Genomic DNA, 288,358 nt, shown 5'->3' with positions numbered 1-288,358 from the left:
CCGCTTTGCAGAACACCTGCGGTCTGTCGGCAAGAAAGACCCAAACCTCCCTGTCGCTTGCCATTTTAACACTCCACCCTGCTCTCTTGCCCACATGTCTGTCCTTGGCTTGCTGCATTGTTCCAGTGAAGCCCAACACAAACTGGAGGAACAGCACCTCATCTTCTGACTAGGCATTTTACAGCCTTCTGGACTGAATATTGAATTCAACAACTTTAGATCTTGTACTCCCTCCTCCATCCCCACCCCCTTTCTGTTTCTTCCCCCTTCCTTTTGTTTTTTCCAATAATTTATATAGATTTTTCTTTTCCCACCTATTTCCATTATTTTTAAATCTATATCTTTTATGCCTGGTCAGTCTTATTCCACCCCAACCCCACTAGAGCTGTACCTTGTGTGTCCTGCCATCCATTCTTAATTAGCACATTCGTTTAGATAATATCACCACCTTCAACACCTCTTTGTTCTTTTGTCTGTGACATCTTTTGATTATCTGCTCCTATCACTGCTTGCTTGTCCCTGCAACCACACCCCCCCACTTCTCTCCCCCCACCCCACACCCGCCCCACTTTAAACCAGCTTATATTTCACCCCTCTCCTAATATTCACTCAGTTCTGTCGAAGGGTCATGAGGACTTGAAATGTCAACTCTTTTCTTCTCCGCCAATGCTGCCAGACCTGCTGAGTTTTTCCAGGTAATTCTGTTTTTGTCTTGGATTTCCAGCATCCGCAGTTTTTTGTTTTTATTTTTTTTCACTCCTCCCTATCTCTGTAATCTCCGCCAACCTACAACCGTCTGAGATGTTTGCACACCTCCAATTCTGGCCTTGGCTGGCTGCACCATTGGTGGCCGTGCCTTCAGAGTCCTATCGGCCCCTCGCTCTGGAATTCCCTCCCTAAATCTCTCCGCCTCTCTACTTCTCTATCTCTCTTTCCTCCTTTAAAACACTCCTACCTCTTTAACGAAGCTTTTGGCCATCTGACCTGATATCTCCTTCTGCGGCTCTGTGTCAATTTTTTTTTTGATTAATGTCCCTGCAAAGTGCCTTAGGATGTTGTATGATGTTAAAGGTGCTATATAAATGCAAGTTATTGCTGTTTCATGTGTCTGGTCAAAGTGGAAAAATCACTAAATTCTTGCAGGCTCAAAATGAGGAACACCCAGCTGGCCGATATTCCAGAGGGCTGTGGGTCAGTGCAGCATGATTGGGCACTTTATGTCTTCATGTCAAAACTAAGACTCACTGTGTTCTCATTAAAATTATTTTTGTTTCGTTTAGCTTTTGATTTATAGCAGGTGAGGGAAATGGCAGAAGATCAGCTGTTTTGAGCTCAATAAGCAATGGGAGGGGTAAGTTCCCTGATGGGGGTGGAGGTGGGGATGGTGGTTAGAATGGCAGCTTATCCTGCTCGTTGGAAGTTACTATATTTTGGCAGCCACAGTGCAAATATTAATGTATATTTTCACGCACGTTTTGATTTAGTTTACCTTCTCTGCAATTTTGTCTAGTCATTTCCTCCATTTCCCCTCCTCCCAACAGAATCACAGAATCTTTACAGTGCAGAAGGAATCCATTCAGCCCATCAAGTCGGCACTGGCTCACGGAAAGAGCATTCTATTTAATCCCACTCTCCTGCCTTATCCCTGTAACAACCACCGCCACCCCTCCAAACCCCACCCCCCCTGGCTCTCTGCCCCGACTTCCTCTCATGGCATTTTGTTGGTGTACACAATATGTTACTGCCCAGTATCTCAGCCATATGTTTGAACTGTGCTGGTGAGTGGGCCAGCAAGTTATTTGACTGTGAGAGGAGGGAAGGTGTATCAGCACCCAGCCATATCCCGTTGCACCCTGTCCACATCTTGATCGATTTTGTCTTCTTCGACCCAGAACCACTGAGATCTGCCTCCCTGAGATCAAGTCTGGAAGCTTCCCAGCCAATCATTGCCATGCAATATACAATGCAGTTGGAATACATTGTGGAAAAATGTGAGGTTATCCACTTTGGTAGGAACAACAGAAACACAGAGCACTTTTTAAATGGCGAGAGGCTGGGAGTTGTTGAACTTCAAATGGACTTGGGTGTCCTTGTTCATGAGTCACTGAAAACTAACATGCAGGTACAGCAAGCAATGAAGAAGGCAATTGGTGTGTTGTCCTGTATTACAAGAAGTCTGACAGTATCGGTGGAGAAAGAAACAGAGCCAAAGCCTCTCCTTCAGAGAAGAAGGGTCATACGGACACAAGGTGTTGCCTCTGTTCCTCTCTCCACAGGTGCTGCTGGATCTGCTGGGTTCTTCCAGTATTTTCTGTTTTTATTTCATATTTCCAGCATCTGCAGTATTCTGCTTTTATTTATTACAAGAGGATTTGAGTCTTGGAGTAAAGATGTCTTACTGCAATTATATAGAGCCTTGATGAGACCACACCAATAGTATTGTGTGCAGTTTTGGTCTCCTTACCTAAGGAAAGATATACTTGCCATAGAGGCAGTGCAACAAAGGTTCAGTTAATTAATTCCTGGGGTGGAGGGATTGTCCTATGAAGAACGATTAAATAGACTGGGCTTTATTCGCTGGCGTTTAGAAGAATGAGAAGTAATCTCATTTAAATATACAAAATTCTTACAGGGCTCGACAGAATAGATGCAGGAACGCTGTATCCTCTGTTCTGGGTGGGGTCTAGCACCAGGAGGCAGAGTCTCAGAATAAGGGGCAGGCCATTTAGGGCTGAGATGAGGAGGAATTTCTTCACCCAGAGGGTGGTGAAACTTTGGAATTCTTACCCCAGAGGACCGAGGAGGCCAAATCATTAAGTATGTTTGAGGCTGAGATCGGTAGATTTCTACATATTAAAAACATCAGGGGATACGGGGATAGTGCAGGGAAATGGTGTTGAAGTACAAGATCAGTCATGAATGGCGGAACAGGCTCGAAGGGCTGAATGGCATACTCCTGCTCCTATTTCTTATGTTCTTATGTACTTGTCTGCATGGTGACAAAGGGCATACAGTTACCATGACTTCCTCTACCCTTCTTGTGGTGATAGCTGTGGCTCAGTGAGTAGCATGCCTTGCCTCTGAGACAGAAGGATGTGAGGTCAAGTCCACCGTACATTCAAAATCTAAGGGGTGCTGTCTTTTGAATGAGGTGTTAAACTGAGGCCCGTCTACCATCTCAAGTGGACGTGAAAGGTCTCACAGCACTTTTCATTTCAATACCATTACCACATGGGCTGCAGCAGTTCAAGAAGGTGGCTCACCACCACCTTTTCAAGGGTAATTAGGGATGGGCAACAAATGCTGGCCTGGTCAGTGATGCTCACATCCAAGGAAAGAATTTTTAAAAAAAATCAAGATCAGGGAGGTTCTCCCTGGTGCCCTCTTCAAACATTTATTTCTGTTAACATCACTAAAGCAGATCATGTTGTCATTTTCACATTGCTGGTGTGTGTGGGAGCTTGCTGTGCGCAAAAGGGCTGCCATGTTTCCTACAACACTAGTGACTGCACTACAAATGTAAGGCACTTTGGGATGCCCTGAGGTTGTGAAAGGTGCTATCTAAATGCAAGTCTCTCTTGTTCAGTGACAGAGGGTACACAGTTCCTTTGTGGGAATTCAATAAAGCCTCATCAACGCCGGCACCGCTTGGCTGTGCTTTAGCCAGCTCCGTCCTCCCTCAGCTGTTCCAGCATTGAGGACCCGAAAACATTCATTGCAATTACAATATTTGATTGAGTGCAGTGTGGGTTATATTGAACCATCATGCAATTATCTGGGGTGCAACAAATCGCTTGAGTGCCTTTGGGTTAACTGGATAAAATTGGCCAGGATTTGCTGCTTCTAATTACATTCTGACAAAACCCTGCTGGAAAATTGCCTCTGTTTTAATTCAGAATTCAGAAAATTGGCATGTTTGAGCTGCGCCTGACTGAATTCCCTCCCTTATCCTGGCAGCATTTTAACGCACCCGCTGATCTCTTTTGAATTTAGGCTAAAGCATCAACATTAACAGAATGTGTCTTGCAGTGTCTCCTAGTGGTCGAATGCAGAGCAGTGCAGGTTTATTTTTAGATGGGTATAATTGAAAAGCAGAGCTGAAGCTAGGTTAAACTCGTACAGAACCTTATTTAGTTCACGCCGAGAGTACAGTGAACAGTTCTGGTCTCAATGTATTAAAAAGGATATTGAGACACTGGAGAAGATACATAAAAGTTTTACTAGAATGATTCCAGAACTGAGAGGTTACACCAATCAAGAAGGATTGAACAGGCTGGGGCTCTTTTCTCTAGAAAAGAGGAAACTGCAGGATTAGCTATTGAGGTCTTTAAGATTAGGAAAGGGTTTGATATAGTAGACAAGGAGAAGCTGTTTCACTGCAGGAATTCACATGGCTCCTTAAACAGCACCTCCCAAACCCACGACCGCTATTATCTAGAAGGACAAGGGCAGCAGATACGTGGGAACACCACCACCTGGAAGTTCCCCTCCAAACCATTCACCATCCTGACTTGGAAATATATCACCGTTCCTTCACTGTCGCTGGGTCAAAATCCTGGAACTCCCTTCTTAACAGCACTGTGGGTGTACCTACACCACACGGACTGCAGCGGCTCAAGAACGCAGCTCACCACCACCTTCTCAAGTGCAACTAGGGATGTGCAATAAATGCTGGCCTAGTCAGGGGGTGGGGGTGCGGGGAAGTCCCAAGGGGGGGTAGTTGGGGGTGTCCCATGGTGGGGGGTAGTCGTGAGGTGGGACTCCTATAGGGGTAGTCGCGGGGTGGGGGTACGGGGAAGTCCTGTGGGGAGGGTAGTTGGGTGGGCAGGGGAGTCCCGTGGTGGGGTGTAGTCGGGGGGTCAGACTCCTGTAGGGGTAGTCGTGGGGTGGGGTGTCCTGTCGGGGGGGGGTCGGTATGGGTCTGTACAATAGTTCTTCAGGGGTTAGTAGAGGTTTGAATTCTTCTAAATTTTTCTGGGTCACCATTGATCTAAGGCAGTCAGAGCCATCTGACGTTTGAAATTTAAGTCACATTTTCATTTGGTTCCCAGTGCAGGGCAATAGCCTAGAGGAAATTTAAACTTCCCGGGCAATCGCTGTGCAATACCTACCTGGTGGTGTTTTGGGGGGGGCGGGGGGGGAAGTATCCCAGGGGTCTTTGGGTTAGCCCCCAGATACACTGCCCTGGAGCTCAGAAGTTACCGCTCAAATGCCAATAATCCTTAACATTGGCCCGTAACTTCCAAACTCTGAGGCAACGTATCTGGGAATACCTCAAAGATGCGGAGAACCAACCCCCACCCCACACCCCGGAAGTTCCCAAGTAAGGATTGCACGGCAATTGTCCGGGAAGTTCAAACATCCTTTGGGTAATTACCCTGCACTGGGAACCATCCGATACTGCGATTTAAATCACAAATTTTGGATGGTTCCGTCTGTGTTCCAGTAATAGTTGCCCAGAAAATGTTAGAAGGATTAAAACCTCTTCTAACTTCTGGATAGCTATTGCGCAGACCCACACCGACACCCCCCATGGGACTCCCCCTACTAGCCCCACCCCCTTCATGAGCTGCCCTCTGCCCACCCCACGAGTAACCCCTCTGTCTCCCCAATGCGTCACCCTGATTAACCAACTACCCCCCCCCGCTGAGTACACCCCTACACCCCGAACACCCACAGGACCCCCAACCTCCCTTGACTGTTCTTCCCACCCCTGACTACCCCTCTGATTGCCAAGTAACACTCTGCCCCCCCAGTGGACTCCAACTACAACCCCGCAATCCCCTGAACATACCCCCACCCCTCAACTACATCCCCACCCCCTTGGCTGCACCTCCACCCCTGTCTGCTCCTCCACCCACACCCCCACCCCTGACTGCTCCCTAACTCCCCAACTGTGCTCCCCACCCACTGACTACACCCCTACCCCTGACTATCACCCCTCCCTCTGAACTGCACCTCCATTCCCCAGCTGCTCCCCCCATTCTCCGACTGCCCTCCCCACCCCTTGACTGCCCCCCACACCTCCGACTGTGCCCTCCGTCTCCCTGACTACCCACACCCCCACAGCTGCCCTCCCCACATCTGGAACCTCCACTGACCACCTGACACCCGCCACACTGACCTTTTCCCCCACTGTCCACATCCCCACTGTCCACCAACACACCCCCCACCAATGACTAGCTGACCTCCCCTCCCTCCTGCTCCACTGACCACAGTGCCCCTCCACCCTCCCCCCCCACAACTGACCACCCAAACCTCCCTCAACCCATCCTACCCTCCCCCAATCCTGGCCACTTACCTTCTTCCTAGCTGCTCAGTGGCTGGGACCCTTAAACCTGCCTGGCAGCCAGTGCCATTAAAAAGGCGGCATGTCCTCTTTCCCGCCAACACTGGATAGAAGGCTGTGGCAACCCACTGGTCTACACTGATCTTGCCCAGTCCTAGTCGGATGGTCAGGCGAGATAGGAGTGGCTGGATTTTCAGGGAAGTAACTACGAGTGGGATGGCAAACCGACTCAATTGTCACTCCACTCAAAGTTAAAATAAGTTAAAACAGTTGCTAATAGTGATATAAACCTTTCTGTGAATACATTGTGTTTTACCTATGGCACCCTCTTGTGTTAAGATTCTATCAGCAGGAATGGTGCTAAACTATAGGTCAGGACCTATTTAGCGATCAATTCCCAAAAATCCCCCTGCATTCCTGTTACAGAGTTGATTTTCTAGGCAACTTTCCTTGGTGGACACATTTAACTTTATTTACAGGACAGCAGCAGCAGCTACATGTATGCATCTAACTCCATAACTAAAGAAGAACTCTCCCCCAGAAGTTCCTCGCACTGCTAACTCATTGGTTTACACTGATCAAATGATCTTACAACACAGATTACTCTCAAAGCTACAGTCATACGTTTATCAAAACTATAATTACTACATTCCTCCCCTTTAACTTTTCTGTACATTTTGCATTTAAAAGGATGTTTATCTTATGAAATTACAATGTTTACACATGAAATTACAAGTTCAGTCTTTCAGGTGGTTTCCTGATCCGTGTGGAATGTCGCAGCTCCACGACTTCAGATTCTTCTGTAGGAAACACATTCTCTGGAACTGCATCCACATCAGGTACTTCATTAGGCACAGGCAGTTCAGTGTCACCCACTCCCGGTTTATCCTTGGTTGAGCAACTTCAACAGGAACCACAGGTTCAGCAATGGTTACAGGTGGAACATCATTTTGCTGGGATATCTCCCTTCTTCTGAAATGATCCACATGCTTACAGGTGATCTGGCCCTCCACTTCCACGTGGTACGACAATGGTCCAGTCACAGAGCTTACGTTACCAGGTAACCACTTTGGTCCTCCACCAAAATTCCTTACATATACTGTTTCTCCAGCAGTAAATTGTCACTCATGACAATGCAAATCATGAGTCGCTTTTTGGGTCCCTTGACTTTTCTCTATCTTCCCCTCCAAATTGGGAAGTAGCAGGCTTAGTCTTGTTCGAAAACAGGGCCTCTTCAGTAATTCTGCAGGTGTTACACCTGTAGTAGTGTGTGGGTTGTTCTGTAGTGAAATAGGGAATGAGCAAGTTTAGTTTCCAACAATTCACCCGTTAACTTTTTCATTCCCACCTTTTATTGTCTTTTTGGAACCTTCTGCCTTTTTGTATTCTTCCTTCTACCACAGAGTTTCGTCTCAGCCCCTTTTTAACTTCACTGTAGGCCAGACTTCTCTCAGGTGAAATCTCAACTTGTCTTAGTTCGGTAGTTGAACCACCCATGATTTCATTATCCACTCGTATCTTGGAGAGTTCTACAACTTTTGCTTTCAAAGCCTCTTCAGCTTCATTCAGCTGATCCTTCAGCTCCTCTGTCTCCTTCTTGTATCTGTTGGCTTCCTCCTGGAACCTTGAAATTGCTGCGTTTTCTCTGCCAATTGGTTCTTCAGTCTGTTTAGAGTGACATTAAATTCTTCCTGTTTCTCTTGGTAATTTTTCAGAGGTACAAACTTTGACCTGCGGGACCCTTGTAGTGTGTGAAAGTCTTTCAACAGCTTTTCCTTTTCTTTATGAAACTCACTCTTGAATTCTGTCATTCAGCAGAGTCACCTTGAGCTTCTTCTGCTGTTCTTCCATGTCATTGTTTAAGACAGTCTTCATTTCTTCAGGTTGCTGAATGGCCAGACATTCCTTTTTCATCCAGTTGCGGTCCTTGGACTCTCCAGGCTCTTTATGAAGTACCTTGCCTTGTTCCCATTTCCAACTCAGGAAATATTCCTGCTTCCTTTTGAAAGCTCACTGGCCAATCAAGGTTAATTTCCCTCAACCAATTTCGACCTAGAAGGCTTGGTCCTCTGCCTTCTAATACCATCAATGGTGGTTGTGCTGTTTGGTGTCTGTAATAAACAGGCACTGATACCTTTTACCTGGATTTCTTCACCTGTGTACGTTTTCAGCTTGGCAGAGGTTTGTTCCAAATTTAATTGTTGAGCAGCTTTATGTAAATATCTGAAAGTGTGCTCCCCTACCACAGTGGTAGAAGCACCATTGTCTACTTCCATTTTCAAGGGTTTAACATTCCCTTGCAATGCGACAGTAATTGGCTCTGTCTTCCCATCTTTCATGTTGAATAAGGAATAAACGTCAGAATTGGTTGTTTCTGGTTCTTCCACATTATACACTTGGATTTCATTCGTTGCCTGGAAGCCTGTTTAAATCTCGCTTTGCAATGTTTCAATATGTGTCCTGTTTTGTGCAAAAAATAAAACTCCATCTTTTTAAATTGTTGATCGTCAGGAGTATGATTGTTTCCACATCGATAAAAATTAGTTTTTGACTTTGCTGCTAAGCTGTTCTCTCTAAATTTTCGTGTTAGCAGGGGCTGTTTCCCACTTTGCGGCAGAGTCCTGGCTTTTCGCGACACCTACGGCTGACCATTCCCACCTAACTAGGAAAATGGCTCCTTACAGCGCTTTCCATCACAAGCGCTATTTATAACACTTTCTTAAAATCAAGATCTACTTCAGTCAGCAAACTTCGTTTGCACGCCACAAGCTAAACAAGGCCTGAGCATGCCATTCAGGGTTTCACTGAAATCACAATATGCTGTTAGTTGTTTTAATTTTGCCATGTATGTAGCAATTGTCTCCCTTGGGGCTCTATTCCATGAATTGAACTTGGACCTCTGCGTTGTGACTGAGGGCTTGGGTTGAAAATGTCCCTTAATGAGGTCTCCTAATTCACTGAAGGCCTTTGCATCAGGGGCACTGGGGGCTGTCAAGATTCGGATTAAAACTGTGGGTCTTGCTCCCACAAATAGTCAGGAGAATCGCTCTCCTCTTTTCCTCCCCTGTGATTTTGTTTGCTTGAAAGTAGAACTCAAGACATTCTATGTACTGAGACCAGTCATCTATGGCTGGTTCAAAGGGATCGATTCTGCCAAACTGTGGCATCTTGGATGGGTACATCTTCCTTTCTTTTTAATTATCTCAGATACTCACAATCGCTGGGTGAGGGACAGCACCAGATCTGATTCATCCTCATCACCAGTTTGTTATAGAATTGATTTTCTAGGCAACTTTTCTTGGTGGAAACATTGAACTTTATTTACAAGACAGCAGCAGCAGCTACTTGTGTGCATCAAACTCTACAACCAAAGAAGAACACTCCCCCAAAGATTCCCCATGCTGCTAACTCATAGGTTTACTAAGATCAAGTGATCTTACAACACAGGAAAAAGCTGCAATTCTACAGAATCACAGAATAAACTACGTTTATCAAGACTATAATTACTACAATTTCTTTAACTGTCTTAAATTCTAGATGGCTCTAGTTTTCTCTCCACTGTCAGTTCTAACTGCAAAAGTGAAAGGTTGTCCCTGATTTAGTTGAAGCTCAGAACCCAGCTCAAAATCTACACTTTTTGAAAATGTCTTCCATGATTTTCAGTGATCCAAACCCCACACCGGTGAGCATTGCCACGGGTGGGTCTGGAAAATCCCAGCCACTGGCTCAGATCTTCCGGTCTCCGGATAGTCAGAGGTACTCCAACAGATAGGTGCAGGATCCCTCAGAAGTCTCGATGTAAATGCACCACCGTACTTATGAGGGAAGTTTAAACTCCTGATTGCTGGTTTTACCCAGTTTCCCGTTGATTGGCCAGAACCACACAGACTTGGGCTGTTTGCCCTATACTTACCCTGGATTTTATTGATTTACTTATGAGTTTTTCACAGCAGTACTTTGCCAACTGCAGTACTTTGCCAAGCATAATCATGGACCAATCCAATGGAAGTCCATTGTTGCGAATGCTCTCTTAGTGCATGGTACCTAAAGAGGGAGATACTGAAAATTGTATTTTGTACTGTGAAACAGAGCTGGAAACAGCACGATTAACACAAGCTTTGGGACATTTAAACTCTTACTCACCAGAATATGGCAGCAAGTGCTGTAAAAAGGGATTGTGGCCTGGCCTCCTCTGCATTGCACCGAGACATGCCTGGTTTTCTATGAAGGCTTCAGGGGGCAGCCAGCATCGGAAGTCTGGCCTTAGAAAATACTGGCAGGTAAGTGTGTATATTTTCCTGTGATTAGCATTAGTGTCGGAACAGTTCTGACCATCAGAAGATTTGAGCCAGTATGTAAAATGGTGGAAGCAGAACTGCAGCTCCTGCTGGTTGTGTAATTGAGATGTTTCAAGTCCCTCTCTAGCTACCACAGAACTGAAACAGGTCTTAATAAAGTCACAAATGGCATCCTGCATTACAGTGACCATCATTAACAATCCTCCCTCATCCTTCCTGACCTGTCTGCAGCCTTAATGTCCTCCTTCAAAGCCTCTCCTCCATTGTCCAACTGTAAGGGTAGACAGTGTTGTATATTTAAACCTTGGATCTATGCAGGGATGACACTAGTTTCTATGTGTGTAACAGGTTTTATTCACAATGCTTTAAATGTCTACTCCATGCTTCAGCTCTTTCTACAGCTTTGTTTACTTTTCCTTTATTCCACACCCAGGCTTAACTAATCAAGGACAGTGAGCATCAACTGTAAACAGACCCACATAATCAAACACAAATCAAAATTGAACCATACAGGCAGGGAAATTGAACTCTAGTGTTCATGAACACTACAGACAGGGCCTCGGTTTAAAGTCTCATCTGAAAGCCAGCATCTCTGAAGTGCAACACTCCCTCAGTACTGCGCTGGGGCTGTGAGCCTAGATTTTTGTGCTCAAGTCTCTGAATGTGGAACCCACAACCTTCTGGCTCAGAACCAAGCTTAATCTTGTCTTCAGCTGACATCTAGGTAAAGTCATTTCCAGCAGTGGGTCAATGGATAATCAGGAATGCATACCCTAGCTGATTTCTAATTGGTAGCACTGAGGATAATTAAAACACCTCTTCTGCTTCCCCAGTTAAGATCAACTATCTCACCACAGCCAAGAGATTAAACCTGGAACTTTTATAGTAAAGTTGTTGGTCTCAACAGCGAGTTAAGATATAGTTTTCACTTAATATTGATATTCAGTGAACTTCAAATCTCAGTGTTGGCTAAAAAAAAAGACTTTAATTTATAGAGTGCCTTTCACGACCAACAGACATCTCAAAGCACTTTATAGTTAATGATGTACAGGAGAAAGGTAGATCTCATATGGGAGAGTTAGATCTTGACTTTGCGCACCAATGTCCAGTAGTGAATCAGCAGTCAACTTCACATCTTGATTGATTTTTATTTTCACTGAGTTTAGTGAGATGGACAATGGGCTGTCGATTCTCTCTCAGCCATCTTACACCATCACACAAAGTCAAAATGACCCCCAACAATCTATCCGCTGGGTGCAGAATGAGAGAGAATCCACACTACGCATTTCACAGGACCTGATTATGGACTGCTATTAGCAGACAGAAGGGATTAGGTCAGTTATCCGACCCCAGGGCGTGAGTGGTGTACACAGCAAACAGAATGCGGAATGACAAACCTTTGGATCATTGGAGCATGACATAAGAAAAAGGAGTGGTTCCAGGCCACTTGGCCCTTCCAACCTGCTGCGCCATTCAACAAGATCATGTCTGATCTTCTATGTCAACACTACCTTTCCACACTACCCACAAATCCCTTAGAAACACACGACAGGAGCAAGAGGTGGAATTAACTGATATATTTCCTTTTTCAAAAATGATGTATTTCTGATTTTAAGATCCTCAACATAAACACCGGTTATGTACATCATAAGACCATAAGACATAGGAGCAGAAATTAGGCCATTCGACTCATCAAGTCTGCTCCACCATTCACTCATGGCTGATAAGTTTCTCAACCCCATTCTCCTGCCTTCTCCCCGTAACCTTTGATCCCCTTACCATTCAAGAACCTATCTATCTCGGTCTTAAGTACACTCAATGACCTGGCCTCCACAGCCTCCTGTGGCACTGAATTCCATAGATTCACCACGCTCTGGCTAAAGAAGTTTCTTCTCATCTCTGTTCTGAAAGGTCTTCCCTTTACTCTGAGGCTGTGCCCTTGGGTCCTTGTCTCTCCTACTAATGGAAACATCTTCCCCACGTCCACTCTATCCAGGCCTTTCAGTATTCTGTAAGTTTCAATCAGATCCCCCCTCATCCTTCTAAACTCCATCGAGTATAGACCCAGAGTCCTCAAACATTCCTCATATGTTAAGCCTTTCATTCCTGGGATCGTTCTCGTGAACCTTCTCTGGACCCTCTCCAGGGCCAGCACATCCTTCCTGAGATAACGGTTAGAGTAAACTGCAGCTGTAAACCTCATTTTATCGGTGCAGTGCAATGATTGAGCTGTCTCTCTTCTGCTCAGTGAAGCCCATTGAAGTTTTAATTAGAATGCAAGGTACAGGCTGAAAGGAAACTTGATTAATGAAATGTCAGATTCTTAATGCAGGTTCAAAGTCTTTCTTCCAGAAATCCCACTATGTTTTATCATTAGAACAGCATATTGTATGTACCAAAGTGTAGCTTCAGTGCAAAGTGCAAGAATGTGAAGAAACTTGATAACATTTCCTCATGGAAATACAAGTCTTGCATATTTTTTCTCTTCTACTCTTTGGGTGTGGAAACTCCGTCATTCTTGCTTAAATCCCAAATTATGTCCCTAATATTCTCCTCTCCTCTTTTTACAGAAAATGATGTTGGCCGTGGCACACACTCTTGCTACTGAAGTCAGAAGGTTGTGGGTTTAAGCCCCATCCCACAAGTAGACATGAGCACAAAATCTGGCTTAAAATTCCCAGTGTAGTGCTATGGGAGTCATGCTCTATTATCTTTCGGATGAGATATTAGCTGAAGCCCTGACTGCCCTCTCAGCTTGGCATCCTTCCATCTATAAGAGTTGGAGGGATGCCCAAGGAAGTAGCTTCAGAAATTCAGTGAGGTCAGGTGAGATCATCTGCATTCCTTTTGATGGCTTAACAAGCCGATTCTGAAAAGGCAAAGTCTGCCATAAGTGCCACATGTGAAGTTGTCCCTTGCTGGTGGTGTGGGATGATCTCTGCTGAAGCCTTGTTTGCAGGGCTGGCGTCTGCTGTGGAGCTCCTGAAACCTTTTGTCATGGTGGTGGCTAACTCCAGGCGACAGCTGGTGTCACCATTTGCGTTGATCTTCAGCTAGAGTTTTCCATTTGTTGTGATTGATGTTGAGGGCTTTCATGTCTGTTTTGACAGCATCCTTGAACTGGAGCTTTGTGCACCCTGCTGGTCTCTTAGCATGGGCTACCCCCCCATATAGCATATCCTTAGGGATACGGCCATCTTCCAACTTGGGCACATACCCGAGTCACCGAAGCTTTCTATGTTTGATTAGCACTAGCATGCTTGGCGTGTTTGCCCTAGAAAGTATTGCTTCAATGGTGACTTTGTCCCTCCATGTGATGCCAAGCATGCATAGGAACACTGGAGATGGAAGTTAATGAGATTTTTTCCTTGGTAGGTTCAGGCTTCACTACCACACAGCAATGTGCTAAGGATGCAGTCTTTATAGATAAGCATTTTGGTCAGTTTCATGTGGGTCAGTTTGTTGTTTTTCCATTCCCGCTTTGTTAGTTGACCAATATTGGTGGCTGCCTTTCCAGCATGTGTTCTGAACTCTTTGTCAGGAGACAGGTTATCACCGTAGATCCAAGGTAGCAGAATTTGCTGACAGCTTCCAGCATGTGTTGTTGAGTTTGATCACAAGTGGAGACACAATACCCTGTCCCATAATGTGGGGGTATCTCACACCTCAGTGTCACTGAGGCCTTTGCCAGGGTCATTCTAATGAGACTCCATTGGCTAGCCAACAGAATATATCTGGAGGCACAATGTGGCTTCAGAGCAGGCAGAGCCACAGTAGATATGATCTTCTCCCTACATCAGCTTCGAAAAGTGCAGAGAACGGCAAACCCCACTCTACCTTACTTCCATGGATTTCACAACAGCATTTGACACCATGAGCAGGACAGGCCTCTACTGGATACTACAGAAAATTGGCTTTCCACCCAAGCTTCATAGTCTCATATGGTCCTTCCGTGATGACATGCACAGTGCCATTCAGTTTGACGATTCCACCTCTGACAGCTTTGAGATCAAGAATGGGGTGAAACAGGGTTGTGTCTTATCTCCTACTCTGTTTGGTACTTTTTCTCCATCCCACTAATCTATACTTTCCCTGCTGACATGGAAAGAATGTACCTCCCCACACAATCCGTGGGAAATTCTTCAACCTACTAAGGCTGAAAGCCAAGACAAAAGTGTGGTACGTTCTGATCAGCTTAAGATGCTGCGTTAGTTGCCCAGACAGATTGAGCTCCAAAGGCTCATGGATCATCTGTCCAATGTCTGTGTCATGTTCTCCCTCACCATCAGTACCAAGAAAGACCTCTCAGATGGACGTAAAATATCCCATGGCATTACTTTGAAGAGCGGATGAGTTCTCTTCGATGCCCTGGCCAATATTTATCCCTATTTATTTACGTAGCGAATAAAAATCCCCAGAGCCAAGTGATCACCTCCTTATTAGCTGAATTTAAGGTGATTAGTCCGTCACTTAGTCTGTAGAGAGGCCACTCCTCAGCAATGTATAGCATTGTTTACGTCTGTCCACAGTGCACAAGGGGTTTGTACTGAGGCTCCTTCGGTGGAAGTTGGCTGCACAGGGAGCCTAACCTGTCCTGAACTTGTTTAGCAACAACCATACCCGTCGTGATAAATCAAAGCCTGCTATTCAACAGTTGGGGTTTGTCACAAGCAACTCATTAGTGACTTCCCATGTTTCCCATTCCTTGGTCCAGAGGATGTCCGCTGGTAGACCTTGCTCAGGGAGATTACTCCATATGGGGCGCCGAGATGGAAGGCGGGTAGTAGGTGGGTTGAATATATTATTGTGGAGCGGTAAGTGAGGTGCATCACAGATGTTTTCAACCGGTCGGCAGATGTGTGGGGGACTGATGTTTGTGAGGACAAGAAGCCAGGTGAGGGGTGTTGAGCAGAGAGTGCCAGTTATGATGCACATTGTTGCATTCAATTAAGTGTCAACGAGATGTGTGTGTCAGACAGATGCATAGTACTTGCTGCGGAGTCTGATAGGGTGAGTCCTGAGGTCCGACGTGTTGTGGCAGCAGCTCCCCACATAGATCCAGCAAGTTTTGTTAATAAGTTGTTTCTGGATTTGACCTTTGCCGCTATTTTCTTCAGATCTTCCCAGAAGGACAGAGTCCTATCTAGACTCCCTCCCAAGTATGTTGGGTTGGGATCATGCTTCAGTCTCTGACCATCCATGTAAATATGCAATTCTTTTTTGGCACTGGCACTATGGAGGTAGAATATACTGGATACAGTTTATATTTATATGTATATTTATCCTTCAATCAATATCATTGAAACAGATTAACAGGTTATTGCTATTTGTGGGAACTTGCTGAGCACAATTGGCTGCTCTGCTCCCTGATATATAATAGTGAGTACAATTCTTAATTGGCTATAATTGGGATGTCCTAAGATCACGAAAGCTGCTATATAGATACAAGTCTTATAGGTAGACACTTACATTTAGGCTTAGTTCCTCCTGTCCCATATGAGACAATGGGCAGCAGGTCTCTGCCTCAGGTCTATCACAATCTCTTTCCTTCCGTTGCAGGTGGTGTCCTGTTCTTGGAGGTCTTCCTTAAATGTACTTCGCCAAGTCTTCTTTACCCAACCCTGTCTGCTTCTTCCACCTGGTGGTGGAATCTAGCAGAGCATATGTCCGTGAGGTGAAGAACGTGTTCCGTCAGCATCAGTCATCTCTCCATGATGGTGTCCCATGTGTAGAGCCATCCCTAAGGAACAGCGAATCGGGGCGACTACCCCGGGCCCTGTGCTTCGACATCATGGTGTCAGATGTAGTACTTCGCTTGCACCCATCAGAGGGTGCATTTGTATTGCGAATGTGTACTTACATTTAAAAAAATTCCACTGAAGATTGTGAGACCATAGACCCTGGGAAGTGAAGTAGCAGAGTTTACTGCAAGGAAGTCTAAGAAGGTGGATTTCAGAACGTAGGCTGTGTGACACTGATCATGATCGGTGAGGTTTGCCTTTTAATTATATGAACTTCATTGTAATTGTACATAAGAAGTACAATATAATATAACTACATTGTAATTATACAGCTGGGCACTGTAAATATTTAACCTGCAGACTGCAGCTGCCCTTAATATTCATTGTATCCAGATTTCACCTGTATAAAAATGTTAAGGGGGACCCTTGTGTTATTTACCCCAGGACCTGCACCCCCTCGGGATGGCTCTCACCATAGGTGCCTCTAACCAGTCCACTGTAACATTTCCTCATTGGTGATGCTATCTCTCCATGGCGATGCCCAGGATCTTCCATTGGCAGCGCTGGTGAAAGATTCCAACTTACGTGACACCTTTGCACTTCTCTTCCATTTCTCACTGACACAGTTTGCGGTCAGTAACACAATGGATGTGGACAGTCACAGCTTCATGGCTGTGTTGATGGTCTTGGATGCCAGCACCATGTGGAGCCGCTGGGAGACGAATGCTGCTTTGCCGATTCTTGTGCTGACATTGATCTCTGCATCGCCCTCCCTGGAGATGTTGCTTCCTAGGTAGGGGAAGTGGTTGACCTCCTCAATGTTCTGTTGCCTGACGGTGATGGGAGAGGTCTTGTTGCTGTCCAGCTGTCACTGTCTTGGTTTTCTTGCAGCTGATGCATTGACCAATCCTGGTGCCGCTACTCCCAAGATCGGTGGTCATGTCTTGGAGCACACACGATTCTTCGGCCAGCACAAATCCAGGTCTGTCAACTGATGGTGTTGCCGTGGGATATCAAAGTCTGCACCTACTGTCGCCTTCTTCTTGATGAAACCAGTAACCAAGAGGGAAAGGAATGGGGAGAGTATGCAGCATTACCGTACTCCTGTGATGATGATGAAGGAGTCTGTGGTGCCCGTACTGGTCTTGATGCAGCAGCTGGAGTCGTGGTTTGAGGCTTTGAAGATGTTAATATACCGCTCAGGGATGTTGTACAGTCTTGCGATGTAACAGAGTGACTGCCAGTGGATGCTATCGAAAGCCATCTCGAAATCAATTAAGTTGATAACAAGTGGCTTCCAATACTCTCGGCTCTGCTCCACCATGTTCCTGAGTGTGAAGATCTGCTTGCTGCATGATCTGCCACCCTGGAAACCTGCCTGTTCTTTGTGCTGAAATAAAAACAGAAAATGCTGGAAAAACTCAGCAGGTCTGGCAGCAAATGTGGCGAAGAAACTGAGTTAATGTTTTGAGTCCAATGGCTCTTCTTCCAAAGCCAACTCAGAATTGATAGATAGAGATTTTGGATTTTGCTGTTAAGAAACACTTGCTATTCACTGTCCCAGATTCGCCACAGGTCTGCTGAGTTTGTCCAGCATTTTCTGTTGTTATTTCAGCACTCTCTCAGAGCTGACGCCGGAGTGTTGGCTTTGATTTTGGGGCTGGAATTCTGGAGTGGAACTTAAACTTGCAACCTACTGACTCATCAGTGCTATACACTGAGCCACAGCTGACCCACCAGGAGGTAATTCTCCGATAAAAACAAAAAACTGCGGATGCTGGAAATCCAAAAAATAAAAATACCTGGAAAAACTCAGCAGGTCTGGCAGCATCTGTGGAGAGGAACACAGTTAACGTTTTGAATCTGTATGACTCTTCAACAGAACTAAGGAAAAATAGAGGAGAGGTGAAATATAAGCTGGTTTAAGGGGTAGAGCGAATCCAGCTCGAAACGTTAACTTGGTTCTTCTCTGCCAGACCTGCTGAGTTTTTCCAGGTATTTTTATTTTTGTTTTGGTAATACTTTGATGTTGTGTTCCGTGTGGGGGGGGTGGTGGTGTGGCAGGTGCTTGCCTGATGGGGATGTAACTTGGAAATTTGAGCGTACATCCCATGTAGCATCCTGCTGGAACCACAGGAACTCGCCCCTCAGTAGCAAATAATCTTAGAGAAAATGTTTATTTAATCCACATTTTTGCCGCTCCTCAGAAAGTAGAGTCTCTCACTAGGGTACAGCTCCACAGGTGCTGGCAGCTCTCCAGTACATTACCTAGATGGGCATTGTTGGCCCAAACATGAAGGGGTAGAGTTTCTGCTTTGGCCACAACTGGGAAATTGAGTCCGACGTGACTCGAAGCTGCCTCGGTTAGGTTGCACTGCAAGTTTCGGCTAACATTCATTTGCATAAACATAAAAATAAACTCACCTATCTGCAATCTGGTAGCATAATAGAATGTATCTGCTTCTTTTTCTCTTCTTGCGATTACAGTATATTCCTTGATGTATTTAAGAATGGGAACCTGGTATCATTTTATTAATATAACTGAAAACTGGCTCGTCGTCAAAAATAAGCATTTTTCACATGGTGTCCAATCTGTGTCTAACCTGATTGAAAATTACTGCAAATGACTTGTAAAACCTATACTTAATCATTTATCACTTTCATTGGTGGTACACTAGTCAGTTCCTTAGTAAGTTGAATATTTTTTGAAATGAAGAATGATTTAAAGCATATCCAATAGTGCCTGTGTTTCTAAGCATACGAGTGCAATTTGAAGAGCCTTCCTAAACCAGTGTAATCAGAGCAATTTTGATCTGGTGCCATAGAATCTGGATGCAAATCCCTACCTGACAGCTGTTGTGCAGTGGGCAGTACCTTTATCCCAGGGTCAAAAGGTGGTGAGTTCAAATCCCACTCCAGAGACTTGAACCCAAATATCAATGTTGATATTCCTGTGCAGCAATGAGGGAGTGCTGCGCTGTTGGAAGGTCCTGTCTTCCAATTGAAACGTTAAACCACGGCCCAATCTGTCATCTTAGCTGGAGGTAAAAGATCCCATGGCACTATTTTGAAGAACAGCAAGGGTGTTGCCATAGATGTTGGCGTATAAGACGACCTTCGAAGCCTAGAAAAATTCCTCCAAAAACAGGGATCAAATTAGGAACATAGAACTTAGGAGCAGGAGTAGGCCATTCAGCCCTTTGAGTCTGTTCCGCCCTTCAATAAGATCATGGCTGATCTGGCTGTGGTCTCAGTTCGATTTTGCTGTCTGCACCCCCCCATAACGCTTGACTCCCTTGTTTATCAAAAATCTGTCGAACTCAGCCTGGAATAAATTCAATGACCTTGCCTCCACTGCTTTCTGGGGAAACAAATTCCACATTATATACTTGTACACCAAGTATAAAAGTAAACCGCCGGTGTGGGTGTGGGTGGTCACCATCTTTGTCATTTGCCAGGCATGTCTTAAACTCTTGCGCATCTTCACAACACAACCCGTATCACCTGTTCGATCCCTTGCACTCAGTTTTACGGTACCAGTAATTAAAACATCCATTTGTGGGGTGATAAATTGAGGCTGACTACTAATGTAAGGATAGCATTTCATGGCTGAAAAGGGGCTTGACTTATATGCGTGCATGAAAAACATGATTTTTGGAGCTGAAAGAATGGGGTCAACTTATATGTTGCGTATCCCTTGGTGTCCTGACCAGAATTTATCCTCCAATCAACATCATAAAACAGATTATCTGGCAATTATCACATTGCTGTTTGTGGGAGTTTGCTGTGTGCACTACAACAGTGACTGCATTTCAAAAGTACTTCATTGGCTGTAAAGCACTTTTGTAGTGTTGTAAGATCATGAAAGGCACTATATAAATGCAAGATTTTCTCTCTTCCTTTAAGTGTCTTTGACCATGACCAATCTTGGACCGCACCCAATGTTGACATGTAGACTTCCAGTCACCGAATCACAGAATTGTTACAGCACAAAAGGAGGCCATTCATTCCATCATGCCTGCACCATCTCTCTGAATAAGCAGTTTGGAGTAATGATAATGAGAAATTTAAACAGAAAATTCTGGAAACACTCAGCAGGTCAGGCAGCATCTGTAGACAGAGAAACTGAAGTTAATGTTTTAGATTTGTAGCTCTTCATCCGAAAAGGAAAATGTTAGTGATGCAGCTAGTTTTAAACATGTACAGAGGCAGGAAAGGAGGGGGAGGGCACAGAATAAAAGGAAAGGTCTGAGCTAAAGTGGAAGGCAGGTAAGATTAAATGGGTAATTGGACAAGTGGAGGAACATAAATGTGTTTGGAGAAGGTGTCAATGTCCAGCGGGAACCCTGGTTCTTCTTATTTTGCACTGGTCCTGGGTCAGTGAGGTTAGATACAGCACACGACGTACCACTTTGCTGAAACCAATGAATCCAGCATGCACTTGGGTCAAACCTAATGGCCAATCCGTGGCTATTATTTTCCTGGGAGTAATAGGCAAGTGGCTTCCTCTTGGCATCAAGTGCTTGACACGCTCAGAAAATTATGACCAATCCCCAGAATTTTACTAGCCCCCCTCCCACTCCACCAACCTGGAGGAAACTGGGTAGGGCAGGTGGGATGGGGGGACAGTTAAAATAAGGGCAGCGACCTACATCTTGTGATCTTATTGCCTTCCCTCTGGGTCCTAATAACCTGCTGCTTTGAGCAGGTGAACAGCACCTCCCTCAGGCAGGCAGCGGGACCAGCTTTAAATATGCAGATTTGTACTGATAGCTAGGGGTTCGTAGTCTCAGAATAAGGGGTCGATCATTTAGGACTGAGAAATGTCTTCAGTCAGAAGGTTCTGAATCTTTGGAGTTCTTTTTTAAAAACTTTAGTTCACATGAGTATCACTGGCGGGGTCAGCACTTAATGTCCTAATTGAGCATTTAAGAGTCAATCACATTGCTGTAGATCTGGATTCACATGTGGGCCAGCCCAGGTAAGGACAGCAGATTTCCTAAAGGACATTACTAGATGGGTTTGTTAATGACAATTAACAATGGTTTCAATTAACATGGTCATCATCATCAGACTTTTAATTCCAAATTTTTTTAACTGAATTTAAGTCCCACTATCTGCTGTGTGTGGCATTTGAACCCAGGTCCCCAAAGCGTTACACTGGGTCTCTGGATTACTAGTCCAGTGACAATACCACTATGCCACCACCTCCCTCTACCCCAGAGGGCTGTGGATGCCCCTGATTCTCAGTGTCTGAAAATTAATTGATCTCATTCTTGAATATCCTCAAGAACTGAGCTTTCACAAACCTTTGGGGTAGAAAATTCCAAAGATCCCCAACCCTCCGAGGGAAGAAATTTCTCCTCATCCCAGTCCTAAATGGCTGACCCCTTATCCTATGAGCCCATTCGAGACTGTCCAGCCAGGGGAAAGAGTCGGGAAACAGCATGTTTGCCATTGGAAACCCTTTCCACGTGGTATTAATTGGAGCTCCATCTGTTATGAGCAAAAGTTTAATACAATAACTATCATTGATACAGGCAGTCCTCAGAATTAAGACACAATTGGTTCCTGAAAACCGCGTCTCAAGTCGAAACGTCGTAACTCAGAACCGTTTTCCCATAAAAACAATGTTATAAATGGGGGTAGAAGCAAAATACTGCGGATGCTGGAAATCTGAAACAAAAACAAAAATAGCTGGAAAAGCTCAGCAGGTCCGACAGCGTCTGCGGAGAGGAACACAGTTAACGTTTCGAGTCTGCATGACTGCATGACATCAGAACTAAGGAAAAATAGAAATGAGATGAAATATAAACTGGTTGAGGGGGGTTGGGGCAGGTAGAGCTGGATAGAGGGCCAGTGATAGGTGGAGGCAAAGGAGAGATTGCCGAAGATGTCATAGGCAAAAGGACAAAGAGGTGTTGATGGTGGTGATATTAGCTATGGATTGTACTAATGGTAGAAAGGGTAGAAAGCAGGACTAGCAAGTGACAGATAGCCTTAGTGGGGGTGGGGTAGGGGGAAGGGATCAAAATGGGCTAAAAGGTGGAGATAAAACAATGAATGGAAATACTTTTAAAAATAATGGAAATAGGTGGGAAAAGACCCCACCCTCACTAGGGCTATCTGTCACTTGCTTTCTACCCTTAATATCACCATTAGCACATTCTATAGCTAATATCACCACTGTCAACACCCCCTTGTCCTTTTGTCTTTGACATCTTTGACAATCTCTTCTTTGCCTCCACCTATCACTGGCCCTCTATCCAGCTCCACCTGCCCCAACCCCCCTCAACCAGTTTATATTTCATCTCATTTCTATTTTTCCTTAGTTCTGATGAAGAGTCATACAGACTCGAAACGTTAACTGTGTTCCTCTCCGCAGATGCTGTCAGACCTGCTGAGTTTTTCCAGCTATTTTGGTTGTGTTAGAAATGGGGGCTTGGTTCCTGAATCAAGGCCCAATACCCTATTTTCAACAAAATAACCCAGAAGTTTGTACTCAATCAATTCTAGATGAGTAATGTAGCAACATTAATGTGTTTAGGTTGTATAAGTTTGGAAACACAAAGATTCATTAAGTAAGAGTGGCGTCGGAACAACAGCTGAGCATCTTGAGTCAGGGAGATGGGCGGCGCAGAAAGCCAATGCGCCACATATGAACGTTTGAACTTGTTCGCTGGCCTAGCGTTGTAAAGCCGAAACCGATATGGGAAAGTCAAAACAGGGCGTCAATATACAAATGTCCTAGGTGCCGTTTGTTGTAACTCGAATGCTGTAAAGTCGAGGGCTGCCTGTTATCCATTACAAGTTTATTCAATATTGCATAAGTTGGGCTTTGACACTTTATTTTACATTTTTGAAACACAGGCAGCTGAGACTTGAACTGTACCTAGATTGTGAGAACTTTACAGATGAGATCCGTTTCAATTCCCGTTGTCTGTTGATCTAGGATACGGCCAGAGGAACTGGAGAAGGCCAGTCAGCCCCTTGAACCTGTTCCCGCCATCCAAAGAAATATGGTGATCTGTATCTGAACTTTAGCCACAAGCCTTGGTTTCATATTGCGTTAAGCCCTTGTCTAGCAACAGTCTATCGATCTCTGTTTTAAAATGGCTATTTGAGCGAGTACCTACTGCTTTTTCTGGGAGAGGATTCCATACTTTGACCACCCTTTCCACACTTAAAACCTGAATGGCTCGGCTATGGTTTTAAGGTCATGTACCCTTGTCTCAGAAGCCTCCCCACCAGCAGAAATTGTTGCTCTACATCCACCCTAAATTCCTTTCAAAATTCTTGAAGGTTGAATATCCCCTTAACTTACTATATTCCAGGGAGTACATGCTAATTTCACCTCAGAACCTAACCCATATAATTTACTATAAAATATAACTTTGAAAGGTCACCTCAGTTGCATCTTACAGGGATGCATTTTCTGGTTGGTAGGGGGGTGGGTGGGGAGGGGTGGCTGGTGGGGGTGGTGGGGGTGCGGGAGTGGGTGTGGACTGGCATGGGCCCCATTGCCTCTTGCGATCGGGTCCACACCACCATTTTACACGGGCGGGCCAATTAAGGCCCGCAAGCGTACTTCACGACTCCCATGCATAGCAGAAGTGGGTGGGGGGTGGGGGGGGGTGGCGGCGAGCGCGCTGAGCCTGCTGGGTCCAATGGTGACCCAGTGACCTGTGTAAAGGAAGGCCCTGGCACTCAGAAAGGCTGCTCGCAATGGCTGGGCGCAGGGCTCTGCAGAGGGGCAATGGAAGTGATGCAAGTCTGGAGGGTAGGTCATCGGGGCAGGCCAGGCCGGAGGGTAGGGCGGGGGGTGGGGGGGGGGTGGCGGTGGGGGCCAGTGTGCCCCTTCTTTTTTGGATGACTGCCTTGCTGCCTTCCTCAAGGCAGGATGGGAGTTCCCCAGGATGGGAGGGGGATGCCCCCTCCCCACATGACGAAATGTACCTGGGAGGAAGTGGTGGAGGTGGTGAGCTCTCGCGATGTAGCGCGGCGCACCTGGATCCAGTGTCGCAAGTGACTTGTTGCGCTCTGGCAGGGTGAGTGCCATGTTGGCATTGGTCATTTAACCCAGTAGGTTGGCTTACCCCCCTACTGCCTGCTGCCCACCCCTCCCCCCCTACCAAGTCTGAGTGTAGCGACTGTATTGAATCATTGATAGCATGTGTCCTTTGTTGGGTGGGCCAGCAGATAATGCTGAGGTCATCCTTAGCGGGTGGTGAAAAGATGGGTTCTGCGCCCGCAGTCTGTGTTACACTGAGTCCCACATGACTGGTTTGGGGGCAGCCTGAAGGAGCTGCACCCAGGGCGCTGTGCTTGAACTGCAGGACATGTCCAAGGCAGGGTGATGACATGCTGGGAGGGGAGCTTCAAGGTGGCGTGGCAACGAACCATCTGCGGCCCTCTGCGCTCTACATGCTTGTGCCTCCTTGCTATGGAAGGATATACCGCGTGGTGCCTAATGTGATGTAGGCATCTTGTGCCCAAGGGGGTGGGGTGGTAGGGGGGGACAGGCCTAGCACCTTTGTGTGAGTGTTCGGCAGCAGTGGAGTGAAGAGGTACTGGAGTCCTGATATGTCCCACTCTGGTTGGGGTGGGCCGTGTGCGAAGCGAGTTTATGTGCAATTTGCACTAATCAATGCTCGTCTCTCATTTTCAGGAGAAGAACGCTCATAACATGGCAGAGCGGGTGAGGAGTGGCAGTGGCCAGGCGCAGATTGCCGTTCTTAGCCCATTCTTAGCCGGTTTGAACAGGAGGCCCGGAATTTGGAGAAGCGGCATGCGCCCAGGTCCACTGGTGTTGGTGAGGCTGGGCTGCCACGGGCAGGTATGTTTGCCCAGCAGTGAGGTCAGCATTGTTCTCTCAACAGCCATAGCAGTGCTGAATGTTCAGTGATTGAAGTTTGCAACTTGGCTTGACCATTGCTTATGGAAGGATGAGCGCATAATGATCCGGGGGACAGGGATGCATTTTGTCATTGTCTCCATGTTAACAGATCCAATGTCCTTGTTCTTCCTTTCAGCATCAGAGGAGCAGGGCTGGGAGGAGGAGCAGCAGAGGCTCCCTCTCACACCTGAGGGCCCTGATGTCTCACCAGCGTCACAGCATCTCTGCCAGGCAGGCACCAGCGCAGATACTAGCACCTCAGTGAGAATTAGAACATCAGCTAGTGTCCCGGGGCACAGCGGTGAGGGAACTTCACAGTTGCTGATGGAGCTGGCAGAGACAGAGAGTGCCCATGGCTCCAGCAGGAGGAGGTCTGCAGGGGACCAGGCACATGCTCATTCGGTGCCTGATGATGTGCCTCTGGAGTCGTCCGCAACGCAGCAGGGGCAGGAAATGTGACTGGGTGTGTGGGAGCATCTGACGGAGATACATGAGGCTATGCTTAGCTTGGTCTCTGTGGTGGAGGAGTCTATGCGGACGATGCCGAAGCAACGAGCTTCATGTCCGAGTGCCATGCGTCCTCCATGGAGAGAGTGGCGACTCTTGTGGAGAGGCTCCTCCAGGAGACCTGTCAGGGCTTCCTGGGGATGCGCTCTGACCAGCAAGTCCTCACATTGGCATTGACCTCAGCTGGTCAGTGCCAGTGTGGGAGATGATCTGGGCACCAAGTTTCCCAGCTCGGTGCCCATCCATCCACGGTGAGCAGGGAGGTCCAAAGCGACCTCACGTCAGCGCAGCAGCTGCCTGTTTTCTCTGCGGGCACCTCTCAGGGTGCTCCGGATGAGGGCGGCAGCTCCTCTGCCCCTCTCCCAGTGACTGTAGCACCCGGTGAGGCTGCGACAACTGGGGAGATGCCAGCTGTGGAACTGGCAGCTCCCTCCCAGGCAGGGGGAGCACAGGCTCCATGGGGCAGAGGACGACTGCCAAGGTCATCGAGGCCAACAGGATAGCAGAGTCAGCAGGCTGTCTCAGATGGCACTCCGAGCAACAAGGCAGCACCAAGACGCAGCACTTGGAAACGAGAACATAAGGCACTTTAGGCAAACCACAGGTTTTTCACTGGCGCTTTTGTGTTGGCCTGAAATGAGGTCCTTATGATTTGTTCTGATTTGTAACACTATTGTCTTTTTTTTTGCATAAGTTTGTTTGCTTGACACATTAAATTCAGATATGTCACCATGGCTGAGGGTGCCTCTCTTCCTCTGCATGTGGATGGTTTCCAAAAATGTAACGAGTGCTTTGTTGGACATTCAGCTTTACTAACAAGGCCCTTAGTGACTGTTCCTAGCCTGGCAGATTTGGCACTTAGGTATCGAGTATGGAGCATACAGCCCAGGCTTGTCCTGGAGGTGCACTGGTGATGTGCTTGCTGAAGGTTCATTGGATTAAAGCCTCCCGGGTGTCCCTGCCTCCCTGGAGTATGCCCGGGTCAGCGTCTACCCCTCATCATTTCCATGTGCGTGCTCACCCTTGGACTCACTGCTGGACTCATCGTGTGCAGCTGCAGCCACTGTGTCGATGTCTTCATCGTCCACAGTGTCCCCTCTTTCCAGCGCAAGATTGTGGAGAGTGCAGCGTACAACCACTATCACTGACACACGATCTGGGGGGTATTGGAGTGCACCCCCTGAAAGGTCCAGACATCGGAATCTTGAGAAGACCGATGGTTCTCTCCCCCACAGCCCTTTTGGAGCCGTGGCTCCTATTGTACTGCTGCTTAGCTTCTGTTCTTGGATGGCAGAGAGAAGTCATGAGCCACCTTCTGAGGGAATAGCCCTTGTCACCCAGCAGCCATCTATCAAGCCGGGCTGGAGCACTGAACAGCTCCGGCACCTGGGAGTGTCCAAGGATGTAGGCATCGTGGGAGCTGCCTGGGTATCTTGCACAGACTTGTAGAATCTGCATCCTGTGGTCACACACTATCTGCACATTCATGGAGTGGAAACCTTTCCTGCTGATGAAGGCACCGGGCTCACCTGCTGGCGCCTTGATGGCCACATGTGTACAGTCTATAGCACCCTGGACATGGGGGAAGCCAGAAATGGCTGCAAAGCCTCTGGCTCGCTGTGTCTGGCTTGCCTGATCCCAACGGTATTGGATAAAGGTCCCTATACGGCTGAGCAGAGCGTCTGTAACCTGCTTGACACAAGTGTGGACAGCTGATTGGGAGACACCACAAGATCACCCCTGAAGCCTGGAAGGAGCCAGAGGCATAGAAGTTGACAGCAGCTGTGACCTTCAGACGCATGGGGCATCCATCCACACAGTTAGGGGAGATCCCACACCCAATCATCTGACAGATATAGTTGACTTGAGAGACGGAGCCTCCTTCGGCACTGCACCTCAGATATATTGAGGTAGCTGCTTCACTGCCTGTATACCCTGGCAGCAGGATAGTGGTGTCTTCTGCGGCCCCTTCTGCTTTGGTCCACTTCTTGGCCCAGTGCCCCTTGTGCCTGCGCCTGGCCTCCCAAAGGTGATTCCTCTGGAGGCTGAATGTGCACTCATGGCCTCCTCCCCCTTCTAGCCCTCCCTTCCTCCTCAGAGGAGGTGCCTCCAGTGGACAGTTCAGCTCCCATTCCCAGGCTAAGGGAAGGCTTCCTGAAACCTGCAGGCCCAGAAAAGATTCCTCACTGCAGAGTGCTGACCTGAAGGTTAAGAGTCCAGACAAAGCAGCTGGTATGTGTTTTGGAAGTAATGCAGATCACACAGGCAAGTATCAGTAACTTTGAAAAATCGATATTTGACAGTGCACACCTGCGACCCCACTGAGCCTTCTTATCCCGCCCGTGGATGAGGTTTATACAAATGTGTCCTACCCGCCTGCTCATTGCGCACGGGTGCTGAAAAATCACCGTTGATTGGTGAGTCAAGGGCCTAAAGCGGCCCATTAATTAATGGCGGGTGTGCATCGGATATCATCACACGCCCGCCCAGCAAAATATTGTGATGGCGCGTGGTGATGTCGGGATGCTTGCCCAACGTCACCGTGCATTATTTTACACCCAGACGTGCGGGGCCTGTCCCCTGCACACCAACGGGTAAATTCTGCCCATAAAGGGCAAAAAGCTCAAATTTCTAAAAAAAAATAAAAATAGCTGGAAAAACACAGCAGGTCTGACGGCATCTGCGGAGAGGAACGCAGTTAACGTTTCGAGTCCGTATGATTCTTTTTGCTCAAATTTCTAGTTTTTCCCCACCATTCGATCCTTTGATGCCCTTCCCTGCAGTTGGCTGCATTGCCAGCGTTGGCGGCTCCCTTCTGAGGTCATGAAGACCCCATTAACACCAGGCGAGGGCAGTCACAAAGGCACAATTGGTCTTGGAGAGAACAATTCATCAGAGGTTTGAGTGTGGGTGTTCATGAGGTGGCTCTGTTCCAGAATGTTGCTGTGAATCGATGCTACCGACTGGGTTGGGCCTGTCTTCACTGACATTCCTGACTTGAGGGCTCATCCCAAAGACCTGGCAACGAATCCCTCAATGTCGAGTCACATTTGGAGAGAGTGCTATGTGGGACTTGAAACTGCAAATGGCCATTCAACAAACGAAGGTGTAACAAAAAGCAGGACGAACACAAATAGGTATCTAACTTTTTCTTGCCATTAATATTAGTGTCTTGAAGTTATCGAATTTAAGTGACTCAGTCATTTCAGTGAAGGTGTCTAGTGGGGATTAATTAATTCCAATGGGTTTATTTTATTGCAGCAGCAGCTGGATCACAACAGCAGTGAAGTGTAACTTCATTAAAAGGAGTTGTTAAGGTTCTTATGTATGGGGAATATAAACTCAGCGAACTGTTGACAACAAAGACTAGATTCTAATAATTGTGCTGTAGTTCAAATTAACACCAACCTGAAAGATTGGGGAGACAGGGGGAGTTTCCTTCTGTAGGAGATGGGAATGTGTTTCTTATTTTGTTTTCCTTATCTGTTTGGAATCTCTCATTTACATTTCCTGACAGCCTTGGACCTTAGAGGAGGGTGAAAGAGGGGTTAGAGGGATCTCTGCAGATACAGGAGAGTGAGTGAGGGGTTAGAGGGATTTCCCTGGATACAAGAATATGAGAGAGGGGTTAGAGGGATCTCCCCGGATACAGGAAGGTGAGGGAGGGGTTAGAGGGATCTCCCTGGATACAAGAATGTGGGAGAGGGGTTAGAGGGATCTCCCCGGATACAGGAAGGTGAGGGAGGGGTTAGAGGGATCTCCCTGGATACAAGAATGTGAGAGAGGGGTTAGAGGGATCTCCCCGGATACAGGAAGGTGAGGGAGGGGTTAGAGGGATCTCCCCGGAAAAAGGAAGGTGAGGGAGGGGTTAGAGGAATCTCCCCGGATACAGGAAAGTGAGAGAGGGGTTAGAGGGATCTCCCTGGATACAAGAATGTGGGGGAGGGGGTTAGAGGGATCTCCCTGGATACAGGAATGTGAGCGAGGGGGTTAGAGGGATCTCCCCGGAAAAAGGAAGGTGAGGGAGGGGTTAGAGGAATCTCCCCGGATACAAGAGAGTGAAAGAGGGGTTAGACGGATCTTCCCAGATACAGAAGAGTGAAAGAGGGGTTAGAGGGATCTCCCTGGATACAGGGGAGATAGGGATCCCCCCCAGATACAGGAGAGAGAGATAAAAACAAAAAAACTGCAGATGCTGGAAATCCAAAACAAAAACAGAATCACCTGGAAAAACTCAGCAGGTCTGGCAGCATCGGCAGAGAAGAAAAGAGTTGACATTTCGAGTCCTCATGACCCTTCAACAGAACTCAGTTCTGTTGAAGGGTCATGAGGACTCAAAACGTCAACTCTTTTCTTCTCCGCCGATGCTGCCAGTCCTGCTGAGATTTTCCAGGTAATTCTGTTTTTGTTACAGGAGAGAGAGAGTTTTTTTCTGAGAGTGTGGTGGAAACATCTTCCAGGCATCCAAGAGATTATTATCTGTAAAGGAAGAACGTGCAGGGTTAAGGGACGAAGTTGGGGGAGGGCAGCACCATGTGTAATGCTTATTCAGAGAGCCAGTACAGAATGTAACTGTTGTATGATTCTATTAAAAATGCTATATAAATGTAATTCTATCTTTTAGAGAAAGTGAAAAAGGAAATCAGAGGAAGAGGCTACTGCTGGAGCTGCAAGGAGAACGAGAGGGTGCCTCAATTTGCTGGGGAGTCAGAAATCTATTTACTCTGGAAAAACCAGGCAGGCAGGCCCTGACAATCAGAGGGGTAGCCCCTCCAGCGATAGGACCGTGAGAACAGGGGCCCCTCCTCTGGCTCCAATGGCCCCCTTCAGGGAGCTGCAGCCTCCGTGCAGCTTGCATCCTCCCCACGGGGTGAGGGTTTGGGGGCAGGGGGTGGCCCTCCTGCTGGCGGGCGGGGAAGATGTCCCTCAGTTGGCTTTTAATTGCCAAAATTGGCCGCCACCAGTCAGCAGGAAGCCAGCCACTGCCGCTGGTAAAATGGCCTGGTAGCTGGACTGCATCGTGGAGGCAGCTCCCTGGCATTTTACCGGCCTGCTCCTGCCTCCTAGTCCACCATCTTATACAGAAGTCCTTCCCTCATCTGTATAGCTCAGCATAAACTCTCTGAACCAACTGGGAAGTTCATTTGCTGTTGGAATTTAATCAGTCTTGTGGTAAAATGTGACTTTTTGTAGTTACTGATTGTCTTCGGACGGGCTTGCATTTAGATCAAGTTACACATGGAATGATACGGAACAAACTGCAGTGAAAAAATAATTGTTCAATCTTTGTTTTAAAAGAAACTGCAGCTCAGTGCCGACTCTGAGCCCCATGTCATGTTTTGTAGCAATTTAGTGGGACGTTTATCAGGACTCGACAGTATATTGGATTAGTCTGAAGAAACAAAATTGAATGAGTACTGAACTGTACCACAGGCAAAGCTGTGGCCTGATGGTGGAAAAATAGCCAGATGGTCGGCATGGGCCTGTGTCTGTATTCCAGTCAGGTCTCAGGCTGAGATTCCATTTTATATTTATTAGATAATATCAGAAGTTTCATTTCCTGCTCATTCTCTGTGTGCCGGCCAGTTGTAAACTTGGGCTAATTACGGTGAAGCTCAGCACTCCTTATTACAGGCCCCACAGTTCCCCTGGTAATGACTGCTAATGATTACAAGTCTAACATTATACGACTTTGGTCTGCTCATATATATACCTTATGTTTACGTTATCATAACTCTGCTTAATGTTTGTTTTCTGATCCTTAGGAACTGAAATAAAAGATACCATGTCTCCGAACGATTTTCAATTGATCCACAGGTCCCAAGGCAGATGGAATAACAAGATAATAGTGAGTGAATTACAAGGCTGCAAAATTGCTTTGACTGATTCTTACACCTTCAGCCTCCACATGTCAGGCAAGACTGAGCAGTGTAATTTACTCATAGGGGATCGTCAAGCTTCTGTTATACCATATGTTAATGAAGCAGCTAGCATTCTACTCAGCACACCAGGGCTGGGGCACTTCTCTCTAGAAAAGAGAAGGCTGAGGGGTGAAATGAAAACAGAAAATTCTGGAAACATTCAGTCGGTCTGGGAGCATCTGTGGAGAGAGAATCAGAGATCGTCTTTCAGCTGTTTTGATGCAAGGTCACAGACATGAAAGGTTGGGCAGTGTTTTACCATCCCCCCCCCCACCCCCCACACCCCCCCCCCCCCCCCCCCCCCCCCCCCCCCCCCCCCCACCACCCCCCCCCCCCCCCCCCCCCCCCCCAACCCAGGAGGCAGGGAGGGGGTGGGGCAGGATTTAAAATCAGGCCAGATCCCGGCCTGACCGGGTCCGGCTGTCGGGGAATTTTATCGATGGTGGGACCGGAACCGGGCCGGCTGCCCACCACCAGGGGAAGGCGCCACGTGGGGAAGGCGCCAGTTCAATGGAGTGACTTGATGGATCCTGAAGCTGAACCAGACTGTTCACAATCTTGGTGTCATATCTGACCCCGAGATGAGGTTCCAACCACATATCCATGCCTCACTACGAGCGCCTATTTTCCACCTCCGTAACATCACCCTTCTCCACTCCTGCCTTGGCTCATCTGCCGCTGAAACCCTCATATGCGCTTTTGTTACCTCCAAACTCGACTATTCCAATGCACGCCTGGTTGGTCTCCCACATTCTACCCTCCATAAACTTGAGGCCATCCAAAACATTGCTGCCCATATCCTAACTCATATCTAATCCCGTTCACCCATCGCTCTGTCCTCACTCACCTACGTTGGCTCCCAGTTAAGCAATGCCACGGTTTTAAAGTTCTCATTCTTGTTTTCAAAACCCTCCATATCCTCACCCCTCCCTATCTCTGTACTTTCCTCCAGCCTCACAACCCTCCAAGGTATCTGTGCTCATCTAATTCTGGTCTCTTGTGCATCCCTGATTTTAATCGCTCCACCATTGGTAGTCATATCTTCAGTTGTTCAAAGCTCTGGAATTCCCTTCTTATATCTCTCCAGGCCTGTCTACCTTGCTATCCTCCTTCAACCTTATCCCTTTGGCCAAGCTTTTGGTCATCTGCCCTAATATCTTCTGGTTCGATATCAAATTTTGCTTTCCATTGCTTGCCTGAAGCATCTAGGGATGTTTTATTACATTAAAGGTGCTACATAAATATAAGTTGTTGTTTAAAATTATGAAAGGGGTCCAATAGGGCAAACATAGAGAAGATGCTTCCACTAGTGACTACAGGATAAAAGAGCGCAAGGAGAGCGGAGACACAGGATAAAAGAGCGTGAGGAGAGCGGAGACACAGGACAGAAGAGCGCGAGGAGAGCGGAGACACAGGATAAAGAGCGCGAGGAGAGCGGCAGACACACAGGATAAAAGAGCGTGAGGAGAGCGGTGGAGACACAGGATAAAAGAGCGCGAGGAGAGCGGTGAAGACACAGGATAAAAGAGCGCGAGGAGAGCAGCAGAGACACAGGATAAAAGAGCGTGAGGAGAGCGGCGGAGACACAGGATAAAAGAGCGTGAGGAGAGTGGCGGAGACACAGGATAAAAGAGCGCGAGGAGAGTGGTGAAGACACAGGATAAAAGAGCGCGAGGAGCGCGGAGACACAGGATAAAAGAGCGCGAGGAGAGCGGTGAAGACACAGGATAAAAGAGCACAAGAAGAGCAGCAGAGACACAGGATAAAAGAGCGTGAGGAGAGCGGCGGAGACACAGGATAAAAGAGCGTGAGGAGAGTGGCGGAGACACAGGATAAAAGAGCGCGAGGAGAGTGGTGAAGACACAGGATAAAAGAGCGCGAGGAGCGCGGAGGCACAGGATAAAAGAGCGCGAGGAGAGCAGTGAAGACACAGGATAAAAGAGCGCGAGGAGCGCGGAGGCACAGGATAAAAGAGCATGAGGAGAGTGGAGACACAGGATAAAAGAGCGTGAGGAGAGCGGAGACACAGGATAAAAGAGCGTGAGAGCGGTGGAGACACAGGATAAAAGAGCGCGAGGAAAGTGGAGACACAGGATAAAAGAGCGCGAGGAGAGCGGAGACACACAGGATAAAAGAGCACAAGAAGAGCAGCAGAGACACAGGATAAAAGAGCATGAGGAGAGCGGTGGAGACACAGGATAAAAGAGCGCGAGGAGAGTGGCGGAGACACAGGATAAAAGAGCGCGAGGAGAGCGGTGAAGACACAGGATAAAAGAGCGCGAGGAGCGCGGAGGCACAGGATAAAAGAGCGTGAGGAGAGCAGTGAAGACACAGGATAAAAGAGCATGAGGAGAGTGGAGACACAGGATAAAAGAGCGTGAGGAGAGCGGTGGAGACACAGGATAAAAGAGCGCGAGGAGAGTGGAGACACAGGATAAAAGAGCATGAGGAGAGCGGCGAAGACGCAGGATAAAAGAGCGCAAGGAGAGCGGTGAAGACACAGGATAAAAGAGCACGAGGAGAGCGGAGACACAGGATAAAAGAGCGTGAGGAGAGCAGTGGAGACACAGGATAAAAGAGCGCAGGGAGAGCGGAGACACAGGATAAAAGATATAAAAGAGCGCAAGGAGAGCGGTGAAGACGCAGGATAAAAGAGCGCGAGGAGGGCGGTGAAGACACAGGATAAAAGAGCACGAGGAGAGCAGAGACACAGGATAAAAGAGTGCGAGGAGAGTGGCGGAGACACAGGATAAAAGAGCGTGAGCAGAGCGGTGGAGACACAGGATAAAAGAGCGTGAGGAGAGTGGTGGAGACACAGGATATAAGAGCGTGAGGAGAGCGGCGGAGAAGCAGGATAAAAGAGCACGAGGAGAGTTCCAGGGAGCAGATCGGAGGGCGGAGTTCTAGAGAGGTGAGTCGGAGGGCGGAGTTCCAGAGAGGTGAGTCAGAGGGCAGAGTTCAGAGAGGTGAGTCGGAGGGCGAAGTTCCAGAGATGTGAGTCGGAGGGCAGAGTGCCAGAGAGGTGAGTCGGGAGGGCAGAGTTCCAGAGAGCTGAGTCGGAAGGTGGAGTTCCAGAGAGGTGAGTCAGAAGGTGGAGTTCCAAAGAGGTGAGTCGGAGGGTGGAGTTCCAGGGAGCAGAGTCGGAGGGCGGAGTTCCAGAGAGGTGAGTTGGAGGGTGGAGTTCCAGAGAGGTGAGTCGGAGGGCGGAGTGCCAGAGAGGTGAGTCAGAGAGCGGAGTTCCAGGGAGCAGAGTCGGGAGGCGGAGTTCCAGAGAGCTGAGTTGGAAGGTGGAGTTCCAGAGAGGTGAGTCGGAGGGCAGAGTTCCAGAGAGGTGAGTCGGAGGGCAGAGTTCTAGGGAGCAGAGTCGGAAGGCGGAGTTCCAGAGAGGTGAGTTGGAAGGTGGAGTTCCAGAGAGGTGAATCGGAGGGCGGTGTGCCAGAGAGGTGAGTCGGAGGGTGGAGTTCCAGAGAGTTGAGTTGGAAGGTGGAGTGCCAGAGAGGTGAGTCGGAGGGTGGAGTTCCAGAGAGGTGAGTTGTAAGGTGGAGTTCCAGAGAGGTGAGTTGGAAGGTGGAGTTCCAGAGAGGTGAGTCGGAGGGCGGAGTTCCAGAGAGGTGAGTCGGAGGGCAGAGTTCCAGAGTGGTGAGTCAGAGGGCAGAGTTCTGGGGAGCAGAATCGGAAGGCGGAGTTCCAGAGAGGTGAGTTGGAAGGTGGAGTTCCAGAGAGGTGAATCGGAGGGCGGAGTGCCAGAGAGGTGAGTTGGAAGGTGGAGTGCCAGAGAGGTGAGTCGGAGGCTGGAGTTCCAGAGAGGTGTGTTGGGAGGTGGAGTTCCAGAGAGGTGAGTTGGAGGGCGGAGTGCCAGAGAGGTGAGTCGGAGGGCAGAGTTCCAGAGAGGTGAGTCGGAAGGTGGAGTTCCAGAGAGGTGAATCGGAGGGCGGAGTGCCAGAGAGGTGAGTCAGAGAGTGGAGTTCCAGAGAGGTGAGTTGGAAGGTGGAGTTTCAGAGAGGTGAGTCGGAGGGCCGAATGCCAGAGAAGTGAGTCGGAGGGCCGAGTGCCAGAGAGGTGAGTCGGAGGGCCGAGTGCCAGAGAGGTGAGTCAGAGAGTGGAGTTCCAGAGAGATGAGTTGGAAGGTGGAGTTCCAGAGAGGTGAGTTGGAGGGCCAAATGCCAGAGAGGTGAGTCGGAGGGCCGAGTGCCAGAGAGGTGAGTCGGAGGGCCGAGAGCCAGAGAGGTGAGTCGGAGGGCCGAGTGCCAGAGAGGTGAGTCAGAGGGCCGCGTGCCAGAGAGGTGAGTCGGAGGGCGGAGTTCCAGAGAGGTGAGTCGGAGGGTGGAGTTCCAGAAAGGTGAGTATAAAAACCTGACCTTGGGGATTCGTGGACCTTAGGTCTTAAAAAAAAAATTATTAAAATGGAGTCATGGTAAATCTGTGACCTGATTGGCTGGTAGAGAATCTACACTGAATTTGAAACTGAAACATTGTTAAACTAATTAAACCAAATAAATTAATCACTTAATTAATAAGTAGAGGGTATCTGGACCAGAATCAGGGGATTACTTTTCTTAGAATTTAGCATTTATAGTAGAAATCTAGCCCTAGGGAATGTATAGTTAATAAGGTGTCAATAAGCAGTTATTAGATTTAAATTAAGTTATTTAATAGTTCTAGAAACAGCAGTTGTTGGGGTGAAGTGCTTCACCTGTGGGATGTGGGAAATCTGTGATGCTTCAAGTGTCCTGGACAACTACATCTGCAGGAAGTGTACCCAATTGCAGCTCCTCACAGACCGCATGGATCGGTTGGAGCAGCAGTTGGATGCACTTAAGAGCATTCAGGTGGCGGAAAGCATCATTGACAGGAGTTTTGGAGATGTGGTCACACCCAAGGTACAGACAGTTGGATGGGTGACCACTAGAAGGGGCAGGCAGTCAGTGCAGAAATCCCGTGGCTGTCCCCCTCTCTAACAGGTATACCATTTTGGATACTGTTGAGGGGGATGGCCTATCAGGGGAAAACAACAGAGTAGCCAGAGCAGTGGCACCACGGCTGTCTCTGTTGTTCACCAGGGGGTGGGGTCAAAGCACAGAAGAGCAATTGTCACAGGGGAGTCTATAGTCAGGGGCTCAGATAGGCGTTTCTGTGGTCGTGAAAGAGACACCAGGATGGTATGTTGCCTCCCTGGTGCCAGGGTCCAGGATGTCTCTGATTGGGTACAGGACATTCTGAAGGGGGAGGGAGAACAGCCAGATGTTGTGGTACACATTGGTACTAACAACATAGGCAGGAAGAGTGATGAGGTCCTGCAGCGGGAGTTCAGGGAGTTTGGTAGAAAGTTAAAAAACAGGACCTCTAGCGTTGTAATCTCAGGATAACTCCCTGTGCCATGTGCCAGTGAGGCTAGAAATAGGAAGATAGTGCAGCTGAATATGTGGCTGAACAGATGGTGTAGGAGGGAGGGTTTCTGATATCTGGATCATTGGGATCTCTTCCGGGGCAGGTGGGACCTGTACAAGAAGGACGGGTTGCATCTAAACTGGAGGGGCACCAATATCCTGGCCACGAGGTTTGCTAGTGTCACTCGGGAGGGTTTAAGCTAGTGTGGGGGGGGAGGTGGTGTGGGAACCAGAGCAATAGGTCAGCAGGTGAAATAAATGACTGGGAACCAGTGAATATGGCCAGTAGGACTAAGAGGAAGAACAGGCAGGGAGAAATTACTGAACACAGTGGGACTGGGTGTCTGAAATGCATTTGTTTCAATGCGAGAAGTATAACAGGCAAGGCAGATGAGCTTAGAGCTTGGATTACTACTTGGGACTATGATGTTATTGATATTACAGAGACTTGGTTGAAGGATGGACAGGATTGTCAGATAAACATTCCAGGATTTAGATGTTTCAGGCAGGATAGAAAGGGATGTAGAAGGGGTGGGGGAGTTGCACTGTTGGTTAAGGAGAATATCACAGCTGTACGACAGGAGGACACCTCGGTGAGCTCATGCAGCGAGGCAATATGGGTAGAGCTCCGGAATAGGAAGGCTGCAGTCACAATGTTGGGGGTTTACTATAGGCGTCCCAACTGCCAGCGGGAGATTGAGGAACAGTTATGTAGGCAAATTTTGGAAAGATGTAAAAGCAATAGGGTTATTGTGGTGGGTGATTTTAACTTTTCCTATATTGACTGGGAATCACTTAGTGCTAAGGGTTTGGATGGTGCAGAATTTGTAAGGTGCATCCAGGAGGGCTTCCTGAGACAACATGTAGATTGTCCGACTAGGGAAGGGGCAATACTGGACCTGGTATTAGGGAATGAACCCAGCCAGGTGGTCGATGTTTCAGTAGGGGAACATTTCGGGAAAAGTGACCATAATTTAGTAAGTTTCAAGGTACTGGTGGATAAGGATAACAGGAGTCCTCGGGTTAAGGTGCTTAATTGGGGGAAGGCTAATTATAACAATATTAGGCAGGAATTGAGGAATCTAGACTGGAGGTGGATGTTTGAGGGCAAATCAACAACTGACATGTGGGGGGCTTTCAAACGTCTGTTGATAAGAATTCAGGACCGGCATGTTCCTGCTAGGATGAAGGATAAGCATGGCAAGTTTCAGGAACCTTGGATAACGAAGGATATTGTGAGATTAGTCAAAAAGAAAAGGGAGGCATTCATAAGGGCTAGAAGGCTGGGAACAGATGAAGCTCATGGAGAATATAAAGAAAGTAGGAAGAAACTTAAGCAAGGAGTCAGGAAGGCTAAAAGGGGTCATGAAAAGTCACTGGCAACCAGGATTAAGGAAAATCCCAAGGCCTTTAATACATATGTAAAAAGCAAGAGGGTAGCCAGGGAAAGGGTAGGCCCACTCAGGGACAGAGATGGGAATGTGTGTGTGGAGTCAGAAGAAATGGGAGAGATACTTAATGTATACTTCTCATCAGTATTCACCAAAGACTTAGTGGTCGATTTGTCTAGGGAAGAGTGTGTAGATAGCCTGGATCATTTTGAGATCAAAAAAGAGGTGTTAGGTGTCTTGAAGAGTATTAACGTGGATAGGTCCCCAGGGCCAGATAGGATCTACCCCAGAGTACTGAAGGAGGCAAGGGAGGAGATTGCTGGGGCCTTGACAGAAATCTTTGTATCCTCACTGGCTATGGGTGAGGTCCCAGAGGACTGGGGAAAGGTCAATGTTGTTCCATTGTTTAAGAAGGGTAGCAGGGATAATCCAGGAAATTACAGGCTGGTGAGCCTTACGTCAGTGGTAGGGAAATTATTGGAGAAGATTCTTCATGACAGGATTTACTATCATTTGGAAGCAAATGGACGTATTAGTGTGAGGCAGCATGGTTTTTTGAAGGGGAAGTCGTGTCTCACTTACTTGGTCGAGTTTTTCGAGGAAGTGACAAAGATGATCCACGATGGAAGGGCAGTGGATGTTATATACATGGATTTCAGTAAGGCCTTTGACAAGGTCCCTCATGGCAGACTGGTACAGAAGGTAAAGTCGCACGGGATCAGAGGTGAACTGGCAAGATGGATACAGAATTGGCTTGGTCATAGAAGACAGAGGGTAGCAGTGGAAGGGTGCTTTTCTGAATGGAGAGCTGTGGCTAGTGGAGTTCCGCAGGGATCAGTGCTGGGACCTTTGCTGTTTGTAGTATACATAAATGATTTGGAGGAAAATGTAACTGGGCTAATTAGTAAGTTTGCAGACAACATTAAGGTTGGAGGAGTTGCAGATAGTGAAGAGGATTGTCACTATCAATGATATATGGGATATAGATCGGTTGGAGACTTGGGCGGAGAAATGGTAGATGGAGTTTAATTTGGACAAATGCGAGGTAATGCATTTTGGAAGGTCTAATACAGGTAGTAATTGTACAGTAAATGCCAGAACCCTTAAGTACATTGACGGGCAGAGGGATCTGGGTGTACATGTCCACAGGTCACTGAAAGTGGCAACGCAGGTGGATAAGGTAGTCAGGAAGGCATATGGCATGCTTGCCTTCATTGGCAGGGGTATTAAGTATAAAAGCCGGGAAGTCATGCTGCAGCTGTATGGAACCTTGGTTAGGCCACACTTGGAATATTGCATGCAATTTTGGTCGCCACATTACCAGAAGGATATGGAGGTGTTGGAGAGGGCGCAGAGGATGTTTACCAGGATGCTGCCTGGTCTGGAGGTTATTAGCTATGAGGAAAGGTTGGAGAAACTCGGATTGTTCTCACTAGAGCGATGGAGATTGAGGGGCGACTTGATAGAAGTTTACAAAATTATGAGTGGCATGGACAGAGTAGATAGTCAGAAGGTTTTTCCCAGGGTGGAAGAGTCAATTACTAGGGGACATAGATTTAAGGTGAGAGGAGAAAACTATAGAGGAGATGTGCGGGGCAAGTTTTTTATGCAGAGGGCAGAGAGTGTCTGGAATTCGCTGCCAGAGGAGGTGGTGGAAGCAGGTACGATAGTGGTGTTTAAGAGGCAGCTTGACAAGTACATGAATAGGATGGGAATAGAGGGATACGGACTCCGGAAGTGCAAAATGTTTTAGTTTGATGGGCAATATGATCAGCGCAGGCTTGGAGGGCCGAAGGGCCTGTTCCTGTGCTGTACTTTTCTTTGTTCTTTGTTCTCGTGGATGGGTCCACAACCAGGGCCATAGATATATGATAGCCACTAATAAACTGAATAAAGGAATTCAGGAGAATCATCTTTACTCAGAGAGCGGTGAGAATGTGGAATGTGCTACCACAGGGAGTGGTTGAGGTTAATAGCATAGATACATTTAAAGGGAAGCTAGATGAGGGCGAAAGGAATGGAAGGTTAAGTGGATAGGGTGAGATGAAATAGGCTTGGGAGGAAACTCATGTATGTGACTGCCATGTCATGGCCCCAAAGATAATTGGGCAGCTGACACTGGACTTTTAAAAAGAAAGCATAGAACAATGTTGTACCCTCTCAAAATGGATTCTGGAAAGTCAGGTGACTGCTGTTTGTGTTTTCTGGACAGACAGAGCCACTTGTCTGGGAAGTTACTTAAAAATGCAAATGGATTTTCCAGGTGCAGACTGACTGCCCATCACCGTTTGAATGGAAGAGATTTAAAGGATAATGACTACCAGACCTGTCAGCCCCATGAAGATGGAATGTCAAGTGAGCTAATCATAACTGGTATGTTGACGGAATATTAATCATCTCCCCCTTTCTGTTTCAATCACCTCGGATCCAACTCATTATGTGGACAATATGCATCGAAACTGCATTCACATGACTGAAACTGCCATCACGTGACTGAAACCAGCTGGAGAGGGGTTCCACATCTCATTACGATGGCGTCAGGTGGGCGAGCATCCTGATGTCATCGTGCAGTGCTATGATATTTCATTTGGCGGGCGGGCACGTGCCGGAGTCAGCTGTGCACCCGCCGAAATGTAAAGGGCCTTTTAAGGCCAGGAAGAAAGTAATTATTGTGATTGTGATTGTCAACCTTAATGTCGGCAGGCAGGCCAAGCGGCCTTCACGTTTTTTACGAAACCTCATCCATGAGTGGGATGAGGTTTCCTGAAGCTTTTATTAAATAAATTTTCATAAATATAAAAACATGTCCCAACTCATGTGACACCATCACATGAGGGGACGTGTTTAAATACAGTTTTAAACCTTTTATTTAATCATTTTAATAGCGGTTCAATCTCCCTGAGGCAGCTCTGTACCTCAGGGAGATTGAAGAACTCTTTCGCGCACATGTGTGAAAGAGCACGGGGCCCGACCCTCCCTCCTCCCCCTGCCCACTGAGCGCTACCAGTCACGTCTTATGCTGGGCGGGCCTTAATTGACCCACCTGTGTAAAATGGCGGCACGGAACCGATTGCGGGTGGCGATCGGCTCCACGCCTGCCCCCGCTCACTCCTGCCGAGTGCTCCCACCTTATGAAAACTTCTGCCTCTGGTGTAATAAACATTTCTCCTTCTTTTTGATTTAAACTTATAAGAAAGCCCATTCGTGTCTGTTCTTTAATGTCAGAAGAGTTAAAACACTCATTCTCAAAAATACGTTGTGTTGCGGTCAGCCAATAAGTGAGGAAACAAAGAGGAAAAGTTATCCCCCAATCTTTCTCCACCTATAACATGTGGAGCATCAACACAGGCATAAACTAGCTGGGCCTGTTCCTGTGCCATGCATTCTAAGCAATAAAACATTTTTTAAAAAATGGAATGTGAGAGGAGGCTGTACCCATTGCTGCTGCTTGGTCTGTTCCGGTGAGGCGATGGAGTAAGTTCAATGTCTCAGAACTCCTACACGTTCTGCTGCGGAGTAGCTTTTATATCTATGATTTCTGTTGCAGTATTGCCACTCTCGATGCTGAGTGTCAGATGGGGTAAATGATTGAGGAAACATCCCCAGGGGTTTGGGCCTGATATAAATTCTGTAAAGTGGATGGATTTTGAATGAGTTAAAATCAGGCCCCTATGTGTCAGCTGAAGAAAGATTTGCATTTGTATAGTGCCTTTCAAATCCTCAGGATGCCCCAAAATGCTTTGCAATCAATCAAGTGCTTTATTGAAGTGTAGTCACTATTGTAGTTTAAATAACACAGCAGCCAATTGGGGAATGTAGGGTATTAGGTTAATGGTTATGTTAATGAGACCATGATGGTAATGATGATGCAAGCATGACATCAAGAGTCAGATAACCAAGAGGCTCCAAGAAAGCAAGACAAAGAATAGACTGTGTCCACAGAACCATGTACTAGCCATGAAGTCTTGTAAGTAGTGTAAATAAATAGTTTCTAGAAAAACTATATATCGACTTTCTCAAGTCACTCATAGAATAAGCAAAGCATCATCAAGACATGGTAAGACACTGAGGCACAAAGACAACATAAGACATGGTGACAGCTCGAAACATCCAGGGCAAGATCCCACAAACAGCAATGGGATAATGACCAGATAATCTGTTTTAGTGGTATTGGTCGAGGGATAAATGTTGACCTATGGAGAACTTCCCTACGCTTAGGAAAATAGAAAATAGGAGCAGGAGTAGGTCATTCGGCCCTTCATGCCTGCCCCGTCATTCAATATGATCATGGCCGATCCCCCATCTCAACGCCATACTCCCACTCTCTCCTCATACCCTGTGACACCTTTGGAGTCAAGAAATCCATCTATTTCCTTCTTAAGTATATTTAATGACGTGGTCTCTACAGCCTTCTGTGGTACAGGATTCCATAGGTTCACCACCCTCTGAATGAGGAAGTTTCTCCTCATCTCAGTCATAATTGGCCTACCCCGTATCCTGAGGCTGTGACCCTTTGTTCTAGACTCCCCCCCCAGCCAGAAGAAACATCATCCCTGCATCCAGTCTGCCCATCGCTGTCAGAATTTTATATGTTTCAATGAGATCCCCTCTCATTTGTCTAGAATGGTGTACTCCAGTGAATACAGGTTAGTTGACCCAATCTCTCCTCATACAACAATCCTGCCTTTGCAAGAATCAGTCTGATTAACCTTGGCTGCACTCCCTTTATGGCAAGTATATCCTTTCTTAGGTAAGGAGACAAAAACTGCACACAATACTCCAGGTATGGTCTCACCAAGGCTCTGTACATCCTTGCTCCTGTACTCAAATCCTCTTGCAACGAAGGCCAACAGACCATTTGTCTTCCTAACTGCTTGCTGCACCCGCATGCTTGCTTTCAAGTGATTTGTTAGAATTGGGCTGATTTGTTCAGCTGCTGAATCCATAGAGAGTGTGGCCCTGGCGTTTCAGAGCATACACCACATCCATAGCGGTGACCGTCTTACGCTAGGCGTGCCCTGTGTAGGTGATCGCATCGCTGATCACATTCCCCAGGAAAACCTTCAGCACCCCGCGGGTCTCCTCGTGGATCAGGCCCGAAATGCGCTTGACACCGCCACGGCGAGCCAGGCTGGGGTGGGGGGGGGGGGGGTGGTTTGATGGCTGGTTTGGTGATGCCCTGGATGTTATCACGAAGCACTTTGCAGTGGCGATTGCTCCACCTTTCCATAGTCCTTTGCCTCCTTCTCTGCCAGACATGATGCTCCTTCAGTCAAATCGTTGGTGTACAAAGATACCCAGGTCCCTTCTAACATTGATATTTCTCAATCTATCGCCAATCAAATAATACTGATTTTAAATTTAATAAAGAACTGACTACTGTACCCCAATATAACTAGCAAATAGTTTTGCATATCTTCTAAAAGGCAGCGTTGGTAATTTCAAATTGGGCAAGTCACAAGTGGCAGATTGAAACTGTGATTTTTAAATGTTTTTTTTGTGTGATAAACCTGTTTCCAGCTGTATGAATCAAACGGCGCCTTAAAATACTACTCAACAATACCAAGACATGTTTTACAAACCATTTTTTAAAAATGGGGCCCAAATGTGCTGGTTGATGGCAGATTTTACATGTGACGATATGGAAATGGAATGGGCAGAAATCCAGCAGGAAAAAAAAGTCGTTTCTCGAAACAGACGCAATTTTGAGCTGGAATTGCTGGTCGCTCCAAACGCAGAAATACCACCCAAGACGCTCTGAATTTAAGAAAGAATTATTGATCGGCTGAAAATTCCACCCCCCCCCCCCCCCCCCCCCCCCCCCCCCCCCCGCCCAATGCCCCCTCAACACATAAATAGACGTCAACAAGAGCGAGCTGTCTAGCGGCTGACTTTGTAAACATTATCCGCAGAAAGTAACTTTGTTCAGAGTGCCGCCTGCAGGTCGCAACGTCTTGGAATGTGCTGCACCGCGCCCCCCCCCCTCCCCTTATGATCTCCGTGGTACTCCATACAAAGTATCAGCCAGCAAAAAGAAAACGCAGACTGACATCAAAGAGTTGAAGTCAGGGCGGTTGCTGGACATTTTATTACAGTACAATACCACTGTGACAGTCGACAGCTGAATGTGCACAGCCTGCCAGCAAAGATAACAGCTTCTCCTGTTAGGAAGCTCTCAGCTACTCTCCGCGTGCTGTCATTCAAGAGCAACTTGTTGAAACCAACAACCACTCTGCACAAACGTAATAAAGCTACCTACTGCCATCTTGCGGAGGCCAGAAATGTCACTGACAGTCACACAAAAGATTTCAGGGCCGAATGAATTTATAAGAGAAAACCGATGTGTTGTTGCTCATTTGCACCCAAAGTAAGTTACTGATGCCTGAAATGAAAACAGAAAATGCTGGAAAAGCTCAGCAGGTCTGGCAGCATCTGTGGAGAGGGAAACAGAGTTAACATTTCGAGTCCGTATAACTCTTCTTCAGAGCTTCATTCGAGTATCCTAGAGCAGGGGTGTGTAACCAGTGGCTCAGGAGCAACATGCAGCTCATTGAGGCCTCACGTGCAGCTCCTGACCTTGATCGAGTGAACCTATTTTGATGATAATTAAATGGCTGGATTTGTTTTTTCAAACATTTTACGTTGTGCATACGAGAAAGCATAATTTCACTGACAATATCTTCTTCAAAATAGAACCATCGGAATTGGTTAAGTCCACCTGAGGGGACAGATGGAGCCTGGGTTTAACATCTCATCCAAAAAGTACAATATTTGACAGATTTTTCATAAAAGCCAGCACCTCTGAGAATGCAGCACTCCCTCAGTTCTACACTGAAATGTCAGCTTAGATTACATACTCAAGGCAGCACATGTTAAACTATGTTTAAGGATGAGTCAGCATTTTACAGAGAGGAAGAAGGGAGGGAATGCATAGGGGAAATCAAGTATTGTACTACTTATTCTGGAGGAGGTGTTAAATGTTTCCTTAGTCCTTAGACAAATAAAGCTGCCTCAAATATAAACCAGCTCTTTAAGAAGACAAATTTCCTTATAGCAAGTGCAGGAGAGTCTATCATGTCACCAGAAAATGTGGGTTCAAATAACTAACGCAGAGCACCTGATATAATTTGATGTGTGAGTTAGTCGATGCCATATTAATTGCATTTAATGACCTACATTAATGTTATAGATCTATGTATCCCTTTTATGAAGGTCACAGGTGAATGGGTGCCAATATATCTCACGTCTTAATGTTTAAAGATCTCCCTGAAAATTATTGGTCAACAAGGAGGCATGGATTTAATGGCCTTAGAAGTAGATTAACTCTGAGGCCTATAATGAATCTCTTAATAATGTACTAGATAAGATTGTTGCAGCTTGCACTTTTGAACATATACAGGGTTAGAAAGGTTTGCGTACACAAATCTTTGAAGGTGGCAGGACAAGGCTGTTTTAAAGAAAGCATACAGAATCCTTGACTTTATGAATAGAGGCACAGAGTACAAAAGCAAATAAGTTATGATAAACCTTTATAAATCACGGCTTAGGCCTCAGCTGGAGTATTATGTCCAACTCTGGGCACCATTCAGCAGCATTTCAAGACCCTGGAGAGAATGTAGAGGAGATTCACTAGAACAGTACCAGGGATGAGGTACGTCAGATATGTGGAGAGATGGGAACTGGGATTGTTCCCAGAGCAGAGAAAGTTAAGTTGAGATTTAATAGAGACGTTCAACATTCTAATAGAGTAAATGAGGTGAAACTGTGGGTTAGTAATCATAGGACAGAGATTTAAAGCAAAAGAACCATGGTGATATGAGGAGAACTATTTCCTTATGTGGCTCTGTTATACTTTGTTTGATAATGCTTCTGTGAAGCGTCTTGGGATGTTTCATTACATTAAAGGCGCTATCTTAAATGACTTGTTGTTGTTGTTATCTACTTAATTCATGATTTTAAACACCTCTTGTCACGAAAATATAGGCCGGGATTTTCCGGCCCCATTACGGGTGGGACCCGCCGTGAGTGAGGTAGTGCCCCAGCCAGAAGCCCATTGACTTGAGGCGGGACCGGAAGATCTCAGCAGCGGACAGGTGCAGAAAATCCCACCCATAATCATTCTCATAACATTATTGTGATTTATTGTAAAAGTAAGTTAATAGTGGGGTGTGGATAGTTTTTTGTATGCGTGCGCGTGTGGGATTTAATTAAATTGGAGACAGCCGGTCTGGAGCATTTGAATCATCAAAAGAAGCTAGGTTTGAACTGCAAAATATGTAAACGTGGCTGAAGTCTTAGAATATAAGGTGAGGAGAATTTGCATTTTTAGATAAACTGTGGCAGTTTGAATTTCAAAGAGATGGTAGGGTGTTTACACCTAGCCAGAGAAGCTAGGTCAAGCAGTGTGTTTATTTTTCCAAAAGGTTACTGACAATATTAGCACTGTGAAAATATTTATATTATGAGAAAGGTAAAGTTCCAAAGACATATGGGAACAATGGAATTTACATTGAAAGGGAGAAACATGTATAAAGGGAAATGAGGCTATGTGTCAGGGAAGGCATTGTAAGATCTGCCAGAAGTGTGAAAAGCCTCCAGCATTTGTGCATTAAGCTGCTGTCTACAGAAACTGAAGCAGGGAAAAGCCACTTTGAATTCTACTGTCCAGAGTATTGTGTTGACTTGCCTGGATCTGTTTAAAATCTATTTTTTTACCATTGCCTTGACAGGGGTGTAACTGGAAACCAGATTAATTAGGGGTTTTAGGAGTTATAGCAATTTGTAGACCTATGTATGTGCTTGAAATCTTTTCTTTTGTTAATAAAGGTTTAACTTAGTATATAAAAAAAACTCTGAAGTCTTGGTGGACTTATTATTTCTGAATCCAGGGCACGCATCTCGTAATAAATACAAATTGCAAAACCATTGTGATAGCGTGATCAAATTTCCCTCATGGATTTGATCCACCTGACACACATTATCTGCCACGTCATAACACTCTATTGAATCAGTAGAGCCTTTGGCTCTAAGGAGCATCTCTTAAAGGGGCAGATGTGCTTCAAGGAGGCTTGAGAAAGCATTGAAGTTTAGGCCTCGGGCTGAGCTGCAGCCTAAACAATGTACGTTCATGGGGCCTGAGGAGAGACTGCCTGCTGCTCAGGTTTCCTCTCCAAAGGTGGCAGCAGACCTTCCAAAGCTGTCCCTGAGAGCTACTGCCATGTCTCCTCTGGTGCAGTTCCTGTTTGAAGATGTCAGCGACACAAAGCAGGAAAATTGGGTTAGATTTCCAGGCCCTTCTTCTTCTACATACTTGAAGTGGTGAATGGGCAGCTGGTAGGCATCTTTACCAGGGCTGGAGGTGCTAATGAAAATCCAGGACAGGAGGGGGATCTGGTGCTAGGCCACCTGATTTTCCTTTATTTTCACCTGCTATACCAACTGATTTTGGGCAGTGCACAAGAACACATGAAAAGGGAGCAGGAGTAGACCATGTGGCCTGTTGAACCTGCTTCGTCATTCAGTACAAGCATGGCTGATCCTGGGCTTCAACTCCATTTTTCTGCCCACTCCCCATATTCCCTGAGACACCAAAAATCTGTCTATCCCAACCTTAAATGTATTCAATGATGGAGCATTCACAATCCTCTGGGGCAGAGAATTCCAAAGAGAGAGGCAAAAGTGGACATTGGGCTGCTGGAAAATGACGTTGGAGAAGTAGTAGTGGGGAACAAAGAAATGGTGGAGGAACTGAATAGGTACTTTGCGTCAGTCTTCACAGTGGAAGACACAAGTGACATCCCCAAAGTTCAGAGAGTCGGGGGGCAGAGGTAAGTATGGTGGCCATTACCAAGGAGAAGGTGCTAGGAAAACTGAAAGGTCTGAAGGTGCATAAATCACCTGGACCAGATGGATTACACCCCAGAGTTCTGAAGGAGATAGCTGAAGAGATAGTGGAGGCGTTAGTGGTGATCTTTCAGGAATCACTGGAGTCAGGGAGGGTCCCAGAGGACTGGAAAATCGCTACTGTAACCCCCCTGTTTAAGAAGGGAGTGAGGCAAAAGACGGGAAATAACAGGCCGATCAGCCTGACCTTGGTCGTTGGTAAGATTTTAGAGTCCATTATTAAGAATGAGATTTCAGAATACTTGGAAGTGCATGGTAAAATCGGGCAAAGTCAGCATGGTTTCATCAAGGGGAGGTCATGCCTGACAAATCTGTTAGAATTCTTTGAGGAGGTAACGAGTAGGTTAGACAAAGGAGAGCCAATGGATGTTATCTACTTGGACTTTTAGAAGGCCTTTGACAAGGTCCCGCACAGGAGGTTGCTCAGTAAGATAAGAGCCCATGGTGTTAGAGGCAAGGTTCTAGCATGGATAGAAGATTGGCTGTCTGGCAAGAGGCAGAGAGTGTGGATAAGGGGGTCCTTCTCAGGATGGCGGCCGGTGACTAATGGAGTTCCGCAGGGGTCAGTATTGGGAGCACAACTTTTCACTTTATACATTAATGATCTAGATGAAGGAACTGAGGGCATCCTGGCTAAGTTTGCCAGATAGGTGGAGGGATAGGTAGCATTGAGGAGGCAGGGAGGCTGCAGAAGGATTTGGACAGGTTAGGAGAATGTGCAAAGAAGTGGCAGATGGAATATAACGTGGGCAAGTGTGAGGTCATGCACTTTGGTAGGAAGAAGAGGCATAGACTATTTTCTAAATGGGGAGAGAATTCAGAAATCTGGAGTGCAAAGGGACTTGGGAGTCCTAGTCCAGGATTCTCTTAAGGTTAACTTGCAGGTTGAGTTGTAGTTAGGAAGGCAAATGCAATGTTGGCATTTATTTTGAGAGGACTAGAATATAAAAGCAGGGATGTGCTGCAGAGGCTTTATAAGGCTCTGGTCAGACCACGTTTAGAATATTTGTGAGCAATTTTGGGCCCTGTATCTCAGGAAGGATGTGCTGGCCCTGGAGAGGGTCCAGAGGAGGTTCACGAGAATGATCCCAGGAATGAAAGGCTTAACGTATGAGGAACGTTTGAGGGCTCTGGGTCTATGCTCGATGGAGTTTAGAAGGAGGAGGGGGATCTGATTGAAAATTACAGAATACTGAAAGGCCTGGATTAAGTGGACGTGGGGAAGATGTTTCCATTAGTAGGAGAGACTAGGACCCGAGGGCACAGACTCAGAGTAAAGGGAAGACCTTTTAGAACAGAGATGAAGAGAAACTTCTTTAGCCACAGAGTGGTGAATCTATGGAGTTCATTGCCACAGAAGGCTGTAGAAGCCAGGTCATTGAGTGTATTTAAGACAGAGATAGATAGGTTCTTGATTGGTAAGGGGATCGAAGGTTATGGAGAGAAGGCGGGAGAATGGGGTTGAGAAACTTATCAGCCATGATTGAATGGTGGAGCAGACTCGATGGGCCAAATGGCCCAATTTCTGCTCCTATGTCTTATGGTCTTATGGAATTATTCACAACCCTTTGAGTGAAGTAATTTCTCCTCATCTCAGTCCTAAATGTTTGGCCCCTTATCCTGAGACTGTGCCCCCGTGTTTTAGATTCCTCTGACCAGCAGAAACAATCTCTCAATTTCTACCCTATCAAGCCCCTTCAGTATCTTATACATTTCAATGAGATTGTCTCTCATTCTTCTAAACTCCAAAGAACATAGACCCAATTCATTCAACCTCTCATCATGGGACAGCCTTCTCATCCCAGGGACTAATTTATTGAATCTTCACTGTATTGCCTCCAATGCAAGTATATCCTTTCTTAAATGTGGAGACCAAAACTGCATACAGTATTCCAGATGTGGTGCCACCAAAGCCCTGAACAAAGCCCAGTATAGTGGAGGAAATATCCATCCACTCATCTCAGTATCAGGGCAGCTTGAATTGGGAAACTGGTGGCTGGATAATAGTGGATATTCCTGTTCTAAACTTACAGTTTATACAAACACATATTGTAGTGCTGCTTTGATACATTTCAGGGAGGAATCTGAACTTGATGGGGTAGATGCTGAGTGCCTGTTCGCCCTGGCTGGAGCGTCTAGAACTAGGGATCATAGTCTCAGGATAAGAAAGCAGTCATTTAGGACTGAGATGAGGAGAAATTTCGTCACTCAGAGGGTTGCAAATCTTTGGAATTTTCCATCCCAGGAAGCGTAGAGGATGTGCAGCCATTGAGTATATTCAACAATGAGATTGATAGATTTTTGGACACTAAGGGAATCATGGGGTATGGTGATTGGGGGTGGGGAGGTGGAGGTGTGACAGAAGATCAGCCATGATCTTATGGACTGGCAGAGCAGGCTCGAGGGCTGCATGATCTTCTCCTGCTCCTCTTTCTTGCATTCACATTAACCTCTCAAACTCCAGAGACATAAAAAGCTATTTTAAAAAATCTCTTGTTTGCCACTTCGGTTTTTTTTCTCTCTCTCTTTCCTCCTGTGAAGGCAGTGACTCTCTCCCTGGGTCAGGTTCCACAAGCAGTATCCTTCCCCAAATGACTATTATCCATGTGTATGGCTTGCCAGTGAGTGCTGGCAGTCTGTGTGCTGGCAAAGTGTGGGGGGATTTTCAGCCAAGCCTGCTCCTAACCTCATCCAATATCCACACAGGCACTTCCAGCTGGCATCACTGTTTGAGTGCTTGGGGTGATCTGGCCCAGTGCTGGTGTCCCTAGCACCTTGTTGGCTAAGATTAGCTTATTCATGGATACATGTAATGGCTGACAGCCACTTCAATCCAGTTTTCCCTTGTCTTTTAGAACCATTTGCCTTGGGGCCTGAACACATTTATCATTTTTTTCTTTATTGATCAGGTTGATTTTACTGACTTATTTGTGCTTCTCTCTTTCCCTTGTTTCTCCACCTCATCTCCTAATATTCCCTCCCCTCACTTTCCCTCCCCTGTCCTTTGCTCACCTCCCTTCTTTCCTTTTCTCCTCTCAGCTGTCCCCTCATGCCATCCTCTCCTCTTCTCTCCCACCCCTCTCCGTGCCTCTTCTCCATTCTCCTCTCTTCTATCCACCCGTCTCTCCCCAACTTTCCTCTCCTTCCCTCTTTTCTTCCCTCCCCCTCTCCTCTACTCCTATCTCGCACACCCCACCCTTCTCATCCTACCACCTCTCCTGTCTTCTCCACCTTAGAGTGCTTCTTAGTGAAGTCAGGCAGCTGCAATTCTCCAAACACCTCTCAAACCTCCCATGATCAGTATGTTTGTGTAAGGGGTACACATTTTCTTACAAATAATTGCAGCAACAAGCTTTAGTGACTTTAAAATAAAGGTAATTTATTATCACACATTTACCAAAATGTAACGCAATGTTCCACTCACTCTTCTCACACACAAAAAGATTAGATGCAGATGAAGGTAATAAATGTAATAAGTTATAATTATTTCAGTCTTTCTGTGGCAGACCTGTAGTTTCTTAGATGAAGTTGATGTTTTACTATGTCTGGTAAAGTGAAGGATTCTCAGCTGGCCGTGAGGTTTCTTGCAATTGAATTTCTAGCAAGTTAGTTCTCAGGTGAACTTTAACTGAAGCAGGTTGGGGAATCCTTCTCTCTGGTAAGATCTTCCACCATCAAGGTACTGCTGTTTAGGTGAGTTGTTTAGATGACTTGCAGCTGATTCATTGGCTTTTGGTGGAAATCTGTCCGCAAACGGTTTTTGCTGGTTTTAAAAGCAGACAAAAAAAAGGCTCCCTGATCATGTGACTTCTACAAGTTCAAAGTCTTTTTTCCAAATACAAGGGTTGTGTGTCTGTTGATTCTAATCGTCCTTTGTTGTCATTTAACACCTTGAGATTCACCCAGTCTAGTTTGGATGAGGAAGCCATCATAATAAAATGGAAGGTTGATAGGATCCATTCACATCCGTCTTACACATACGGGGGGGCAGAATTTCACCTATGTCAGGTGGGCCCGGCGGGGGTGGTTGGGAAGATGACCCCCACCACCTGCGATTGAGGTCGGAAGGCGATTTCACGCTGGCGGGCCGATTAGGGCCCACCCAGCATGAAACACCAGCAGCAGCGCTCAGCGCTGCCTCAGGGAGATGAGGAGTTATGATAAAAATAATAACCTCAGTCTGCCTGTGGATGAGGTTTCCAAAAAAAGCTTGGCCTTACTGTAAGGTTGGACGGGCAACGAAAAAGGTGAGTTAATCGATTGTTTAATGGCCTTATCAGGCCTTATAATTGTTGGTGGGCATGCCGCCGACTCCGGCGCACGCCCACCGACTGAACTATCGCATGATTGCGTGATGACGTCAGCACATTCAGCCGACCTCAATGCGCGGCATTTCACGCTCGAGCGGGTCGGGCATGCGCCTGCTCGCCAAGCTAAACATTATGCCCATTGAGCTTCAATATCTCCTTTTATCCGCGGTGAAACAGACTGTCAGGTTACCTGGGATTCTGTAGTACTTAGCGTGGATCCATCCTTAAACAAAGCGACGTGTGAAGTCCCCTGATGGCTGTGAATGTCCATATTTGATTAGGTATTCATTTGGGACTAAGGACTGTTTGAAGCTTAAGTACCAAAGGTCACGTGATTTACAGCAGTCATTTCAATAGTCTGTCCAGTTTTTAAAAGTATTGATTGAAGTTCATAATTTACTGGGGCACGGCAAAGTTAATGAAACACGGTAATTTAAGCATAGTGGCTGAGTCAAAGCATTATGTTTAATTGAATTAGACTAAGGCCAAGGAGCCACACACAGCAACATCTATCAAACTCAATGAAGTGAAAAGACAAACAAGCAATGAAAAATCCTAAAATGTAAGAGAGACTTTTTAAAAATTGATTTGACTTAAAAGTCAAATTATCAATCAAGGGTTAAAAAATTGTTCACAAGATCGCAAATCGATATGGGCAAGAAAGGTAGGCCGATGACCACGTCCCAGCTCATTCATCCGGAACATTCCAAAAAGCCCATCCCACCCTTCCTCAGTCCCAACCAAGTTGTTTATCAGATGATTAGGACCATAGAACACTACAGCACAGAAAACAGGCCATTCGGCCCTTTTAGTCTGTGCCGAAATATTATTCCGCTAATCCCATAGACCTGCACCCAGTCCATCACCCTCCAGACCTCTCCCATCCATGTATCTATCCAATTTATTCTTAAAATTTAAGAGTGAGCCCGCATTTACCACGTCAGATGGCAGCTCGTTCCACACTCTCACCACTCTCTGAGTGAAGAAGTTCCCCCTAAACCTTTCCCCTTTCACCCTAAAGCCATGTCCTCTCATGTTTATCTCTCCTAATCTAAGTGGAAAGAGCCTACTCACATTTACTCTGTCTATACCCCTCATAATTTTGTAAACTTCTATCAAATCTCTCCTCATCCTTCTACACTCCAAGGAATAAAGTCCTAACCTGTTTAATCTTTCCCTGTAACTCAACTCCTTAAGACCCGGCAACATCCTAGTAAATCTTCTCTGCACTCTCTCAATCTTACTGATATCCTTCCTGTAGTTAGGCGACCAGAACTGCGCACAATACTCCAATTCAGGATTGGAGGTTTGATTCCAGGATTTTTAACTGTAGGATAGCCAGGACCTGGAGATTCCAGATCCCCTCTGATAGTGATGGTCTCTAGTTCCATTCTGAAGATCATCAATTCCGTGGAATCAGCACGGGGTTCAGGGAGATGCAACAGTTGGTCACGTCCTTGTAATTTTCCTAGTGAAACCTTATGCTTTCCAATATGATGCCTGACATTACTTTGGATCACTGCCCTTGTAGAAGGTGGTCATAATGCTCTTGGGAATGGTGATTTTTTGATTCTTTCATGGGATGTGGGCATTTTTGGCAAGGCCAGCATCTGTTGCTCATCCTTAATTGCCCTGAACTGAGTGGCTTGCTAGGCTATTGCAGAGGGCAGTTAAGAGTTAACCACATTGCTGTGGATCTGGAATCACAAGACCAGGCAGATTTCCTTCCCTGAAGGACATTAGTGAACCAGATGGGTTTTTACAATTGATGACAGTTTCTTGGTACCATTACTGATATTCCAGATTTATTAACTGAATTTAAATTCCACCAGCTGCCGTAGTGGGATTTGAACCCATGTCCCCAGAGCCTCTGAATTACTAATATAAAATAAAAACAGAAAGTGGTGTTAAAACTCAACAGATCCGGCAGCATCTCTGGAGAGGGAAACAGGATTAATGTTTCAAGTCCATATAACTCTTTTTCAGAGCTGAAGAGAGATAGAAATGTGATGGATTCTATACTGTTAATGGGGGCTGGGGGTGGAGCAGGTGGAATGAGATAGGAGGTCAGGGATAGGTGGGAGCTCTGGAGAAATTTTACAAAGATATCATGGACACAAGACAATGAGAATGTTAATGATAGTGTTAAAGACTAAAGAAGATGCTGATAGTGGCAGATAGGTAAGATAGCAGAATGTGTTAATAGCAGAACATTTTCCTATTTTGCTCCATCTATTCTAGCATCTGCACTATTTTGCTTTTATCCTCTGAATTACTAGTTCAGTGACACTACCACTATACACCACCATCTCCCCAGGATGAAGTGTGACTGCTAAGATTCAGAAGCTGGTTTCTGTGCTAAAGCAATCAGCCACAGGAAAGGAGTTGTGGATCTAGGACCAAGTCTGCGTGGCTGGTGGAAGGCTCCAAGTTTCTAAAGGGTTCATGTTTAAAACTCTTGTCTTTGTATTTAAACTCCCCAAGGCCTTGCCCTTGTATAACCTCCTCCAGTCCTACAACCCCAGTCCTGAGGTCTCGATTCCTCTAATCCTGGTCTGTTCTGCATCACCTCCTTCTTTTGGCAGCACCATTAGTAACCAGGACTTCAGCCAATTAGTCACATTAAGACATAGGAGCAGAAATTAGGCCAATCGGCCCATCAAGTCTGCTCCGCCATTCAATCATGGCTGATAAGTTTCTCAACCCATCTCCTGCCTTCTCCCCGTAACCTTTGATCCCCTTACCAATCAAGAACATTGTCTGGAGTTATCTTTTTAAATAGCCCGGCATAATCATTTTCCAAATCAAATAATTTTGATTAATTGTGTTTCAAAATACATTTGAAGTAGCTGAGTGGCACAGAACCTCTGTTTCCTCAAGAAGGAAGGAAGACTCCCAGAAGAATCATCAGTTTGGTAAAATCGAGTTACGGATGGTTCTTCTTGTGGGAGAGGTAAGTGGGTTCTCTTTGGGTTTGATATGTTGTTCCGCTTGGCAATAGAAGTTCGGTACCAAGTTGACCCACTTTGGTAGTGCGATACCTGAGGTAGTCAACTCTGCCATACTCCAGGGCGCTGTTGATGATTGACTCACTGTTTGGCTCACCAATAAAATCTGAAGAACTTAAGTATCACTGAAAAAAGACATGGTGAAGCTTTTCATCTTGCACTCATCTGGACGTTTGCAAGAATGCCAAATGTAAAGGCAACAACAATTTATACTTGAATACAATACTATGTTTTGAGCTTTGCAAGCACGGGCTGCTTGGGTAGGGTCCATATCTTGCTTGTTGCAAACAGCCATAGGGACATGCGGTTTGATAAGCTCTGCCAGTTTGTGGGTTGTACGGCCTACATTACTAGCATCACACCGGCACTGAAATTCACGTATCATATTGCTCATTTGTGTGATAAGCAGAATGTCTTTTTGACTTGATGGCTGTGGCGAATACCACTCATGTTGCTACTGCATAATAACAGCAGGAAATGGCTCAAATTTTTTACATATCTTATCCTTCCAAGCACATCGATAGCGATGACATTCAGAAGTGTCCAACATTAGTTGTGATTCCACAATTGGACAACATTTGCTGAGCGTGCTAAGAATTATGCTGACAACCAGTTTAAGATTATCAGTCGGACACGCATTATGGTGCATTTACGAAGCTACATATGTTAATACACACGGCCCTGTTCTTTGCAGACAGAAAGAACATGTACACACATTGTGCCTGTTTCAACTGAACAAAATAGGCAACGGCCATTATCTAGTTCATTTCCCAGGGCAATGCCTTGACCAATCAGAGCCAACCTGCCTGGTTTGAACTTAAACAAAGCTTGATAGTTAACTGTCTGTCTTCAGTTAACTGATGGGTTCTCCATGGCAACACCTCTACCAATCAGAGTTCACTTGCCTACCAATCAGCACTGTCTTCCCATGAAATATAAATTGTTCCCTTTACGTTTGGTATTCTTGTGAATGTCCTGACGAGTGAAAAGCTTCAAAAACACGTGTCTTTTTTCAGCAATATTCAAGTTCTGTACAACCAAATGACTATTTAAAAATCAGAAGAGATCAATTTAACGCTGGGGCTTGAATTCTTCCTTCTTGGCTCTACTTAATGCTGCAAGCCAATGCTGTAATTGTCAGGGTTGCTCTGGTTGGACCAGCAGGTGAATGTTTTTTTTTTTGTTTGTTCATGGGCTGTGAGCATTGTTGACATGGCTAGTATTTATTGACAATTCCTAATTGGTGGTGGTGAGCAGCCTTCTTGATCTGATGCAGTGCATGTGGTGTAGGTACACCCACAGTTCTGTTATGGAGGGAGTTCCAGGATTTTGACCAAACAACAGGGAAGGAACAATGATATAGTTCCAAGCCAGGATGGTCTGTGGCTTGGAGGGGAACTTGCAGGTTATGGTGTTCCCATGAGTGTGCTGCCCTTGTTCTTCTAGGTACTAGAAGTTGCAGGTTTGGAAAGTGCTGTCGAAGGAGCTTGGATGAGTTGCTGCAATGCATCTTGTAAATGGTACACACACTGCTGCCACTGTACATCAGTAATGGACGGAGTGAATGTTGAAGGTGATGCTGATCAAGTGGGCTGCTTTGTCCTGGATGATGTCTAGCTTCTTGAGTGTTTTTCGAGCTGCACTCATCCAGGCAAGTGGAGAGTATTCCATCATGCTCCTGATTTGTGCCGTGTAGATGGTGAACAGGCTTTTGGGAGTCAGGATATGAGTTACTCACCACAGGATTCCCAGCCTCTGATCTGCTATTGTAGCCACATTATTTATTTGGCTGGTTCAGTTCATTTTTTGGTCAACAGTAACCCCCAGGATGTTGACAGTAAGGGATTCAGCAATGGATTCATTGAATGTCAAGGGGAGTTGGTTAGATTCTCTCTCACTGGGCATGGTCATTACCTGGCACTTGTGCAGCATAAAAGTTAATTACTATTTATCAGACCAAGCTTGAATGTTGCCCAGGTCTTGCTGCATATGGGCACAAACTGCTTCAGTATTTGAGGAGTTGCAAATGGTACTAAATACTGTACAATCATCAGTAAACATCCCCACTTCTGACCTTATGATGAAGGCGAGGGTAATTGATGAAGCAGCTGAAGATGGTTGGGTCTAGGACACTACCTTGAGCAACTTCTGCATTAATGTCCTGGATCAGCAATGTCCTTATTGAATGGTGGAGCAGGCTTGAGGGGCTGAGTGGCCTACTCCTGCTCCTAATTCATATGTATGTTCATATGCTGGCAGATTCATCAGCAAAAAAATAATAAGACTTGCATTTATGTAGCATTCTTCGTGACCTCGGAACGTCCCAAGAGTAGACACTGTTGTAATGTCGGGAAATATGAAGCCAATTTCCACACAACACAAATTGAAATGTGATAACAGTCAGATAATAAATATAGATAATCACAAATTGAAAACAGACTTAAAATTTATCATATCCTAAACAACCAAATTATGACAAAATAAATATACTTTAAAACAAGACATGCAATTCATTAGCTGATGGTACAAGCACAAGGGGGGACAAATTCAAGATTATGGGCATGAGATACAGGGGGATGTGAGGAAGAATTTTTTTAACGCAGTGAGTGGTAATGGCCTGAAACTCGCTGCCTACAATGGTGGTGGAAGCAGAGATGATCAATGATTTCAAAAGGAAATAGGATAGACACTTGATTGAAATAAACTTGCAGGGCTGTGGGTCAGAGTGGGGGAATGGGACTGACTGAAGTGCTCCATAGAGATCCAGCATGGACTTAATGGGCTGAATAGCCTCATGTGCTGTAATGATTAGGGTGGTCAGATTTTCAAAAGACAAAACTGGGATACATTGAAAAACCATGGGAATGTGTGGTTCCTGATGATTGACTAGTTGGGCAACCAATGGCAAGAGTCTGGGCGGGAGGGGGGCTGCGGCAGGAGGTGGGAGGTCACCAGCCAGAGTTGGCAACGTTATTCTGTAGGTCATTTAAAAAGTGTCATCAGCAATGGAGCCGTAGGCACCAAAAAGGTACTGACAACTCCTTTGGAGATATCAAGTTTGTGGGGGTGTTACAGGTCTGCTGCATGCAATGCAATGTGATGTGATAGATGTTTACAGGACAATGGTCAAAATTTCACAGATTTTCTCCTCCCACCACACCCCCCCAGTCCAGTTTATATTTGACATAAAAAGGTGAAAGCTGGGGCATTTGAACCACTTTTAGGAAATTGTCATGGACACCAGGGCATTTAATGAGCTGGGACTGTCGCAGTACAACGAGGTCATCTGGTCGCCCTATCAGCGACTCTATGACTCCTGACTGCAAGAGGCAATAGGATTGCCACCTCTATGGCGGCAGAGAGGAGGAGGAGGAGGAGGGGTGGGGGTAAGAAACAGAGTTAAAACTGGGAAATAAGAATACTGGTTCAAACTGGCCTCCTATACCTTAAAATGGAACGCCGGTAAAAACTGGGAAATAAGGGTACTGATCTGAACTGCATTTTTTCCACTCCCCCCCCCCCCCCCAATCTGGGGAGGTGTCAGCACAAGTTTCCTGACTAATTACCCACGCTTCTGTCACGTCCATCCTCATGGCAACCAGCCTTCCCACACCCATCATGGCCCAATTGGAGGATTCTTGACTCCCAGGACATAACGTCTCCCTTTTTATTTTAAACAGCTTAACGAACCTCAAGTGCTGAAAGATTTTATAAATTTTCTTCCCAGTCCCGAAAATTAGTCCTATTTTGATGCTGGGCTGGGCTGGGCTGGGCTGGGCCGGGCGGGAATTCCCCTGGAGCGACCTTGTGAAGAAGCGGTGTGGGACTAGGAACCTTTATTCGGGGAGGAGGGGCTCCCTCCAGCCGGAAGTGGGCGGGTGGGGAGGGAGGTGGGGATCGGCCCGATTTCCGGTCCGTCGCCGTTGGCGGTCCGCCTAGTGATGGGGCGTGAAGTTGAGCTGCTGCGGGCGGTGAACCGGCTGCTGCGGGAGCACCGGTTCCACGCGGCCTTGGCGGCCGTCAAGGGATTCCGCAACGGGGCCGTGTGAGTGCGGAGAGGCCGGCGAGGCCGAGGGGGAGGGCAAAAACAAAAAATAGCTGGAAAAACTCAGCAGGTCTGACAGCCCCTGTGGAGAGAAAGACAGAGATAACGTTTCGAGTCTGAGTGACTCTTCATCAGAACTCAGGGCAAACCTGCCGCATTCCAGTCTCCCTCCCCTCCCCGGAGACTTTGGGGGGGGGGGGTGGTGGTGGTGGTGGGTGGCAGTGATGGGTGGAGCTGGTTTATTACAGTCCTCAGACACACCCCCCTCCCCTCCCGTAATGTCATTCGAAGAGAAAGACTTGCATTGATATAGCGCTTCTCACAACCGCTGAACGTGTCAGAGCGGTTTTTGAAGTATAGTTGCCATGCAGTTATCATGCAGGAATGGGGCAGCCAATTTGTGTGCAGCGAGATCCCGCAAGCAGCAGCGCGATCGTGCCCGGATAATCTGTTGCTCTAGTGATGCTGATGGAGGATCAATATTTGTGCGCAGCAAGATCCCGCAAGCAGCAGCATGATCGTGCCCAGATAATCTGTTGCTCTAGTGATGCTGATGGAGGATCAATATTTGTGCGCAGCAAGATCCCGCAAGCAGCAGCGCGATCGTGCCCGGATAATCTGTTGCTCTAGTGATGCTGATGGAGGATTAATATTTGTGCGCAGCAAGATCCCACAAGCAGCAGTGCGATTGTGTCCGGATAATCTGTTGCTCTAGTGATACTGATGGAGGATTAATATTTGTGCGCAGCAAGATCCCGCAAGCAGCAGCGCGATCGTGCCCGGATAATCTGGCTCTAGTGATGCTGATGGAGGATTAATATTTGTGCGCAGCAAGATCCCGCAAGCAGCAGCGTGATTGTGCCCGGATAATCTGGCTCTAGTGATGCTGATGGAGGATTAGTATTTGTGCGCAGCAAGATCCCGCAAGCAGCAACGCGATCGTGCCCGGATAATCTATTGCTCTAGTGATGCTGATTGAGGATTAATATTTGTGCATAGCAAGATCCTACAAGCTGCAGTGTGATCATGTCCAGATAATCGATTGTTCTGGTGATGCTGATTGAGGATTAATATTTGTGCATAGCAAGATCCCACGAGCAGCAGTGTCCAGGTAATCTAATTTTTTTTTAGTGATGTTGTTTGAAGAATAAACATCAGCGAGAGTACCAGGTAGATCTCCTCTGCTCTTCATGGAAATAGTGCCACAGGATCTTTTACTTCCACCTGAAAAGCCACATGGAGCCTAGGTCCATTTAATGTCTCATCTGAAAGATGGCACCTCCAACATTGCAGCATTCCCTCAGTGCCACACTGGGGATGTCAGCCTTGATTTTATGTGCTCAAGCCCTGGAGTGCGTCTTGAACCTGGAATTGTGTGATTTCGAGGTGAGAGTGTTACCCATCGAGCCACAGCTGATGCATTAGACTAAAATGTGTGCTGAGAAGATATTAGGAGGGATAACCATGCATGGATGACTTATATGAGAAGATAGGGAGGTGGTGTAGAGGTTTTAAAGGTGAGAATTCCAGAGTATGTGAACTAGATGGCTGATAGGGATACACAACCTAGGTTTGTTAGTATTGCTTGTGCCCCTACTAGCTTAACATCATCTGACGGTCAAACACACCATGTGCCCAGTGTGTTTGGCTGTATGACTTACTGGATACACTTGTTTTGCCATTGAGGGAGCAGGCTGTATTTTTGTTCATAAATCAAGTTTAAATTGTTTTGTTAAATGTGGCAGTGTTTTGGAAGGATTATTTCTGATTAAATGGTTGAACTCTGCTTTCTTATTCATTGGTAGTTGGGTTGTCATGGGAATAGTGGGTGGATTAACAGTCTCTTGAGAGGTTATTTATTGTAAGGTAGAATTTGACTGTGGGACAATGGAGGGGCAGAACTCTATAAAGCTGCTGAAGAATGCACTAATCTGAGATAAATCTCCTCAGCAGCTGCAGTTTTGCTGGATTGACCTTCCATGTTCAGATATCAGAGGGAGTGGGACACAATGGAAGCTGCAAGAACTTATGGTGTTAGTAATTACTTTTTTTCTAGTATATGGTACCATATTCTGTGGGAGATTTTCCTTTATGCCATTATATTTTAAGGTACTAATAAGCTTCTAAATACTTGAATTCAATTTAACCAGTTTCAACTGTGGCTCAAGTTGGTAGTATTTGAGAGACTTGCACACACAATCTAGGCTGACACTGCCAGTGCAGTACTGTGGGTGTGCTGCAGTGTTTAAAATGCTTTCTTTCAGATACGATGTTAATGTCTGACCCATTCGACCCTCTCAGGTGGACATAACAGATTCTGTGGTACTATTTTGAACAAGAGCAGGCGAGCTCTCCCTGCTGCCCTGGCCAGTTTTTATCCCTAAACCATCATCACAAAAAAAACCCAATTATCTGGACATTCTTATATTGCTGTTTGTGGGAGCTTGCTGTGCACAGATTTACTGCTGTGTATCCTCCATTACAATCAGGACTATGTTTCAAATGTACTTCATTGGCTGTGGTATGTCCTTCAGTCATTAAAGGTGCTATATAAATGCAAGTCTTTCTTTCATGGGTGATTTGTAACCCCAGACTGTTAAACCTAGTGTCCGGCAGCTCAAGGTGAGCTCTCCAAAAGTGGCCCAAGTTCTAAAGGTTAATATATTCTGTAACATTATTGTACAGTTTAAGCAAATGCAATAGAACAATTTTGCATTGCCCACTATGCCGTTAAATGACAGAACTGAAACCTGGATGTGCAGGAGTTCTATCCCTAGTGAGATGGCTTTGGAGATTAATCACACTAGTTATAAAGAAATTGGAGCTCACTAACAGGAATTGTAGATTTTACTTACTATTCAATGTTTCCCTCTTCCCTAATATCAACCTCCCTCTCCCAAGCCGATACCCTTTTCTTTTATTCCCCCTTAGTCTGGTGCCAACATGACTGACAATTGTCTAACAGGTAGAAGTGGGCAGAGGGACAGCTGGAAGCCTGAGTTTCAATTTTTAATTCACCTAAATAAAAAAATGTTAAGATCTGAATGTTCAGAATGAATTTTATTTTTAACTTGCCCACCCACTGTGTGTGTGTGTGTGTGTGTGTGTGTGTGTGTGTGTGAGAGAGCCTTTTTGTTAATAATATAATGATGTTTTAAGTAGCTCTCTCAAACATAAGAAACTTGCTATGTCTGTGAGACACCACTTCCATTTTAGGATTTTGTTTTATCTGTTTGTTTTTGTTTTGAGCAAATGGGTTGTGGCATTGGCTTTTTTATTTCTTGTCCCTTTCCATTTCCTGGTTGTTAATTACCTGTACCATTTGGACATTCCAGGTGAGCTGGTTGTCCTGAGATTAGGGCTGACTTCAATCAGAGGGTCTCCTGGATGGTGTGGCAGGGGAAGAGATGGCCCTATAATTCTGGATATAGTTAACAATTCAATGTGAAGAAATTAGAGGCTTCTGACATCTGTAGTAAGTGATGTTATTTTGGAAGACGATAAATGAGAATTGACCCTGTACAATGAGTACTTTGTATAAATGCATTCTTGACAAATGAGTGTTACAGCGAAGATTATCTTCATGATAAAAGCTTCACATTGGTTTTCAGGTCCTGTCACTTTTATGTGCATATTATGAGTTATGTGCAATTTTTTTTAAGGTATGGAGCCAAAATCCGAGCCCCACATGCTCTAGTGATGACGTTTCTGTTCAGAAGTGGAAGGTAAGGGCTACTTTCGAGCTATCTTTATATGTTGTCGTTATTGTTGCTTTGTCTATTTCAGTTGGAAAGCTAAAATTACCAGTGATTCAGGAATTTGATTTCTGTCAAAAAAAAATTAATTTATTTACAGTGTCAGCCATGGTAGCACTCTCTCCCCTCTGAGTCAGAAGATTCTGGGTTCAAGTCTAACTCCAGGACTTGAGCACAAAAATCAAGGCTAGCACTCCCAGTTCAGTACAGGATTGTTACTCTCAGTCTTTCAGGTGGCATGTTAAAATGAGACCACATGGCACTATTTTGAAGAAGAGCAGGGGATCTAACATTGATGTTCCGACCAATAATTATCCCTCAATCAACATCACATTGCTGTTTATGGAAGCTTGCTTTGTGTAAATTGGCTGCTGTGTTTCCTATGTAATGACAGTGACTACACTTCAAAAGGTACTTCATTGGCTGAAAGGGGCTCTGGGATGTTATGTGGTCATGAAAGACACTATATAAATGCAAATTTTTCTTTTTATTTTATTCTGGTGCATGTAACTCCACCCGAGCCTCAATGTTGACTATAAACGTTGAAGCTGCTCTGCACACTAGTCCCGTGCAGGCACTGGCTGCATCCTGCACACTAGTGACCACTGTTCCCTCTATGTTTTGTGGCTGTGCAGCATCCTGGATGTTCCTCAGCAGGCTGAGCACAAGTCAGCTTCTTTAAGTTATCACGGAAAAAAAATTTAAAGGTCCCATGAGCTTAAACAAATAGACTGCTCATAACAAAAAAACAATTTAGATGGAACGTTACTAGTGACTGGTTCTTTGTTTTCTGTTTTAAATGTGAACTGTCTTAAGATTCTTCATGATGGACTGGTGAATGCGAGGCATTCATGGACTGCAGCAGTTGCAAGCAATATGTTTTTGTCTACAAGTCCCCATGGGATGGGTGGGGAGTGTTTGCCATTCAATTCTGAGGTACAACACCGATGCTACAACCCACAGGGAGTAGGGAATTCAGGGCAAGAGTTGGTCCAGACCATTAGTGAAGCAGTCAACTGAAGAGTGGCTTAGACATGGGATTGTCACCAACTTACCTATATCCTAGGATAGGATTGAATTAGGATGCAAGAAATGAGGTAAACTGAGGGTTTTGGGGAGCTGGGTAAGGATAGAAAATGTTAGAAATAACGCTAATGTTTGTTCTTACATGTTCAGTCTATTAGACAAACTGAAAGCCATCGCACAAGCTACATACACTCATTCCCGAAACCTGGCCATATTCGTCTTCCTGTACAAGGGACTGCTGGCAGCACAGCAATGGCTGCAGGGTGAGAAAGCACAGTTCCACTCGTTCTTCGCAGCTTGTGTGGGGGCTTGGTTTGTGTTTGGAGACAACAATCCCATCAAGAGCCAGGTAAAAGGGAAAGAAAATCTTCTGTGTCTGTGGAAGTGAGGTGGGGGGAGGGCCTGTGTTTTAGCCTCTTGGCGGCTTTGCTTTGGAATTCGGCACATGGCGGTATAAGCCTCTGCATTGCCTTCCTTTTCCTAAAGGTGGTGTCTTGTGCTGCTGGGTTCTTCCAGTTGTGAGATCTCATCCGATTGGCCAATTATGTCTGAATGTTTAAGCATACAGGCGTATATTTTAATAAGTGTATGTAAAATTAATATCCTGGCCAATATTTGTCCCTCAACCAGCATCATTAAAATCGGATTATCTAATCATTGTCTCATTACTATTTATGGAGCTTTTGTATGAAAATTATCTGCCATGTTTCCTTGTTGCAACAGAGACTACATTTCAAAAAATTATTTCATTGGGTGTAATGTGCTTTGGGACGTCCTGAGATTGTGAAAGGTGCCATATAAATGCAAGTCTGTCTTAATGGTTTAACCTGTGCTGCCATTAGGGTTGATAAGTCTTGCTTTTTTTTAATATATTGGGTTGCTGTAAGATGTGATGTAAAAGGACTGAGGACTATTACACTAGTTGGACAATTTCATGGTTACTCAAGCTGCAACCCTTGGGTCACTGCCTGAAAGTCTCTGTGAATCCATGAGTTGGATACTTGATTTTATACACCTTCCAACCGTTCCATTTCTCCTTTCCTGACAGATTTTCGCTACCGTGGCTTCTGGTATAACCTTCTATAGTGAGGGGCGGTGTTTATTTGTTAACCTAGTTGGTGAGTGTAGCCATTGGCAGAACTCACACCTGAGCTTGGTTCTGTTCCCATTGACTTCCCATTTTGGACAGAACAGCTGTTATGATTGGGACCCTTGCTGGATCTACACCTTAACAGGAACCAGCACTTTCAGGGGAGAAGGGAATATTAGGGGAATGGTGAATTAGTAAGAAGAATGGCAGTGTGTGGTGGATGGAGGAGAGGGAGTAGTTGTAAAGTGCTGCTGTAAAACATTTGAGCCATTTTGGGACAATTCAGTAGACTCTTGTATAGGTGCATTTGGATATGTTGGATGAGATTTTAGAAGCTTAGTTAAATGTTGCTGGCTGGGAGCTATGAGTTCAGTAGCATCTATGCATTCCACTCAAAATTAAATTGCTTCCTTGGTTGCCAAAATGGCAGCTTAATCCAATGGCCCCCTCCCCCATACCTATTGTAAAATATCCTCCTTTTGATAGCCATTGTTATCTAACTTTCTTTCTATTTCTTTAACTTCTGTTTTCCCTCAGATAAACATGTACTTGTTGTCGCGAATTCTCTTCGCTCTTTCGCGACTGGCTGTTGAAAAAGGTTACTTTCCTGAGACAAAGCGAGACCCTTTCCCGCTGTTCGCCATGTTGGTGTGGGGTGTTGTCATGTGGCTGTTTGAGCACCATCCACACACGCTGCAACCATCGCTCCAATCTTCCATGACCTACCTCTATGAAGACAGCAATGTCTGGCACGACATATCGGACTTTCTCATTTATAATAAAAAGAGCACTGGTAAATGAGAAGGGTTTTGTTTAGACAAAACTCACTTTTTAGCAGGATAATGTTTCCATTAATTTTGTCTTCTGTCCTGAAGAAGCCAATTACTGTAATTAATTTAACATTAGATGTAGTTTGACTACATGCTGACAGTCAGAAGAGATATAGCTGTGACTTTGGAAGGAGTAATTCTGTGTTTTTGTGAATAGAATTTATTCTTCAAAAAGTGAACTGAGCATGGTGAACTTCCCTTGTCCTCGATTTAAGATGGTTATTAATCTGCTGGGGTATTCCAACTCTCTGCTGCTATTGTGAACAGGAGGTGTGGCTTAGGTTCTACGTCTTGACTGACATTAGCACTGCTTTACGAATCAGTCAACACTAATTACAATGATTGATGGATCAGATGGGCTTATTTTCAACTCGGCTTATCTCCAAATTCATCTTGGAATACTTGGGCTTATCAGAGGCTGACAAGTTTAAGGGCTGGGGGGGAAAATGTGGAACAACTTCATTGGACCCAGGTACTTGCTGCTAGAATTCTGGAGTTGGTTTTCTTAATCTAGCTGAGCCTTTTAACATTTATAGGGGAGAAACCTGTCCATCTCTTTGGGAGATATTTGTAGCAAGGTAAAATTGATTACTGGTGAGAGGATTAGTCATTGTGATCTAATGAGGGATTTTTTATAAATAACTTCTACCTCCTTGTATTCTCATCCTTTAGATACAAAAGCCAGCATTCTATTAACCTTTATCATTATTTTTTGTGCTTGTTGATGAAGTTTTAATTATCCATTGTAAACTTGAGGTCATCCAAAACTCTGCTATCTGTATCCTAACTTGCACCAAGTCCCATTCCCGTATCACTCCTGTGTTTGCTGACCTGTGTTGACTCCTGTTCCAGCAATGTCTTGATTTTAAAATTCCCATCCTTGTTTCCAAGTCCCTCCATGGCCTGCCCCCTCCCTATCTCTGTAATCTTTGCCAGCCCCAGAATGTTCCAAGATAATTGCGCTCCTCTAATTCTGGCCTCTTGAAGCTTCCCCAGTTTTAATCACTGCACCATTGGTGGTTGTGCTTTCAGTTGCTTAGGCCTCAAGCTCTGGAATACCCTCACTATACCTCTCTACTTCACTTTTGTCCTTGAAGACAGTCCTTAACAACCTGCTTCTTTGAGCAAATCTTTGGTCACCTAACCCTAATATTTCCTTAGATAAAAGCAAAATATCATGGATGCATGGAAATCTGAAATAAAAACAGAAAATGCGGGAAAAACTCAGCAGATCCAACATCACCTGTGGAGAGAGGAAACAGAGTTGTCAGATCTGCTGAGTTTTTTCCAGCATTTTCTGTTTTTATTTCTAATATCTCCTTATGTGGCTCGGTGTCATACTTTGTTTTGTGATGGAAGTGCCTAAAAACGTTTTATACATTAAAGGTACTGTATAAATTAGTTGTTGCTGTACCTGGATCTCTAAGTCTTTTTGCACCTCCAATGTTACTAGCTTTGCACCATTTAGAAAGTACCCTGTTTTATCCTGTTTAGGTCCATAGTGGATAACATCACATTTGCTGCAGTTTTGCCCATAATATTTCTATGTAATTTTATGCTTCCATCTATGCTGCTTGCAGGGCTATCTTTGTGTCATTGGCATATTTGGATATGTGGCTTTCGATCCAATTATCTAAGTCATTAAAGAATATAGTGAGTGTATAGTTGAGGCCCCAACACAGATCCTTGCAGGACACTACTAGTCACATCTTGCCTATTATCTCTGTCTCCTGCTTCTCAGTCCATTACCCAGCCAGATCAATAATTGGCCTTCAATTTTTTGAGCCTCAGCTTTAAATAACGGTATCTCATGATCAACTTTATCAAATGCTGTGTCCACTGCTTTAGTCACTTAAAAAAAATTAAATCCGATTTGTCTGGCATGACCTACCCTTTACCACGCTGGCTCTCTCAGATCAACTGAAAATTTTCACGGTGTTCGGTCACCCTCTCTTTAATCGTAGACTCTAGCAATTTTCCGACAATAGGGGTTAGGCTAACTGTTCTGTAATTCTTTGGTTTCTCTCTCTCACCTTAAATGACAGAGTGACATGCGCAATCTTCTAATGCAAGAGAGGAGAGTGTGAGAGGAGGACCCTGGGACAGTCAGCAGCACCTAGAGGAGAGTGCGAGAGGAGGACCCTGGGACAGGCAGTCAGCAACACCTAGAGGAGAGTGTGAGAGGAGGACCCTTGTACAGGTAGTCAGCAGCACCTAGAGGAGAGTGTGAGAGGAGGATCCTGGGACAGACTGCAAGGAATGGTTTCTGAATCAAGAGAATTTTGGAAGATTACAGTTGGGGCACCACACCTTAGGAAAGATGTGCTGACTTTGGAGAGTGCAGCACAGATTTACCAGAATGATATTTGGAGACAGTGAAAATGAGGAGAGGTTTAAATAGGAGCATAGGAAATAAGAGCAGGAGTAGGTCATTTGGCCCATTGAGCCTGTTCCACCATTCAATAAGATCATGGCTGATGATCTACCTCAATGCCATTATCCTGTACTATTTCCATATCCCTAGATGCTTTAATATCTAGAAATATATTGACTTCTGTCTTGAACGTACTCAATGACTGAGCTTCCATTGCCCTTTCGGGTAGAGAATTCCAAAGATTCATCACTCTGAGTGAAGAAATTCTTCCTTGTCACAGTCCTGAAAGGCCTACATCTTATTCTGAGACTGTGTTCCCTGGTTCTAGACCCCCCACAACCACACACACACACACACACACACACACATACACACCCCACACCACCACCACCACCACCACCACCACCACCCCAACCCCAGCCAGGGAAAACATCCTGCATCTACCTTGTTGAACCCTGTAAGAATTTGGTATGTTTCAATGAGATCACTTCTCATTCTTTTAAAGTTCAGTGAATACAGGCCCTGTCTCCTCAATTCCTCTTTATTGGACAACCCCACCGTCCCAGGAATTAGTCTGGTGAACCTTCATTGCACTCCTAGTATGGCAAGTATATCCTTTCTTAGGTAAGGAGACAAAAACTGTACATAGTACTCTAGGTGCGGTCTCACCAAGGCTCTATTGCAATAAGATGTCTAAACTCTTGTTTTCAGTGACTCATGAACAATTCCTGTTAGACATCAATACTTCCCAATCTCTCTCCATTTTAGAAATACTCCACATTTCTGTATTTCCTACCAAAGTATTATTCCTTCTCCCATGTTTTTGCCCACTCACTTAGCCTGTGTAAATTCCCTTGAAGCCTCTTTGCATCCTCCTCAACTCTCATTCCCACCTGGTTTTGTGTCATCAGCAAACTTGGGAATATTACATTTGGTCCCCATATCCAGGTCATTGATATAGATTATGAATAGCTGGGGCCCAAGCACCGATCTTTGTGGAATCCCACTAGGTACAGCCTCCCAACCTGAGAATGAACTGTCTCCCTGTTTTCTGTCCACTATTTAATTCTCAATCCATTATATTACCCCCAATCCCATCTGCTCTAATTTTGCTTACTAACCTCTTGTGTAGGAGCTTATCGAAAGCTTTCTGAAAATCCAAATACGCCACATCCACTGGTTCCCCCTTATCTATTCTGCTAGTTGCAAGCTCAAAAAACTCCCAACAGGTTTGTCAAACATGATTTCCCTTTCATAAATCCATGTTGACTTTGCAATCCTACCATTATTTTCTAAGTGTGCAGTTATTACACCCTTTGTTATGTTTCCCTACTACTGATGTTAGGCTAACAGGTCTGTAGTTTCCCATTTTCTCTCTCCCTCTCTCAAATAGTGGGGTTACATTTGCTACCTTCCAGTTTTCAGGAACCCTTGCAGAATCTATAGAATTTTGGAAGATGACCTCCAATGCATCCACTATTTCTATAGACACCTCTTTCAGCACTCTGGGATGCAGACCATCAGGTAGAGCGGATTTACCAACGTTCATTCCCAATATTTTCACAAAGTAGGGTTATATTCACTGGAATTTAGAAGGTTAAGGGGTGATTTTGATTGAAGCTTTCAAGATACTAAAGAGAACAGGGCAGATAAAAGAAACTTTCTGCCAGACGGAGAGTTGAGGACTAGAGGGCATAGCCTAAGAATTAGAGCCAGACCTTTCGGGGATGAAATTAGGAAACACTTCTACACACCAAGGGTAGTAGAAGTTTAGAACTCTCTTCTGCAAACGGCAATTAATACGAAATCGATTGTTAAGCTTATATCTGAGATTGGTAGATATTAAGGGAAATGGGGCAAAGAGCTATGTTGCAGATTAGGCTGATCTAATTGAATGACAGACCAAGATCGAGGGGCTAAGTGGCTGACTTCTGTTCCTATAAGGTGGGTACATCGTCCATCATTTTTCATTTAGCCTGGATTTTTGATTGGCTGAAAATAACCTGTCAAGTTAACTGTGCTATTTTGTGGAAATACAGAGAGATAGCAAACATATAACCAGTCAGCTGACACAACCAGTCTAGTTGTAGAAACAACTTAATTCTGTTCCTTTGGGTGTATTCTTTCCTGAATCACGCAAAGATCCTCCAGCTAGGTTTTACACTTCAGAGGTATTTTTGCCAGATGCATGTTTGCAACCTCACTGCTCCTAGTGAGCTCACGGCTTGACTCGCTGCAGTTTTTTTCCACGCTCTGAGTGTTTCCTGGTGACGCAGAGTCTGGGTCCAACCACATACTAGAATACTAGAGTTTCCCTTTAAAGAATAAGACTGAAAGGTAAAGTAGTGTAGGTCGAAACATTATAAGATTCTGTCACATTTGTGCAAATTCAGGGAAAAGTGTCAGTTCCAGCTACTATTATTGTACGTGTAATTGAAAACCACAAATTAAAACGTTTGATGTGGTTCACATCCATATATTTTAATTTTAAGTCTCAAAACTGAGTTGTTCCAAGATACTTATTGTACCGTAAATTGTGTATACATGTCACCAAGGGGTGGCTTAAACACCAAGCCTGTTGTAACAATGGAAACTTTTTTTGTTAATTGATTTTCTTCTTATCAAACTACTGTTTGCTATTGCTGCACCTAATATTTAATACAGATTATTATTGCAAATGAAACTGGCAAATTTTTCTTCTGTTTTTGACTAACTGATTAGTGGTGTTGGTTTATTTGCAGGGTGGATAGTTAATGTTCTTTGGGTGTGCATTTTGCTGGCTCTGACTCTGGCAATGGTAGCCTTGTTTTGGCGGGGGCCAGTAATGGGCAGGGAAAGGGATCCAAGGAGACTTGCTTTCAAAAAGAACGATGACCCTCAATGCCCCGTCTCTGCTGAGTTTGCTCATCTCAGTCATGGTATGATCAAGATGGCACAGATGGCATCGGCTCTAGCTCTGTTACAGTTATATAGTCAACTTTTTGTTTGTGTAACTGGCGGACGCAGGATGATGCCCATTTCATCAACTAGTGGTACCCAAAATGTAAGATTGGGTGCAATAGCCATAGGGCTGCACATACCATGCTGGAGGCACGGTGGGGTTTAAGAGCAGGCTGCTGGAGACATCCTTCAATCTAGCAAATGTTCTAAGTACAGTGTGCATGCATGCAGGTTAACCAGAGATGTAATTAAACAAAGTTGCAGGATTTCTGATATATCAAATCAAATCTCTCCTGTCCTGGTATCAAGCTCCGATTTTCTAATTCTATGTGTCTTCCAAACTATGTGGAAAGCATCTTTTAATTCCTGTTGTACAAAAAGTTAAAATGAGAACCTTCTTATTTGTTAAAGGCAAATTGTTTCATATGAGATGTTAAAGCGAGGCCCTCTCACGTGGATGTAAAAGATCCCATGGCACTATTTTGAAGAACACCAGGGGAGTTTTCTCCGAAGTCCTAGCCATTATGTATCCCACAATCAACCATTGCAAAAAAAAAAAATCATCTGGCCATTGCAATATTGTTGTTTTGTGGGAGCTTGCATGCATGAAATTGGCTACCACATGTCCTACATTACAGCAGCAACTACATTGCAAAAAGTACTTTGACTGCAAAGCACTTTGAGACATCTGGTGTTTTTGAAAGGCACTATATTAATGCCAAAGTTCAATGAAAATGCAGTAGCTTTATTGGTCAACTCTGGCGGTTGAGGGGGGTCATAAGGAATACTCATTAGTAAAGAGATCACTTTAATGACAAAAGTAAGAAGGTGAAGTATAATAAGCAGGGATCCGTGTGGAAATGTTTCAGGAAGGCATATTTTTGATAACAGGACAGTTGCGGTAGGAAGTCTTGTGGTGCAGTGGGTAACATCCCTGCCTCTGAGCCAGAAGCTCCGGGTTCAAGTTCTACCTCAGGACCTGATGGTGAAGGAAGGTGTGTTCGTAATGTGGAAGAAGGTCAAGTATTGACCTGCAAATCCTTCCAAGATGCTCCACTGGCAGGCGGTAAGAGCAGGAGAGATTCCTGGTCAGCCACGTGATGGAAAGAAAGTTGGAGCGTCTACCATTAACATCCATAGCTCCAGACTACAACATGCATGTAAAAGTGTATGTTGCCACAGCAACTTAGACCCCCAAGGGGGGCCACTTGGCTCAGTCGGCTGGATGGCGTGTTGATCGGATTGGTGCCAACAGCGGGGTGCCCGATCCCCCATTCTGGCTGGGGTGGATTTGGGGCCTGCCTCCTTGCCCTGTCCGCATTGGAGGTCATGGCACTGTGGTTCAGACCTGCCTTTAGATAGAGAACTGAAGAAGAAGCAGTTGAGGTGTCATTTCTCAGCTTCATTAAACATGATAAGTCAGTTCGGGGCGCATGAGATCCTCTCTGTTAAATTGGCAAGAGAAATTTTGCTTTCCATTTGGAAGGTATAAGCCCCATTCACCAGAAGAGCTGTCTGCAACGTATTCCAAACTGGTTGCAGCCCATGAGGTTGGAAGGTTGACCAGGTTGCAGTTCCCACCTGTGCATTACCCAGAAAATTTTGAGACAACCATTCCAGGGCTTGAGCACCAAAACAAAGTCAAGGCTGATACTCCACTGCAGTACTGAGGCAGTGCTGTATTGTTGGAGGTGCCATCCTTTGGATGAGACGTTAAACCGAAGCTCCAACTTCCTGCATTGGTGGATGTAAAATATCTCAGCACTGTTTTGAAGACAAACAGGAGAGTACTCCCTGGTGTTGTGGTCAATATTTAACCCTCAATCAACATCACAAAAAATAGGTAATCTAGTCATTATCACGACTGTGGGAGCTTCTTGTGCACAAATTGGCTGTCGCATTTCCTGATATTAGAAGAGTGGCTACACTTCAAGAAGTATTTAATTGGCTGTAAAGTGCCTTGAGACATCTGGTGATCGTGAAAATTGCAATATAAATGCAAATCTTATTATAACACATTAAAAGCAAGTATTGGGTTAGATGCAACACTTTTTGATGTGTTTTAGCAAAAAAGTAGCAATTAAGGAGCAAGAGGACAATTGTGGATAATGATGAGATTGAATTTCAATTTATACACTGGGATAATTGCTCTCAATTTCAAGGTACAGTTTTAGTTAAATGGCATGGGGGACAATCTTGAGTAAATTTCCTAAACTTCCAAATTTCTTACAAATTTAAAAATCAAATGTTCATGATTTTTTTTTTTGAAAATTCTAAGCAGCTCTCTGATATGACTGAATTTACCCAGCCACACATCGGGAAGACCATAGGTTCAATCCTTGACTTGTGCTGATGTTGACTTGGGCTCCTTTGGATTATAAGAGGAGAAAATCAGCCAGGCTTTCTTCTCCTGGTCACTACAGTGACCTAGATCAGCTTGTGCAGATTTTGGCCGTATGGACAGAATAGGAACAAGAAATTTCTTTTCCCTATGTTTGAGATATTTTTGAGGGCACATGGGATTCAGCAGTGGAGATTTAAAATTTTCTGAATTTTAAACCCAGTTCAGTGGTTCAGTAAATGAAATGGCCTGATGTTTGCATCTTCTGAGAAATTGTGTTATCGATAAAACATCTTGAGGCACATATGGAACATAGTGTCATGATAATGCAAGCATTTTTTTTGTGTCAAGCATAGGGAGAGAAATTGTTGTTGGCCAAGATAGCAGGAGAACTTCCCTGCTCTCTTCCAAATAGCTTTTTTATTAATTCATGGGAACTAAGCCAGCATTTATTGCCCATCCCTAATTGCCCTTGAGAAGGTGGTGGTGAGCTGTCTTCTTCAACTGTTGCAGTCCATGTTGTGTAGGTACACCCACAGTGTTGTTAGGGAGGGAGTTCCAGGATTTTGACCCAGCGACAGTGAAGGAACAACGATATATTTCCAACTCAGGATGGTGAGTGGCTCGGAGGGGAACTTCCAGGTGGTGGTGTTCCCATGTGTCTCCTGCCCTTTTCCTTCTCGATGGTAGTGGTCATGGCTTTGGAAGGTGCTGTCTAAGGAGGCTTGGTGAGTTCCTGCAGTGCATCTTGTAAATGCTACACACTGCTGCCACAGTGCATCGGTGTGGAGGAAGTGAATGTGTGTGGATGTGCTGCCAATCAAGTGGGCTGCTTTGTCCTGGATGGTGTCGAGCTTCTTGAGTGTTGTTGGGGTTGCTCTCATCCGGGCAAGTGAAGAGTGTTCCATCACAATCCTGACTTGTGCCTTGTAGATGTGGACGGGCTTTGGGGAGTCATGAGGTGAGTTACTTACCGTAGGATTCCCAGTTTCTTGTGGCTCTTGTAGCCACAGTACTTATTTGGTTAGTCCTGTTCAGTTTCAGGATGTTGATAGTGGGGGATTCAGCGATGGTAATGGCATTGAATGTCAAAGGGGTGATGATTACATTCTCTCTTGGAGGATACGGTCATTGCCTGGAACTTATGTGGATGAATGTTACTTGCCACTTCTCAGCCCAAGCCTGGATATTGTCCAGGTCTTGCTGAATTTGGACAATGGACTGCTTCAGTCTCTAAGGAGTTGCTCTGGTGCTGAACATTGTACAATAATCAGCAAACATCCCACTTCTGAACTTATGATGGAAGTAATGTCATTGATGAAGCAGTTGAAGATGTTGGACCTAGGTCATTACCCTGAAGAACTTCTGCAATGATGCCCTGGAACTGAGATAATTGACCTCCAACAACCACAAGCATCTTCCTTTGTGCTAGATACGACTCCAACTGGCAGAGTGCTTTCCCCCTGATTCCCATTGACTCCAGTTTTGCCAGGGCTTCTTGATGCCACACTCAGTCAAATGCTGCCTTGATGTCAAGGGCAGTCATCCTCGCCTCACCTCAGGAGTTCAGCTCTTTTGTCCATGTTTGAACCAAGGCTGTAATGAGGTAAGGAGCTGAGTGGCTCTGGCAGCACCCAAACTGAGCATCAGTGAGCAGGTTATTGCTAAGCACGTGTCACTTGATAGCACTGTCGATGATCCATTCCATTACTTTACTGATGATGGAGAGTAGACTGATGGGACAGTAATTGCAGTAATTGGCTGGATTGGATTTGTCCTGCTTTTTGTGTGCTGGACATATCTGGGCAATTTTTCACATTGCCAGGTAGATGCCAGTGTTGTAGCTGTACTGGAACAGCTTGGCTAGGGATGCATCAAGTTCTGGAGCAAAAGTCTTCAGTACCATTGCCACAATATTGTCAGGGCCCATAGCCTTTGCAGTGTCCAGTGCCTTCAGCTGTTTCTTGATATTACGTGGAGTGAATCGAATTGGCTGAAGACTGGCATCTGTGAAGCTGGGGACCTCCGGAGGAGGCTGAGATGGATCATCCGCTCGGCACTTCTGGCTGAAGATTGTTGCAAATATTTTAGCCTTATCTTTGGCACTGATGTGCTGGACTCCCCCATCATTGAGGATGGGGATATTTGTGGAGCCTCCTCCTCTAATGAGTTCATGAACGGATGTGGCAGGACTGCAGAACTTTGATCTGATCCATTGGCTGTGGAATCGTTTAGCTCTATTAATTGCATGCTGCTTATGCTGTTCTGGCATGCAAGTAGTCCTGCGTTGTAGCTTCATCAAGTTGACACCTCATTTTTAAGTATGCCTGGTGCTGCTCCTGGCATGCCCTCCTGCACTCTTCATTGAACCAGGATTGATCCTTTGGCTTAAAAGCAAAAAAACTGTGGATACTGATTCTCTGGCTTGACGGTAATGGTAGAGCCGGGGATATGCCGGGCCATGAGTTTACAGATTGTGATTGGGTAACATTCTGCTGCTGTTGATGGCCCACAGCGCCTCATGGTTGCCCAGTCTTGAGTTGCTAGATCTGTTTAAAATCTACCCCATTTAGCACATGGTAGTGCCACACAACACAACGGAGTGTATCCTCAATGTGAAGATGGAACTTCGTTTCCACAAGGACTATGTGGTGGTCACTCCTACCGATACCGTCAGGGAGGACAGATGTATCTGCGGCAGTCAGGTTGGTGAGGATGAAGTCAAGTATGTTTTTCCCTCTTTTTTTTTGTTCCCTCATCATCTGCCGCAGACTCAGTCTAGCAGCTATGTCCTTTAGGACTTGGTCACTCTGTACTTGTGCTACTGAGCCACTCTTGGTGCTGGTCATTGAAGTCCTCCACCCAGAGTACATTCTGCACCCTTGCCACCCTCTGTGCTTCCTCCAAGTGGTGTTCAACATGGAGGAGCACTGATTCATCAGCTGATGGGGGGGTGGGGGGGGGGTAGGTGGGATGGAGGGGTTGGGTGGGTGGGTACGTGGTAATCAGCAGGAGGTTTCCTTGCCCATGTTTGACCTGATGCCATGAGACTTTGTGGGATTCACATTTGATGTTGAAGACTCCCAGGGCAACTCCCTCGTGACTGTATACCACTGTGCTGCCGCTTCTGCTGGGCCTGTCCTGCCCGTGGGACCCAGGAATTGTGATGTTGGTGGCTGGGACATTATCTGTAAGTTATGATTTCATGAGTATGACTGTTAGGCTGTTACTTGACTAGTCTGTGTGACAGCTCTCAATTTTTGCAATAGGCCCCAGAGGACTTTACAGGGCTGAGTTTGCTGTTGTCGTTTCTGGTGCCTAGGCTGATACTGGGTGGTCCTACTGGTTTCATTCCTTATTGACTTTCTACTGGATTTTGATACAACTGAGTGGCTTGATAGGCCATTTCAGAGGGTAGTTAAGAGTCACCCACGTTGTTGTGGGTCTGGACTCAAGGGCATTAGTGAACTAGATGGGTTTTACGACAAGGCTTCATGGTTACCATTAGACTTAATTTTATTTTGAATTCAAATTCCACCATCTCCCATGGTGGAATTTGAACCAGGGTCTCCAGAGCAATACTAGTCTAGTGACAATACCACTATACCCTCCCGCCTCCCGGTGATCTTGTACATCCGTCTTAGGGGGTAGATGGTCGCCTTGGTTTAAAATCTCATCTGAAGGACGGCATTTCTGACAGCACTGCACTTCCTCAGTATTGCACTGGAATATCCGCCGAGATCATATGCCCAAGTCCTGGACTGCGGCTTGAACCCATGAACTTATGGCAGTGAAGCATGTGGGCCAAGGCTGTCACTGATTCCAGATTCTTCCCTCATTTGCATCTCGGGTGGGTGAGGGAGTCTAGTGAAAACTTGTTGATGTAATACAATGGAAATACCACCAGGGATCGTGAATAAAACTTCCTGTAAAATCCTTCACTCGAAGTCTAGTCATTTATGTCTTTTGCCATGTTTTCGAACATAAGAAATAGGAGCAGGAGCGGGTCACCTCCCCTTGAGCTTGCTCCATCATTAAGTAAGTTAATGACTGATGTGATCTTGGCCTCAATGCTATTTCGCTTGCCTTTTTTCCTTAACCCTTGGTTTTCCTATGGTTCAAGAATCTGTCTATCTCAGCCTTGAATTTTTCAACATCACAGCCTCCATTGCACTCTGGAGTAGAGAATTTCAAAGATTCAAGACCTTCTGAGATGAAATTCCTCCTCATCTCTGTCTTAAATGAGACCCCCCCTTATTCTGAAATTAGGTTCCCCCATGAGAGGTAACATCCTCTCAGCATCTGTCCAATCCAGCCCCTCAGAGTTTTTATATGTTTCAATAAGATCATCTCTCATTCTTCTAAAGTCTAACAACTATGGGCTCAATATTTCCTCAAAACAGCACCTCCATCCGAGGAATCAATCTAGCGAACCTCATCTGAACTGCCTCCAATGCAAATATGTCCCTCCTTAAATGAGGAGGCCAAAACTGGATGCAGTTCTCTAGACAAACTCTTGCAAGTGCCACATACCTGGCCTTGAGAGCATGCTCATCAGATCTCGGCTTTGCTGGGTCAGCCATGTGCCTCACATGGAGGTATTGTGACTCCAGCTGAGATTACCCCTGGACCTGCCTGAACCAGGGTGGAATCCAACTTGATAGATTCAAACTTTTATTTGTTTGTTTAAATACATGGAGGGTAGCTACTGAACAGAGTCACAAGTCAGCTGATGAACTTTTAACAAAAGAATAAAACATTTATTTGTCAAGAAACGATGAACTATATTACAATACTCCTTCACCCACAGCTATACCTTTACAGTTATATACTGATGTGTAAGGATAACTGAAATTACGAAGCGACCCTATATTCTAATGTTCGCAGTAAGTACACAATCCATGTAAACCAATAGGCACCCTGTGGTCAGACACAGCACCCTCTGAAACCAAGTGACAGGTGCCACCTCAGCCAGATATCATGGATCTCTGCTCAATTCCCCCCAGAAGCTTGTTACACCATGAGCCAACCAGCCTCACTGCACTCCGTCTTTCACATGAAGGTTTTCAATCTCCATTCTCCAAGATCTCGCTTTGGAATCTTCTCCCAAACCAATGCTTTCTCTCAGACACATTCCATCAGGGTTCACCTTCAGGATTTCAATTCTTCTTCTGATGTTCCTCTTCCCCGGGTTGCCACATGCATTGAAGCTGTCTTCCATGCACTGTCTCTTACCGACTCGGCCGTCAATAGTACCACTGCTTCACATTCCCGTAGCAAAGAGTCACAGACCTTAAGTTGTCTCTTTGGACCTTGTTGCCTCTTGCAAACTGTTCTTGCTTTAAGTCTGCTTTCTGCAACTTTTGTCTCTAAATCTGAGGCTTGGAGCCTTTCTCTCTGCCCCTCACTTAACTTCACTTAGCAGGACATTTTCCAGGTTCCTGTCCTTTGACTAGAAGGTCTGCTTGGGCTTTCCCCTGTTCCACTTCCCTGGATTTTTGGAGTTTTTCTTTAGCTTGGGGCTGGCAATCTGTCCCTTCCAGGTTGCTTTCTTGGCAGCTGTCTTCAAATCCAGCTGAACTCCAATAGCTTCCAAAACAAACTGCTGTTTCTAGCTTTTGTGTGTGTCTGTGGGAGGGACCTGCCTCTCTGGGCCCCTTTGCTAGGCAACAGCCCAATTCTTCTACCCTTGTGTTTGCTCAACTTAAGTAGTAAACTCTCATTAGAAATGCAATCATCTTTTAAAAATGAAACTAAAACTCCATCTGACCTTTCTTAACACACAGATACAGAAATACAAAGCAAACGTAAACTTTAAAGCTCAATCTTAACACCCACAAATACAAATATAACTTAGTTAAACTGTCTCTATTTCCTAACAGGAGGATTCCTGCACAACAAAGGCAGTACCTTAGAGCTAGCTGAGCCTGGGAACCCACACCACAGAACATCCCAAACCTAGATTTCAAGAAATTGGGCCTCCGAACTTAAAAGCTGGATCCCAATGCATGGGAAAAAAAGCAACTTTGGACAGACCCAAATGAAGAAGTCTCTGCCATCCAGCTATTTTGACATTTGAGGAGAACTGATTCAAGTGCCTCCAGGACAAGTAAAGCCAATGCCTCCATCCATCCTTCCAACACTGACTTCATGTGCAATATTTGCAATCGTTATGCAGTTTGAATCTTGCCCTAACATCACACATGAGACAACATCAACATAGACTGTAAGTTAGTCTTTTTCTTTTGCTGAACACTTATCCCTCAAAGTCATGGGAGAATCCCATCACTCTAAGTATGGTCTCACCAGCTCCCTATACTGTTATAGCAATTCTTCCCTACTTTTATATTACGGCCCTCCATGTTGTGTTCTCAGCTGTTGTCTAAACCATAAAACATCTACACGCCCTGACAAAAGGTTGAGGAAGATTTTTATATCTTGCCTGTTGCTTGGTTTCAGTGGTGTGCGCACACCACCCTGCCTCAATCAGTGAACCGACAGCTAGGCTGTACGAAAGTGAAAGATGATTGGAGCTGCTGTTGCTGAACTTTATACCAGATAACGCAGTATTCTTTCCAAGGGCTCAGCCTAGCAACAGCCAAGTAGGTTTTTATTGGCAAGCAATGATATCGAACAGCTGAGCTATATCAGCTGTGAATGTGGCTTGTGGGTGCTGTGATCAGTTGTTAATCGTAGAAGCATCATAGAATTTTATAGCACAGCAGGAGGCTTTTTGGCCCATTGTACCCTGTGCTGGCTCTTTGAAGGAGCTGGCCAATTTAGACCCATACTGTAGCTTTCTCCCTATAACCCTGCAAAATTGATCCCCGTCAAGTCTATGTCTAATTGCCTTTTGAAATTTCCTATGGAATTTGCTTCCAGCACCCTAACTTTATATTTTTAAAATCTGGTGGATTTTTAAATAATTTTGTGGAAAATTGTTGGATATGAATGATGTCATTGGGAGATTGTTCCTAACAGCCTGACAAATAATTAGCAAGTGGTTATGTGTGTTTAAGCAGCCAAAGGCAGTTCCACAAGAAAAGGAGTCAAGATTCGAGACCCCCTCGCACCCCACCCCGGCTTTGCCATCCTGCACCAGGTGGAGTCACTGGACTCCCACTGGCTGGGGTGGAAGGGGAAACATTTAAGACAGAGGAGCTGGAGGGTGTGAGTACTGGGCTAAATAAGTCTCTGCACCCTGCCAACACCCCCATCCCATTAGAAAGTTACAGATAAACCCACAACTGGAGCAGCCATGACCAGCTGAAAAATCCTGTCTGCAAGTTCCACACATGTAAACCTGGCTTCTTATTTCTGGCAATGAGTGGTGACTTGTCGGGTGTAGCTGGCTCATGTTTGCATTGGTCACCTTGCCAAAACTGAAGTGAGATGTTCGGAATGCTATCTAACATGAAACAAGTGCCCATTAGACACAATAAAACTGTTCTTAATTTACTAAATGCTAGTTTAAAGGAATGTTCTTGTATTGAAGGCTGAGTTCCTAACCTAACTGTGAAACTCCATATAGGAATGAAATCTATCCGCTTGCAGCTTGAACTCTTTTACTTAAAGATCTTTAATAAAATGTACATTTCAAAGCTGGATTGTTTGTATTAACTTTCCAATCAACTTCAATACTTGGTGGGTGATGCGATGATGGTATGAATACCCTTGCTAATAAACTTGATGAAAATAGCCTTCTGAATCTTTTTTTCCCTTAACCATTTGCCTTAAAAGTGGTGTCTATGAAAAGCACAGTACATACCCCTTCAATTATCTAAGGTGCAGTCCATTGATGAATGCAACTCCTGCCTTAACAGTGTGTAGGAATTGCTAATGAGTAAGCTTCTCCTGCTCCCCGCCTACCAGGTTATTCCCAGTAGCAAGGACACCCTTCCCATCCTTGACATAGCCTGAGGTTGCAAACTCACCTTCTTTGATTCACTGGTATTGATCCACAATCCAACCTTATACTCAAAGGAAGGCTGCGAAGAAAGTTTCCTTTCAAGTAACTTCTTTGAACTTTTTCTTAAAATAGTGCTGTAGAATCTGAGCAGATAGTTCCATGTTTCTATGAGCAAGGATGCAGCTGAATCAAAGCAGACATCATAGTTAAAAAAAAACAAAATACTGTAGATGCTGGAAATCTGAAATAAAAACAGAAAATGCTGGAAACACTCAACTCTGTTTCCCTCTTCACAGATTCTAATGTTTCACGTTGATGACCTTTCTTCCGAGCTAAAGGTCACGAACCTGAAACATTAACCCTGTTTCTCCCTTTGGAGATGCTGCCAAACCTGCTGAGTTTTTCCAGCATTTTCTGTTTTTTATTTCACATACATTAAAAATAGCCATCTTTTCTTGGGTTTTGTAATGGTTAGGGCCCCTTTTTTTTCCTATGTGCATGCTTGATTTTTGACAAGTTATTAATTTATTGCTGTACATACAGGGACTCTGCATCTCATGCATACGTCTTGCCTGTGGTCTCATTTGTTGAGCAAGCCTGATGTGGAGGAAACTGCTGGCCCTGCACCCTGCAGAATTGTTGCAGAAAGTGTCAAGAGTCTGCACGATTGAATGGATTGGTCTGGAGGAAAAATTATTGCTTTTTGGACAGGAGGGCCATAGCTCGGTTACTGATATGCTGCTCTGTTTTGCAAGCAAAAGCATGTGGAGGGTGCAGAGTATTGGGTTTTTGCACCAGTCTAAGAGAAGTTTGCTTCTGATTTCCTTTTAGGTTTTTAAAAACACAGAATGTAGGAATCGTAGTAATGATATATGTAATCAATAAACAAGGGCAGTAACAGAATAGAGAAGTATTACAGCAAATAGATTATTTTTCCAAAAATATGCTTTATTCATAAAATTTGTTAAATTACATTCTGTACCACTACAGAAAGTGCAATAAATTTTTTTTTTCCCCCCAGTTCTACCCTGAGGTGCCTCAATACAATTCTAATTAGATGTGATATTAACAATATGCATTCCATGTCAAACATACAGCCCAAGGGGTTCTACCCATTTTCCAGCCCCTCTGTATACTATGGTAGGCAGGCCTTAGATTGTGGATAACAGAATAGACTTGTTTCCCCCCAAAATATACTTTATTTGCAAAATTTATAAAAGTATGTTACATGACTGTTCAAAGTTGTCATATGATGCAAACCAAATCATTTTCTTCCAATACTAAATGTTACGGGTAACAGAAGATAGAAATGTGTTTTGTGACCAAAGGTATTTCCCTTTGGAATTTTGAACAAGAAACAACAGGACGGTGCTTTGTGTTCACTGTAATCTCCAAAATGTGTTCTATTTTCCCTTATTGCCTCTCCAGTTTTCTTCCATCTTTCCCAACTAAAGCAGTAGAGTCCTTGCTGGAACCTGAAGTAGTATAGGCGATGAAAAAGCAAGTGCAATGACAGAATGTAGAAATGTGGACAGTTGCTCCTATGCTCCTTAGTGGACTATGGCTAATAACCCACTATAGGTGACTAAAAACCAAGGGCAATAACAATCTAGAAATAGTGTAGGTGATTGAAAACTAAGGGCAACAACAATCTAGAAATAGTATGGGTGATTAAAAACCAAGATATATAACAATATTGAAATATATATAAAAAAAAACAGGTATATAACAATCTAGAAAACCAAGATATATAGCAATGTAGAAATATTAAAGATAAAAAAAAACAAAGTATATAACAATATATAAATCGTAGTTGTGATTAAAAACCAAGGTATATAACAATATAGAAATATTATATATTAAAAAAAAGATATATAACAATCTAGAAAACCAAGATATATAGCAATGTAGAAATATTAAAGATAAAAAAACAAACTTTATAACAATGTATAAATCATAGTTGTGATTAAAAACCAAGGTATATAACAATATAGAAATATTATAGGTCTAGAAGCAAGGTATATAACAATCTAGAAATAGTATAGGTGATTAAAAACAAAGGCAATAACAATATAGAAATAGGAGATCATAAACAAGGGCAATAACAAGAGATTCTCAATAGTAAACACGGGATTGAGTCTAGCAGCTTTTTATGATACTTTTTAAAGGGTGCAGAGCGGCACTTCCTGGTTTCCCCCCCTCCCCCCCCGTCTCTCTCTCTTTAAATAAACCCGCCTTCCCCGCTCCAGCGGAAAGACAAACCTTCGGTGTGGGGGGGGGGGGCTGAGCCGCTGATTGGACGGAGCGGGCTGCCCGTCAGAGACTGCGGCCAGTCGGGTGTCAGAGGGGGCGGGGAGGGGGGGCGTGGCGGCCCATTGTGACGCGGCCGGGTGGCTGTTTCGCGGCAAATATTTGGCGCGTAAAAAAAGCAGCCCCATGTCTGAGCAGCTGGCAGCTTCCTGGATAGAACTGAACTCCAAGTATCCTTTTAACCTGCATCAATCCGTGGGATAACACGGGAGGGCGAGCACTTGGAATTATAATTTGCTGCTGAAATAATATTAATTTGTTAATGCGTTCTCTTGCAGCGAGAACAAGGATCCAAAACAAAAAGGGACAAAGACAGTAACAACAACCCCCCCCCCCCAAAAAAAAATTGCAACATTAACAATGTCCAGAGAAGGGTTACCGGGTGCGATAAATCCCGAGCCCGCCGCCGATTCCCTCCTGTCCAGCCAGACCGGGATGGTCACCGTGTCTTGCTGCGGGCCCGAGGGGCTGCTCGGGCAGCCGCTGCTGATTTTCTCCTCCCCAGGAAGTGGCCGGGCTGAGCCGGAGGCAGAGGCAGAGGCGGCAGAGCGGACGGGGACCGGGGCGGAGGAGGCTCAGGGGCTCCTGCTGTTTGCTGCTACTCCCCAGGGTCCCGGGTCAGCCGAGTGGGGACAGCGGCCCCCCCTGGGGCGCCCGCCGGTAATTGGTGTGAGTGAGAGAGTGTGTGTGTGTGTGTGTGTGTGTCTGTCTAGGGCTGTGTGTATACTGAGAGCACCAACATCCACCTAGAGGAACATTACTGAGTGTACCTGAACAGATATATCCTTACATCTTCTAGTTATACTTGTGTGTGTGTGTGTTTTTATGTATACTGACAGCACCAATATCCACCCAGAGGAATGTTTCTGAATGGTTCTAACATATCTTCTAGTTATACGTGTGTGTGTGTGTTTTTATGTATACTGAGCACCAATATCCGCCCAGAGGAACGTTTCTGAATGTTATAACATATCTTCTAGTTATACATTGTGTGTGTGTGTGCGTGTATGCAGTGCTGATACCCCAAGGAGCATTACTGCGTGTAGCTGAACAGATAGATCCTTATACATTCTAGTTACGCTTGTCAGTCCTGATAGCACCACTATCCACCCAGATGAACATTGCCAACTGTTAACACCTTAAAACCTTCTCATTGAGCTTCTGTGTCAGCATAGCCATCTCACTACAACCTAGAAATCTACCTAAATCACAGAGATCTATTTTAATGCTGATTATACTCCCTTACTGATCAAAATACTTAGCTTTAAGCATTTTTCGCACCAAGATTAGGCTATTTTAAGATAGTGAAGATTGCAGCACAGTTTAATATTTTTGCATTCAAACGTTTTCTTGAGTATTGTGTCGGATGGGAATTTTTCAGATTGGGCAGGGTGTTGTAGGTGCTGCAGAATTAGTATTTGGTTGTTTTACAGATGATTTGGGTCTTTTTAGGCAAGTTTTGTTTGTTAGTTGATGGGTAAGTTATCTCCCACCATCATTTCAAGTATATGACCCACACATCTGTGTGTGTTAGTCGATTTGGCCCTGGTCTTGCAGTGAAACTGTTTTTGGGGTTAGGAAGAGACATTTTTGTGTAAACAATCAAGCTGGCCAGACAACTTCATAAAACATCATGCCTACGTTCCTGTGCCAGTTAACTCACTTTGTCTGAAAAATCTCATGCTGAATGCTGTTTTGCCACTTTAAAAAAAACTACAGGAAGACAGTGCATTCAGTAGCTGGAGAGAGCAGCACTGATCAGTACACCATGGTCCGAAACTGTAGTCCTTATCCCTCCCTTTAAGATCACACTCATCTTCCCCACCCCCAGTCTGGGGACATTAAGTAATGGGGCTTTGGGCACAGGTCCTAGAGCAGCAAGTGTTTTGAACCAGAGAATGGAAAACCAAAGTTCTGTGTGCGCTTGATGCTGTGGGCACAGTTTAGGCCCTAAACACCAGAATTCCCTCCTGAAACCTCTCTGCATCTGTTCCCTCCTTTAACACGCTCTTTGACCAAGCTTTTGGTTACCTGTCCTAAAATCTATCTCCTTATGTGACTTGGTGTCAAATTTTCTTTAATAATGCTCCAAGAAGCACCATGGGATGTTTCATTACAGTGCATTAAAGATACTATATAAAGTTATTACTTTGATGCATTAAAGGTCTCAAATTCATGCAAGTCGTCGTCGAGATTCCTATCCTTGGATACTTTGCACTTTGAATTCTGTAAGACCACTTGGGGCACAGTCTGGGTGACTGCAGCTCGTGAGCTAGTTGCAGAACTGCATTCGGAGAGGCCTAAAGAGCAGGCTGGCTGCTGTCAGCCCTGGGCTGGGAATCAGTCCCTCACAAGGTAAACAAAGAGCTGTGGAGGGGGAGGGACACCCAGGGAAAAGCCATCCCCTTCCACTCTGCTCCCACAGTGCTGTGTCTGAGATTAGATAGCTATTGTGGAAGGACTCACACAGAGTCCTGGATCATGCCTGCTTTGAAATTGAATAAAACTCATTTTAAAAAGGTTATTCAGCTGCAATCAGTTTTATTGCAATAAAAAAGCTGACATTTGATTTGTTGCTCAGAGCTCTAACTTATTAAATTTCCACGGATTTTCTTTCAGAAAGCAATCTCCTTCTCAGGTTGCTGATCTAATTGTTTTAGTCAAATTCTAACTATATTGACTTTTAAATGTTGAGTGGACCTGGTTCGTAGGAGTTCCTGAGACCACCTCTAAAATCCCTGGTCATTGGTGCCTCCTTCACATTGAGGGTTTGCTAACTCCTTCCTACCAGTTCCTCTGCTAGAATTAGCAGCACATGGGACAATTATTTTCCTTTTAAATGGTGAACTAAAGTCTTATTTTATAAAGTAATAAAAACAAAAATGTCCTTGGGTTTTAAGGTGGTCGAGTGTGTCAACTGTATGACCTGGCACTGGGCCCATATTTGATTTCTGTTGTGTTGGGGTAGTTGACTTCAGCCAGAGGGCTGTTGTTGTGATTTTTGCCTCCACTTCTGGTCTAGGGAAGTGAGAGAATGATTAGAGTTCCAGCTGGACTCTACTGCAAAGGGATTGGAGTACTGGAATAAAGGAGTCTTGCTACAATTGTACAGGGTTTTGGTGAGACTGCATCTGGAATGTTGTGTTCAGTTTTGGTCTCCATACTTGAGAAAGGATATACCTGTATTGGAGACAGTACAGTGAAGGTTCAATAGATTGGCCCCTGGGATAAAGGGGTTATGCTATGTTGTAAGGCTGAGTAAATTGGGCTTATATTCTCTCCAATTTAGAAGAATGAGAGGCGATCTTACTGAAACATACAAGATACTGAAGGGGTTTGATAGGGTGGACTTTGAGAGATTGTTTCAGCTGGTCAGGGAATCTAAAACACGGGGGTTCAGTCTCAGGATAAGGGGCTGATCATTTGGGACTGAGATGAGGAGAAATTACTTCACTCAAAGGGTTGTGAATCTTTAGAATTCTATACCCCATTCGGTTGTGGATGCTCCATCGTTGAATACATTTAAGGCTGAGATGGACAAATTTTTGGTGTCTCATGGAATTAAGGGATACAGGGAACAGGCAGAAAGTGGAGCTGAAGCCCAAGATCAGCCATGATCGTATTGAATGGTGGAGCAGGCTTGATGGGCCGTGTGGCCTACCTACTCTTCCTATTTCTTGTGTTCCTGATAGCTTCTTGGTGATGTTTGCTGGAAAGCGCATGTGAATTTCCTGTGAGGCTCTTACGACCAAATAGCAAGCTGCCACTTGTTGACTAGGCTCACACTTTTTTATATTTAAAAAAAATTATTTCCAAGATGTTGTGGAGGAACTGTGGAATTGTACCTTGATCTATTCCCACCCAAAGATGGGAGTTCAGAGTGAGGATGAAGTGGCTTGTTTCACTGGAGCTAATGTTGCATGTCTATGGTCCAGAATCTGAAACAGGAAAATCTTTATTGAGTATTGCTGGAAAAAGACACTTGTTGTCGAAGCTTTTTGTCTTGCACTCATCAGGACAATTCCCAAGAATACCAACCAGTAAAGGGAATAACAATTTATACTTCTTGAGAAGAGAGTGCTGATTGGTTGGCATGTGGGCTCTGAGTGGTAGAGGTGTTGCCATGGCAGCTGCCAAAGTCCAATTGCTGGAATACTTGCAGACTTTGCCTATAACACAGTTGCTGTACTCTGAGTCAGCCATTGCCTGAAGTGCTTTAAGGCTTCTGATAGATACCACGCGAGTTAGATGTTTGTCATATACTTAGCAGGGACCTATATGACATGCTGGAGACATTAAAAAAAAGGTTGTTATCTCTCAGTTCTCCTGAACTTAGGTGAACTTCTAGTTATTTAAGCTTTTTTGCAGTGAGTTGTCGTGATCTAGAATGCGCTGCCTGAAAGGGTGTCGGAAGTGGATTCAAAGGAAATTGGATGAATACTTGAAAAGGAAACAGTTGCAGGGCCATGAGGAAAGGACAGGAGGGGTGGGACTAATTGGATTGTGCGTTCAGAGAGCGGGCACTATGGGCAGACTTTTTTTGTTCATTCGTGGGATGTGGGCAATGCTAGCTAGGCCATCAATGATTGCCCATCCCTAATTGCCCTTGTTCAGAGGGCATTTTTTTTTTAAGAGTCAGCCACGTTGCTGTGGGCCTGGAGTCACATGTAGGCCAGACCTGGTGAGGACGACAGATTTCCTTCCCTAAAGGACATTAATGAACTAGATGGGTTTTTGCGACAATCGGCAATGTTTTTGTGGTCATCGTCAGACTTTTAATTCCAGTTATTGCCTCCGCTGTGCCGTATGAGTCAAACCTTTGTTCCTCTACCAGAGCTGCCGAATTCAAAGCCAGTAGACCTGAGGTGTGTGAGGTGACACGACCTCCTTGGTAAAAGTGTGCAATGGTGAAGGATTGGCTTGCTGCCCCATCTCTGTCTCCCAGAAGATGGAGCCTATGAGGGTGTGTGGTGGAGTGGCTGCTGCATGATATACGGGGTTGCCATGTGTATATGGCTCCGTGATCTTCCCTGATGATTACTTATCCCCTATCCCTCCCCTCCTTTAAAAATAGGTTGCCACACAGTCGTGCCAAATAGGAGTGTAGGTTGGCTGTGTGCAATGCCTGAGTGGAGGTTATACTAGACTGTGCTTTGTGTGCCGCTAGCTGCTGGCTTGACTGGCATCAATAGAAGCTTCAGAATAGGGCAGCCACCAGTTGCTACATGGGTGAGTGATGGATGCTCAGCAAAGCTCAGCGTAGAAGGAGCCAGGCAAAAGCATGCTTGAATGGCAGATATTAGTAAGGTGACACAGTTTTTAAAAAACATGGCACACTCCTTTTTAATATTTAAAAGATTTATCTGCTCCCTCCTCTACAGCAACACCATTGGAGTTGGTCTACCCTGACAGTGTTGAAACCCCTGAAATTTCGCAACAGTTTCACTTCCCATTCATGTGGTTCTGGTGTGTTACAGTTCGCCTGGGGAGTCCCAAGTTGCTGAGGCGACATCCAATTTTACATGCATGTTGTAGCCTGGAACTATGGATGGTGATGGTAGAGGCTCTTAACTTTCTTTCCACCACATGGCTGCCCAGAAATCCTTCCCATTCTTACCGCCTGCCATTGGTGTGTTTTGGAATGATTTGCAGGTTGATAATGACCCTGTTTGGCCGCCCCATGAACACACCTTCCTTGGCCATCAAGTCCTGGAGTGGGACTTGAACCCGGAGCTTCAGGCTCAGAGGCAGGGACACTACTCTGCACCCGTCAAGACCTCAGCCCAGTCATGTAAACTGGGGCAAATAAGTTGGGGGGGGGGGGTGGGGTGTGTGTGAGGGGGGTGGTTTCCTTCTCTTGAGTAGAGTGATTATTTCTAAACTGGTTTCTCACAGTATAGCAGTCTGTGCTCAAGGTTATCTCATCTCAGCTAGCTAGATGGTGGGGGAAATCGGGTATGTTTTATTCCGGCCTCTTCCTGCCCTCAATTGCCAGCTGTAAAGTGAGGTGACCGGGATATGTTTCCCCCACAGCCTGTTGTCCCTGAGCAACGAGGGGAACTTCCTGCACGGTTAAAACGTGGATATCTGTAAAGGTCGCAGATTGTTTTGTGTATGATGTTTTGCAGTTTATGGTTGTATTGATGGTTCTGTGTAGAAGGTGTTTGGCCAAAAACAGCGGCAGTCATTTGTACTTTCCCTTTTTATTCACAGTATCTGCGAGTGGGTTTTCACAAAGTTCCTTTTGATGCTCTCTGCAGGTGAAGAGGAAGTTGGAGCTGGAAAGTGATCATCAGTATCTCGCTGTGGAGATGGTGAGCCCTAAAGGGAAAGGGAAGTCTTCTGGGAGAGGTATGGTGCAAAGTAGCAAAACTTGTAATGGTATGATTTTCTTTAGCCCCGTCTAGGAGGAAGAAGTGAGTGAAAGACTTGAGCTCTCCAGTCTAAGCTCTTACAACCAGCATTGGGAAGCGCAGGAACCTTACTTTAGGGTCTTTGCAGTTGGTCACAAGCCCTCGTTGGCAAAGGCCTAGGATTAGGTGTTTGCTCTTCTGATTGGGCCAGAGGGTCCTCATAAAGTGGCCAACTTTATTGTCTTGGCAGATACAAGTGGAGTGGACCCCGTGTATGATAGCAGCTCAGCTCGTTTTATTCATGATAGTTTGTCAGGTTCGAGGGCCGATATTCTCTCTAGGCATACTCGAGCCAATTCTCCAAGAACGCCCCTGCCTCAGCCCATCTTCTGCTGAAACCTTCATTCACGCCTTTGTTACCTCCAGCCTGGACTATTGCAAAACTCTCCCAGCCAACCTCCCACCCATCACCTTCTGTAAACCTTAGCTCACCAAGAACTCTGCTAACTCGCACCAAACCCCGTTCACCCATGTGCTCACTGACCTATGTGGTTTCCTGCCTGACAACCCATCGATTTTAAAATTCTCCTCGTCTTCAAGTCCCTTTGACCTTGCTCCCCTTTTGCCTCTTGTTACCTTCTGTAGCCCGACAACCTTCCAAGATCTCTGCGCTTCTCCATTCCTGGCCTCTTGCATATACCTGATTTCCTACACTTAACCAATGATGGCTGGACCCTAAGTTTTGGAATTCCCTAAATCTTTCTTCATGCCGCTCCTTAACTGCTCCTCTTTTTATCAAGCGTTTGGTCAGCTGTCCTAATGTCTCCTTATGTGGCTCAGTGTCAGATTTTGTTTGGCAATGCTCCTGTGAAGACCCTTGGGATGTTTGCTACGTTAAAGGCACTATATAAATGTAAGCTTTTGTTGAGTGATCAATTTTGCACGTGGGATATTCCTCCTCAGCCTCCTCTTGCAAGGTTACAGAGTTGTGCTGGGAGGCTCTACCTGGAAGCTGGACATGTCAACTTTCAGCCAGGGATGGTGGTATTATTGTATCGTGGCCGGGAAGTAATATAAATGTATATAAACCGCCTCCACCTTAGCCTTTTGAGGAAAATGACTGCATTCTTTCCTGCCCTTGCTAATACCCTCGGAGACATTAGCTTGACCCTGGGGCCTTCCTGGTTTCCCTAGTTACCCTGAGTAGCCCGCTAGGCCATCAGAGGGCAGTTCAGTCATGCCCAGCGACACTGGGTAAGAATGGCCATTTCGCATTCTGGAGGGACTTAGTGAACCAGTTGGGGTTTGACCTCAGTACCCCTGGGTCACTAGTCCAGTTCCATAATCACGATATCTCCCATTGTTCCACTGGGTAATCCTTACTGATTTTTAAACTTGTTTGCTGAATGCATGATTTATTGGGCTACAGTTCAAAGGCCTGGAATGTGCTCGTGATCCTGGTATGTGGGTGACAAGATTCTTGTCCTTTGACCCTCGGAATTTACTTGTTGAAGTTGCAAACTTTTTTCCTCTGGGGTGGCTCAGTCGTCCGAGGTGGCAGGTTGTGGGTTCCAGTCCCGTTCCTCGGGACGGAACCATAATCCGGGCTGAGACTTCAGTGTAGTACAGAGGGACTTGCAGAAGAGATGTTAAACTGAAGCCCCCCCCCTCTCAGATAAATGTGGAAGATCCCGGGGTATTATTTTAAAGAGCAGGGGGTTTCTCCCTGATGTCCCGGCCAATATTTATACCTCAGCCAACACCACTGATTAAAAAAAAACGATCACGTGGCCATTACGACATTGCTGTTTGTGGGTGGCTGCAGTGCACAGATTGACTGCTGCGTTTACAATGTGCTTTGAAATGTCCTGGGGTTGTGAAAGGCACTAGATAAATGCAATGTATGGAGTAGCTGTGACAAATAGTGCAGATGCTTTAAATGAGAAGCTAAGTAAACACCGAAGGAAAGGGGTCGAAGATTATGCCGATAGAATTAAAAACTTACATTTTTATTGCGCTTCTCATGATGGCCGAATGCTTTACAGCCAATCAGACACTTTTGAAGTGTAGTCACTGTTGTAAAGTAGGAAATGAGGCAGCCAATTTGCGCACAGCAAGCTCCCACAAACAGCAATGTGATAATGGCCAGATAATTTGTTTTTATGATGTTGATTTGAGGGACTGGGGAGGCAGTGGTGTAGTGGTATTGTCACTGGACTAGCATTCCAGATACCCAGGGTAATGCTCTGGGGAGTCGGGTTCAAATCCCACCATAGCAGATGGTGAAATTTGAATTTAATTTTAAAGATCTGAAATTAAAAGTCTAATGATGGCGGTGAAACTATTGCTGATTGTTGTAAAAACCCATCTGGTTCACTAATGTGGAAATCTGCCATCCTGTGCCTCCAGACCCACAGCAATGTGGGTGACTCTTGAATGCCCTCTGAAATGACCCAGCCAGCCACTCTGTTCTCAGGGGCAATTAGGGATTGGCAATGAATGCTGGCCCAGACAGCGATGCCCACATCCCATGAATGAATAAAAAAAATGAATAAGTATTGACCAGGGCACCAGAGATAACTCCAGTACTGTTGAAATTGTGCCCTGGGGCCTTTAACATGACACGAGCAGGCAGATGGGTCCTCAGTTTAATGTTTTATCCAAAAGATGGAACCTCTGACAGTGCAGCACTCGCTCAGTACTGCACTGGAATGTCAGCCTGGCTTTTGTGGGTGAGAGTGTTACCAACTGAGCCACAGCTGCATATTAGGTGAGGGGAGTTGGGAGGAAGAGTGGAATATAAACACTGGCCTGAACCAGTTGAGACAAAAGGCCTGTTTTTGTGCTGTACGTTCTCTGTAATTCTGTGTAAGTTATTTTGATCTTAGGCCTGAAATCTCCAGTGGAGAAGACTCGGTACGACACATCCCTGAGCCTGATCACCAAGCGATTTATCCAGTTGCTAGCGCAGTCTCCGGATGGTGTGTTGGACCTGAACTGGGCAGCACAAGCCCTCGAAGTTCAGAAGCGCAGAATCTACGACATCACCAATGTCCTGGAAGGCATCAAGCTCATCACCAAGAAATCCAAGAATCACATCCAGTGGCTGTGAGTGTTGCAGCAGGCATTGAACGTGATTGTCGCGACATTTAAAACATCTGAATCGTGGAACGATAAAACCCAGAAAGAGACCATTCGGCCCTTGGTGCCTGTGCTGGCTCTTTGGTGGGCTCTCCAATTAGTCGCACTCCCCTGCTTTCTCCCCCATTCAAGTATTTATCCAATTCCCTTTTGAGAGTTACTACTGAATCGGCATCCATCACCCTTTCAGGCAGCGAATACCAAATCATCACAACTTGCTGCATAAAAATTTTTTTGTCATCTCCTCTCTGATTCTTTTGCCAGCACCTTAAATCCGAATCCTGTTACTGACTCTTCCTCTGCTGTTTCCTCCTTATTTAGTTGATCAAAACCGCTCCTGAACTCCCCTTCACTTGGTCTGTGGCTGAATTCACTTACGTCCCAGCCGGAGCAGCACCACAATTGGTCTCCGATCCTCTGGGTTTGGCTGAGGGGAGTGGGGTTTGACGGTGATGGCGAAATGGGTCATCCTTCTGCTCAGTGAATACCGCTGGGAAGCATGTGCGGGAGTGTCCGGTCTGGCCAGACATCGTAAGGATCATCGTAGGGATCCTACCACCTGCGTGTGATGATGGGCGGGCAGAAAGCCAAATCCTAAGATAAAGGCAAAACACTGCGGCTGCTGGAAATCTGAAACAAAAACAGAAAATGCTGGAAAAACTCAGCAGGTTTGACAGCATCTGCGGAGAGAAAGACGAGAGTTAACGTTTCGAGTCCGTAGGACTCTTCAGAGGAATTTAAATCCACTGAGGATGGGGTAGCTTCATATAGCAATGGCTGATGAGATCAATCCGTGTGGGGCAGGTTCTGCCACAAGTGCTGCGTGTGAGGTGGTTATCGTCCGGTGTCTTTGTGGGGTTTTTTTTTTCCAGTTTTGGCACCTTTAGCCAAGCCACTCTAGCCAACTTATCACTGTGGTAGCACTCACCGGCCCACAGGTGATGACACCTGGGGAGCTGGTGACGTAGTGGCAATGTTACTGGACTAGCATCTAGAAACCCGGGCTCATGGGGATAGGGGATCAAATCCCACCACGGCGGCTGGTGGGAATCTAAATTCAATTAATAAATCTGGAATACCAAGCTAGCCTCAGTAACGCTGACCGTGGCAATTATCAGTGGTTGTCGTGAAAACCCATCTGGTTCACTCGTGCTCTTTAGGGAGGGAAACCTGCCACCCTTACCTGGTCTGGCCTACACGTGACTCCAGACCCACGGTAACGTGGTTGATTTTTAACTGCCCTCTGAAATGACCGAGCAGTTCATGGAGTGTTAGGGGTGGGCAACAAATGCTGTTCTTGTCAGCGACGTCCACATCCTCAAAAAAAAATTCCCTCTGTCGGTGACTAGTAGTGATGGCTGTGAAGCATGGACGATGCTTAGAATCACAGAATCTTTACAGTGCAGAAGGAGGCCATTTGGCCCATCCAGTCTGCACTGGCTCTCTGAAAGAGCATTCTACCTAGCCCCACTCCTCTGCCTTATCCCCCGTAACCCTGCACATTTATTCTTTTCAGATAGCAATCCAATTCCCTTTTGAGTCCCTCGATCAAACCTGCCTCTACCAGCCTCTAAGGAAGTTTGTCCCTGACTCAAACCACCCTCATGGGGGGGGAAAAAAATTTTTTCCTCTCATCACTATTACTCCTTTTGCCAATTATTTTGAATCTGTGGCTTTTGTTCCTGATGCTCTTTTGAGTGGGAACAGTTTCTCACTGTTTACCCTGTCTGTACTCCTTGAATACCTCTATCAAGCCTCCTCTCAGCCTTCTTTCCTCCAAAGAAAACAGTCCTAACCTCTCCAATCTATCCTCATAGCTACAGTTCTTTATCCCTGGAATCATTCTTGTGAACCTCCTGTGTACTGTCTCCAGTGCCTTCGCATCCTTCCTCAAGTATGGTGCCCAGAACTGGGCGCAGTATGCCAGATGAGGCCTAACTAGCGCCAAATGCAAATTCAACATGAATAGTTGTCAAGAATTGGAAGCTCATCTTTCACCTTTGCTGCTGCATGCAGTGCATTCTGGGCATTTCATGACAGGACAAAATCACAAGTGTGGCAGCCCTCGCAAAGGCCAGCCTCCCAAGTATGTCGGCATTCAGCAAGCAGAGGCGACTTCACTGGTGCGCAGGATGTATTACCGAGGGCCTTCTGTGTGGCGAGGTAGCCGGACCCAGTAGGACCCGTAGGATGCCCGAACCTTCAAAGCTGATGTGAAGGCCCTCGACATTGGGTTTTGTACCAGTCAGTGTGATGCCCTCCAGGGTCCCTGCCAAAACTAGGCCATGTGAGTTTGGCGCTGGAAGATGAGGCCATTGCTCCTTAAGGAGGGAAGCAAACTCCTACTTAAAGTTCAAAAAATAGTGAGAGTGCAGGAACTGTGGAGGAGTAGAGAGATTTAGGGATCCAAATCCAGAAATGACTAAAACCTAGTTAATGGGTACAAAAAATAATTAGAAAAAGCTAATGCCATGCTGGCCTTTATCTCTGGGCGGGTGAAGTACAATAGAAGTTATGTTGCAGCTGTACAGAGCTCTGCTTAGACCCTACCTGTAGTGCTACGTTTAGATCTGGGCACTGCGCCGAGAATGGCTACAATGTAGGAGGGGAGGCCATTTTGCCCATCATCTCTGTGCCAGATCTCTGGAAGAGCAACTCAGCTAGGCCTAATCCTCACCCTTTCTCTGTAGCCCTGCATATCGTTTCCCTTCAGTTGCTTATCCAATTCCCTTTTGAAAGCCCCGATTGGATTTGCCTCCACCACACTCCAGGGCAGTGCACTGCAGATCTTAACCACTCACTGTGTTAGAAGAGATTTTTCCTCATGTTGCCTTTGCTTCTTGTGCCAATCACCTTAAATGGGGATCTGAAAGGATGTATTGTCCTTGGAGAGAGTAAAAGCAGATTCACCAGAATGAGTCTGGAACTCACTGCCTGAAAGGGTGGTTGAGTCACAAACTCTCGTAACATTTAAGAAGTATTTAGATATTCACTTGCGTTGCCATAGCCTACAGGGCTATGGGTCAAACGCTGGAAAATGGGATTAGTGTAGTCAGATCTTTGTTGACTGGTGTGGACACGATGGGCTGAATGGCCTCCTGTGCTGTAACCGTCTCTGGTACCAGGGAAAGAAGGGTTAAATTGAGGTGCGATTGCATAGTCTAGATTTGTATTCCCTTGAATGTAGAAAATTGAGTTTAATATCTAATTGATTTGTTTAAGATGATAAAAAAAGTTAACGGGGAAGAGGAAGGTGTGTGTGCCCATACATCTCTGAAGGTGGAGGTGGTGAAAAAGGCATTTGGGACACTTGCCTTTATCAATGGAGGCATCGATTACAAAAGTAGGGAGGTCATGTTGGAGTCGTATAGAACCTTGGTGAGGCCACAGCTGGAGTACTGTGTGCAGTTCTGGTCGCCACATTATAGGAAGGATGTGATTGCACTGGAGGGGGGTGCAGAGGAGATTCACCAGGATGTTGCCTGGGATGAAACATTTAAGTTATGAAGAGAGGTTGGGTAGACTTGGGTTGCTTTTTTTTGTAGGAGCAGAGAAGACTGAGGGGCGACCTGATCGAGGTATACGAGATTATGAGGGGCATGGACAGGGTGGATAGGGAGCAGCTGTTCCTGTTAGTTGAAGGGTCAGTCACGAGGGGGCACAAGTTCAAGGTGAAGGGCAGGAGCTTTAGGGGGGGATGCGAGGAAGAACTTTTTTACCCAGAGGGTGGTAACAGTCAGGAATGCATGGGGAAATGGCTTTGTGTTGCCAGCCTGTGGCGCAGTGTGTTTCCATGGACCCACCCTGCGCTGCTAGGCTCTTACATTGGAAGATAGGACTTGGGAGCAGCAGTAGGCCATTTGTCCCTTTGAGCCTGATCCGCCATTCGATAAGATCATGCCCAGCCTTGAATATGTTCAATGACCCAGCCTCCACTACTTCCTGGGGAAGAGAATTCCGCAGGCCAATGACCCTCTGCTTTCTGGGGAAGAGAATTCCACAGGCCAATGACCCTCTGCTTTCTGGGGAAGAGAATTCAACAGGCTTTTGACCCCTGAGAGGAAAAAAAAAATCTTCATGTCCGTCTTAAAGCAGTAGCCCTCTTATTCTTAAACTGTCCCCCCTTGCCCTGGTCTCCCTCACAAGAGGAAACATCTACCCTATCAAATTCCCTCAGGATCTTATAAGTTCCAGTAAGATCAGCTCTTTCTTATAAATTGCAGTGGGCACAGGCCCAACCTGTTGGACCTGCCTTCATAAGGTAAGGCCTTCATCCCAGGAGTGAGTCGCTTGAACCTTCTCTGAACTGCTTCTAACACAGTTATATCCTTTTTTAAAGAAGGAGCCCAAAACTGCACAGTATTCCAGGAGTGGTCTCACCAGTGCCCTGTACAGCTGCAGTAAAACTTTCCTACTTTTATATTCCACTGTTTTGTCCCCAAACCATCAGATATTCCTGCGCTGCCCTCTCTTTCTTTGCACCCCTGTTGCCATTCCCCTCTGCTTCCCCTCTACCAATGATGGAGGTTTTACCTTATTCTAACCACCACTTCTGCAACCCTTTCCTGCTATCCACAGTTCATGTGGGCACTCGCCCATCCTAAATACGAACCCCTTAATGTTCTTGGAGGTTTTGACTTTCTTAAAGTTATATGGTCATAGGAACAAGAGTAGACCATTCAGCCCCTCAAGCCTGTGCCTCTATTCAGTTAGATCATTGGCTGATCTGCATTTTAACTCCATCGACCCATCATTGCTCCATGTTCCACAATACCCTTACCTAACAAAAATTTTATCGATCTCATTTAAAATTATTAATTGAGCTAGCATCTACTGCCTTTTGTGGAAGAGAGTTCTACACTTCTACCACCCTTGTGTGTGAAGAAATGATTTCTAACTTCTCTCCTGATTGACCTGGCTCTGATTTTTGAGGTTACATCCCCCTTGGACTAGACCGCCCCCCCCCCCCCCCCCCCCCCCACCCCACCCCAACACCGCCAATGGAAAAAGTTCCCTCTTCTCTTCCCTATCAATTCCTCTCAAAATCCTGACAGGAATGTGCAGAGGTGACTTTGGGGTTGAACCATTCCCGACCCCGACTGGAGAGATGTGCAAATGCAAAGCACCAGAGGGGAAGATGATTCAGGAAGGCCCTTGGAGATCCCTGTGCTCCTCCAACTCTGGCCTTGTGCACGTCCCCGACTGTCAAGGAGAGCGATGAAGCTGCAGACCTGCCATTTGGCTCCGAGTTGAACTCCGGCTTCAATGAGTGTGGGCCTTGGCTCGGTAGTGTTGGCCTCTGAGGCTGGGGGCTCATGCCCAGCTGCAGAGGCTTACTAAAAAACAGAAAATGCTGCAAACGCTCAACAGACCTGGCAGCATCTGTGGAGAGAGAAACAGTTAATGTTCCAGGTCTGTGACCTTATTTCAGAACTGAGAAAGTTAGAAATGGAATAGGTTTTAAGTTTTTGTACCATGAAACTACTTGTCATTTAACCTCTCCTGCCCACTACCCTATGATAGACCTTCCCTTTTGTTGTTCTCCTCCTCTTTCCACCCCCACCCCCACAATCTCCCGTTTCACTTGCTCAAAGCCTATTGCTTTTCTAACTTTACTCAGTTCTGGTGAAAGATCCCAGCCTGAAACATTAACCCCATTTCTCTCTGCGCCAACACTGCCCGATCCCGTGAGGGTTTCCAGCATTTTCTGTTTTCGTTTCAGATTTCCAGCTTCTGCGGTATTTGGCTTTGGCTGCAGAGGCTTAATCTGGGTTTAACACTGAGGGAGCGTGGCACTGCTTTTTATTGTCGCCTTTCAAATGAAGACGTGAAACCTAGGCCTCTCTCAGGTGATTGTAAACGATCCTCCAGCCACTACTGGGGAAAAGAACAAGGAAGTTCTGGTGTCCTGATCAACATTCATACCTCATTCAGCATAACCAGGATGACAGCTCGGTGAGGGAGTTCGGTTATTTGGAGAGATTGGAAATGCTGCGATTGTTCTCCTTGGAGCAGCAAGGGTTAAGGGGAGACCTGACATTGGAAATTATGAGGGGTTTTGATTGAAAAAGTAGGGAGTAAACTTGCCACTAAAAGTGGGTCGGTAACCAGGGAGCTTGCTGTGCACAAATTGGCAATTATATTGCAACCGTGATGCCATTTCAAAAGCACTTCGTTGGCTGATGTGCCATGCCTGTTTTCATTGGCCCAGCTGGCTACATAAATGTAAGTTGTTGTTGTATGTCACTGTCCAGTTTTTGCTCTTTGCGCGGAGGTGGTGGTGCAGGTGATTGGGTCAGTTAATTCAAGAAGGGATGATAAACATTTTGGGTGGGGGTGGGGGGGGTGCGTGGTTGGCAATGAGAGTGAGTGCATGTCTTTTGGACATCGAGAACGCCTCTTCGGTTTGTCCTGTGTTCCTGCTTCCCAGTGAGGTGGTTGTGTTAATGACTCTTCTGTGTTTCTTTGTCCCTCAGGGGTGGGCATCAGTTCCTGGATGGGGAGGTGCTTGCCCGGTACCAGGCCCTGGTGAAGGAAATTGCTGAGCTGGACGACAACGATCGGAAGCTGGAGGATCTGATACAGAACTGCACCCTGCAGCTCAAACTATTGACAGAGGACTCGGAGAGCCAGCGATATCCTTATGTTGCTGCTTGGGAAACTAGTGGCAGCGCGCAGCGAATGAGATTGGCTTTCACGTACTTTTGGATACTTCATCTCCTGTCCCCACTTCACCCCTTTCTCCCCAGCGCAGCCAATGATTTGATTTATTGCTGAAAAAAGAAACACGCTGTTGAAGCTTTTCGACAGAATCACAAGAATACCAAACCTCAAAGGGAACAACAATTTATACTGCAGGAGAAGAGGGTGCTGACTGGTTGGCAAGTAGACTCTGATTGGTAGAGGCGTTGCCACGTAGAACGCATGATGGAACAGTTAACTGCAAAGTTTAAATTCAAACCAGGCAGTTTGACTCTGATTGGTCAAGGCATTGTCATGAGCACATGTCCATGTGTTATGTCTTTTTCAACTAGCAAAATCTTGGGGTCAGCCATTCCCTGGTTCGTTCACCATGGCAATGCTTTGACCATGAAAGAGTCGAGGAGGCAGGCTGAGTGGTGGGATTGGAGAAGATTGCAGTGGTAGGAAAGATTTATAATGGGAGGTGGAGAGGATATTAAAGCTGGGGTACTAGAGATTCTGTGGGGATGGCTGAGAGGTGGGATGGTGTGAGGTAGCATTTGAACTAGAGTTTGAGGCCAATTGACATTTGAGGCCAATCAAGGGAGAGATTCAGCGGGTGGCAAAAGTAGGGGGAGGGGGTTGGGTTGGATTGGATTGCAGACAAGTGCTGTGCTGGAGATGGAATCAGATGGTGATGGGTTGGGACTGCTGTTGGAAGCTGAGCTCCTGATGGCTTCAGTTGGAGTGAACAACCAGGAAATGGGTGTGCGGCATTCATGGAATTAATGGATTGACTGGTATGAATGAGGGAAATCAAAGCTTCTGGTCAGAGCAACTTTGGTCGTCAATAGAAACACTTTTTGTGGGGGGGGTGGGGGGGCTGCAATTTTATTGTGACCCACTGGTCGAAAAACTGACTGGATCGGGTTCGATGCGGTTTTCCACACTCTGTCCGATTTTAGAACTGTAGAAAGTTATGGCACGGAAAGAGACCGTTCAGCCCACCGTGTAGGTGTCAGCTATATAGGAGCTATCTCCTTTCTGGTTGTTGTTCCGTAGCTTTGCAGGTTCCGGCTCTTCAAATTCATGTCCACGCGTTCGTTTCAAATGTGGAGGGTTTCTGTCCCTGTCAGGCCGTGGGTTCCAGACCCAACTACCCTCTGGGTGAAAAGGTTTCTCCCCCCACTTCCCTTTATCCTCAACCAATCATTTTAAATCTAAGCTCCCTGGTTATTGACTTTTCTGCTGAGGGGAGTAGATCCTTCCTTTCCACTCTAGATGGGCCCCTCATAATTCTATACACCTCAGTCAAATCTCCCCTTCCTCCTCCTTTGTTCCAGAGAGAGTGACTGCAGCCTGTTCAATTTTTCCTCATGGTTAAAGTTTTCCACTCCTGGCACTCCTTGTAAATCTCCTCTGTGCCCTCCTTAGTGCGATCATCTCCTTCCTGTGACGCACTGACCAGACTTGTATGCAGTACTCTAGCTCTGTCTAACTGGTGTTCTATACAGTTCTGGCATAATCCCCCACCCCACCCCTCCAGCTCTTATATTCTATGCCTCAGCTAATAAAGGAAAGTATCCCATACGCTCTCTCAGCACCTGTTGAAGGCAGCAGAGGGTAATATTGCAAAACTGGTGTTCTGCTGGAACCCGCAGAATTCCAGTCAGCTGCTTGGCTTGAAATTCCCCGCAGAGCGTGAGCGGTAAAACTCCGTGAAATGTTCGGAAAGCCTCGTCGCTTCAATCCGCAGATGCAACTGGATCCAGATCCAGGGCGCAATGGTGGATTTGTCTAGAGACTGTGCCTCCTGTTCATGTTTAAACCTCTGGATTTTGGGTCCAGGTTACTGGGATGGAATATTTGCCTGCCTGTGCCCCCCTCCTCTCCGGACAATGCACATTGTCACATGGGCCCAGTTACATTGCTCTGTATTGACCCTGTAACCAGCCCAGTCTGATGCTGATGTGCAGTGCAGACAGCAGCAAAGTGATCCATTCCCCAGCACTGACATTACTTAGCTTGCTAAATGACTACCACGTTTTAACAGTAAGTGCTACTGGGCTTTGTTGATACCACACAGGGGATCTCTGTTAGATGCTGTATTAAGACTGGTGCCAAGACAACTTTTGGTTATGGCACCCCAATTGGTTGTGTGGTCTCTCAAAGTAAGGTGTATGGGACATGTTACTTTTGTAAATCCAAGATTATTCCTTGACCACCTTCTTGCACATTTGCCTATGTCACTTGTCAAGACTTGCGTAGCATTGAAAACTTGGCTGATGAGATGGTGATGGTGATTAAAGCCCCAGCTGATACCAAGCTCCAAGTGACTGATCCCAGTGAGGTAAGTGCTGCCCATGGGAATCACTAGTGTACTTCAAAAGCCGAGTTCGAGCAGAGCTCTGGCCCAAACCCTCCCTAGGGTTACCAACTCTCCAGGATTGTCCTGGAGCCTCCAGGCATTGAAGATTAACCTTTCGATGGGGGTGGGGTGGGACATTTGGCAGTCATGTGATGCAACCTCCAGGAATACGTCCAACCAGAGTTGGCAACCCTATACCCCCTCACAGCCCTGCAACTCTCGGTCCTCAAGCACCTCCGCAACAGAGGAAGGGTGGGCACGGGGCATCTGGTAAATGCCTGTGTGCTGTTCCTCAGCGTAATGTAAGTAACCTTCACCCGGCTGGGTGTCTGAACCAGCTAAAGCAGATCTCGTTAATAGTGACTAGCTGCTTCATGTGGAGGGGAGAGGATTAGTGACCGAGTTGCTCCAAGGCACCCTCAGCATGTGGTTGTAGCACTTCACCGGCCAATGCAGTGGTGCAAACCTAAAGGTGGGAAGGGTGAGCGATGAGAAAGCTGCCATGTTTCTGCTGGAGCCGCTGTGGTCCAGAGGTGAGGTGAGGTGTGTGCTGTGAGCTCGGTGTGTGACGTTTCCGTGTCTGATAGATTTTATCCGGAGCAGCTGAGGAGCTAAAACTTGTTCTCCCCTGTCCCCACACCCTCCCCGGCACCCCACCCCGCCCCTCCAATCCCAGAACATGTGGCTATTCTTACCACCTCTGCCGTTCAATTCCAGTCTTGCAAAGGCGACTGGCTTCTGCCCACAAACTTTGCCCTGTTCCCCATCTCCTTACTGATTGGTTTCCTGCCATTTAGGAACACAGGACCTAGGAGAAGGAGTAGGCCATTCGGCCCTTCGAGCCTATGCTGCCATTCTGTACGATCATGCCTGACCTGGTTGTGGTCTCAGCTCCACCTTGCCCTCTGCCCACCGCAACTTGTGACTCCCTTTTCTGTCAAAAATTCTACCTTGAATAAATTCAATGACCCAGTCTCCTCCTCTTTCTGGGGAAGACAGTTCCACAGACTAATCTCCCTCTGAGAGAAAAAAAATCTCCTTACCTCTGTCTTAAAAGGGAGACTTCTTATTCTTAACCTGTGTCCCCTAGTTCTAGCCTCCCCCACAAGAGGAAATGTCCTCCTGGTATCAAGCCCCGTCCAAATCTTTTATTTAAAACAGAGATGAGGAAGAATTTCTTCTCTCAGAGGGGAGTTAATCTGTGGAACAAAAACAAAAAATGCTGGAAAAACTCAGCAGGTCTAACAGCAGCTATGGAGAGAAGAAAAACAGAGTTGACATTTCGAGTCCGTTTCACTCTTCAGAGCTCTGAAGAAGAGTCATATGTTCGCGAAATGTTAACTTTGTTTTTTTTTTTTCTTTCCACAGATGCTGTTAGACCTGCTGAGTTTTACCAGCCCCTTCTGTTTTTGTTTCCAGATTTCCAGCGTCCACTGTAATTTGCTTTTATCTTAGTTCATCTGTGGAATTCTTTACTGCAGAGGGCTGTAGAGGCTGGGTCGTTAAGTATATTCAAGGTGGAGGTAGACAGATTTTTAATCAGTATGGGAATCAAGGATTATGGGGGAAAGGCAAGAAAGTAGAGTTGAGGATTATCAGATCAGCCATGATCTCATTGAATGGCGGAGCAGACTCGATGGGCCGAATGGCCTACTTCTGCTCCTGCATCTTATGGCTACGGTCTTAATCCACAAGATCACCTCTCATCCTACTAAACTCCAATGGATATAGGCTCAACCTGCTCAACTTTTCTTCAAACGGTAAGCCCCTCATCCCAGGAATGAGTCAAATGAGCCTTCGTTTGCTGGGGTAGTGGCAGCAGTTGCCCCTTCGTCTCACCCAGTTGACCATTTGCCAGCTCCTAGCCTGGACGGTGAGTGTCAGCCGGCTGTTGGGAGTTGAGGGGTGGCCAAGACTGACCCTGCTTCCTGAGCGACTGTTATCCCATCGCTTGACCAAGTGATGGTGGATTAGAACTCAGCCTTCAGGGCTGAACTGAGGGAACACTTGCACACAAAAGGGGTTTGGAGCTCTCTTCTGCAAATGGCAGTTGACTCCAGGTCAGTTGTTAATTTTTAATCTAAGATTGATAGATTTTTGTTAACCAGAGGGATTGAGGTATACGGGCTAAAGGCTGGTACATGGAGTTAGATTGCAAACCAGCCAAGGTCTCATTGAATGGCAGCAGAACAGGCTTGAAGGGCTAAATGGCCATTCCTGTTTCTGTGGCCCTATCATAATGGAGAGCAAAGAGGTTGTCAGCTGCTGCTGTGTTTTAATAGAGGGTCATAGGATAGCGATTAAGAATAGACTGATTATTTTTCCCCTTGCTTTCTCTCCCAGCCTACCTGCAAGTGTTGATACCGTGGATATAGTCGGGACGCAATCTATGCCTGAGATCCGTTAACTCAGGAGCATAAGAACAGGAGGAGGCCATTCAACCCCTTAAACCTGTTCAGCCGTTCAGTTAGATCCGGGATTGATCTGTATCTTAATATTTATTCCACTGATCACCTTGGTTCTCTAATCCTAATATCCTTAACCTGACAAAAATCTACTGGTCTTAGTTTTGAACTTTTCACGTTTTCCCCCAGCTTCAACAACTTTTCTGGAGGATAGAGTTCCAGATCTCCGCCACACTTTGAGTGAAGTGCTTCCTGACATCACCTCTGAGCTGATTTTAAGCTTATTTGTGTGCCCTAGTTGTGCTTTTACTCACTAAAAGGAAATGGTTTCACAGTCTACCCTATTAACTCCATTAATGATCCTGAACACTCCTACTAGATCATTCCTTAATCTTAAATGCTGAAGAGAACAGTGCTCAGCACAGTGGGAGAACAATCTGGACTCCTTCCTGCTCCCTCTCTGGCTCTATTCCATGTGGTGTGGTGCATTTCCACACCGAGCCACTGCAGGTGGCAGTGATCTGTGGAAAATTGGTTCAATGATTGGATCAGTATTTGTGTGTGTGTCTCTTTCTCTCTCTCTCTCTCTGAAGGCTCTGCAGATCTCATTGCAAAGCAGCAGGGGGCCAGTGGATGTATTCCTATGCCCTGAGAGTGGTTCGGGCACTTGCAGTCCTGTGAAGACCCTCACCAGCCCCGTCAAGATCAGCCCCATCAGGACCAGCAGCCTTTGCAATTTGACCGATCAGGAACTATTAGGAAGAACACCCCTGGGCACAATTCTCTCGTCATCTTCGAGTCATGGCCAAGGTCTGTTTTTTTTTATTCAACATTTCCTCTTTAGATGCTCACATCATTGCCATGTGGTTCAGTGGGTAGGACTTTCACTTTTGAGCCTTAAGATCATGTCACTCCAGAAACTTGAGCACATAACCAAAGCTAACGCTCCAGTGCAGCACTGAGAGAGTGCTTCACTGTCAGAGGTGCTATCTTTCAGATGAAGTGTTAACAGACACCCTTGCCCACCCTTTCAGGTGCACGTACAAGATTCCACGGCACCATTTTGAAGAGCAGACAAGTTTTCTTTGGTGTCCTGGTCGATGTATATCCCCCCGATCAACATCACTTAAAAAATATAATTGTCTGGCCATGATCACATTTGCTGTTTGTGGGATCGTGCTGTGCACAATTTAGCTGTCGAGGTTCATTCATTACAACAATGACTATACTTCAAAGTACTTTACTGACTACAACTTGCTTTGAGACATCTTGAGGTCATGAAAGGCGCTATAGAAATGCAATACTTTCTTAAAGGACCTTATGCGATATTTTTAACCTTTGCACATCATGGGGAGCATTATTGAAACATGAAAATCTAGAAAATAGGAGCAGGAGTAGGCCATTCGGCCCTTCGAGCCTGCTCCGCCATTCAACATGATCATGGCAGATCCTCTAACTCAATGCCATACTCCTGCTCTCTCCCCATACCCCTTGATGCCGTTAGAGTCTAGAAATCCATCTATTTCCTCCTTAAATATATTCACTGACTTGGCCTCCATAACCTTCCATGGTAGAGAATTCCACAGGTTCGCCACCCTCTGAGTGAAGAAGTTTCACCTCATCTCAGTCCCAAATGGCCTATCCCATGTCCTGAGTCTGTGACCCCGCCTTGTTTCAAACCACGCCCCCCAGCCAGGAGAGACATCCTTCCTGCATCCAGTCTGTCCAGCCCTGTCAGAATTTTATATGTTTCAATGAGATCCCCTCATTCTTCTACACTCGAGTGAATACAGGCTTAGTCAACCCAATCTCTCCTCATACGGAATCAGTCTGATGAACCTTGGCTGCACTCCCTCTATGGCAAGCGTATCCTTTCTTAGGTAAGGAGACCAAAACAGCACACAATACTCCAGGTGTGGTCTCACCAAGGCCCTGTACAGCTGCAGTAATGCTTTGGATTTGCGCAGTACAAGTCTTGGATTATCTCTTTCCCCAGATGTTGACTTGCAAAGGTGCTTTTGTATCCTGTGGAAGTTTACATTTTAATTTTAATTTTGATTTGTTGTAACTGTGGGACTTTTTTTTAACCTGGTGATTTGCCTCTGTGGGTGCTTGAGGGATGCTGGGCAGTGGTGCATGGGAAGGACCTGATCATTTTCTTTACTTTCTTTTGTATTCACAGGGGCACACCTGGCAAGTAATACATCTTCCCCATTGGCAGGAGTTGTGGACATTAACCTTTCACCTTTGACTTCAGCTGCCAGTCTACTACAGCAGACAGAAGACGCCTTTCCTGCAATCCCATTTGATGACATGTTTGTCAACCTCTCTCCCCCGCTGTTTCAGGATTACCATTTTGGTTTAGACGAAGGGGAGGGGATCAGCGAGTTGTTTGACTGTGACTTTGACACATTACAACCTTTGGAGTTCTGAGTGAGTGTGTAGGTAAGTTAAAAGTAAAGTCCGCATTATCCTATGCCTGGAATGTTCCAGCACGCTTTCTCCCATTCGCTCACGTGATCGGAATTAGCCGGATTCCTCTCAGTTGCTCTATAGACCACTCGAGGACAAAGGACTTTGTATCTATTACAGCTGGGACAAATCGAGGGTTGCTGAAGCGATGTTGGGTGAATATTTCTGGTGGTGTGAATTTGGTAATTTCATGTTTTCTGTTCGACATAAAGGTGACCTTCCTCCCACACCACAGGAGCACAAGAGCATTTCTTCCTCCCCCGCCCCTTTCATTCCCTGGTTTTTAAATTTATTCTTTTGTGGGATGTGGGTGTCGCTGGCAAGGCCAGCATTTGTTGCCCATCCCTAATTGCCCCTTGAACTGAATGGCTTGCTGGGCCATTTCAGAGGGCCAACCACTATTGCTGTGGGTCTGGAGTCACATGTAGGCCAGACCAGGTAAGGCTGGCTGATTTCCTTCCCTAAAGGGCATGAGTGAACCAGATGGGTTTTTACGACAATTAATGAGAGTTGTCATGGTCATCGTTACTGAGACTAGCTTTTATATTCCAGGTTTATGAATTGAATGATTAATTTCCAGATTTATTATTTGAGTTTAAACTCTGCCAGCTGCTGGGATGGTATTAGAACCTATGCCTCCAGGCAAGTAGCCTGGGTCTCTGGATTACTGGTTTGGTGACATTACCATTACGGCACAGTCTCTCCCCACCCCGCACCTCATGCAGCACCTGCAAAGCAGAGGCCCATCCATCCTCACTGAATGAATGTCTGTGACAGGAATGCATTTTCCTATCTTGTGAAGACTGGTTTCATTTCTCCTTGGCAACATGGGACAACCTGGTGTGTAAATGGTGGACGGAGGGTGGATCGCAGTACGCGAGTGTGCACGTGAACTAAAAATTACATTTAGAGGTATCATGTTCGACGTGTGGTTACTCCGCGGCCTGTTCCCTTTAAGCCTTTGCTCCAGATTGAATCCACCCGTCCCAATATAAAGGTGCAGCACAGCCACTGAGTCCTGGTTTCCAAGTGTTTTAGATCTCAAATTGCGAGAGACACTTGAAATGCGGTTCACCTGGCTGCCTGGAGCTGGGGTTGCTAACCTTTTAAGATCAAAGAATTTGGGATCATGATGAACTTTTTGGGGAATTTTAGAATTGGAGAGATGCAAAGAGGATACAAAACAGAAGCCAACTCCCCCTGTAGAGATTGCTGTGCCTCCCTCCCCCACACACCATGGTGAATTTCTAGTCTCCCTACCTGCCCTGTTCACACGCGTGAGAATTTGTGAGCATGGGTGCTGAATTTGACCAGGGCTCTTAACAGGAATGGCGGTGACTGACTTAACTGAAGCAGTGTTAATGAAAGGAGTTAAGTGGAGAGTTCCAGCCGTGAGTGTGTAAGCATCGTGTGAAACCTCAGGTGTTTCAAACTTAAAATAAAAGCAAAATATTGCGGATGCTGGAAATCTGAAATTAAAACAAAGTGGCGGAAATACTCTGGCCTGCCAGCATCTGTGGAGAGTGAAACGGTGAGAGGAACAGAGGCTTGCTGAAGAGAGAGACGTGTTGCCAAAGCTTTTTGTCCTTCACTCATCAGGGCATAGGCAGGAATGCCAAATTTCAAACCACCACCACAATTTACACTACAGGAGAAAAGGGTACTGATTAGTAGGCAAGTCGGCTCTGATTGGCTGAGGCGTTGCTGGCGAGAAAGCAACAGGTTACTATAGGCTCCCCAAGCCCCCAGGTTAATTCAAAAAAGGCGTAAGGCTTGAACATATTCCATTTGTTTGCAGAGAATGGGTCCCTTTTGTACGATTGCGCTTCTAACAAGTGTAAATAAGCCATGTTATGAGCTCGACGGATTATCTTAAATTGATTGTTGGTGTAGCTATTAGCGCACTCAGGATTGTTCAGCAAGTGCTGCCCAATCGTGGGATCGAATCTAACAGTAGGCGCTCTGCTTTGGGTTTTGCAAGCGCGGGCCTTGTTGAGCATGGTCTGTACAATATCTATTATGAGCAACTTAAAAAAACATGCTTGATTGGATCAGCTAATGATTGGGCCAAATGGCCTATGTATCTGCCATTGCACTGGCATCCTGAAGACCAAACGGCCTATGTATCTGCCATTGCACTGGCATCCTGAAGAAGAGTCCCATTCGACTTGAAACGTTAACTCTGTTTCTCCCGCCATAGGTGCTGCCGGAAGGTTGAGCTTTGTTTTTATTTCAGGTGTTTTGAGGCTGTTTTGCAACAGCCCCACAGTACATACAAATAAAATGCTCCTGTGGCAATGATTATCCCTCATGGTCCCTCCCATCGGCAACCTGGGGTGTTGGCACTGGTGCCATTGCTGGAAGGGCAGCAATGGTCACCACTGGCCGCACTTTACCCAAGGGCGAATGTATCAGCGCGCAGGATCTGGCGTGGGGTAGGAGTGCCGATGTCTTTCATGGGATGGAGTCAGGCAGCCAGCCATCCACCCTGGGTATCTTGGGCAGTGGGAACGGCTAGGAAGAAAAGCCTTGCTGAATGTTGTTGGGAGAAATTTCTCCTCGGCATTCATGGACCCTTTGGTCATGCAGTATCGACTGTTGCTCCCTTTGAAATTTGGCATTTTTGTCTGTCCTGACGAGTGCAAGACGAGAAGCTTTGACAGCATGTCTCTTTTTTTTTCTCAGCGATGCTTGAGTATTCATTTTGTTGTGCGAGTGTTTCTTTTTTTTTAAAAAAAAACAATTCCCTGATCAATCCCGTTTTCTTTTCCCCGTTGAACTATTTTTTTTTTGAATTTTCTTGACTCTCCAGGAAATTTTGTGGCGTAGATTATCCAGGAGCCGTCCTGCCACAGATTGGCCTGCCTGGGGTCTGAACTCCGAGAAATCCAAGCACCTGTGTGGGCTGGAGGCTTTGCTCTTGACTGACTTCCCTGGAGAAAGCTGCTTTAAAAACCCCTCGGTCCCACTCCAGGGTTATTAGTGCTGTGAGTTAACTTAAGGAGGCAAACAGTGTGTTGCGGTGCGATTCACTTTTCACGGGATTCACTTTACAAGGAGAAGCTGTTTCAGCTTGAGTCGGTGGGGGGTGGGGTGAGACCGGTAGGATGCTGCGCTATTTGCAAGGGAGCTGCTGATGATGTATTGCCACGGCAATTTGGTGGGGTGGGGGGGGGGGGGGGGGGGGGGGGGGGGGGGGGGGGGGGGGGGGGGGGGGGGGGGGGGGGGGGGGGGGGGGGGGGGGGGGGGGGGGGGGGGGGGGGGGGGGGGGGGGGGGGGGGGGGGGGGGGGGGGGGGGGGGGGGGGGGGGGGGGGGGGGGGGAGGGGCTGAGGAAGTTGCCCCGTTGGGTGTGGTTGGTGCCCAGGCTTCACCACAGTGACCGTGGCTCTCACTTTAAACGTTCCGATTGGAAACCCGCTGAGTGGGCGGAGTGACTTGAATTGCCCGTTTCCAACGCCAATCCCGAGGTTGTCACCTCTGGAGGCGGGAAGGGAGGGGCAGCTGGGGACCCCTAACCAAGTCAGTGGGATCACTCCTCCCCCACCCCCTCCCCCCCTCCGGGTAACTCGTCCCACTTATCCAGGGCACAATTCTGTTGCTGGATTGAGTGTCCAGAGACTGTTGCACTTCTGCTGCTTTTCCACTTCTGAGTGTTTGTGTGGTTCACGCACGGACCCTGAAGAACGAAAGATAGAGAACTTGCATTTACGTAGCGACTTAAAGACCCTCAACAACAACAACTTGTATACAGCGCCTTTAACTCAAAAAAAAAGTCCCCAGGCGCTTCACAGGAACATTATAAAACAGAATGCCACTGAACCACTTAGGGAGATATTAGGCTAGATGACCAACAACTTGATCAAAGTGATAGGTTTTCGGGAATGTCTTTAAGGAAGGAGAGCGAGGAAGGGAGGTGGAGAGAGTTAGGGAGGGAATTCCGGAGCTTAGGGCCCAGGCAGCTGAAGGCAAAGCTGCCAATAGTGGAGCAACTAAAATCAGGGACGCTCAAGAGGCCAGAGTGAGATGAGCACGGGTATCTTGGAGGGTTGTGGGGCTCAAGGAGATTACAGGGATAGGGAGGGGATGAGGTCATGGAGTGACTCGAAAACAAGGGTGAGAATTTTAAAATCACAATGTTGCTTGACCAGGAGCCAATATAGGTCAGCGAGTACCGAGAAGCAGCAGGAGCTATGGTGAGGCAAGAAATGGGCTGCAGAGTTTTGGGTGACCTCGAGTTTACAGAGGATAGAATGTGGGAGACCAGCCAAAAGTGTGTTGGAATCGTCGAGTCTGGAGGCAACGAAGGCATGAATGAGGGTTACAGCAGCAAGGGGGGCGAAGTTGGGAGGTGTGACGGAATGGGAAATGGGTGGTCTTCATGGTGGTGCATGTGCGGTTGGAATCTCATCTCCGGATCAAATGTGACACACCAGGGTTGCGAACACGACTGGCTTAACTTCAGACTGTTGCTAGGGAGAGGTTATGGAGCTGGTCGTTAGGGAATGGAGTTTGGAGCTGGGTTCGAAAACAATGGCCTTCAGTCTTCCCAATATTTGGTTGGGGGAAATTTTTGCTCATCCAGTACTGGATGTCGCATAAACAGCCTGATTAATTTAGCAATGGTGAAGGAGCCGAGAGAGGTGGTGGTGGTGAGGGGTGCCCCCGGTGTATGTGTGAAAACTGATGAACAATTAACTCTGGATGTCTCAAGTCAGTGAAGGTTCTAAGATGTAAGCTAAAAGCAAAAAACTGCGGATGCTGGAAATCCAAAACAAAAACAGAAATACCTGGAAAAACTCAGCAGGTCTGGCAGCATCTGCAGAGAGCGGCACAGTTAACGTTTCGAGTCTGTGACACGATGTCTGTGACATCTTTTGGTTATCTCCAGCTATCACTGGTCCTCTATCCAGCTCTACCTGTCCCACCCCCCCTTAGACCAGCTTATATTTCACCTCTCTTCTATTTTTACTTAGTTCTGTTGAAGGGTCATTCGGACTCGAAACGTTAACTGTGTCCCTCTCCGCAGATGCTGCCAGACCTGCTGAGTTTTTCCAGGTATTTTTGTTTTTGTTAAGGTGCTAAGATGTAGTCACTGTTGTAATGTAAACAATAATGGCAGCATACCAAGCTCACACAAACAGCAGCGTGGTAATGGATGAGATAATATCCTTCAGTGGTATTGGTTGAAGGATAAGGGTTGGCCCTAAACTCCCTTCTGAGCAGGGGAGCGTTCCAGTGTCTATGTGGAGAATTCCTCTGATTGGATGATATTATTTCTCACATCCACTTCCTGCCTTTTTTTTTAAAAAAGAGCTGCCTTTTGTTTTTTTCTGTTTCAAGAGAAAGAGATTAAAACCCAAGCAGAATTCACCCTCTCCTCCTCTTGCCTGATTAAAAGCTGCCTGGTTTCAGATGCACTGTTTGATGCAGACATGCATGAGCAAGCATGGGGAACCTCCCTGTGAATTTTCTGGTGTTGGAGTTTAATTTTCCTGGTGGGTGCGTGTCAGCTGTGGCTCACTTTTTCACCCTTGAGTCGCAGGATTCTGGCTTCAAGTTCCCACTCCACGGCTTGGAGCCCAAAAACCTGGGGCTGACATGCAGAACCGAGGGAGCACGGCACTGTCAGAGGTGCTGTCTTTCGGATGAGACGTTAAACTGAGGCCCTTCTCCGGCGGATATAAAAGATCTCATGGCAATATTTCAAGGAGGAGCCGGGGAGTTTATACCTGGCGTCCTCTCCAATATTTATCCCTCATCCTGGAATCATAAAAAACAGACAGGTCATTATCACATACTTGATTTTTGGATCTTACTGTGCACAAATTGGTTGCTGCATTTCTACATTACAACAGTGACAACACTTCAGAAATACGTCATTGGCTGTAAAGCACTTTGAGACGTCTGTCAGTTGTTAAAGGCCCTATATAAATGCAAATCTTTCTTCTTTCTGAACTTTTAAAATCGTGAGGGATGCTTTTGCTTCATCACTCTCTGTTCCCGGGGCACAGCAGCACCCCCCAACCCCCCCAGGCAGCTCCTGGGTGACAAACATGCCTCTTTGCTTAATAGGATTCCCAGTGGATTGACGGAATGAAAGCTACCTGGGCAGAGGTAGGGGGGCCAGTGGGGTTACGGGGTGTGGGGTGGAGGGTGGGGGGGGGGATGGTGCTGCAAGGGGAAGGAGGGATTTGATATTATCTGTAAACAGTATTTTTTGGGAAGAGCCTGTCCTAAAGAAGGGAATCTCCTGAGCACAATTCTAGCAGAGGCACAATGGGCTGAATGGCCTCCTGCTCTGCAGTACGGTCCTGTGATTCCACGCTTAACTGATGACTTCCAGGTTGGAGATTTCTCCTGCTTGCTCAAATTGTTCTGTCCCTTTCAAAGTACCAATAATATAACCATTATTCCTGATTTAAATTCTCTCTGCTCCGCACTGTTGGCGCCTTGACAGGCCCTTACCACTTTAGAGAACTGATTATTCTTGGCTGTGTGGTGTTGAGTAACAGTGGGTTGATATTATTGTGTAATCACCACCTGTCTTCCAGTATCTCATCTTCTGTCATACCCTGTCCATCTCCTCTCATTTATATAATGGACATTTCTTTGATAAATGGAATTTTCTCACACTTTAACCTGAGAGAACGCTTAGCATCTCTTCCCCGTCCTCTACCATCCCTCATCACCCACCCTTCACCACTTTCTACAGCAGTGTTCTATTGAGTGACAGGAAATTCCCAGAATATTACCTAGCCCCACTTTAGAGCAGACAGTGAGTACAAACTGGGCTAGCCTGGTTAGTCTATTTTTTCCCCATCCCCCTTCTTTCCTTGTTAGGAAACATTTTCACGGCAGACTACAACTGTGGAGAGAATCATAGCTGAACCCTCCTCCTCTGCTTGCGCAAAGTCCTTACACATACGCCACTTTACCAGCAAAGTGGTGGTTGGGGGCGGGGGGTGGATAGCAGAGAGTAGTGGAGATTCCTCCAGTGCATACTGTCCAGTGTCGAACCCAAACCAAGCGGTTTACCCAGCCCAGTCCTGTCCGAGGCCTGTTCCCAGTCTCCTGCCCCCTACTGGAGGGGGGTTGTGTGGCCTGTCCCCTTGCCTGCTGCTATTCCTTACAAATTGAAAGGGTTTAATTGCCAGCCTGTGGTGCCAGCCGCTCAGCCCTTTCACCCCTCTGCCCAATCCCGCTAACCTTTGCCAAGAGATGAAGCAATTGTGTCAGCTGGTCGACTGGTATCGTCTGTTACCCAGACTCTTCCTCATCACAGCTGGGAGGTAACTGGATGATGATGAAATTGTTGTGTTTGTGAGGGTCTTAAAACCCTCCAGTCTTTGAGTTGGCAACTTGATGAAGTCTGATTTTTTGCAAGTCACCCTTTTATGAATTTTCCTTTTTTTTTATATATATATATATATACACATTAATTCTTGAGACGTGAGCATCGCTGGCAAGATCAGCATTTGTTGCCCATCCCGAACTGCCCTTGTACTGAGTGACTTCCTAGTCAGTGTTGCCAACTGTGATTGAGTAATTTACTGGATGTTTCATCAAGGAGCACCCCCCCGCCCACCCCCCCAACCCGCTCCAGCTATTAGTCAGCCAGCACATCCATCCTTGTGACGTAGTGCCCTCCTCCTATGCCAATTGGAAAGCAAAAAGACTCATTTCCCAATTGGCTGATGCTTGACTGTCAGTCAAACAGCCATCTCCTCCCCATTTTCAATCTGGTAAAGAGAAATGTTCAAAGAAAACTTAAAAAAAAAAGCTCCCTTTTGCTATTGCCCTGATGATTTTTCTCCAGGGTTGCACATAGCTGTGTCCTTGGAGATTGATCTGTAATTCCTGGAAATACTCCAGGCCGATCCTGGAGGGTTGGTAATCCTAGGTTCTAGGCCATTTCAAGGGGACAGTTAAAAGTCAACCACATTGCTGTGGGTCTGGAGTCACATAGCAGTCAGACTGGGTAAGGATGGCAGATTTCCCCCCCCCCCCCCCCCCCGAAGGGCATTAGTGAACCAGATGGGTTATACGACAATCTGATAGTTTCATGATCGATATTAATGAGACTAGCATTTTATTCTAGATTTATTGAATTTAAGTTCCCCTAGCTGCCATGGTGGGATTTGAACTTGTGTCCCCGGAGCACTAATCCTGGTCTCTGGGCTACTCGTCCAATACAATACCACTGCCCCACCATTCCTCTCAATCTTCTGAATTCACAATCTTGCAAATACATCACTTTCAGCATTAATCTGAGGGAGAACTTCTTATTTTCTGGGTTTTTAATTCTTCCCTCCCCTTCCCTCCCCCCACCCCGCTCCCCTCTCCCCCTCCACTCCTGAAGTAGACCCCTTGCTGGGCACCTTCAGTTGCCCAAGACTCTGTCAATGTCCACATATAAACCCTGTGTGATGCCTGCAAGACTATTCCATTATGAGGTACGCCGAGGTATTCGCTGCCCCATCAAATACTCCACAGGCCAACAGATTATTTGAGTCATTATTTGAAAATAATGACTGAATCTTCTGACTGAACAACCTCCAAAAGATAATTTGATCACACCCATGAGGCCTTAAATTCACCGCCCTGCTGCTGATCTTGATCTGGCCAGTAGGTGGGGCAAATGTGCAGCCTGGTCAGTTTATTATGTGCAGAATTATTTTTCATGTTTATACAATTTTCCTGATCCCCATCCTGATATTCCACAGCTCAGATTTTTAACTAAACTGTTGTGTGCCTTAGTTTTCATGTTTGTTTATTAAGCTTTAGATTTACCACGTCCCTGGAACACATTTCTGTCTAAAGGCTTTCTTTCAATATAAAATAAAATATGCATCTGGTTTAATTCCCAAAAGGTTATGGGTTAGGGGGAGTGCATCAGTGCTGGTGTCCCCCAGCCCCACCCATCACCACTCATTCTCCCGCGTGCTCTCCCCCCTTTCCCCCTCCTGGGCGCGCTCCCCCCCCCCCCCCCCCGGCGCGCTCTGCCCCTTTCTCCCCACCCCCGCGCGCTCTGCCCCCTTTCTCCCCCACCACCGCGCGCTCTCCCCCTTTCTTCCCCACCACCGCGCGCTCTCCCCCTTTCTCCCCCACCCCCGCGCGCTCTCCCCCTTTCTCCCCCACCACCGCGCGCTCTCCCCCTTTCTCCCCCACCACCGCGCGCTCTCCCCCTTTCTCCCCCACCACCGCGCGCTCTCCCCCTTTCTCCCCCACCACCGCGCGCTCTCCCCCTTTCTCCCCCACCACCGCGCGCTCTCCCCCTTTCTCCCCCACCCCCGCGCGCTCTGCCCCCTTTCACTCCCCCACCCCCGCGCGCTCTGCCCCCTTTCTCCCCCACCCCCGGCACGCTCTGCCCCCTTTCTCCCCCACCCCCGGCGCGCTCTGCCCCACCTACCAGCACTTGGAGTTGTTCATTTTAACCAGCTATTTACTTAGTTACCATGACAATGTTGTCACCAGGGCTGCTGTAGCGTTTGGAGAAAGGCAGGATTCTTCCTATGAAAGGACAGCCTTATTATTTGCAAAAGAGACCTTCAAAAATAATAAATAGCCCGTTTTTAATTTTATCCAGCCACAGTCAGCAAGTGTAAGACTGCTGGTTACCCTCCTCCCCCTCCTCCCCTCTCCCCCTCCTCCTCCGCACCCCCCACCCCTGGTCCTCCACCCCCCACCTCCCCCCCTCCGTCACCCCCGCCCCCACCCCCTTCCTCCATCCCCCCCACCCCCTCCTCCGCCCCCTTTTCCTCTGACCCCCCCCCCCCCACCCAGGCTTATGGAGACCAGCCTGAATTTATGTATCTGTAGAGACGGCACACCTATCAGTGAGTCACTGGGTTTGACTCTTGGGAAGTGTGTGGCCTGTTTATGGAGTTCCTGGTTAAACTTAACTTATTTTGTTGTAAGCTTCTACCTGATTACTCGGCATCAGTGACACTTAACTGATGAAACCACTGTGGCTTCAAAATGAACAGGACTGGTTTGCGATCCTGCTTGGACACTGGTGGAGGGAAGGGACTTTAAGAGGTGTGTGTGTGTGTGTCTTTCAACCTTCTCTCTTTGCCCTTCCTCCTCCTCCTCCTCCCCCCGCCTCCACCATTAGGTGCTCACTGTTTGAGCGTGGGCACAGGTTTGTGGGGTAGCTGGCTGCCCTCTGGATGCCTCTCCCTGCTGGGCATTCCTCGAGTGTGGTGCACAGATGGTGAGGGTATTCGAGTATGTGGAATACCGTCGTGGTCCTGGCCCTTGCCCAGGATCCTCCCCGCGCGCTTTTCCGTGGGAGCCCCTTGACCCCAATGGGGGCAAGGAAGCCCGTCTAATATACAGTCAAAATAAAGAGGCTACTCGGCCCATTGCCTCCATGCCACGTTGTTACTATCCCTTTCCCAGCCTCTTCTCATTGACCCAGTGGGGTTGAAGTCACCATCCAGGCAAGAAAGATACAGCTTTCCCACGGTGTCCCTTGCTGCTTTCACCACGTGTCTGTGGTGTAACGGGCTCTGCTGTGACTTGGAGGAGGTCGAGGGGGAGGTGTTTGGACAGGGGCTTATGATGTCCGTAGGCAGAATCGTAACCGTTGAAAATTAGCGGCACAATGTGTGCCCCATGTGCTCTCTTCAGATCAATCCACCTGTACGTTGATGAAACAATTCTCTCTCCCAGAGTTTTTATTACCTGTGAGTCACTGATTGAACTTCACACTGTTTTCATCTGAGTTCACTATGCCTTGATTAAGCAAAAAGACATCAGTTGCTTGTGTATATGTTTTTGTGTGTACGTGTGTGTGTGTGTATGTGTGTGTGTATATACATATATATATAATATATTTTGTTTGTATAAAGTTTTAACATGAAAATTAAAAATAAGCTGTAAAATAAATCTGTCTCTGCATTTGTTACATTGGCTACCGCTTTAAAAAAAAAAAATCGGTGCCCAGCAAGATCCCACAAATACCAGTGCGAATAATGATCAGATAACCTGTTTCTTTTACTAATGTTGGTTGATGGAGAAATATTGACGGAGGCAAGGGAGAGAACTCCCCCTGCTTTTTTTTTCAAACATATAAATAAGTCCACCTGAGAAGGCAGACTGGGCCTCGATTTAACATCTCATTGAAAGCCGGTGCCTCTGACAGTGCAGCACTCCCTCCTTGCTGGCCTGGATTATGTGCTCAATTTTCTGAAGTTGTTCTTGAATCTATCATGATGTGACTTGGAGGCAACTGTAACTTGGAGCCAGGCCTGATACTAAGATCCTGGCAGGAGAACCCAGGCCTGCACTTGGCGTCGGGGGGTGGGGCGTGGGGGGGGAGGGGGGGCGGTGTGGTATGTGCTGCTCACTGTAGTGCAATGTCAACCTGGACAATTAGTAGACTAGCACGAACCCCCAGCTATTGTAAGCGTGACACAGTTTAAAAATAAAGGTTCTCCCATTTAAGACAGAAATGAGGACAACTTTTTTTCTGTCACAGGGTTGTTAGTCTGTGGAATTCTCTTCCCCATAAAGCAGTGGAGGCTGGATGTTGAATGAATTCAAAGCCGAGTTAGACAGAATTTTGATCTACAAGGGAGTTAAGGGTTGTAGGTGATGGACAGAAAAGTGGGGTTGAGGCCACAATTAGATCAGCCATAACCTTATTGAATGGTGGAGCAGGCTCGAGGGGCTGAATGGCCTACTCCTGCTCCTAATTCTTGTGTTCTTCTAAGGCATGCGTACTGCTGCTGTAACCTTTGGAGTCCCCCAAGTAAGGGCCTTCTCTTCACCGAATCTCTCAGTGCAGAAGAGGCCCTTCGGCCCATCGAGTCTGCACCGATACATAAGAAACACCCGACTTACCTGCCTCATCCCATTTACCAGCACTTGGCCCATCGCCTTGAACGTTGGCCCCCTCCTATTTCTCATCTACATGCTGCTGCTCCTCCGGTTCCACGCCTATGCTGATAAAACCCAACTCATCCTCTCCAAGCCCTCTCAACCCTTCCGCTCTTTCTGCGGTATCAGGGCTGCTCCTTGGACATCCAGTAGTACAGGAGCAGAAATCTCCAGTTAAAAAGTTGGAAGACTGAAACCATCACCCATCCCCCTCCATGGCCACTAACTGAAGGTGAGCCAGACAGTGGGGTCACAATTGATCCCGAGATGAGCGGCCCAGCTGACCAGATGGTAACCAGGCAACCTGTTTTTGTTATGCTGTTTTGAGGGATACGTTTTTGGGTCAGGACAGTAGGGAGAGAACACCCCTGCTCTTCAAAATAGTCCCATAGAATCTTTTACATTCATCTGAGGGGGCAGATCTGTTTAACATCTCGCCCGAAGCTTGTGACCCCTGTACACCACTGGACTGCAACATTGATTTTTGTGCTCAAGTCTTTGGAGTGGGATTTGAACCGAAAGGCAGGAGTGCTACCAGCTGAGCCATCGCTGACATTCAGCTGGTGTGTTAGTTGTATATGTCTTTTGCGCCCAGGATAAAGATTACCCTAAACCTAAAACTGACTCAATGCTGGGAAACAGTTCCAAAGATGCAGTGGCTGTTCCTCATGGGGTGAGCCCAGTGTAGATCAGTGAACCACTTTACCGCACCCTCACCTAATCTTTGCACCTTATACTCCCTAGCCCTGGTCAGTGGATGATGAACAGGGTGGGGAACCTCTGATCACACCCACCCTCTGAAGCTTGGAGAAAGGAGATTAATTATCACGCGGCCCACCCTACCTGAAGTTTGTAGCGTTGTATAATTAAAGAAATTAAATAAAATGGACAACAGCTTAGCCCCCACGTTTTATATTTTTACATTGAATTTACAGGGTAGAAACAGGCCATTCGGCCCAACTGGTCCACGCTGGTGTTTATCCTCCACACAAGCCTCTTCCTACACCACCTCACCTATCAACATATCCTTTTCCTTTCCCCGTCATGTGTTTACCTAGTTTCCCCTGGCTTCAAGCTATAGTTATTCAATGTCCGATATTTCTGTATCAGAAGGAATTCTCTCCCTTTAAATGTCTTTGCAGGAGACGGTTAAATCCTGTAAGCAGATGCAGCAGCCAGTCTACCCGGAGCTGCAGTGACTGACAGTCAAAGCAAAGCACTGGGCATCCAGGACTGGATCGAGAATACGGAGTGAGAGAGCCAATCAGCGTGGGCAGAGAGGGTGGGCATTGAATCTGAAAGTTCGACTGCTGCTATAATGCTGAGTATGTTTTGAAGGTGGTTGGGGGGGTGGGGGGTGGGGGGGGGGGGAGAAAGAGAGAGAGAGAGACAGAGAGAGAGTGTGTGTGTGTGTGTGTGCAGCTCAAGCAGTTATCAGCAGCTCACACTCAATTCTCTATAATCTCATGCACACATACAGTAACAAGGAAAGGTTTCTGGACCTGAAGAGTTCCTGAAAATAGAAAAGAGGGCAAAAAAAATAAGCTTGGGGGGGGGGTGGTGGAATTGGTTTTATTTTGAATTTGAGATTTCTTGTGTGTGTTTTTTGTTTTGAAGGCTCTTTTGCCTTCTGCTCTCCTTCGATTCGGACCAGAGATGATGGCTTGCACTGAGATGATCACGCTGTGTCTCCAGGCAGGGAAATATACAGAAAATAACTCTGCCAGCGGCCATGCCACCACGGGTGTGCCGGTATTCATTGATGTGAGTATAACTACAAGGCGGAGTGGGTCTTAGAACCAGTTGAAATTCTTATTTCTATGAAATCTTTCAGTATCTGATTTTAAGCAAAGAGGGGAAAAAAATAATGCACGGAGCTGATTTAACAGCATATGTGAAACCTCATTGATATTCTCAAAGCCTCCGAACGGTTTTGTCTGGCTGGAATTAAATGTGGTTAGCACAGCCCGGGAATGTGTACTGATCCAGGTTTCTTTTCTCTGCATCTCTGCGTTGTGTCTTACTGAACTCTTGTGAGCTGCCTTCGGAGGAGTACTTTCAGCTGGCGGTATGAGTTAAATTCACAAGGGGATGGAACAGCTCCTAAAATTTAGGAACTAATTTTCTTCAGGTGCGGTAAGAGCTCAGCATCAGTTATTAAGTTTAAAAAAATTGATCTTTCAGCATTGGTGCAGGGTGGGGGGTTTGGGAGGTGGGGGGGCAGCGGTAGGAGCTGTTTTCAGTTCCCTCTCCCCACTCCAAAATCAGGTGCTGGAAAAAGTGAAAAAACGTAAGGATATGGAGTTTGCATCTGACCCTTCATGTGAAGCAGCTGTATTTATGTTTATCTTCTGCTGGAGCAGATTGTGTGTTCTCGCTGTGACTATTTGTCTAATGCAGCCTTTTACTGTGAAAATGTCTCTAGGCAGTCCGTAAGGATTGTGGATTTTTGCAGTAAGATTTAACTTTGCCCTGTTACCATTAACCATCCAGGAAAGTTGCCCGGGAATTCTTTTCCAGCTCTCCATCTCTTGGCTCAGTGGTGGCAGCACTCACGCCCCTGAATCAGGAACCACTGAGAAACAGTCGCATAGAGTCTAGGCTGACAGCCAAGTGCAGTACTGAGGGAGTACTGCATTGTCAAAGGTGCCGTCTCTTCTGATCGGATGTATAACTGAGGCCCCGCCTGCCCTCTCAGGTGGATGTAAAAGATCTCGAAGAAGAGCAGGGAGGTTCTCCCTGGTGTCTTGGCCAATATTTATCCCTCGAGCAATATTCTTATAACAGCAATGCAATAGAAAAACACTACGGATGCTGGAAACCTGAAACAAAAATCGAAAGCACTGGAAATGCGCAGCAGGTCAGGCAGCATGTGTGGGGAGAGAAACAGAGTTAACGGTTCAGCTCTGTGACCTTACACCAACAAAACAGATTATCTGGCCATTTATCTCATTGCTGTTTGTGGGTTCTCGCTGTGTGCAAATTGGCTGTCTTGCTTCCTTACAACTTTGACTGCGTTTCAAAACAACGGCTTCTTTGGCTGTAAAGCACTTTGGGAACGCCCTGATGTCATGAACGGCACTATATGAATGCAGGCCTTCTCTCCCTGGTTTGTACTGATCACAGCTGGGGAGTTTTAATTGGCTGCAGTGCCTCAAAAATTGAACAGAGTTTCTCCTCCTATCCAGGACCCCCCTGCTGGAAATGCGCACACTTGGACATCAGACAAAGGCAGCACTGGGCTCAGCTCTGGTGTCCTTTGCAGTTAAATTGTCCATCTGGATTGACACATGAGCATAGTCTGAGGGATGGAGATGCACCCTATTCTGTGGAATTCTCGTCCCCAGAAAGCACTGGAGGCTGGGTCATTGAATTTATTCATGGCTGAGTTAAATAGACTTTCTTTATTCATTCATGGAATGTGGATATCGCTGGCTAGGCCAGCATTTATTGCCCAGCCCTAATTTCCTTTGAGAAGGTGGTGGTGAGCTTCCTTCTTGAGCCGCTGCAGTCCATGTGGTGTAGGTACACCCACAGTGCTGTTAGGAAGGGAGTTCCAGGATTTTGACCCAGCGACAGTGAAGGAATGGCAATATGTCAGGATGGTGAGTGACTTAAGGGGAACTTCCAGGTGGGGGTGTGCCCATGCATCTGCTGCCCTTATCCTTCTGGGTGGTAGAGGTCATGGGTTTGGAAGGTGCTGTCGAAGGATCCTTGGTGAGTTTGCTGCAGTACACTTTGTAGATAGTACACACTGTCGCTACTGTGTGTAGGTGGTGGAGGAAGTGAATGTTGAAGGCGGTGGATGGGATGCCAATCAAACAGGTTGCTTTGTCCTGGATGGTGTCAATCTTCTCAAGTGTTGTTGGAGCTGCACTCATCCAGGCAAGTGGGGAGTATTCCATCACACTCCTGACTTGTGCCTTGTAGATAGTGGACAGGCCTTGGGGAGTCAGGTGGTGAGTTAATCTCTGCAGGATTCCCAGCCTCTGACTTGCTCTTGTAACCACAATGTTTATATGGCTGGTCCAGTTCAGTTTCTGGTCAATGGTAACACCCCCAGGATGTTGACAGTGGGGCATTCAGCAAAGGTAATGCCATTGAATATCAAGGGGCGTTGGTTGGATTCTCTCTTGCTGGAGATGGTCATTGCCTGCCACTGAAACACACCTATCAAAACACAGCTTTTACAGACTGTCAATGACCTACCGTCATGTCTCAAAAAAGATGAAACTATTCACATGGCAATACTAGATTTCTCAAAAGCCTTTGACAAAATTCCTCATGAACTGTTCTTGTCCACACTTCACTACTATAGAACCAGTGGGCCCTTATTAAATTGAATCTGGCACTTCCTTACCAACAGAAGAAGGATGGGTGATGTGTGATGGGAATCATTCTCTCCTAGAGATGTCCTCTCCAGAATGCCCATGGAAACTGTTAGGACCTTCACTCTTCTTGACATGCATAAAGGACCTTCCTGACAAATTGTAAAACAGGGTGTGACTATTTGCAGACGACTACGTGGTTTACGCATCAGGATCACACACACAAGATCATATCAGTTCACTCCTAGATGATCTTCTGGAATTGCAAAAATGGCAGGACCAATGGGAGATCCAATTCAATGCCAAAAAATGCTATGTCAAGTTGATCACCAACAAAAGGATGATTATGACACAGCCGATGGTAAATGCGGAGTTGTTCAAATCCCAGAGGGAAACTTGGAACAACTTTTTATAAAGCTAAATTAAACATTTATTAATTAAAATATTTTAAGCACATACATATGTCTACAAATTACTATGATAACTTCTAAAAGATCCCCTAATTAATCTGGCTCTCAGCTATATCCCTGTTAAGGCAACTGTAAAACATAGATTTAAACAGACCCAGGAAAAGCACGCTCTGGACAGTCACATTCAAAATGAGTTTCTTTCAGCTTTGGGTCCTTGCAGACAGTGGTTTGAGTCTTACAGGCTGGACACTTTAGATCTTAGAATCCCTCTTCTTTTACTGTGAATACAATTGTGGTCCCTTTATCTAAGGAAAGACATACTGGCATTGGAGGCAGTCCAGAGAAGGTTCATTAGGTTGATCCTGGGGTAGGGAAGGATTTTCTTATGAAGAGAGGTTGAATAGGTTGGGCCTGTACTCATTGGAGTTTAGAAGAATGAAAGGCGGCCTTATTGAAACATATAAGATTCTTAAGGGGCTTGGCAAGGTAGATGCTGAGAGGTTGTTTCCCCTTGTGGGAGAGTCTAGGACCAGAGGGCATAATCTCAGAGTAAAGGGACACCCATTTAAAACAGAGATGCGAAGGAATTTCTTCTCTCAGAGGGTAGTCAATCTGTGGAATTCTTTACCACAGAGGGCTGTAGAAGCTGGGTCGTTGAGTTTATTCAAGGCTGAGGTAGACAGATTTTTAATAAGTAAGGAAATCAAGGGTTATGGGGAAAAGGCAGGAAAGTGGAGTTGAGGATTACCAGATCAGCCATGATCTCATTGAATGGCAGAGCAGACTCAATGGGCCAAATGGCCTCCTTCTGCTCCTATGTCTTATGGTCTTATGGTACCAACAGCCTTCTCTTCCTTTATACATATTTTCCTCTTTGAATGCAAACTCTCAATGTATCACTAGAATTTTTTGAACTTCATCTCTTCTACAATAAAACCCTTTCATAACACCAATTTTATTAGTAAGTTTTGGAAAAAGTAAACACATTGGCTTCTTCTGGCTAAGTGTAATAATTTACCCATTCTTTTGAATGGTTTATTTAAAAATGCAAATTTCCCCCTTTACACTTCACCTTGTAACTTCCCACCTAATTAATATTTCAAACTCTTCTTTACATCAAAGCATCTAGACCAGCTGGCTTTAATCCAATTAAGACGCACGCATATATACACACACACAGACACAGACACCAGTAGAACTCTATTTTAAAATAATTTCCAATAAAATTATAGACATTATTATGTCTTCTTGACAAGGATCCACCAACAGATGGCTTTAAGCTAAATCAAATTCTCCAACAGATGGTTACACAGGCATTCCTGGGGTTCATCTTAAAATCAATCTTCAATGGGACTCTACATTCAACAGACAACATCCAAAGCAAAACAGGGTTTTCACATTTCTGAGGAGGAATCTTTGGTATTGCAACAAAAATATCAGCTTATATTATAGCTTATACCGAATATTTGTTCGTCTATCACTGGAGTGTGCAAGTTGTGTGTGGGGCCCTTATGTGGCGTGAGATGTAAATAAAACTGAAGCGATCCAAAAATGTGCTGCATTATTCTTCCCGAATCAATTTGGGAAATGGACCAGTGTCACATCCTTGATTAAAGATTCGGAATGGGAATCGCTACAGCAAAGGAGGGAGAAAAATCGACTGATCGTGTTCTATAAAATATGGAATGGACTGGTGGAAATTGACAGAAACAAGTACTCGATGGCCTCCGGCAATGACAAAACACGAGGTAATCGTCCACACAAACCACAGAGACCATTTGTTTCCAAGACAGTCTATCAGGAATCTTTCTTCCACGGTGGAACAAGCTGCCAGAGGAAATATTCACAGCCCCATCACTCGAAATCTTCAAAACACATCTTTAGATAATTTCCAGCTAGTGCTACCCACCTAAATGTTGGTGGATTATGGATGGCTGCGTTTGCTGCCAATGCGGTACATGCGCAGTTGCACAGCTTCACTCCATGACATCATTGCAAACGACGGAGATCAGAACCCTACTTATTCCCCCAACCTGAGTGAGATACCTATTCTCTCCAATAAGTTTCTTTTTTTTAGGATTTTGGAACCAGAAGGGATTATTTTATTCAGAATAAAATACATTACCCATTTTTGCCTAAGTAATTTCCTTTAGCTTTCTCTTATTCTATGGCATGCATCAATTCTAAACATGGAGGGATGTACATAGAGGCTGGACACTTCTAACTCCCTTTAAAATGCAATTGAGCAGGTTTTAATGTTTTTTTTTATTCATTCATGTGATGTGAACATCGCTGGCTAGGCCAGCATTTATTGCCCATCCCTATTTGCCCTTGAGAAAGTGGAGTTGAGCTGCCTCCTTGGAGCTGCTGCAGCCCATGTGGTGTAGGTACACTCACAATGCTGTTAGGGAGGGAGTTGCAGGATTTTAACCCAGCGACAGTGAAGGAACGGCTGAGATATTTCCAAGTCAGGACAGTGAGTGACCTGGAGGGAGACTTCCAGGTGGTGGTGTACCCATCTATCTGCTGCCCTTGTCCTTCTAGATGGTAGCGGTCATGGGTTTGGAAGGTGCTTCTGAAGCTCGTGTGGATAAGTGCACATGCACAGAATGTTGTCAGCGGCCACCCTGCGTTGGCGAGAATACCCAGCGAACATGGATATGAGTCTGTGAGGCCAACACAACTAAAGCAGCAGAAACGAGGGCCTGTTCCTGTGCACCTTCCTGAGGCAGCTTCTGTAGCAGCTGTAGTGAAGGCCTGTGAAGTGGTTGAATGCAGAGGAATGGGGTGCAGTGTTTGGCATGGATGGGGGAGAGAAAAGCAAGACATTTAACTGCCAGAACACCAGAGCCATGGCAAAAGAGTGCCAGAGAATGTGAGAGGATTCGCTGTATTTGAGTTGTAGAACTGAACTCCAAGTTTCAACCGATTTTCCCTCCTTTAGACGTTTTCCCAGCCCTCCAATGTTCCCTCGACCCTGATCTCCTCTGGTCAGGTGCGTAGATCACATTCCTCCGCCCTGGAATTTTTTCCCTTTATACTTTCATGGGATGTGAGCATCACTGGTAAGGCCTGCATTTGTTGCCCATCCCTAAAATGCCCTTGAACTGAGAGGCTGGCTAGGCCATTTCAGAAGACAGGTAAGAATCAATCATATTGCTGTAGGTCTGGAGTCACATGTAGGCCAGACTGGGTAAGGATGGCAGATTTCCTTCCCCAAAGGGCATTAATGAACCAGATGGGGCTTTACAATAATCAATGAGAGTTGTCATGGTCACCATTACTGAGACTTTAGATTCCAGATTTATTAACTGAATTTAAATTCCACTAGCTGCTGTGGTGGGACTTGAACCCAGAACATTAGTCTGGGCCTCTGGATTACTCATACAGTACAAATTGGATTTTTCTTTTAAAATTTGGACGAACATTGCATTATTTGCACCTTTGGGTGCTGAATTGGAGTTTTTTCCCAAAAGGTCATAAGATCATCGTGGAATTCAATAAGCATGCCTTTTCCAAGAATTCACCTGATCAGCATGGTACTTGAGGGGATAAGAACTGTGTGCTTGTTTGCATTGCAATCACTTTAACTGATGGATTAAAACTGGTTGACTTCAGTTGGGACTGAACTGAGAAAGTAAAAGCTGCCTAGCTTGTCTTCTTGCCTTGCCTGAAATAAAATGGTTGTTAGTATCCAGCTAAGAACCATCAGCTCAGTGGAACTTGTCTGCTTTTTGGAAACCTGAGAGGCTGAGACAGAGGGATTGATCTGGCTATATTCTCTGCCACGCCAAAGCTCCATTGTTGAGAACCTCCAGATATCTACCAGAACCAGTGCCCATCTTCACACAAGGGAGCTCTGGACTGACAGCATTGAATCCCTGCAAATTTTATCCTTTATTTTATATTGCCTATCACCTAAAGTGCATCTCTGCAGACAGACTCTATCTGTTTGCCCTTTGCTTATGTGTTTTTGTATGCATGCTGGGGTATTTTTAAAAGGTTTAGATAGTTATACTTCCAGAGTACAATTGTGTGTTAACCAGTTCTTGCAACTTGTTTGAAAAAAATATTGCTTTATAATGCAATTATCCTGCGTTTATTGAAAGAAGCCTGTTCAAGTCTCTTTTATTCTGGGTCTAACAGTAGCAAAAGTGAATAATTGGCCATTTTGGTGTGTGAGTTAAACTCTTAAACTAATGGTGTGACCTGAGGAGTAGTGGGGCTGGATAAATTGTGCACACCTCCCATCCCAGTTGTAACCCACAGTTTCCCCTGTTACTGCATGTACCACTCACCCCTTTTTATCTCCTGGTGTTGAAATCATCTTCCTCATAATGCTGATTTCCAAAATGCTCCCTCCTTTATCTTTTCCTGTCCACTTGTATTGAGCTTCAGGTCTTTCTAAATTCTACACTCTCAGCAGCCTACATCTTTTGCACCAAGTTCCACAGGTAACATACGCAAAAAAATAAGTGCCAGGCAATAATCATCAACAAGAGAGAACCTAACCATCTCCCATTGGCATTCAATTGCATTACCAATACTGAATCCCCCACTATTAACATCCTAGGGGTTACCATTGACCAGAAACTGAACTGGACTAGCCATATAAATACTGTGGCTACAAGATCAGGCCAGAGGCTAGGAATCCTGTGGAGAGTAACTCACCTCCTGACTCCCCAAAGCCTGTCAGCATCTGCAAGGCTCAAGTCAGGAGTGCGATGGAATCCTTCCACTTGCCTGGATGAATGCAGCTCTCACAACACTCAAAAAGCTTTACACCATCTAGGACAAAGCAGCCTGCTTATCTGACATCCTATCCACCACTTACTCCACCATCAGTGCACAGCAGTGAGTACCATCTAGAAGATGCACTGCAGCAATTCACCAAGGCTCCTGTGACAGTACCTTCCAAACCTGCAACCTCTACCACCTAGTAGAACAAGGGCAGCAGATGATCTGGGAATTAATCATAAAATAGATTGAGGCTTATAATTTGAGCTGCTACCTGGGCCATCTGATCTCACTGCTCCCACTCCTACACATGTGCTAGGTGAATCTCCAAACACAGGCCCCCTGAACTATGCACAGTGTCAACCTCTGAGCTGGTGTCTTCAAGTGTAAGGTTGAGTGACACTTCCTATTGAGTAATGCCACCCTTGTTTTTCCTGAGGGCTGTGTATTTTTTGGTGCTGAAAAATAAGAAAGGAAGAGAGTTTGCAGTTTGCGGCCTTGGATAATCAGGTGTGCGGCTTCTGAAAACAACTGCAAAAGGTTTAAAGGAGAGATTTAAATGAGAAGGGAAGATGGTTAAAAACCCTTCATGTTCACCTTGCAGCCTTTGCGAGTCACCATGTTTATGGCATGGTCCCTGTCCAAGATTTCCATGACTTCCTCTTCAAGTGGGGAAGAGTACATGGATCTGGACCTTCTGAGGCTTCCTCCTCCCTGTTATAGTGAGCAACCTTGCCTCGCAAGTAGTGAGTCAATATCAGTAGTGAGATGTTTTGAGGCTGTCCATTTGAAGGTAGAATTGAGTTGCTGGTGTATGGAAGATGGTAGAGACTTGAGGAGGTGAAGGCATTAACAGTGAGGAGGTGCAGTGGGAGCAGCAGGTGGGGTGAAGTGTGTGCCAGTGATTGTAGTGGGGAAACAGTTGTGAATTCTGGGGCAACTGGTAGTGCAGGGCTGCTGGATAGATGTGAGGCAGGGGACTTAGTTTGGTTATTTTTGGGAGGTCATTGATCTTCTTCCTCCATTGCAGGCATGTGATAAGGGCGACATACCTGGCACGAACCTACTTTGCCACCTCTGCGCAGTTGCGCTGGGCAGTATGCCAGGGAATCCTCTTGCCTTCTGGCAGATATAAAATGTCCCTCTTCTTGCTGACTCCCAGCCAACAAGCAAGTGTTGGAAAGGGGTGGGTGGCTCATAGCTTCACCAGCACACTATACTGTGGTGAAAGGATTATTGCTAGTCCTGTAGTATGCTAACCACACATTTTGCCTCAGAGAGGAAAAAAATATATCTATCTAGCACTTTCCACAACCTCAGCACTTTTTTGAAGTATAGTCACTGTTGTAGTTGAAACACAGCACCCAATTTGCACACTTTGAGGTCCCAAAAACAGCAATGAGATACATGACCAATAATCTGTTTTAGCGATGTTGATTAATAGGGATAAATATTGGGCAGGGCACCTGGGAGAACTCCCCTGCTCTTCAAAACAGTGCCATGGGATGCATTATGCCTATCTGAGGGGGCAGACAAGATCGTGGTCAAGTCTCATATGAGGCACAGAACCTCTATTATTGCAGCTCTCCCTCAGAACTGAACTTGTACATCATCCTGGTTTTTTGTGCTCAAGCCTGTGGGTTTCGACTTGAATCCACAACTTGTTGACTTAGATGTGAGAGTGTTACCCACTGACCCACTGACAACAGAGAGCAAGTACTGCAGCTCACAGGAAGTTACTCACTGTATCTGAGTGCTTTATTGCACAAGTAAAATGTGTGAAACAAGAGTCTGACCTGTAATGGTTAGCAGCTTTGCTCTAATGGAGTCCACGTGGAATTGCTTGCAGAAACCAGGATGTGCATAATATTGAACAATGAACTTGACAAGAAGAGGTAAAAATTCTAGGTCTGCCCATATGGCTAAGTTTGAGCAGGAAAGCAATATTCTGAGAGACAATTTTAGCCTCCAAATTGGAAAAAAAAAAGACATAGAGACACTGGGGAAGGGGCAAAAAAGATATACAAGGATGATACCGGAACTGAGAAGTTATACCTATTAGGAAAGATGGATCAGGCTGTAGGCTCTTTCCTCTAGAAAAGAGAAGGCTGATGGAGGTCTTGAAGATTATGAACATATGAACATACTAACAGGGAGCAGGACTAGGCCATTGTGCCCCTTGAGCCTGCTCCGCCATTTAATAAGATCATGGCTGACCTGATAGTAACCTCAAATCTGCATCCCACCTACCCCCAATAACCTTTCACCCCCTTGCTTACCAAGAAACTATCTACCTCTACTTTAAAAATAGTCAAAGACTCCGCTTCCACCACCTTTTCAGGAAGAGAGTTCCAAAGATTCACGACCCTCTGAGAGAAAGAATTTCACCTCATCTCCATTTTCAATGGGCGACCCCCTATTTTTAATGAGAAGGTTTGATTGGGTGGACATAGAGAAGATGTTTTCACTTATGGGAAAAACCAAAACTAGGGGTCATAACCAAAAGATAGCAGCTAATAAATCCAATAGGGAATTTGGGAGAAACTTCTTTACCTAAACAGTGGTAGAAATGTGGATTTACAGTTGAGGCCAGTAGCAAAGATACATTTAAGGGGAAGCTAGAAAGCCAGATGAGGGAGAAAGGAATAGAAGGATATGTTGATGGGGTTAGATGAAGAGGGGTCAGACAAGGTTCTTATGGAGCATAAACACTAGCAAGGACCAATTGGGCCAAATGGCCTCTTTCTGCCTTACACATTCTATGCAATGTGCATTGATCAAAGTGAGCAGCAGCTATTGTTCAGCTGGCTGCACAATGGCAATTGGCATTTCATACTGAGAAACATAAAGTCATTCAAATTGATGCCATAATGAGGATGCTTGATGGCACAACAGAGATCACTTTTAACTTGACCGCCTGGGGTTTAACCTTGAAGAAACAACTGCTAAGTTACTGTGCAATTGGCAATGACACCCACCCAAAAATGAATTATAAAAGCACTGCAGCAGGGAGGCATCATGAATGGGCTATTTGGTCAAATATTGATAGTGCCATCACATTTTAATGGACAACAGATGCCAAGGCAACAAAAACAAATTTTTATGGAAAAATATACTTTATTCATAAAGTATCTGAAAGAACATTACAAAACATTTCTAAATGGCCATCACAAAAAGTACAGTCAGATTCAACTTTTACACATGGATTATGAGGTGCTTCAATACAATCAATGAATATTACAGTCATTTCAATATGGTCATTATGGACAATCAGTGCAATGGTATTGGAGTTACCGACATACATCATGTTGCACTCTGAGGTGCTTCAATACAATTATAATACAATTAGTATCCACTAGATACATTCATTGTGAGCTGTACAGCTATACAGTTCCCAGCCCCTCGGTGCACTATGGCAGAAAGGTCTTAGACAGCGACCTTTCCCCATTGCGCCTTTGTGGCGGCTGCCCCAAGCTTTAGTGCGTCCCTCAGCACGTAGTCCTGGACCTTGGAATGTGCCAGTCTGCAACACTTGGTCGGGGACAACTCTTTGTACTGGAAGACCACCAAGATTCGGGTAGACCAAAGAGCGTAATTCACCGAATTGACGATCCTTCAGCTGCAGTTGATGCTTGTCTCGGTGTGTGTCCCTGGGAACAGTCCATAGAGCACAGAGTCCTATGTCACAGAACTGCTCGGGATGAACCTCGACAGAAACCACTGCATCTCTCCCCAGGCCGTCTTTGCAAAGGCACAATCCACAAGGAGGTGAACAACGGTCTCGTCCCCACCACAGCCACCTCGAGGGCAACGTGCAGAAGGGGTGAGACTCCTGGCGTGTAGGAAGGATCTGACCGGGAGGGCCTTTTTCACCACCAGCCAAGCTACATCTTGGTGCTTGTTGGAAAGTTCTGGTTATGAGGCATTCTGCCAAACGACTTTGACAGTCTGCTCGGGGAACCATCCCACAGGATCCACCTTCTCCTTTCCCCTCAGTGCCTCTAAGACATTATGTGCAGACCACTGCCTGATGGACATGGGGTCAAAGATGTTTCGCTGCATAAATTTTTCTACGAGGGACAGGTGGTACGGCACGGTCCAACTACTTGGAGCGTTCAGCGGCAGCGTGGCCAGACCCATCCTTCTCAACACTGGGTACAGGTAGAACCTCGGCACCTGGTGACACTTGGTGTTTGTGCACTGAGGGTCTTCGCACAGCTGGATGCAGCCGCACACAAAGTTGGCCATCAGTATGAGGGTGATGTTGGGCATGTTTTCCCCCCTTTATCTAGAGGCTTGTACATTGCTTCCCTGCGGACACGATCCATTTTCGACCTCCAGATAAAGCGGAAGATTGCTCGGGTGATCGCCATCGCGCAGGAGTGAGGAACGGGCCAGACCTGCGCCACGTACAGCAACAGCGAGAGTGCCTCACTCCTGATGACCAGGTTCTTACCCGCAATGGAGAGGGAGCGAGGCTCCCACATGCCCCGTTTCCTTTTCACCATAGACACTCGCTCCCTCCAGTTTCTAACGCGTGCCCTGGTCCCTCCGAACCATATCCCCAGCACCTTCAGGCCATCAGCCCTGACAGTGAAGGGGACAAAGGATCGGTCAGCCCAGTTCCCAAAGAAAATAGCTTCCCTCTTCCCATGATTTACCTTGGCTCCCGAGGCCAGTTCGAACTGGTCGCAGATGTAGATCAGTCTGCGCACTGACAGCGGATCCGAGCAGAAGACGGCGACATCGTCCATGTACAGGGAGGCTTTGACCTGAGTGCCTCCACTGCCTGGGATCGTCACTCCTCTTATGCCCAGATCCTTCCCAATGGACTCAGCAAACGGTTCTATGCAACACACAAACAGGACAGGGGAGAGAGGGCAGCCCTGCCTGACTCCAGATTTAATACGAAAGCAGTGTTGTAGACCGGCACATTCCATTGATGTTAGTGTAGGGCAGTTGCATCCATTTGTGAATTCCCTCCCTAAACCCCATTTTGGAGAGCACATCCACCATGTAGGTGTGCGATATTCTGTCAAAGGCCTTCTCCCGATCCAAGCTGATGAGGCAGGTGTCCACACCCCTGTCCTGCACATAGGCAATTGTATCCCTGAGTAGTGTCAGAGATCTTTCTGCCGGGCACAGTGCAGGTCTGGTCAGGGTGGATCACCAATTCCAGAGCGGACTTGACCCGATTGGCGATGACTTTGGACAGAATCTTATAGTCCACATTCAACAGTGAAATGGGTCGCCAATTTCTAATTTCCTTCCTTTCCCCCTTGTGCTTGTAGATGAGAGTGATAATGCCTTTCCTCATGGATTCGGACATACTGCCGGCCAGGAGCAAACTCTCATACACTTTTAGAAGGTCTGGGCCCATCCAGTCTCACAGAGCCGAATACAACTCCGCCGGCAAGCCGTCGCTTCCGGGAGTTTTACTCTTCTCGAAGGACTCAAAGGCCTTAGTCAGTTCATCAGGAGTTAGCGGTTTGTCCAGGCTCTCCCGTGTACTGTCGTCTATGACCTCGGTGATAAGAGGACAGGAAGGACTGGGAGGCCGTGCTGTCTTTGGGCTTCACCTCATACAATCTGGCATAAAAGGATTTGCTGATCCTCAAAAGGTCGGATTGCGATGACTTTACTGAGCCGTCTTCTTCCTTCAGGCTGCTGATCACAGAGCTCTCTCTGTGTACCTTTTGGAAGAAGAAACGTGAGCACGTCTCATCCTGCTCCACGGAGCGGACTCTGGAATGGAAGATGATCTTGGAGGCCTCCGAGGCAAAGAGTGAGGCTGGCTCTTCACCTCTTGGAGATCCTCCTTGACATCGACCCCCATCGACTGCAGGTGGAGCAGGTTCTGCATGTTTTTCTGGAGTCGGGACATTTCCCCCTGTTCCTTTCTAGCTTTCTGGACGCCTTTGAGGATGAAAAACTTCTTGATGTTTTCCTTGATCGCTTCCCACCAGTGTGTCAGGGACTCAAAGAGGGGTTACACGGTTCTCCAACCTTTGTAATCCCTCTTGAGCTCCTCAATGTTCTCTGGGGTCAGCAGTTGCACGTTTAGCTTCCATGCCCCCTGCCAACCCTCTGGTCTTCGTGTACGTGATAGTCAGCCAGTAGGAGGCAGTGGTCAGAGAAGAACACCGGCTTGACGTCGGTGGATCTGACTGCGAACGCTCAGGAAACAAACAGGCAATCTATCCTGGAATGGATGGACCCGTCTGGCCGTGACCAGGTGTATCTACGCTGCGTTCCATCTGCAGGGTTGCAGAAGACGTTGTGCAGCTTGGCATCCTTAACTGTTTCCATCAGGGATCTGGACGTAGCGTCCAATCTGCTGTCGGCCCTGCCGGATCGTCCAGCCGCATCAATGATGCAGTTGAAGTCACCGCCCAGAATGACCGGCCTGGAGGTCGCCAGCAGCAGTGGGAGCTGCTGAAAGATCGCCAGCCGCTCACCCTTTAGTGCCGGGGCGTACACGTTAATTACTGCTGCTCTTGTCATCCGTGTCGGATGGGAGACACCTCTTGCCACTTGTCTGGGAAGTGGCTTGGTCCCTTCCTAGCCCGTTCTTCCATTTGGCTCTCTTCACCAGCCGCCACTCCCCTTGCTGATTTTCCGCTGCTTCCTCCTCCATTGATTCACACTCCTGAGGAGTGGGAGGTTCAGGGGGCAGTGCTGTTGGTTGGCTGTCTGCTGCCTCAATCTTTTCCTCCACCTTGTCTCTCTCTGTGTCCTTCTTTGTCCCGTTCTTCTCACTGGGGGCCTTGGTGGTTAGGGGGTTGCAAGTGTCCTTGGTAGTAGTGACATGAAGCATTTCATCTGCTTCCCCCTCGTTGGCTTTGGCTGCCTGTGCATAAGTACAGCAGCGTTTGGGGCAGGTCCTGTAGAGGTGACCTGCCTCCCCACACAGGTTTCAGCATTTAGTCTGTTTGCAGTCCTTTGTCTGGTGCCCTTCCTGTTTGCAGTTCTTGCAGAGGGCGGCGCCAAAAGTGGCCGCCACATGACCAGACTTGCTGCATGAGCGACAAAGTTTGGGCTGCCCAGCGTAGACAAGGAAGCCACGGCTTCCCCCGACAGTGAAGCTGGAAGGAGGGTAGAAGATGGCTCCCTAAAGATGCCTTTAGCGTGACCTTGATCTGGCGTTTGCATATCCAAATACTGAAGGCGTCTCTAACCTCAGTGCAGTTCCCAACCTTGTTGACGTACCTGACGAGGAAGGTGAGCACATCGGCGACAGGGATGTGGGGGTTGTAGAGATGCACCGTCACCACACGGTCCCGTTGCAATGGCAGAGCAAAGAGCGGCTCCAGCGTCAGGATCTTCATCTCCAGCAGGTCTCTCTTCTCCTCGAACACCTTCAGAAACTTGATGCAAGCTCCTGAAGGTCACGTTGAAATATCCAGCGCTGGGGAAGTCTTGCAGGGAGTAGATCTCTGCAGCTTGGCATCCTTTACTGTTTCCATCAGGGATCTGGACATAGTGTCCAATCTGCTGTCGGCCCTGCCGGATCGTCCAGCTGCATTGATGATGCAGTTGAAGTCACCGCCCAGAATGACCGGCCTGGAGGTCACCAGAAGTAGTGGGAGCTGCTGAATGATCGCCAGCCGCTCGGCCTTTTATGCCAGGGCGTACACGTTAATTAACCGGAATGGAACATCCTTGTACATTACGTCTGCTATGAGGAGGCGCCAGCCCACCACCTCCTTAACCTCGGAGACGGTGAAGTTGCCTCCCCACAGCTGAATATCCAGGCCGGAGGAACGAGAGTCGTTTCCTCCCGACCAGATCGATGGCCCATGGGACCACCATCATGACCATTGCCTGTAGGAGCTGAGGTGCGGTATCGCACACTCCTGCAGAAACAACAGGTCAGCTTTGACCTTGGCAAGGTAGTCCAAGGTCGCAACACATCGCGTAGTAGATTTAATGCTATGCACATTTATGGATACAATCTTTACACCATTTTAAAACACTTAGTCTCTTACCAAACCTGTTGTCTCTGAGATTCCCAGACCTTTGGTCTGCTCCTGCATACCCATAGTGTTCACAAATTGCCTCACTTTAGATGGGCTGAGGAAACTGTCCTGAACCTCCCCATTGGCAATGTTCTGCTCAGGTAGCATCTGGGGGTTTGCGCAGAGGACGGGATTTGAAATGTCCTCTTTTGGAGAAGCTTCTCCAATCCTCTCCCCCCTGGGGCGTTGCTGCTCCCAGCTTCCCAGAGGTGAGGTGCGCTGAGCGCTTCACTGCTCCCAGATTCCCAGGGCTGGGCTGCACTGGCCTCTTCAGGTTAGGGGCAAAGTTAGAGTACGCTGGTCTCCTCATTGTCTCCAATGTTCTGGAACTTGGGTGTCTCATCCTGCCAACTCCCTAGAGCTTTGCTGATATTTCTGTAGATGCTACTCTTTCCCTTCTATTGGCCTTCTCCTAATCCAGGTTGTTGAGGAAGGTCCAAAGTGATTGCACAATTGTTGGAAAAGAAATAGCATCTGATTAAATGGTTGCCTCATTTTGGTCTTCATAGAAAGGAAAAGGTGGCGAAGCAGGCTAAGAGTTTCTGCTTTGGCTGCAATCAATGAGCCTGGTGAAAATTGCACTCAGATATGCATCCATTTTGGGAAGTGCTTTTCTCCCCTTAAATTTCCGCTCAAACTTATTTGCATATCACGAAATGTAAAATCTACTATGAACCAATGCAATTATATTGTATTTCAGAAGTTATTTTGAAAAGAAATAACTTGCATTAAAATAAATTCCTTAATATATTAACAAGTGGTGACCTGGTAGATTTACTAATGCAGCTGAAAATGGGCTTATCACTGTAGATTAATGGGTTAATGGTTATGTTAATAAGACCATGATGTTAATGATGATGTAAGCATGATATCAAGGGTCAGATGGGGAGAAGCTCTGAGAGAACAAGACACAGAACACTGTGAGTCCTGGAAACCATGTGGCTTTTGTAAAGAGTTCTTAATAAATAGTTTCTAGAAAACTACATACTGACTATATTAAGTCAATCATAGAATTGGCAAAGCCTCATCACAGTATGGTAAGACTACAAGACATGGTAACAGATTGAAGTAAGGTAGCAGTGAAACCTCTTCGAAACAATCACAAAAAGTAAGCATTTTATTCACAGTGTCTAGGTCACCACCTGTGAGTAACCCGATTTTAAATGACTAAAAATGGCTTTAAAAGACTATACAGCACCATTTATTAGTTACGTTGGTGTACAGCATTAACTTTCTCACTAAATTAGAAAGATATATGTTTAAAAGCCTTTAAACAGTATCCAGCAGTGTTCTCACATCCCAAAAAATGCTTAATTTTAAATGCCTTCTCGAAGGACTCTACAAAGGCGTAATTAATGGAAACTGCCCGGAACAAAAAAAGTAAAAACTGGGAAATAAGAGTACTGGTCTGAACTGGTCTTGTATACCTTAAAATAGAACACCCATAAAAACTTGGAAATAAGAGTACTGGTTCGAACTGGTCTTGTATACCTTAAAATAGAACACCCATAAAAACTTGGAAATAAGAGTACTGGTCCGAACTTTATTTTTCCTTCTGGGTTGCCACAATGGTTAATTCAAACTGGGGGCATGGGCAGTTTTGTGGGTGGGGCCTGCTTCTTGTGCAATGCTGTTTTAAACTAGTAAAGATCACGGATTGCACGGAATGCAATTTGTGCTTAAGGTTCTGTGATTATTTTTGCACTGATTTGGCCACTTACTGCAGAATTGTGCTGAAATAAACAGGGAAACCTAGTGGAAACTCCAGAGCAGATCGGCTATGATTCCAAGGCTAGTGAGGAGGGTCCAGAGCCCTGAATTGTTGAACAGGCTGGTATAGAAGCTTATCACAGCATGTTTTGGACAAAGTGATACTTATTTTAATTGCTAATTGATCTGCATCACTACTATAGCTAACAGTTATGACAAAAAAAACTACCAGAAAGTTGGATGTAAATGTCTAAGAACTGTATAAAGGCATGGTGTGGAACATATCTGGCAGTGAGATGGTTAACATGTTGGTCTTTAGGCAGTTTATAGCATGGTGACCTGTTGCTTGTTTGTGTTAAAACAGCACTTAATTATTTAAATTATAGACACTGATTGAATTTTCAACATTCGAATTTTGAAATTCTTATGGTGGTAAAGAATAAAAAAACAGAGTGAGTATAATTCTGGAAATATAATTCTAATGTTCAGAAATAAGTAACAGTAAGTGAGTTGTTGGAAAACAAAATGTATAATCCTACTATTGGTGTCAAAAAATATGCAAAATCCTTCCCAGTGAACTGGGAAGAGACGGCAAGATAATCTTAAGTTAGGGGAAAAAAAAGAGGTGGTGAAGGAGATTTGACCCAATCTTTAAGATAAAAGCAAAATACCACAGATGCTGGAAATCTGAAATAAAAACAGAAAATGCTAGAAAAACACAGCAGGTCTGACAGCATCTGTGGAGAGAGAAACAAAGTTAACATTTTGAGTCTCTATGATCCTTCTTCAGAGCTCAAGAGACTTAGAAACTTGATGGAATTTATACTGTTTAAGAGGGTGGTGGAGCAGTTAAAGCTGGATAGAAGGTCAGTGATAGGTGGAGGCTAAGGAGAGATTGACAAAGATGTCATGGACACAAGACAGAGGGGGTGTTAATGGTGGTGGTAAGGGCTAAAGGAGGTGCTGACAGTGGCATCAAGGTAAGGAAGCAAAATGTGTGAGTAGCAGAACAAGGGTCAGCATTCTGTGAAAGAACAACATAGAACAAGTAACAGATGGCAATGGCTAGATGGAAATGGAGGAATTGTTGGTGCCAAGAAATCACATGATTAGAGGCTAAGGAAATGTCAAGATAATCTTTATATAGGTCTGTCCCCTTGCCCCTCACCAGGTCCTGTACCACCTATGCTTGAGAGGCCAAACAATCTCGTCCCAGGAGTCTTACCGATAGGACATTGCAGCCATTGGCTAAAGGTGGGCGTCAGTGACCAGGGACCTCATCCTTCTTCCAATTCTGCCTCGCCCTCTGTCCTGTGAGGAAGTACTCTGCCTCATAGGTCAGGATATTTTTGTGCCCTATGGTTCTGCAACCATGGGAATTACAATAGAATTTAGTGCCCACAATGGGTTTCAATCCCTGCCATCTTTATTTCCTTGCTTTAATTCCAAATGTAACTTTAGGCCCATTCTACTCAACCTCTTATTGTAGATTGGGCCTATACTCTCTTACAAGAATGAGAAACACTGAAACTTTTATGGTTCTGGCAGGATAGATACTGAGAGGTTATTTCCCCCCAACTGGAGTATCAAGAACTAGGGGCTGTAGTCTCAGGATAACGACTCGATGATTTAAGACTGAGATGAGGAGGAATTTCTTCACTCAGAGGGTTGTGAATCTTTGGAATTCTCTACCCCAGAGGGTTGTAAATGCTCAGTCATTGAATATATTCAAAGCTTTTTAAAATTGATTTACGGGTGTGGGCATTGGCTGGCTGGGCCAGCATTTATTGCCCATCCCCAATTGCCCTTGAGAAGGTGGTGGTGAGCTACCTTCTTGAACTGCTGCAGTCCATGTGGTGTAGGCGCACCCACAGTTCTGTTAGGGAGGGAGTTCCAGGATTTTGTTCTAGATCTTTGGACTCTAGGGCAATTGAGAGATATGGGGAGCGGGCAGGAAAGTGGAGTTGAGGTCAAGATCAGTCATGATATTATTGTAAGGCAGAGAAGGCTCTAGGGGCTATATTCCCTACTTCTGGTCCTATTTCTTATGTTCTTATTAGAAACAATATCCTATGTACCAATGCCGATACCTGTTTGTTCAGATTCCAAATGGTGTCAGACTTCTAATTCCCATTCATATGGGGTTATATATCCTCCAAAGCACCATGTATTGCAGAGACATTTTATCTTACACCTAAGATTCACTTCACAAACAAATGGGAGCCCCTGCTGAGACCAGAATGAACCTTTCACTGCTTGGTGGGAGTGGATTATCTGCTCTGACCTAGTGTGTACGTTGAATATTAATTAATTGTTTAAAAACTGCTGTTAAATTATTTGCTAATGGCACTGACTCAGCAATTCCCACTTGGAAGCTATGATGGGAACCAATGTGGGAGGTGGAAATGTCACATGCTGCAATATAATATCAAAAACTCTAGAGAGTAATTGGGAAGAGGCGTAATCAGGGTAATATAAGGTAGCCTTCCATTGGCATTTAGCTTGCGCTTTGTCTGCTGCATGGGTACAGAAATTGCCAGTTGGTTGGAAGGGGAACAAAAACGCACTTCAGAAGCTTGTCAAAAAAGGGATTTTAAAAAGGGGACAGATTGACTGGAAGCAATTTATCAAAATTGAATTGTACCAACAAGATTAGGCCATTGAGTCCCCCAAGGCTGTTCACCGTTCACTTAGATCATGGCTGCTGTGCATTTTAACTCTATTTACCCGTCTTGGTTCTGTATCCCTTGACTAGCAAAAATCTATCAGTCTTAGATTTGAAATTTTTAATTGAACATTGGCTTCAACAGCTTTTTGGAGGAGCCAGTTCCAGGTTTCCGCTAATCTTTGTGTAAGGAATTGCCTAATGATGTTACTTCCTGAAAGCCCTCCTCTAATTTAAGGTAATGCCCCCTAATCTTCCAACGAGACTTTCTGAGGGGCCCAGTGTAAATTAGAGTGGGGCCAGGGTACTCAGAGATCTCTTTCTATGCCTGCAATTTTCATAAATCATTTCTGGATTATGTTTTAAAAGAAGGTTTCCACCAACAAAATGCACTGAGATCGATTCAAGGCTCAAAAGGCAAGGGGATAAAGGAAGGAAAAAATACTGAAAGGAAAAAGAGGTTAATTTTATTTGCAAAACACTTTTATAGGTTAGCTTTTAAAATATTTACCTGGCCGTTGATGTGGGTTTTGATGGAAGTATTTGTCATCTTGATGAACAAAACTGGAAAAGGTCAGCCTATTCTGGTGAAAGGTCAATAACTCGCAATATTAACTCTGTTTCTCTCTCCACGGATGGCTGCCTGACCTGCTGAGTGTTTCCAACAATATATGATTATATTTCATTGTAGCTCAGTTGTTCCTGACTCTCAATCTGAAGGTTGAGTTCAAGTTCCATTCCATAACTTCAGCACATAATCTAAGCTGATCTTCAGGTACAAAAAGGGTTAAATTATGGGGACAAATTACATAGACTGGGCTTGGAGTATAGAAGATTGGGGGAGACCTAATGGAGGCGTTAAAGATGATTAATGCAATTGATAGGGTAGACATATGTCCTCTACCACAGGGTAATTTTGAAATTAGAGCTAGGTTATTCAGGGGTGATGTCAGGAAGTACTTTTTTGCAAAAAGACTGATGGAAATCTGGAATCCTTTGCTGAGGTTGGTGGCTGGGCGGTGGTGGGGGGGGGGGGGTGCGTGGGGGGATGGTCAATTGAAAATTTCAAAACTGAGATTGATGGCATTTTGTTAGGCATGGTATTAAGGAATACGAAAACAAGGCAGGTTTTTGGAGTTAAGATACGGGCTATTGTTCTGTTTACAGTTTTGATCTCCTTAATTAAGGAAGTACATAATTGCATTAGAAGCATTTCAGAGAAGGTTGATCTGGCTGATTCCTGGGATGAGCGGGTTATCTTATGAGGGCAGGTTTGGACAGGGTGGGTCTATATCCATCAGAGTTTGGAAGAATGAGAGGCGATCTTATTGAAACACATAAGATCTTGAGGGGATTTGACAGGGTGGATGCTGAAAGGATGTTCCTCCTTGTGGTAGAGACTAGATCTAGGGGGCACAGTTTAAAAATAAAGAGTCTCCTGTTTCAGACGGAGATGAAGAGAATGTTTTTATCTCTGAGGGTCGTGAGTCTGTGGAATTCTCTTCGCCAGAGAGCAATGGAGGCAGAATCATGAAATATTTTTGAAGCAGATGACTTGGGAGTCAAGGGAGTATCGGCGGTAGGCAGGAAAGTGGAGTTAAGTCCACAATCAGATCAGCGATGACCTTATGGAATGGTGGACCAGGCTCCAGGGACTGAATGGCCTGATCCTTGTTCCTAATTCATATGTTCGTATGGGTCAGCCATGATCTAACTGTTTGGTGGAACAGGCTCGGGTTGGGGGTGGGAGGAAGGGTGAATGGCCTCTTCCTTTTCCTATGCTGTGCTGAATTGTCTTGGTGCCATATGTTCCCATGGCAGAGGTGTTGGTAGCCAGGGGGTGCAGATTTAGGGTGATTAGTAAAAGAACCAGAGGTGACATGGGGAACTTTTTCAAAATACAGTGAGTTGTTGTGATCTGGAGTGCACTACCTGAAAGGCCAATGGAAGCAGATACTTCTAAAAGGGATAAGTACCTTTTCTTGTGTAGGTCTATGGGGAAAGAGTTTGGGAATGGGACTAATTGGATAGCTCTTTCAAAAACCTGGCACAGGCACGATTGGCCTCCCTCTGTGCTGCATCCTTCTTGGATTCTATGATTGTCTTATCTGCCTCCTCGCTGTTGATGGATCATGCTGTGGAGAAAACATTTACCGCTTTTGCCTATTGGACAACAATCACTACTCTTCAAAATAATTCATTGTGTACGAAATGCTCGGAAATATTTTTGAGAGGATGTGATACGAAAGCAATCGCCTTCCTTTAAAGAAAAGTCACGGCATTTGGTATTATTTTAATGACTCACTGGGTAAGTTGTTGAATGCTCCCGACCTTGCGACACTGGGAGGCGTGCTGCAGAAGTGCTGACGGTTGTCCCTGAAGGATTTATTAAACCTTCATTTCTGCAGGCACTATTTATGGATTCTGCTGCTCCACGTTTCAGCAAATCTTGAGCTAATGCAAAAAAAAAATGAATCAACTTTGTTCAAAAGCGATTTATTTCATTTTACTTTTCCTGTTAGCGTTTTGATTTCGCCTCAATAAATGTTTAACAGCCGAGGCGCATAATATACATGGACCAGAAGCGAATGTAGTCTTCAGGTGAAAAGCGAAGGTTAATGGGCGGAATATGGCTGGACAAAAATGCAGAGATACAATTTTATCAGCATTGTAAAGGCACCCATCCTGTCTTTATATTTTTGTATGACATTTGATTTTTATATTATTATGTGATTAAATAGCGAAATGAGTGGCAGTTTGGAAAGCAGACAAGTGAAGATGGGTTGAAGCGCAAGGCTTGCAACAGTTCAGATGGAGGAGCTGGGTGACACAAAAATGAGGCGTTAACCTACCATCATTGACAAGCACGTGTAATTACAGTGTGACAGGTCTCTACAGGCAGTTTCTATTATAAATATACATTTGGATTTTCTGTAATAAAGAAGGTAAGTATTTACATTTCTATAGCTCCTTTCATGACTTCATTATAGCCAACAAAATACTTTTGAAGTGTAGTTGTTATAATGTAGCAAATGTGGCAACCAATTTCTGCACAGTAAGCTCCCACAAGAAGCAATGAGATCATCTGTTTTTAGCGAGGCTGGTTGAGGGATAAATATTGACCGGGACACTGTGGAGAACTCCCCTGCTCTTCTTTGAAATAGTGCCACAGGATCTCTTACATTCACCTGAGAGGGCAGATGGGGCCTCAGTTTAATGTCTCCTCTGCAAGACAACATCTCTGACAGTGCAGCCTCAGTACCGCATTGGTTTGTCAGCTTAGATTATGTGCTCAAGTCTCTGGTATAGGACTTGAGCCCATTACCTTCCGAGCCATGGCTAACACTAGCCATGGAAAAGTTGACAGGATGTTCACATGGATGTAACATATTTGATTATATTATAGATACAGCAATTTTCCAGAAATCAGCTACTGATGCTCAATAGCCTTGGCTCAGTTGGCTGCACAAAGTTTAACGTCTGCTACAGGATCATCTATTCCCCCAAACCCGGTCAATACTGCCCCTAATTATTCTTAGCTAGAAAAGCCCTTGTGAACTCTTGGAGATCTCTAAACCTTGTCTGTTGCCAACCTAGCAGAACTATGTGCAGTCACTATCGGACAAGTAGAATCTCTGTCTTTCAGGTGAGATGTTAAACTGGGGGCCGCAGGTCCTCAGGTGGGCATAAAAGATCCCCCTCAGAAAGAGTAACTGATGAGTTGTCCCCAGGCGCCCTTGCTAGTATTTATCCCTCAACCAACATCGCTAAAACAGGTTATCCAGTCATTATCTCAATGCTGTTTGTGGGAGCTTGCTGTGTGCAAGTTGGCTGCTGCATTTCCTACATTACAAAAGTGACTACACATCAAGAAAGTACTTCACTGCCTGTAAAGCGCTTTGAAGCCTGAGGTCATTAAAGGTGCTATATAAATGCAAGTTCTTTCTTACTTAAGTTTTCAGTGATTTGATTTGCAAGCTTATAGTCACGGTGATCGGCTTGCATGAGCTGCATATCTGGCAGACTAAAATTGCTAAAGGGGTATAATGCCTGGTAAAGTACAACATTTATCTGACCGAAGGTCTTGGACTAACTCACAAATAATGGAGGAAGCATCAGGAGTTATATCAATGAACTCCTGCCTGACTACTTTTCCAAATTTCTATATAACCCTTGTGTTTGGCTTCGAGCATCATGCTACACCGTGGCAAGTGGCACCGAGACATCTTTCTGCACGTAAGTACCCAAAGGGAAGTGAGTTGGGTTGCAAACAGAAACAAAAGAAGCAAAAGAGATGAGATGAGTATATATTTTCTTTTAACTCAGCCTATTGTTCTGGAATGAACTACCTGAAAGGGATGATTCTATAGTAACCTAAAAAGTGGATCCAGATCATTAGCTCTCTCCTCCGTCCTCATCCCTTTTTGATCCCCTTTTTTCAAATATTTATTTTTAAATTTTTACATATATATACTTTTCCCCACCTACTTCTATTATTATTTTAAAAAAATTATTTCCATTCATTGTTTTATCCCTGCCTTCTAGCCTATTTCGATCTTTTTTCCCCACCCCAGCCCCACTAGGGCTATCTGTCACTTGCTCATCCTGCTTTCTACTCTTAATGTCACCATTGGCACCTCCTTAAGCCAGTATCACCACCGTCAACACCCCTTTGACCTTTTGTCTATGGCATCTTTTGCAATCTCTCCTTTGCCTCGACCTGTCACTGGCCCTCTATCCAGCTTCACCTGTCCCAGTCCCCTTAAACAGTATATATTTCACCACATTTCTACTTCTCTTTAGTTCTGAAGAAGAGAAATACTCCATCTTTCTCTCCACAGACACTGTCGGACCTGCTGAGTTTTTCCAGCAATTTTTGTTTTTGTTTGAACCTAAGAAAGGGAATTTGATAAATCCTTGAAGGGGGGAAATTGCTGGGGTAGGTGGAGAGAGCAAAGGAGTGGCTCTAATTTGGTAGCTCTGGCAAAGAGCAGGAACTGCCATGATAGGCCGACTAGCAACGTTCTGTGCTGGTAAGATTCTATGAATATAAATAATAAATGATAGAAAACAGAGCAGGAGCAGGATGTACCTTTTGCAGATGCCAGACATGGTGAGGTCAGGTAAAGTTCTATCAAAACGGCAAATATAATCATTGCTCTGACAATGTCAAAGCTGTGAATACATTGGACATTTTAATTGGTTCGTTCAAGTCTGCTGCTCCTTGGTGACAATATGGTTGCCAAGGGAACGTTTGTTACTTGCTGGAATTTTTTTGTGTTGTGCGGATGAATGGGAAGCAGCTGCTAATTTAAATATTCGCTGCTTTGTTATACTCATAAGAGGAACAGAAATTGTTCTTTCGAAATCCATCCTTGACGAGTGTTATCTCATGGGCTGAACGGATGCACTCTGTGCAGTGACTTAAGCTGGTCATACATTTGCAGCCAATTTGTCACAGGTATTTTTAAATAGTCATCCCAAACCAACATCTGGGTATCAATAAGGTTGGTTGAGGATTAAGGGATAGGGTTAGGGTTGTGCTCAGTGTTAGGGAAGGGCTGAGGATCAGGGTTGGGTTTAGGGTTAGGGTTGGGCCGAGGATTAGCGTTGTGCTCAGGATTAGGGTTGGGCCGAGGATTAGGGTTGGCCTCAATGTTAGTGTTGGGCTTAGGGTTAGGGCTGGGCTTAGGTTTAGGGTTGGGCTTCAGATTAGGGTTGGGCTCTGGATTAGGGATGCACCCAGGGTTAGAACTTTCCTGTGTTGTTCATGTTCAAATCATCTGATCTCTTGTAAAGTTGCTGGAGGCCACTTTGGGAAATAGAGATCAAAGAATTGGGACATTTGTAGCATGTGTGAGTGGCAGAAAGTGAATACTGAACCAACAGTAACTTTTGTTAGTGATAGATTGTCACATCTCATGGGGGTCTTTTTGAGTGTTAACAGTGGGCACAGTGAGGACCCACTTGTATACTTACCTATTAGCCATCTGATGAAGCCATTTCAATGAAATCTAATTAAAAAGCAACTCCGGTCAGGTGTAAACAGTCTGCTGATTTGCTCTAGCTGGCTTCTGCTATCACTGAAACTCAGCCTCCCTCCTAGAATATGGTCATCCTGTCTGACTGCACACGAGCTAAACCCAAGGTCCGGAGGTGGAAGGCCAGTGTATCGATACATTTCAATTCTTTTGTCTAAAGGCATTTTGCACCAGGAATTTGGAAGTGGTCCTATTCCACCACCGAAATGTTAACAAAAACCCATGTCCGGTGGAGCGTGAAGACAGTAAGGAAATTCCCGGTGTTGGTTTCCACCATTTGGATTGCATCAGAATCCAGATACCAAAGGTGACCAAGACAATGGTGACAAACATGCCATGAAGTCCTAATGATTACAATGGAATTTAATATTTAGGAGCTGTCTAAGGGGCGGCGGATGCAATATTGACTGTTTTACACTGTCACATGAGGTCAGAATGCACCCCCCCTCATTTTTTCTGTGAGACCAAATTGCTTAGAATTTATAACACTGAAACAGGCCATTCAGTCCATTGGTTCTGTGCTGACTCTATGATTAGGGTTAGAGAAAATGGTGAGGGTTAAAGAGAAGAATCTTGCTTTGGTGAGGATTTGCCTTGGCTACAAGTGATTTGAGATAGGTGGTATAATTTCGCTAAAACTATTTATTTACACTATTTACAAAGAATCATAATAAGCACATGGTATTCAGAACGCAGAGTGTTCTGCATCTAGCTGCCTTGGAGACTCTTGGTCATCTGACCCCTGATGTCACAGTTACTTCATTAATATCATCATGGCCTGATTACCATAACCATTAACTCATTACAAGCCTCAGCCTGAACTGTTGTTCCTGACAGTTACCAACATCTCAGTTCTGGTATCCTCTTGAAAATCTTTTTTGCACTTTCCTGAGCGCCTTTATAATCCTTTAGTGATATGGAGACCTGAACTGTGCACAGTACTCCAAGTGCGCTCTAACCTTGGTTCCATATAAGCTTAATGTTAACTACTAAATAGAATTACATTGAATCTATAGCACAGAAAAAAGGCCATTCAGCCCAAACTGGTCTATATTGGGAATAAAAACTGAAGATATTGGAAAAGCTCATCTGGTCAGGCAGTATTTGTGGAGCAAGAAATAGAGTTAATGTCTCAGGTGGATAACCTTTCATCTGATCTGGGAAAAGTTAAAGATGTAAGAGGCTTTCAGCAAGGGGTGGGTGGCACATGGGGATAAAAAGGTCTGTGATAGGGTGAAAGACAGGAGCAATTGAATGGCAGAAGAATTAGCCTTACAGGGACAAAGGAAATGGTGATGGGGGCAAGAAAAGAATCAAACGATGTGCCTAGATCAGTAATGCTGTTGTCCAGAAGCAAAAATAAGAGAAAAACCGAAACATGCAAAAAATAGGAAACAAAATGGGCCAGAGATTGTGGCCTGAAATTGTTAAATACAGTGTTGCGTCTGGAAGGCTGTAAAGTGCCTAATCGAAAGTTGAGCTGCTATCCCTTGAGCATATGTTGAGCTTCACTGGAGCAGCGTTGCAGACCAAGGATAGGGATGTTGGTGTGAGAGCAAGGTGGAGAATTAAAATGACTGGCCACCGGAGGCTCAGGGTTGTGCTTGCGAACTGAATGCAAGTGTTCCACAAAGAAGTTGCATGTAGAGGAGACTGCAATGTGAACAGCAAATACTGTAGATTAAATTGAAAGAAGTACATGTAAATTGCTGCTTCACTTGGAAGGAGCATTTGGGGCCTTGGACAGTGAGGAGGGAGGAGGTAAAAGGGCAGGTGTTCAATCTCCTGCACTTGCTTGGAAGGTGCAGAGAGAAGAGGATGGCGTTTTGGGGGTGATTAAGGAATGGGACAGGGTGGGAATCATGGATGGAACATCCATATTGGGATTCTTTTGCTCCGCTTGCGTCCCTTCCTACCCCTCTTGTCCTTTAGAAATGAACCCTAGTACTTTACATTTTTCCTCCTACCAAAATGCATCACCTCGCATTTATCTAAACTGATCAATATAGAAATAGAAATAAAAATTGCTGAGAGTAGTACTATCTATTGTTGGAGTAGCAGTGAACATTACTAGCTAGTTTCAAATGAAGAAAACCTCAGTGACAGAACAGTGGAAATGGCTGGGAAGGCAGAATGAAAGGAATGTATGCCGTTGCTTAGCTTTTTACTGCACTGCGGCACACAAAGGAAGATTCAATCAGATCAAATAATGATAGACTGCAGACGTGTGGAATGTTCAGATATGGAAAACCCACGCAAATGACAGGCACAAACAGATTGTGGTGCAGTTTGGGTGAAGCTCATTAACTTGCTCCAAGAAAGATAGAAACTTCAGGACCTGAACAGGAGTTGATAGCAATCCCACACAGTCAAGTTGCCAGATTAAAGAGATCTGGAGGGGTATGGGTTGCAAGGCAAATTGAATGTGTTTGGAGAATCAAAGAAAATGTGATTTGAGAAAAACAAAATTCCAGTTTAGTGCAACACCTGAACAGTGATGCATTTTGTCAAGAGATGAAAGTGTACTGGGGAGTAGGTGTTTTGATATTGTTGCCGAGCATTAGTGAGGTTTGAATAATATCTTTGTCTCCTTGGCCTATTGTACCTGATGACGCTTTTCTTCCCTATGACAGACTTGAGATAGTCAGTATAGTTTAATGTCAAGTAATTTATTAAGAACTATTAACAAAGACCTCAGAGTAAGCACATGGTATTCAGGACACAGACTATTCTGCACTGAGCTCCCTTGGAGCCTCTCAGTCATCTGACTACTGATGTCACAGTTACATCAGTAAAGAATATTATCATGGTATCACTAACATAACCATTAACCCATTACAGTAGGCAGGTTAGTGGCGTCAAGGCCACAGTCAGATCAGCCATGATCTTATTGAAAGGCTAAGCAGGCTCGGGGTGCCAAATGGCCTATTCCTGCTCCTAATTCGCATGTTTGTATGATTTCCTGCCTATCTTAAAATCCATTCTCCCCTGCTCCTATAGACAAGTCTACTCCATCTATTGGGAGGAGACATATTCTTAGACACCTGACTATGGAGCTCCTGAGCTGGACGTAAATAAGCGAGAAGGTCCAGGGTGACCTGCCCTCCAGAGACCTGAGACTTGAACACAAAAATTTAGGCTGATACTCAAATGCAGTACTGAGGGAGATCCGAACTGTTGGAGATGCTGTCCTTTGGATGAGACGTTAAACCAAGGCTCCTTCTGCCTTCTCAGGCGGATGTAGAAGATCCCATGACATTATTTTGAAGAAGAGTAGGAGAGATCACCCTGGTTTCTGATCAATAATTATTCCTCAATCAACAGCAATAAGAAAGAAGCAGATTATCTGGCCATTATCACGCTGATGTTTGTGGGAGCTTGCTGCAAACAAATTGACTCCTCCATTTCCTACATTGTCACAGTGACTACTTCAAAAGTACTTCAGTGGCTGTAAATGACTTTGGGATGTGGGTTTGTAATAGGTGCTATATAAATGAAAGTCTCTCTTTTTCTTGAATATCTATGTTTACCCCCAAACTTTCTAGGGGTTGAGGGAACCTCCTGAGCTTCAATTTTTTATCTGCCCACATGGTATTGTTGGGATCAAAAACTCACTGGCCTCTGTTTTCATTGGTTTTGCCTGATGTTGATGAAGTGGTTAAGGCCTCAACATGTGGTCGATAGCCTGGGTGCCTTGGTAAGACTGGCAATGCGGCCTACCTCTGGATTCCCAAACTGCCTGCCTGTTTCAGGAAATAGGAAATAATTTAGGTTTTACTATGGGAAGCCCACAACATAAATTGGATCCTGATTACCATTTTTGGTTGAAACTGGTTGGATCCTGTGCAGTGCAGGCTCTGGCCAGTTCTGAAGGTGACAGAAGCAAGTTGGCGCACTAAAGCTAGGTGTATAATTATATTTTGTGGACAGAGAAAGCATTGCAGATTCACCAGAATGGTACCTGGATATAAAGAGGTAAATTGAGGACAGGTTCTTGGTTTTGGTAATCCCCAAGTTTAGAAGCTCATTTGCGGGGAGGGGGAGGTGGGGTGATCTAATCAAAATGTTTAAAATGATTAACTGATTTGATAGGATATAAATATAGAAAAACTAGTTCCTCTGGTGAGATAATCCAGAACCAAAGCTAAAATCTTATTTTGGACCTAAACCATTCAGGAACGAACTAAGGAAGCACTTCCCCCATACAAACAGTAGTGGAAATCTGGAACTCTCTCCTCCAAAAGGCTGTGGATGCCAGTGATTTAAAAATGTCATGGCGCAGATCAACAGGTTCTTGCTGGTAAAGGTATCAAGGGATAAGGCAAAAAGGCAACTGAGGTACAGATCAGCCATGAGCTGGTTAAAAGTTAGAACAGGCTCAAGGAGCTGAATGTTCTCACTCTTGTATGTTCCAGTTTCAACTGCATTTCCCAGACATAAAGAAGGAGGTGATCGAACCAATTCACAATGCCATTTCTATCCCCCATATGGAGGGAGAGAGTAGAAATAATACAATCGTGGGTCTCAAGGGCACTAAAAAGATTAACGTACATCATGACTTACAGTCTATAACAAACAGAGGAGACCTTGATCCCCTCAGCCCACCCTGGATTTGAACTTAGACTCTACAATGGAACATCAGTTAAGCCTCTTGCTTTTCCTTCTCAATCCTCATCCCACCGCCCCATGCAGCCTAGGGAGTGAAATATTTTCCGTTTTGCATTGCCAGTCTCAGGCACTGTTAGACCTTGCATCACAGAATATTTACAGCATGGATAGGAGGCCATTTGGCCTGTTAAATGCAAAGTATAGCATCAAAAAAGTGAGCCTCGGTCCCAAGCTTGCAAAGAAGACCTCCATTCTGGATCAGCTCGGCAAACAGCTTTCTCAGCAGTTTCTATTCCTCAGAGTAAACTGAGCAACAAAGATTTGTTTTAAATGTGTGACCTGTTTTTAATTGTGTGGCCTGGTTTTCCTGTGTGCAACCTGGTTTATTTGTAGCCTGGTTTTTTAATGTGTGGCCTAGTTTCATATGTTGCCTTGTTTTTTTTACACATGCAAATCTTGTACTTAATTTGTGCACTGGTTGCGGGCGTCAGTGGCAAAACCATCATTTATTGCCCATCCTTATTTGCCACTGAGAAGATGATGATGCTGCTTCTTTTTAAATCCATGTGGTGGATTAAGGTGTTGCTGTTGGGTGTAGGGGGGTGGAATCTTGTTGCAGTGTTGGGGGTCTCGCCTGCCAGCTGGAGAGCCAGTGAGAGAACCGTGCTGCCTCTTTTTGGGAAGGCCTTCCAAGTCACAAGTCAATCAGGCAGTGGTGAGGCCAACAGGGAAATTCCCGAAATTCCCTTGGGATGAAGACCGGGGGTGGAGGAGGGTGGGGGGGGGGAGCGGTGGTGGGGGGGGTTGCGGAAGTCTTGTCTACTGAAAGCTCTTGTGCTCAGCAGCGCCACCAGGGAGGCTGTGGTTGTTGCAGGAAGAACAACACCCCCCCAACCCCCATCCGTCCCCCTCCTCCCTCCGTCCCCCTCCTTCACTACTGACCCCAGAGTTCCAGGATCAAAAAGCAACCTGCAAGCTACAGGTAAGTAATGTGGCGCGGGGAGGGGGGGGTGGGGGGAATGGGGGGGATGGTTTTCATGGTGTGGGGGTTGCAGGGAGAGGAGTGACAGGAGTCAGCAGCAAGGGCAGGGGCTTGGCTCACCTCAGGACCCCCTTCCCGATGTTAAGTCCTGAGGCACTGAGTGCCTCTGCTCAAGGGAACACCCCGGGAGGTGACACGCTGGTCGCACGGTTGTCGCTGTCGTGCATGCTGCATAGCGACAGACCTTTTTGCCGCTGGGTTATTCCCACTGGTGGCAGGTGAGGCTCTTGAGTAGCCATTAATTGGCCACCAAAGGGCCTCAATTGGTGGCGGGTTGGGAAGGTTGGCGATGGGTCTTCCCAGCCAGAACTTAATTCGGGCAGAGGTGGGAAGGTGGCGGGGTTCAGGTAAGCCACTACCCCACCTAGTTAAATGCCCTCCCTGCCTCCAAGCTTGCCACCAGTGAGAGCAGAAGATTCTGCATCAGGAGTTCCAGAACTTTGACTCAGTGATGATGAAGGAAGTGGCAACATGTGTCCAATATCGAATGGTGTGCGTGACTTGGAGTGGAATTTAGAGGTGGTGGTATTCCCATGTACCTGCTGCGTCTGTCCTTCTAGGCAGTGGAGGTTGTAGGTTTGGGAGGTGGTGCTGAAGAATCCTTGGTGAGTTGTTGCAAAATAGCACACTGTGTAGCCATGGTACACCAATAAAACGTGTGGCCAGTATTCTGGTGTGGCCTGGTTTTCCAATGGTGGCTAGTTATTTATTGCATATTTAGCAGAGCTTTTTGTATTGTGGTCATACACCAATTTGCTGCAATCGGTGACAGCGTAGAAGCATCTGTCCAATTAGCTGCAAGTCAGCCAGCCCACATGCACCAGGAAGCAGATGCAGAAGCAGCCTCAGATTTATCAAGAGTGATTCATTGAGATTAAGGTGGCCATAAAACTGCTTCTGAGGGAAGTGACTACAGCTCCCATGTTGCTGCTTTCTAGTGTGTTAGCTAAATAACTCTGCACTTTGCAGTTTGAAGGCTTCCAGCTGAAACTTGTGAAGTAGCTTCTAGAGTGACAAACTGAAAAAGAGTAACTGCCCTGCTAAAGCAATGAGCTTTTCTGCTAGAAGCTGGAGTTAATTGTGGAGGCATTTTCTGACTAGTGTTGTCAATCCCCCCAGGAGTCTGCAGGAATTAGAGGTTAATCTCCTGGACAATCCATTGAGCAAATCACAGGAGACAAGTTATACGGGCACTTTACTTGTCCTTTAGTTATAAAAGTATTGAAAATGTGGTGCTAATTGGGATTATTGGAGTTGAGAGGTCATGTGATAAAACACCCAGGAATAAGACCAGCCATAGTTGGTGGCCCTATTTGAGGCCCAGACACATTCCCAATACAGTTAAATCAACAGTGAACGCGTTCTACTAAAGCAACTAACTTGGCTGTGTGTTAATTGTTTCTGTTTATTATCTCATGCTGTCGCTGCCAACAACCTTAACCCCACTCACATTCAACCCATCCTCATCCCCTTTTGGGCTCAGCACTGGTTGTTGACACTATACTGTGCAAATGTGACATTCTCCTAATAATCAGAGCACCTAAGTTGTGGCCTCTAGTGTCAGCTGTGGCTTAGCTGGTAGCCCACTTGCCTCTGAGCTAGAAGATTATGAGCTCAAGTCTCACTTTAGAGACAATGAGCAAAATTCCCCCCATGGGTTTTAGGGTCAAATGCAGGTCAGAAGCCTGCATTGTGTGGGGAGCAATTGCCTGATTTTCCCAGAATTGACCAATTAATAGCCAGGGGATATTACTGCCCAATCCTTGATTTCCTCTACCATCCCCTCCTCACTTGCTTTGTCAATCACAGATGAAGCAATCTCCCAACCTGAGTGTTTAGCGTTCCCTGAGTACCAAGCAGCTCAAATGACCATTGTGGAGTTGTCAGTGACAGAGGTGGTCCAGTTCCCTGCCCCTCACTAACCAAGTCAATGAAAGAGACATCCAACTGTGTCGAGAACATTAGAAAATAAATTGGATGTAAACTTTGTTCTAGATTGTTTACCAGGTAATCCTTAGAGCGTAGAACTTGTCTTCCTTTGATTACAGCTGCAACGTTCTAATGTTTGCTTGCATAAGGTAATATTAAAGAAGGGATAAAAAAAACCCCAGCAATCTTCTGGTGTTTTATAGACACAAAGCGTGTCATGGTCCTTTGAAGATCAGTACAGCGAGCTGTCTCCACATTTAGAAGTTATTTTGACTATTCAGTAGGGGCAAATTAATTTTTTGTCTTATAGTTACAATCTAATTGAATTCCACCCTTACTGTCTATTTCAGTCACGAATTAGTGCAGGGTTCATGTATTTTTCCGAGGTTTATGATGTCACAGATGTTGGCAGCACCCCCAGTCCCTCACCCACACATCCATTCACCAGGCATGAGTGTAGGCGTTAAGCATTGGCAGAATGCGAAGGGCAACATTTTTGTTTGCACTGGATATTCACACACACGCACTCACTTCCCACCTACATGCTGTCAGCAGTGGCTCAGTGGGTAGCACTCTCACCTTCAAGCCAGAAGGTTGGGGTTTAAATCCAGGCTGATGGTCGGGTGCAGTAGTTGAGGGAGTGCCGCACTGTCAGATATGCTGTCTTTTCAATGAGACTTCAAACCGAGGCTCTGCCTGCCACCTCAGGTTATCATAAAAGACCCCAGGCCAGGTTTGCCGCTTCTGTTTGGAAACTGAGAGCTGGGCCGTTTCCCCACGTCGCGTTCCCAATTTTCAAAAGGCAGAGCATTCACTTGATGTTTTGATTTCCGGGAGTCTGGTGTGAGCTGGAGTTAGGGCTGCCGCCTCCTGAGGCAGGTTCGAGTCAGCAGCGGAGGTGGGCAGATGGTGAGGCCAGCAGGTTAAAAGATCCGCTTCTTTGCTGGGACATAGCCCAGTTCTATTCATGGTTTTCAGGCCCCTAGCTGTCACTGCTCAGCCCCACCCAACCCCATGCCCCTCGTATCTCTCCTGCATCCTCCTTACCCAGCCAGTATCTACTAAGTATAGAACCATTGACAAATCCTTGAAATGCTCATTAAAGAGGGGAGGTGGTGGTACAGTGGTATTGTTACTAGATTAGTATTTTAGAGACCCAGAGTAATGCTCTGGGGACTGGGGTTCAAATCCCACCATGCCAAATGGTGAAATTTGAATTCAATTAAAATTTTAAAAAGTCTGATGATGACCATGAAACTATTGCTGATTGTCACAAAAACCCATCTGGTCCACTTATGACCTTTAGGAAAGGAAATCTGCCACCCTTATCTGGCCTATTTGTGACTCCAAACCCAAAGCAATGTGGTTGACTCTTAAAATTGCCCTCTGAACAAGGGCAATTAGGGATGGGCAATAAACGCTGGTCCACACAGTGATGCCCAGATCCCATAAATGAATTTAAAAAAAAATCCATGTCAGCTATTCAAAAATCCTGTTAAAAAAATTGCCTCCTTGCATGCTCATAAAACTGTCATTCAGGCAGTGAAAGCCTCTTAACACCTCTACATTTTTTCCAAATAAACAAAAAGGCATTGAAAAATGCTTCAAAGAAATATGAACTTATTACAAGCTCATAAAAATGTCAGTCAAACAAAGATAGCAGTACCCTTAAAATTGTGTAAACAACCCCCTCCCCCACAGGGCTAAATGAATTAGTCTCGGAGCTCAGTCAAGCATTCATAATTAGGCTATCTGCAAAACAGATGTCTGACCATCCTTTTCAGCTTGCTTCTGTTGATACCTATGATTCCCACAGCCTTCAGGCTTCACCTGACTCCATGAAAATAGCAATGACAAGGAAAATTGAATTTGCAGCAGGCATTTAAATTGCAAATCCGCGCCATCTTATGTGACTGTCGGGTCACGACCCACTGCGTTTCCCGACCTGGCGAAAATGGCAGGCAGCGAGAAGCAGATGAGAAGTAATAAAAATGTGGCCCCACATGTCACTATTTTGAAGAAGAGCAGGGACCAATGTCCTGGCCAATATTTACTTTTTAATCAATGTCCCTAAAATACAGATTATCTAGCCATTTTCGCATTGCAGTTTTGTGAGCTTGCTATGAACAAATTGGCTGTTGCAGTGCCTACATTGCAACAATAACTCTGTTACAAAATAAAAGGAATTGATTGGTTGTAGACACTTTGGAGCATCCTGAAGCTGGGAAAGGCAATCTATAAATGAAAGTCTTCACTGGTGATGCTGGCAAGCACTAAGATAGGGATCTCTGACTTGTCTCTTCTTATTTATTCATTCTCGGGATATGGGCTTCACTGGCTGGGTCAGCATTTATTGCCCATCCCTCATTGCCCCTGAGAAGGTGGTGGTGAGCTGCCTTCTTGAACCGCTGCAGTCCATGTGGTGTAGGTACACCCACAGTGCTGTTGGGGAGGGAGTTCCAGGATTTTGTCCCAGCGACAGTGAAGGAACAGAGATATATTTCAAAGCCAGGATGGTGAGTGACTTGGAGGGGAACTTCCAGGTGGCAGTGTTCCCATCTATCTGCTGCCCTTGTCCTTCTAGATGGTAGTGGCTGTGGGTTTGGAAGGTGCTGCTGAAGGAGCCTTGTTGAATTCCTGCAGTGCATCATGTAGATGGTACACACTGCTGCTACTGTGCATTGGTGGTGGAGGGAGTGAATGTTTGTGGGTGTGGTGCCAATCAATCAGGCTGCTTTGTCCTGGATGGTGTCAAGCTTCTTGAGTGTTCTGGGAGCTGCACTCACCCAGGCAAGTGGGGAGTATTCCTTCACACTCTTGACTTCTATCTTGTAGATGGTGGACAGGCTTTGGGGAGTCAGGAGGTGAGTTATTTGCTGCAGGATTCCTAGCCTCTGACCTGCTCTTGTAGCGACAATATTTATAATCCAGTTCAGTTTCTGGTCAATGGTAACCCCCAGGATGTTGATCGTAGGGGATTCAGTGATGGTAATGCCATTAAATGTCAAGGAATGATGCTTAGATTCTCTCTTGTTGGAGATGGTCATTGCCTGGCACTTGTGTGGTGTGAATGTTACTTGCCATTTGTCAGCCCAAGCCTGGATATTGTCCAGGTTTTGCTGCATTTGGAAATGGACTGCTTCACTATCTAAGGGGTCTTGAATGGTGCTAAACATTGTGCAATCATCAGTGAATATCCCTACTTCTGACCTTATGATGGATGGAAGGTCATTGATGAAGCAGCTGAAGATGGTTGAGCCTCGGACACTACCCTGAGGAACTCCTGCAGAGATGTTCTAGAACTGAAATGATTGACCTCCAACAACCACACCCATCTTCCTTTGTGTTAGGTATGACTCCAACAAGTGGAGAGTTTTCCCTCGATTCCCATTGACTCCAGTTTTGCTGGGGCTCCTTGATGCCACACTCGGTCAAATGCGGCCTTGATGTCAAAGGCAGTCATCCTCACCTCACATCTGGAGTTCAGCTCTTCTGCCCATGTTTGAAATAAGGCTGTAATGAGGTCAGTAGCTGAGTTACCCTGGTGGAGCCCAAACTGAGCAGCAGTGAGCAGGTTGTTACTAAGCAAGTGCCACTTGATGGCACTATTGATGACCCCTTCCATCACTTTACTGATGATCGTGAGTAGACTGATGGGGTGGTAATTGGTTGGATTGCATTTGTCTTCCTTTTTGTGTACAAGACACGAAGGCAATTTTCCATCTAGCCAGGTAGATGTCAGTGTTGTGGCTTTCTGGAACAGCTTGGCTAGGGGCACGGCAGGTTCTGGAGCACAAGTCTTCAGTACTATTGCTGGAGTATTGTCAGGGCCCATAGCCTTTGCACTATCCAATGCCTTCAGCCGTTTCTTGATTTCGTGTGGTGTGAATCAAACTAGCTGAAGACTGGCATCTGTGATGCTGGGGATGTCAGGGGAGGCCAAGATGGATCATCCACTCGACACTTCTGGCTGAAGATTGTGAATGTTTCAGCCTTATCTTTTGCACTGATGTGCTGGGCTCCTCCATCATTGAGAATGGGGATATTTGTGGAGCCTCCTCTTCCAGTGAGCTGTTTAATTATTCACCACCATTCACGACTGGATGTAGCAGGGCTGCAGAGCTTAGATCTGATCTCTTGGCTGTGGAATCGCTTAGCTGTGTCTATCACTTGATGCTTTTGCTGTTTGGCACGCAGGTATCCTGTGTTATAGCTTCACCAGGTTGACACCTCATTTTTAGGTATGCCTGGTGTTGCTTCTGACATGCCCTCCTGCACACTTCATTGAACCAGGGTTGATTCCCTGGCTTGATGGTAATGGTCGATTGGGGGATATGCCAGGCCATGAGGTTACAGGTCGCGTTCTGCTGCTGATGATGCTGCACAGCGCCTCATAGATGCCCAGTCTTGAGTTGCTAGATCTGTTTGAAATCTATCCCATTTAGCACGGTGGTAGCTGCTGTCATTCCTACCGATACCGTCATGGACAGATGCATCTGTGGTAGGCAGGTTGGTGAGGATGAGGTCAAGTATCTTTTTACCTCTTATTGGTTCCCTCACCACCTGCTGCAGACCAAATCTAGCAGCTATGTCCTTTAGGACTTGGTCAGCTCGGTCAGTAGCAGTGCTACCAAGCCACTCTTGGTGATGGGCATTGAAGCCCCCCACCTAGAGTAAATTCTGCACCCTTGCCACCCTCAGTGCTTCCTCCAAGTGCTGTTCAACATGGAGGAATTCTGATTCATCAGCTGACAGGATGGGGGCTGACGGTACGTGATAATCAGCAAGAAGTTTCCTTGCCCATATTTGACCTGATGCCATGAGACTTCATGGGGTCTGGAGTCGATGTTGAGGACTCCCAGGGCAACTCCCTCCTGACTGTGTACCGCTGTGCCGCCACCTCTACTGGGCCTGTCCTGCTGGTGGGACAGGACATAACCAAGGATGGTGATAGTGGTGTCTGGGACATTATCTGTAAGATATGATTCCGTGAGTATGACTATGTCAGGCTGTTGCTTGACCAGTCTGTGAGACAGCTCTCCCAATTTTGGCACTAGCCCCCAGCTGTCAGTAAGGAGGACTTTGCACGGTTGACAGGGCTGGGTTTGCTGTTGTCTTTTCTAATGCCTAGGTTGATGCTGGGTGGTCCATCTGGTTTCATTCCTTTTTATTAACTTTAAACGGTTTGATAAAACTGAGTGGTTTGCTAGGCCATTTTAGGGGGCATTTAAGAGTCAACCATGTTGCTGTGGGTCTGGAGTCACATGTAGGCCAGACTGGGTAAGGATGGCAGATTTCCTTCCCTGAAGGACATTAGTGAACCAGATGGGTTTTTACGACAATTGACAATGGTTTCGTGGTCACCATCAGACTTTTAATTCCAGATTTTTACCCTGGATTACCAATCCAGTGACAATACCATCTCCTCCATATCTGGCATCCCGAGGCCATCAGAGAGGTCCCCCCAAGGTTTTACCTCACCCCCAGGTCACTCTCCTTCCATTGGCTTCTTAACCCTCCAGCCCACTCCCATCCTTCTCCACTCACCCACAGCACCCCCACCCTACACTCGCCGGGGCCTGCCAACTTGGTACCTGGTGGGACCCCTGAGCACTAACCCAAATCCCGAACGAACGCTGTGCATCTCTGTCCTGAAGTGCCACCCCCAGTTAATTTGCTGTAGAACAGCTGGTGGTCTTCTCAGTGGGCTCCCGCCCACCCATAACTTTTTTAGCCTGGTGGAGGTGGGGTGGGGGGGGCCGGTGGGGGGGGTGGGGGGGTGGGTGTTTGTGTGTGGGGTGCAGGGGCAGGGAATCAGGCACCTCATATAATTCATGACTTCCAAACTGACAGCAGGTTTACTGTCAGAAAAACTCTTAATAAATATATGCAGGGCAAAAAGGCAATCAGCTTGCCTCTGGGCTGCATTGGGAGACTTCCTTTATCAATGCATTGTGCATTTTAAGATGCAAAACATAGCTCAGGCTCCCAAGATTTGAATAGAAGACAGCTGCCAGTGAGCATTATATACTGGCAGAATAACAGCAGTCCTTCGCTACAGAGTCCAATCAGCAAGCAGGCCATTTTTCCCTGATAAAGGGGTGGTCTGGGTGGCTACCGATAAAAGATGAACCTTTGCCCAATTTTCAGAAAATAATTCTTTTGTTCCTTAATTATATATTTGTCCCCATCACTTTCCACCCCAGAAAGCAAGAACTTGCAGTTATCTTTCTTCTTCTTAGGCAATCCCTCAGGATCGAGGATGACTTGCTTCCATTCCGCAAGATAAAAATATAGCAGCTTTCATAACCTCAGGACTTCTTGAAGCACTTTATAGCCAATGAAGTATTGTTTTTTTTTGTGCAGTCACTACTGCAATGTAGGAAACATAGCAGCCAATTTGCACATAGCCAAGATCCCACAAGCTGATAACTATCTGTAACCTTATTTACTGATGTTGGTAGAGGGATAAGTATTGGCCAAGACACCAGGACACCGCCCCTGCTCTTCTGCAAAATAGTGCCATTTGATCTCTTACCTTGACCTGAGATGGTAGATGGGGCCTTGGTTTAAGGTTTCAACCAAAAGACAGCACCTCCAACACTGCTGCATTCCTTTGGGGTACAGCCTTGAGGAAGGAATGAAGTGGATCTTTCCCAGCCACGACAGCCTAACAGAGAAGCTCAAGTCTGACTGTCTGTGTCAATGAAAGTTGGGAGTCGAGTTCCAGATTCTTTGTTGAGGCTCCACTCTGCCTGAGGAATGTTCTGCTTGGTGTTTATTGACAATTAGTTGATGAGAGTTGAGAGAAAGGGAGAGAGGGATATTAAAACCCCACACTGAATTGCCACTGCTGAGATAGTTTATACTGCATCTTAGTTCCTATAATTGAGCAGAAGTTTCCAAACATTATACCTTCATTTCCATTCCCCCCAATGGAGACACTTTACTGTCAGATGCACAGCATTAGACAGAACTCATTTTACCACAGATAGCAATGGCTCTGTTTTCACTCTCGATTGAAGCTAGGGATTTGAAAGATCAAAGTAGCAGCTGGTGCATGATCTATCCATCCAACTGTTCCCTAAGCAATTTGAAACACCGCCACTGATTTCTGTTTTAAAAAAATTATTTTCCCTTAAGGACTAAAGCTTCAAAGCATCAAAGCTTTTTTTTTGAAACACCTTCATCATTGGCAGTGTCCCTTTCAAATCTTTTACTCAGAACCAGTTCAATGACTTTGAGGTAACGCCTCCATTTCTGGTAGGATTGCAAGTTCAATTGACGGTTGACGCAATATGAGTTTATCTCAACAACGACACTTTGCATTTATATAACACCGTTAATGTAGCAAAACATTCCAAGGTGCTTCACAGGCGCACTATTAAGCAAAATTTAACCCGGAGCCACATGAGATATTAATGCAAAGGGGCCAAAAGTTTGGTCAATGAGGTAGGGTTTCATGAGCAGCTAAAAGGAGGATAAAGAGGTGGAGAGGCAGAGAAGTTTAGGGAGAGATTTCTAGAGCTTGCAGCCTAGGCAGCCAAAGTGATGGTCACCAATGGTGACACAATAAAACTTGGGGATGCGCAAAGGGCCAGGATTGGAGAAGCACAGAGATATCTCGGAGGGTTTTAAGGCTGGAGAGGTTACAGAGTTAAGGAGGGGTGTAGCTATGCAGCGGTTTGAAAGCAAGGGTGAGAATTTTAAAATTGAAGCATTGCTGAACCTGGATGCAACGTAGATCAGCGAGCACATTGGTTTTGGTTGAATGGGGCTTGAGACGAGTTAGGATACACGTAGCGGAGTTTTGGATGAGTTCAACATTTATGAAGAGTGGTTGATGGGAGGCCAGGCCAGCCAGGAGAGTTTTGGAATAGTCAAGACTAGAGATGACAAAAGCATAAATGAGTGTTTCAGCGGCAAATGAGCTGAGGAAGAGTGAAGATGGGCAATGGTGGCAATACAGAGGTGGAAGAAGACAGTCTTGTGGGTATGTGATTGGAAGCTCATGTCTGGGTCAAAAAGAATGTCAAGGTTGCAATTCATTTGGGCATAGGCAGGATTGTTTTGTATTTTCAGGAATTAAAGTTTAATATGCTAGACATTGGAATGAGCAGCAACCAGGATAAAAGCCTTAGAAGTATTCAAAATATTTATATTCTTTGAATACTTTGTTTATTGCTGATAAAAATATTGGACATAGAGATAAAGCTGTTTGAAAGTGGGAGGCCATGTGATGCCGCATCCAGGATTATATCAAATTAGGGCTGGTAATCCTGATTGGGATAGACGTCAGGCCGCTATAATTGGCTTGAGTTCAGCTGAGTTAAAGGAGGAATGTTGCTTAGAATCTCTGTTCCGGATTGCAACACAGTGTGATCCTTGCTGAAAGGAGGTGTGGGAGGAGGTTTCCGCTTTCACTGGTCTAATACCAGTTATTTTACATTGGCATTGAGCTCTACAACCTCACCCAAACTGAGTCTGATGCACACATTTTTAAATTTGCCTATGTCACGGACAGAATGTATGCACTCTCTTACTGCCTGTGATCAGTATGGAAAGAGGTGTGTATTTTCTTACCCTTGGAGTGTGTATTCCAATTAAGTAATTCAGCAGCAAGCTTTTGTGAGTTTAAAAAGATTGAATATAGCTAAAGATCATGCATTTTTACAGATTACAGTCATCTTAGTCTCTGATTTACAATCTTCGGTCTCCCATGTGGAAGGTCTGTGGTCTTTTAAATGGATTCAATAATTTAAGCTAGGGTGAGGGCCTTGTAAAGTGAAGGGTTCACAACAGGTTGTGAGGTTTCTTATAGTCGAATAGCTAGAAGGTTGATTCTCAGGTGAGCTTTAAACTGGAACAGGTTATGTATGCTGGCTGCTTGATGTCTCGAAGCTTGTCTTCAAGCCTGGTTCACACTTTGGCCGAGCTGATACTTCTGATGGCTTTGGTGGAACTAATTACAAACAGCTCTTAGCTGATCTTCTAAACAGACAAAGAAAATCACAGCTGTCTTCATGTGTCTTTTCCCAAATTCAATATATTTTTTTCCAAATAAGATGCGGTATCCATGTTGATTATATATCCTGCGTTGTGTGTTAACACCTCCGAGGATTGAGGCAGTCAGTATCTTTGTTTTAGAATGACCCGTTCAAATCAGGTAATACGTCTTTGATTGATTTCAGGGAAGGGCATCAACTTACCACAGTCTTGAATGCTCTTGGTTCCCTTTTGAGAGAGGGGAGTGGTTCTAATCCACAAAAGTAGTCAAGGTGACTTTGGACAGCCAGCGTTTCCAGTCTTTTTGTCCAGTTTTTTAAAAAATGTAAAATTAATTTCAAGTTTAGAATATGACATGCCAATACTGGGCATGATACCCAGGACGCAGTGAACCAGACATTTTCATTTTCTACGTTTTGGGGAACACATCAAGCCTGGATATTTGCACCCCAGTTGTATTCCTGCATCACAAGTCAGAGTGGCAAACACTGACTGAACATTAGCAACATTTTTATTGGCTCTCTCTCATGCTCTGAAGCTTTGCCATTTGACTCTGTGATTCTGTATATAAGTTACCCTCTTCCAGCATTAGAAATATAGAAGGTTCCTGTATCTCTGATTTTCATCACTCCAACATTGGCAGCAATTTCTTCAGCTGCCAAGGACCTAAACTCTGGAACTCCCTCCCTGAACCTCTCCGTCTATCCACCTCTTTCTCTCCGCCCTTAAAATGCTCCTTAAAACCCACCTTTGACCAAGCTTTTGATCATCTGCCCTAACCTCTTCTTATGTGACTCGGTGTCAACTTTTGTTTGATAATCACTCCTGTGAAGCACCTTGGGGTGTTTCACAACATAAAAGGCACTATATAAATGCAAGTGGTTGTCATTGCATATCCCTGTACAGCCAATGAAGTAATATTGTAGCCTGGTGACTGTTGCAATGTAGTAAACGCATTCACACAATGTTCCTTCTAACCAAGTAAAAGTATAGGGTCTAATGCCGAGATATACACAGATGACATAAAGCCAAAATGAGTGCATTTTTCTTGTTTACCCGGCCGGTAATATGTGGAGATGTGATTCTGTGATTGGACAGCACTTGCTGAACAATCCTAAGTGCGCAATAGCTACACTAACAACCAATTTAAAATAATCAGTCGAGCTCGTAATGTTTACGCTTGCTTGAAGCAACATATATTCATATGCAGGAACCCATTCTCTGCAAACAAAAGGAATATGTTCAAGTCTTGCACTTTTTTTGAATTAACTGTTGGCTTAGGGAGCCTATAATTCCCCATTGTTTTCTGCATGGCAATGCCTCAGCCAATCAGAGTCAACTTGCCAACCAGTCAGTATCCTTTTCTTCTGTAGTATAACTTACTGTGATTGTTTGAAATTTGGCATTCTTGTCTTTGTCCTGATGAGTGCAAGATGAAAAGCTTCATCAACCTGCCTCTTTTATCAGCAGGGGTAGAATTTTACCCCTATTTGGCAGGGGGTTTGGGCGGGGGTGGGCACGGACCTGATCAGTGCTCCGATCGGCTTTGTGCCGTCATTTTACTTGACACACATCCAGCAATGCTGGGTGCTCCCTGTGCGAGCGGAGCGGGTGGTGGGGGGATTCTCTGAGTCGGGAGTGTGCTGTTCCCTCTGTGCCTCAGGGAGATTAGTTTGAATCTTCAACAGTCCAGTAAAGTGTTGAAAAAGTTTTTATGACATGTCCCCTCATGTGAAACCGTCACATGAGCTGGGACATGTGCATTAATTAGAATAAAACTTTCTTGAGAAAATTTAAAATCATTCATGAACCCTCATCCCGCCCGTGGATGAGATTCCATGAAAAACGTGAAGGCCACCTGGGTTCTTTGCCTGCCCCCCCGCCAACCGTAAGGTTGGACGGGCAGCTCCGTTAACTATTTTAATTGTTAGTTAAGTGGCCTTAATAGGCCTTTGACAGTTCGGCGGGCGCATAGCCAACTCGGCTGCGCACCCACCGAACTGAAGACCTAAATGACGCGCGGTGAGATCAGGATGCACGCCCGACGTCACCCTACGTCATTTTACGCCTCAGCGAGCGGGCCCCACCCCTGCTCGCTGAGCGAAAGATTCCCCCACAAGACACAGAAGAACTGCACAACATCCGGTATTTAATCAGCCTGTACCCAGTATGTACTATGAATTAAGAGAAAAGCTTGCATTTATACAATCCCTTGTCATCTTGGTCAGAAACATCCCAAATACTCCTCATGCGCTGCGCCAGTTTGGAATGCTATGTAGGCAAACACAGTGGCCATTTTGCACGCATCAAACCAAATAAATAGTAATGACCGGTCAATCTGAGTTTGGTGATGTTGGTTGAAAGAGGAACGTTGGCCAGGAGACTGGCGGGGGGGAGAATTTTCTCCCTGTCCGGGGTGGGGGTTGTGCGATCGGTTGAGCGCCGCCATTTTACGTGGGCGGGCCAACTAAGGCCTGCCCAAGGTGACGTGCACCCGGAAGCTCTGAGCGCTCCCTGTGCGGGCAGGGTTGAGGGGGGGAGGGGGGTGGTTTCCTGAGTCGGGGAGCACGCTCTTTCATGCATGCATGCGAAAGAGTGCAGAAATCTCCCGGAGGCACCTTTCACTTGTAAAACATTGGTTAAAGGTTAAAAATAAAAATTAAGGACATGTCCCCTTGTGTGAAACTCTCACATGCGCTGGGACGTGTCCATTAATTTTATTAAGAATTTTTCAAACGCTTCAAAAACGTTCATGAAACCTCACCCCGCCCGTGGATGAGGTTCCATGAAAAATGCAAAGGCCGCCTGGACTCTTCGCCTGCCCCCCGCCCCCCTCCCCCGCCAACCTTAAAGTTGGACGGGCATCTCAGCTAATTGCTTTACTGGCTTTTTAAATGGCCTTAATAGGCCTTTGACAGTTCAGCCGGCTGCGCGCCCGCCGAACTGAAAATCTAAATGACGTGCAGTGACGTCGGGACACTCGCCTGATGTCACCGAGCGTCATTTTGCACCTCGGCGAGCGGGCCCTGCCTCCACTAGCCGAGCCGAAGATTCTGCCCTGGGAGAACCGGCTGTACCTCCACATTGTAAGAAGAACAGCAGATCTTGGATGCCCAGTTGAACAGCCAGACGAAAACCAGAAAGAAAGAAAGCTTCTTTCACAACCACAGAACATTCCAGTAAGGTAATGTCACTGTTGCAGGAAGTGTGGCAGCCTATTTTCACACAGCAAGATCCCACAAACAGCAAAGGAATAATGACCAGATAATCTGTTTTTGTGATGTAGATTGGGGGATAAATATTGGTTTGGGCTCCGGGAAGAGCTCCTCTGCTCTTTTACAAAATCATCGCATGAGATCTTTTGCTACCACCTGAGAGGACCAGCAGGTGGAAGTTTAACATCTCACCTGAAGGACAGCACTGCCTCAGCACTGTATTGGAGTGCCAGTCTAGACATTATTTCACTTTGAACCCACAACATTCAGATTCAGAGACAAGAGAGCTACCAACTGAGCCACAACTGACACTCGGTGTTGGCTGGCCATATCACCTGAAGGACAACAACTTCAACAATGCAGCACTCCCTTGGTGCGGTCCTGAAGTGTCAGCCTAGGTAATGTGTTCAGGTCCTGGAGTGCAGCTTGAAAACCACAGTCTCTGCTCAGAGACAAGCGGACGTATTTTATTATGCTGCTCATACCTGCAATTTCCATCATTTTACAATAGAAACATTCAGGAAATAATTTTCACGAGTGTCAAGTGTATTTTGAAAGCAGCAGTAGGTTTTCTGTATCTATTGAGATTCATTATGGAGTAATGAGTAGACCATTTGGTGAGTGGATTCAGTAATGGAGAATTAAATTGCCACAGCAATCGAGTGGCACCAACACGTTGAATACTATTTTATAATGAAAAGGAGAAGCCTCTTGCTATCGAGGGAAGAGTATGTCTGTGTTCCTGCCTGTCACAGGACTGACTCTGATTAACCTGTTTCAAGTCGAAACAAGACTGTGGACAATAACATTCAAAGTAGAAGAGGAGCTATAATTTATTGCCTGCATTTATATAGCACCTTTAGCATTGTAAAACATTCCAAGATGCTTCAGCAAAGCGTAACCCCAAACAAAATTCCACACCGAGCCACATTGGAGATGTGTGGGACCCACAGTTTGGTCAAGGAGGTGAGCTTTAAGGAGTGTCTTAAAGGAAGAGAGAAAGTTGGAGAGGAGGAGAGAATTCCAGAGCTTAGGGCCCAGACAGCTGGATGGAGGGCATTGTGCTACATTAAAGGTGCTGTACAAATGCAAGTTGTTGTTGAAGTGCACATTTATGTAAGTAACCTTGACTTCATTTTAATTCTCCAAACGTATGATACCTAGTTCACCTCACAATTCACTGGCCAAGGTTTACCTATTGTAGTTCTGATGATAGTTCATTGAAACAAATGGGTTAACTTGGGCATTGCGATCGGGCACCTGAAGCAATCAGAAGCTTCTCCATCAGTCTGTGCCTGGGTGGCGAGTTTCACGGAGACTGCACTGTGAAGGTTTTATTTTTTTTTGAGCTGCAATAGGATTGAGCAGCTTCTCTCAAAACAGAAAATGGTTCGGAACACGGTTTTTGTTTAATTTGACTGGCAAATAACAAAAGCAGGAAATACTCAACTGGAGAAGCAGTAAAAGTGCTCAAACTGAGCGCATGAAGGGGACTAAAATTGACATTCGACACGACCAGAACAATTTTTGTAATGAAGGTTAATTCATTTGGGGAAGAGTAAATATTTATGTTAAATATTAAAAAGCACCGTTCCAACAGACAGCTGTTGCTATAGTAACTTGAAATATGAGGCATTCTGAGTGATATGCTCTATAAATTAGATATCATACATTTGTGCGCACAGCCCTGGTTATTCAGGAACAAAATGCTATCACTGTGTGCTGCCTGAAAGTGAACAGATTCAATTGTAATCTTTAAAAAAACATTGGATTTATACTTGAAAAGGAAAAAAAAAGCTTGCACGGCTGTGGGGAAAGAACAGGGTAGCTGACGAATCAGGGAGCTCTTTCAAAGAGCCAGCACAGGCATAACGCGGGGCCAGAAAAAGCTTTTTCACACAGCGAGTAGTTAGGGTTTGGAATGCACCCCCTGGGTGTGTGGCGGAGACAGGTTTGACTGAGGCATTGAAGAGGGCATTGGATGATTATTTAAACAGAAACAACGTGCAGGGTTACGGGGGAAAAGGCAGGAGATTGGCACTAAGTTAAAATGCTCAGAGAGCCGGTGCAGATACGATGGGCCGAATGGCCTCCTTCTGCGAAGCAAGATGACTTGCAAAGATGAGTTTTAATTTACCGATCACACTGCATTCACTCTTTTCTCCATGTATTGCTCTCAACTCCATTACCGCCTCCAGAGTGAGCATTGTGGTGGTGTGGTGGTGCTGCATGACAAACTGGTGGGTCGTCAGAGCTCTGAAACACTTACACCTGGCTTTTGTCTGTCTCTGAGTTGTGGTAGGTGAGTCATCAACAATTTCGGTACCTGACCTTCAGAGTTCAAAGCCGACTGCGCCAGCATCTTTCTCCCATGGCAGAGAGCACTTTGTTGCATTTTGATTAACAACCGCTTGGCCTTTCTCAGTTCAATAGCAGTCACAGGCTTCAAGAAAGGAGCCTGCAAACCTTCAAACGGCATCCTTCCTAACAGCATGAAATTGAAACGAGGAGGGCCTTCAAAGTTTGGGCTTTTTTGATTTACTAACGTGCAACCAGATTCACAACAGTGGTGAATGGCAATAAAAGAAAATCACTCAAAGCAAGTGTTTTGTTGGCACACATTACAGAAATGAAATGGTACAGATTAACCCTCTTGAAAATAAAATATCAAGGCTGACACTCCAGTGCAGAAATGAAGGAGTGCTGCTCTGTCCGAGATGCTATCTTTCGGGTGAGGCATTAAACCGAGCCCCTGTCTGCTCTCTCAGATGGATGTAAAAGATCCCGTGGGAATATTTCAAAGCAGAGCAGAGAAGTTATACTCAGTGACTTGACCAATACTTATCGCTCAATCACCATCACAGAAGTAGATTGCCTGGTCAATCTCAGGTTGCTGTTTGCTGCCTTGTTTCAAACATAACAGTGACTGCGCTTCAAATGTATTTCATTGGCTGTAAAGCATTTTGGGTTTTCCTTTGTTTGGGAAGTAAGTAATTTGCCATAGACTCCAAAGAACCATAGGTATCTTTCTCCATTAGAGAGAGACAATTGGGTAAGTATAGCTTGACAGGCACTGTTCTGCAAGTGTGGCCAAGGCAAGGAGACAGGCCTCCACAAACTACCACAGCTGGTACCGGGATTGAACCTGGGTCATTGGGGTCACTATACTCTAGCCATCTAGCCAACTGAGGCCAGAAGGCACTAGATCAATGTAAGCCTTTTTTATCCCCTTTTCTGTTGGAACTTGCATGTTTGTTAACTGACAAAGGTGACTTTTCCAGTTGCATTTTTTAAAAACACATTAAATACCTGGGATGAGGGGGCTATTTAATGAGTAAAGGAGAGGTTGGACCGGTTGGGCCTCTATCCATTGGGTTTTAGAAGAGTGAGAGGTGATCTTATTGAAATAGATCCTGAGAGGACTTGACAGGCTGGATGCTAAGAGGATGTTTCCACTTGTAGGAGAGACTAGAACTAGGGGACATAGTTTAAAAATAATGGGTCTCCCATTTAGTAGGGAGATTAGGAGAATTTTCTTTTCTCTCCAAAGGTTCTATGCCTGTAGAATTCTCTTCCCAATAGAGCACTGGAGGCAGGATCATTGAATATCTTTAGGGAGGTAGACAGATCCTTGACTAACAAGGGAGTCAAAGGACATCGCGGGTAGGCATTGAGGTCGCAATCTCATCAGTCATGATCTTATTGAATGGTGGAGCAGACTCGAGCGGTGAATGGCCTACTCTTCTGCCTAATTTGTATGTCCATATGTTTAGGATCTGGTCTGCACTGCCTGAGAGTATGATGGAAGCAAATTCAATAGTGGCTTTCAAAAGGGAATTGGGTAATTGTCTGAAGAAAGAGGGTTTGCAGGGCTATGGGAAAGGCAGGGGACTGGAACAAGATGAATTGTTTTTGCAGAGAGCCAGCATGGACACAATGGGCCAAAAGACCTCCTTCTGTGTTATAATCATTCTCTGATTCTATCTCTAATCTGCATGATGTTGTGATTAGCACTAAATTCCAACATGCCAATGTTAATTGAGCCACACTCCTTTTTATGCACCACTCATTAGAACAGTCTGGGGTTAGTGAAGGAAGGATAGGAAAGTCTTCAGCCTAGGACTTATTCGAGGGGTCAGTTTTTCTGTAACGATCTTAGCAATATAACAGCACTTCATCACTAGGTTTTGAGTTTGGCTACTCTCAGGCATTTAGGAATCTAATGTATTGCTAGTGGTTCTCTTGCTGTTTACTGAGAAATCGAAGTCAAGTAGAACAGACTTCATCTATAGAGTCCATAGCTGCATCCAGGGATCAGCCTTCCAGCTCAATCCCCGCTGTAGTACAAGGGGAAATAAAAAAAAAATAGCAAATATAGCTTACCTCGGGGATTCACGGCCTTGTCTCCAGGGAGCAGACTCAGAGGGAGGAGCACCGGAGTGGTGAGTATAAATCTAGCTTACCTCGGGGATTCGCAGCCTTGTTTCCAGGGAGCAGACTCAGAGGGAGGAGCACCGGAGTGGTGACCTCGGGGCACAGAGTAACTGAAGCCAAAACTGAAAAAAGTGATGTCACAGGAAAGCTGTGACCTGATTGGTTGGTAGGAAATCTGCACCAAATTTGAAAAAAAAACACTGCAAAGCTAATTATTAGATTAATTATCTAAGTCGAGATGGCTGGGCAGGTGATGTGCTGTAGCAGTATGATGTGGGAGCTGGCAGATCCCATTGCAAGCCGCAGTGACCACATCTGCAGCAAGTGTTGGTCGCTGGAGGAACTCCAGCTCAGAATTGATGAGTTGGAGTCTGAGCTCCGGACGCTGCGGCACATCCGGGAGGGGGAGAGTTACCTGGACACTTCGTATCAGGAGGCGGTCACACCCTGTAGATTAAGTACCTCAAGTCTGGTCAGTGGTCAGGGTCAGCAGGGTGTGACTGCAAGTGAGGCAGGTAGAGGGATCCTGTGTTCAGGAACAGAGGAGACTCAGCTCCTGACCTTGTCCAACAGGTATGAGGTACTTGCTCCCTGTATGGATGAGGAAGAGGGCGGTAGGGAGGATGAGCCAGCTGACCACGGCACTGTGGCACAGGAGGCCATTCAAGAGGGGGGAGCAAAAAGACAATTGGTAGTTGTAGGGGATTCTATAATTAGGGGAATTAATAGCTTCCTTTGTAAGCAGGATTGAGAGTCCCGCATGGTATGTTGCCTGCCCGGTGCCAGGGTGAGGGACATCTCTGACCGGCTTGAAAGGATATTGGAGAGGGAGGGGGAAGATCCAGTTGTTGTGGTCCACGTCAGGACAAATAACATAGGTAAGACTAGGAAAGAGGACCTGTTTGGGGATTATAAAGAACTAGGAACTAAATTAAAGAACAGGTCTCAAGGGTTATAATCTCCGGATAACTACCCGAGCCACGTGCAAATTGGCACAGGGACGCGAGAATAAGGGAAGTAAACACGTGGCTAAAGGAGTGGTGCGGGAAAGAGGGGTTCCATTTCGTGGGGCACTGGTATCAGTATTGGAACAGGAGGGATCTGTACTGTTGGGACGGTCTCCACCTGAACCGATCTGGGACCAATGTTCTAGCGAAAAGGGTAAATAGGATGGTCAACAGGACTTTTAAACTAGAAAGTTGGTTGGGGGGGGTGGGGGTGGGGGAGGGTGGATTCAACTTCATGGAAAATTATGAAAAAACTGAAAAGAAAGGAGAGCCCAGGAGAGGCTATTAAAGTCTCCAGAACACAAAATAGGACAGAATGTTTGGAAAGGGCTAGGAATCTAAATTCAAGCACATCAGATAAAGGGACGACGATGAGAAAGGGGATGGGAAATACAGTACTGAAGGTGTTGTATCTGAATGCACGCAGTATACGAAATAAGGTAAATGAGCTTGTGGCGCCGATTGAAATTGGCAGGTATGATGTGGTGGGCATCACGGAGACATGGCTGCAAGGGCATCAGGACTGGGAGCTAAATATCCAAGGATATACATCCTATCGAAAAGATAGGCGGGTTGGCAGAAGGGGTGGGGTTGCTTTGTTAGTAAGAAATGAAATTGAATCAATGGCAAGAAATGATGTAGGGTCAGATGATGTAGATCTGTGTGGGTAGAGTTGAGGAACCGCAAAGGTGAAAAAACCATAATGGGAGTTATGTACAGGCCTCCGAACAGTGGTCAGGATGTGGGGCACAAGGTACACCAGGCGATAGAAAAGGCGTGTAAGAAAGGCAAGGTTACAGTGATCATGGGGGATTTCAATATGCAGGTAGACTGGGAAAATCAGGTTGGTAGTGGATCCCAAGAAAAGGAATTTGTGGAATGTCTACAAGATGGCTTTTTGGAGCAGCTTGTGGTGGAGCCCATTAAGGAACAAGCAATTCTAGATGTAATGATGTGTAATGAGACAGATTTGATAAGGGAGCTTAAGGTGAAGGAACCCTTAGGAAGAAGTGACCATAATATGATAGAATTTACCCTGCAATTTGAGAGGAACAAGCTGGAATCAGATGTAACGGTATTACAGTTGAATAAAGGCAACTACAGAGGCATGAGGGAGGAGCTGGCCAGAATTGACTGGGAGATGAGCCTAGCAGGAAAGACAGTGGAACAGCAATGGCAGGAGTTTCTGGGAGTAATTTGGGAGACACAGCAAAAATTCATGCCTAGGAAGAAGAAGCATAATAAAGGGAGGACGAGGCAACCATGGCTGACAAGGGAAGTCAGGGACAGCATAAAAGCTAAAGAGAACGCATACAATGCAGCAAAGAGCAGTGGGAACCCAGGGGATTGGGAAGCCTACAAAGACCAACAGAGGACAACTAAAAAAGAAATAAGGAGGGAGAAGATTAAATATGAGGGTAAACTAGCCAGTAATATAAAAGAAGATTGCAATAGTTTTTTTTACATATATAAAGGGTAAGAGAGAGGCAAAAGTGGACATTGGGCCACTGGAAAACTTCACTGGAGAAGAAGTAGTGGGGAACAAAGAAATGGCGGAGGAACTGAATAGGTACTTTATGTCAGTCTTCATAGTGGAAGACATGAGTGACATCCCCAAAGTTCAAGACAGCCGGGGGGGCAGAGGTGAGTATAGTGGCCATTACCAAGGAGAAGGTGCTAGGAAAACTGAAAGTTCTTAAAGTGGATAAATAACCTGGACCAGATGGATTACACCCCAGAGTTCTGAAGGAGATAGCTGAAGATAGCTGAAGAGATAGTGGAGGCGTTAGTGGTGATCTTTCAGGAATCACTGGAGTCAGGGAGGGTCCCAGAGGACTGGAAAATCGCTAATGTAACCCTCCTGTTTAAGAAGGGAGTGAGGCAGAAGATGGGAAATTACAGGCCGATTAGCCTGACCTCGGTTGTTGGTAAGATTTTAGAGTCCATTATTAAGGATGAGATTTCAGAGTACTTGGAAGTGCATGGTAAAATCAGGCAAAGTTAGCATGGTTTCATCATCGGGAAGTCATGCCTGACCGATCTGTTAGAATTCTTTGAGGAGGTAACGAGTAGGTTAGACAAAGGAGAGCCAATGGATGTTATCTACTTGGACTTCCAGAAGGCCTTTGACAAGGTGCTGCACAGGAGGCTGCTCAGTAAGATAAGAGCCCATGGTGTTAGAGGCAAGGTACTAGCATGGATAGAAGATTGGCTGTCTGGCAGGAGGCAGAGAGTGGGAATAAGGGAGTCCTTCTCAGGATGGCGGCTGGTGACTAGTGGAGTTCCGCAGGGGTCAATGTTGGGACCACAACTTTTCACTTTATACATTAATGATCTAGATGAAGGAACTGAGGGCATCCTGGCTAAGTTTGCAGATGATACAAAGATAGGTGGAGGTACAGGTAGTATTGAGGAGGTGGGGAGGTTGCAGAAGGATTTGGACAAGTTAGGAGAATTGTCAAAGAAGTGGCAGATGGAATACAATGTGGGGAAGTGTGAGGTCATGCACTTTGGTAGGAAGAATAGAGGCATAGACTATTTTCTAAATGCAGAGAGAATTCAGAAATCTGGAGTGCAAAGGGACTTGGGAGTCCTAGTCCAGGATTCTCTTAAGGTTAATTTGCAGGTTGTGTCAGTAGTTGGGAAGGCAAATGCAATGTTGGCATTTATTTCGAGAGGACTAGAATATAAAAGCAGGAATGTGCTGCTGAGGCTTTATAAGGCTCTGGTCAGACCACATTTAGAATATTGTGAGCAATTTTGGGCCCCGTATCTCAGGAAGGATGTGCTGGCTCTAGAGAGGGTCCTGAGGAGGTTCACGAGAATGATCCCAGGAATGAAAGGCTTAACATATGAGGAACGTTTGAGGGCTCTGGGTCTATAATCGATGGAGTTTAGAAGGATGAGGGGGGATCTGATTGAAACTTACAGAATACTGAAAGGCCTGGATAGAGTGGACGTGGGGAAGATGTTTCCATTAGTAGGAGAGACTAGGACCCGAGGGCACAGCCTCAGAGTAAAGGGAAGACCTTTTAGAACAGAGATGAGGAGAAACTTCTTTAGCCAGAGAGTGGTGAGTCTATGGAATTCATTGCCACAGAAGGCTGTGGAGGCCAGGTCATTGAGTGTATTTAAGACCGAGATAAATAGGTTCTTGATTGGTAAGGGGATCAAAGGTTACGGGGAGAAGGCAGGAGAATGGGGTTGAGAAACTTATCAGCCATGATTGAATGGCGGACCAGACTTGATGGGCCAAATGGCCTAATTTCTGCTCCTATGTCTTATGGTCTAATTGCCAAAAATCTTAAATCAAAGCGGACACTGCCAAAGATACAGCAGGGTTACCAACCCTCCAGGATTATACAAGAGCCTCCAATGATAAATCAATCTCCAGGACACCGTTATGAGCAACAGTCAGGAGAAAAACCACAAGGAGCATTAAAAAAATCGTGCTTTCTAAAAAAAAAAGGGTTTCTTCGAACAATGAATATTGGACATGGGGAGGAAAAAAATAGGCAGTTTGATTGACAGTCAGGAATCGTCCAATCTGATAACAAAAAGTCTATTTGCTTTCCGATTGGTTTGGGAAGACAGGGGGCTGTAAGGACGGACATGTTGGGTGACCGATGGTGGGAGTGTAGAGTTGGGCTGGCTTGCGGCGGGAGGTCATGTGGTGACACCTCCAGGGATAGGCCTTGCAGAGTTGGCGACCATCATGTGCAGAGCAAGAGCGGTCAATATCTTCGGGAAGAAAACTGAATGTTGGGGATATCTGGGTGTAGATTTTCCTGGGCCTTCACCTGAGGCTCTTGGATTGCCCGCATGCCGTGAATGCAGGGAATTTAGCAGGGCTCCTCGATGGCACTTCTCCTCTAATGGCTTCATTAGTGGGAGATGTTTTATATTTTTGACGTTCCTCAGAACAATGCAGAGATGACACTAGTTTCTGAATGTGCAGGAACTTTATTTATAGAGTTTTATACAGTGCCTTTTAAAATGTCTTCCAGCTCTTTCCTTCTGAGTCATCACCCAGGCTTAACCAATCAAGCACATTGAACATGGATCAATCACCAGAATCACACAATAAAACACAGAACAATTGAAACATTGAACAATACAGGAGGGGGTTTTAGGGCTCGAGTGTTGCAATCATCTTGATAGACCAAATATCCACACTGCACTATGGGCATTTTGTGCAAAATTGCTGCAAAATTCTTCTGAGTTAGCTGTGACCCTTGCTACTGGGTCAGAAGGTTGCAGGTAGAAGCCCTACTCCAACGACTTGGGGCAGAATTTTTCCCCCCGTTGTGGGGGGGGGGGAGGAGGAGGGAAGTTCAGGAGCAGGCGCGTGCAGTCGTGCCCCCGATTGGGGACGTGCCACCATTTTACGTGGGCGGGCCGATTAAGGCCCGCCCAGTGTGACATCCTCAAGGAAGCACTGAGCGCTCCCTGTACAGGCGGGGCGGGGTGGGGGGAGGGGTGGTGGGGTAGGTCGTGGATTCCCCAAGCCAGGAGTGTGCTCTTTCGTGCACATGTGTGAAACAGCGCACAGATCTCCCTGGGGCTAAGTGCTGCCTCAGAGAGTTCGGCGCCAAATTCAAATATGTTAAAAATAGAAAAATACAATTTCCCTGACATGTCCCCTCATGTGACACTGCCACATGAGTTGGGACACGGTCATCACTTTTAATTCAACTTTTATTAAATTTTTAAAAAACCTACATGAAACCTCATCCCGCCGGTGGATGAGGTTTTACACTTTTTCTGAAGGCTGCCAGGGCTCTCGGCCTGCCCGCTAACCTTAAGGTTGGACGGGCAGGTCCTTTCACTACTGCAATGACTTTTTAAATGGCCTCAGTTGGCCGTTGACAGGTCGGCGAGTGCACAGCAGATTCGGCTGCGCCCCCATCGACCTGAAAATTGAGATGAGGCGGGGTGACATCAAGAGTTCCGCCCAACATCATCCTTCATCATTTTACACGTTGGCAAGCGAGCCCCGTGCCCACCCCCCCACCCCCCCACACACACCGACCGGGAAATCCTGCCCTTGAGAGCAAAATCCAGGCTAATGGAGTGCAGTACCAGTGGAGTGCTGCACTGTCGGAGGTGTCGTCTTCCAAGTGAGATGTTGTTAAACTGAGGCCCCGTCTTGAGCAGACGACCACACGGCATAAATTTCAAGGAAGAGCTGGGGAGTTCTCCCCGACATCCTGGCCAATATTCATCCGTCAGACGCCAATGCTAAAACAGATGATCTGGGCCTTATCACATTGGTGGGAGCTTGCTGTGGACAAATTGGCTGTCATGTTTCCTACGTTCCAACAGTGGCTACACTTTAAAAGAACTTCCTCTTTTGTAAAGCAGCTTGGGATGTCCTGAGGTCATGAAAGGTGCTCCCTAAATGAAAGCTTTCCTTTCTTTGAAGGGGATAAAATTCAGCGAGCAAATCCTCATGGTCAAGGGGAGGGGGAGGATCGCCTCCTGTGCTCTCACAGTGGGTTTTACTTTCCTTGTGGAGCTCAGGCCCACTCTCAGTTACGATCCTATAACCACCGTAAGAGCATGCAAGGCATCAGAGTTTTAAACAGCGGGCGACAGATTCATGATAGTTGATAAACATTGTGGCTTTGCTTTTACTCGTGAAGCAAAATTGGCTTGACTCACTTTCAGAGATTCTGCTGACAGGAAGCGCAGGGTTGATTGAAAGCCTCCACTAAACCTCGCTACACTCCCAGAAGCAAAGAATTCAATTATTTAAATATGATCTCCGTTATCTTCACAGCATGCCTGGTGCCATCCAATTTCCAGTAGGATTGGATCACAGTTAAAGATTGAGTTGAGATGAGCCCCCTGCAGCACATTTATCACTATCTCCACACCGGTGCTGAGCTTTGGGACTGAATAACCACCCAGGGAAAATGGGACATTCTGTTTTCTGAGGAGACTGCATCCGCTTTTAAGCCTTGGGAGAGGTAAAAGCTTGCTGTGGCACTTAACCGCAGGCTTCTCTGGAATATAATTCAAGGTTATAAGGGGCGGAGGGGTGAGAGGTTTACGCACGAAGCTCGACAACTTTCATTGTCAAAGATGAACGGAGTTTTCACATATTCCTGGGGGCTGTGAAATTAATTTTGAGTTTTAAATCTGGGGATTAGAATGAAAGGAGTTGTTTTTTCTCCTGTCATTTTTCATAACCTCGGGATGCCCCAAAGTATTTTGCAGCCAATAGCTCAAACGTAGTGTTGCAGTTACTGTTTTAATATAGAAAATGCCACAGGCAATTTGGACCATGCAAGCTCATGAAACAGCGCCCTGATGTTGATTGTTGGTGTGGGGGGGTGGGGGGGCGATGATTGGCCACCAGGGTGAACGTCCCCTGCTCCACTTTGAAAAGATGCCATGGGATCATTCATGCTCGCCAACTGGAGCAGATGGAGCCTCCGTATAATACACCATCAGAAAGTCTGTTCCTCCAGTAGGGCAGCACTTCAGCATCAGTCTCAAATCTCTACAGTGGGACATTAACTTGGTGATTCAGAGGCAAGGGTGCTATCCATTAAGCCACCGTGGGTGGGGAGATAGTGGTGTGGCGGTGATGTCACTGGGCTGGTAATTCAGAGACTCTAGGCGCGTGAGTTCAAATCCCATCACGGCAGCTGGTGGAATTTAAATTCAATTGATAAATATGGAATCTCAGTAATGATGAAACTTCCACTGATTTGTTGTTAAAAACCCATGAGGTTCACTAATGCCCTTTCGGGAAGGAAATCTGCTATCCTTACCTGCTCTGGCCTACATGTGACTCCAGACCCTCAGCAATGTAGTTGATTCTTAGTCGCCCTCTGAAATAGCCTAGCAAGCCACCCAGTTAAAGAGCAATTAGGAATGGGTAACAAATCCAAGCCTGGTCAGCGATGCCCACATCCCATGAAAGAAAAAAACAGCATGGCTGAATTGCAAAGGAAGAGTTAAACCCATTTCAAGTCCCACCAGTGAGGCGCGGTTAGGTTTGCTGCTTCCCCCCTTTTGGGTGCAGGGAGCAACTCACCATCTCTCCTTACCGACCGGCAGCTCCAAGACAGGGCAAACCTTCGACAGTGTCAGTGTCACACGCAGCTCAGTGGCGGAGGAGACACCCGAAGGTGCATCCCGAGGAAGACCCGAGTCCGCCAGGATTTCGATCCCCGGGATCAAGCTCTCCGGCAAGGAGCGGTGCTCCTGAATTTCCCACACTTCCAAACTCGTGATGAGATTCGCTGTGTCCCACGCACTGCAGACTTGCAGGGAAACGCCTGATTTCAGAGTGGATCTGGATGATGATGGGGATCGCTCCATGCCACAGATCAGTTAACCTGCCCAGAATGTGGAGCTCATATTTATTTCAGGAGCTTTAAGTCACATTTCCTGCTGAAAGGCCAGTTGTAAATTTCAGGAACCTAAAATATAGGTTACCGACACATTTTGCTCCGATCTATGGGTTGGACACGAGAGTTAATTGCCAGATGCTGGACCACGTGAAAATGATGGAAGGGTGGAGATTGGAAGCAAAGTTAATACATTTTCCCAAGCCCTGACAAGAGCATGAAGCAGCACTGAATTAATCATCGATGTACCGGAGAAAGAGTTGTGGAAGGGGGCCGGAGTAGGACTGGAACAAGGAATGTTCCACATACCCCATAAAGAGTCAGGCATAGCTGGGGCCCATGCGGGTACCCATAGCCACACCTTTTATTTGGAGGAAGTGAGAGGAGTTGAAGGAGAAACTGTTCAGTGTGAGAACAAGTTCAGCCAGACGGAGGAGAGTAGTGGTGGATGGGGATTGTTCGGGCCTCTGTTCGAGGAAGAAGCTAAGGGCCCTCAGACCATCCTGGTGGGGGCTGCAGTTAATTGCCAGCTCAGTTTTGTAATCGGCTGAGAACAAGAGATGCGTGTGCAGGGTATTCAATTCTGTTTGTATCCTTGAGGCAATATGAGTAATTAATATGGCAGGAGGAGATTGGGGCTTATTACTTTCAACAGCTATGAGGCTCAGAAATTTGAAAGTTGAAATTATCTGCGGTTTGCAATTATTGCGTTTTATAAATAGCTTCCACAAGATAACACATTGAGAGGTTTCGGATTCGGATTCACTCAGCTCTTTTTCAACACTGAATTGCAATGTTTCTGTTTGCCTTCCTGTGTCTGCTGTTTAAAGTTGGCAGCGCTGGAGCAGCTTGTGAATGTGGGAGAAAAAGGAGGTGACTTGACGGCGATTGGGAGGGACCGTTTGCTGACTTGGGTGTTGTGGTGACGCGGAGAAATGAGTAGAAAGTCAGAGGAGCCTTTTCAGGCTGTAGAAAGTTACGCCATAGGCAGGGTTTTGGGTTTTGGGTCGGGGCACTGACGTCAGGGTGAAATGGGGGCCCCTGACGCCTCACTGTGTGGGAAGCAATCATCCAACAGGGGATTCTCCCCGATAGCCAATTAGTGGCCAGAAGACAGGCTTGCCGTCCAGTTAAGGCTGGAGGGCCAATCGGAGGTACTCCAGCACTTAAGGAGCTGCAGCCTGCTATTGCGGGTCAGAGAGAGCACCTTGGTTTTGAGTACCGCAACTTTTACAACCTTTAAATTGGAAAATGGCCACAGCAGCCAAGGCCACCATTGTGGAGGGGGAACCCCCTCCAGGGGGGGAGGCCTGTGGCTACAGCTGTGACCTACAGGCAGGCAGACAGATGCTACATGAATGCAACACACTAAAGTCTGTCTTTTCTTGTTTATAGAAGATTGCACTATACTCCAACTGTTAAACAAATTTGTTAAGTAGCGAAAGAACACAGAAATAGTAACAGTAACACAGTGTGCGTGTTTACAGTAATTGCTGAGCTTAGCTGGCTCTACATTTAACAGAGTTTGTAACTTCTGTGCTACACAATGATAAAAAAATGATATCCATTTCCTTTTTTTCACTATCTCTGGAAGCTTTCTGGACTGAAAAATCTTCCTTTCAAGTCTTGAGACAGATTCGCTCATTTGAACAAGACACGTTGATTATAATACTTAAAAAAAAAGGTGGCTGGGATCAAGCAGATTTAAATAACAATTGATAAACACATATTTAAACCAAATTCCCAAAAGATGCTTGTATTTGAATTGATGACTTTGGACACTCCTTCAGACCCAGGTTAAATGTTGTGATGAGTGTATTAAAGTAATCGAATATAAAATTTGTCTGAGTAAAGCTGGCTTTTAACCGCATGTACAGAATGGCACATTTAAATTCGCCAACAGCATTCGAAGATTGAACAAATGTGTTTAGTCTTGAACAGTGTTGACCTGCTGTAGGGCCAAGGCAGGATGGGAGGAGTTTCCCCAATCTCCCACTGAAAATACGGCAGGAAATTGGGAAAACCTCCATGGAAATTTGGAGCCCAAATGGTTTTCCTTGCAGAACGGCACGCATATGAGGTGTGGCCTATAATCCGAGACGGTGTATATGCATAACAGTACTGTACCCTTTCTTAATCATTCTTCCTCACCCTTGAAGGTGGTGTAACTCACTGGGTTCCAGCAATAACATGCCTCATCTTAATAAACATAAAAATTTAAACCCAAACCGTGTGTATCAGGGGGCTGAATCTGAAGTAAATTGTAAAAAGGGGAATGAGGACCTACAGTCATGTCAGTCTTCAGAATATCATCTTGGGCCATTGGGAGGGAGATGTATCTTTTACAAAAGGAGTGTTAACTGTGTGTTAGTAGCCAAGCAGCTGGGAGGTAAAGGGTGAGGGTGTCCTTATGTTTCATTCACAGCTTCAAGAACCGCACTGTGCATCTACAAAGTTTTCACCGCTCCTTGTCAGCTTGTGTGACTTGAAAGAGCTCTGGGCCATAGATAACAGTGCATCGGTCGCATGGTTAGGTTTCAGCTGCGTGGTTCAGTGAGGAGCACGTACGCTCAGCTCTGAATCAGAAGCTGGTAGGTTCACGAGTCCCTCTGAGTCTTGAGGACAAAACCTAGACTCATGCTCCAGGATCAATACCAGGGGGATGAATTGTACTGTTGGAGGTGTTGTCTTTCAGAGGAGACATTAAATTGAGGCCCTGTCCACACTCTCATGTGGAAGTAAAGAGGAGTGGGGAAGTTTCCCCCCTCCGAGTGTCCCGGTCAATTTTCAACCCTCAAACGATTTCACCGAAGCAGATTGTCTGGTCACATTTCTTTCTGTGGGGCCTTGCTGGGCTGTGTATCCTATATGACAGCATTTCATCAGCTGTAAAGAGCATTGGGATGCCTAGGTTGTGAAAAGCATTAAATAAATGCAGGTTCTTTCTTTAGAGCATGCTACTGGAGTAACAACCCAGAGTTCACGAGTGCACTTAAAACAGAACCATGGCTGGGAATTTCCTTGGAGTTGTTCCCATTTCCCACCTTAATATCGGCAGAACCCCAGTTTATGGCTTCAGCGACGTATCTGTCATATCTTCCCACAAAGTTAGGGCAGTTTTTAGGAGATGCATTTTTCTTGGAAAGTACCAGATTGTTGTAAAAAAACAATTCTCAACTGGATCACTGACATCTCGCAGGGAAGGGAATCATCCCTTTGTGTTCTGGCCCACACGTGACTCTGGACCACACGTGACTCTGGACCACACGTGACTCTGGCCCACACGTGACTCTGGACCACACGTGACTCTGGACCACACGTGACTCTGGACCACATGCGATTCTGGTTCACATATGATTCTGGTTCACATGTGACACTGATTCACACGTGACCAAGGCACTCTTGACTCTGGCCTGTGCATGATTATGGCCCACATGTGACTCAGGGCCACATGTGACTCTGGACCACATGCTAGACTACACATGTGATTCTAGCCCACGTGTATCTCTGGCCAACATGTGACTCTAGCCCATACGTGACTCTGAAGTGACCCGACAAGCCAATCAGCTTTTCAGCATTCCCTGGCCCACCTCGCACAGTTTCGGTTGAATTGTCCGCCCCTTGCTTATCTCTGTTCTTCTTTGCACTGTGATTTTACTCTTGGAATCATGCAGCTGGTCTTTTGCCTTGTACCAGGGAAAATACAGTAAATTATTAGCTCTGAAAAATTGTTTCAAAGTACCCAGCAGGATTCAGTAATGAAATGGACTCACAACACATATCAGAATAAATGGCAGTGTCCAAAGAAAACGCTTGCATTGCTAAACGATGAGTCATAATGCATCAACCAAATTTAATGACTCATTTTATATTGCAAATTAACATGTTTTTCTCAAAGCCTGACAGCAGCGATAAAATCTGATTCAAAATTGATTAACAACACTGACGGCGACGGGTGTTTAATATTAGAAAATCCCTGAGTGAATTAGATTAATTGAACCAGCTTAATAACAAGTAATTTTGTTCTTCGGTTTAGTTCAGGAGCTGGAGCTGTGATCATTTACCACATTGGGAATAACGGCAAATGGCTACACTAATGTGGTGGTGATGTTACTGGATTAGTAATCTTGGATGAGTTCACTGGTGGTTTGAGAATTTGAACTCAGTTTAAAAAAAAACTGGTGTTAATGAGTACACTGCAAAATGCTACTCAGCTTGCTAAAAAGACCCAATTGTTTGCAATTTTTCGTTGCCCACTCCATTTCTTGAGTATGGGAGGGGTGAAGGTTTGGGAGTGCTTTATGCCAGGTATGAGGAGGCAGCACAAGAGATCAGGCCTGCCAACGGGACCATCGATGCATCTAGCAGTGGAGTCTTCTGTTGAAGGCAGCAGCGTTTGTATGTTTCCTGACTTCATTTATTCAACGTCGGGAGCTGGCCCATAAGAAATAAGGAGACCTTGAGATGGCAGGGCGCCGTCGAATTGGTGGCCATGACTGACTTCTTAGACACGGCGTCACCCCTCTTTTGCATGATGTCCCAGCCCAGGCATCCAGTTGGGTGCAGCACCCCACTTTACACAGCTAAATGGGCGTCTTCCTGCCAGGCAACCACTAATTGGCCAGCCAACGCTTGACTCACCATGTTGAGACAGCGGGGGAAGAAGCAAGCAGACCATTCACTTTTTGTTCGCCTCCCTCATCCCACCAAAAACTATAAAATACAGCTCGTGAAACTGTCAGATTATCATTACAATCCAATAGCTCCCTATTGTCCCTGTCTGGGAAGGAAATCTGCCATCTTAACTTGGTCTGACCTATATATGAGTCCTGTCCCACACCAATATGGTTGACTTTTTACTGCCCTCTGAAATAGTCTGTAGTGGTTCAAGAAAAATATACATTTTCTCCTCCCTGACCCTGTTGTTCTGGAGCCAGTTCTAATGTCCCTGCCCATACGTCGTGTGAGATTAGAAAACCAAGCACAAACTTGGAATACTAACCTGGGACCTCCCCATTCTGTATGGGTCAACTAGACATTGGATCAACTTACTGAGCCAAGGGGGAATTCTTATTGAACAATTGGTAACGTAAGCAACCAGTATTGTTAGCTCTGAGTGTTTTCTGAAAACAATTGTGTGTTAGTGCGGTGTGCTCTCTGAATGTTAGCTCCGCATCTTCTTTGACCTCTTTAGGGTTAGCACAGAACTGAGTAGCCTCCCTGACAATGTCTGGATCACCATTCTAGACAAAGTGTTGGGTGTGTGATGTCCTCCCAAAGCTTATGTCATTGACAATAAGAAGTCTGTTTCTTCCACCACATGGCGCAAATACACACAGCCTACTTACAGGTTTTGCTGTTGTTCAGTGTTTCCACCCTCATGATCAATGTCTCATATCACATCAGCATTTCCACAACCACTCCATTGTTGACCATTTGCTTATCCTCCTTGTTGAAGCAGAACCCTCCTTTCATAAGGGATACAATTCTGCATTTCCTGGCCAATGGCCTTTAATATCCTATGCAAAATAAGATATCTTATCAGTTTCCCTGTGACTCAATGATTTAAAAAAATCTTCAAGCCTGCTGTGCTGACCAGTCAAGTGTGTTGTCATTGTTGCAGACTAGACCAGTCACTGAAGGTTATGCATAAGTACGGAAGACAATTCTCCAATTCGTAGGCAGTCCCTTGGGATCGAGGATGACTTTCTTCCACTTTGGTTCAATGGGTTCTGAGATGGCTGATGAGTCCAATGCAGGAGCTGCAGACTCTGCCACATGCTGGGCAGGTGCTGCTTGGAAGGTTGGGTAGATGAGCTTTCATGTAGGGTTTTAAAAAATGTAATTAAAGGTTTCATAAAAATTATGGACATGCCCCAACTCATGTGACATTGTCACATGAGGGGACATGTTAGGGAAATTTTATTTTTCTATCTTTATCTTTTTTACATTTACAGCCGATCTCCCTGAGGCTGCACTTAGCCTCAGGGAGATGAGTGCGCTCTCGATTTTGGGAATCACCCCCCCCACCCCTCCCCAGCCCGCACAGGGAGTGCATTGCGCTTCTGTGCAGACATTGCGCTGGGCAGGCCAAAATGGCGCCGCGCCTCCAATCCGGCGCGCCGATCAGAAGCGCGCCTGCCATTTAACTCCCCTCCCCCCACCCGACGGGGGGGAAAATTCAGCCCATGACCTGGAATGCAGTGCCTGAATGGTGGTGGAATTAAATTCAAAAGGGAATTTGGTAAGTATTTGAAGGGGAGAAAATGAGGAGAAAGAGCAGGGAAACGGGACTAATTGGAGAGCTCTTTCTAAGAGCCAGCACAGGCAATGGTGCACCAAATGTCTTCCTTCTGTGCTGCATGGTTCTAGCATTCTATTCAATAAAACAGGGAAAGCAAATACGACATTATAATTACTGTGGATGTCGGCATATAAGTTGACCTTTGAAGCCTCAAAAAATCCCTCCAAAAATAAGGGTCAACTTACTTTGCTGAGTAAAAATGTGAATTACAGGCCCGGGTATGGGTGGTCACCATCTTCGTCGTTTGCCGCTGGTGGATCTGCTCTGTGTGGGCGTGTCTTAAACTCCCGTACATCTTTGCAACACAGCCTGTATCGCCTGCTTGATCACTTGCACCCAGTTATAAGGCACTGGTAAGTAAAACATGCATTGTGGGGTGAAAAATTCTGGCTGACGACTCGTGCAAGTGTTGTGTGGCTGAAAAGATGGTCAGCTTATATGCTGGTGTTATGACGTGGTAGATGATTTGTGCCAGGTGGATCAAATCCACGAGGGAAACTTGACCACGCGACCACAGCAGTTTTGCAATTGATATTTTACTTCGAGACGCGTGCCCTGAATTCAATGGTAATAAGCCCATCAAGAATTCAGATATTTTTTAGAAAACTAAATTAAACATTTATTAATAAAAGAAAGGATTTCAAGCACATGCACAGGTCTACAGATTACTACCATAATAATGCCTAAAACCCCTAATTATTCTGTCTTCCAGTTATACCCCTGTTAAGGCAACAGTAAAAAAAAGATAAAGGCAAATAGAAAAAAGGTGAAAAAAAAAGGTTTTAACAGACCCAGGCAAGTCAGCACAATACCCTGAACTGAAGGATTCAAAGTAGCTTTTCCCAGCTTCGGTTTCTGTAGACAACAGACTTAATGCACAAATACTGGGGGCTTTTCACACTTCTGGTAGATCTTACAATGCCTTCCTTTGACACATAGCCTCATTTCCCTTTATACATGTTTGTCTCTTTTAATGTAAATCCCATTGTTCCCATGTCTTTGGAACTTTACCTTTCTCATAATATAAATCATTTCATGGTGCTAATGTTATCAGTAACGTTTGAGAAACATAGCTTCTCTGGCTAGGTGTAAACATCCTACCATCTCTTTGAAATTTGAACTATCCTGATTCATCTAAAATGCAAATTCTCTTCACCTCGCATTCTAAAACTTATCTACGTTTATGTATTTAACATTTCAAACCTAGCTTCGTTTGATGAGTCAAAGCCTCCAGACCAGCTGTCTCCAATTCAATTAAATCCCACACACACATACACACAGAAAGTGTCCATACCCCACTACTAACCTACTTTTTCAAGAAATCACAATAACATTATATGAATTATAATACCTTCGTGACACTATGTGCAAAAACATGAATTTTAGGGCTGATAAAATGGGGTTGTCTTACATTCAGGTTCGACTTATTTGCCATGATCTAAAGTAACAGCAAAAACTCGCATCTATATAGCACCTGTAACTTAGTAAAACATCTGAAGGTGTTTCACAGGAGCATTATCAAACAAGATTTGACACAGAGGCATACGAAGAGATATATTAGGACAGATGGCCAACAGCAGAAGATAGGAAGACAGAAAGAAAGGTTTAGCGAGGGAATTCCAGAGCTCAGCACCAAGGCAGCTGAAAGCATAACCGCCAATGATGGAGTGATTAAAATCAAGGATGCTCAAATAGCCAGAATTGATGAAGCTTTGAGATCTCAGAGGGTTGTAGGACTGGAAGAGATTACAGAAAGGGAGGGCAAGGCCTTGAAGAAATTTGAAAACACGACTGAGAATTCTGAAATCGAGACATTGCTTAACCGGGTGTCGAAGAAGTTCAACGTGCACAGAGGGGCGGGTGAATGGAACTTGGTGTGACTGTAAAGCAGAGAGAATGACAATAATTACAGGGTAAGGTGATAAACACAGCTAGAACAATTCTAAGCCATCAGGTTGCCCTGGCAACAGGCCCTGCAAGACACCTTTGGAATGTTGGCAACTGAAGAATGTCTGAAGTAATAATTGGTGACATGGAATGAATTCCTGCTGTCTGCACTGTATGAGGGAATCGATTTCACACAGAAGGTTTGAACAATGAGATGGCTGGAGCACCCTGAATTTAGCAGCTGTAGGGCTGAAACTGCATTGCTGGCGATTAGTAGTTTTAAAATATTTGTTCTAGAGGTGTATGTGAAGCTTGTAAGGCCACATTTTCTCCCCCGGTTGCCGGAAGAAAGTGGTGTAGGGCCTTCTCAAACCCGTCAGCAGCCCTTGTGGCGATGGTGCTCTCACAGTGGGGGAAATCCAAGATATTGCCCCATCGAGGATGAAGGAACGGCCATGTGTGTCCGATGTTGGGAGGGAGTGTGATTTGGAGGGGAACTCAGAAAGGGTACAGTTCCCAAAACATTGCCGCTTTCATTTGCATTGTGCTTTCACAGTGGGACGGCTGAAGCAACCTTAGTGAGTGGCCATAGTGCTTCCTGCAGACTGGACATGCTGCAGGTACACAACAGCAACTTACATTTATGCAATGGGTGGAATTTTCTGCTCCCACCAGCAGCAGGAAGGCGTGGTGGGCAGGGGCACTTAATGTGGCATGACTGAAAAAGTAATGTTCCCGCCGTTGGGAAATTAGTTTGGGATTTTGTCCTCCTGACTCTGATGGCTGGTCTTAGGGCTGGCCAAGTTTCCCTACGACCAAGGCCAGGAACTCCATTTGCATTCGTTGGCATCTCCTGCATGTTACTTAAAAGGCCACCTCGCACCACTTCTGTTTGCCCTCCAAATTAAACTCCCAGCAAGCCAGGATTTCGAACGTTCAGTTTTACGACAGCGTGTAAGTGGTGCGCACCGAGCGAGCTTCACCTCTTGCACGACTTCCATGTCTGTAGATATTGATTCCACCTTCTTGGTGTAACTGGAAAGCAGAGAGAATGGACCTTCCTGAAGCGAAATTTCGCTTGAGTGCGGGTAGCAAACACCGCACCAAGTCTGGATACGAGAGGCAGACAAAGGCTGGAATTGGGGGAGGGGGTGATAGGGTAAAGGGTGGAGTGAAGGCTGGACAGGCGGGCGGGTGAAAAGGCCAAGCGGCCTTTGCATTTTTGGCGAAACCTCATCCACGGGCAGGATGAGGTCTCGACCAGTGTTCAAAAAAAAATTTAGAACTATTCAAACTCATCTCTAACATGTCCCTGCTCATGTGACAGAGTCAAATGAGGGGACATGATTTTAACAATTCTAATTTCCTTATTTTTTTGTTTTAAAAATCTTCAGTTCCCCGAGACAGCCCTGTGCCTCAGGGAGCTTTTACTGCATAAACCCGTGCGCATGCACGAACTTCTGTGCTTGTGCTCCTCCCTCCCTCCCTCTCTCTCCCCACCTCCACCTCGGCAGCGCTGAGCGCTGCAGCACATGTTTCATACTCGCTGGCTATTAATTGGCCAGCCAGCGTGAAATCGTGGTCGGGGCCCAATTGCGAGCGGTGGTCTGCTTCCCGGCCACTCCCACTCACCACCATCACCCCCCCCCCCCCCCCCCCCCCCACCCCCCCCCCAACCTCCACCGCCAAGCCCGCCCGACAACCGGAAAATCCTGGCCTAGAAGTAACTAAGACACAGTGGACGGTTGGAGGGAGTGGATATTACCTTTTCTTATGGAAGGGGAAGGAACTTTACCCCTTGGTGGAGGGATCAATAACCAGGGGGTCATAGATTTAAGGTAAGGGGCAGGAGGTTTAGAGGGGATGTGGGGAAGAATTTTTTCACCCAGAGGTTGGTGGGAATCTGGAACTCACTGCCTGAAAGGGTGGCAGAGGCAGAAACCCTCATAACATCCAAATATTTGGATGTGCACTTGCGATGCCAAGGCATACAAGGCTATGGGCCTAGTGCTGGGAAATGGGATTAGAATAATTAGGTACTTGTTTGACCGGCGCAGACTCGATGGGCCGAAGGGCCTTTTTCTGTGCTGTTGACCTCTAATATTATGACTCCATTGTTCACTTATTTTAAATGGACACCAGTGTTAAATAGTGGACGAGTGGTCTCAATATTATTTCATTCACATATCCCTTACTGATAATGAACAGCATAAGTTACATTTACACCCTGTGGGTCTACTAAAGTTAATTTAACTCTGTCTCACTGTGCAGGCCCGCTCAGCAATTGCACCATGCAATGGTGCAATTGTCCTCTCACAGGGAATGGGGGGAATCTGTCTGGCTCCCCATTCAAATGCATTGAGAGCTACATAGTTCCTATCCTCACATGGTAAATATGGACTAAACTCACCACAGAAAGTTATGTCGTCATTTCTCTCATATACCTTTAACGGTGTAATAACAATTACTGCCAGTCAACCTCTCTGACATGGAAAACTAACTGTTACACGTATAAAATTCCGTTCCTTCAGATTTTAATTGTTGGAGAGTAAAGAAACAATTATTTTTCTTTCTGATTTTTTTTCCCTCTCAATCCAATTGTTTTATCTCCCTCTCTTCATTTTGTCTGCCTGGACCTGATTGGATATTGATTCACCCAATCTAGTCTGCACTTCCTTCTTCGTCCTTGTGCTGTTAGTTTCATAATCCTTCAATCCAATTGCTTAAGGAGACACGCGGGGCAAAATTTTACAAGGGGTTTTGGGATCCCAATGTTGAGGGTCCCGAGTCCACACTTGCCAGCAATGTGACTGGCTCAGCAATTTTCCTGGAGCCAGCCTCCTAATTGGCTGCCTTGGGGGGGCTCGCCGTCCAATTAACGATGGCAGGTGGGACGTAAATTCTGCTGACCCAATCAGAGGTCAGGCAGCTCCAGGCTCTTGGCTGCCACACTGGGAGAAGTGGGCACCGCTGAGGCAGGTCGGGGATCAAGGGGGCACCTTAACGCGGAGGCCCAGTTGTACAGGGAAATGAGAAAATGTTAAATCAGAAGGGCCAGGCAGGCAGGGGCTACAAGGGTGGCCCCTCTTTGGGACATGGAACCTCTTGCACCAATGACCGCCCCCCCACCCCCTGCCCCCCACTCCCCCGCCGAAGCTGACGGGCCTCTCGCCTCCTGTAATATCTGGGATTGGTGGGATGACTTTGGATTGCCTACCTGACACCTTCACGCCGAATTTTACGTTATTGCTGGATTGGAGGGGGCAGCCTGCTCGATTTGTCGCCATAAAATCGGTTTGGAGCCGGGTGGGGTGTTAGCCGCTCTGAATCTGAGAAAATCGCCGTTAATCGGGCCTTCATTTCAATCGGATGCCCACCTCAGTTTGATGGGCAGCTGATCTGCATCCAATACTGGTAGCGGGACAACTTTGGGGAGATTTCTCCCCATGCGGCTCCCCCTCATTTCCTGGTCCTCCTGCCTCCCAAGCCTCCACACAAGGCCTATGAAAATTCTGCCCACAGTTGCTTGCCCTGTCTATTCAGGTGCCCTGCGGAGGACACTATGCCGTTTCTATCTTCCGTCCTTTTCTAACATGGTGATGAAGTGTGTTCGCGTCCACGGGCTGTATTTTACGATTTTTTGGTAGGATAAAGGAGGCGGAATAGAAAGCGAGTGGTTGGCTTGTGCCCACCCCTGCCCCTGCTGTCTCAGCTTGGCAAAACAAATGCCGGATGGCCAATTAGCAGCCGCCGGCTGGTAAGTGGCTAATCAGCAGTGCAAAGGGGAGCTCTCTGCCCAATCGGGGGTCTAGACTGGGTCACCTTGTCACGGAGGGTTTATGCTGCAAACAGGAAGTCAGTCATGACTACAAACTTAATGGTCCCCTGCTCTCTCAATCGCTCTTTTTTTTTGTATAGCAGGCTTAAAAAGGTTAATAAATGGAGTAAAAAAAACACACAGACACTGCCACCTTCACCTTCTGCCACGTTCCGCCATGGTCCCAGTATCAGGCCTTTCTTCCGTCTTTGTGCTGCTTCCTCATACCTGCCGTAAAACTCTCTGAAACCTTCCCCCGTCCAACGCCTGGAAAATGAAGCGGGCAACGGAAAGTTGCATTCAGATAGCCCCTTTAACGAGCCCAATAGCTTGTTGATTGGTTATTTCAAAACGGTGGATGGGCTTCCAATCTTGGCGCCGACTCACCTTGCATAACATCTGAGATTGGCGGGATGACAATGGACCCAGCCTCTTCATGCCGTTTTTTACGTCTGTGCTGTTGGGGTGAGGGGGTGGGGGGTGGGGTTGGCCTGCTTGATTTGCCGCCATAAAATCCAGCCCTAACCATTCACTTCTGAGATCTATAAGATGCCCATATTAGTTTATTTCTTGAATCGTGGTGTGCATTAAAAGATAATTGGATTAAAACCTGAAGGAAACCACGTCACAAAAGTATGGAAAAGAGAAGGGGAGTGGGACTGCTGCACAAAAGAGCTGACACAGGCACAATGGGCTGAATAGCCCCCTTCAGTGCTGTATCATTCTATGGTGCTATGATCCTCAACAACATGCAGCTCAAGATACCCATGACAATAAACTGGCAAGGGAAAACTGGGGTCGTTCTCCTTTGAACGGTTAAGGTTAAGAGCAGATTTGATAGAGGTGTGCAGAACCATGGACAGCTTTGACGCAGTAAGTAGAGGAGAAACTGTTTCCAATGGCAGGAGGGTCAGTAACCAGAGGACACAAGATTTAAGATAATTGGCTTAAAAAGCAGAGATGACATGAGGAAATATACTTTTACACAGCAGGCTGTTAAGATCTGCAATACACTGTCAGAAAGGGCAATGCAAGCAGATTCATAATAACTTTCAAAAGAGAATCGGATAAATATTTGAAGGGGAAACTTTCACAGGAATACTGAGGAAGAGCAGCGGACTAGGATCAATTAAAGAGCTGACATGGGCACGATGGGCTGAATGGCCTGCTATGATTCTATGAAGTCTAATGAACAGCCCGCACTGTCCAGTGACCAGTTACAGCAAATTCTGAGTCAATAAAAATGCCGAAGTTGGAAAGAATAGGTTACAAAGCATGGATAGAGAATTATAGAAATTTATGTGCAGGCTGAAAAAGAGTTTCTAGCCTAATCCCACCCTCCAGCTCTTGATCTGTAGCCTTAATACGGCACTTCAAGCGTATATCCAAGTATTTTTCAAATGTGATGAGGGTCTCTGTCTCTACCACCTTTTCAGGCAGTAATCCAGAAAATATTTCTCCCAACTCCTCTATAACCCTTCTACTTTAACTCTATGCCCCCTGGTTATTAACCTTCCTACTACTCTATCTGGGCCCCGCATAAGTTTACATATCTCATTTAAATCTCCCCACAGCCTCTGATCCAAAGGAAATGACCCCAGCATATCCAAACTTCCCTCATATATGCGGGAACCTGCTGTGTGCAAATTGGCTGCAATGGCCTGAATTTGACCCACTGGCGGGCACGCGTGATTGGCGGGGCCTGGGAGCGGCTGGGAAATGGACAGCCGACCGTGATTGCACCCCCACCCCCCCCCCCCCGCCCTCCACCGAATAGCTCAGCGCTGCCGGGATGGGGGGGCAGGCAGAGGGAGGGCGATGACATCTCCGTGGGAGCCGGGTGAGGGCCTCCAGAGTGCCCCCTGAAGGCAGACAGCTGCCTCATGGGAGCTGCAGACCCGCAAATGATGAAATAAAGATGTGAAAAGCCGAAAAAAAAAATGCCCACGCATCACAATCAAGCGCCCGGAAGCAAACCCCATAAAAAAGCCATCCCCGGATGTTTATTTTGATTTTATTTCCTAACGGAGGTTCCTTGGATGAGGAAAGGCCGCCATTCGCCCGTTCGCCAACCATAAGGTTGGACGGACCATGAAAAATTGCAGATGGTTGTGCCGATAATGGGCTTAATTGCCCACTTAACTGTCGGTGGGCACGCTTCCAACTTGGGCGCGTGCCTGCCTAGCGATATATATCTTGCGCGATTTTACGCCCAATTGGATTGGGCACGCACCTGCCCCGTAGGGGTGGGGTGGGGTGGGGGGGCGGGGGGGGGTGCAGTAAAGCCCTGGCCTCATGTTTTTATTTTAATATTACGAAAGTGACGGTACTTCAGAAGCATTTCGTCGACTGTAAAAGGCTTTGGGTTGTCCTGAGCTTGCGGAAGGCACTGTGTAACAACGGGCTGGGATTTTCCGGTCACAGGAGGGAATCGTTGCCGGCCGGGTGGAAAATTTGACGGACCAGCCGAAGGTCGGCTGACGTTTGGGCGGGAGTTTCCAGCTCCTTGGCGGGGGAGGCTGGAACATCGCAGCCGATGTCTCTTTTTTAATCTATCCGCCCCCTTAAACGCATTGATGCTATTCAGTCAGATCGTGGCTGGTCTGACTGTGGCCTCGCCAGCATTTTCTTGCCTGTCCTGCAAAAAAACCCATTGACCCCCCTTGTCGATCAAAAATCTGTCTAACTCACTCTTGAATATGCTCAATGGCCCAACCTCCACTGCTCTCCGTGGAGGAGAATTCCAAAGGCGAGTGACACTTTTGAGGGAAGAAATTCCTCCTCCTCTCCAGCTTAAATGGGCGACCCCTTATCTTTAAGCCGTTTCTGGATACTCATGAGAGGAAACGCCCTCTCAGCATCTGCTACGTCAAACCCTCTCAGAAACCTATGGCCAGGACTTTACCCTCGTCGGGCAGGCTCGGTGGGGGGGGGCGAACAGGAGCGGTTGGGAAGCCGACCACCTGGGATCGGGGCCTGGACACGATTTCACTCAGGTCCGCCCAGCGCTCAGTGCTGCCTGTGCTGGGGGTTGAGGGGGGCGGGGGGTCAGGGAGCAGTGTGGGGGGAGGAGGGTGAGCGGGGGAACTTTGCGCAATGAAAGCTCCCCTGAGGCACAGGGCTGCCTCAGTTAGACGAAGATTTTTGAAAATTAAAAACAAAGACTTTTATAATGTTAGAAAGCGTGCCCCACCACCCCCCCCACCCCGCCCACCGATGTGACTCTGTCACGTGAACAGGGACATGTTATCAATGAAACGTTAACGTTTTTATTCAATTTTTATTTGCTGTTGGAAACCTCATCCTGACCGTGCATGAGGTTTCCTAAAAAAATCCACAGGCCGCTTGCCTTATCGCTTGCCCGCCAACCTTGAGGTTGGATGGGCAGTGAAAGATTGAACTTGGCCCTAATGGGCCTTTTACTTGTCGGCGGGCGCGTTGCCGATCCCTGCGCATGCCCACTGACCGAAATATCGTGCGAGTGCAGGATGGCGTGGGACACTTGCCCCACGTCATCACGCATCACTTTATGCTTGTTCAGGTTGGGTGAAAAAGTCTGGCCTATGTGTTTCAATAAGGTCACCACTCATTCTTCTGAAACCCAATGAGGATAGGCTCACCCGCTCAACCTATAGGACAACCCCTTCATCCCAGGCCTGTTGTTTGTGTGTAAACCACCCCCCCTCTATTTCCCATCAGCAGCTATTTCCTGTCAAGAATTATGAATAAGTAATTTATGGTGAGTAATGTCATTTTACCATTGAATTGAACGTTTGTTCAATGGAAAGTATTTTTTTAAAAATTGATTCAATCTTAAAACTGCTTTGCAAGGCAAATTGCTTCTCAGTGAAAGACATTTGGTGGTGAGTGAATTCAGCTGCACTCTGCAGGTTGAATTGAGACCAGTGCTCTCAGTAGTAGTTGGGTATGAGCCAAACCAGCTCTTAGTGAAAGCATTACTCTTGGAACCTCGCCTGATCCTTGAGGAGTACCCTTATGCTGGGGCCTATCGCCGTGTAAATGTGATGAATCCATTATACTTGGGTTAGGAATTCTCCACAATAGGCGTGAGTTGACAATTGGTTACTAAAGTTTAGGCTTGAACCAGAGTTATGTGCAAGTGGTGTTGCATTTCTATAGCGCCTTTCCAAACTTTATGTTGTCATGCTTTACAGCCAGTGAAGTATTCTTTTGTAGGGTACTCACTGAAGAAGTGTGAGAAACATGGCAGCCAATTTGCACGCAGCAAACTCCCACAAACTGCAATGAGATAATCAGTTTCAGTGATGTCAACTGAGGGATAAACATGCAGGACACCAGGGAGAACTCTCCTGCTCTTCTTTGAGTAATGCCAGGGGCCCTTTGGACAGTTTAACATTTCATCTGAAAGGAGGCACTTCCCTCAGAACTGCATTGGAGTGTTAGCCTAGATTTCGCGTCAAGTCTCTGGAATGCGGTTCGAATGTTAACCAGGGATTGTAGCCAATAACTTGAAGTATGGACTATTGCCTTGGACTCATTATCCTTTCGGGCTTACATTCTCTGGAACTCAAGCACAGACACCAATCGTCTGGTTATTGGTGTGCGAACAGCTTCTTAGCCTTTGGCTCAGCACTTAAAGCAAAATAGTGACAGAAGAACAAAATGGCAACTAACAAGTGATCGAGGGTCCTTTTCCCTCCAGTTCATTTTCTTGCTGCTGCTGAGGTGACTTCCAGCGCTCATGATAAAATAGAAGGTAGAAAACATGCAATGAGAAAAACCTTCTCATTTTAACAGACCGTACCCAATTTGCCTTCAGGGTCTCTTACTTGGCCTCTGAATGGAGATGAATAACTGCAGAGAAAAATCCTATAATAATGCCTTGCAAATCTTTTCACTGGCTCCACTTCCCTACTCCTCAGCCACTGACGCAAACCCTGATATCAGTGTAGTATATAACTACATTATCGCACTCTGACTTAATCAAAAGGGGACATTCCTATGGGTCCCAGCAACACTGAAACCTATGTTATACACACATACACACCTTTGTTAGGCCAGGGTATTAAAGATTAACTAATCAAGGCTGGTAGATGGTGTTAAGCTACAAATCAGCCATAATATAATTGAACAGTGGTACTTGAGGGGCTGAAAGGCCTACAGAGCTAGCCCCATGTTCCTTTGATATTCTTCAGCCTTGTTCTCTATGAGGCACTCAGCCAGCTCTATTTTATGAACTAAAAAAAATAGAGTTGATTACAAATCGTAACCGCTTTTAATGATTTTGCATTCTGAGTGCGATCTAGCAGAGTGCAATTGTACTCTCAGGGCAGCTTCACTGATCCCTGGCGACAAGGTAGGAAATTACATTATACTTTTTACAACTTTCCTTAAGGTGCATTACCCATGGAATTCGATTAATGTTTGCTTTTCAATCTTTTGATTTTCAGATTTTTCGCAGAGCAGACAAGAACGGTGAGACAGCAGCATATTGTGTTTTAACAGTTCCTGTCTGTGTGTCCGGTGTTACTTTTTTATTCATCCATTGAGATGCGGGCACTGTTGGCAAGGCCAGCATTTATTCTCCATCCCCAAGTGGCCTCAATTTAGTGGCTTAATTGCGAGGCCATTTCAAAGGGCAGTTAAAGGTCACATTTTTAAGAGGCAGTTGTCAATGTGGGGAGCTGTGTGCACTCTGACTGAGTAATCCAGACTAAAGGGCAAACGCTAGAGACCCTGATTTTATTTATTTGTTTTTTTTAATCCTTTCATGGGGTGTGGACGCCACTGGCAAGGCCAGCATTTGTTTCCCATCCCTAATTGCCCTTAGACTGAGTGCCATTTCAGAGGGCGGCATGGAGTCAACCACTTTGCTGGGACCTGGAGTCACATATAGGCCAGACCAGGTCAAGGATGGCAGATTTCCCTCCCTAAAGGACTTGTGTGAAACAGGTGGATTTTTACAATTGGTGATAATTGTCATGGTCACCATTACTGAGACTAGTTTTATATTCAAGATTTGTTAATTGAATTCAAATACCACCAGCTGCCATGATGGGATTTGAACCCGTGTCCCTAGAGTCTGGGTTGCTAGTCCACAGGGACATTACCATTACGCCACCAATAAATTTAATTTTTCCCCCCACCAGGTGGAAACTGGGCAGGAAGCCAGTTAAAATTAGGCCAGTTGTTTCCTTGTGGGCCTGGGATTGGAGTGAACCTCCAGGCCTCAAAAGGACATTTCAGGCCTCCCTCTCACAGGGATCCCTTCCTCTCCCCCACTGATCGCTTATAGAGCCATGTTCCTTCCCTCCCTCAAGTTACTGATGGTGAGCATTCCCATGGCTCACAGGTCACAGCCCCGCATGCCACCTGAGTTGACAGGTAATGTTTCTGGCTGTGTTCAGGCAGCAATCTAGGAATATTCACAGAAATGAAGCCTGGCTGATTCAAGGATCATGTCTAGCCTGCCTCTACAGCTTCCTCTTCCCTAACCAGGCCTGCAACCCCCACCAACCCCCTACCTCCCCCCAACCCCCAACCCCTGTCCTTTAAAATTGGGGCCTAGGTTGTTGTAAACTTTACGAAATGCACTGAAGATGTCTGGATGATTTCAGGGCCTGGCTTGTCTTCTTCTTACAGATGATGGTAAACTTTCCTTTGATGAGTTCAAGGCCTACTTTGCGGATGGAGTCCTGAGCACCGATGAGTTACGGGAGCTGTTTCGTAAGATTGATAAGCACCACACAGAGTAGGTACCACCTCTGTTAAAGTGGCGTCAGTGAGCCTGGCGAGTCTGGGAGGGATATGTTGTGTGTTGCTCCTCAGCAAATTAAGAAAGCATTACATTTATATAGCACCTTTCACAAGCACAGGACATCCAAAAGTGCTTTACAGCCAATCAAGTACGTTTGAAATGTAGCCACTGCTGTAAGGTAGGGAACATGATAATGGCCAGATCATCCGTTTTTGTAATGTTGATAATGAAGGATAAATATTGTCCAGGATGGAGTAACATCAGAAAAAGGTCCAAAGTGTGTTTAACAGAGACTACTGGAAACAAGGAATCCAGGAACTTCCAAATATTTATTAACTATCTACAACTATGTGCAGGGATAGATAAGCACGAGACTCCTTCCAGAAGCATCTCTCTCTGAGTGTTAGAGACAAGTGATCTGACATTACTGATGATGTGTATTAGCTGTTAGCTGTTAATCCTTCATACTACCTCTCCCCGCAAGCCTTTCATTCTACTCATTAAACTACCCCTTAACTATTTACACATCCTACTTCCCCCAGCCCTCACAATTTCTTGCACCAGAGGCGTCAATCTCCACCTGTGCTCTCGGCTCCCTTAGCAGACGTGTAGGACATATGTTCTCCATATTCTCCCTGGAATATGCTTGAATCAGTTGACAGAGAATTTCTGTTTCTGATGTACAGAATAAAGGTGACGAACAGATGTTCTTTGCTGCTTCTTTTTCTTCTCGCCCCCTTTAGAGGTCGCGCTACTGGCTGCTCTTTCTTGAGGGAATGAGACTTGGTCAGCTTCTGTTACAGTTTGTACAGCCTACAGTTGATCCGCAATCTTCTGATCCAGCAAATTCATTGCTTGGCAAAAGTAGCTCTTGCTTAAGTACATTTGATGATTCCTGTGCCCTGAATGAAATGTTGTGCACTCCAAATGGCACATTTGAGAGTGAATGTGATGGACAAACAGAAGAATGAAGATTATTCTTACGTGGAGTTGATGATACTTTTGTCAATACTGTAGGGTTTTGTCTTTCTGCTTGTGGTTGTTTGGCATGCACACGCTCTGCTTTCACATTAGTGTTGAGTTTGCTGTTCACTAGGTATTAGCATCTCGAGATCTTCAGGAGTCAAGGCAACATCTGGAATAGAGCTGAATGCCACCTCAGGATCCGTGACTATGGCCAGGATTTTCCCCTCGGTGATTTGGGGGTGGGGCCTGCTCGCCGAGGGGAAAGTGATGCAGGATGAGGTCGGGAGGAATCCCTGACGTCTTCCCGGGCCATTTAAATCTTAAGGAAGGCGGGCGGACAGCAGAATCACCTGTCTGCCGGCCGACCTGTCAATGGTCAATTAAGGCCATTGACAGGCTCATTAAGATAGTTAAATGCCCTGCCCGGCCAACCTTAAGGCTGGTGGACAGGCCAGGAGCCCCAGCAGGCTGTAGATTATTAATGAAACTTCATCCACTGGCGGGAAGAAGTTTCATTACCGTTTTGTAAGTATTTAATAAATTTTATGAGTTTGTTATCAACATGTCCCATCTCGTTGTCACATGAGGGGGACTTGTTAATAATTTTAAAATGTCTCTATTTTTAGACTTTACTTACCTTTCACTAAACTCCCTGAGACAGGACTTTGCCTCAGGGAACAGTGTGTTCTTTCACGCACATGTGCGAAAGAACTCACTTTGACAGCTGGGGATTCCCTCCCCCCCGGAACAGGAAGCACATAGCGCTTCCTGTTGGGCAGGCTGCTGGGACCTTAATTGGCCCACCCACTCAAAATGGCGGCGGGCCCTGTTTCAGCGGCGGGGGTCGGCTGTCTGCCTGCCCGCCAGCCAAGGGCTAAATTCTGCCTGATATCATGTTTTACTGGATTAGATTGTTGTTCCGCTGCTTGTATTTGATTCAGAGAAGTTACACTTCCTTGCACATCTGAAGTGTGTGTGAGATCAGTAGCTAGTACATCAGCAGCTTCAGTCACTTCCTCTTCAGCCTTGGCATCAGGGTTTGGGAAGTCAGCTTTGTGTTCTGCAATTGTCTCACTGGTCATTGTCGGAGCTTCTGTTCCTGGTTTCTCTTCATGAAAACCAGTGCCTGCATCTGGTTGCCCTATGTCATCGGTGTCCTTATCAGAACAATCAGGTGGATTGGCATCCTGGTCACATTTATCAGTAATGTTCTGGTCACACTCAGTGGTGTCTTGGTCATTGTCCTCTCTCTTCAAAAAGTAGTGCGAGGTTCGGAATTTCCTCGCCTGGTTGGTCACTGTGGTCAATGGTGTTCTGGTCTCCTTCTTTGTCCACCTTCTCTTCAACAAGTAACGCTCGTTCCAGAATGTCTTCCTGTGGCAGCAGGTGTGGAATTTCTTCTATGGAGACTAGTTCAAGCTGTTCTAGGTTGACTCAGGTATATATAAGCTTCTCCGCTTGATGAAGAGCAATCTTAATTATGGATAATGTAGGGACTGTCGGTAAGTTCTCTGCCATTACATTGAAGTGTGGCGGTCATCTGTCCTTGCACCTTGAGTGGGGTGCCCCCTGGACCATGAAGTTGAGTTATAGATGGTTGGAAAAATTGAGGGTTCAGTCTCTGTACCCTATTGGAAAGAATGGACAGTGTTGCCCCCATGCCTGACTTAAAATTGGTTTTGTGGCCATTGACTGTGATATCTGCACTTCAAAAAGTCTCCTTGGATTTTGCAACTTCACCCAAGAAAGGCACTTCCTGTTCCTCCCTATCTTCTATTTCCTGAACACTGCTTTGATCTGATTGGCTTCCCTCAAATTTTTGAGCAGGAGGTTTTCCCTTGTGACATACCACTGTAAAATGGCCCTGCCTCTGATGCTCTGCACGTATGGTGGGGCTTTCTTTGCGCCTTTGGGGTTTGTTGGCGCCACAATGGGAGCAATGGATAATGGCAGCGACTGCCCTTTCTTCGTTCTGGGTCTGCTTCTTAGCGGGTGCACCGTAGCCCTATTGCTCACAAATGACTGAGTCAGTAGTCTGACTCCACAAAGATTCTCCCTCACCCCAGATTAATATGCAGTTCTGCTTCCATAGCTCAGCCTGTCTCGCTAATTGAAATGTCTTGAATAACGTTAGCTCTTCTCTAGACTGCAGAAAGTTAGATAAGCCTTCATCAGGAGCACCCACCACAATGTGGTCTCGGATGAGTTCCTCCTTTAGAGCCCCATATTCACAACTATCAGCTAAACAATATAGGTCGCTAATGGAAAAATGAATACTTTCTCCGGATTCCTGAGAGTGCTGGATAAACCTCGTTGGTCCAAAATGACATTCTTCTGAAAGCTGAATTATGAATCGAAGGCTTTAATAACTTCTTCATATTTTGCTGTGCCCTCATTAACACTCTGTCTTGCTAAAATGTCATCTGTGATGGCATCAACAGAATAGAGGAGTGTGCTAACCTGCTCTTCCTCAGGCTTCTGTGCTAACCCTGAAACAGTCCTTTACCTGTTGAATCTGAGATGCTAGTTTTTCCAATGTGAAGGTCAGGGCCTTCTACATTGTCAAAGAAGCCAAATAGAGGTGGGGCTTTATCCAGCATTGTCTGTTTCTTTAATTGACTGCCCTGGGATTCCGTTGGCACTTTTATTTCCAATTCCTTTCTGCAGTCATTCCCTCACTGCTGTTTTCTCGATGGCTTTCACTTTCATGTCACTGGCTGTTTCATAAGGTATCCTTGCAATTTCGTTAGTTTACCACTACCACCATGAAGTAACATCAGAAATAGGTCCAGGGTGTGTTTAACAGGGACTATTGGAAATAGTGTATCCAGGAACTTTCAAACATTTATTAACTATACATAACTATGTGCAGGGATAGATAAGCATGAGGCTCTTTCCAGAAGCATCTCTGAGTTCTAGAGGCAAGCGATCTGGCATCACTGATGATGTATATTAGCGATTAGCATTGTAGCTATTAGCCCTTTATGCTATTCAGGGCACCAGGGATAAATCTCCTGTTCTTTCTTCAAAACACAGTACCATGGGTCTTTTACATCCACTCGAGAGAGCAGATGGAGCCTCAGTTTAATGTCTCATCCAAAAGAACCTCTGACAGTGTAGTACTCCCTCAGTACTGCACCAGAGTGTCAGCCTAGATTTTTGTGCTTGTATTCTCTCTGGTGGGACTTGAATCTGTTATGATGTGGCAGATGATGTGTACCAGGTGGACCAAATCCACAAGGGAAACTTAGCCATGTTGTCACACTGTTTTGCAATTTGTATTTATTATGAGAAGATGTGTACACTGAATTCAGAAGTAATGAGCCCACTAAGACCATTAGAGATTTTAAAAATTAAATTTAAATATTTATTAACAAAAGAAAAGATTTCAAGTGCATACATAAAACTACAATTTCTTAATGCTATAACAAATTCTAAAATTCCTAATTAACCTAACTCCCAATTACACACCCCCTTTAAAGCAACAGCCTAAAATAGATTTTAAATTTAAAAAGCAAGCCAGCAAGTTACCATAGTACCCACTTGAGAGTGGAATTCCCAAAGATTTTTCTCTAACTTTAGTTACTGGACACAGCAGACTTATGCACAAGTGGCTAAAGGCTTCCTGAAGGCTGTTTCACACTCTCCTGTTAGAACTTACATGGCCCCCCCCAACATAGTCTTTCATTTTCCTTTGTATATGGTTCTCTTTCTTTAATCTGTAAATTCCATTGTTCCATGTGTCCTTGGAAATGTACTTTTCTCATAATATAAAAACTTTCATGTTGCCAATATTGTCAGTAACCTTTGGGAAAAATAAACACATTGCTTGGCCTTGCTTATCTGGCCAGTTATAAACGCCCTAACATCCCTTTGAAATCCAAACAACTCCTTCACTTACCTAAAAATGCAAATTTCCTTCATACCTTATATGCTAAGACAGCATCCATGTTTATTCATTAGCTCTTCAAGTACACTTCTACACCTGACTTCTTCTGTAATTTCAAGCTTGCAGTCTGCAAGCTGCATCCGACTCCAAATGTAATTAAATCACACAGCCAGAACCGTCTGCATTCACACCCATAAGCAACTTTACAATAAACCAGAATAATATTATGAAAATTACTACACTTCCATAACAAATCCACAGCATTCTGACTTGGAAGCAAGAATGCTTTCAACAGAGCCATAGTTTAGTAGGGGGTGCTGGGAGGGTGCAAGGAGGGCTGGGGTGGGGGTTGGAAGGGGGGTTTGTGGGATGAGGGGTTGGATGAAACATCACTACCCACTACTAATTCAAATTCCCATTTCCCTCCTTTCAATACATGGATGAGTAGCATAAACTGATAAAACATATCTTGTTTTTCTACTCTCTTCCCCCTCAGGGCTGAAGTTCAGATATTACCTCAGGGCTGAAGTTCAGATATTACTGAATGTGACTTGTACATGCGAAGCACAACATACATTCTGTGGGGTTTCGGGGCTTAATTGAACAGAAGGTGGGATCTCCTTAGTGCAGGCAAGATTTGATAGTCTCCCATCCCATCCCTTCTCATCAGCCTTTGACTGGATTGTCACCAACCTAAATGTTTCCTTGGTTTGTTTTTGCTTTCGTAGATTTTGGCTTTTGGAAGTGCTCTCCGATAGTGAGGTTTTCCCTTTAAACTTACATTATTGATTGTTGGCAAGGAGAGAGTTATTGTGCTTCTTTTCGCCTCAGTGTTATGTGCCATCAGAGTCTACCTGTGTTGTTGAGCTATTTGAGGCTGTCTCAGGCGCAGACTGACTGATGGACTGGCTGATCACCTTCAGACCAAACCTTTGCCTTACACTTGTCATAAGGAACAAGCAAAACAGCAAAGGAGGGAAGCTATCTTCATGATGACCTCCAAAATCTTCCAAAATCGACAGTCGTCAAGACATAGGTTATTCCAGAGCAAGACTGAGAAAGGAAAGGTTAACAGCTGTGTATGCCAAGGAGCTTGGTGGTAGCTCCCTGCTACAAAACAAATCAATCTCTTCAGTCGCTTGTCCTTTGGCTTGTAGTCAGCCTGTAGCCAGCAGGGCCCTGAGGCCGGGGTTGCGGGTGGGGTGGGGGGCATCACTTCACATTACAGTGCTTAACCTGAGGCCCCACAGCCTTCATCAATTCAGACTTTAACTCTATTTTGGTTGGCTTCAAGCGTTTGCTTAGGAAATCACTTGCACTTTTGAGTGCTGTAGACAATCTGTGAAGCAAAGTGAAGTAATAATATGGATATTGCTCTTCCTTGTTTCGTAAATGAAACCAGGTAGACGGATAATTGAAGGTGTGATTGCAGGGCAAATCTAATCAGCTCATTATTATTACCAAGACATCAGACTGGAAAAGTGCTTCACTGGTGAGAACTGAAAGTGCTGTTCATGGTCAGAGGCAGCATTTGGGGGCTGAGGCTGCTGATTAGATTCAAGTGACTCCCAGTGCAGTATTAAGGGAGTGCCCTATTGTCAGTGGTGCTGCCTTTCAATGAGACATTCAACTAAGATTCCATCTGTCCTCTTGAGTGGATACAAAAGATCCCATACATTATTTCAAAGAAGACCAGGGCCAGTAATCATCCCTCATTCAACATCACAAAAGCAGATGATCTGGTCATTATTAGATTGCTGTTAGCAGGAGCTTTCTGTGTGCAAATTGGCTGCCGCATTTCCTACATTACAACAAAGACTACACTTCAAAAGTACTTAATTGACTATTAAGTGTTTTGAGACATCCAATGATCATAAAAGGCAACTCTTTCTTTTTCTTTGACAGCCACTGGTAGTGCCTTCCTTGCCCTGCTCTGTAGCTGCAGCTCGTTGGTGGGGTATAATCACTGCAGACACTGCTCCAGGCTAAGGTGAAGCTAGGAGAAGTGTTGTCTGCAGACCTATGGTGGGTAAGGTCTCCTGTTGTGAGCCCACCTCCTCCTCTCTCTGCTCCCTCGGCTTCATCTCCCTGTGATGCTGCAGCCCAAGAGAGACTGCAACTACAGCCCTCACGACTGGGAGCGAGTGGTGCAATCAGAGTATTTTCAAATCCAAATTACTCCTTTCAAAGGCCCATCCTCACTCCCCTTCTGTCAACCTTTTGAACAACATGGATACAATCCTCTCACTGACTCTGCAGCAGCGAAAGGATAGTCAAAAGCACCTAATCCCAACATTGAATGAGGATGCCTGGATCTGCAGGCTAGATTGGGGCTGGGGGTCCCTTACTAAATGTATATTCTGTTGTAAGGTTGTCTGTTGACTCAAGAATAGGTATGTATGGTTGAATAATAACTGTTTATTAATAATACATAACTACATACATATATACAGGGTGCTATCTTCATGCTGACTTCTATCAGATTCACTCCTACATTCTGCTACTCCTATGTAACTCTTTACATTATAATGTGGATGGTACTGTTTCCCCAGTTCCATATTAACCCTTACAGTCCCGAACATCTCCCCAGGCTTTTGGACTTTCTGATTAAATTTCGCTTGCTTCAAAATTTTATTGCTTCTTATGTTAAATTACGTGTCAAAGGACTTCAAATTTATAGGAAGATTCATGTACTCCTCGCCTCGAAATGATGTCATCAGCTATTGGACCTACTGAATAAAATTGAGTATTCACTTGCTGAGCCTCTGTTTTCTTATTCAAGCCTGGTGCTATCATATATTTTAGAAATCTTCTTCTCCATAACGCTCAATTTTATACCTGTTCTGGCCCTTCCATCTGCCTTAACGGGCTTGGCAGTGTTGATTTACCATGCATGGCTGTTCTCAGCACAGGGGAGTAGAGCTTTAATTTTTATAAAATAATGGCACCACAGTAATCTTTTTTCTCTTCCCATGCTTGTTGGTATTTGGCAGGCTTCCGTTGCGGTTATGGAGGTATGTTATACTTCAGCGATACTGCAGAAGATATTTGGAACAAATTGTTTTGGCCAACTAGTTGTTTTCCTGAGCTTGGGGAATTGAACTGTAGCTGATTTTTGGCTCTGACTTCTCTGTAAAAAAAATGGTTTTTGTTTGAGCGCGGTCACAACCTGCTATGGTGCTGACTGTGGATCCATGCTGCAGCGTTCTTCAAGCCACGCTCGTAATAAAACAGTCGGTCTGCTGGTGTTGCCTATTTGTTGCGCCAAATTTAAAAGCTTATCATAGCCTTTTATTTTTTGGAGTTTTCTCGCCCTTTTGTGATCTGGCCAGGTCCTTTGACTCTGCTTTTGATCAGGTCTTGCAATGGACCTCCGCCTGCTCTGGTGGAGTCCTTTTACACGGCACAATGGATCTTTCTTCTGCCCTTCAGCATTCACACCTGTAATTGAGTTTTTTAAGTGATCTCCAGCTGTGCGTTCGAAGTCTTCAAGTTAGAAGCACTTCTCTCAGGTCAGACTGCAGTTTCTTTACTTCTACCTTCTTAGGGATTTTTGAGTTCTTCACCTGTTACCACCATGTTGTATGGTTGTATGTTGTCTCATGGTGCCGCTTTTTTAGCTGCTTGGGCCTTAAGCTCTGGAATTCCCTCCTTTTAACTTCTATGATTCTCTACCTTACATTCCTCCTTCAAGCCCTCCTTAACACCCACCCCTTTAACCAAGCTTTTTGGTCGCCTGCCCTAAAATCTCCTTATCTAGCTCAGGGTCCAATTCTGTTTCATAACAACCCCCCCACTCCCAACCCCAGTGCCTTGGGATGCTTTACTATGCTACAGGTGCTATAATAGTTCAAGTTGTTGTTGTGAAGGTGGTGCCTGGTACCAAAAGCAAAGGGCTTAAAAAAAAAAATGATTAAATTGATTTTCCACATGAAAAGACCTTGGAGGTTTACAAATCAATCTGTCGGGATACCACTTCCTAGCCTTCAGATTGCTAGCCCGAGCCTGGTTGGTTATTTGCCTGGAGTGTAACTGTACTAAAGATGTTAACCTTGTCACTACTGATAGAAGGAAATGTAGGAGTGCAATTAGTCTCTGTCATCATCAGAGTTTGAACTATTGTTCTGTGAACCTTAGTGGAAAGAAGATTGGTCATGGTAAAAACTGGACTGCTGTTTCACTCGGGCCGTTTCACTCTGTTAGCTGAATCTATGTCACCCCTGTAGATTTTACACTTTTCGATGCACAAATTGGGTGCCACATCTCACTAATACTGCCATCCATTAAATCTGGTGGGCAAGTCCAGGACAAGGAGAGCTAACCTTAAAACTAGAGCCAGGGATCCAGGGGTGATATCAGAGAGCACTTCATCACGCAATGGGTAGATGAAATCTGGAACTCTCCCCCACTCCAAATGTTGTTGAGATAGGGAGTCAATTGAAAATTTCAAAACTGAGATTGATAAGGTGTTGCTAAGTAAAGCTATTAATTAGGGATATGATATTGAGGTGGGTGGCTGGAGTTAAGGTGCAGGATCACAGAATTGTTACAGCACAGCAGGAGGCCATTCAGCTCATCTTGTCTGCATCAGCTCTCCGTAGGAGCACTTTACCTAGTGCCACTTCCCTGCCATTGAAGTTGGCTTTTCCCCCATTAATTATTCTTACTCTAAATTGTTATTTCTCCTTATCCATTGCCAACCTTAAGATGCAATGATCACTGTCCCCTCAATATTCCCCTACTGATACAGATCACCTATGATCTCACTGAATGGTAGAATAGTTTGAGGGGTTGAACGGCCTGTTCTTTCTTCAATGTTCACTGTTTTACTCTATAGAAGGGGATCATATCCATAGGGTCATGTTTGGGTTGCTGGTCCAGTAACACAACCACTACATTACCGTACCCTCTGATTGCACCAAGGGCTGACAAAAGTCACTATCACCCATAACTGACGATTTCAGGCTGAAGACATCAAGCTGAAATGGTCTGCTTCAAGTCTTGTGGCTTGTACCATTGTATGAGATGCTTATGATTAACATTTATTATTGGATATTTTTAACAGTCTTAGTTGCTGCTAAAGACATCGTTGTAATCCATTTTCACTTTCTCCTTAAAACAGCAACTTGGACACGGAAGAATTGTGCGGTAAGTCATCAATATTATTGTCCCTTCCCTGTCCTGCCATTTCTTTAAAATACTGAACTTCCTCTAGCTTTTCCAGTGATTTATGTCTGGGTGAATCCCAGGGGAGCTGTGCCAGCAATAACTTGAAAGCAGGCACTTTAACCACCCTCAGATTCCTTGTTGTTTCCTCTGAAGGGGTTCCGCCATATACTCAGTTAATCTGCACTGCTCCTGTCAAATCTGATTCTTCAACTAGACAAAGCTACTGGCTATTTTTTTTGGCTGGGACACGTTGAGCAATGTTGCGCGTCAATGATCTGGAGGCTGTTGATGGTGCGAAGTGCAAACAATGTCAGAGAAAGTGAGTCAGCTCTTCCCTGTTCTTCTCTCCTTGCCAATCACTTGTAGAGGTCAATGTCTCTTTTTAAAGTGAATTGAGATTTCTTTCTGCGTTTTTTAACGTGGATGTGCCCAGGATGTCACAGGTCCTCACAGGGCACAGCCATCGGTGCGCTTGTATTTTCTCTCCAATCCTTAATGCTTATTGCTCAAACTGTCCTTACAGCAGAAAGAGCAAGGTATTCAGCCGTGTGGGATATCATAACATGTTGCAATATATTGGTGGGTGGCATATTATAGGAGGATAATGTATATACTTGTTAATCTATATCTCTGTGTGTGTAGATGATGAAAATTATATGCTTTGCTGTGAAGTGGTGATGTATTGGGATTTTTTTGACCATTCTGGGAAGGAGAAAAGAAATGGCTTCCAAACGTTGGGTTTTTAAAGTTAAGTTTATTCGCACCTGTTTTTTAAAAAAATAAAGACAGAAAGTGGTTAAAATGCTATTAAACTAAACTTTGATCTTACAGAGACCACAAACATAAGAGAAAGAAATGAATGAATGAAGGAAGGAAAGAAAGACTTGCATTTATTCAATGACTTTTTTAAACTCAGGATGTCTCAAAGAGCATTATAACCATTGAATTAAATTTAGACTGGTGCTGTAGTGGCTGGGTGATTCACACTGCTAGATTACCAGCAGCCATAGTGAAGATGATTTAGCTCTGGGTGTGTTTCAGGTGGGATGGGTGTGACTCATTGTTCTATCAATGTCTTCTAGCCGCAAAACCACAGAAGAGGAAAATCAGCTGTTGACATAACTCAACAGATCACGTGTGCCAATGTCCTTTTAACTTCATTCCTACAATACCTGCCTAAGAATTACCTGTCCATGTATAGCATTGGAGAGATTAGAAGCCTACTTTTTACCACTGTATTCACGTTGAAGGTTGCTAAACCTTTTAAACAACTGGATACATATACTGCGATGGAATCCAACACTTTATCTGTGTCCAGGTCAAGATCATTGTAAAAAGCGGACCCAGCAACTTGCTGTGCGGTTGTAATGAATGCTGTGCTCTCATCAGGATTGTATCCACATACACAGTCAGCTACAAATGCCTTGACTGATGTCTGCATCCACATAATCCTACAAAATTGCTTTCTATAATTAGTTTCCTTACACACACAAACAACACATCACTGACAAACAAACTAAACATGGAAGGGAGTTTAATTCTGTCTTTTAAGAGGATGTGGATTGAGGTTCAAGCCATCATGAAGATTACTTGACTTCGTTTTCGAAATGAATTATATGCTGATAGAGAGAATAAAATGGATTCTTCCTATTGCCCACTAACATTGAATTGAAATGATTTGGTTTAGTGAACCGTTGAAAAATGACTTGTTATTTATATATTTTTCCCACTAATCTACTCCTGAAGCATTCTAGTGCATGGATCAATGAACATTGATAACCCTCCAGGGTCTTGCCCCATGTTCACTGTGCATTCATGAGCCTTGATTAACTATTCTACCATGGAGTTTATCATAGTTCACTCTGGTTCTGCCTTAATCTGTTAGCTGCACATGCACACGACAGTGGGGTGGTGTTGGGGGTGGAGGTGTTGAGGGGGGTTGTGGGGGGTTGTGGTAAAGTTACTGGACTAGTAATCCAAAGATCTTGGTTAATTCTCTGGGCTCAAATCCCATCACAGCAACTGATGGAGTTTAAATTTAATTAATAAATCTAGAATAGTATCAGTGATGATGATTATGAATGTCTTGCATTGTTGTTAAAAAAAAACATCTGGTTTGCTAATGCTCTTTAGAGTCCTTCCCAGACTCCTAGCTGCAAAACCACAAAAGAGGAAAATCAGCCGTTGACATAATTCAATGGATCTTGTGTGCCAACATCCTTTTAGTCTGATATACATGTGACTCCAGATCCACAGCAATGTGGTTGACTCTTAACTGCTTTCTGAATTGACCTACCAAACCACTCAGCTGTACCAAACTGCTACAGAAAAGTCAATAAGGAATAAGACCGGACAGATGGCCCAGCATCAACTTAGGCACCAGAAGTGGCAAAGTCATCTCACTAACATCTGGGGGCTCGTGCCAAATTTGGGAGAGCTCTCCGACAGACAAGTCAAGCAATAGCCTGACATAGTCATACTCACTGAATCATACCCGACAGACATCACCATCGCTGGGCATGGCCTGTCTCACCGGCTAGGAAGATGGTTGTGGTTGATGGGGGCCAATCTTCTCAACCCCAGGACATCGCTGCAAGAGATCCTCAGGATGGTGTTCTACAAACATACGAACATATGAATTAGGAGCAGGAGTAGGCCCCTCGAGCCTGCTCTGCCATTCAATAAGATCACGGCTGATCTGAATGTAACCTCAACCCCACATTCCTGCCAACCCCTGATAATCTTTCACCCCCTTGTTAATCAAGAATCTCTCTAGCTCTGCCTTAAAAATATTCAGACACTGCTTCCACCGCCTTTTGAGGAAGAGAGTTCCAAAGACCCACAACCCTCTGAGAGAAAAAAATTCTCCTCATCTCTGTCATAAATGGGCGACTCATTTTTAAATAGTGACCCCTAGTTCTAGATTCTCCCACAAGAGGAAACATTCTCTGCACATCCATCCTGTCAAGACCCCTCAGGAGCTTAAATGTTTCAATTAAGTTGCCTCTTACTCTTCTAAATTTCAGTGGATAAAAGCCTAACCTGTCCAGCCTTTCCTCATAAGACAACCCACCCATTCCTGGTATTAGTCCAGTAAACCATTTCTGAACTGCTTCTAACGCATTAACATCTTTCTTTAAATAAGGCAGTCTCCTTAGTCTGCACTGTACACAATTTTTCAGATGTGGTCTCACCATGGCCCGGTACAATTGAAGCACAACCTCCCTACTTTTGTAATCAATTCCCCTCACAATAAATGATAACATTCTATTAGTTTTCCTAATTACCTGCTGTACCTGCATACTAACCTTTTGTGATTCATGTACTAGGAAACTCAGATCCCTCTGAATCTCAGAGATTTGCAATCTCTCACCATTTAGATAATAAGCCTATTTTTTATTCTTCCTGCCAAAATGAATGATTTCACATTTGCTCACAATATACTCCATTTGCCAGATCTTTGCCCACTCACAAACTATCTATGTTGCTTTGTAGCCTCCTTACATCCTCTTCATAATTCTGCAGTGAGTAACTCGCTGTCTGACTTCTCAAAGCCTGTCCACCATCTATAAGGCACAAGTTAGGAATGTGATGGAATATTCTCTACTTGCCTGGATGAATATAGCTCCAACAACACTCAAGCTTGACACCATCCAGGATAGAGCAACCTGCTTGACCAACATCCTATATACCACTTTGAACATATAGTGTGTACCACCTACAAGATGCACTGTAGCAACTCACCAAGCCTCCTTCAACAGCACTTTCCAAACCTGTGACCACTACCATCTAGAAGGAAAGTACAGCAGACCCAGGGGAACACCACCACCTGCAAGTTCCCCTCAAAACCACACACCATCCTGACTTGGAAATATATCGCCGTTCCTTCACTGTTGTTGAGTCAAAAACCTGGAGCTCCCTTCCTAACAGCACAGTGGGTGTACCAACAACACATGGACTGCAGCAACTTAAGAAGGCAGCTCACCACCACCTTCTCAAGGGCAACTAGGGATGGGCAAAAAAATGCTGGCCCAGCCAGCGAAGCCCACATTCCGTGAAAGAGATAAACACACATGCAAGACGTTGTTAGTGAAAACCAGGAGTAGCAATCCTTAGTCAGTTCAACCTTCCTCATCTCAAGAATACTGAGACCAGTTGTAGCATCCCTTTTGCTACTCAATTGACAGAACCACAATATTACAGTACAGAAAGAGGCCATTCAGCCCACCAATCTTGTGCTGATGTTTGTTTCCTCACCAGCCAGTGAGCTTAATCCCATTTTCCTCCTTGCTCCTTAGCTCATTACGATTTATCAAGCAGCTATCTTTATTCCCAAACATATGAATAAGGACAGGGATGGAAAATAACGTGTGGTTCGCCTGACTGGACACAGGATATAAGGAGGGAATTTTAGCTTATGTTTCAAGGTTCCCATGGGATTGGGTGGAATACTGGGTTTCATAGACCAGCCACCATTGATTTTAAAGGAGTGTAAAATTGCACGAGGTTTAGAACCAACGTTGAACCTGAACCCATCAATCTTCCCATAGGTGGATCAGATTGGCAATTAACATCTAAGTCTCAGTAGTCCACCCCTTCAAATATCTATCCAACTCTCTCTTAAGCTTGCACAGAGCAAGAGTTGAACCTGTGACTTTCCTTATCTGTACGGTTTGTTTGTAAAATTGACAAACTTGCTGAACCATCAGATGAGGTTCACTAATTTTGTCACTTACAATGTTATTGGGACCACTCAGTCCAATTCCAGTCTGTAGCTTATTCCTAGTTATTCATTATCCTCCCTCTGGTATATGAAACACCTTGAGTCAGAAAGTTGTGGATTTAATTCACAATCCAGAGATGTGAACACCAAAATCTAGGTTTATGCTTCAGCGTAGTCCTGAGGGAGTGCTGCACCGTCAGAGTTCCTGTCTTTTAGATGAGACATTAAACCAAGGCCCCACCTGCCCTCTCAAGTGGGCATAAACTGATTGGTCAGTATCACATTGCCACTAGTTCATAGTGGGAACTAGGTAATGCATTCGGGGAGGGCTAACAAGGCAAGGGATTACACCATGAATGGTAGCACCCTGGAAAGTACTGAAGATCAGAGGGTGTGCATATCCACAGATCCCCGAAGGTAGCAGGGCAGGTAGATAAGGTGGCTAAGAAGACATATGGGATACTTGCCTTTATTAGCCGGGGCATAGGATACAAGAGCAGGGAGGTTATGCTGGAACTGTATCAAATACTTGTTAGGCCATAAATGAAGTGCTGCGTGCAGTTCTGGTCACCACATTATAGAAAGGATGTGATTGCACTGGAGAGGGTGCAGAGGAGATTTACCCGGATGCTGCCTGGGCTGGAGGGTCTGAGCTATGAGGAAAGATTGGATAGGCCAGGGTTGGTTACCTTGGACCAGTGATGGTTGAGAGGGGTCCTGATAGAGGTGTATAAGATTATGAAGGTCATAGATGGGGTGGATAGGAAGGCACTTTTTCCATTAGTAGGAGGGTCAATAACCAGGGGGCATAGATTTAAGGTAAGAGGTAGAAGGCTAAGAGGGGAGTTGAGGAGAAACTTTTTCACCCACGGAGTGGTGGGAGTCTGGAACTCACTGACTGAAAGGGTGGTTGAGTCAGAAACTCTCATAACATTTAAGAAGTATTTAGATATTCGCTTGTGTTGCCATAACCTTCAGGGCTATGGGCCAAGTGCTGGAAAATGGGATTAGTGTCGTCAGATCTTTGTTAACTGGCATGGACACAATGTGTCGAATAGCCTCCTGTGCTGTAAACTTCTATGAGTCTATGAGTCAACCTGGCTGCCACAGTTCCTTCTTTACAACAGTGACAACATTTCATTGGCTGTAAAACACTTTGGGATGTCCTGAGGTTGTGAATTATCAGATGCAAGATCTTTCTTTTTATATAATGTAGTAATCTCTGGTGGAAATAAATCAGCTGCCCTGAGGCTTTGTGGAATAAAAGATTAAAAATTCTTGTTTTGTTGTTTTTCTAGAGTATTTTTCTGAACATCTAGGGGAATATGAAAGCGTCCTGTCTGCTTTGGAACAACTCAATATCTCCATTCTAAAGGCCATGGATAAAACCAAAAAGGTACGTTACAATCTGACCAACAAAGGATCGAATGTCAAACAGATTGCCTCTAGTTAAAACTTTTCACAAACATTTTCTATTTGCCAAACGTCCAATTGCCATTCAAATATTACTTTGTGTCCAGTGTCAAATTAAACAACAGCTCTTAAATTTACATAGAATGTATAGCACAGAAACAGGCCATTCAGCTGAAATGGTCCAGGAGGCTATTGTTTATGTGCTACATGAACCTCTCCTTTCTTCATCTCACCCTAGCAGCATATCTTCTATTCCTTTCTCATGTTTTTATCTAGTAACCTTAAATGTTATGAATGGCATGGCAAGTGATCAAAACCTTGGACAAAGAATATTACAGAAGCAAAATACTGCAGATACCTGAAACCTGAAATAAAAAGAGAAAACAAAAACACCTGGAAAACCCCAGCAGGTCTGACAACATCTGCGGAGATGAACACAGTTAATGTTTCGAGTCCGAGTGACTCTTCATCAGAACTAAGAAATATAGAAATGAGGTGGAATATAAGCTGGTTGAAGGGGGCGAGGGACAGGTGAAGCAAAGGAGAGATTGCCAAAGATGTCATAGACAAAAGGACAAAGAGGTGTTGAAAGTGGTGATATTATCTAAGGAATGTGCTAATAGGTGACATTAAGGGTAGAAAGCAGGACGAGCAAGGTACAGATAACCCTAGTGGGGGTGGGGTGGGGGGAAGGGATCGAAATAGGCTAAAAGTAGAGATAAAACAATGGATGGAAATACATTTAAAAATAATGGAAATAGGTGGGAAAAGAAAAATATCTTTTTAAAAATATACATATATAAAAAATTATAAATTATTAGAAAAAGGAGGAAATGGAAAATGCTGGAAATGCTCAGCAGGTCCAGCAACATCTGCGGAGAGAAAAACAGAGTTAAAATGTTGTTATTGGGTGGCCGAGTTGTGCTATTAATGATAGAGTTGATCTGCAGACACTTCTTGGGTGGGAACGTTTATTTACAATATACTCAGCAGCAGCTACACGTGTGCTTTCAACTCCAACTCTATCTCTACACTGACTTCTGAGGTAGCCTGTGTTACTCTCCTATTGGTTACTACAGATCATGTGATCTTCCTTAACACGTGTTATTCTTAAAGGTACACTACACACTAAAGAAAACCATAATTAGTACACATTTCAATCGTCGGAACGATTTTAAGGAGCGCCTTAAGGAAGGAAGAGGAGGTAGAGAAGGGAAGGGAATTCCAGAACTTCTAGCGCCTGATCAGTTGAAGCTGCACCTTTTAATTGTGGAGTGATGAAAATTGGGGATGTTCAAGAGGCCAGAATTGGAGGTTTGTGAGATGGATACAGAGATACTTCTTCATTCACACAAAGAAATAAGATAATGTGCAGGTGTGATAATAGCCTGAAACAGTGGAAGAAATCAGAGAAATGGAAGACAGACTGAAGGAAAAAACAGTTTGGATCAGTACTCTTATTTCCCAGTTTTTCTGTTATTTCATTCTGGGGACCAGAGTGTGTCAATAGTTGTAGGAGGTGAGGGGGGATGAAGCAAGTAGAAGTGGAGATATGTGGGAACATGGGACAAAGATGTAAAGAGGTCAGCACCAAGGGAGCAGGGACCCCCACCTGGTGTCATGATGGAGTGTCCTAATTCCAGGCACCAACCCATTTCCTCCCCACCCACTCAAACAACAGCGCGCCCATCTCACACCACTACCTCACCTTGCTGAATAGCAAATGGGAGCTATAGTGAAGGCCTGATGATGTTGGACAGGTCCATTAAGTTGCTTGTGGCAGTAGAAATCCACAGAGACCACGTTACAGGCAAATTTTTTTTTATAAAGAATGATCTGATGGAAACCTGCCATTGTGTGTCAGGCTACAGGATTCGTAACTGGAGGGGCTGAAAAATAGAGTCGAAGATTTTATTAGAGTTTTTTTACTGCAACTGACTGCACACTTATTACCAAGTGTTTACATCACAGAAGCAACCCCTTCACGCCAAATGTGCCACTTTCCACCCCTCTTCATGTAACCCCAATTCAAATATCCTTCTACTCCTTTCTCCATCAAGTGCTTATCTAGCTTCCCCTTGAATGCATCTATGTTGTTTGAACTACTCCATCTGACAGCAAGTTCCATATTCTAACCACTCTCATGGTAAATACGTTTTTCCTGCATTCCCTATTGGATTTCTTGATAAATTGGATTCATGGCCCCTAGTTCTGCTCTCGCACGCAATCAGAAACATCTTCGCTGTCCGTATCCTGACAAACCTTTTCATAGACTTTAAGACCTCTATCAGGTTGCCCCTCAGTCTTCGCTTTTCTACAGAAAAGTGCTCCAGCCTGTTCAATCTTTCGTACAATGAAGTGCCGTGATTTTGCAGTCCCTGCAATCCTTCGAGCACATAAGCCAGGCTAACAGTCCCATGCCGGTGTTGAGGGAGTGCGTTTCAGCGGTGTGATGAGGTGTTAAACTCGAGGCCATGTCAGTCCTCTCAGGCTAGGAGGAAATATTCCATTTTAAAAGTGAGCATTCTCACTGGTGTTCCTGGTCAATATTTATCCCTCGTCCAGCACCTGGACCTGAACCTTGCGTTCTGAGGTCAGGCACGCCCCCGACTCCAACATGTGTAAAATAGCGCGAAAAGACGTCGGGCATGCGTTCCGATGTCATCGCGCACACGTGCAATATTGAGGTCAGCGGGCGTGCCTGGGAGTCGGAGCAGTGCCCGCTGACAAATAAAGGGCCAATTAAGGTCATTAAAAAGCCTATTGACCGTGATTTTACGACGCCCATGCGATTTTTAGCTCGTCGCACGGGCGGAATTCACGTTTTAATCATTTCCTCGTCCAAGGGTGGGATGAAATCGCCGTTAGGATATAAAATAAAATGGAACATCTGGGGACAACATTTTTATGAGGTTATGCTTTCAGGTGCTTGATTGCGCTGCACGGACATATTTTGCAGCATTTTTTGCTGTTCTGTTTATTCTGCGGAGGTCTGCATCTCCCCGGGGCAGTTGTCTGCCTTCAGGGGGCTCAGTGGGAGTGCTCACCAGCATCCCCAGTGGCGTCGGCATGCGCCTTCTGCCCCCCCCGCCCCCCCCCCCCCCCCCCCGGCAGCGCTGAGCATTTCTCAGCGTGGGTCTGACGCTGGCTGGCCATTAACTGGCCAGACAGTGTGATATCGCGGCTGAGGGCCAATCACAGTCGGGGACCCGTTTCCCATCTGCTCCTGAACCCACCGATCAGGCTGATGAGCGAAAAATCCAGGCCCTAAAAACGCAGGCGTAAAAGCAGAAACTGCTGGAAATAATCAGTCGGTCTGGCAGCATCTGCAGAGAGAGAAACAGAGTTAACATTTCAGGTCAAGGACCTGTCTTCGGAACAGGCAATCCAGTCATTACTCTTGGTAGGAACCTGCCGAGCGCAAATTGGCTGTTGCATTTCCTGTACAATAACAACTAATAACGACATATAACATAATAACGACATGTATAATAACGACAATAACAAAAATGGCTGGACAAGACCAGGCCTAGGACCATAAGTATAATAGGTGATAACTCCAATAGGTAATTCATTGGAGTTAACTGTAACACACCGCCAACACCATGGCCTGAATGTTTCGCTCATTGGGTGTGCACGACCAGCGGATGGGAAACGGGTCCCCAACCCGAATCAGCCTCTGACTGCAATTTCACACTGGCTGGCCAATCGACGGCCAATGAAACGCTCAGCACTGCCAATGGGGGCGGGAAGAGGGCGAGTGCCGACGCCACTGGGGATGCTGGTGAGCTCTCCCATTGAGCCCCCTGAAGGCAGACGGCTGCCCCGGGGGAGCTGCAGACCTCCGCAGAATAAATGGAACAGCAACAAAGCTGCAAAATATGTCCGTGCAGCGCAATCAAACATCTGAAAGCATAACCTCATAAAAAATAACAGTTCCCAGATTTCTCTTTTTATTTTATTTCCCCGTGGAGATTTCATCCCGCCCTGGATCAAGGTTTCAGCAAAAACCTGTAAGAGCGGGCGGGCCATGAAAATTCACTTTCCATCGCCTCCATTGGGCTTAATTTCCCGCTTAATTGTTGGCGGGTGCGCTTCCGACTCCAGCGCTTGCTGAGGCTCCTCGGTGCCACACCCGGTCGAACGCTCGCTTGATGTCAAGGGGCAGTCAGTCACCCTCACCTCACTTCCTGAAATCAGCTCCTTGAATTTTTACATTTGTTTCTTATTTTTTCCTTTCTGTCATTTTTACCTCCCTCTCTCTCCCCCTCTCTCTCTCTCCCTTAATCCTTTCCTCATCCTTTTTACACTTAGTTTGATATCGAATTGGCACACTCTATTTCACCCTCCTTCTCGGTCTTTCCTCTGCTTATTTCTCAATCCTTTAATCTCATTGATTAAGGGTATACACTTTGCCCCATTTTTCATGAGTGTGTCAAATGCCCAGTTGCTCTCACTGCGCCATCCTCTGCTTGCACTTTCAGCAATTTTGTGGGTAAAAACTACTAACATTTAAACGTGCGCGAACATGTCTTACCAGCAAGGCATGCCACATGATGTTCCCCTTCAGCGAAATTCAAGCTCATTAGTTTTGCTGTGTGGATGTGATTTGTGGTACTGATGTTGCATCAACAGGCCTGGCCTGACTCTGAGACCTCGCACTCACTCAACCAGGAGTGCACGCAGTCATACAGACGCTACCAGCACGTGCAATATTGTCAGCCAGCCTTGGACCGTTTGAGACTCTAACATATAACCCTGTCCGACGTGAGCAGCTCTGACATGAAGCCTTTTTCCAATATTGACCAGGGAGCGATACAATGTTCAAACAATGATGGAATCAGCGTGGGTTGGGATGATTATGTTGGGGACACAGAGAGGTCAGTAAACCATCGTTCATTTTGAAATTGTTTTCGAGGCAAGGCTTAGGTTTGTTATCCTGGTTTTGTAAATGTTCCAGGCATCATTCCAGAAGCTGTCAGATGATAGCTGACTCTACCAGGGGGAGAGGAGGTGGTGGGGCGTGGAAGCATGTGGCATATCTGTGCTTGCGTCTTGCCAGTGGCAAGTAATCGCCATCAAAAACAAAAGATATGGGGTCGATCTTCATTTTATGTGTCAGCCGTGCCTCAGTTGGTAGCACTCTTGCCTCAGTGATTAAAGGTTTTGGGTCTGAGTCCCACTTCAGGGCAAACTAACAGGATGGACTCTACCCCAGGGGACTCTTGCTCATCCTTTAAGGCATTTAAGTGAAAGGCCACGTACCAATTACCTATCCTCAGTCAAGCCTTGGCGTGACACACAGGGCACTGAAGAGGAAGTGGGAAGTGAATAAAGTAAATGGAGTCCAGTAGATTTGTCCGCCCAATGGATAAGCGCACATCCTGCTCCTAATTGGTATGTTTGTATGTTCAACCTTCCAGTATGAAGTTCTCTGATATAAAAACAGAAAGTGCTAGAAATACTCAGCAGGTCTGGCAGCTTCTGTGGAAGTAGAAACAAAATTAACATTTCGGCTAGGACTTTCCGGCCCCTCAAGCCGGCGGGATCTTCTGGTCCCGCCGACGTGAACGGAGATTGTAATGGCTCTCCGGCCCCGCCGGGGTGCCTGGGAAATTCCGGCCTTTGAGTCGGATATAACTTCGTCAAAACAGAACTCGAGGCCTCTGACGGTTGCCTCAATGTCTCTTTCTGATTTTGTGTGGAAATGGTACAGACCCAAACCTTGTGGCCCAGGAGGTGATTGTTTTATCGAATTCTTGGTATTGATTACCACAGGCTAATCAATAGCTTATGAACGTACAAAACTGACAGACAGGAAATGACCATTTGGTTCATCAAGCCTGCCTCACGCCTCATTATGGAGCATTAAGACTCCAACACCACCCCCTCCCCCATCCCTGTCCCACACCACCACACTCATCCATGTAATCCATGTGAAAAAAAGGGTCAAGAGAGGAAAAAAATACACTGGAAAATTCCTCTCCGACTGCCTCAGGTGATGAAAAGCATTCTTGAGATCAGGAGATCACAAGGAGCAAGTGTTTTATACAAAGACCTTGACTATGATGTGATCTCTGCCCCAATCCTGGATATGTGCAACTCCCTCGTGAAAACGAAGATAATCAACACCCAACCATTCACGTAACCAGCATTTGTAACAGTTGTTATGATGCGGTGAGAAGGGGTCCCCTCTTTGCGTTCTCCTCCTTTGACTGCAAGAGCTTTTTTTTTGCTTCAGAAGGGTTTACTTGCCAACTCAGTGAGTACTTAAGAGTACTTAATTGTTTATGCACTGGGACAGGTTTTCTTCAGTTCAACAAAGAAAGAGGTTAGCTTTATTATACTTAAAGCAATCTAAGTAAAATAAAAAATGCACCATCTCTATAGTTTGTTGACTTGACTGGCTTCAGGCTGATTCAATGTTCTTGATGCTTCCAATTTAAAGATGTAGATGACTGAGTTGGTTGTTCTTCACGAGATGGAAGTGCTGGGTTGGATGTAGTAGGGCATCCCTGGATAATCTCAGTCAACAAACAGGACTTGAAGCTTACCTGGTGGATTGGAGAAAAAAGGAGGCAAGTGGGACCCCACTAAGATCTTCTCCCTAAGCTGCTTGTCCTCAGTTCTGCTGAACACATGTCGTTAAAACATACAAAGGGTTGGCTTGTCGCGTAACCTTTCCTCTCCAACTGTCAGGGTTTTAAAAAAAGACATTGTCCATGTATTCAAGGTGACTTGAGTATTTCATATCTGGAAGTGAATGTGGCCAGGATCCTGTTGTCCACGCGATTAGTCTTAATGGCCTGTCTCCAACAGTTGAATACCTCAGGTCATTGCCGTAGATGCTTTGCTAATGAGACAGGAGATGTGAGTACTTCACACTCCCCTAAAGTCATTGCATTTGATAGGTTTCACAGACAGACTGACTCCGCTCTAACGAATTGAAATGTGAAATGTATAGTAATATAAATTGGGGTAGCCATCTAGGGCTGCGAGCTTGAGTCACTTTAGTGTCTTGTTATTAGCAAGTCTGTTTTTTGAAAATTCAATTCAAGTTTCCAGCTGGGGGATTAAAAATGAGCATTTGGCTTAAAGCACTTTTTAAAAACTCATTCATGGGATGTGGGCTTCGCTGGCTGGGCCAGCATTTATTGCCCATCTCTAGTTGCCCTTAAGAAAGTGGTGGTGAGCTGCCTTCTTGAACCACTGCTGTCTATGTGGTGAAGGTACACCCACAGTGCTGTTAGGAAGGGAGTTCCAGGGTTTTGACCCAGTGACAGTGAAGGAACGGTGATATATTTCCAAGTCAGGATGGTGAGTTACTTGGAGGGGAACTTCGAGGCGGTGGTGTTCCCATCTATCTGCTGCCCTTGTCCTTCTAGATGGTAGTGGTCGTGGGTTTGGGAGGTGCTGTCTAAGGAACCTGGTTGAATTCCTGCAGTATATTTGTAGATGGTATACACTGCTGCCACCATGTGTTGGTGGTGGAGGGAGTGAATGTTTGTGGATGTGGTGCCAATCAAGCAGGCTGCTTTGTCCTGGATGGTGTCAAGCTTCTTGAGTGTTGTGGGAGCTGCACTCATCCAGACAAGTGGGGAGTATTCCATCACACTCCTGACTTGTGCCTTGTAGATGGTGGACAGGCTTTGGGGAGTCAGGAGGTGAGTTACATGTCGCAGGATTCCTAGCCTCTGACCTGTTCTTGTAGCCACGGTATTTATATGGCTAGTTCAGTTCAGTTTCTGGTCAATGGTAACCCCAGGATGTAGATAGTGGGGGATTCAGTGATGGTAATGCCATTGAACGTCAAGGGGTGATGGTTGGATTCCCTCTTGTTGGAGATAGTCATTGCCTGGTACTTGGGTGGCATGAATGTTACTTGCCACTTGTCAGCCCAAGCCTGGATATTGTCCAGGTCTTGCTGGACAGGAGAGGGTACAGTTCATGACACAGTGGTTCCAGTGGGAGCAGGAATGGGAAATTTACCACAGGCTGGGAATACAGTGGTAGGCATTACAGTCCACTATTCATCCGTCATTTGCAAGCTCTACTTGAAATAAATAAATACTCAAGTACTGCTAAAGAATAATTGAAATTCTACCAAGATTCTTAAAATTAGCAGGTCTATACAAATTAACGATGTGCTGCTTTTTCTATTTAATGAGCAGTTTGTCTCAGACACTGTCCATTCAGTAGTTTTTGTTGGGATCTCACAAGTTCCGATCGATATAAATATAAATAAAGCAAAGCTTTGAGACGCTGGATTTACCCTTTGTATAATGAATTCCTGTCACACATCTTAGAGTACATTTGAATTTAAGGCTTTACTTTATCAGTGTCTGCATTTACCTGGATTTAAAAACATCAGTACCATAATCTAACAGCAAAAATGATCTTTCGCTCATACTCTAACAGTAATTTAAAAATCTTTTGTTTAAGCAACTCTCTAGCCTTGAGATGTCATTTATATTCAGCGTGATACTGCAACATCAGATGAGAAAGTGAACAGATTGCCTTCTCAGGCAGATATAAAAGACCCCTCTGCGCCATTCGAAGAAGAGCAGGAGGGGTTTCTCCTCCACGGTGTCCTGGCCAATATTTATCCCTCAACCAGCATCACTTAAAAAAAAACAAATTATCCTGTCATTATCTCATTGCTGTTTGTGGGTACAGCAGTGTCGTGGCTATGACAAGTCGTCTAGTAACTCAGAGGCTGTGAGCTTAAATCTATTCATGGTAAATTGTGATATCGAATTCAATTAATTTTATAATTTGTGGGCTAGAACCAGAAAGGATGTCATATAAAACTCAACTGGTTCCTTCAGACAAGATCAGCTGCCAACTCCATATGGCCTGTCTGTTCAAAATATTTTTTTTTATTCATTCATGAGATGTAGGCATCACTGGCTGGGCCAGCATTTATTACTCATCCCTAATTGCCCTTGAGAAGGTGGTGGTGAGCTGCCTTCTTGAACCGCTGCAGTCCATGTGGTGTAGGTACACCCACAGTGCTGTTAGGGAGGGAGTTCCAGTATTTTGACCCAGCGACAGTGAAGGAATGGTGATATATTTCCAAGTCAGGATGGTGAGTGACTTGGAGGGGACCTTCATCTATCTGCCCATCCATCTGCTGCCCTTGTCTTTCTAGGTGGTAGTGGCCGTGGGTTTGGGAGGTGCTGTCTAAGGAGCCTTGGTGAGTTTAAACGCTTGAAGTGTAATTAATCGTTAAATGAACCTTAACATATATACTCATGGTAAATACCAAGATTATGTAGGATGCTTTGCTGTATTACAGTCAGGTACATTCAGTCCTTCCAATGGCTCCAATTTTCTCCAAATACAGTATAATGTCCTTGCCTTTAAGCGTAACAAAAAGACCACTTTGGCAGCACCTCCATGATGCTTCCCTTATCCCGCTTTCAGGACTGGATATTCCCATAGGCTTTGGGACCCTGATATCAGGACCAAATGGAGGCACTGAGCCCACCTAATGACGCAATCTTTCCAGAAGCAGCCTCCTAATTGGCTGCCTCAGCGCTCACTGTCTTATTAAGGCTGTCAATACTGGAGGCCCAATCAGAGGGCTGGCTGCTCTGTAGTTTCAGCAGCCCTCCACCCCCTCCCCCACAAGAGAGGTGGGTGCTATTGAGGCAGGACAGAAACCATGAAAGCGTTGCAACATGGAGGGACCCTCGGAGGCGTGTGTTTAAGATTAGAATTGTTAGAGTCAATGCCGGTAGGTTCCTGGAACTGGAGGCAAAACGCCTCCAGGTGTATCATTTGGTTGCATCCTTTCCTGTTGGTGAACCCCCTCTTTGGTGCGTGGGGTGCTCGGCTTCCATGACACCACAGCCTGGGAGGCCGTTTCCGAGGAGATGGCAGCCTTCACATGTGGGGGAGGGAGGGAGCCACTCCACTGGTGGCAAAATGCTGGTCACCTGCAAAATTGGACTTAATTTTGTCCTTAATCAGCTTAAATAAAAGCAGAAAGTGCTGGAGAGAGAAATAGGGTTAACGTTTCGAGCCCAATGTGATTCTTCTTTGGAACAAGAAGAAGAAACTCTGAAGAGCCATATTGTTGGGCCGGGACTTTCTGTGCCCACTGGCATTGGGAGTGTTAGTGGCGTGAGTGGACAATGTGGTAAGAAGGCCAAAGACTGGTTTCTTGACGTTGTGAAACCAGTTTGCGACTGTCCACTCCTCCCGCTGATGGTGGGCCACATTCCTGGGAACCTCATTGTAACCCATCAGCCTGCCAGACTCATCCCCGCCCCCAACATTGGATCGCCCACACCGACGTGTTTCACAACAGCATAAATAAGACGTGCACTTGGCAGGCTGCACTTCACTTGGGACTTTGAGGTGTGTTTGCCTACCTTGCTTCAGACAGCACTCACAGTCATCAGCGCCAGGCTTCACAGACAGCACCACATCACTTTTAGGGGGGCTCACGGGCAGGTCTCTCCCTACCAGATCAGTGATGTGCGGGTGGCTTTTCAATGGGAAAGGGGGAGAAGTGGCCTCAGGCAAGGGAAAAGGCTGCAGGACGAGGGCGGTACTGTGGAAGAAGGGCACATGTTGATCTGTGCAAGTGGCCTCAAGATAGTGAGGGCTGAGGAGGCAGTCTCCAGAGGAGGTGAGGCCAGATGGAGATGTGAGGGTGTTGCTGGCTAGGTGCATCCCCAATTGCCCCTGTTCAGAGGGCATTTAAGAGTCAACCTCTGGGATCACATGTAGGCCAGACCAGGTAAGTACAGCAGATTCGGCAGCATTGGTGGAGAAGAAAAGAGTTGACGTTTCGAGTCCTCATGACCCTTCAGCAGACCTAGAAGTTGTAGTTTTGTTGAAGGGTCATGAGGACTCGAAATGTTAACTCTTTTCTTCTCCACTGATGCTACCAGAGCTGCTGAGTTTTTCCAGGTAATTCTGTTTTTGTTTTGGATTTCCAGCACCTGCAGTTTTTTGTTTTTAAGTACAGCAGATTTCCTTCCCTAAAGGTCATTAGTGAAACCAGATGGGTTTTTATAACAATCACCAATGGTTTCCTGGTCATCATCAGACTTTTAATTCCAGGTCCTTATTGAATTCAAATTTTACCGTCTGATGGGATTTGAACCCAGGTCCCCAGAGCATTACCCTGGGTTTCTGGAATACAAGTCCAGTGACAATACCACTGTGCCACCGCCTCCCCTTGAGCTGGCAGTGAGTGAGATGCCAGTGGCTGTGTGATGGGTTTGAGTGTGTGGGTTTAGAGTGATGAGATGGTTGCCCTGGCTACACAGAGGAGATCATTCATCCTCTATCTGCATTGGATGGACAACCCCTTCTGTGCAGCATTGGCACTGACCACCACTGCCATTGCCTAACAAGCCGGTGTGGTAATGTAGCTGCCCCTCCTGCGGCCAGAGCGGGGGTAGACGACATCAGAGCGAGCCTCCACTGCGTCCAAAAGGTGCTTGAGGGCTGCAGTCTTCTTGCCTTTCGGGACCATGTCTTCTTAGCTGCCGTCCTGGGCTGGAAACACTGAGCGCGGCTGTGCTTTAAATGTGGTGCCTGGCGTGGTGAAGCGGCGAGGCAACAGCCTGGCTGGCGAAGCAGAGCCTGCCCACCGTGGAAACGGCACCTTTCCCGGGAATGCATAAGCAATCTGACGGGTTTGGGATGATACAGTGTGAAAACCCACCATTGCATCCGACGGGTAAAATGTCGTTTTACCCGCCCGCTACCGCCCTTAGTGCAAATCTGGGACAATCCTGCCCGTTACCTGTGCTTCTCCCTCCACGGATGCTGTTGAGTCCTTCCAGCACTTTCCATTTGTATTTTAGATCTCCAGCTTCCACGGTATTTTGCGCGTATTTTCGTCCTAACCAGCCGAATTGGATGTCTGCCTCTGTAGCGCAGGCAGCGGATTCAGATCCCACCCACCCCTGGGAAAATTCCCCAGAGGCGTGGATCTGTGGCTCCTGCGAATTTTCCCGGCCCCTCCCTGAACTCCCTACCCCCCCCTCTCCCAACGCCTCCAAGCCAGCCACCACGGGACCAGAAAAACTCAGCCCTCTATCTCCAAGCTGAGTTCTTATGATCTCGAGTTGTATATGGCAGATGACGGTGTATCAGGGTCGGCACGACACAGAGAGAAGCCGTACCCCTTTCCAAGACAGCGATGAGGGGTCAGGACCCGGCACGGGCAGGAATTAAAAACCGGACGTCCTGGGACCCCAATGCTTCCCCATCGCTAGACGTAAACGATGCCAACCCTTCTGAACCTTCAAAGGGCTGGCGGGCATGGGGTTTGGGAGCAGGAAGCATGGTTGTGGCCAATCAACGCCCCCCCCCCCCTTAAGCTGGTTAAGGGGCCAGTTAGTATGAGATTGGAATTTTTAAACTGTTTCTTCTGGCGAGCCCAAAGAGTCTTGGGCATGGTTGCGCGTATACCGGGTTCACCACCGGGCCCTGGTAAATTGCTTTGCGGCAGCTTTTTAGATTTATTCTGTGGGCCCAACGGGTGCCTGGCACAAATGCTGCTCCTGCCCTTCTCGTCCGTGGCCGTTTTCCACCCGAAGGAGCCGCCTCCTCTAATCGGTAAGCCAGCTGCCCACCCAACACACGGCTGCCACTGGCGCCAGCCTCCTGGAGGCGCTCGGGGCTAAGCCCACCTCCTGGCCGATTAGGCGATCTGCCTTTTAAAACCAGCGTCGCAAGTGGGGGGTTGGGGCCTGGAATTCCTCCGGGGGTCGGGCCCCCTCGCCCTTGCATTGAAAATTCAGCCCATTAAAAGCCTCACGTTGAGAGCGAGGAAGCAGAGTCTAATTGTAAAAGCGATCGATGCCAGCCCTTTCTGATTGCCTTTTCCAGGCTGTCAGTTTAGGCTTTTTGAACCGCTGAAATAATCTGGGAAAATGGAACCTAACACAAACCATTATTTTGTGTAAGATTGTTTTCCCTCACTATGTCTCAGTCTTAACATGTCCTACATGTGAAATAAGAACAGAAAACGCTGGCAACCCTCTGCAGGTCAGGCAGCATCCGTGGGGAGAGAAACAGAATTAAAGGCCTAAATTTTCCATTCTGCCGTCCACAGGAATTGTAGCAGGCGGGACAGATAACTTGACGGACTAGCAGAAGGTCCGTTGACTTGGGGGCGGGAATTTCCATTCCTGCGGTAGGGGTCGGGGGGAGGTGGGGGATGGTATGTACATAGGTACATACGAATTAGGAGCAAGAGTAGACCACTTGGCCCCTCTGGCTTGCTCCACCATTCAATAAGATCACGGCTGATCTGACTTTAGCCTCGTACTCCTGCCTGCCCCCGATAACCTTTTACCCCACTTTGCTTATTGAGAATCTATCTACCTCCGCCTTAAAGATATTCAAGGACTCGGCCTCAGCTACCTTCTTAGGAAGAGAATTCCAAAGTCTCACGATGCTCTGGGAGAAAAATATTTTCCTCACCTCTGTCCTAACTCGGCGCCCCCTTATTTTGAAACAGTGACCCCTTTTCCGTATCCACCCTGTCAAGGCCCCTCAGGATCTTATACGTTACAATCAAGTCACCTCTTACTCTTCTGAACCCCTGCGGATATAAGCCTAGCCTGTCCAGCCTTTCCTCATAAAGGACCGGGAAAATCCTGCCTGCTTCAGGTTGATGACCTTTAACCCAAACTGGAAGAAGTGAGAGAAGGGATAGGTTTTAAGCAAGTGCGGAGACAGCGATTGGGGGAAGGGGAGAAGTAGAAAGGAGAAGGCCTGTGATAGGGTGGAAGACAGGAGGGATTAAATGACAATAGGGACGCTGGGTGCAAGGAAGATATGGCAGTGGGACAAGTGAAGAAAAATAGGGATTTTGATGAAGTGGGATTGGGAATTGGAATAGCAGAATCATCACTAACAGCTGCTGTCCAAACAAATGGGGACAGAGATTGTGATCTGAAATTGTTCAACTCAGTGTTGAGTCTGGGATGCTTTAAAGTGTCCAATCAAAGGATTAGGCATTGTTCCTTGAGTTTACACTGAGTTTCACTGGAACAGTATAGGAGGCCAAGGACAGGGAGGTCAGGGTGGGGCAGAGAATTAAAATGACAGGAAGCTCAGGGTGGACCGAACTGAGGAATTCCCTAAAGCAATTACCCCTTCTGCATTTGGTCTCCCAGTGAAGGGGAGACTACAATGTGAGCAGCAAACACAGTACACACCAAATTGAATGAAGTGCAAATAAATCGCTGTTTCACTTGGAAGGGGAGTTTTGGGCCCTATAGGGAAGTGAGGAAGTAATATGGCAGGTGCCTCATCTCTTGCACGGGACTCCAGTCCACTCCAGCATGTGGCTGTCTCTTAGTGACGTGCAAGGCACCCAGTTAAACAGCGAAATGCTACGTTAGAAAGCCCACACTGTCTGGAGCAGGCAGGAATGTGTTTAAAAAAAAGCAGCCTTGTTTGTGTACAAATGAAAATTAATCCTGAGACCATCTGGTATGGTAGGTCTGTTAGTGTACCGGATATTGCATTATGTTCACCCAGTGAAGAGCATCTAACATATTTCTGCAGTTCACTCAGAGTTGCATGATAATTGTTTTAAATTCATACCTTTTTTATCATGTGAAATTGGTTGCAATTTGAGCTCTGTGGTGTGGGAAATCACTTTAGTGCCATCACTGATAGAGCTGTTTGAGAGTGCTAGCTAAATTTAAATTAGATCGACCAAATTGTAAAATATTCATGATGATTTGCAGTGGCTCATTGTACTTTTAAATTAGTTTGTCTGTCTAGGTTTGTTTTCATTTGTTTTTCTACACAGTTGTGTGTGGAAGTAATCCTGGAATCTAGATTGGCTTCAAATACCCAGTGATGTCATATTGAGGTGATGGACCACCCTGTAAAATAATCTGATCGAAAACTTGCCACAGGAATGTAAAAGACTGATGGCTAAAAGTGAGCATTGATTCTGTGGCTTTGTGGTAGCCCTCTCCTGCCTCTGAGTCAGAAAACTGTGGGGTTGAGTCACACCCCAGAGGCCTTGAACACTAAGTTTAGGCCCCCTCTCCCTGTGTTCAGGGAGGACTGCGTTTCTGGGGGTGCCACCGATTGGATGAACGTTTAAACAGAACATTTTCTGAAACGGCTGTAATGTAGCAAACTGTTCTTACCCTCGCACAGGGCTTTTGGCTGAAGACCTAATATCCATTTCCATTAAGTGAACAACATTGTCTGTACCATAGAGGGAGTGCAGCAAAGGTTCACCAGGCTGATCCCTGGGATGGCAGGATTGTCGTATGAGGAGAGATTGGGTCGACTAGGCCTGTATTCACTGGAGCTTAGAAGGAGCGGGGGGGATCTCATTGAAACATATAAAATTCTGACAGGAATGAACAGCTCACTTAAAGACAGCATCATTCACCTTCCTGACACAGCAGTGAGGGGCTGACTGGCTAATGTGGGACAGACCTCCTGACTTTGCTTGGAAGGATACCGAGGCAAGGAGGTTTAAGGCAGTGCTGGGTGTAGGGATGATATTTCCTCTGGCTGGGGGTCTAGAACAAGGGGGCACAGTCTCAGGATATGGGGTAGGCCATTTAGGGTTGAGATGAAGCGAAATTTCTTCACTCAGAGGGTAGTGAACCTGTGGGATTCTCTACCACAGAGGGCTGTGGAGCCCAGATCACTGAATATATTTAAGGAGGAAATAGATACATTTCTAGACTCTAAAGGCATCAGGAGTAATGGGGAGAGAGCGGGAGTACGGCGTTGAGATAGAGGATGAACCATGATCATATTGAATGACGGAGCAGGCTTGAAAGGTTGAATGGCCTACTCATGCTCCTAGTTTCTATGTTTCTATGTTTACCAGGTCATACCTACTATGTTTACTGCCTTAAACCTCCTTGCCTCAGTATCCTTCCAAGCAAAGTCAGAAGGTCTGTCCCACATTAGCCAGTCAGACCCTCACTGCTGTATCAGGAAGGTGAATGATGCTGTCTTTAAGTGAGCTGTAAAATTCATGTCTTTCACAGCGGAACCTGAGAAGCTCAGAGAGAGCTGTCCAGTTCCATAGGTTGGCCAGCTTCTCACAGATCCAGGAAATCATGTGCCACTCAAAGTTCCACAAGCAAGGTCTTTCTAGTTTGTGGGTGTGGTGCCAATCAAGTGGGCTGCTTTGTCCTGGACGGTGTCCAGTTTCTTCAGTGTTGTGGGAGCTGCACTCATCCAGGCAAGTGGGGAGTATTCCATCACACTCTTGACTTGTGCCTTGTAGATGGCGGACAGGTTTTGGGGAGTCAGGAGGTGAGTTACTCGTCGCACTATTCCTAGTCTCTGACCTGCTCTTGTAGCCACAGTATTTATATGGCTAGTCCAGTTCAGTTTCTGGTCAATGGTAACCCCAGGATGTTGATAGTGGGGGATTCAGTGATGGTAATGCCATTGAACCTCAAGTGGCGATGGTTAGATTCTCTCTTGCTGGAGATGGTCATTGCCTGGTACTTGTGAGGCGCACATGTTACTTGCCACTTGTCAGCCCAAGCCTGGATATTGTCCAGGTCTTGCTGCATTTGGACTTGGACTGCTTCAGTTTCTGAGGAGTCGTGAATGGTGCTGAACATTGTGCAATCATCAGCAAACATCCCCACTTCTAACCTTATGACGTAAGGAAGGTTATTGATGAAGCAGCTGAAGATGGTTGGGCCAAGGGCACTACTCTGAGGAACGCCTGCAGTGATGTCCTGGAGCTGAGATCATTGACCTCCAACAGTCACAACCATCTTCTTTTTTGCTAGGTATGACTCAACCAGCAGAGAGTTTTCCTCTTGATTGCCACTGACTCCAGTTTTGCTAGGGCTCCTTGATGCCACACTTGGTCAAATGCTGCCTTAATGTCAAGGGCAGTCACTCTTGCCTCATCTCAGGAGTTTAGCTGTTTTGTCCATGTTTGAACCAAGGCTTTAATGAGGTCAGGAGCTGAGTGTTCCTGGCGGAACCCAAACTGGGTGTCAGTGAGCAGGTCATTGCTAAGCAAGTGCCTCTTGATGACCCCTTCCATTACTTTACTGATGATCGAGAGTAGACTGATGGGGTAGTAATTGGTTGGATTTGTCCTGCTTTTTGTGCACAGGACATACCTGGGCAATTTTTCACATGGCCAGGTAAATGCCAGTGTTGTAGCTTTACTGGAACAACTTGGCTAGGGGCATGGCAAGTCTGGAGCCCAAGTCTTCAGAACTATTGCTGGAATATTGTCAGGGCCCATAGCCTTTGCAGTTACCGATGTCTTCAACCATTTCTTGATATCACGTGGAGTGAATCGAATTGGCTGAAGACTGGCATCTGTGATGCTGGGGATCTCCAGAGGAGGCTGAGATAGATCATCCACTCAGCACTTCTGGCTGAAGACTATTGTGATTGCTTCAGCCTTATCTTTTGCACTGATGTGCTGGGCTCCTCCACCATCGAGGATGGGGATATTTGTGGAGCCTCCTCCTCCCGTGAGCTGTTTAATTATTCACCACCGTTCATGACTGGGTGTGACAGGACTGCAGAGTTTAGATCTGATCCATTGGTTGTGGGATTGCTTAGCCCTGTCTATCACTTGCTGCTTATGCTGTTTAGCATCAAGTAGTCCTGTGTTTTAGCTTCACCAGGCTGACACCTCATTTTTAGGTATGCCTGGTGCTGCTCCTGGCATGCCCTCCTGCACTCTTCATTGAACCAGGGTTGATCCCCTGGCTTGATGGTAATAGTAGAGTGGGGGATATGCCAGGTTATGAGGTTACAGGTTGTGTTACAGTACAATTCTGCTGCTGCTGATGGCCCTCAGCACCTCATGGATGCCCAGTCTCGAGTTGCTAGATCTGTTCGAAATCTATCCCATTTAGCACAGTGGTAGTGCCACACAACATGATGGAGGGTATCCTCAATGTGAAGCCGGGACTTTGTTCCCACAATGATTGTGTGTTGGTCACTCCTACTGATACTGTCAGGGACAGATGCATCTGCGGCAGGTAGGTTGGGGTCAAGTATGTTTTTCCCTCTTGTTGGTTCCCTCACCACCTGCCGCAGACCCAGTCTAGCAGCTATGTCATTTAGGACTCAGCCAGCAGTGGTGCTACTGAGCCACTCTTGGTGGTGGATATTGAAGTCCCCCACCCAGAGTACATTCTGCACCCTTTCCACCCTCAATGCTTCTTCCAAGTGGTGTTCAACATGGATTAATCAGCTGAGGGAGGTTTCCTTGTCCATGTTTGACCTGACGCTATGAGACTTCATGGGGGCCGGAGTCGATGTTGAGAACTCACAGGGCAACTCCCTCCTAACTGTATACCACTGTGCCGCCACCTCTGTTGGGTCTGTCCAGCCAGTGGGACAGGGCGTACCCAGAGATGGTGATGGTGGTGTCTGGGACATTATCTGTAAGGCATGATTCCATGAGGATGACTATGTCAGGTTGTTGCTTGACTGGTGTGAGACAACTTTGGCACTAAATCCCCAGATGTTAGTAAGGAGGATTTTGCAGGGTTGTAAGAGCTGAGATCGCCGTGGTTGTTGCCAATGCCAGGTGGTCTGTCCAGTTTCATTGCTTTTTTGCAACTTTGAAGCAGTTTGTTACAGCTGAGTGGCTTGTTAGACCATTTAAGAGGTACCAGGTAGGGACGACAGATGTCCTAAAGGTTCCCTAGAGGAACATTAGTGAACCAGGTGGGTTTTTACAATAATCGACAATGGTTTCATGGCCATCATTAGACTTTTAATTCCAGATTTTTATTGAATTCAAATTCCACCTTGGTGAGATTCAAACCTGGGACCCCAGGCATTACCCTGGGTCTCTATCACTAGTCCAGCGACAATATCACTACGCCCGATCATCTTCCCCCGATCTTATGGGCTTGTTTTTTAGGCTGTGATGTGGCCAGATGCAGAGGTGGGGCAAGTGTGTAAACTGGTACTACCACTTGGTGCCTCCCACCTTCCCCTCCAGAGGCAGGATGTGAGGCATGCAACAGGTTGCTAACTGGTCATGTTAATGGCCTATTAATGAATTCTCCAGTTGGCCTCAAGGTCCCAAGTGGAGTTGAGGCGGTTGAGCAGGGGACCAGTGCTCCAGGCAGGCTTAGAGGCCTTCCTATCCTTCCTGGATTCAGCTGCAACCACGGGCCTCCCTGTGGAGAGAATCCCCACCACAATGGTGGTCCGATTGCTAAAGACAGTTTTTAATTTAAAGTTAAAAAAGTTGGAAGGAGGATATCTCCATCTTGAGGTGCACCCCTCGCTCTCAATTATCTGGAAAGGGCAGCCTGTGCTTCTTTTGTTCCTGAGGGTCAGATTCAAGAGCCCACTCGTCATCCTCAATCAGGCAGTGAGCTTTCCCTCTGGCCATGAATTGGCCAATTTGGGTAAAATCACAGCTGGGTGACTTCCCCACACAGTGCGGGCTTCTGGTCCTCATTTGGCCATGATGGTATGTTTCCAAAGCACAAGGTCAAAATCTTACTCTATAGGTCAATGCCGCAGACTCTTTTATCAGGTGACAATGCAATATTCCAGCCCTCATGTCTTTTTTTAAATTCATTCATGAGATGTGGGCTTCACAGGCTGGGCCAGCCTTTATTGCCCATCCGTAATTACCCTTGAGAAGGTGGTGGTGAGCTGCCTTCTTGAACCGCTGCAGTCCATGTGGTGTAGGTACACCCACAGTGCTGTTAGGAAGGGAGTTCCAGGATTTTGACCCAGCGACAGTGAAGGAACAGGGATATATTTCCCAGTCAGGATGGTGAGTGGCTTGGAGGGGAATTTCCAGGTAGTGGTGTTCCCACGCAACTGCTGCCTTTGTCCTTCTAGATGGTACTGGTCGTGGGTTTGGAAGGTGCTGTCTAAGGAGCCTTGGTGAATTCCTGCAGTGCACCTTGTAGATGGTACACTTTGCTGCCACTGTGCATTGGTGGTAGAGGGAGTGAATGTTTGTGGATGTGGTGCCAGCCTCGGTTGCTTTGTCCAGGATGGTGTCAAGCCTCTTGGGTGTTGGAGCTGAACTCATCCAGGCAAGTGGAGAGTATTCCATCACACTCCTGACATGGGCCTTGTAGATGGTGGACAGGCTTTGGGAGGTGAGGAGGTGAGTTACTCACAACTCAGGATTCCTAGCCTCTGTGATTCACTCATGACTATTAATCAGAGTAGTTAATTGATGACCAGGGTTATGGCTGATTTACCCTAGGAGGCTTTCACAGGCAGTTGGGGAGAAGATGCATGGAAAGGACTATGGAACCAGAAGAAGTGTTGCAGAGCAGACTATAAATGTTCTGAAATCTTGATTGTGATTGAAAAACTAAAGCAACAGCCCAACCTATGGGGCTGAATTTCCCCCACATTGGGGGGTTGTACAGGGGTGGTTGGGAGCGGGCTCGAACCTGATCGGAGACCCCGATCGGGTGCGTGCCGCCATTTTACATGGGCAGGCCAATTAAGGCCCGCCAAGCGTGATGCATGCCCGGAAGCGCAGTGCGCTCCCTGTGCGGGTGGTGGGGGGAGGGGTGGGATTCCCTGAGTCGGGGCCTGTGTTCTTTCGCACATGCGCATGAATGAGCGCAGCAGTCTGTGCCTCAGGGAGATTAGTTTAAGGTCTGGAAAATTTAATAAAGGTGAAAAAAAAATTTGAGGACATGACCCCTCAGGTGAAACTATCACATGAGCTGGGACACGCCCATTAATTTTTTTCAAGGTTTTTTAATTTAATTAATAAACCCTTCACCAAACCTCATCCCGCCCGTGGATGAGGTTTCATGAAAAATACGAAGGCCGCCTGGGCTCTTCGCCTGCCCGACAAACTTAAGCTTGGACGGGCAGCTTTCTTAACAACTTTAATTACTTTGTTAATGGCCTTAATAGGGCCTGGATAGTTCGGCAGGCTGAGCCTGTGCCCTCTGAACTGACGATCTGAATGACGCGCAGTGACATCACCATCCGTCATTTTACATGTCGGTGAGTGGGCCCCATCCCCGCTCGCCGACGGGAAAATTCTTCCCATGGTTTCCTCCCGTTGCCGAATCCAAAGCTTGTTAGGGAATATTGTTTGTTCTGGATTGTTAAGGTTGAAATCTTTGCTTGAGCGGCCAGTCAGCTGCCATGCTCCATGCACTTCTCTCCAAGCCAATAAGATATTGAAATGGGCGGTGCTGTATTAGACACAGATTGATGATGGCAAGGTATTGAGTTATGGTAACTCAGGGCTGAAGACGTTTGCAACAATCTTCAGTCAGCCGTGCCGAGTGGATGATCCATCTCAGCCTCCTCCTGAGGCCTACAGCATCACAGATGCCAGTCCTCAGCTAATTTGACTCACTCCATGTGATATCAAGAAATGGCTGAAGGCACTGGATACTGTTAAAAACTATGGGCCCTGCCAACGTTCCAGCAACAGTACTGAAGACTTGTGCTCCAGAACTTGCCGCAACCCTAGACAAGCTGTTCCAGTACAGCCACAACATTGGCATCTACCTGGCTATGTGGAAAATTGCCCAGATATATCCTGTGCACAAAAAGTAGGACAAATCCAACCTGGCCAATTACCGCCACATCAGTCTACTCGCGATCATCAGTAAAGTGATGGAAGGTGTCACTAACAGTGCTATCAAGCAGCACTTACTCAGCAATAACCTGTTCACTGATGCTCAATTTGGGTTCTGCCAGGGCCACTCAGCTCCTGACCTCATTACAGCCTTAGTCCAAATATGCACAAAAGAGCTGAACTCAAGAGGTGAGGTGAGAGTGACTGCCCTCGACATCAATGCAGCATTGGTCTGAGTGTGGCATCAAGGAGCCCGAGCAAAACTTAATTCAACGGGAATCAGGGGGAGAATTCTCGGCTGGTTGGGTCATACCTAGCACAAAGGAAGATGGTTGTGTTTCTTGGAGGTCAGCCATCTCAGTCCCAGGACATCACTGCAGGAGTTCCTCAGGGTATTGTCCTGGAACTAACCATCTTCAGCTGCCACATCAATGACTGTCTCTCCATCATAAGGGATGTGGGGATGTTCACTGATGATTAGAAAATGTTCAACATCATTTTGATTCCTCAGATAATGAAGCAGTCTGTGTCCATATGCAGCAAGACCTGGACAATATCCAGGTTTGGGCTGATAATTGGCCAGTAATATTTGTGCCACACAAGTGCCAGGCAATGATGATCTCCAACAATCGAGAATCTAACCACCTCCCCATGACATTCAATGACATTACCATTGCTGAAACCCCCACTATCACCATCCACTGATGAGAAACTGAACTGCACTAGCGGCTACAAGAGCAGGTCAGAGGCTAGGAATCCTGTGATGAGTAACCCACTTCCTGACTCCCCAAAGCCTGTCCACCATTTACAAGGCACAAGTCAGGAGTGTGATGGAATACTCTGCACTTGTCTGGATGAGTGCAGCTCCAACAACACTCAAGAAGCTCTACACCATCCAGGGCAAAGCAGGCCGATTGATTGTCACCACATCCACCACCTTCGACATTCACTCCCTCTACCATCGAAGCACAGCAGCTGCAGTGTGTACCATCTACAAGATGCACTGCAGGAATTCATTGAGGCGCCTTCGGCAGCACCTTCCAAACTAACACCCTGAAGGACAAGGGCGGCAGACATATGGGAACACCACCACCTGGAAGTTCCCCTCTAAGTCACTCACCATCCTGACTTGGAAATATATCGCCATTCCTTCACTGTTACTGGATCAAAATCCTGGAACTCCCTGCCTAATAGCATTGTGAGTGCTCCACAGGGACTGCAGTGGTTCAAGAAGGTGGCTCACCACCACCTTCTCAATTAAGGGTGGACAATAAAATGCTGGCCTAGCCAGCAATGCCTACATGCTGTGAAAGAATGAAATATGCTTGCTTCCAGCCTCAGTAATGGTCCTTGTCCCATTATTGTCAGAATGAAATCAGTTGCACTAGCTCACTGAATACAGTTACAATTCTGACAGGTTGTGGGTTTAATAGAATAGTTTATGTATAAAATAAGATAGCTGGAGGATGTCACACTGCCAGGATCGAAAGAGCTCAGCTCCTCTATTATTACAATCTCCACACTGTAGAACTATCTTTCAAAATAAATTGCTCAGCTTTGCTGGCAACTTCCATTAACTGCTTGCTTAAGTGACCCCTTGGAATTTCATTTTCCACATTACTTTGTAGTTTCATAAGAATCAGTGAGGAAAATGATAAGGTCTGATCCTAGTTGAAGCTGATGTATTACAAGGGTGTTTGGCATTGCAATGGTTAATGTGGGACTGGGGAACAGAACCATCCACAGTGTAACGTAGAGAGTCACATGACAGTTGAGAGGAGACAGCATTGTATAGAGAGACTCGAGTTGGAGTCAGCACGAAGTTAGCTCCTAGTCTGGGCTATCCTTTGTACATATGTAAATAGTGATGTGTTACCAGTAAACGCTACTGTTCAACATTACAAGCCTCTGAACCTCTTTGTGAGACCTGCTGAACAAACCCCTGTGACAGCAGATTTAAGTATGACTCCATGACTCAAATTCCCCAACACAAGGTTGAGCGGTGCTTCAACCCCCGCAGTACGTCAGTGACAGTCCGTGCAGAGGTTTTTATTCTCAGTGCCATGATTGGTTTGGTTCAACATCATATTGACAACATTGTCCAACAGTTTAATCTGAGATAAATATACCCGTTACGCACATGTATTCCTTTCCTCCTTTTATATATCCCTTTTGATCGTCACTGCATCCTTTTCTTCTCCTGTCTTTTTGCTCTCTGTTGTTTGTTGCTGGTCTTTGAAATTTCAGTCCATCTGCCTCCTCTTCGCATCTGTTTAATTTTCTTCTCTGCAAAAAAAATTCCCTTTTCATCCTTTATTTGTGGGCGAATTATCTAAGCTTCTTACTGAAGGGGTGCAGGCCAATCACTAAAACATTTAATTAATGTTAAAGTGCTCATGAGGGAGCAAGGATATGAAAAATGACCATATGATCCCATTGCAGATAAAAATCCAAATATTATTTAAGAAAGGACTTGGATTTATATAGCACCTTTCAATGTTCCATGTGCCAAAGTGCCTTACACTACTATTGTAGTCACTGTTGTCATGTAGGAAATTGCATCTGAACATCATTTAAGAAAGAGAGAAAGACTATATGATGCTGTCAGAAAGATATAATAATATTATTGAATTTATTGTAAAGTAGTGGTAACTGTGCCTATGTATGTCTGTGTGTGTGTGTTTGTGTGTGTGTGTTTGTGAGACTTAATTGAATTAAAGGTAGCTGGTCTGGAGGCTTTGATGTAAACATGGTAAACATGGGGGATGTTTAGAGTGTAAGGTGTAAAAGGACATTTGCATTTTTAAAGAAATGAGACTAGATTGTTTTCAAAGGAGGGGTGAAACGTGTCATCTAACCAGGTGAAGTTCAGAAACAGTGTGTTTATTTTTCCCGAAGATTACTGGTAAAATTAGTACTATGAGAGAATTTTATTATCAGAAAGGTAAAGTCCAAAGACAGAATGAAACAATGGGAATTTGCATTCAAAGGGGAAAATATGTGTAAAGGGGTGAAGGCTGTGTGTAAGGGTAGGCATCTTAAGATCTAACAAGTGTGAAAATCCTTCAGCATCTAAGCCTTAAGCTGCTGCCTACAAAGAGCTGAAGTTAAGGAAACAGACTTTGAATTGGATTGTCAGGGTATCATGTTTCTTTGCTTGGGTCCTTTAAAATCTGTGTGTCTTACTGCTGCCTTAACAAAAGTGTAACTGGGAGTCAGATTAAGTGGGGGATTTAGAAGTTATCATAGTATTAATTTGTAGACATATGTATGTGCTTAAATTCACTTCTTTTCTTAATAAATGTTTAATCTAGTTTTATAAAAACCGATAAGACTTGGTGGTCTTATTACAACTGAATTCAAAGCATGTATCTCAAAATTTATATAAATTGCAAAACAGTGACAGTTGTTTCAAGTTTCCCTTTGGGATTTGAACAACTCAGCATTTACCATCGACTGTTCCATAACAGATGCTTTTCACAGCTGCAGGATACCCCCAATCTGCAGGGAGGTGGTAGCATAGTGGAATTGTCACTAGACTAGTAATCCAGACACCCAGTGTAATGCTCTGGGGACCTGAGTTTGAATCCCACAATGAAATTTGAGTTCAATAAAAAAAATCTGGAATTAGAAGTCTAATGATGACCCTGAAATGATTGCTGTAAAAACCCATCTGGTTCTCTAACGACCTTTAGGGAAGGAAATCTGTTGTCCTTACCAGACGCACAGCAAACGGCCTGGTAAGCCACAATAAATGCTGGCCTAGCCAGCGATGCCCCCATCCCAAGAATGGATGGAACAGAAGGATAAGTGTAACCCTTGTGCTTAACTATCTTGGCAAAATTGTTGATGAAATAACAGGGAGGTTTGATGAGGGTAATGCAGGTTGGTGTACTTGGGTTACAAAAGATGTCTGATAAAGTGTGTATTTAATAGGAATGCTCATGCACAGCCCATTTGTTGCACTGCACGGTATGTTCAGGAATGCTGCATGTCTGCGCACCCACACAGCTTTGAGGAAAGATTGGAAGTGAAGACTGAGGGAATCGGGGATCTACACAGTTATGAGGTCCTGGGAAAGTGTGAGTTTTTGATTTAGACACAATGAAGATGCAAATAGAGGGAAGAGAGCATAATAGTGGAATATTTGGAGTTTAGGCTAAAAAAGATAAGAAAATTACGTGGAACAACTTAATTACAGGATAGTTACTGAAGAGCTGATTAACATATTGATACAAGAAAGAAAGGAACTGCATTTAAATAGCACCTTTCATAATATCAAGGTCCTCTCAAAACACTTTACAATCAATTAAGAACTTTTCAAAGTTGAAAACAGAGCAGCCAATTCACGCACAGTGAGGCCCAGCAAACAGAAATAAGATAGTGACCAGATAGTCTGTTTTAATAACATCGGTTGAGGGTTAGATATTGGCCAGGGCACTGGAAAAATGCTCCTGAAAGAGTGATGAATGTTTGAAGCATGTTGACCATCGGATGCTTGACACCAGTTTGGACCTTCACACCTCAGCTAGTTCATTTGTGACGCCTGTTTTCTTTCTCTGAATGACTGTCTGACTGGCTCTGCTTCTCTTGGCAGGAATACCAGAGCTCCTCGACGCTGGAGCAGTTTGTGACCCGCTTTTTGCTCCGCGAGACCATGGACCAGCTTCAGTCACTCCGGAGCTCTCTGGAGTGTGCAATGGACGCCATTGAGGAGCAAACCAGCCGTGAGAGGTGGGGGTCGTGCCTCATTTACATTCCTCCTACCTAAAATGTCAGAAATGAATAGGAAAACAAGACCATGGCTTCTTGATTGTTTAGCTCAGCCTCTCCGTTTAAGCTACTCCCACACGTGCCGTGCATCACTGACCGACCAACAGACCAACCCTGGCGCCAATACCTCACTCACTAAGCAGCTGCTAGAGAGAGCGAATTTTCTTTTCAGTGGAATAGAATTGAAAAGCAAAGCAGTTTGGTTCAACTTTGATAAATTTAGATGCTAAGCTTATATGGAACCTTGGTTAGACCACACCTGGGCCCTGGTTTTCACCTTCAAGACAGGAATCACAGGTCAGGCCCTTCCCTAATTGGCAATCCAGCCTCCTGCCTGGCACCACCCACCACATGCTACTTTTGCCACAAGGTGGCAGGGCGGGCTGGAGTCAGAGCTGCTGCCTCCCGAAGCAGAGCGGAGGAGGGAACGGGTGCGAGCGGTTCCCAGAGCGAGGAGGTTAGAAGGCCTGCCTCCCTTCACTGGGAAATCGGTCCAGGCCAGTGGCTAAGTGTAAAGCCCCCTAAAACCTCTCCCTTTACCACATCATCCCAATGACCACCCCTCACCCCTCTGTGCCCCTATGCCCCCTCCATAGCTCCCCATACACCTTCAACTCCATGCCTACTCACCCAATCCCCTTAACATTTCACCTCCCAATACACACTAACCAGCCCCCATAACCCCCTTACCCACCCATGTGCACTCACCCACCCCAATACACCTTCACCCTGCATTTTCCACTCACCCAGTGTCCACTATGTACAGAACTCTTGAGCCCTATGATAACATTGGGAGGTCTTTGAGATGCTCATGAAACTGTCAAATAGACTAAGTCATTCAAAAACCACTTTAAAAAAATCTTTTTAAAATGGTCATGAAGCTGCCAAAGTAAATATACTCGCAATCTCCTTGATAGCTGTGTTAACAACTCCTGCTGAGCTGAATCAGTTAAGGGGTTTGGAACTTAGCCAAGCATTCATAATGAGATTCCACTTCACAGCTCTATAAACAAAGCCTCCAGAGCTGAATACAATAAAATATTCGAAACTTTGATGTCTTTGAAAGAGCTCTGCCATCTGTTCAAGCTTGAAAACAGGGGAACAGATGTCTGAGCAGCATATCAAAGAAAAGATTAAATCACAGGGGAAAATTCATAGTCAAATCTGAATATCAATACTGCTCAATGTAGTACCAGGGAACTATTGTCTCCCACAGTTTTGTTTAATTCAGGAAAGGTGCAATGCCTAGACATGTTCCTCATTCTCCAAGGCAATGTCTTGACCAATCAGAGGTGACTTGCCAACCAATCAGTACCCTTTTCTCATGCAGCATAAATTGTTGCTGCCTTTGAAATTTGGCATTCTTGCATCTGTCCTGATGAGTGCAAGATGGAAAACTTCAATGGCAAGTGTCTTTTTCAGCAATACTTAAGCTCTGTACTATCAAGCAGCTATTTGAAATGTTCTTTTTCTGTTCCATGCTGTCTTATTAAACCCTCCTTTAGTATCTGGTTCTCAGCATTAATACCTTATTTAGAATGACAGACAGGAGTCAAAACAACACAAAGACCCCCCTTTATCAATATCTAATTTAAAGGGCAAATTTAATAGCACAAACAAAATTCCCTTTTTAAGATTTGTTTATATATTAAGTACTGGGGCAGTGATTCCTATTATATATGACAAGATGCTCATCCATTGCAGTACAGACTCTAACACTCCCCCCATTGCTGCGTCAAACTGTTTCTTAATTTTTGCAAGGTTTTTGCCTCGCTTCCTCCACCTGGAAGTCCATTTTGTATGTTGATCACTCTTAAAGCGTGAAAAATCTGCTGATAGTGATCCAGAGTTTGCCATATACAAACCAAGACATTTCTATATCCCTCCTTCATGCCCATCATTCGTCCTAAAGAGTTACAGCCAATTTCGAGGTGTAGTCACTGTTGTAATGTAGCAAATGCGGCAACCAATTTGTGCGCAGCAAATTCCCACAAATAACAATGTGACAATGACCAGATAAATCTGTTTTTGTGATGTTGATTGAGGGATAAATATTAACCAGGACACCAGGGATAACTCCCCTGCTCTTCTCTCCAACTGAAAGGGCAGAGGGAGCCTCAGCTTCACATATGTTTGAAGGATGGCACCTCTGACAGTGCAGTACTCCCTCAGTACTCCACTGGAATGTTGGCCTTGATTAATCTAAAACTATGTCCCTTCAGCCTTTTTGCATTATTTCGTCTAAACCCTTCCTGATCCTTCGTTCCCAGGCTGGGAGAATGTCGCATCCCAGCACATTATGAACTTTCGGTCAATGCTTTTAAGAATGGTCATGCACAGACTATTAAAATGCAAATGCAAACTGCAAGTCATGTGACCTTTGGCAACAGAGCTCCAGACAGGCCTAAGTCTCAAGTGAATACCTAATCAAATATGGACGCTCACTGACATCCGGGGGATTCACACATCCCTGTGTTTAATGATGGATCGACATTAACTGCAGAATTCCAGCCAGCCTGACATTCCATTTTGTCTGGGACAAAAGGGAAACTCTGTGTGTTTAGGACAGACGTGAATGGATCCAATCAACCTTCCATTGTATTATGATGATTTCCTCATTCAAACTAGACTGGGTGAATTGCAAGGCGTTAAACAACAGCACCAGGTTGGAATCAACATATGCACCTGCCCTTTGGAAAAAAAGACTTTGAACTTGTGGAAGTTGTATGATGCAGGAGCCATTTTATTGCCTATTTTTAAAATCAGCAAGAAGCTGTTTGCCGACAGAGTTCCGCCAAAAGTCATTGAATTAGCTGCAAATCGTCAAGCAGCCAAGGTAATTAACAACAAATGCATTGAAAGTGGAAGATGTTACCAGAGAGAAGGATTCCCCCCCAACCTGTTCCAGTTAAAGTTCACCTGAGAACCAACCTCCGAGAAATCCGACTACAAGTAACCTCAACCTACTGCTTTACCAGACCATCACTTCTACTTCACCCTGACCTGCGTCGAAAGGGACCAAGATTATTATAAGCTGTAGCAGTACATTATTACCTTCATCTGTGTCTAATCTTTGTGTGTGAGAGACGAGTGAGTGAAACATGGTGAGCAGAATATCCCCCCCCACCCCCACCCCCGTTGGGTGGGTGGTTCGGGAGCAGACGTGGGCACGGTCGGGTACGGAGCCGATCGCCGCCCGCGATCGGCTGCGCGCTGCCATTTGGTGTCGGCGGGTCAACTCAGGCCCACCCAGCGTGATGCGCATACAGAAGCGCTCAGCGCTACCTGTGCGGGGGTGGGGAGGAAGGAGAGTCGGGGCCTGCCCTCTTTCGTGCATGCGCGCCAAGGAGCGCCGAAGTCTCCGGGGCATGGAGCCGCCTCAGGGAGATTAATTTAATAATAAAACATTGCAAAAAAGAAAAAAAACAAACTCAGCCATGTCCCCTCATGTGACAGTGTCATATGAGCTGGAACAGGTTTATGTACTTTTATAAAAATTTTTATTAAATTTATAAACCCTTCATGAACACTCACCCCGCCCGTGGATGAGGTTTCATGAGAAATGCGAAGGCTGCCTGGGCTCTTTGCCTGCAGCCCCCACCCCCCCCCACCCCCGGGCAGCCCTGACAATCACTTTAATGAGGTGATTAATGGCCTCAATAGGCCTTTGACAGTTTGGCGGGCGCGCAGCCGACTCTGGTGTGTGCCTGCCGAACTGAAGGTCGGAATGATGCGTTGGTGACATTGGGACACACGCCCGATGTCACCGCGCGTCAATTTACACATCGGCGTGCGGGACCCACCCCCGAACACTGAACAGAAGATTCAGGCCTGCGTTATATTAGGATTAAGTGTGTGAAGAATAAGAATATAAAAATAGGAGCAGGACTAAGCCCTTCAGCCCTTGAAGCTCACTCCGCCATTCAATGAGATCATAGCTGATCTTCTTTTCCAACAATATTTTCCTCTAATAAGAACATAAGAAATAGGATAAGAAACAGAATAAACAACCTTCTTTGTTTCTTAACTCGCAAAAGCTTGCTGCTGAAATTATTTAATTTGGAATTCATACATACAAACATACTGATCACAGGCCGTAAAGCAAACACATAAGCTCCGCCTGTGACACAAGTCTGTCCAATCTATCCTCCTAACCTAGACTCCGGACAATAAAGATCAGCTTTGCAGGTAGTCCATGGGAAAGTCAGCTCTCTTAACCACCTGCCTGTTATCAGCCATTTTCCAAAATTCCGTCTTGGCTTTTCACGCAGACAAGAAGTAAAATATTATTTGGCACCAACGATCGCCACTGTGTCAGGAGTTTCACCATGGAGGTGTTGGCTGGTTAACATGATTTTCTAATGGTTTGACAGCACATCAAAAAAAGAATGAGTTAAAGGGGGCACTATGCAAACCCCTTGAACTTGGCATTTCTTGGGCATGGATTCAAAGTGACTAAAATACCCTGATCTGCAGTTCCTCAGGGGAATGGGATTAAAGTAGACAGCTCCAGCTGAAGAGTTAGCACCAATAATGGATCTGTGGGTCAGATAACCTCCTCCTATGCTGCAATCTCTATGATCCAAAAAAAAAACCCACTGGTACATTTTCTGCTCCTCCCGGCTGCAAGTCTCAGACAACTGTCTATGCTGCAAATTACGAATGTGACTCTGAGACAGATTATTGCCTGTGGCTGAACTGAAATGAAGGTTTCTTTTTTAAATGCATATATATACATACATATAATTAAAAAGAACAGCATCCAGGCCTAGCTCACTAATTAGAGGCACAAGTTTAATTGGCATAGAAAATTAATTAAACTACATTTTTTTATCAAAATGCTTGTATTCCTATTGCAATGTTCACAATTTCAGGGCATCCCAAAGCACTCTAAAGCCGTCCCTGTAACGTAGGAAGCTCAACAGCCAGTATGTGCACAAGAAGCTCCCACAAGTAGCAACGTGATGCATGACCAGATCCTCTGCTTCTGTGACGTGCGTTGAGGGATAAATATTGCGCAGGACCCTGGGGAGAATTTCTCTGTTTTTCTTAAAAGTATGGCACATTCTACGTTCACGTGAGAGGGCCTGGGTTTAATGTCTCACCCGATAGATGATGCCTCTGACAGTGTCTCACCCCCTCAGTTCTGCGTTGGGGGGAAGGCAGGTTAGAATTTGTGCTCACCTCTCTGCAGTGGCACTTGAACCCTGAACCTTCTGACTCAGGGGTGAGAGTTTTGGCAACAGAGACATGCCTGACACCTTCTAAGGGCATCTAAATAAGAAAAGAGCTACATGTGAAATGTCACTATTAGCAGACAGTGTTTTCACTAAAGCAGGGACACTCCATTCTGTTTAGTTCCATGCTTTAGAGTTAGGATACCAGAGCTATGATCAGAATGTCTTGGTGACCTGGTTCGAAAACTGCAGAACCCACATTCGTATTGTTCTCCTTAGAGCAGAGATCAAGGGTGTTGGGTAGGTTCAAGTGGCTAATTGGTCTATTCCTGTCTCTGTTTAATAGGCATGTTCAAAATCATGAAGGACTTTTTACAGGGTAAATAAGGAGAAACCATTTTCCCTGGCAGACAGTGCTGTAACCAGACCATACGGATTTAGGATAAGCAAAAGCATCAAAGAGGAAATTTTCTTTTCATGCAACAAATTCTTGGTGATCCGGAAGGCGCTACCAGAGAGGGCGGCAAAAGCAAATGTTTCAATTGAAACTTCCAAAAGGGAATTGGATAAATAGTTGACAAAAGAACATTTTGCAGGGCTGCCGGGCAAGGGCAGGGGAGCGGGACTAATTGGAGAGCCCTTTCAGACAGCCAAAGCAGGCAGGATGGGCCGAATGGTCTCCTTTCATGCTGTATGATTCCATATTGTGCTCACTTTCACAGGCAGGTGCAGGAAACCCCTGAGGTCCCATCAGTGCATCGGCCAGGAAGACGATGTGGACGCAGAGCTCAGAAGAATATCTGCCTGTCCCCCAGCGACCCATACTCGGGAATCCTTCACTCAGGTATTTGACAGCTCATCCCAATCCTCCAGGATTAAAGCAGTGGATAAAACTCTGGCAGTCAGGGTGTTACGATTAACTCCACCACAATCTTCAGGTTCGCCGTGACATGTGCGAGTTACTTTACCGGAGTTCCAGTAACGCAATCTAGAGGAATGCAAGGTAGTGTGTTTGGGGGAAAGCCAACAAGGCAAAGGAATACACAAGAAACGGCAGGACGTGGGGAGGTGTAGAGGAACAGAGGGACCTGGCAGTGCATGTCCGCAGATCCTTGGGGGTGGCTGGACAGGTAGATAAGGTGGTCGGGAAGATAGACGGGATACTTGCCTTCATTAATCGAGGCAGAGAATATATGAACCAGGAGTTTCCAAGCAAAGAACTGCGGATGCTGGAAATCCAAAACAAAAACAGAAACAGAAATACCTGGAAAAACTCAGCAGGTTTGGCAGCATCGGTGGAGAAGAGCACAGTTGACGTTTCGAGTCCTCATGAGGACTCGAAACGTCAGCTGTGCTCTTCTCCACCGATGCTGCCAGACCTGCTGAGTTAAGCCAGGAGTTTATGCTGGAACTGTACAAATCACCAATTAGGCCACAACTGGAGTACTGTGTGCAGCTCTGGCCAGTGCACCAAAGGAAAGATGTGATCGCACGAGGGAGGGTGCGAAGGAGATTTACGAGGGTGTTGCCTGGACTGGGAAATTTTAGTTACGAGGAGAAATTGGATAGACTAGACTTGTTTTCTTTGGAACTCAGCAAGCTAAAGGGAGACTTAATCAAAGTTTATAAAATTATGAGGGGTCTGGAGAGAGTGGACAGTAAGACCCTGTGCCCCATGGTTGAGAGGTCCATAACCAGGCGGCATAGATTTAGGGTCAGAGGTAGGAAGTTCAGAAAGGATTCAAGGGGAAGTGTTTTCCCCCAGAGGGATGTGGGGGATCTGGAACTCACTGCCTGATAGGGTGATAAAGGCAGATACTCACCTCAGGTTGGAAAAGTCCTTGGATATGACTCTGAAGAGCGGTAACCTACAAAGCCAGAGAGCGATAGCTGGAAAGTGGCATGAGGCTGGAAGGCTCCTTGTCGGCTGGTGTGGAGACTTGCTGTGAATTTCTACGATTCAGTGATTCAGTCCATGCCAGCCTCTATTTTCCCATAATCGTTGGACGTGTTACTGATTGATGTGACGATTGCTTGACTCTCTTCCCTTCAGGATCGAGCCGCACCAGCTCCTGGCTGGGGCAGCGATTGAATCAGACAGGAGGCGAGCGCTTTCACAGATGGTCTTTGTTCCCTGTGACCTGCTGCACTGGCTCCAGTGGCCCAAGAGCTGTCAGAAGGCAATTTTCCCCGGTATTTTTTTCCCCCTCGTGGGCCCCGGTTTCCCCCTGACCTTCTGCCTCTCCCGTGGGTTTACTGATAGCAGGAGAGGGGGTTGTGTCTATGTGTGCGGCGGAGCTGGGAGGGGTGTGATTGGGGAGAGGTGTGGGAGGAAGGGTGTAAGGGAAGGGCGAGGGTGGGGGGAGGGTGTATGGGTGGGGAATGGTGGGGGGAGGTGGTGTGGGGGGAGGGATGTGGGTGGGAAGGGGTGTGGGGTAGGACGGAGGTGGGAAGGGGTGTGTGGGGTGATGAGGGTGGGAGGTGGGGTGTGGAGGGAGGGATGTTGGGGGTGGGTAGGGGTAAGGGGAAGGGGGTGGACATGTGTCTAACCATGATACTGCAGCCATCTTGAGGTGTAGGGTAGGCTTGCTGTCCCTTGTTGTTCCACGTTTGTACTGTATGTAACTTGAGGAATTAAATTTAAGTTCCTCAGAATTGTTTTAACCATCCACTTCCAGCTCCCACCCCTTCGGCGGAGGTCTTTTTAAAAATAGTCAATTCGTTTCACAGAGCCTGAGTATTACTGAGAAAAGAAGACAAGATGCTGAAGCTTTTTGTCTTGGACTCATCAGGACAGATGCAAGAATACCAAATTTCAAAGGGAACAACAATTCGTACTGCATGAGAGAAGGGTGCTGCTTGGTTGACAAGTGGATTTTGATTGGTCAAGGCATTACCATGGAGAATGCACCAAGGAGCAGTCTTCCCAAGCTTTTGTTTAAAGGCAAAAATTAAGAAAAATGTTAAAATTTTGAATTTAAACAAAGGCTTGGGTGATAACTATCTTCTTCTCCATTGCAATGCCTTGACCAATCATGTGGGAGAGACTAGAAGTAGGGGGACACAGTTTAAATATAAGGGGTCTCCCATTTGAGGTGGAGATGGGGAGACATTTTTTTCTCTCAGATGGTTGTGCATGATTCTGTGGAGCTCTCTGGCCCAGGTGGACCTTTTTCAGGACGTGTTAGGTGGGTTCTTGATTGACAAGGGGGGGGCGCAGGCGGGGCCAAGTGGTGGGGGTTAAAGGGTATGGGGGGGGGGGCGGGATAGCAAGTGGAGTTGAGGCCAAAATCATTTCAGCGATGATCTTATTGAATGGCAGAGCAGGCTGGAGGGGCAGAATGGCCTTCTCCTGCTCCTAATTCAAATGTTTGTTTGTTTACTTTTTAACAATCTCACAAGAACGTTCCGACAGTTGCCTACGCCATAGGAGTTTACAGTGTCATGAGTTTTCTGGTAAACTTGTGAACAATACATTCCAAGTATTGACATGTTCACAACAATCCACTGTCCTAATAGCCAAGCCATAGTGCTAGCTGTCAAAAGGAAAATATATACATGTGACATGGTGAGTTTTTTTTATTCACTGATGGGTTGTGGGCTTCGCTGGCTGGGCCAGCATTTATTACCCATCCCTAATTGCCCTTGAGAAGGTGGTGGTGAGCTGCCTTCTTGAACCGCTGAAGTGCATGTGGTGTAGGTACACCCACAGTGCTGTTAGGGAGGGAGTTCCAGGATTTTGACCCAGTGACAGTGAAGGAACGGCGATACATCAGGATGGTGAGTGACTTGGAGGGGAATTTCCAGGTGGTGTTTTCCATCTATCTACTGCCCTTGTCCTTCTAGATGATAGTGGTCGTGGGTTTGGAAGGTGCTATCTAAGGAGCCTTGGAGAGTTTCTGCAGTGCATCTTGTAGATGGTACGCACTGTTGCTACTCTGCATTGGTGGTGGAGGCAGTGCATGTTTGTGGATGTGGTGCCAATCAAGTGGGCTGCTTTGTCCTGGATAGTGTCAAGCTTCTTGAGTGTTGTGGGAGCTGCACTCATCCAGGCAAGTGGGGAGTATTCCATCACACTCCTGACTTGTGCCTTGTAGATGGTGGACAGGCCCTGGGGAAACAGGAGGTGAATTAGTCAGCATAGGTTTCCTAGCCTTTGACCTGCTTTTGTAGCCATTGTGTTTATATGGCTAGTCCAGATGGACCAGAGTCTCATGTCTCTGTTCCCTGTGTGATACTTCAGTGAAAGAAAGAACTTATGCAATGCCTTTCCCACCATCAGGACGTCTCAAGGTACTTCACAGCCAATAGGTCACCTTAGAGGGATGATGGGGCCTCCAACAATGTAGCACACCCTCACCATTGCACTGATGTCTCCACCTACGTATTGTGCTCAGGTCTCTGGAGTGGGGCTTGAACCCATGACCTTCTGACTCAGAGGCCGCAGTGCAGTACAGAGGGAGTGCTGCACTGTAGTAGTTGGCATTTTTCAAATAAGACTTTAAACCAAGACCCCGTCTGCCCCCTCAGATGAATGGAAAGGGTTCCAGGCACCATTCGAAGAAGATCAGGGGAGTTATTACTGGTGCCCTGGCCAATATTTATCCCTCAATCAACATCACTAAAAACAGATGCTCTGGTCCATATCTCATTGCAGTTTGTGGGCATTTGCTCTGTTCAAATCAGCTGCCATATTCTCTACAAAACACCAGCGATTACACTTCAAAAAGTATTTAATTAACTGTTAATCGCTTTAGGACATCCTGGGTTGTGAAAGGTACAAAATGCAAGTTTTGTTCATCCTTTATCTTGTTAGAAAAAGAAAGAAAGAAGCACGAAGAAAAACTGACCCTGGCTTATGGGCTGGTATTGCTTCAGTATAATTGTGAGGGGATAACATTCAGGTCCCATTAGACCAGATGATGGTTCATCACTATATTAAACTCAGCAGCAACTCTGTGAAACCACTGCCACCTGGTGGATTTGAAGGCAATCACACCACCGAGGCCAAAAAAAAACCCTTAATCTACCATTGGTGGCACTCAAATGGTCTTAATCAAACACCTCCCCACCAACTGAATAAGGAAACCGTACACATAAACACGGATGAACAGATGGAGGGGGATCTCAGCAGGAATTAGTGTGCGGCATTATAAATGGGTTTATACACTATCAATTTCTACTTACCAAAAATAGGGATTAAATTAGCTGCAGTCCCTGTGGACACCCACAGTGCTGTTAGGGAGGGAGTTCCTGGATTTTGACCCAGCGACAGTGAAGGAACGGCGATATATTTCCAGTCAGGACAATGTGTGACTTGGAGGGGAACTTGCAGAATGTTCCCATGCACCTGCTGCCCTAGCTAGTTGGCAGAGGCTGCAGGTTTGGAAGGTGCTGTCGAAGGACACTTGGCGAGTTGCTGCAGTACATCTTGTAGATTGTTCCTTGGCCCCACGTTTGGCTCTCTAAAATTCCCTCCCTAAACCTCTGTCCCTCTCTCTTTCCCTCCCTCCTCCTTTAATATGTTGCTTGAAACAATACTCCCATGAAGCACCATGGGCCTTTTGTACTTTTAAAGACACTATATAAATTGGAGGGAGGGAGGAAATCTGTGTGTGTATGCCTGGCTGGAGGACAGGAAGGGAGAGGGGAGGGGAAGATTTATTTACTTTTTTGTCTCAGGCTCTGGTACAGTTTCCTGTTGAATATTGATTGTGCTGATTAAGGAGCTGGTGAACTCTTGTCCCTTTGAATGAGAAAGATGAAGCCATAAACATTGAGGAAGCAGTGAGGTGGGAAAAATATTATCACCACCAGTTAAAAACTTGTATTTATGAGGTGCTCTCAATGTAATTAATCGTCCAATGGTGCTTCACAGCTGTGCTAACCAAACAGAAATACTCCCCACTTGCCTGGCTGAGTGCAGCTCCAACAATACTCAAGAAGCTTGACACTGTCCAGGACAAAGCAGCCCACTTGATTGGCACCACATCCACAAACATTCACTCCCTCCACCACTGACAAACAGGTGCAGCAGTGTGTACCATCTACAAGATGCACTGCAGCAACTCACCAAGGCTCCTTGCAAACCCATCACCTCTAACATCTAGAAGGACAAGGGTAACAGATAGATGGGAACACCACCACCTGCAAGTTCCCCTTGCACTCACCATCCTGACTTGGAAATATATTGCCGTTCCTTCACTGTCACTGGGTCAAAATCCTGGAACTCTCTTCCTAACAGCACCCACACCACATGGACTGCAACCGTTCAGGAAGGCAGCTCACCACCACCTTCTCAAGGGGCAAGTAGGGATGGGCAATAAATGCTGGCCCAGCCAGCGAAGCCCACATCCCGAGAATGAGCTAAAAGAAAATCTGACGCTGAGCCATAAGGAGATATTGGGACAGGTGGCCAAACACTAGGTCAAAGAGTTGGGTTTTAAGAAATATCCTCAATGAGTCAAGAGAGGTAAAAACAAGATAAAAACAAAAAACTGCGGATGCTGGAAATCCAAAACAAAAACAGAATTACCTGGAAAAGCTCAGCAGGTCTGGCAGCATCGGCGGAGAAGAAAAGAGTTGACATTTCGAGTCCTCGTGACCCTTCGACAGAACTAGTTCTGTCGAAGGGTCATGAGGACTCGAAACGTCAACTCTTTTCTTCTCCGCCGATGCTGCCAGACCTGCCGAGTTTTTCCAGGTAATTCTGTTTTTGTTCAAGGGAGGTAACCTTTAACAGGGCTGACGACACCATTGTTGTCCAAAGTGTCTGCTGTGGTGTTGGGCTGAGTGGGTTTGCCTTCAACTGGGCCAGAATTTTTACCTCATTGGGCCTGACCTGAACGAGCAAAAAAATGGCACGCGATATATCGGTCGGTGGGTACGTGTGGGAGTTGGCAGCACCCGCCAACAATTAAAAAGCCTGTTAAGACCATTAAAAGTCCCAATTTAACTAAATTTTTTGCTGGCTGTCCAACCTTACACGGTCGGTGGGCAGAAGAAGAGGCCAGGCGGCCTTTAGATTTATTTTTAGGAAACTTCATCCACGGGCGGGATAAGGTTTTCAACAGCAAATAAATAAATAAAATAAAAATTTAAATATTTCGTGAATAATACGTCCCTGCTCACATGACAGAGTCGCACGAGGGGACATGGTTTTTTTTTAAACATTTTAAGAACCTTTATTTTTAATCTTCAAAACTCTTCATCGTCACCTTCGTTGAGCTCTGTGCCTCAGGGAGCTTTCCCTGCGTGAGCTGGGCGCTCCCAGCCTTCCCCTCCCCCGCGTGGGTAGCGCTGAGCGCTGCAGCACGTGTTTGACGCTGGCCTTTAATTGGTGTCCCCCCCCCAGTGTGAAATCGCGGGCCTGCCCCAATCGCGGGAGGCGGTCGGCTTCCTGATCGTGCCCACCGACAGAGACCCGCCCGACGAGGTAAAAGTTCTGGCCCCGGTTCCATCCTTACCTTGTCCAGTCGGAGCTATTCACCTGCAACGGCTTCCCCTCCTGCTCCTGCACCATTACCTCTGGCGCTGCCCAAGCAGATGGTTTAGGTCTCTTCCTATTGCTCACCTGTGAGCTGCCGCTCGATAGCATCTTACGAAAACATATCGGGTTCCACCCTGTATACGGCCGACAACCAGTTCTACTTCAGTGCCGCCCTCAATGTACTGAACATGAGGGAATGATGCAAAAATAAAATCAAAAGATGTGAACGTTTAGAAAATCACACATTTCTTCATGGGAGGAGTTGGGGTGGGGAGGTGGAGACAATGTGATGGTCGTGGTTGGCTTTTTTGAGGGGAACGCAGCATACTCATTTTACCTGGACCTTCACTCAGGTAGGACCAAAACAAAGCCGTCGTTATGATGTGTCAGGGACCAGAATGACCTTTTGAATGACTCTCTTCCTCGTACAGGTGTCTGCGTTGAGCCCGAGAGTCAGTGGGTGACTCAGGTTAACAGGCTGCAGCAGCTGATCGACAGGCTGGAGTGCAAGGTACGGAGCTGTTATTTGTAGTGGCTTAAGATCTAGCTGACATTTCCAGTGCGGCACTGAGGAAGTGCTGCACCTTCAGAGAGGCTACCTTTTAGACGGGATGTTAAACCAGGGGTCAGCAACCTTTCAGAAATGGCGTGCTATGTCTCCATTTATTCACTCTGATTTAAGGTTTTGTGTGCCAGTAGTACATTTTAACGTTTATAAGGTCTCTGTATATAATTAAACTATTGTTTCATGCCAAGTGAATAAGGTTTTTAAAATGCTAAAGAAGCTCCATTTGAAAATTAAATTAAAATGCAGATCTTGGCTGTTCAGTGTGATCCTTGCCCTTGCTTTTCCTTGTTGAGTTTTCCAATGTACAGCATGCATTCAGATACTTTAAGCTACATGCGGCTTCTGAGTGATCAGTTGTCAGCCGGCTCTGAGAGGGACAGAGGACTGACTTCACGTGTGAAAATACCTGTTCACACAGGTGTGTGGATCCAAATACTGAAAGAATTGCGAATGCAATTTTCTTCAAACAGTTAAATTTCGCTGCAGGGACTTCCAGCAGGTCAGAACAGAGGCCCTATCATCCCTCTCAGTAGCTTGAAGTGCACTCTGCAGATCTTTAAACTTTTGATATCCACAATTCCGCTTCGTTGAGAAGGGTTTATTCGTGCTTCATTTGAAAATGTCGTTGAGCATTTGATGTGCAGCAAACAACATTTTCACAACAGAGAAAGCACAGACAGCACGGTCCTTCTTTTAAATAACTCATCTGTCCAGTAAGGCTGAAATGATCAAACATCTAACTTTGCTTTCTTAGGAGCTGATGTTTCATCAAATGTGGCCCTCAATTTATGGTAAAGAAAAAAGTCAGGACAGATGGCACACACAACATCAAACACAGTTCCATATTGTGATACTGATGTAAGCAGCAAATCGGGACTTATATATCCCAGTAATGAATTCAATTCAAGCGTTTACTATTTAAATTCTATACATTTTTTTTAAAATCAATGTAACAAACCTTCTTGGGATAAGTAAGTGATAAAATATTAGATTTAGAATTTTTTGTGCTGTTAATTGGACGAGGTGTGTGAGTGCTACTCAAAATCATCTCGCTTGCCATCTTTGGCAATGTGCCATAGGTTGCTGACCTGTGTTAAACCAAAGCCCTCATCTGCTCCCTAACGTGGACATAAACCACCCTTCACTACTATTTGGAAGAGGAGCAGGGGAGTCCTCCCAAGATGCTCTGGTTAATATTACATCCTCGGACCTGCTTTAAAAAGAAGACAACCTGATCATTTATTTCATTCATACCCGTGCGATCCTGCTAAACTCAGAAGTCCCATAGCGCTTGGGATCCAATGTTGCACTTATTGAAATGTTATAGGAACATAGTCCCGCTCTGCTGCTCTTTTCCTATAGCCACCTGCAACTTTTCCTCCTTCAAGTATTTAATCGCTAACCTCCCTTTTTACAAAAAAAATATAACAGCTAGGATTTTACAGCCCTCCCGCAGCGTATCTCCCCCCACCCCAACCCCCCCCCCCCCGGTGAATGGGGCGAGCCATTTAAATCTCCACCCAACGGGCAGGAGGGGGGTGGGGTGGGGTAAAATCCTGGCTGTTATTTTTTTTAAAAAAGGTAGGTTAGCGATTAAATACTCGAAGGAGGAAAAGTTGCGGGTGGCAATGGGAAAAGAGCAGGAGAGTGGGACTAACTAGCTCTTGCGAAGGGGCAGTGCTGAGCCGATGGGCTGAATGGCTTCATATGCGCTGTATCACACTGTGGAGCAGGTGAAAGAATGAAACGTATAGTCATCCAGGAAGAGCACCGTGTGAAGAAAGAGTGGGTTGGCTGAAGGCCACTTTACACATTTTTGTATCCAATGACAATGTGCGTTTATTTTGTGTCCTGCTGCTCTGGTTAAAGTGACGTCAGCTGATTCACCATTCAAATGACTCACATTGTACAGTAAAGGTTTGCCAAAGAGGTCTGAGGTGTGACGGAAGGGAGGTGGGGTGATCTAACTGAGGTGGCTCAATGATAAGTTTGGGTAAAGAGAATTTATTTCTTCCTGTGGGACTTGGGGAAATCGAGGACAGGAGGTGATAAACTTAGAGCTAAGCTGACTCTAGCAGTAAAAGCAGAAAGCAGTTTTTCACACAAAGGTTAGTGGAAATAATTCACCTCTTAATCGTTGCTGACTCAATTGAAGCTTTCAAGACCAAGACAGATATTTTTTTGCTCTTTTGGAGTATTATGGAATATGAGGCAAGTAAGTGGGGCTGAGTTGTGGAGCAGCCATGATCCTAATGGAATGTTGAAGCAGGCTCGTGGAGCTGAATAATTGACCTCTGATTCTGTCTTATAGATTTTATGGGGTTTTCCATTTATTTGAAGGTGGAGAGATGAAGGAGTTACGACAGTGGTGACAAAAGTAGACTGTTAAACAGATGAGATGAACTCGTGGATAAGTTGAGTTGGGCAGCTGTCATTTTTTTATGTTGTTTTGACACTGGTCACTAGAAGCGGAAAATATTCCACCCTCCCATTGCGTTGAGTATGAAATTTCACGGTGCATTACATGAACTAACCAACCAACTTTTTTGTTGTGTTTACTGTAGACTCCAAGACTGGAGCCCTTAAAGGAAGAAGTAATTGAGGAAGCGACTAACTCCGTAAGTTTGAGTGAAGCCTGGCTTCTGGTGGATTGCTTCACATACTCCGTGTTAATGTCTGACTGGAAGTTGTGGTAACAGGTCAACATGTAGGGGCAGAGAAAACTTCTATCTGAACTGAAGCAAACCTATGGGGTGCATAAGGGGCCTGCATGAGGAGCTACAGAAAGGCACTTGAGTTAGCCGAGTGTTAAACCACAACATGGGAGACATGAGTGCACCAGTTATGACAACTGAAGACTCCCATGCTACCACCAGCAGGCATCCACGCAGGGCTCAGGCTTGGCAAGACTCAGTTCACATAATGCGGCTCTGAAACAGATACCCCTGTCGCAATTGCTTGCTAAACGTTGGCCAAGTTGACACCCAGAAATGGTTCCAGGTTCAAGAGAATTTAATTGGCAGGTTAGATTGGAGAAGCTTTGATTTTTTTTATCTCCTCCGAGCAAAGGAGATTGAGGGGAGATTTGATAGAGGTGGACAAGGCTATGACAGGTTTAAATAAGGTAGAGAAGGAAAAACTGTTTCCATGAGTTAATGGGACAATGACTAGGGGACCCAGATTTCAGGTTTAGGGGAAGAGATGCAGTTGGAATGTGAGCAAGAGCCTTTTCACACAGTGAGTGGTAATGACCTGGAGCTCAGTGCCTAAGAGAGTGGTGGAATTGGAGATGATCAATGACTTCCAAAGGAAAAGGGATGGCACTTGAGGGAAATAAATTTTCAGGGCTCCGGGGATATAATGGGAGAATGGCACTGATTGGACTGCTCTACAGAAAGCCGGCAAGGGCTCGATGGGCTGAATGGCCTCTTTTAATGCCGTAATGAGTCTGTGACTTCAGATAACACAACCCTGTTATGGGACAGCCAGTTGAAAACCTTGATTGAAAGGTTCATTCAGTCTGGCTCACACTCCACATACCCTAAAGCAATGACTGTAACACAAACAGCTGAATAAGGAGAATGTTTTTGTTGATGTGAGTACATGCCCCCCAAGAAACATCTATTCTATTAATTGTGGTGAAGGTATCACAGGTTGACAGAGTCAACACTTGCCCCAACAAAGCTGAGTGAATTTACTCCCAGTGAAAGAGTCAGAAGAGGGTCAGTATAGGAAGGGAGGTGTTTACATATTTTTTTTATTCGTTCGTGGGATGTGGGCGTCTCTGTCTAGGTCAGCATTTATTGCCCATCCCTTGTTCAGAGGGCATTTAAGAGACCCACATTGTTTTGGGTCTGGAGTCACATGTAGGCCAGACCAGGTAAGGACAGCAGATTTCCTTCCCTAAAGGACATCAGTGAACCAGATGGGTTTTTACAACAGTTGACAATGGTTTCATGGTCATCATTAGACTTTTAATTCCAGATTTTTATTGAACTCAAATTCTGCCATCTACCATGGCGGTACTCAAACCCAAAGCATTACCCAGGGTCTCTGGATTACTAGTCCAGCGACAATACCACTATGCCATTGCCTCCCCATCACAGGAACTGGACAGAAGGTATTCCCAGTGGACAGCAGGACTGAATTCATCACAAAAAACTCTTTGGTGCGCAGGGCGCGATTTCAAAATTTGCAGATGGCACAAAAATTAAGAGTATTGTGAACTCTGAGGCAGATAGGGATAGACTTCAAGAGGACATGACAGGCTGGTGGAATGGGCGGACACCTAGCAAATGAAAGTTAAGGCAGAGGAGTGTGAAGTAATTCATTTCGGTAGGAAGAATGTGGAAGAGTAATATGGGTCCAATGCTAAAAGGGGGTGCAGGAGCAGAGTGACCTGGGGGGAACGTGTGCACAAATTATTGAAGATGACAGGGCAGGTTGAGAGCACAGTTAATAAGTCATCCTGGAACTTATGATTAGAGACATAGAATATAAAAACAAGATAGTTATCATAAACTTGTACAAAACACTGGTTCGGCCTCACCTGGGGTATTGTGTCCAAGTCAGGGCGTCACAGTTTAAGAAGGATGTGAAGGGTCCGGATTAAATTGCCTGAGAGTGTGGTGGAGGCAGATTCAATCATGGCTTTTGAAAGGGAAATTGGATAATCATCTGAAGAGACAATATTTGCGGGGCTACCGGGATAAGGCTGGGGAGTGGGAAGAGCTGAATTGTTCTGGCAGAGAGCTGGCATGGACTAGACTATTGATTATGATTCTATGAATTCTATCTTACTCTGTTCAAAATAAAGTACGAATTTTGTTAGACGGCAAGGAGTGATTACAGCTTAGTAGCTACATTTCACAGCAGGATTTAGTGAGGATGTTGTGCTGCAGTCGAAGTCAGGATTCTGATGAGAAAAGCCTGGTGTGTATGAAATGATTATTGCTCCACTGCTATTTTATTCGTAACATTGCTGAAGATTGTAAGACACTAGTCACAACCCCAGTGCAATATTGCACATGAGAAATGTTTAAGTGAGGTGGTATTAAAGGCCAGGATTTCCCGGTCGGTGAGCAGGGGGCGGGGCCCACTCGCCGACACGTAAAATGACACGGGATGACCTCGGGTGGAACGCGCGACGTCACTGCGCCCTATTTAAATTTTCAGGAAGGCGGGGGCTCAGCAGAATCAGCTGCGCGCCTGCCGACCTGTCAATGGTCAATTGAGGCCATTGACAGAATCATTAAACTAATTAACGGACCTGCCCGTCTAACCTTAAGGTTGGCGGACAGGCCGGGAGCCCTGGCGGGCATTAGAGAAAGCACTTAAAGTGTATTTAAAAGTTATGGACATGTCCCAACTCATGTGACCTGAGGGGACATGTCAGGGAAATTTTTTTTTTCTATTTTTCAAATTTTTTACTGTAGAGCCGATCTCCCTGAGGCTGCACTTAGCCTCAGGGAGCTGATTGCGCTATTTCATGCACACGCGCGAAAGAGCGCACTCTCGGCTCAGGGAATCCTCCCCCCCTCCCGCCCACACAGGGAGCGCATAGCGCTTCCTGGCGGACGTCACGCTGGGCGGGCCTTTATTGGCCCGCCCATGTAAAATGGCGGCACCCCCCCCCCCCGATCGGGGGCATCGATCAGAGACGTGCCTCCTTGCGCCTGCTCTTAAACTTCCCCCCAAGCAGGGGGGGGGAAATCCTGCCCATAGGATACAGGTAATTGGACCAGGCCACACAGTTGGAATCCAGTCACCACTTTAAGGCCTTACATTCGTTCCGCTTTTGGCAGCATCAGGAAACTGTGAGGAAAATGCAATTGAAATTATGCTGGTTAAGCTACAGCTCAGGTTTCTGATAAAAATTCATTTGCAAAATCATAAATATAAAATCAACAATGAACCAGTGCAATTGAGCAGGGTAGTAGGAAGTGTGGGCACCGAACTCCACATCTGGGAAGTTCAGAACCGGATGTGTGTCGAATTTGGGGATTTTTACGGGTTTTGGGTCCTAGGCCTAGCATGCCCTTATAGTACATAAAATAAAGTATGAAAAATAAAGAATAAAAGGATTTTATCCAAATTGTTATCTAGGGAGCCAGCTTCAAATGTAGCCAGGCTTCGAATTTTGGGACATTGGATAAGGGGTCCAGTACCTGCAATTGTTTTATATTGTCTTTTCATTAATGCGTATTTCTCAATGTATTATTTAAGAGTGGGAACCTAGCTGGGTGCCTGTAGTATAAGGGTCTGGAACATAAAGGGTTAACATGGGACTGAGTGCAATAATACCCCACAGTGATGTAAGAGAACACATGACCGCACCTGGTAATCAGTGTAACGTTGGACAGAGCCGTGGGTAGAAGCAATTATGGAGACAGCTCCTAGCTTGGACATTTACTGCACCCATGTGTATATATATAGTTTCTAGTAGTTAATAAATTCTTACTGTTGAACTACCTAAAGCTATGCATGCCTTAATAAGACCTACTGAACTATGCCCAACAACAGTGCCATTTTATTAATATGGCCGAAAATGAGTTGAACACCTAATTATCTACTTATAGTAGGGGTGTCCATGTTTCCACTTGTGAGAAGCCTGATTTAAAATCACTGAAAATGACTTTAGAAAGCTGTACTGAATCATTAAATAGTTTCATTGGTGTACGTTAGTCAGTTCCTTAACAAATTGAATATTTTTTGAAAGGGAAAGGCTTTTAAGACATGCGGATCAGTGCTCATATACCTAAGAAAATAAACGGTTCCTGAACCAGTGCAATCAATGAAATCTTGCAATGCCAGCCTGGGGAGTGTGACTAGGCTTGTGGGAGGGTCTAATCAGGGTGAACGTTAAACCAAAGTAAAAAGTCAAGGGTGTAACTCATAAATGTTTAAAGGTCTCTGAAGTTTTGAGTCAGTGCAGTTTATTTGCCCCAGAATGTGTTAATATTACTGGGATTAACAAGTGCCAACTTAAACCTTCTATGTTATTTGGTTATTTGCTATGATTGTTAATAACAAGACTTATGATGTGTTGGAAGGTAGAACTGGTTGAAGAGATGGAAATTTTTGGGTAGTACAGGCTGAGCCAAGAAGAGGTGCTACAGCGTCACCACTGACAGGAGGAGTGTAATTGCAGCGTGGCAAGTTTACATAGGTAGTTCCCAATATAAATGAAACTGTGCAGACATTACATTTTTGATACAGAGATTCACTTTGGCTTTGAAAAACCCTGGTGTTTCATCTGGTCTCCCACTATCATTCTGGCAGGGGACCAGCAAAACTGATCATAAATAACAGTAATCCCTCATTGTGCTGGGGTTTTTGTAGAGGCTGGGTCAGAGGTGGGGGACTCTGCATCAAGAATTGAGAGGTATTCAGCCATAGTTAGTTAGGGATAGCATTGTACACAAGAAGTGTAATATGTTGTATAGACAGAAATGTTTAAACAGCTTCTCATCGAACTCATTACTATTGAAGTTATTGCTGAGAAAATCCTTCTGTACCCCCTCCACCTTCCTCTGTTGCGTAATCTCCTCCCTTCCTCAGCCTCTGGTGAGGTTGCCTGACTCTCTCTTTTGCATCAGTATTTTATGAGCTATTCTTTCCCCAGTAACAACCCTCTATGTTCTCCTCTCTGGCCATCCTCTTCACCCATCTCCCTGCCACATCATGACCTTTTATTTCTCAAATGTAACAGTTTTGTTCCCCCTCCTTCCAGCATCTCCCTTGTCCTAGTATTGTACTATCTCCCACTATGCCTCATTGAACTAAGCACTTGACTAGACCCATTTTCCTTGCTCTTTTATCAACTTGCAATCTCTCCTCTCCGTGACCCTTCCCTGTGTCCGTTCTCTGTGCCCAGTTGTCCTTTTGTCTAGTCCAGTCCATTTCCGACCTTGCCTGTACTCTATGCTCTCTATCAGGTGAGGCAGTGGTATAAAGTGTGAATCTCTTCAAATCCATTCACTAATAAACCAAGCAAGCCAACAAAAGGAAACTGTTGAGATTAATTTTCACCTCTCCCCACCAGGGCAGATTTTCTATTTCTACACCTGAGCGTGTTGGTTGACCTGGGCACAGCTCACCTGTCACGAAGCCAGTTTGACCTGTTCATTTGAAAGAGTGAAACATTAACCACGGCCCCTTATAGGGGAATGCAAATTCCTCTCCTGATTTCCCCATTTTCACAGCACCCAAACAATCCAATAGCAAGGAACTGAAAGATCTATCCCTACAGTTCCTCAAACATTGGCATCTCAGCCCCAGCCCCTCACTCCACCAAAGGAGTCCAACCAAGGTGATTCCTACACGGTAGTTTTAATAGCACTGTAACTTTATACAGGAGAGCTCCTGTAGTGTTCAACTGTTATGTGTTTGATTATGTGAGTCTGGTAACTGACCTAGGCTCACCATGCTTGATTGGTTAAGCCTGGGTGTGGACTCACAGCAAAGTGAACAGGCACCATAGAAGTGACAAGAAGCTGGAGCCGGGATAAGCATGGTGAAATAACATTTTGTGATTGCAGAGACATTTTAAAACTCTTGTAAATAAACGTGTTGCACACTTAGAAACTAGTGTCATCTCTGCTTTGCTCGGAGACATGTAAAATATACAATACATCCTTTCCTGTCCTTCACACAGCACATTTTGGTGGTACAGCGGCAGATGTCAGTGCTGGAGGAGGAAGTGGATGAGTTCCGCCAAGCTCTGAAACAATACGTGGAGTCAGCAGCCAGTCAGAGTGGCAACCTGCAGTAAGTTGGATGCTGCATCTGTTCTGAATGCTCATCACCCAGAGTCAGTGTTAAACAATGCAAAGTCTCACTATTATAGATAACAAAAAAAAAATTAGAAAGATTTAGAGTTGATGTTCTGGATAAGTGTCATTCATTCACAATCTCACTGGAGTCCATTAATTTTATTTGGGTGGTTCTTTATTTGTATATTTGTTTCTGCCTTTTTTTCCAGTCACAGGAGTGCAATTCCATAGCTGCTAGTTTCCCACTGATACTGCCCTCAGGTAGCCAGTGTGAGCCTGGATGCTGAGCATCAGCAGACAATTCATCACAACCCTGTACTCCCCCACCATCCACATGAATGTGGTTGTCAGCAGGGGTAACTGGACAGGCTCCACAGACAGGAGCCTGAAGCCTGGCAATGAAGGGTAGAAGTGGAGCCAATCTTTACAAACTTTAAAAGCTTTTATTTACAGAGTTACACATTACAAGCATGGACCTCCTAACCTAACAACCAGTGTTTCAGTTTGCTCCTGTTTCTAGGAATGCAAGTGAATCCCCAGTTAATGCCTACAACCTGAATACAATTAAACACTCGATTAATATGTAATTAGAGCCCTGGTTGATTGCTTCCCCTCCCTAAGCTGAGGGGCTGAGGCCAATTGTGGGGGAGACCACAATTAGAGACCATAAAAATCCAAAAGGAAGTTCAGCAAAGACTTCTTAACCCAAAGAGTGGCGAGAATGTGAAACTCATGACCATGAGGAGTAGTTTAGAGGAATAGCACAGATGCATTTAAGGTGGCGTGTTATATTTCACTCAGAGAGTCTGAGTTGGGGTGGCAACATGCACTTTTACACGCATGTTGTAGTCTGGAGCTATGGATGGTGATGGTAGAGGATCCAAATTTCTTTCACATGGCTGATGAGGAATCTTGCCCACTCTTACCACCTGCCATTGGTGTGTGTTGGAAAGGTTTGCGGGTTGATTGTCAACCTGTTTGGCCATGTTATGAACGCTCCTTTCTTGGCCATCAAGTCCCGGAGTGGGAGTTGAACCTTGAGCTTCTGGCTCAGAGGCAGGGATGTTACCCACCGCACAACAGAATCCCCTCTGTTTAAAGGGAAGCTAGCTAAATACATGGGGTAAAAAGGAATAGAAGGTCATGCTGGTGCGGTTAGATGAAGTAGTGTGGGGAAGAAGCTGATGTGAAAAACAGCACAAGCTATGTGGGTCAAATGGCCTATCTCTGTGTTGTATGTTCTCTGTAAAGCCTGCAATTGCTCCCCCAAGCTGAGCTCAGCAAATGCAATAGTTGAACTTACAGCTCAAGATATCTGTAGCTCCAAGTAGATTGGGGGAAGCTTTGGGTTATTTTTATGAAGAGCATTTGTGTATCCTTTGCTAGTTTGATATTTGATTAATTCTTTCCTATCCAGCATCACGGTTCAGAAGCTGGGAAATGAGACCTGCTTCATAGTGTATGAGTTCTGGCAGGACAGGTCTTCATGGAGAAGGTAGGATCATGTTTGGTTATTGCTAATAGAGTTCAGAGTTGACCTAAAGCAGGTCAAGTTGTACTGCCAGTGACAGGTGGAAAGATCAACTGTCAAATAACAAACCAAAAATAATAGGGGGCCAAAAATCCCTATGCACATGGACACAAATACTAGATATACCAGATATACATATAGTCCCACACACTATAGCCATATACATGGACCCAGACAGATGGCCCCAGACACCAGAAATACACATAGACACAGGCCTATGTGGACCCCTCACTTACCTGTGAACACTGAATCCAAGAGGACACACACATCCTTCACTTGCATGGAAACACAGATCTATTCACACACAATAGATTTACATGCACACGCACCTCCCACATGGGAGTGGATTACACTAGGGCTACATCTGTAAAGAGCTCACTAAAGTGTTGGAGTTCCCAGTGTCCCTGTAACAGTGGCAATCAGTGACGTTGTGGACAGATGAGGCATATGCTGTGGTATCTTCAACCAACCAACTTGTTCCAGCAGAGCGTTGGTCTCTTTACGCATTCCCTTACACACTGGGGCACAGTCCATGGTACAAGCTGTTAAACCACCTGCCATTTTTTGGTAGTTCTCACGATGAAATGGACGAGAACATAAAATAGAACCAATCGCACTGAGCTGGCTGACCATCAGAAAATAGAACGATCAGTCATTCTGAGTCCAGGGTTACCAACTCTCCAGGGTTGCGCTGGAGTCTCCAGGAATGAAAGGTACATCTCCCAGGTGCGTGCAACACCCAGAGCAACAAAAATTTTAGAGGTATCTCAAAAGCAGTTTCTTTTAATTTCCATTGAAGACTTCTATTTATCAATCATAATTGGAGAAGAGGAAAAGGAAAGGCTGTTTGAATGGGCTGGGTGTTTGGAGGCAGATGTCAAGTAATAAGACTTCCAGGGATATGTTCAACCAGAGTTGGCAACTTCATTTGAATCTGAGGTGCAAGTACATCTTCCACACTGGATCTCTAGATAAGGCAGTGCCTCTGCCCTGCGCGTAAGCTAAAATTGTGTAACTTAACAACCTGAACCTTTTTCACTGATCTATGGAATACTAACTCAGTGTGTGGAAATCCTCAGCCACTTGCAAGCAAACTACAGCAAGAACTTCCAGAGGAACAATGTGGACTTCCTAGAGACTCCAGAGCTCATGACAACCATGCTGCTTCCTGGTAAGGACAGAACACAAAACAGGGTTAAATGATATTTGACAAGGCTGACGTGCAGTGATGAGGAGGGTGAATCCTAGAGTAAAGGAGAACCCTATGTAGGTTCCACAGGACAACTGAGGGAGTGCCGCACAGTCAGAGATGCCATCTTTCAGCTGAGATGCTAAAACTGGCCCTGACTACCCTCTCAGCTGGCCATAAAAGATCCCCTGGCACTTCTCCAAAGATGAACGGGAGAGGAGCCAACAACTCCCCTCACTTACCCAGAGAAAATGTACCCCATCCAACTCCCTTTCCCAGAGACCCTGTACCCCATTCAACTCCATTTCCCACAGACACTGTATCCCATCCAACTCCCTTTTACAGAGACACTGCACCTCATCCAACTCCCTTTTATAGAGACGCTGTATCCCATGCAACTCACTTTCACAGAGATACTGTACCCCATCGAATTCCCAACTCTTTCCCAGAGACACTGTGCCCCATCCAACTCACTTCCACAGGGACACTGTACCCCATCCAGCTCCCCATTCTATCACAGAGAGGCTGTGCGCCATCCAACACTCTTTCACAGAGACACTGTACCCCATCCAACTCACTTTCACAGGGACACTGTACACTATCCAACTTGCTTTCGCAGGGACACTGTACCCCATCCAACTCCCTTTCACAGGGACACTGTACCCCATCCAACTCGCTTTCACAGGGACACTGTATCCCATCTGACTCGCTTTTCACAGGGACACTGTATCCCATCCAACTCCCCACTCTTTCACAATTATGCTGTACCCCATCCAACTCACTTCCACAGAGACACTGTACCCATCCAACTCCCATTCATACTGACACTGTACCCCATCCAACCTCCTTTCACAAAGACACTGTACCCCAACCAACTCCGCTCTCCTTCCCAGAGAAACTGTACCTCATCCAACTCCCTTTCATAGAAACATAGAAACTAGGAGCAGGAGTAGGCCATTCGGCCCTTCGAGCCTGCTCCACCATTCATTATGATCATGGCTGATCATCCAACTCAATAGCCTGCTCCCGCTTTCTCCCCATATCCTTTGATCCCTTTCGCCCCAAGAGCTATGTCTAACTCCTTCTTTAAAACATACAATTTTTTGGTCTCAAATACTTTCTGTGGTAGCAACTTCCACAGGCTCACCACCCTCTGGGTGAAGAAACTTCTCCCCACCTTAGTCCTAAATGGTCTACCCTGTATCCTGAGACTGTAACCCCTGGTTCTGGACTCCCCTACCATCGGGAACATCCTTCCTGCATCTACCCTGTTTAGTCCTGTTAGAATTTTATAGGTTTCTATGAGATCCCCCCTCATTCTTCTGAACTCCAGCGAATATAATCCTAACTGACTCAATCTCTCCTAATATATCAGTCCCGCCATCCCAGGAATCAGTCTGGTAAATCTTCGCTGCACTCCCACTATAGCAAGTACATCCTTCCTCAGATAAGGAGACCAAAACTGCACACAATATTCCAGGTGTGGTCTCACCAAGGCCCTGTATAATTGCAGCAAGACATCCCTGTTCTTGTACTCGAATCCTTTGGCTATGAAGGCCAACATACCATTTGCTTTCTTTATTGCCTGCTTCACCTGCATGCTTACCTTCAGCGACTGGTGTATGAGGACACTCAGGTCTCGTTGCACATCCTGCTCTCTCAATTTATAGCCATTCAGATAATAATCTGCCTTCCTGTTTTTGCTACCAAAATGGATAACCTCACATTTATCCACATTATACTGCATCTGCCATGCATTTGCCCACTCACTCAGCTTGTCCAAATCACACTGAAGCATCTCTGCATTCTCCTCGCAGCTCACCCTCCCATCCAGCTTTGTGTCGTCTGCAAACCTGGAGATATTACATTTAGTTCCCTCATCTAAATCATTAATATATATTGTGAATAGCTGGGGTCCCAGCACCGATCCCTGTGGTACTAGTCACTGCCTGCCATTTGGAAAAAGAGATGTTTATTCCCATTCTTTATTTTCTGTCTGCCAACCAGTTTTCTATCCACCTCAGTACACTACCCCCAATCCCATGCGCTTTAATTTTACACGCTAATCTCTTAGGTGGGACTTTATCAAAAGCCTTCTGAAAGTCCAAATAAACCACATCCACTGGCTCCCCTTCATCAACTCTACTAGTTACATTCTCAAAAAATTCCAATAGACTTGTCAAGCATGTTTTCCATTTCATAAATCCGTGCTGACTCTGTCTGATTCTGCCACTGTTTTCCAAGTGCTTAGCTATTAAATCTTTTATAATGGACTCTAGAACTTTCCCCACTACCGACGTCAGGCTGACTGGTCTGTAATTTCCTGCTTTCTCTCTACTTTATTAAATAGTGGGGTTACATTAGCTACCCTCCAACCTGTAGGAACTGTTCCAGAGCCCATAGAATCTCGGAAGATGACCACCAATGCATCCACTATTTCTAGGGCAACTTCCTTAAGTACTCTGCGATGTAGATTATCAGGCCCTGGGGATTTATCAGCCTTCAATCCCATCAATTTCTCCAACTCCATTTCCCTACTAATACTGATTTCTTTCAGTTCCTCCCACTCACTAAACCCTGTGTTCCCCAACATTTTTGGTATGTTATTTGTGTCCTCCTTTGTGAAGACAGAAGCAAAGTATGTATTTAGTTGGTCAGCCATTTCTTTGTTCCCCATTATAAATTCCCCTGTTTCTGACTGTAAGGGACCTACATTTGTCTTCACCAATCTTTTTCTCTTCAAATACCGATAGAAACTTTTACAGTCAGTTTTTATGTTTCCCGCAAGCTTACTCTTGTACTCTATTTTCCCCTTCTTAATCAATCCCTTGATTTCACAGAGACACTGTATCCCATCCAACCCCATTTCACAAAGACACTGTATCCCATCCAACCCCCTTTCACAAAGATACTGTACCCCAACCAACTCCGCACTCCTTCCCAGAGACACTATGCCTCATCCAACTCCCCACTCTTTTACAAAGAAGCTGTGCCCCATCGAACTCACTTCTACAAAGACACTGTACCTCATCCAACACCCACTTTTTCACAATGACACTGTACCCCATCCAAGTCTCTTTCACAGAGACACTGTACCTCATCCAACTCCCTTTCACAAAAATACTGTACCCCATCTGACTCCCTTTCACAGAGGCACTGTATGCCATCTAATTCCCATTTACACAGACACTGCAACCGATCTAACTCCCTTTCACAGAGACACTGTACCCCATCCAACTCCCTTTCACAGAGACACTGTACCCCATCCAACTTGCTTTCAAAGGGACACTGTACCCCATCCAACTCCCTTTCATAGAGAGACTGTGCCCCATCCAACTCCCTTTCACAGAGACACTGTGCCCCATCCAACTCCCTTTTCCAGAGACATTACGCCCCATCCTATTCCCTTTCACAGAGGCACATTCAAGTCCCCATTTTTTCATAGAGACACTGCATCCAATTGAGCCTGGTTTCTTGCTAAATTCAGGCCTAGAAATGCAGGTCCATTCTCTCCCCCCTCACACTTTGCCAGTTCACATTAACGCTTATCTCTCTCTTGCAATGAGGCCTGGCACTCCTTGTTTCCTCCAGTCCCCTTGCAGCTGGTACTCTTGTTCCAGTCTCCTCAGTCAGGCCGGCATCAATCTTGACCCTCTACTCAAAGGGACACTCATTTACCCCATGAAGACAAGCCTGCTCACAGACCTGTAGCAATTCCCTCTGTTGCCAGGGGTTAGAAAGGATGAATTACTACCTAATGAACTACCCTCTCTGATTCCCACCAGCCAGAATACAACGCAGCTTCCCTTCCTGCCCCAGAAATTGTCCAGGTTATGAGATGAGCAGAACAGCGAAACTGCTTCATACACGAGGCCTTAGGCCATTTTATTAGTACCTAAGTCAGTGCAGTCCAGGGTTCAAACTTGGACCTTTCCCGTGTATCGGAGGCAATCCGTTTAACACAGAGCCACTGGGAGTGCCATCAGTATCTCCGATATGAGTGATCTGAAAGTAATCTAAAATTCAGCATAGAATCGATGGGGCCAACTCTTGCAGAATAAATTAAGGGACAGTGAAGGGAGGTTCTGGCGAACCTTTGAGTGTTGGGGGGGTGGGGGGTGGGGTTTTGGTGAGCCCTGAGGGGAGTGGTGGTTGGAAAAGCTAACTGAGGGGGGCTGAGGCTGAGGTAGGTGCAACCGCCACAAGTCCCACCATGAGCTCAGTAGAACGTCCCCTACGGACAAGCGCTGATAAGCCCCGAGCACAAATCATGGGGCTTCTGGGGTCAACACATGCACAAACACAAAGACTGGCGGACGCATGCAAAAACACAAAAATGGAACGACAAATAGGACAAATAGCATGCCGAGAAATCATAATCTGGGAGGTGGGACATAAGGCCTAATTACAGGATAGTCCTGGAAAATCCGAGATGGTTAGTCACCCTGGGCATACGGCCTCCTTTATGTGCTGCAATGACTGGCACAACCAGAGCTGCCTCAGACGCGCTAATTGGCATCGGCCACTCCATACTCATTGAGTTCATTAAACCGTTTAATGGGATGGAATGGACAGGAATGAAGACAGGGAACAAGGTGAGCCTAGATGGAGAGGCCTGAGTGTAGGGATCCAGCTATTGCAGGCAAGAGAAGACAAGAGAAAACCTGTGGCATATTCTGGTGCTTGGACCAGGGGAACTCGAGGGCAAAGGGAATGATTAGGATCCTTTTGATTCACTTCTATCTGCATTCAAAATCAACTCTCTTAGACATACCACTCACTGACCTACATTGGCTCCTGTTCCGACAACACCTTGATTTTAAAATTCTTGTCCTTGTTTTCGAATCCCTCCCTGACCTTGCTCCTCCCTATAACTGTAACCTCCTTCAGCCTACAGCCCTTCAATGTCTATGCACTCCTCCAATTCTGGCCTCTTCACATCCCTAATTTTAATGGCCCCACCACTGGCAGCCAAGCCTTCAGCTGCCTAGGCCCTAAGCTCTGGAATTCTCTCGATAAACCCCTTTGCCTCTCTACCTTGCTTTCCTCCTTTTAAGACATTTCTTATGACCTACTTCTTTGACCAAGATTTTGGTCATTTATCCCTAATACTCCCTTACATGACTTGGTGTCAATTAAATGTTTGATAATGCTCCTGTGAAGTGCCTGGGATGTTTTACTACATTAGGTGCTTTATATAAGTGGCAGTAATGATTGTAATCAAATGACACTGTGAATGGATTGACCCCTATGTTGATCCTAAGCCAGACAATTTGTATCCTCAGTGACATACCAGCAGATCTGTGGAGAGATATACAGTGTGGCTATAGCAGCAATGGAGGGAGTGGAAGTATGTGTGACTAAGGATCAATGATTAAGAAAGTGAATTGGAGTTTAGGAATAATGCATATTTGGGAAGCCCCATCCCAGTAATGCTAACTCCAGAGTCTCATAAATCTGCAGACAAACTCTTAAAGATTAAGAGATTGGGTTTAAAAATCATGAGTTTTTTTTTTTCCGCAAGCAGAAATCAATATAGATTGACAATAGATTTATAAATCTCAAAAGTGGCTTATTTAATCTTTAGCAGGTCAGAGCATTTTACCAAAACAATGGCTTGGGTTTTTTGGTCCCAGAAATGTCGTAGAGTCATAGAGGTCTACAGCATAGAAAAAGGCCCTTCGGCCCATTGAGTCTGCGCCAGTCAAACAAGTACCTAACTATTCTAATCCCATTTTCCAGCACTAGGCCCATAGTCTTGTATGCCATGGCATCGCAAGTGCACATCCAAATACTTCTTAAATGTTATGAGGGTATCTGCCTCTATCACCCTTTCAGGCAGTGAGTTCCAGTTTCCCACCACCCTCTGGGTGAAAAAATTCCTCCTCACATCCCCTCTAAACCTCCTGCCCCTTACCTTAAATCTATGCCCCCTGGTTATTGATCTCTCCACCAAGGGGAAAAGTTCCTTTCTGTCTACCCTATCTATGCCCCTCAATTTTATACACCTCAATCATTTCCCCCTCAATCTCCTCTGCTCCAGGGAAAATAACTCCAGTCTATGCAATCTCTCCTCATAACTAAAACTCTCCAGCCCAGGCAACATCCTGGTAAATCTCCTCTGCACTCTCTCTACTGCAATCACATCCTTCCTATAATACGGATTGCAGAACTACATGCAATACTCTAGCTGTGGCCTAACCAGCGTTTTATATAGTTCCAGCATAACCTCCCTGCTCTTATATTCTATGCCTCTGCTAATAAAGGCAAGTATCCCATATGCCTTCTTAACCACTTTATCTACCTGTCCCACTACCTTAAGGGACCGGTGGACATGCACAACAAGATCTCTCTGATCCTTGGTACTTCTCAGGGTCCTACCATTCAGCGTGTATTCCCGTGCCTTGTTTGTCCTGCCTGAATGCATCACCTCACACTTATCCGGATTAAATTCCATTTACCACTGATCAGCCTGTCTGACCAGCCTGTCTATATCCTCCTGTAATCTAAGGCTATCCTCCTCACTATTTACCACCCCACCAATTTTCGTGTCATCTGCGAACTTACTGCTCAACCCTCCAACATTCAAGTTTAAATCATTTATATATAACCACAAACATCAAGGAACCCAACACCGATCCCTGTGGAACCCCACTGGACACAGGCATCCAGTCACAAAAACACCCCTGGACCATCACCCTCTGCTTCTTGCTACTCAGCCAATTCTGGATCCAATTTGCCAAATTGCCTTGGATCCCGTGGGCTCTTACCTTCATTATCAGTCCCCCATGTGGGACCTTATCAAAAGCCTTGCTGAAGTCCAAGTAGACTACGTCAAATGCATTGCCCTCATCTACACACCTGGTCACCTCTTGGAAAAACTCAATCAAATTGGCCAGACATGATCCTCTCTTAACAAAACCATGCTGACTGTCCTTGATTAATCCCTGCCTCTCCAAGCGTAGATTAATTCTGTCCCTCAGAATTGCTTCCAATAGTTTCCCCAGGAGTGAACGGACCTTTGGCTGGTCCGTCAAATTTTCCGCCCCTGATTCCCACCACGGGCAGGATCAGAAAATCCCGATAGATATTACTGCATCTGAAAATTGCTTCACATAAAAACTTTTCAAAAACCCTACCTGCTGCCCCCATACGTGATAAAGAATGGTCTGTCCTTCCACTACACTAGAACGATACAGCAGCAAAGGAGGCTATACAGCCCACCGTGCCTCCTTGATCAAGCTATCCCACTCCCACTCCCAATCCCACTCCCCTACTCTTTCCCCATTGGCCCTATAAATTATTTTTCCTTCAGGTATTTATCAAATTCCCTTTTGAAAGTTGCTATTGAATCTGCTTCCGCCGCCCTTTCAGGCAGCACGTTCTAGATCTTTATCATAATTCATGATGGGGAAATGAATAGAAGGATATGCTAATAGGGTTAGATGAAGTAAGATGGGAGGAGGCTCGTGAGGTGCAGGTAGAAGTATAACTCAGGGCAATGGAATCCAATTTATGCTTTCCAAGCATGGCTTCTTAAGATCGCTTGAGGTAATGTATAGTTTCTATATATAACTCATCTTTCGAATAGCACATAGGCAGGCCAACTTAAAAAAAAAACCTATAACAATGGGCAGGTCAAATTACATGGGCAGACTATTGCGCTGGTTGGGCGGGCATGCACTTTTGACCTGAACGAGAGCAAAATGACGCGCGATGATGTCAGGCAAGCGTCCTGACATCATGGCGCACTCGTGCGATATTGCAGTCGACAGGCACGCGTGGGAGTTGGCAGTGTGCCCGCCGACAATTAACAGGCCTATTGAGGTACCAACTGAATTAAAATGGTACCATTAAAGTACCAACTGAATTAAAATTTTTGCTGGCCTGTCTAACCTTACGGTTGGTGGGAAAGGCGAAAGGGCGAGCGGCCTTTGGCTTTTTTTTAGGAAACCTCATCCACGGGCGGGATGAAGTTTCCAACAGCAATTAAAAATTAAACAAAAGTGTTAACATTTTATTCATAACATGTTCCTGCTCGTGTGAGTCACATGAGGGGACATGTTTTTAACATTTTAAAATTCCTTAGTTTTGCATTTTTTAAATCTTCAGCTCCCTGGGGCAGCTCTGTGCCTCAGGGAGCTTTCATATCTCGCACTTGCGCTCAGACACGAACTTGCGCGCTCGCCCTTCTCCAGCCCCGACCCAGGCAGCGCTGCAGCGCATGTTCCACGCTGGGTAGGCCTTAGTTGGCCGCCAGCATAAAATCCCAGTCGGGGGCCCGATCGGGGTGGGGGGGGGGCGCGGGGGGGTGGTGGTGGGTGGCGGTGGTCGCTTTCATGGCTGCTCCTGCCGAGCCCAGACGACCAGGGCAAAATCCTGGCCCAAGTTTCTGTATTGGAATATTCTGATTCTATAAATAAAAACCTCTCTGGCAAATGCCTTTCCTTCTCGACGCTTCCCTTCAGTTCACAAACACAAAACTTAAGAATGTAACGGTAAAATACCACAGTAGAGTACGATAAAATTGTACAACGGAAACTGGACCCAGGTGGAGCAAAGTGATTTTTCTGTGGCCCTGTAGCTTACTTCTTTCCTTAATTTCAGTAAGTTCATATAAAATATAGAACAGAACAGAATAGGGTTATGAAAATAATCAAAGCTAGGTGCTAGCTTAAAGACATTAATTTCTCTCCTTGCATGACTCACATCATATGACTCAATGAGAGACATCAAACAAAATAATGAAGCAATTGCTGAAATCCTTTGTTCCTCCTATTCCCTAGCTGACGTTTGGTTTGGTGTTTGTTATGACTATGTTACCAATAACACACACAGTGGGCAGGATTTTCAGGCCGTTGGGCTGGCACAGTGGGTGGTCCGCTGCCTGTGATTGGCACCTGATCACGGTTTCACGATGGCCGGCCAACTAACGGCCGGCCAGTGTGAAAGGCGCGCTGAGAAGCTCAGCGCTGCCGGGGTAGGGGGCGGGAGGAGTGCAAGTGCTGAAGTCTGCGCATGTGCGGGGGAGCACGCACTGGAGGCAAGGGAGCTGGCTGCCTCAGGGAGGGGAAGAATTGTAAAATCAAGAAGAAGATCTTGAGAATGTGAAAAACATGGTCCCCACATAGGATTCACCCACATGAACAGCGACGTAGTAAAAATGCTGCCAAAACATTTTAGTTTTTAAAACTTAATGTTGGAAACCTCATCCCGCCCATGGATGAGGTCCCCTAAAAAATCCAAAGGCCGCCTGGCCAATTCGCCCGTCCGCCAATCCTAAGTTCGGACGGGCAGCGAAAAATAGCTTTTAATTAATTGAGTAATGGCCTTATTGGGCCTCTTAATTGTTGGCGGGTGCGCTGCCAACTCAGGTGAGCACTTGCCGACCAAAATAGCGCACGAGTGCGCGATAACATCAGGATGCTTGCCTGATGTCATCGCGCGCTATTTTGCGTCCAGTCAGGTCGGGCACCGCCCGCCCGCGGGTCGTAAAATCCTGCCCAATGACTATTACTCACACAAAGTGTGCAAAATGTTCTCTGTGTTATCTTCCCTCGCTTTTTTCCCCATTTAGACCTTCTGTTGAAAAAGGGTAGGTCAGAGTACAACTCCATATTCTGTATCACAGTCACCAGCCACCCCTTGCACTATTCCCAAGAACCTGTACCTCCCCACCCCACCCCCACAAGCTTAAAAGTCTAAGTGCCTTTCTCAAACTGTACCGCTTGAGAGAAGATCAGCGGGAGATGTAATAGAGATGTTCAAAACCAAGAAAGGTTTTGATAGAATAGATAGAGAAAAGCTGTATCCATTGACAGGAGGGTGGATAAACAGAGGACACAGATGTGGAAAAGCTGGCAAAAGAACCTGGGTGAAGATGAGGAGAACTTTTTCTGTTGTTATGATCTGGAGTGCACTGCCTGAAAGAATGGTGGCTGCAGATGCTTCAGCAGGGCTATGAGAGAAGAGCAAGTGTGTGAGGCTAATTAGACAGCTATTCCAAAGTGCTGGCACAAGCATGATGGGCTGAACAGCTTCCTCCAATGCTGTATAATTCCATTCCTATCCCAAAACCTTTGAGAATAGTTTGTGAAGTTATTGAGTTACATCCTCATAGCAAAAATGAATTTCATATGCCATTTCTATATGTCGAAATAAAAGTGATTTTTTTATTCATTTAGAAAGTCATCTCTTCACGACAGGATAAATGGCTTCTGCATGCCAGGAACATCTACCATAAAATACCGTACTCTGTGATCCATGATCCATCTGGGAGAGGGGCAAGATGTACGAAAGGCCCGTTTATAAAGGCCTATCAAATGTCCTGAGATTTTAGAGCTCTCACCTCGCAAGTGGGCCTTACCTTAATCTTGAAATGACAGGCCTCAAACTAAAACCATGACAGTTGGGATGTCTGTGGCCAGTTGTTGGGTTATATTGCTCCAAGAAAGTTCTGCATGTATCTTAACAGACCCCTTTTACTTTGAGTCTGCTCCCAGTGGAGGATGACAGCCAAGCTTGCAGGTACATAGGAACAGGAGGAGGCTATTCAGTCCCTCAAACCTGTTTCGCCATTCAATGGGATCATGGTTGCTCTATATCCTAACTTTGTCCACCTGTCCTGGCTTGAAATCCCTTAAAACCCTTGGCTGGGAAAACAAGATTGTCCTTTGATCAGGTAACCTGACCCAAAACATTAGAAATTTGCATGAAGTTAACTCGTTATTCTTAATGGCTATTTCAATTTGGATATTGGATGTCTACATGTTTATGTTTTACTAGAGGTATACCTGTTGCTTCCAATTCCTATTTTGATTCCTGTCAATGATGTTATTAAGAGTTTGTTTTATTTGCATCTCCACTCCTCTGCTTTAAATTGCCCTCTGTGTTACTGATACATGTTGCTATTTTTATAACGGTCATAAGATGCATGCAAAAGGGCAGTGAGCACTGCTCAATCTCCAGAGACCTTCCCATATTCTAAAACACCCTACTCATGCCATCCACCATGGCGGATGAAAGGCTGACTGAACTCTGCCAGGATTTGAACGTGAGGACTTGAGTCTAATTAAACATTTCAAGCCATCCAACCTTTAAGGATAGCTCTCCTACAAAAAGCTATTGAGGTTTGGTTTGAGAATGGGCTAAGTGACATTATAGAGAAGAACAGAGGCAACATTACTCATACCTTGTATCTATCCTCACCGTTACCTAAGCTGTAAGTGCTTGGTGTCAGCAGTAATTGCCCAAATAGAAATGTGAAAATCTGGAGCCCTTCACCTCAGAAAGCCATGAGGCTAAGTGGTCAATTGGAAATCTCAGAATCTCTTACATTAATCAAGAATTCCTAAGTGTACGGATGACACCAGATTGGTTGGAGGTTTGGGAGGTTGGGACAGTGGATAGTCAACACCGAGGAGGACCGCACCAAATTACTGGAGGATATTAATAAACTTTCAAATGGGCAAATAATTGGCAAATGAAGTTCAACACACAGATAAATGTGAGGTAGTACATTTTGATAGGAAGAATAGGGAGGTCACTTATTACTTGGAAGGTGCAAGTCTAGGTGGGGTAGAGGAACAAAGGGATCTCGGAGTACAAACACACCAATCACTAAAAGTTGTGCCAAAGATTAGAAAGGCTGTCAATAAAGTAAACCAAGCACTCAGCTGTATTTCCAGAGGGATAGAATTGAAAAGTAGGCAAGTTATGCTAACCTGGGTCGAACCTTGGTTGGACCACACTTACAGTACTGTGTGCAGTTCTGTTTGCTATATCATAAAAATGATATAGAGGATCCTGGCTGCTTTTTCTACTTTTCTTCTGAATTTTTAAAAAAGTTGCTGAGAGGGCATCTCCATGTTGAAGCACCATCTCAGTACCCTCTCCTATAGCCTTTTGCTCCTCTCAAGTGGGAAGGTTTTTGATTGCTATCCAATTTTGAACCTTTAATAGGACAGGGAACCTGTCTCCCCATGAATTCATGGGATGTCTGGTCAAAATTCCAATAAGTGACTGTTTCTGTCTAGGGGTGGGTTCAGGACCCGAAGCAATCTTAACTCCTGTTTCTCAACCCCAAAGTGAAAATTTAGCTTGGTGGCTTTTTCCCCATAGGCCAGCAAATTAGTTCCCTTCAAAAGCTGAATATTATTTAAATGGAGAAAGACTGCAGAAAGCTGCAGCACAGAGGGGGTTGAAGGTCTTCATGCATGAGTCCCAAAAAGCTAGCAAACACGTTCAACAGGTAATAGAGAAGGCTAGTGGAATGTTGGCCTTTATTTCAAAGGGAATGGAGTATAAAAATAGGGGTCTTGCTAAAACCATACAAGACACTAGTTAGACCAGACCTAGAATATTGTGAACAGTTTTAGTCCCCTTATCTAAGGAAAGATATACTAGCATTGGAGGCAGTCCAGAGAAGGTTCACTAGGTTGATCCTGGGTTTTTAAAAATTAGGCCAGTGTTTATTGCCCATCCCTAACTGTCCTTGTTCAGGGGGCATTTTAAGAGTCAACCATGTTGCTGTGTGTCTGGAGTCACATGTAGGCCAGACCAGGTAAGGATGGCAGATTACCTCCCCTAAAGGGCATTAGTGAACCAGATGGATTTTTACAACAATCATTTCATGGTCATCATCAGACTTTTAATTCCAGATTTTTATTGAATTCAAATTCCACCATCTGCTGTGGTGGGATTTGAACCCAGGTTCACAGAGCACTGCCCTGGGTCTCTGGATTACCTGTCCAGTGACAATACACCTATGCCACCACCTCCCCTTGGTATGGAGGGATTTTCTTATGAGGAGAGGTTGAGTAGGTTGGGCCTGTACTCATTGGAGTTTAGAAAAATGAGAGGCGACCTTATTGAAACATATAAGATTCTTAGGGGGTTTGACAGGGTAGATGCTGAGAGGTTGTTTCCCCTTGTGGGAGAGTCTAGGACCAGAGGGCATAATCTCAGAGTAAGGAGTTTCCCATTTAAAACAGAGACGAGGAGTAATTTTTTCTCTGAGACGGTAGTGAATCTGTGGAATTCTTTACCACAAAGGGCTGTAGAAGCTGGGTCGTTAAGTATATTCAAGGCTGAGATAGACAGATTTTTAATCAGTGAGGGAACCAAGGATTATGGGGAAAAGGCAGGAAAATGGAATTGAGGATTATCAGATCAGCCATGATCTCATTGAATGATGGAGCTGACTCGATGGGCTGAATGGCCCACTTCTGCTCCTACGTCTTATGGTCTTATGGTCTAACTCCACGTCCAACTGCCTTTTGAAAGGTTCTGTTGAATCTGATTCCAGTATTCCTTTCAGGTAGTGCAATTCAGATCTTACCAACAGTATGTGTGAAATATTTTTTCCTCATATCTCTCTAGTTCTTTTGCCAAATATTTCTCTGGTTACCAGCCCACTTGCCAGAGGAAACAGTTCTCCCAATTTGCTGTGCCAAAACCTAAATAGTTTTGAATATTTCTATTAGGTCCCACCTTAACCATTGAGGTCCAACTGCTATTTTGACCAGTGGAATGGGGGGATGCCATTGTGGCTTTTCTCACCAAGGTGAAGGACAAGGGCAGCTGATGCATGGGAAGACCACCATCCGCAACTTTCTCTCCAAGTCACTCGCCAACCTGACTTGGAAATGTATCACCGTTCCTTCATTATCACTGGGGCAAAATCCTGGAGCTCCCTCCCTAACAGCTCTGTGGGTGTACCTACACCACATGGACTGCAGTGGTTCATCATCACCTTCTCAAGGGCAATTATGGATGGACAATAATTTCTGGCCTAGCCAGCGATAATCTCATCCAATGAACAAACAAGAAATGTGTGAGCAGGAGGCAGAGCCATGGCCAGAAGAGGTCAAACAGATATACTTTTAAATTCTTTCTTTTAACTTCCCTCTTGGGGCCAGGAGAAGGGGAGACAGGAACGATTCTCCAGGCGCCATTAGGAAAGTTTAGGCCTTCCTAGCTCTGGATTTCCCATGCCTTCCCATCTCAAGGTTCCTGAATATGTGACTCAAATCATGCAAACCTTTCTGGAGCTCTGCAAACACTTTTGAGGTTTTGACCTAAAGGACAAATGGTGCAACTTTTGGATTGGCATCAATAGTAAATTTGCTGCAGCATTCAAAGCAATCTACCTAATAACATCACACAGTGCTGTGACTTGACTGTCTGACATGAGCATAGATTTGTAAAACTGCAAGATGTTATACGCAAGAAGAAGAAGTCAAGACCCTGATCCCCACCAAAAACCCATGACTTATCTGAGTGTTGGTGACTGTTCCTGCCTCTTAACTCTCCCGCCTGACACCAGGCTGCTACTTTCAGCTGGTGTTGGGACAGGTGGCTGACAGGGAGCATGCAGGATCGCCCAACCAAGGCCACGAGGACTTGATACTCAACTCGGCCTCCTCCTCCCCACCTTATTGTCATTCCCTGAGTTAAAATCAGACTACATTATCTAGGCATACTCATGGACATTTTCCTTGGAACCAGACCCCAGCTTGGTTAGACACCTTGAGGGAAGGAGTGGGGAGTTTGGAAAGGGAAAAAAATCCATTCCTCGCTCTGTCCAATTTATATATTGTTGTAAAATTCTGTTTTCTGCTGTTTTCTGGCTGGGAAATCTAGAACATGGGACAACAGGCTCAGAGTAAGGTATTCGGCCATTTAGGACTGAGATGAGGAGAAAATATCTTCAGTCAAAGGATTGTGGATCTTTTGAATTGTCTAGCACAGAGAGCTGTGGCTTCTCAGTTGTTGACTGCATACAAGACAGAGGTTGATAGATTTTTAGGTATTAAATGGGGACAGTGCAGGAAGGTGGAGTTGAGGCAGAAGACCAGCCGTGGTCTTGTACGCCGGAGCAGGCTCAAAGGCCGACTCCATTTCGTATTTGTTATGTTCTTACGTTATTATCTTTCCTGTTTATAGCATACTGGTGGATTACTAACAAGAACAACAACAACTGATCCCTTTGCTTTTGAAAGCAACACCGCTCTTAAGGACCTTCAGTAAAGCATCGTCCTCAAGACTGGCTGACGTTGCCTCAGGATCTAGTGGATATTGTTCAACCCGCTGGCACAAAACAGTTTCTTTAGACAAGTCGCATACTCAATGACAAATAGCTACAGTGTGTTTTGATTGCTGAAATATTTATTGTGAAATGCAGATGGGGTGCAGTTGACCTGTAATCCCAGTGTGACTAAAGATGAGTTACATTTGCCTGTTTGCAGTAACTCCCCACCTCTGCTGATTCCCCTCCACGTCACAATTCTAAACTGCCTAGTGGCGTCAGAAAAATTACCTGACCTCAATGCTAATATTTAATGAACCAACTCTGGCCCAATTGACCCAATATATGAAAGGGAAAAAATTTCAAGGTTTTGGGCAAAGATCAGGGGGACGGGGAATAATTGGTTACCTCTTTCAAAGAATCAGCGCAGGAATGGTCAGCTGAATGGCCTCCTTCTGTGCTGTTCAGTTCTATTATTCTAATATACATCTTATATTCATGTAAATGTTGGTAGGTGATTTTCTCCTTATATGCATAGACAGTTATACACCATGATCTTGTATAATTATATATTTCCCCTTTGTTTAACCCTTGTATGGCTTCTGTACTGACACAGATCCCAACTGGGTTTAATGCATATGAGACAAACATTATACATGGAGTTGGGGGGGAGTTTGCATAATGGAGGTTGGACCCTGATTCCTTTGTTTCAGTTCTAGTCAAGTACTTTCGTTGTGTTGTTATCTGTGTGAATTGGGAATACAACTATTTCTTTATCAAACTTAGAAACAGACTCCGCCATAGATTAGTTAGACTCAGAGCCTCCCTCACATTACCACCACCCCCTCTAACCAAAACCTCCCACTCCCAAACAGTGTGCTCTCAGTCTCCATCTTGGCATGATCAGATGGTGAGGAGCAACTTAGTGCCAGGTGCTTCCCCATCTGTGAGATGTGAACATCTCGCATGCATGTTTCTCTTGTGCACACTCCTCCTGGCAACTAACTGTAGAGTGGCACTGAGAGAAGCCTGACATCTCAGTTGGTGAAAAGTATGTTGCACAGGGAGATCCGAAGCAGTGAAATGGGAGGTAAAGCTATTTAGGCTTCTCCTACTACAAATGACTCAAGTTGAGCTGGTCCATTGCTTGGCAGGAGTTGCTTGAGTCAACAGACAGTAGGTACAGTGGAGGCCGGATCTACACAAAAGATTCATTAATTGTGCTCTGAGTGGCTTAAACCACTTATAAGCCCTTTGTGATATGTTGGTGCATATTTGTTCCTTGAGGGTTGCTATATCCTAACTCACACCAAGTTCCATTCGTCCATCACCCCTTTGCTCACTGATCTACATTGGCACTGCCTCTGACAATGCCTTGATGTAAAAATTCTCGTCTTTATTTACAAACACTCCATGGCCTCCTCTTTATCTCTGTAGTCTCTTCCAGCCCTAGAACCATCCAAGATCCCTGCACTTCTCCAATTCTATCTGGTTTCTTGCGCTCCCCCAATTTTCACTGGCGATCGTGACTTCAGCGGGCAAGACCCTAAGCTCTGGAATTCTCTCCCTAACCCTCTCTGTCTCTCTACCTCTTCTCCTCCTTTTAAGATGCTCCTTAAAACCTACCTCTTTGAGCAAGCTTTTAGTCACCTATCTTAATATCTCCTTATGTGGCTTGGTGTCAAATTGTGTTTGATAATGCTCCTATGAAGCACCTTGGGATATTCTATTAGCTAAGGGTGCTACATAAATGCAAATCGTTGTTGTTGCCTGTGAACATGGAGGGAAGATGTCCCTCCTTTAGTTGTATATTTAATTTAGGTTAAACCATTGTGGATTGGGGAGACTAAGCAATGCAGTAGAATAGAACACAGTCTGTAATCTGATTTTGGGAATGCCCCAGGTCAATGGGAGGAAAGTCAAATGAATTTGGAGGAATCTTCCAGTTCCCAGGGTTTCACTGCACTAAAATGTCCATAGTGGGATACAAACTGGCGTTAAATTGGGAATGTCATTCACTGAAACCATAAGGAAGTAGCCCCCTAGAGGAGGGTACACCTCTGCAATTGTTCTCCCTCTCTATCTCAGATTCTAGGTTCTGCTCTTGCAGAACTTCAATTGGAAACTGAGCCTTGAATCTGCATCCTTCTAATAATATTACACTGGACTTTAGAGTGCTAATACCCAGCAGCAAAGAGACACTCTTTGGAGATTGCGGGGAGGGAGGAGAGGGGGAGGCAAAGAAACACAGATAAACTGTAGGGCAGGGTAGAGGCAGCTGTTCTCCTAACTTGTATCTAACCACCCTGTTGCAAGTTTGGTATCAGTAGCAGATGCTCAAAACGGAGATCTGGAAATCTTGCCCAAAAAGCTGTTGAGGCTTGGGGGGGCTCAATGGAAAATTTCTAAGCCGAGTTTGATAGATTTTTTGATAGGTAAGGGTATTAAGGCTGTTGGAGCAAGGTAGGCAGTTAAGATATAGATTAACTTTGATCTAATTGAATGCCGACGGAGCAGGCTTAAGAGGTTCAATAGCCTATTCCAGTTACTATATTTCCCAGCACTAGTGTCTGTCCCTTTGACAAGCGCAAATTTTCATCCAACTGTATGAATAAATACTAGAGAAGTAATTAAAGGCTGGAGAAATGGATTATCCCTCTAAAGTTGCTATTAAGAGGGCAGTATTCTGACTTTGTGCTCCAGACAGTGCATATCTGAAGTCTGGACGCTATATTCTGACTATTAAATTCAGTTAATGCATGCCTGAATGTTCAAAATGTATTGTTGAAAGGCGAGAATCCCAAGCAGGAGAATGAAACCGGAAAACTGGCCCTTAAATAGAAATCACGCTGAGGATATATCACCTCACGTTCAGGTCAACACATGAGGAGAGGAAGAAATTTAGATTAAACACAAAAAAAATCAAAAACCACAAAAATGTAAAGTAAATAAAGGGAAATATTGCAAGAGACCTTATAATATCAATAATTTTCTTTTCCTCATCAATATATGTTTGAATTGGTGAATTATTTAGAATATGACTGTATTCCTGTAGGTGAATTGTTGTTATGTAAGCAATAAATAATATGTGGAAACATGAGGATATCAGTCTCCTTATTTAAACCTGTACAGGTCTTTGGTTAAATCTATTGTGACTCATTATGCCTGTTTAAGCTCTTAGTTTGGCTGAGCCATGGCCTGAGCCAGTCGTTCACGTGACTGCCTGTCCAGTTAACATTTCGCATGCCAAGTGTCCACCCCAGTCAGGTTTGTGGAGCCGTGAAACTCTGTTGTTTTGGGCCTGTAAAAATTGGGCACCTTAGAGGTCACCAGTCAAAGTAAATCACAGTGATGGTGGGTTTCGGGGTGGGGGGGGTTTTGTGGATCAGATGGCAAGGGGGGAAACGGGGGATAGCAGCACAGCAGCAATCCAAGCTTTTTTTGTGGGGCTCATAGGAACACCGTGGCCTTACACCCATAGGTATGCTCTAAGCTTACCTGAAAGGTTTCATTGAGCGCAGGTCTCTGTGTGACGGATGCTCTGCTTAGTAGACTGTTAAAATTGCAATGTTGTCTTAATGGTATCCAAGTTACATTTACTCATGAGAAGCAATTACATTAAAATGGCGGTTGCAGATTTTAAGGGATAAGGGTCAAAATATGAGAAGATAACTTGACATCAGCAGAAAGTATCATGGGTTAACTGGTATAGTTAATATAGCCTTTATCTAAAACACACCTTTGCTGAATAAGCAGCCCTGAGCAAGCTTGATCAGCTGGTGCAGTATTATACATATGCCTGCAGACAATAGACCCTTTGATGCAGGTTGTACCACAGGTCTAGTTAAGCACAGTTACTGTGACTACAGAAGAACCATGGGGGAAAGTGCTGAACAGAGAAGCCTTGAAGAATTAAGGAGTGACGCCTACACAATTGGACAAAACTGGCTTCTACCGCTTCTCAGGCAGAGAATAGAACATGATGCTTTAGCTATATCACATCCTATGGCCAGAGTTTGGGTGTAATGGAAAGGGGGTATAAAAAAGTGAGAGTACATTTTAGAAAAATAAGGAAACAACTTGAACTTAAGACACCAAGGCTCTATCCAACGAATGGCCACATGTAAGGACATGGATATGTGGGTCTGGCCTGATGATCCTTAAGGAAACAATATAAGATATGGTAGTTGATGGAAAATTCTCCAATCTTTATGGGCTGATTTTTTGTCCCTCTGTCAGGCATGTTTTCAATGGTCGAGCACGCAAAATATGTTGGCTGTCTAGCCCACCTCCTTCCTTTCCAACCCCATAAGACCATAACACCATAAGACATAGGAGCAGAAATTAGGCCATTTGGCCCATCGAGTTTGCTCCGCCATTCAATCATGGCTGATCATTTTCTCAGCCCCATTCTCCCGTCTTCTCCCTGTAACCCCAATTTCTTCCTCATTATATGGCAGCGGAGCAGTGATGGGTAAGGCATGCACTTGGCTGCAAGCCCTTAGGCCTATTGAGGACCTTAATTGCCCAATTAAGTGGTAATGGAGGGCCTCACTTGGCCTCCACTGCCATAAAATGCTGGGCAGTGGCAGGCAGGCCAGAGTGCAAAGACTGTTTCTGAAATGGGGGGGTGCCCTGTGCGCATCGGGGGCACCTACCCCCTCTATATATGTCACCACCCGCCCTTTGTTTCACCCACCTGCTCTCCAAAACCCAGCCGCCCACCCTCCTTTGTCCCTCCCTAGGCTCTCTGATCCTGCACCATCCTTTAGCCTGGGACTTGCCAAACTCCAGCCACCGTGATCTTCTTCAGTGGGGCCACCTGAAGTCCCAGCAGCGCCATTACTGAGCTCTGACGCCGCTGGGACTGCTGTAGGCTGCCAGCCAATCGCGTTGGCTTGGCAGCTCACAAGGGTGGGACTTCCTGTTCACTGAGGGGTGCAAGTCTGACTCTCGGCCTGTTTAGCCCACCCCCTAGTGTGTTATCGCTGTCGGGCAAGGTTTTTTAAAGTTGGTCTGTTTGGGGTTGACTTTCCTTCTCGGAGTGGGGAGTGGGGGGGGGGCACTCGCCATCTGCCCTTTCCCCCATGAAATCCAACCCCAAACTTCTCAATAAAGCATCAAAGTTGTTGATGCTAGACTTTCAAACCTCTTAATTAATAAGACAATGCATTAGCTAGAATCTTACGGCCATGGGATGGAAAAGAACGCCTGTTCCGCCCAGTTCCCATCTCGCACATCCCTGATTCTAAGCTTCACAATCGGTGGCCAAGCCCTTAGCTGCCACTATCCTAAGCTCTGGAATTCCTTCCCAAGGCCTCTCCACCGGTCCACCTCTCTGCCTCCCTTCCTTTAAGACACTCCTTAAAACGTACTTCTTTTAGCAACCTTTGCTCATCTGTTCTGTGAAGTGCCTTGGGGTGTATTACATTATTAATTTTATTATGTTAAAAGTGATGTAAAGATGTAAGTTGTTGTTGAGTTAAAAGATCCCCCGTTTTGTGCTTTTCTTATTTTATCTACTGCTTTCTGTTCTAAAGAAGCCCCTTGGGGCAGAGGGCCTACAGGATGGCTGGTAGAGTGGTGAGAAAGCCCACGAGAGGAGAACAGCAAGATGAGGCCAAAAGGAAGTCTGAAAGTGAGGGAAAGCAGGAAGGGCAGTAAGATTGGCCGAGAGATGGAGAACAAAGGCCGATAGGTGATGGGGAGAGAGAGGAGAAGAAAGAGAGGTGGAGGGGAGAAAGCCAGAAGGTGAAGGGAAGAGGGAAAGAGAGAAAGAGAGAGAGAGGGTAGAGGCCAGAAAGAGAAGAAAAGTGTGGGACAAGCAACCAGAGACATGGTAAAGCATCGAGAAATCGCAGTAGAATGCAGAAGACTGGCAAAAAAGTTATGGGGAACAGGCAAGAAACTATGGGAGATTGGGAACAGCTGTACAGAATTGGGACTGAGTCCTTAACTCAATTGGAATATCTGACCCCAGTGGCCATGTATTACTGTAAGCATCTGTCACTAACTGAGTATGTGGAGCACTTGGCCCCAGTGACAATTGGAAATAAACGTCACTGTAGAGCACTGAGAGTGGCAGGCAGGTAGGGGAAATTAGAGCATAGTGTGGGGAAGAATATCAAGCAAAGGTGAGAGAGCAAGCCATAGGAGATCCAGCAAGCCAGGCACTAATGCGGTGAGGAATGAATCTTCCTCTACCACTGCCCTGTCCTATCACAGGAGAGGCCACACATGCTTAATTTGCCTTGAAAAGAACAAAGTGAATTACGTGTTCATGTGCACCTACCTACATCAACTCATTTTTGAATAATAGTCCCTGGAGTTATTTCGACGTAAGAAGTTTTTGTTCAATTCAGATAAGGCAGCCAATTCTAATGCAAAGAAGTTGCACTAAAACTTAGGGAGTTCCCTCATTTACAAAGGCTGAAGAATAGTTACATCGTACATTATTGTAGTAAAAGCCTGTTAAAGCACTTAATCTTTTCATTATTTGCATGAACCATCTGCTGTGTTTTGTTCAGCTGTACATGACAAGGTGTTGCAATAGATTGGCAGGTAAACTTTGCATAGGGGATTTGCATATTAGGGTGCAGAAGCCTGATGAGAATCCTTTTTGCATAATATCATCAGTAATTTAAATGAATCTGTTGATTTTTTTAAAAACAGAATCTCGTGGCTCAGACTGAGGCATTGAGTATTCTGTCCATTCCCTACAAAACTGTTTGCTTCTTTCATTCTCTTTTCTCTTGCTCTCTTTCTTTCTACTATCTGCTGTGCCCCTATCACCAAATCACACTTTGGTCTCTCCTCCTACCCTCTGGGACCTACTGCTCCATTGAATTCCTCACTTTGTTCCAATTTTCTTGTTGACAATCATTGTTGTCCATCCATGCCAAGGCCCCTTCAACCCCATTCCAACTTTCTCACCCAAGATCTTTCCTTCTCTCCGCCCTCAGCTATCTGCACTGAGTCACTCCTCACCCGTGATGATTTTAATCTTAATTTCAATGCCACTTGCCCCCTGTCCTCCATTCACTACCCTCCTGTCCTCCCTAAGGCTCTCCATCCATGGAAACTCCCTTGACTTTTCCAGCTGTCTGAGCCCATGTTCTCAATCACTTCCTTGTATCCTTCACCATCCACATCACATTACTCACTTCCTTCAGGCTCCATCTCGAGACAAGCCCTTCCCCAAGTTACTTAATTTACTCTTTCATGGGATTTGGGTGTTGCTGGCAAGGCCAGCATTTCTTGCCCATCCCTAATTGCCACAC

General features: G+C 45.6%; 3 protein-coding genes across 6 annotated transcripts; all 3 read left to right on the top strand.

The window, feature by feature from the left end:
• The first annotated feature begins 59,575 nt into the window (after positions 1 to 59,575).
• On the top strand, positions 59,576 to 90,575 carry pxmp4 (peroxisomal membrane protein 4). 3 transcript variants are annotated; one of them, XM_041203963.1, is made up of 5 exons: positions 59,576 to 59,696; positions 63,359 to 63,421; positions 64,628 to 64,826; positions 66,105 to 66,360; positions 79,935 to 81,750. In XM_041203963.1, exons 1-5 carry the CDS (start codon positions 59,593 to 59,595, stop codon positions 80,012 to 80,014), a joined length of 702 nt encoding a protein of 233 aa, XP_041059897.1. In that variant the 5' UTR covers positions 59,576 to 59,592; the 3' UTR covers positions 80,015 to 81,750. The 3 variants fall into 3 exon arrangements, with proteins under 3 accessions (XP_041059897.1, XP_041059898.1, XP_041059899.1); XM_041203964.1 differs by lacking the exon at positions 79,935 to 81,750 and adding an exon at positions 90,532 to 90,575 and having other exon boundaries at positions 59,582 to 59,696; XM_041203965.1 differs by lacking the exon at positions 59,576 to 59,696 and adding an exon at positions 61,089 to 61,729.
• LOC121286842 (transcription factor E2F1-like) lies at positions 84,434 to 110,836 on the top strand. Its single transcript, XM_041203962.1, has 8 exons — positions 84,434 to 84,931; positions 90,532 to 90,622; positions 93,513 to 93,732; positions 100,242 to 100,400; positions 102,682 to 102,796; positions 105,813 to 106,029; positions 107,402 to 107,664; positions 110,504 to 110,836. The coding sequence occupies exons 1-7, from the start codon at positions 84,632 to 84,634 to the stop codon at positions 107,650 to 107,652; spliced, it is 1,353 nt and encodes a 450-aa protein (XP_041059896.1). The 5' UTR covers positions 84,434 to 84,631; the 3' UTR covers positions 107,653 to 107,664; positions 110,504 to 110,836.
• Positions 110,837 to 120,805: 9,969 nt separating this feature from the next.
• LOC121287486 (N-terminal EF-hand calcium-binding protein 1-like) lies at positions 120,806 to 284,173 on the top strand. Of its 2 annotated transcripts, XM_041205416.1 has the most exons (14): positions 120,806 to 120,900; positions 121,193 to 121,339; positions 197,530 to 197,554; positions 198,722 to 198,830; positions 208,814 to 208,839; positions 214,882 to 214,979; positions 241,147 to 241,283; positions 247,222 to 247,343; positions 254,420 to 254,499; positions 257,121 to 257,174; positions 263,213 to 263,325; positions 264,748 to 264,825; positions 265,941 to 266,032; positions 280,997 to 284,173. In XM_041205416.1, the coding sequence occupies exons 2-14, from the start codon at positions 121,232 to 121,234 to the stop codon at positions 281,032 to 281,034; spliced, it is 1,080 nt and encodes a 359-aa protein (XP_041061350.1). In that variant the 5' UTR covers positions 120,806 to 120,900; positions 121,193 to 121,231; the 3' UTR covers positions 281,035 to 284,173. The 2 variants fall into 2 exon arrangements, with proteins under 2 accessions (XP_041061350.1, XP_041061349.1); XM_041205415.1 differs by lacking the exon at positions 120,806 to 120,900 and having other exon boundaries at positions 121,103 to 121,339.
• Positions 284,174 to 288,358: the final 4,185 nt, after the last annotated feature.

The sequence above is a fragment of the Carcharodon carcharias genome, chromosome 14 (assembly GCF_017639515.1).
Source record: "Carcharodon carcharias isolate sCarCar2 chromosome 14, sCarCar2.pri, whole genome shotgun sequence".
Lineage (NCBI taxonomy): Eukaryota > Metazoa > Chordata > Chondrichthyes > Lamniformes > Lamnidae > Carcharodon > Carcharodon carcharias.
The sequence above is the reverse complement of the archived record's forward strand: the minus strand, read 5'-3'. Positions and strand labels throughout refer to the sequence as shown.

Bases quoted from the DNA above. Each gene is read 5' to 3' on its own strand.
- pxmp4 (XM_041203963.1), top strand. From the start codon at position 59,593: ATGGGGCGTGAAGTTGAGCTGCTGCGGGCGGTGAACCGGCTGCTGCGG. The intron at 59,697-63,358 runs GTGAGTGCGGAG...ATTTTTTTTAAG, and splicing joins GGATTCCGCAACGGGGCCGT to GTATGGAGCCAAAATCCGAG. The intron at 63,422-64,627 runs GTAAGGGCTACT...TTACATGTTCAG, and splicing joins TTTCTGTTCAGAAGTGGAAG to TCTATTAGACAAACTGAAAG.
- LOC121286842 (XM_041203962.1), top strand. From the start codon at position 84,632: ATGTCCAGAGAAGGGTTACCGGGTGCGATAAATCCCGAGCCCGCCGCC. The intron at 90,623-93,512 runs GTATGGTGCAAA...TTTTGATCTTAG, and splicing joins AGGGAAGTCTTCTGGGAGAG to GCCTGAAATCTCCAGTGGAG. The intron at 102,797-105,812 runs GTAAGTGCTGCC...CTCTCTCTGAAG, and splicing joins AAGTGACTGATCCCAGTGAG to GCTCTGCAGATCTCATTGCA.
- LOC121287486 (XM_041205416.1), top strand. From the start codon at position 121,232: ATGATGGCTTGCACTGAGATGATCACGCTGTGTCTCCAGGCAGGGAAA. The intron at 197,555-198,721 runs GTGAGACAGCAG...TTCTTCTTACAG, and splicing joins TCGCAGAGCAGACAAGAACG to ATGATGGTAAACTTTCCTTT. The intron at 263,326-264,747 runs GTAAGTTGGATG...TTTCCTATCCAG, and splicing joins AGTCAGAGTGGCAACCTGCA to CATCACGGTTCAGAAGCTGG.